General features: G+C 47.1%; 1 protein-coding gene across 4 annotated transcripts; it reads right to left on the reverse strand.

The window, feature by feature from the left end:
* Positions 1 to 18,033: 18,033 nt before the first annotated feature.
* Positions 18,034 to 229,388, reverse strand: TIMM44 (translocase of inner mitochondrial membrane 44). Of its 4 annotated transcripts, none has more exons than XM_063915168.1 (15): positions 229,255 to 229,386; positions 228,669 to 228,757; positions 226,969 to 227,054; positions 204,689 to 204,796; positions 202,610 to 202,780; positions 199,783 to 199,863; positions 135,919 to 136,068; positions 93,233 to 93,372; positions 84,644 to 84,729; positions 81,329 to 81,421; positions 57,964 to 58,088; positions 34,933 to 34,983; positions 32,648 to 32,737; positions 21,148 to 21,258; positions 18,034 to 18,721 (listed from the first exon to the last, which is right to left on the reverse strand). In XM_063915168.1, exons 4-15 carry the CDS (start codon positions 204,740 to 204,742, stop codon positions 18,602 to 18,604), a joined length of 1,272 nt encoding a protein of 423 aa, XP_063771238.1. In that variant the 5' UTR covers positions 204,743 to 204,796; positions 226,969 to 227,054; positions 228,669 to 228,757; positions 229,255 to 229,386; the 3' UTR covers positions 18,034 to 18,601. The 4 variants fall into 4 exon arrangements, with proteins under 4 accessions (XP_063771238.1, XP_063771248.1, XP_063771229.1 ...); XM_063915178.1 differs by having other exon boundaries at positions 226,969 to 227,085; XM_063915159.1 differs by lacking the exon at positions 226,969 to 227,054.
* Positions 229,389 to 288,358: the final 58,970 nt, after the last annotated feature.

Consider the following 288,358-nt stretch of genomic DNA (forward strand, 5'->3'; position numbering starts at 1 on the left):
TCCTAGTGGAATGGGCCTTAACCGAATTTGGTACCGGCAATCCAGCCGTAGAGTAAGCCTGCTGAATTGTATTACAGATCCAGCGAGCAATAGTCTGCTTTGAAGCAGGTGCGCCAATCTTATTGGCTGCATACAGGACAAACAGAGCCTGTGTTTTCCTAATTCTAGCCGTCCTGGCTACATAAATCTTTAAGGCCCTGACTACGTCCAGGGATCTGGAATCCTCCAGGTCACTTGTAGCCACAGGCACCACAAAAGGTTGATACACATGGAATGAAGAAACCACCTTAGGCAAAAATTGCGGACGTGTCCTCAATTCAGCTCGATCCACATGAAAAATCAAGTAGGGGCTCTTGTGTGAAAGAGCCACCAATTCTGACACTCGCCTTGCTGATGCTAAGGCCAACAACATGACCACCTTCCAGGTAAGAAATTTCAACTCAACCTTGTTAAGCGGTTCAAACCAGTGTGATTTTAGGAACTGCAACACCACGTTGAGGTCCCACGGTGCCACTGGAGGCACAAAAGGAGGCTGGATGTGTAGCACTCCCTTTACAAACGTCTGGACTTCAGGAAGAGAAGCCAATTCCTTCTGAAAGAAAATCGAGAGGGCCGAAATCTGATCCTTAACAGAGCCTAATTTCAGGCCCATATCCACTCCTGTCTGTAAGAAGTGGAGAAAACGACCCAGATGAACATCTTCCGTAGGTGCATTCTTGGTCTCACACCAAGCCACATACTTTCGCCAGATACGGTGATAATGCTTAACCGTCACCTCCTTCCTAGCCTTTATTAAAGTAGGGATGACCTCTTCCGGAATCCCCTTTTTCGCTAGGATTCGGCGTTCAACCGCCATGCCGTCAAACGTAACCGTGGTAAGTCCTGAAATACACAGGGCCCCTGTTGCAACAGGTCTTCCCTCAGAGGAAGAGGCCAGGGATCTCCTGTGAGCATCTCTTGTAGATCTGAGTACCAGGCCCTTCGAGGCCAGTCTGGGACAATGAGTATCGTCTGTACTCTTCTTTGCCTTATGATCCTCAACACTTTTGTGATGAGAGGAAGAGGAGGAAACACGTAGACCGTTTTGAACACCCACGGTGTTATCAGAGCGTCTACTGCCACTGCCTGAGGGTCCAGAGACCTGGCACAACACCTCCGAAGCTTTTTGTTGAGGCGTGACGCCATCATGTCTATTTGAGGAGTTCCCCAAAGACGTGTTATGTCTGTAAAGACTTCTTGATAAAGTCCCCACTCTCCTGGATGGAGATCGTGTCTGCTGAGGAAGTCGGCTTCCCAGTTGTCCACTCCCGGAATGAAGACAGCCGACAGAGCGCTTACATGATTTTCCGCCCAGCGAAGAATCCTGGTGGCTTCCGCCATCGCGACTCTGCTTCTTGTCCCGCCTTGGCGGTTCACATGAGCCACTGCTGTGACATTGTCTGATTGTATCAGAACCGGTAGGTTTCGAAGAAGACTCTCCACTTGTCGAAGGCCGTTGTAAATGGCCCCGAGTTCCAACACATTGATGTGTAGACAGGACTCCTGGTCTGACCAAAGTCCTTGAAAAAATTTTCCCTGTGTGACCGCTCCCCATCCTCGGAGGCTCGCGTCCGTGGTAACCAGGATCCAGTCCTGAATTCCGAACCAGCGACCCTCCAGCAGGTGAGCACTTTGCAACCACCACAGGAGAGACACTCTGGCCCCTGGGGACAGAGTTATTTTCCGATGTAAGTGCAGAGGGGACCCGGACCACTTGTCCAGAAGGTCCCATTGAAAAGTCCTTGCATGGAACCTTCCGAAGGGAATGGCCTCGTAGGCCGCCACCATTTTTCACAGATCTCGAGTGCATTGGTGAACTGACACCCTTTTCGGTTTTAGCAGGTCTCTGACCATGTTCTGGATGTCCCGGGCTTTCTCTATTGGGAGGAAGACCTTCATTTGTTCTGTATCCAGTATCATACCTAGGAACGGTAGTCGAGTTGTCGGAATCAACTGTGACTTCGGTAGATTTAGAATCCAACCATGTTGCTGGAGCACTCTCAGAGAGAGTGCCACACTGCCCAGCAATTTCTCCCTTGATCTCGCTTTTATCAGATCGTCCAAGTATGGGATAATTGTGACTCCATGCTTGCGCAGGACCACCATCATTTCCGCCATTATCTTGGTGAAAATCCTCGGGGCCGTGGAAAGTCCAAACGGCAACGTCTGAAATTGGTAATGACAATCCTGTACAGCGAATCTCAGGTATTCCTGATGGGGGGCATATATGGGGACATGAAGGTACGCATCCTTTATGTCCAGAGACACCATAAACTCCACCTCCTCCATGTTGGCTTTTATTGCTCTGAAAGATTCCATTTTGAATTTGAATCTTTTTATGTACAGGTTTAGGGATTTCAGATTCAAAATAGGTCTGACCGAACCGTCCGGTTTCGGGACCACAAATAGGGTTGAGTAGTAATCTCTTCCCTGCTGGTGCAGGGGAACCTTGATTATCACTTGCTGTATACACAGCTTTTGAATTGCAGCTAACACTACATCCCTTTCCGATGTGGAAGCTGGTAGGGACGATTTGAAAAATCGGCGTGGGGGCACCTCGTCGAATTCCAGTTTGTACCCCTGGGAAACTATTTCCAACACCCAGGGATTCTTGACTGATCTGACGCAGGCCGGACTGAAAAGTCGAAGACGTGCCCCCACCGGTGCGGACTCCCTCAGGGGAGCCCCAGCGTCATGCTGTGGGTTTTGGAGCAGCCGGGGAGGACTTTTGTTCCTGGACACCTGCCGAAGCAGGTGCTCTTTTGACTCTGCCCTTACCTCTGACGAGGAAAGAGGATCCCCGACCTCTTTTGGACTTGTGCGACCGAAAGGACTGCATCTGATAGGGTGTTACTTTCTTTTGCTGTTGGGGAATATATGGTAAAAAATTTGATTTACCTGCTGTAGCTGTGGAAACCAGGTCCGTCAGCCCATCCCCAAACAATACATCACCCTTATAGGGTAGTACTTCCATATGTTTTTTGGAATCCGCATCACCCGTCCATTGGCGAGTCCATAAGGATCTTCTCGCTGAGATAGACATGGCATTGGCCCTAGAAGTCAGCAATCCAATGTCCCTTTGAGCATCCCTCATAATTAATACTGCGTCTTTTATATGGGCTAGAGTTAAGAATATAGTATCCTTATCCATATTATCAAAGTGATCTGTCAGCTCATCTGTCCAAGCTGCAATTGCGCTACACACCCAAGCCGACGCAATTGTCGGTCTTAGCACAGCACCTGTAAGAGAATAAATACACTTTAAGGTAGTTTCTTGCCTGCGATCTGCAGGGTCCTTAAGGGCCGCTGTGTCAAGAGACGGTAGCGCCACTTTCTTGGACAAGCGCGTCAGGGCCTTGTCGACAGTGGGGGATGATTCCCAAATCTCCCTGTCCTGCTTAGGGAAGGGGTATGCCATATAAATTCTTTTGGGGATCTGCGGTCTCTTTTCCGGAGTCTCCCAAGCTTTTCCAAAGAAATCATTTAATTCATGATGTGGGAAAATTAATAATCTGTTTCTTTTCCTTAAACATGTGTACCCTTGTGTCGGGGACCAAGGGTTCATCCTCAATATGTAACACATCCCTTATTGCCACAATCATACACTGAATGGTTTTATTCACCCTCGGGTGCAATTTTACTTCGTCGTAGTCGACACTGGAGTCAGAATCCGTGTCTGTAGTAGTGTCTTGTGTTAAGGGACGCTTTTGAGACCCCGTCGGGCCCTGTGAGTCGGTCCAATCCGAGGATTGACCCCCTGATGTCCCCCCTAATTCAGCCTTATCAAGCCTTTTATGTAAAGATCCCACACTTGCATTCAACATATGCCACATGTCCATCCAATCCGGAGTCGGCACAACCGACGGGGACACACCACTCATTTGCTCCACCTCCTCCTTGGAGAAGCCTTCCGCCTCAGACATGTCGACACACACGTACTGACACCCCACACACACAGGGATTAAACCTATAAGGGGACAAAACCCCAACCAGGCCCTTAGGAGAGACAGAGAGAGAGTATGCCAGCACACACCAGCGCTTAAAAACACTGGAATATATATACCAGATAGCGCTTTTTATATATATATATATATATATATATATATATATATAGCCTTAATTCCCACTCACTGCGTCCAAAGTGCCCCCCTCCTCTTTTTTCCAGCCTGTGAAGGTTCAGCAGGGGAGAGATCAGGGAGCCAGCTTTTCCTCATGCAGTTTCTGTGGAGAAAATGGCGCTGGTTAGTGCTGAGAATCAAGCCCCGCCCACCCGACGGCGGGCTTCGGTCCCAGTAAACTTATATAAAAAAATGGCGGGGGATTTGTGGATTTACTGTGTCACAGCCTAATCCTGCTTATATTGCCACAAAAAGAGGAATATTGCTGCCCAGGGCGCCCCCCCTGCGCCCTGCACCCTTCAGTGCCTGCTTGTGTGTGTGTGTACTGGGAGCAATGGCGCGCAGCTTACCGCTGCGCGCTTACCTCATGAAGATCTGATGTCTTCTGCCGCATGATGTCTTCTTGCCTTCTCATACTCACCTGGCTTCTATCTTCGGCATCTGTGAGGAGGACGGCGGCGGCGCGGCTCCGGGACGAACCCCAGGTGAGACCTATGTTCCGACTCCCTCTGAAGCTAATGGTGTCCAGTAGCCTTAGAAACAGTGCCCAACTTGACAAGCCAGCTCTGTTTCTCTCTCCTCAGTCCCACGATGCAGGGAGCCTGTTGCCAACAGGACTCCCTGAAAATAAAAAACCTAACAAAATTCTTTAAAACAGAAAACTCTGGAGAGCTCTCTGCATTGTACCTTTTCTCCTCTGGGCACAAGATCTAACTGAGGTCTGGAGGAGGGGCATAGAGGGAGGAGCCAGTGCACACCCATAGTCAAAGTTCTTTTTAGGTGCCCTATCTCCTGCGGAGCCCGTCTATACTCCATGGTCCTTACGGAGTCCCCAGCATCCTCTAGGACGTAAGAGAAATGGTCCGTAAGGGAGGACGGCATCGGCTTAGACTCCCAAGAATAAGCCTGCTGAATAGTACATTTAATTCAACGAGTGATAGACTCTTGAGGCAGGCCAGCCCAACTTATTGGCATCATAGAGGATGAACAAGGAGTCCGTCTTTCGCAGAGCGGCGACCTCTTCACAGATACGGACAGCCTGTACAACGTCCAGAGCCCTGGAGCCTGAAGAGGCAGGTGAAAATACCGTAACCACAATGGGCTGGTTAATGTGGATGGCGGAGACCACCTCAGGCAGGAAAGCCTGTCTAGTGTGCAATTCAGCCCTGTCAGCATGGAAGACGAGGTAAGGTTTGCAGGATAGAGTTCCCAGTTCAGACACTCTTCGAGCCGATGCCAAGGCAAGGAGAGTAACCGTCTTCCATGTGAGATACTTGAAGTCCGCCATTTCCAACGGTTCGAAAACAGACACTGGAGGAAATCCAGGACAAGAGCCATGTCCCAAGGAGCAGTCGGTGCAGTAAATGGAGGTTGGATGTGCAACACCACCTGCAAAATCGTTTGACTGTCCGGCAGTAAATCCAACCGTTGTTGGAAGAAGATTGACAAGGCCAAGATCTGAACTTTCAGGAGACCCTCTAACTGTAAGCCAGCATCCAGACCCGTCTGCAGGAACCGTATGACACGACCCAACTGGAAAAACTGTGCACGGATAACCTTTCCATTCACACCAGACCACATAAGCCTTCCAAATGCGGTGATAATGTTTGGAAGTAACCTCCTTCCTGGCGTTGAGCATGGTAGGAATCACAGAGTGTGGAATACCTTTCCGTGCTAGTAATGCCTTTACAACAGCCACCAGGACCTTGCTGAAGATGATCTTCCTGAAGGGGCAAGGGTCAACAACAAGAAGGTCGTACAGGTCAGCATACCATGCCATGCGAGGCCAATCCGGAGCGATGAGAATTGCTAACACACCCACTCGTTTTATTCGCTTCAGCATTCGAGGAAGCAGAGGAAAAGGAGGAAAGATGTAGATCACCCAGAAACACTAAAGGGTTGTCCACTGCCGCCGGATCCTGCACCCGTGAGCAGTAATGGTTGAGTTTGGTGTTGTTGCGAGACGCCATCAAATTGATCTCCGGAGTCCCCCATCGAGCAATGATCCAGTGGAAAAACTCAGGGTGCAGGACCCATTCTCCGGGGTATAGATCCTATTGGCTCAAATAATCCGCCTCCCAATTGTCGACTCCAGGGATGAAGATCGCAGAGATTGCTGAGGCGTACTTCTCCACTCATTGCAGGATCATTGTGGCTTTCCTCATAGCCGTCCTGCTGTTCGTACCGCCGTGGCGGTTGATGTACACCACAGCCGTGGTATTGTCTGATCAGACTTGAACAGGGTGGCCCTTTAGAAAAGGGAAGACCTGGCAAAGGGCGTTGAAGATTGCCCTCAATGCCAGAATATTGATGGGAAGAGCAGTTTCCGTGTTGGACGAATGACCCTGAAAGTGAGATCCTTGGGTCACTGCTCCCCACCCCGAGGCTTGCATCGGTGGTGAATAGGATCCAGCTGTGCGTGCTGAAGGACCGACCCGCCAGCAAGTGCATGCTCTGTAACCACCATAGTAGCGACAGGCGAGATTGAGGCGAAAGACGGATCATATTATGCATATGCGACCCTGTCTATTTGGAGAGTAGATCCAGTTGAAAAGGGTGTGAATTAAAATGTCTGTACTGAATAGCCTCGAAGGAAGCAACCATATTGCCCAAGAGATGGATGTACAGAAGTATAGAAACCTGACGAGGCTGTTGGACCAACCGGACCGTCGTCTGAATTGCCTGGGCTTTGTCCCGGGGCAGGAAGACCCGTTGCGACACAGTGTCGAGGATCATCCCCAAGATCTGTAGCCTTTGAGTGAGTTTCAGCTGTGACTTTTGAAAGTTGAGAATACACTCATGGTGGAGGAGCAGATTCTGGGTGAGCGATATGCTGTGGAGTAGCCGTTCCTGGGACGGCGCTTTTATTAGTAGGTCGTCCAAGCAAGGGTCAACATTCACTCCCTGCAACCAGAACTGGGACATCATTTCAACCATGACCTTCGTGAAAACCCTGGGCGCCGATGAGAGACCAAATGGAAGGGCCTGGAATTGATACTGGGCATCTCTGAGGGAAAAATGGAGGTAAGCCTAATGTGGAGGCCAGATGGGGATGTGGAAGTAGGCAACCTTGATATCCAAAGATACCAAAAACTCCTGTTCCTCCAAACCTGCAATTACTGCTTGCAGTGATTACATCTTGAATCTGAAAACCCAGAGATATGGATTCAGGGATTTCAGATTCAGAATAGGCCTGACTGAGCCGTCCGGCTTGGGTACCACAAGCAAATTGGAAAAGAAGCCGTTGTTCTGGTGGTGAGGTGGACAGGAACCACCGCAGCCTGATTCAGGAGCCTCTGAATGGCCTGCTGCAGAACGACCTGTTTTCTTTTAAAACTGGCAAACCGGAGGTGAAGAATCTGTTCGGAGGAAGTTTCAAAGTCGATCTTGTATCCCTGCCAAGTGAGATCCTTGACCCAGGCATCTTGGCAGGTGCCCACCCAGACATGGCTATAGTCCCTGAGGCAAGCTCCTACCTTGCAATCCTCCCGGTGGTTTTCTTCCGTCCTCTACCTCTGGTACCGCGAGAGGCGTTAAAGCCACCTCTGGCTGTGCCACGAAAACGGGAGGACCGAAAGGACTGGAAGGAGGGTCCTGGGTAAGTACAGTGAGGAGGTGGAGCTACCGAGGGAAGATAAGTGGACTTATCTCCAGTAGCTTTAGAGATCCATTTATCCAATTCATCTCCAACGAGAGCATTGCCCATGTAAGGAAGACTTTCAACCCCTCTCTATGATTCTGCATCCGCAGACCACTGTCGGAGCCACAAGCATGGCGTGCTGATACTGCCATGGCTGAGATCCTGGAAGGCCTCACATAGGTACACCGCAGATTCCTGAATGTGTTGTGATAAAGTGACTAACTCCTCTTGGGGCATATCACCCGGAATGCCCAAAGCAAGCTTTTGTGCCCAAGCTTCTATGGCCCGATTAACCCAGCAGCCTATCATCACAGGGCATAAGGAAACTCCCGCTGCTGTGTACATATATTTAAGGGTGTTCTCTAAGTTACGGTCTGAAGGATCCTTCAGTGAGGTAGCCCCAGGGACCGGAAGTACAATCTTCTTCGTTAACCTGGATACTGACGGGTCCACTGGAGGAGGATTTTCCCAACGCTTTCTATTATCCAGAGGAAAAGGAAGTAAGAATACATTTAGGGATCTGAAACTTCTTGTCAGGATGTACCCAGGCCTCCTAATTCCTCTAATACAGGAAAAGTTGCCAATGATTTCTGCTTTTTTCCAAAAAAAGAAGGCTGAGCAGGTTCTGCCTCTCTATCTGTAAGGTTTAAGACATCCCTAACCGCCTGAATAAAGCATCCACCCCTTGAGAGGTAGTATCAGAATCTTCAAGTAGTGATTCTGGCTCAGTCTCCTCAAATTCTCCCTCCTCTAGGGCCGTCATCTCGTCATAGTAACATAGTAACATAGTATCTAAGGTTGAAAAAAGACAATTGTCCATCGAGTTTAACCTATTTGTGGTCTCCTATGCACGATTATTTTGTATAAAATTTTGACTGAAGTTGCTGACTGCCGTTCCGATTAACCCCTCTTTTTTATAATAACCATAGTGCGTGACTATGCCCCGTAACCCTGGATATCCTTATCCATTGGGAATTTATCTAACCCATTCTTAAAGGTGTTGACTGAGTTGGCCATTACAACTCCCTCAGGCAGGGAATTCCAAACACGTATCGTCCTTACCGTAAAAAAGCCTTTACGCCGTATTGTGTGGAATCTCCTCTCCTCTAACCTGAGCGAGTGTCCACGAGTTCTCTGTGTTGATCTAACCAAAAACAGGTCCTGCACAAGATCTGTATATTGTCCCCTTATATATTGGTAAATGTTGATCATGTCCCCTCTTAATCTCCTCTTTTCCAGTGTAAACATGCCTAGTCTTGCAAGCCTTTCCTCGTATTCCAGCGTCTCCATACCCTTAATTAGTTTGGTCGCCCACCTTTGAACCTTTTCTAGCTCCAGGATATCCTTTTTGTAGTAAGGTGCCCAGAATTGTACACAGTATTCAAGGTGTGGCCTCACAAGTGTTTTACATAACGGGAGTATAATACTCTCGTCCCTAGCATCAATTCCCCGTTTTATGCATGCTAATATCTTATTAGCCTTCTTTGCTGCAGTCCTACTTTGGGTACTACTGCTTAGTTTGCTATCTATGAGGACACCTAAGTCCTTTTCCAGTACAGAATCCCCTAATTTTACCCCATTTAGTAGGTAGGTGTTATTTTTGTTCTTGTTACCACAGTGCATTACCTTACACTTGTCTGTATTGAAGCGCATTCTCCATTTCGCTGCCCAAGCTTCTAATTTAACTAAGTCATTCTGAAGCGACTCAGCATCCCCCTCCGCATTTATAATTTTAAACAATTTGGTATCATCTGCAAAAACTGACACCATGCTCTCTAGAGCTTCTGTTAGGTCGTTAATGAAAATATTGAACAATAGCGGTTCTAATACTGAGCCTTGCGGTACATCACTTAGCACTTCAGTCCAAGTTGAAAAAGATCCATTAACCACAACGCGCTGCTCCCTATTATCTAACCAGTTTTTGACCCAAGTGCATATTGTGCTTCCTAGCCCTGATTCTTGTAGCTTGTAGATAAGTCTCATGTGTGATACAGTATCGAACGCTTTGGCAAAATCTAAAAAGATTACATCCACCTCTTTACCCTGATCTAGGTTTGCGCTTACTGTTTTATAAAAGCCAAGTAAGTTGGTTTGACAGGATCTGTCCTTCATAAACCCATGTTGATTCCTTTTAATGACCTTATTGACTTCAAGGAACTTCTGAATACTATCTCTTAGAATACCTTCCAATACTTTCCCCACTATAGATGTAAGACTAACTGGTCTATAATTACCTGGTTCAGCTTTACGTCCCTTTTTGAATATAGGCACTACTTCCGCTATACGCCAATCTTTGGGAACCATACCGGATATTACTGAATCCTTAAAGATCAAAAATAGCGGTTTTGCAAGTTCAGAATGAAGCTCCATTAGAACCCTTGGGTGAATACCATCGGGAACTGGTGACTTATTAATCTTTAAATGTTTTAATCGGTCACAGACTACTTCCTCGCTTAAATAAGTACCTATCAGTGGGATATTCTCATTATTGAGATTATATGTTAGTCCCTGAATTGGGTCCTCTCTAGTAAATACTGTTGAAAAAAACTCATTTAGTGTGTCCGCTATGTCATTATCATTTTTGCTTAAGACTCCCAACTTGTCTTTTAAAGGGCCTATACTCTCCCTTCTTTAATCTCTTGCTATTAATGTATCAGATTACATGACCGTAGGGAGCAACCGCTTTTTTAACACAGGTTGAGCCGGGTGAGGTGAGCTGTGTTGGGAACCCATAGTGGAGGTTAAAGTCTCTACTGACTTCTTTAGTGCCAGGGCCCATCCGGGCTCCGAGGCATGTATGGGCTGTGCCTGAATGGCCTCTCTGTCATGTCTGTTCGCAGCTAATTCAGAGGATAGATCAGACATAACACCTGTAAGTGCCGACAGCCAGGCTGGAGCAGGGTCCTGAACTCCACTGGCTGTCTGAGAGTCTGATTTGTCAGTACACTTATCACAGAATAAAGAGTAAATTTCACTTAACTTCCCTTTCAAGTGAACACTTTCTGAGACCCTTTAGTAGCATTCTTCCCAGCCATTCTCACAGTACAGGCACACAGAAGAAAAAAACAGGTTTCAAACACAGTTAAAGAAGCAGGGTCTGATAGAAGGCGTCCAAGGAAAGGAGCCACCACCTGCTGCAATGGAGCTATAATAGTAATAGCTAAGGCAGCCTGAAATAAAACACCCCTAGCACCTCAGAGTCTAGGTGTGCAATGTATTTTGTAAGACAGCACCACTCTGTGTCCCCACACTTGCCCCCCTGCATACCGCACCTGGAGTGGGATTTACAGCACAGGCACACTGCAGATCACATCTTCAGCGTGGGTACTGTAATGGCAGATGCTAGATTCAAGTGGCCTAATGGACCTTTTACGTCAGGGGGAGGAGCCACGACAGAAGGGGGAGGAGCTAGGCCAGCGGGATAGTTCCTCTACTATCCACGCCACCAACTATTACCTTTAGTAACCTGGTGGCGAGCGAAGCGAGTCACCGTGCCCGAAGCGTGGCGAGAGAAGCGAGCCCGCGAGGGTACATTTCGGGTACCCTGTTTGGCCATGGCCCCTCCCCCTCATGATGTTGCTCCGCCCCCTGGTGACGTCAGAGGTCCCTTACCCCACTTTGATTTAGAACCAACCGTACTGTAACCTCGAAGACGGCAGCAGTGAAAGCTTCTCCCCACAGCACGCGCCCTTGCAATGGCGCGCTGGGACTGCCGCGGCGCGCCCTTTAACCGAGCTCTGAGCAGCCCTGTTGCCCTTACAACGCGCAGCTCACACTGAATGAGCGTGCCTTGTAACCGCTCTCTGAGCAGCCCTGACAACACTCCCTGCCGGTTGCAGCTTGAATAAGTGGTATTAACGCTGACACTAATCGGGGTGCCCCGCTGCTCACCAGGGGCTCCGAACAGTGAGGTTAGATGCTACACCTCTGCGCTCATGCTGGGAAGGGGGAGGAACTGATGCGCTGCCGATGACCCCGGAGATCCGTCTACTTGGATCCCTGGGATTTACTTACCAGACTTCAGCCACTCCTGGGATGCGGCGGGTTGCGGGGGCTCATGCGCCAGCCCTCTCATGGCTGCGGAGTGAGTGACCCCGGGACACAGTCCCAGCAACCGGGGAAACAGGGACCGAACCAATCCCCCCCCCACCCCCACCCCAAAAGTATCCATGCTGCAGGTAGACAGTGGCCAGCTGAAGTAAGAACAAAAAAATAAGATTTTACTTACCGGTAAATCTATTTCTCGTAGTCCGTAGTGGATGCTGGGGACTCCGTAAGGACCATGGGGAATAGACGGGCTCCGCAGCAGACAGGGCACTTTAAGAAAGAATTTGGATTCTGGTGTGTTCTGGCTCCTCCCTCTATATCCCTCCTCCAGACCTCAGTTAGAGAAACTGTGCCCGGAAGAGCTGACAGTACAAGGAAAGGATTTTGGAATCCAGGGCAAGACTCATACCAGTCACACCAATCATACCGTATCACTCGTGATAAATTTACCCAGATAACAGTATGAACAACAACAGAACATCAGATCAACCCTGATGCAACCAAACATAACCCTTATTTAAGCAATAACTATATACAAGCATTGCAGAAGAAGTCCGCACTTGGGACGGGCGCCCAGCATCCACTACGGACTACGAGAAATAGATTTACCGGTAAGTAAAATCTTATTTTCGCTAACGTCCTAGTGGATGCTGGGAACTCCGTAAGGACCATGGGGATTATACCAAAGCTCCCAAACGGGCGGGAGAGTGCGTATGACTCTGCAGCACCGAATGAGCAAACACAAGGTCCTCCTCAGCCAAGGTATCAAACTTGTAAAACTTTGCAAAAGTGTTCGAACCTGACCAAGTAGCTGCTCGGCAAAGCTGTAATGCCGAGACCCCTCGGGCAGCCGCCCAAGAAGAGCCCACCTTCCTTGTGGAGTGGGCTTTTACTGATTTTGGAAGCGGCAATCCAGCCGCAGAATGAGTCTGCTGAATCATGTTACAGATCCAGCGAGCAATAGTTTGCTTTGAAGCGGGAGCACCCAGCTTGTTGGGTGCATACAGGATAAACAGCGACTCAGTTTTCCTGACTCTAGCCGTTCTGACTACATAAACCTTCAAAGCCCTGACCACATCTAGTAACTCGGAATCCTCCAAGTCACGAGTAGCCACAGGCACCACAATAAATTGGTTCATATGAAAAGATGACACCACTTTTGGCAGAAATTGTGGACGGGTCCGAAATTCTGCCCTGTCCATATGGAAAAACCAGATAGGGGCTTTTATGTGACAAAGCCGCTAATCCTGACACATGCCTAGCTGAAGCCAAGGCTAATAGCATGACCACCTTCCACGTGAGAAATTTTAACTCCACGATTTTGAGTGGCTCAAACCAGTGTGACTTCAGGAAACTCAACACCACGTTAAGATCCCAAGGTGCCACTGGAGGCACAAAAGGGGGCTGAATATGCAGCACTCCCTTTACAACGTCTGAACTTCAGGAAGGGAAGCCAGTTCTTTTTGAAAGAAAATGGATAGGGACGAAATCTGGACCTTAATGGAACCCAATTTCAGGCCCAACGTCACTCCCGACTGTAGGAAGTGAAGGAAACGGCCCAGCTGGAATTCCTCCGTACGGGCATTCCTGGCCTCACACCAAGCAACATATTTTCGCCATATACGGTGATAATGTTGAGCCGTCACATCCTTCCTAGCCTCTATCAGCGTAGGAATGACCTCATCCGGAATGCCTTTTTCTGCTAGGATCCGGCGTTCAACCGCCATGCCGTCAAACGCAGACGCAGTAAGTCTAGGAACAGACAGGGCCCCTGTTGTACAAGTCTTGTCTTAGAGGCAGAGGCCACGGGTCCTCTGTGAGCATTTCTTGCAGATCTGGATACCAAGTCCTTTTTGGCCAATCCGGAACAAAGAGTATTGTTCTCACTCCTCTTTTCCTTATGATTCTCAGCACCTTGGGTATGAGAGGAAGAGGAGGAAATACATAGACCGACGGGAACACCCACGGTGTCACCAGTGCGCCCACAGCTATCGCCTGAGGGTCTCTTGACCTGGCGCAATATCTCTGCAGCTTTTTGTTGAGGCAGAATGTCATCATGTCCACCTGTGGCAGTTCCCACCGACATGCAATCTGCATGAAGACTTCTTGATGAAGTCCCCACTCTCCCGGGTGGAGGTCGTGCCTACTGAGGAAGTCTGCTTCCCAGTTGTCCACTCCCGGAATGAACACTGCTGACAGTGCGCTTACGTGATTCTCCGCCCAGCGAAGAATTCTGGTGGCTTTTACCATCGCCACCCTGCTCCTTGTGCCGCCTTGGCGGTTTACATGAGCCACTGCGGTAATATTGTCTGACTGAATCAGAACCGGTTGGTCGCGAAGCAGGGTCTCCGCTTGACTTAGGGCGTTGTATATGGCCCTTAGTTCCAGGATATTGATGTGAAGGCAAGTCTCCTGCCTTGACCACAGCCCTTGGGAATTTCTTCCCTGTGTGACTGCCCCCCACCCTCGGAGGCTTGCATCCGTGGTCACCAGGACCCAGTCCTGCATGCCGAATCTGCGACCTTCGAGAAGGTGAGCACTCTGCAACCACCACAGTAGAGACACCCTGGCCCTGGGGGATAGGGTGATTAAACGATGCATCTAAAGATGTGATCCGGACCACTTGTCCAGTAAGTCCCATTGGAAGGTCCTCGCATGGAACCTGCCGAAGGGAATGGCCTCGTATGAAGCCACCATCCTTCCCAGGACTCGAGTGCAGTGATGCACTGACACCTGTTTTGGTTTTAATAGATTCCTGACCAGTGTAATGACTTCCTGAGCTCTCTCTATCGGTAGATAAACCCTTTTCTGGTCTGTGTCTAGGATCATGCCTAGGAGAGGCAGATGAGCTGTAGGAACCAACTGCGACTTTGGAATATATAGAATCCAGCCGTGTTGCCGTTACACTTCCAGAGAAAGTGATACGCTGTTCAGCAACTGCTCTCTTGATCTCGCTTTTATGAGGCGATCGTCCAAGTACGTGATAATAGTGACACCTTGCTTCCGCAGGAGCACCATCATTTCCGCCATTACCTTGGTGAATATTCTCGGGGCCGTGGAGAGACCAAACGCCAACGTCTGAAATTGGTAATGACAATCCCGTACCGCAATTCTGAGGTACGCCTGATGAGGTGGATAAATGGGGACATGAAGGCATGCATCCTTTATGTCCAGAGTCACCATAAAATCTCCCCCTTTCAGGCTTGCAATGACCGCTCTTAGCGATTCCATCTTGAACTTGAACCTTTTCAGGTATATGTTCAGGGATCTTAAATTCAATAAGGGTCTGACCGAACCGTCTGGTTTCGGGACTACAACATGGTCGAATAATAACCCCCTCCTTGTTGAAGGAGGGGAACCTTGACCACCACCTGTTGAAGATACAATTTGTGAATTGCAGTTAACACTGTTTCCCTCTTGTGGGGGGAAGCCGGCAGGGCCGTCGGTGAGAGGGCATCTTCTCAAAATCCAGCTCGTATCCCTGAGATACAATATCAATTGCCCAGGGATCTAACAGGGAGTGAACCCACTTATGGCTGAACTTACGAAGGCGTGCCCCCACCGGGCCTAGCTCCGCCTGTGGAGCCCCAGCGACATGCAGTGGATTTTTGTAGAGGCCGGGGAGGACCTCTGTTCCTGGGAACTAGCTGTGTTGTGCAGCTTCTTTCCTCTGTCCCCGCCTCTGGCAAGAAAGGACGCACCTCGGACTTTCTTGTTTCTTTATTTGAAAGGCTGCATTTGATAATATCGTGCTTTCCTAGGCTGTGCAGGAATATAAGGCAAAATATCAGCATTACCAGCTATAGCTGTGGAGACCAGGTCCGAGAACCCGTCTCCACACAATCCTCAGCCTTCCATATGCCTCTTAAGTCGGCATCATCTGTCCATTGTATATTCTACAGGACACGTCAAGCAGAAATCGACATAGCTTTGACTCTAGGACCCAGTATACTCATGTCTCCTTGGGCATGTTTTATATATACATATCTCTTAAGACAGCATCTTTAATATATATATATATCTCTATATATACATATGTATATCTATATACAAACTAGGGTCTCAATCTCTGCTGATAAGGTACCTGTCCACGCTGCCACAGCGCTATAAACCCATGCCGACACAATCGCCGGTCTGAGTAGTGTACCAGAATGTGCACGCTATCTGCAGGATCCCTGAGAATAGCTGTTACGTCAGGGCTACCTTTTGGGCAAACGTGACACCCTAGGGGAAGATTCCCATCATATCCTGGCCCTAGTGGGGAAAGGATACTGCCTGAGAATTCTTTGTGGGAAACTGCAGTCTCTTGTCTGGAGATTCCCGCTCTTTTTCCTCATGAGAGGAGGGAAATTTACCTCAGCTTTCTTCCCCTTAAACATGTGTACCCTTGTGTCAGGGACAGATGAGTCATCGGTGATATGCAAATCATCTTTTATTACAACAATCATATATTGAATACTTTTCTGCCATTGTGGCTGTAACTTTGCATTATCGTAGTCGACACTGGAGTCAAACTCCGTGTCGATATCAGTGTCTATTATTTTGGATAGTGAGCATTGAGAGACTCTGAAGGTCTCTGCGACATAGGGACAGACATGGGTAGATTTCCTGTCTGTTCTCTAATCTTTTGTGCAATAAATTCACCTTAGCACTTAATTACACATATCCAAACAGGTGTCGGCGTTGTCGACGGAGACACCCTCTCTCACACATATTTGCTCCATCTCCTCCTTAGGGGAGCCTTTTACCTCAGACATGTCGACACACACGTACCGACACACCACACACTCAGGGAATGCTCATCTGAAGACAATTCCCCCATAAGGCCCTTTGGAGAGACAGAGAGAGAGTATGCCAGCACACACCCCAGTGCTATTAACCCAGGAATAACACAGTAACTTACTGTTAACCCAGTAGCTGCTGTTTATATTGATTTTTGCGCCTAATTATGTGCCCCCCCTCTTTTTACCCTCTTCTACCGTGTAACTGCAGGGGAGAGACTGGGGAGCTTCCTCTCAGCGGTGCTGTGGAGAAAAAACATGGCGCTGGTGAGTGCTGAGGAAGAAGCCCCGCCCCCTCGACAGCGGGCTTCTGTCCCGCTTTCATGTACAATTTTGGCGGGGGCTCATACATATATACAATGCCCAACTGTATATTATGCAAACTTTTGCCAAAGAGGTCTCTAATTGCTGCCCAAGGCGCCCCCCCCGCGCCCTGCACCCTACAGTGACCGGAGTATGTGGGTTTAGTGTGGGAGCAATGGCGCACAGCTGCAGTGCTGTGCGCTACCTCATATGAAGACTGGAGTCTTCTGCCGCCGATTTCGAAGTCTTCTTGCTTCTGTCACCGGCTTCTGTCTTCTGGCTCTGCGAGGGGGACGGCGGCGCGGCTCCGGGATCGGACGACCAAGAGTGCGATCCTGTGTACGATCCCTCTGGAGCTAATGGTGTCCAGTAGCCTAAGAAGCAGGACCTATCTTCAGTGAGTAGGGCTGCTTCTCTCCCCTCAGTCCCACGTAGCAGAGAGCCTGTTGCCAGCAGATCTCTCTGAAAATAAAAAACCTAACAAAATACTTTCTTTTTAGCAAGCTCAGGAGAGCTCACTAAGTAGCACCCAGCTCGTCCGGGCACAGATTCTAACTGAGGTCTGGAGGAGGGACATAGAGGGAGGAGCCAGAACACACCAGAATCCAAATTCTGTCTTAAAAGTGCCCTGTCTCCTGCGGAGCCCGTCTATTCCCCATGGTCCTTACGGAGTCCCCAGCATCCACTAGGACGTTAGAGAAAAATAAAAGAAATTTAAAGAATCTCTGGAGCCCTCCAGAGTGTGACCGGCTCTGAAGGCACTTTTTCTAAAACTGGGTATGTTGGGAAGGGCATAGAGGGGAGGAGCCGACACACAAACACATATCTCCTATGGATGACTGAGAAATTATTATTAATGTGATGAATAAAAGCAGTGTCTATATGTTGATGTAATCTCTTAATTTATAATTACCAGAACAGCACTGCACAACATTTTAAATATCTTGTTGATGAACAATAAAGGGAAGCCACAACTAACCATTCAAAAAGCAAGTGCTTCTGGAAATGTAAGCAACATAAAAGTACTTGTTTGAAATTTCCTTGGACAACTAGAAGATTATCTAGAATTAAGATTTAACAAGTCTGTTCATAGCATTAATAATAGTAATTGAAACATGGACAACATTTATTATGTGTTTAAAAAAAGAACATTGTATTTACTGACCAAATCTATCATGAACAGGAATTTCATGCAATTTTTTCCCCAGTCTTCTTTTAAACAGGAAGATTGAGAAGAATTATGTCCAGATTAGATAAATGGAGAAAGGAGAGGGATTCCATCCATTCAAAAATACTGGAGGACAGATTGTGATGTCAGATGAAAATAAGGACTGTTCTTAAATCAATATTTAAAATTGGCTTTAAGAAACAAATATAGAGTGTCAACTCTTGGACATGATACTTAACATATCATTGGCATATTTACCTTTCACAGGAAAAACAAAAGAGTAGATTACTCTTCACGAGTAAATCTTAAATAGGGCACTCAAAGTCAGGCATTTCCTGGCATTTGTGTTTAACCAATATGGCAGCATAGGTTATTCTCGCTGAAGGAGATAATGTTCTGTTGTTTCAGTGTTTCTCGCAGAATACAGCTGAACTGAGTTCAACTTCTTCACTGAGATGCTTCAAAGTGGATAGAACAGATGAATTTAGCTATAGTCTCTGCACTATCAGAGGATCTGTTCAGAAGCCGATGAGGATAGGTCTAAAAGTCTCCAGGCTGCAAAAGGGTTAAGTTCATCCTGGTCTCTACACAGTGCCCACACATACAGCATCCGCAAAACTTTATCCTGTGGGGGTGAAAACAGTATTTATAGGTTAGTAAAAATACTCTTTATTAGTAAGCTCAGGATCAGAATCAAAAGTTAAGGCAATGTATACATAATAGACATCTTAAGACGGGATGTAGTTATGTGATCGGCGGTCACAACACCTCCCCCTACATCTTGCCCCCTGAGAATCCCGAGCGGGGACTATTCACACTCGTGGGTGCAAGACCCATAGAGTGGGTTGCGCTTGCCCCCCTACCCCCCATCCCCTGGCATTCCGCTGCCGGGATACTGGCGATGGTATGCTGACCATACCCAACCCCTTAAGACACTCTGGTTAAGTATTTCAGTACTTTATTCATAGATGGTTTTACTGGGTCTCCTTGTCCATTGCCAATTCTTAAATTTAAAAAATTATAAACTCGTTACTGATTTTTACCAAACCAGACTTCAGTTCCCTTGGCTGTAAACCCTACTATTTAATACGGTAGGAACTCCACTGATTTGGGCTGAGAGTAAAAATTAGCAATAATAGATGTAATGGAGAACATATGCCCGACCCTTATGGCTACATGTCCATTAACAGGAAATGGCAAGTTCAGCCTGGGGAAGCTTTCTTAGGGAATTCCAGCCTAAGAGCTATTGATATGGAAGATGGGAATATAGAGGTTAGGTCATTACCATCTTTGACTGCTCAGAGACATAGAAGACACATAGGCCCTCATTCCGAGTTGTTCGCTCGCTAGCTGCTTTTAGCAGCATTGCACACGCTAAGCCGCCGCCCTCTGGGAGTGTATCTTAGCTTAGCAGAATTGCGAACGAAAGATTCTCAAAATTGCGAATAGAAATTTCTTAGCAGTTTCTGAGTAGCTCGACACTTACTCTGCCACTGCGATCAGTTCAGTCAGTTTCGTTCCTGGTTTGACGTCACAAACACACCCAGCGTTCGCCCAGACACTCCCCCGTTTCTCCAGCCACTCCCGCGTTTTTCCCAGAAACGGCAGCGTTTTTTCACACACACCCATAAAACGGCCAGTTTCCGCCCAGAAATACCCACTTCCTGTCAATCACACTCTGATCACCAGAACGAAGAAAAAACCTCGTAATGCCTTGAGTAAAATACCAAACTTCTTAGCAAATTTACTTGACGCAGCCGCAGTGCGAACATTACGCATGCGCAGTTAGCGGAAAATCACACCGATGCGAAGAAAAATAACGAGCGAACAACTCGGAATGAGGGCCACTGTAAAGATTGTTCAATCAGTGAATAAACATATGTACATGTTTGTACTAAGCAATTATTTTCCAGTCATATTGGAACAGTGTAAAGAACTTGAACCGCCCTTCACAGAAGTCTGTAAGGTGAAATTGTCATTTTATTTACTTTTTTGGTCAATACTGTATTATAGCCCCATTTACTAGGGACATAGTTTTGGAAACTAGGGAGCACAAAGTAGTGTGTAAGCCAGGGGTCAGGGAACTTTTTATCTTTACCCCAAAATATATTCAGATACGCCGACGTTACCCTCATGATTTGAAAGGTAGGAAATCATATATTATTGAGCATACATACTGGTCATCTCTGTTTATATGGCATTTCTGAGAGTGAGTGAGTGAGTGAGTGAGTGAGTGTGTGTGTGTGTGTGTGTGTGTGTGTGTGTGTGTGTGTGTGTGTGTGTGTGTGTGTGTGTGTGTGTGTGTGTGTGTTATTTTTAGATATTTTTTATGTTCGCCAAATATTTTTTGGCAATGAATGGGTTGATTAACACTTTCTCCACAAAACACCAGAATGAATGTAAGAAAGATGGATGAGGTAGGAAGGGGGAGTGACAGGACTTTTAGGAGACAGATGGTCACATCCTCACCTCAGTAATGTCAGTGGGGATTTCCCACTGTTACGTGGGCCCCTGTCTGATCCTGCGGAACTCTGTCAGCACTCAGCCACAGAACACTTCAAGTTCTGTGTGTGGGTCGGCGGGCCGCGGGAGGACAGGACAGCGGAGGACGGGTGGGCATGAGGGAGCGTGGTGTGACGTCAGCACGTCACACCGTGGCAAGGAACACAGCACAGGGCGGCCAGGATCACAGCGCAGGGCGGGCAGGTAGGAGCGCAGTGTGACATCAACATGTCACATCGCGAGCCGCCCGGTGCTGGACGGGTCTGTTTTACCCCATTTGGGATAATTTACCCCTGTTCCCTGACCACTGATGTAAGCTAACATATATATTCCATAATTATGTGTTTAATGCATGGTACTAAGCATATAACTACTACAACAGTTAAAGGATTTTCACGAAAACCCAGCACTTGATCTGTGATAATACCCTCTCTACTGTGTCTTTAACATTTGGAATACTTAAACCCCTTCTAAAAAAAATCTACTCTTACCTCTCCATCTATTATTCTAATACCCTTAGATGCAAATGAAGATATGTATTACACTTGCCTGGTCTCCTTCCACAACCTCTCCCTTTTGATTTTTGAGAACCATAACTAGCTGAGCCTGGAATGTTATGATGAGGACTGGCCCTTGCTCCATCATCTTTCCCATCGGCAGCTAGAGAGGGGAAAATAAAGACATTAGAATTGTAGCAGGGGAAAAAAAATAGGAATTTAATACCTACCAGTAATTCCTTTTCTCGTAGTCCATAGGGGATACTGGGATTGATTAATACCACGGGGTATAGATCGGGGCCATTGGAGCCTGGCACTTAAAGAAATGTTCAGTGTGTGCTGGCTCCTCCCCTCTATGCCCCTCCACCAGACTCCATCTAGGAAAACTGTGCCCGAGGAGATGGACATACTTTGAGAGAAGGAAAATATATAACAGCAGTGAAGTAACGTACCAAACCACAACAACAGGAAAGGATAGCCATGCTAACCAAACCAAAAGGATAGCAATGCTAACTCAAACAGTAAAAGGGACAGCAACAGCATACCGAACCAAGAATCTACAACACGGTAAGCAGGAAACACGAAGCACTAAGGCAGGCGGACTACGGAATTAAATTCCTATTTTCTCTAATGTCCTAGGGGATACTGGGATGGATTAGTACAATGGGGAAATCCCAAAGCTCCCAGAATGGGTGGGAAAGTGCTGAGACATGAGACCCCTGCAAAACCGCCTGACCAAACTGAAGGTCTTCACCAGTCAAGGTATCGAACTTATAGAATTTTACAAACGTGTTCAAATCCAACCAAGTAGCCGCTCGGCAAAACTGTAAGGCCGAGACGCCATGGGCAGCCGCCCAGGAAGAACCCACCGACCTAGTGGAGTGGGCCTGAATAGAACCCGGCAGTGGCAATGCCGCAGAAGAGTAGGCCTGTTGAACGGTCAATCTGAGGCATCGAGCAATGGACTGCTTAGAAGCAGGACATCCAATTTTGGTAGCGTCATAAAAGGACAAAACGTGAGTCAGACTTCCTGTGACGAGCTGTCCCCTTGAAGTAAATCCTCAAAGCCCGAACCACGTCCAAGGACTTTGGAGAAACTGATGTGTCAGACAGTACCGGAACCACTATCGGTTGATTAATGTGAAAAGCCGATACCACTTTTGGCAAAAACTGTGCGCGAGTCCTGAGCTCCGTCCTATCCTCGTGAAAAATCAAATAAGGGCTCTTACAGGATAAGGCCCCCAATTCTGACACGCGCCTCGCAGAGGCCAAAGCCAGTAACATGACAGTCTTCCAAGTAAGATATTTCAATTCCACCCTGTGTAAAGGTTCAAATCAGTCCAATTGGAGAAAAGTCAAGAGCACATTGAGATCCCACGGAGCCGTGGGAGGGACAAAGGGTGGTTGAATGCGAAGGACACCCTTCAGGAATGTCTGCACTTCCGGAATTAAGCCAATTGTTTCTGGAAGAATATGGAGAGGGACGAAATCTGAACCTTAAGGGAGCCCAACCTTAGGCCCATATCCACACCTGCTTGCAGGAAGAGCAGAAAAGGGTTGAAAGTTGAAAATCCACAGTAGAATATTTCTCCCCTTACACCACGAAACAGATTTCTTCCAGATTCGGTGGTAATGCTTAGACGTGACCACCTTCCGGGTTTGGACCATAGTTGTGATAACCCAAGCTGTCAAACAAAGCCGCAGTAAGTCTGGATAGACGAATGGGCCTTGTTCATGAAGATCCTTGAGAAGCGGTAGAGGCCAGGACTCCTCTAGAGACATGGTGAGGAGTTCCGCATACCACGCTAGTCAAGGCCAATCCGGGGCAATTAGAACTGTCTGAACGTTTTCCCTTTTGAGTCTTTTTAGAACTCTGGGAATGAGCGGGATTGGAGGAAATCGGTATATGAACTGGTAAGTCCACGGTGATGTCAGAGTGGCAGCCTGTGGATCCCGCATCCTGGGACAGTAACAACGCAGCTTCACGTTGAGACGAGAAGCCTTTAGGTCTATCTGTGGACAAACCCACCAGTGAACCAGTTGCTGAAACACCTGAGGGTGAAGGCCCCATTCCACCGGATGGAGGTCGTGCCTGCTGAGGAAGTCCGCTTCTCAGTTGTCCACGCCTGGGATGAATATGGCTGAGATGGCCCTTCCGTTGGTTTCCGGCCAGAGGAGTATCCGTGACACCTCTTACATTGCGGCCCTCCTTCTAGTTCCTCCCTGTTGGTTTATGTACGCCACCACCGTGGCGTTGTCCAACTGTACTTGTATGGCCTGATTTTGTAGAAGATAGGAGGCCTGCAGAAGAGCATTGTAAATTGCCATGAGTTCCAGAACATTTATTGGGACCAAAGATTCCTGACTCGACCACTTTCCCTGGAACTGAGCCCCTTGGGTCACTGCCCCCCAGCACCGGAGGCTGGCATCCGTTTCCAGCAGAGTCCAAGACTGGGTACTGAAACTCCGGCTCTCCACAAGGTGAGAGACTTGTAGCCACCATAACAGGGAGATCCGTGCTCTTGGCAACAGAGCTATACTCTGGTGTATGTGCAGGGGAGACCCTGACCACTTGTCTAGCAGATCGAGCTGGAACGGACGGGCATTGAACCTGCCATAGTGGATTGCCTCGTAGGAAGCCACCATCTTTCCCAGTAGGCGGATGGAAAGGTGAACAGAGACACTGCGGGGTCTGAGCACCGAGCAGACCATAGCCTGGATTGTCAATGCCTTGTCCATGGGGAGGAACACCACCTGAGACGCCGTGTCCAGTATCATTCCCAGGAGCTGAACCCTTTGTGATGGTTCCAGGTGAGATTTCTAGAAATTTAGGATCCAAACATGATCCGTAAGAAGGCAAGTAGCCAAGTTGATGCTGTTCAGCATACTCTCCCTTGACACCGTCTTTATCAGAAGATCATCCAAGTAGGGAACTATGTCGACTCCCATCATGCGGAGTTGCATCATCATCTCCGCCATGACTTCTGTGAATACCGTTGGGGCTGTGGAGAGACCAGGGGTAAGGCCTGAAACTGGAAATGGTGGTCCAGAACAGCGAATCTAAGATAAGCCTGATGAGGGGGCCATATTGGGATGTGTAGATAGGCATCCTTGATATCCAGGGATACCAGGAATTCCCCTTCTTCCAGACCAGAGACCAGTCACCCTTAGAGATTCCATCTTGAACTTGAACACCCGAAGATACAGGTTCAGAGATTTGAGGTTCAAGATCAAATGCACCGAACCGTCCTGTTTCGGTACCACCAACACACTTGAATAAAATCCCCTGTTGTGTAACACAGGAGGTACTGGAACAATAACATTTGCCTGTAGTAGTTTTTGAATGGCGTCCTGCAAGGTAACTCTTGCTACAGGTGACGCTGGTAAGCCTGACTTGAAGAATCTGAGAGGAGGGGTGGTGCTTGAAGTTCCAACCGGTAACCCTGGGATATGAGGTCCCTCACCCATGGGTCCCGCCAGGATTTCGCCCACACATTGGCGAAGTGTTGAAGTCGAGCACCCACCTGAAATTACCCCTGCAGCTAAGGCCAACCGTCACACGGAGGGCTTAGCAGAGGAGGATCCGGAGGCCTGGTCCAGAGAACCAACACCCGCTGGTTTACGGGACTTACCTCTATTTCCTCTAGCTGCATTGGGGGCACCACTGGCTCTGCCTCTAAATCTAGCCACATGAAAGGACTACAGAGAGGGCCCAATATAGGGACATCTAGCCGGAGGCGCAGCAGACAGCAAATAGGTAGACTTATCCGCCGTTGCTTGAGAGATCCACTTGTTCAGTTCTTCCCCAAACAAGGCATCCCCTGTGAAAGGAAGATTTTCCACTCCTTTCTTGGAATCAGCATCCACTGTCCATTGTCACAGCCACAGAGCCCTGCGAGCTGAGACCACCATTGCTGTGGCACGGGCATTAATGAGGCCTATTTCTTTGATCACCTCACTCGTGAAATTTGCAGCATCCTGGATATGATGCAGTAGAGTCAGGATCTCGTCCTGAGGTAGCATGTCAAACCCTTTTAATATATTATCAGACCTTTTTACCATGGCTCTTGTAATCCAATCGCAAGCAATGGTGGGCCTCTGTGCTACGCCCACTGTGCTACGCCCACTGTGGTATAAATTGATTTGAGTGTAGTCTCAATTTTACAGTCAGCAGGGTCTTTGAGAGAGATAGCACCAGGTACAGGCGGCACAATCTTACGTGACTGCCTGGACACTGAGGTATCCACACACGGGGGGGTTCTCCCACACCTTCCTATCCTATTTTTTTTGTCAGGATTGAGTTTAATTCCTTGGAGACAGGGAAGGTGGCAGAACAAAAAACAGTTATTCCTCAGGTTCTGTCTCCTTATCCAGTATGTTGAGGACTTCTCTAATAGAATAAATTAGGGCCTCCACAACTTGAGACAGAGTATTGTCCCCCTCCATGTCTACCTCACCTTCATCCAAATATGGCATGTCATTATCAGAGTCAGATTGGAGTACATGTGGGAGTGTGCGTTTATAAAAGACCATCAGGGGGGGCTGAGGTGCTTGCCTGAGGTCAGCAGCCCTGATTAAAAAATCATCCACGGATTTCTTAAGGGTCTGCCTTTCTTGTCTGGCAATAGCCAACTCTGTATTAATATTAGTAATCGTTCCTTTGAATGATTGTAACCATTCTGGCTGGAGAACACTGTGTACAAAGGAGAAATCCCCCCGGTGAAGGGGAAAACTTTGTGTTGCATGAGGGACACACAGCCTTTTTGCCAGACATTCTGATTCAGCAGAAATACACACAGTTCAGTGAAATAACACAATACAGTGAAAAACACAGGACGGTGAAATAACATAGTAAACCCCAGACACCTGAATGGAGTGACACAGAGAAGAATGAGACCAGTACACAATACCTCAGTCAAAGCAGTGCTCTGCTGGGTATAATTCAGAGACTCAGTAAGGCAGAATGTGGTAGAGCCACCAATATGCTTCCCCCCTTTCTATAAAAACCCCAGTTACTAGTACAATTGGTGATTCAGCAGGGTCTGTGGAGGAGCAGCGCTTGCATGCAGCTTGGAAGTCAGCAGCAGCTGGAAACAGCGCCTTTGAGCTGCTAGACCCGCTCTCCGGAAGCCCTGCCCCCTCAACGGCGCGCGGTCCCTTTATGCTTATACTGGCTTTATTGTAAAAATATACAGTGTAAATGAAGTTTAAAAACCCCTAAAAAGCCTGCCGTGACCTTATGCCGCCATTGTCACCGGGGATCTGCGCTAACCGGGACCCCGGTGTTAGTACTCACTGCACCGCGTCTTTTCCGGCACCTATTATGGGTGGGTGCATTCTGCTGGTGTGTTTGCACACCCTGGGGGCATGTGAAACAGCGCCTCAGGAGCTAATATCCTGTCAGCGGGGATACGAGCCATTAACCCTATCGGAGGTTGATTCGGTCGTTCCCCCATAGGTCCCACGACACAGGTGGACTGGGGCCAGCCAGAGCTGCCTGAAAATAAGAATTTACTTACCGATAATTCTATTTCTCGGAGTCCGTAGTGGATGCTGGGGTTCCTGAAAGGACCATGGGGGATAGCGGCTCCGCAGGAGACAGGGCACAAAAAGTAAAGCTTTAGGATCAGGTGGTGTGCACTGGCTCCTCCCCCTATGACCCTCCTCCAAGCCTCAGTTAGGTACTGTGCCCGGACGAGCGTACACAATAAGGAAGGATTTATGAATCCCGGGTAAGACTCATACCAGCCACACCAATCACACTGTACAACCTGTGATCTGAACCCAGTTAACAGTATGATAACAGCGGAGCCTCTGAAAAGATGGCTCACAACAATAATAACCCGATTTTTGTAACTATGTACAAGTAATGCAGATAATCCGCACTTGGGATGGGCGCCCAGCATCCACTACGGACTCCGAGAAATAGAATTATCGGTAAGTAAATTCTTATTTTCTCTATCGTCCTAGTGGATGCTGGGGTTCCTGAAAGGACCATGGGGATTATACCAAAGCTCCCAAACGGGCGGGAGAGTGCGGATGACTCTGCAGCACCGAATGAGAGAACTCCAGGTCCTCCTTAGCCAGGGTATCAAATTTGTAGGATTTTACAAACGTGTTTGCCCCTGACTAAATAGCCGCTCGCCAAAGTTGTAAAGCCGAGACCCCTCGGGCAGCCGCCCAAGATGAGCCCACCTTCCTTGTGGAATGGGCATTTACATATTTTGGCTGTGGCAGGCCTGCCACAGAATGTGCAAGCTGAATTGTATTACACATCCAACTAGCAAAAGTCTGCTTAAAAGCAAGAGCACCCAGTTTGTTGGGTGCATACAGGATAACAGCAAGTCAGTTTTCCTGACTCCAGCCGTCCTGGAACCTATATTTTCAGGGCCCTGACCACATCTAGCAACTTGGAGTCCTCCAAGTCCCTAGTAGGCGCAAGACACCACAATAAGCTGGTTCAGGTGAAACACTGACACCACCTTAGGGAGAGAACTGGGGACGAGTCCGCAGCTCTGCCCTGTCCGAATGGACAAACAGATATGGGCTTTTTTGAGAAAAAAACCACCAATTTGACACTCGCCTGGTCCAGGCCAGGTCCAAGAGCATGTTCACTTTTCATGTGAGATGCTTCAAATCCACAGATTTGACTGGTTTTAAACCAATGTGTTTTGAGGAATCCCAAAACTACGTTGAGATCCCACAGTGCCACTGGAGGCACAAAAGGGGGTTGTATATGCAATACTCCCTTGACAAACTTCTGGACTTCAGGAACTGAAGCCAATTCTTTCTGGAAGAAAAATCGACAGGGCCGAAATTTGAACCTTAATGGACCCCAATTTGAGGCCCATAGACACTCCTGTTTGCAAGAAATGCAGGAATCGACCGAGTTGAAATTTCTTCGTGGGGCCTTCCTGGCCTCACACCACGCAACATATTTTTGCCACATGTGGTGATAATGTTGTGCGGTCACCTCCTTTCTGGCTTTGACCAGGGTAGGAATGACCTCTTCCTGAATGCCTTTTCCCTTAGGATCCGGCGTTCCACCGCCATGCCGTCAAACGCAGCTGCGGTAAGTCTTGGAACAGACATGGTACTTGCTGAAACAAGTCCCTTCTTAGCGGCAGAGGCCATAAGTCCTCTGTGAGCATCTCTTGAAGTTCCGGGTACCAAGTCCTTCTTGGCCAATCCGGAGCCATGAGTATAGTTCTTACTCCTCTACGTCTTATAATTCTCAGTACCTTAGGTATGAAAAGCAGAGGATGGAACACATACACCGACTGGTACACCCACGGTGTTACCAGAACGTCCACAGCTATTGCCTGAGGGTCTCTTAACCTGGCGCAATACCTGTCCCGTTTTTTGTTCAGACGGGACGCCATCATGTCCACCTTTGGTAATTCCCAACGGTTTACAATTATGTGGAAAACTTCCCCATGAAGTTCCCACTCTGCCGGGTGGAGGTCGTGCCTACTGAGGAAGTCTGCTTCCCAGTTTCCATTCCCGGAATGAAACACTGCTGACAGTGCTATCACATGATTTTCCGCCCAGCGAAAAGTCCTTGCAGTTTTTGCCACTGCCCTCCTGCTTCTTGTGCCGCCCTGTCTATTTACGTGGGCGACTGCCGTGATGTTTTATCCCACTGGATCAATACTGGCTGACCTTGAAGCAGAGGTCTTGCTAAGCTTAGAGCATTATAAATTTACCCTTAGCTATATTTATGTGGAGAAAAATCTCCAGACTTGATCACACTCCCTGGAAATTTTTTCCTTGTGTGACTGCTCCCCAGCCTCTCGGGCTGGCCTCCGTGGTCACCAACATCCAAAACTGAATGCCGAATCTGCGGCCCTCTAGAAGATGAGCACTCTGTAACCACCACAGGAGAGACACCCTTGTCCTTGGATATAGGGTTATCCGCTGATGCATCTGAAGATGCGATCCGGACCATTTGTCCAGCAGATCCCACTGAAAAGTTCTTGCATGAAATCTGCCGACTGGAATTGCTTCGAAGGAAGTCACCATTTTTTTACCATGGCCCTTGTGCAATGATGCACTGATTTTAGGAGGTTCCTGACTAGCTCGGATAACTCCCTGGCTTTCTCTTCCGGGAGAAACACCTTTTTCTGGACTGTGTCCAGAATAATCCCTAAGCACAGGAGACTTGTTGTCGGGATCAGCTGCGATTTTGGAATATTTAGAATCCACCCCTGCTGTTGTAACAGTATCCGAGATAGTGCTACTCCGACCTCCAACTGTTCCCTGGACTTTGCCCTTATCAGGAGATCGTCCAAGTAAGGGATAATTAAGACGCCTTTTCTTCGAAGAAGAACCATCATTTCGGCCATTACCTTGGTAAAGACCCGGGGTGCCGTAGACAATCCAAACGGCAGCGTCTGAAACTGATAGTGACAGTTCTGTACCACGAACCTGAGGTACCCTTAGTGATAAGGGCAAATTTGGGACATGGAGGTAAGCATCCCTGATGTCTCGGGACACCAGATAGTCCCCTTCTTCCCGGTTCGTTATCACTGCTCTGAGTGACTCCATCTTGATTTGAACCTTTGTAAGTGTTCAAATTTTTTTAGATTTAGAATAGGTCTCACCTAGCCTTCTGGCTTCAGTACCACAATATAGTGTGGAATAATACCCCCTTTTCTTGTTGTAGGAGGGGTAATTTAATTATCACCTGCTGGGAATACAGCTCGTGAATTTTTTCCCATACTGCCTCCTTGTCGGAGGGAGACCTTGGTAAAGCAGACTTCAGGAGCCTGCGCAGGGGAAACGTCTCGACATTCCAAACTGTACCCCTGGGATACTACTTGTAGGATCCAGGGGTCCTGTACGGTCTCAGCGTCATGCTGAGAGCTTGTCAGAAGCGGTGGAACGCTTCTGTTCCTGGGAATGGGCTGCCTGCTGCAGTCTTCTTCCCTTTCCTCTATCCCTGGGCAGATATGACTCTTATAGGGACGAAAGGACTGAAGCTGAAAAGACGGTGTCTTTTTCTGCAGAGATGTGACTTAGGGTAAAAACGGTGGATTTTCCAGCAGTTGCCGTGGCCACCAGGTCCGATGGACCGACCCCAAATAACTCCTCTTCCTTTATACGGCAATACACCTTTGTGCCGTTTGGAATCTGCATCACCTGACCACTGTCGTGTCCATAAACATCTTCTGGCAGATATGGACATCGCACTTACTCTTGATGCCAGAGTGCAAATATCCCTCTGTGCATCTCGCATATATAGAAATACATCCTTTAAATGCTCTATAGTCAATAAAATACTGTCCCTGTCAAGGGTATCAATATTTTTAGTCAGGGAATCCGACCAAGCCACCCCAGCTCTGCACATCCAGGCTGAGGCGATCGCTGGTCGCAGTATAACACCAGTATGTGTGTATATACTTTTTATGATATTTTTCCAGCCTCCTGTCAGCTGGCTCCTTGAGGACGGCCCTATCTATAGACGGTACCGCCACTTGTTCTGATAAGCGTGTGAGCGCCTTATCCACCCTAAGGGGTGTTTCCCAACGCGCCCTAACTTCTGGCGGGAAAGGGTATACCGCCCATATTTTCTATCGGGGGGAACCCACGCATCATCACACACTTCATTTAATTTATCTGATTCAGGAAAAACTACGGTAGTTTTTTCACATCCCACATAATACCCTCTTTTGTGGTACTTGTAGTATCAGAAATATGTAACACCTCCTTCATTGCCCTTAACGTGTGGCCCTAATAAGGAATACGTTTGTTTATTCACCGTCGACACTGGATTCAGTGTCCCTGTCTGTGTCTGTGTCGACCGACTAAAGTAAACGGGCGTTTTAAAACCCCTGACGGTGTTTTTGAGACGTCTGGACCGGTACTGATTGTTTGTCGGCCGTCTCATGTCGTCAACCGACCTTGGCGCGTGTTGACATTATCACGTAATTCCCTAAATAAGCCATCCATTCCGGTGTCGACTCCCTAGAGAGTGACATCACCATTACAGGCAATTGCTCCGCCTCCTCACCAACATCGTCCTCATACATGTCGACACACACGTACCGACACACAGCACACACACAGGGAATGCTCTGATAGAGGACAGGACCTACTAGCCCTTTGGAGAGACAGAGGGAGAGTTTGCCAGCACACACCAAAAACGCTATAATTATATAGGGACAACCTTATATAAGTGTTTTCCCTTATAGCATCTTTTTTATATATTTCTAACGCCAAATTAGTGCCCCCTCTCTCTGTTTTAACCCTGTTTCTGTAGTGCAGTGCAGGGGAGAGCCTGGGAGCCTTCCCTCCAGCCTTTCTGTGAGGGAAAATGGCGCTGTGTGCTGAGGAGATAGGCCCCGCCCCTTTTTCGGCGGCCTCGTCTCCCGCTCTTAACGGATTCTGGCAGGGGTTAAATATCTCCATATAGCCCCCGGAGGCTATATGTGAGGTATTTTTAGCCAAAAAAGGTTTTCATTTGCCTCCCAGGGCGCCCCCCTCCCAGCGCCCTGCACCCTCAGTGACTGCCGTGTGAAGTGTGCTGAGAGGAAAATGGCGCACAGCTGCAGTGCTGTGCGCTACCTTAAGAAGACTGAGGAGTCTTCTGCCGCCGATTCTGGACCTCTTCTCGTTTCAGCATCTGCAAGGGGGCCGGCGGCGAGGCTTCGGTGACCATCCAGGCTGTACCTGTGATCGTCCCTCTGGAGCTAATGTCCAGTAGCCAAGAAGCCAATCCATCCTGCACGCAGGTGAGTTCACTTCTTCTCCCCTAAGTCCCTCGTTGCAGTGATCCTGTTGCCAGCAGGACTCACTGTAAAATAAAAAACCTAAGCTAAACTTTTCTAAGCAGCTCTTTAGGAGAGCCACCTAGATTGCACCCTTCTCGGCCGGGCACAAAAATCTAACTGAGGCTTGGAGGAGGGTCATAGGGGGAGGAGCCAGTGCACACCACCTGATCCTAAAGCTTTACTTTTTGTGCCCTGTCTCCTGCGGAGCCGCTATCCCCCATGGTCCTTTCAGGAACCCCAGCATCCACTAGGACGATAGAGAAAATAATAAATTAAATACATTTCTGAAGAAAACTCTCTGGAGCTCCAGAGAATGCACCCGGCTCCTTGGGCACATTTTTCTAAACTAAGTCTATAGGAGGGGCATAGAGGGGTGGAGCCAGCACACACTGAACACTTCTTAAAGTGCCAGGCGCCTATGGACCCGATCTATACCCTATGGTACTAATCCATCTTAGTATCCCCTAGGACGTTAGAAAAAATAAAAATCAATATAAATACCATATGTATCACTCAGGTATAAAATCCCTATACCCTGTGTCTTCTGTGATCCTCAATGGTGTAGGCTGTGCTCCTGGTGTAAGGGATCCTGCCATGCTGCTAATAACATGGGGGGTTTTGTTAAAACCTTCCCCCAGAAGAGGACATCCTTTTTAATATTTAGAGTTATGTATTTTATACAAACCACAGCTACGTATTAACAGGAACAAGAGATCAGCACATAGCAGACGTATATATGTTTAGGAACATTTTCTGATACTAGTATAAAAAATAACTTACATCAATATTGTCAATATCCAGGATCTTGGAGTGGAACTGAAGACCCATAGCTTTGGCCTGCTGAATAGGGTGAGCCAACTGACTGTAGGTCTAAGTGGGAAAAACATTTATCAATGTAATGATCAGATACAGTAGTACAGCTGTGATCATAGTTTCACAGATGAAAGTATGTTCCACCAGCCAGCACAGATAAGAGATGGAACCCGAGCTGCGTATTTACCGAGTGACAGAAATCCTAGCTCCACCCCATATGCAACATACACAGAGTACAAATTCCAGCACCACATCTAGAGATGTACAAGTGGGACCTAAGATTACAACTTTGAGAGTTAGCCTGGGCAACTGTTTGCTGTCAATCATCATATCACAGTTTACTAGGCGCTACCATTGCATTTTTCATCACTCCTTCCATTTTTCACAGAATATTGCAGGGTTTAAATAAATGATAACATTTTTGTTTCTGCTCATCTTGGGGGCCACATAGCTGTGTAGTAACTGTTCAGGTGATGTGTGATTAGAGGTGGTGTCAGGACTAAACCAGTGGCTACACTCCTTACTAAACAAAAGTCAACTAGAGTAAACAATCTTATCTATAGACACTCCTACAGAATTAAAACACATCTCCAAATATGAAAAACAGAAAGAACTGTGATTTAGAAAGCATAATGAAATTTTGTATACTTCTACATTAGTATTGTATTGGCAAAAAAAAGAGGTGTGTGTGCAAATCAAGGGAGGAAACTATTTCTGATATTTTTTTTCAATCAGCTGTTTTTGGGGAAATACAACCAAACGGTGCTCTGCACACAACCTATGCATAAGACATTGCCACCATGGCCCTATGTGGAGTTTGTATATTCTCCCTGTGCTTGCGTAGGTTTCCTCCCACAATCCAAAAATATACTAGTAGGTTGACTGGCTCCCATCAAAAATTAACCCTAGTGTGTCAGCATGTGTATGTACAGTACATTGTCAGAATAGATGGGCCAAGTGGTTCTTATCTGCCGAGATATGCAAAACAGTGGTAGAATGCATTCTTGCTCAAGGACAACTGAGCACCCATCTCTCATACATAGAAGTAACCCAATTATTATCCTGACGAGTACTATAGAACAGATTTTAACTTCATTTTTTATTTCACTGTTCTACTAAAATGATTTGATCGCTTCAGCAACAAAGAGCTAGTACTACCATCAGATAATCCTAGAAGGTTTATCCAAGATTTAACATACATCGTTTCTTAATTACCATACACATTTTGGGTGCTATTCTTCTATTCCCTTAACATCTTTGTAGCCTATGATTGCCATCTACACCATACAAAATAATTTTCCTCATTCTCAACACACCATTTTACAATACAGTGTCTGCACTCAACTCATCCTACAATCTGCCCGATAGACAGTATTCTCCAGACTTCCCCACTCCATCTCTCCCTCACTGTATAATATGGGATCCGGTCTGAAGGTCGACAATGTTTAGGTCGACAGCCACTAGGTCGACATGGATGGAAGGTTGACAGGGTTTCTAGGTCAACAGGTCTAAAGGTCGACATGAGTTTTTAAAAAAAAAAAATATTTTTTTTCCATTTTTTCATACTTAACGATCCACATGGACTACGATTGGAACGGTAATCTGTGCCGAGCGAAGCGGTAGCGGAGCGAGGCACCTTGCCCGAAGCTCGCTCGCCATGCGAGGGGACACGGTGCACTAATTGGGGTTCCCTGTCACTTTACGAAGAAAACGACACCAAAAAAACCAAACCCTCATGTCGATCTTTAAACCTATCGACCTACCACATGTCGACCTAGAAACCCTGTCGACCTTCCATCCATGTCGACCTATAGTGGTCGACCTAAACATTGTCAACCTAGATACTGTCGATTTGATGAACCACACCCTAATAATATACCTACAACATAAAATTTCCCCATATTCCTCTTCCTTGACCACACTACTGCTTTTGACACAGTTAATCACCACCTTCTTCACTCTATTGGCTGTTTGTCACAATTCTTTCCTGGTTCACTTCCTACCTATCATACAGCTCCTACATCTTACACACATTCACTCCCACTTCTCTTGGTAATCAAATTTGAGCAAGTCAGCCTCCAGTACCTTCTGTATTGTGACTATATCTTTCGTATTATCTTGTGAAACTGTCTCACTGCTATCTCCACATGGATTTCCCAATGCTAGCTAAAGCTCATAGTTATGCAATTCCAAAATAGAGAACTGCTCCTTTTTTGTGTTTTATGCTTAAATGCATTGAAAACGAGACTTACCGCTTCATAACACCAGTCTTTAAGAACATCAAGATCACCTCTAATTATAGCCTAGAAAACAAGGGAAGGGTAATTTTAAGGGTCAGTTTATAAAAACACAACATTTATATTTTTAACCATTACAATACAGAAATACAATAGTAAAACCAATATTGCTCGTATTAACTCAGATTACATAAAAAGAGGATTTTGGTACTTACCGATAAATCCATTTCTCTGAATCCTCTAGGGGATACTGGAGCATCAATTTACATTAGGGGCGTGAAGCTTGCAACCGGAGGTGTGGCACAATCTAAAATTAGCATTGTGTGCACAGCCAGCTCCTCCCCCTTCACATCCCTCCTCCCTCAGTTTGGAAAATTTGACTGAGAGAATAGGACATGATACTATAGCACCTGGCGAGGAACCGAACCGTACAACATGTCAAACAGTATTCAAGAAACGGTTAACCGAAAAACGAACGCTGTTTGTACGAACTGTTTAAACAAGAACTTCGAACACAGCAGGCTGACAGCACCGAGGCGGGCGTCCAGTGTCCCCTAGAGGATTCAGAGAAATGGATTTATCGGTAAGTACCAAAATCCTCTTTTCTCTTTCATCCACTAGGGGACACTGGAGCATCCATTTACATTAGGGGACGTCCCAAACTTATCCCCAAGGGAGGGAGTGCTGTCGGTGGCCTGCAAAACTAAACGTCCGAACTTAAGAGTCTCCGGACGCAAAGTTATCAAACCTGTAATATTTCGTGAACGTGTGGGCTAAAGACCACGTTGCCACTCTGCAAAGCTGAGTATTGGAAACACCTCTGGCATTCGCCCATGAGGCCCCCACTGATCGGGTGGTAGAAGCACCCGCCTGAACCGAAACCTGTGTTACAGGAAATATAAGCTTGCCGAATGGCAAGTCAAATCCGTCTAGACAAAAGACTGCATAGGCGCAGGCCAAAACTTCTTTGGCCCATCTAAAAACAAAACAATTGGTCCGACCTTCGGAAAAGTCGATGTAACCTACACGTATACCCCTAAAAGCTCGGACAACATGCAAAGACACGTCCCCATTTGCAAGACCCATCTGCAAGACCCTAGGAAGAGGGGACCATGCATGGCTGGTTTACGTGAACCCCCGAAACAAACTCTGGAAGGAAATCTGTTCCTGTACGGAATTCCATCCTATCCGCCTGAAAAATGAAAAAAAGGACGTCTACCCTATAGGGCTCCCAACTCATGAACCTGCCTGGCCGAAATCAAGATAAGCAATAATGTGATCTCCTAAGAGATATTTCAGGTCTTTCTTGCAAACGGCTTAAAAGTTGGAGTCTTCAAAAAACTCCAACTCCAAAATTAAGTAGGACGACGAAAAGGGGAACGTATGCTCAGAACCCCCAGTAAAAAGGTTTGACCTCTGGCAAGGATGCCGGATGGAGAGAGCCGAAAGTTGAACCTTCAGAACGCCCAGTATCAGTTCTACCTCTAGACTGGCCTGAAGGAAAATTAGAAGTCTGGATAAGTGGAAGTTCGTCGAATTCCACCCACGTACTTGATACCAGGCCATATATCTCTTCCAATCTATGTAGTAGTACCTAGCGACAAACATCGTAGAAATGGCCGTTCTTGGTATCCCTCTGTCTCTTAATATCCGGGTTTCAAGAGCCACGCCGTTAAACGCGACCTGTGCAGGACTGGTGATGAAACGGTCCCTGAGATAACAGGTCCTCCCTCCGAGGTTACCGCCAAGGATCTTACCCTAGTAATCCTTGCAGTTCTGAGTACAACTCCTGCGGGATCAGTCTGGTGCGATCAGGATCGCCCACATTCGTTCTCTTTTCAACCCTTTCAGAAACCTGGGTATGCGTGGGAAAGGAGGAAAAATTTAAACCCTCCTGCAACACCAAGGAAGCGTTAATGCGTCCACTGCGTCTGCTGCTGGATCCCTTGTCCTGGACACCTATCTGGGCAGCTGATGTTTTTGTCCAGACGTCATTAGGTCCACTTGAGGTAGACCCCATCTCCATACCACAATGTCGAACATCCGTGTAGGCACCACTCTCCCGGATGCATGTCCTGGCGACATGAGAGAATCTGCTTTCCCAGTACTCATCCTCTGGAATGAACACTGCCGATGATGAGGCGTCGCATTTCTGCCGACAACAAGAACCTTGTGTCAGCCCTTGGCGCCTTCCTGCTCATTGTTCCTCCTTTACGGTTTAAGCAAGCCGTCGTCATGACATTGTCCGACCGTATCCTGACGTGTTGACCCATGACTAGGTCTTCGGCTAAGTACACCGCTCTCAGTTCGATAATGTTTATGGGCAGGTTGCACTCCAGTAACGTCCATCTGCCCTGAAACTGATGTTTTTCTAAGACGACACCCAAACCTCTGAAACTGTCGTCTGTTGTCAGGATCCTTTAATCCCAAATGCCGAATCTCTTGCCAGCTGCGAGATTCCTATGTAACCACCACCAATTTAAGGAGGTTCGTATGCGCGGTGGAAACCGGATTCTTTGATATAGAAACCAGTGCGAACTTGCTCCCTAAGCAATGAGGTTTATCTGGAATTGTCGAAAAGGAAGTCTGCCGTATTGGATAGCGTAGAACAACGGCCTCTTCCCGAGAAGTTGCACACAGAGGTGTAGAGAAAACGTCTGTGTCTCAGTACCTGAGCAACTAATCTTTGTAGGACCTGGACCTTATGCTCTGGTAAGAATACTCTCAATGGTACCGTGGCCAAGATGAAATCGAAGAATTGAATCCACGGAGTTGGCATGAGGTCGGATTACTGTAACATCACACTCCACTCATGTTGAATGAGAAAATGATGCAACGTCTGAACCTCTTTGATGAGCAGTTCCTGAGATATTGCTCTATTCCTTAGATCGTCTATATAAGGTATAATCATGACTGCCCTGATTTTCGTAAAGATTCTTGGAGCTGATAGACCGAACAGTAACACCCTGATGGTGTCCAGACTGGGATATGCAGATATGCCTCCTTTATGTCCATGGATACCATGCAATGGCCTTGTTCCAAGCCTGCCATGACCGACTGGAATGATTCCATCCGGAATTCATAGACCCTTAGAAATTGGTTTAAAACCATTACATTGAGTATCGGTCTGACCGTTCTGTCTGGCTTTCGGCACGACAAAAAGATCGGAATAGAAAACCCGTTCCTCTCTGCGAGACGGGAACTGGAGTATGACCCCTGACTGTAGCAAATCTGGAATTACTGTCAGTAAAGGGGGGTACTCACGGAGCGATCGCTGCTTAAAATCTAAGCAATCTGACTAGATTGCTTAGATTTTAAGCACGATCGCTCTGTGTGTAGCCCCCTCAGCGATAGCGATGCGCAGCCCCGTGCATCGCTATCGCTGCTGCTAGATTGGCCTGCATGCAGGCCAATCTAGCGGGTCGCTCACTTCACCCGCTGGGTGAAGTGAGCGGCCCCCCCGTCTCCCCCCGCACGCTCAGCACAGATCGCGCTGTGCTGAGCGCCGGGAGAGATGTGTGCTGAGCGGTCAGCACACATCTCTCTGACATCGGCCAGTGAGTACTGGCCTTAAAGCTTTTGCTTTCTGAAAGCCTGAGGCAGACCCATTGTGAAAAACAAAACAAAACTGGTAGTCAGGCCCCTGTTGAAAATCCAGTTTGTACCCCTGGGAGATAAGGTTGGTTATTCAAAGTTCAGGTGTGGTTTTGGCCTAGATGTCCCGAAAACCTTTCAGACGTGCGCTTACCCAGGGGGGACCCCAGGTGAGTTGGTAGGTCGTCATGGCAAATAAATGGGTGCCGAACTCTGTATCGAACCCGGGTCTTCAAGCATTGCAGGCGGCCGCTGTTCTAGTTATGCCACAGCTAACCATTGTTTGCTGCCTATGAGCGGTCTCTACCTCTGCCCCCGCTGGAAAGGACAGCGATCTCAATTTATTAAACGCTGGTCCCGAATAACCACTCTCAACCTGTGGAATGGTTCTTGTATAAGGAGTAGGCAGAAATGTGGACTTTGTAGCATGTGAAATGCACTTGTCCAACTGTGGACCGAAAGGTATCTCACCCCCAAAAGGGGATGGATTCTACCGCCTTATTGGCATCAGAGGCTCCTTGTGCTAAATATCCTTAGAGGCTTGACCAAGTATGAATCCAATTCCCGAATGTCATCCGCCATTTGGGAATCTCTTTCAAGCTATGTTCCAGACCATGCTCCCATAGCCTTGTTTACCCAAACACAGACGATCGTAGTTCTCTGTGTTGTACTCCTTGTTATAAAGATTTACTTCAAAGCTGTGTCAACCTTATGATCTGAAGCATCCTTTAAAGTCATTACCTTAGGAATTGGTAAGATTGTATTCTTTGACACCTTCCTAGGTAAACATCCACTACTGATGGAGTCTCCCACTTATTCATTACACCCTTAGGTAAGGGGTAAGTACTTAAACCGCTTCGGAAATTGAAAATATTTATCAGGGTTCGTCCTTAAACCTTACTCATTTGAGATAGAAAAGGTTTAGGAATGGGAAATCCTGCTGAAAGCGGTGTTCGAGAGTCGAATCACTCGAAATCCTCTGGATCCGTAACGTCTTCTACCTGAAAGTTTAGGATCTCTTTCACTGCGTCAATTAAGGGATCCAAACCAGAGATTTCAGTGTCCTCTTTCGGAAAATCAGCGTCCAGGTGAGATTTAATTAACTCACCCTCTGTATTAATGAGAAGACCCTCCTCCTCTTTCCGCATAATAGCAAGAGGTGTTTTAACTGCCTTGCGCACATTTTATTTTTTTTTGCGAGCGGTGTCAATTTGATGAGACATTCTTCCATCTTTTTTGAGAATCCCGCAGCCCATCCGATTGCTGCTTGCGTGATTCTGTCATCACCTTAGAGAGTCTATCTGCAAGGTTGTCTTCTCATGACCCAGACGGAGCATTGCTCCCAGGTGGAGCGTCCATATTTAAGCAGGAATCGCACACCCCGCTGCTGCCAACCCGTCTTTTGCGTGTTGACTAAACCCCGTACCAGACAGCGCTTTCACCCTTTAAACTAGGAAGAGAAAGACTGTGATAGAAGACGGAAGCAAGGGTATCGGATTGTCCGGCTGGTAACTTTTGCTTCTCTAAAATGGAAGAGAACAAAAAAAGAAACAAACAATAAATAAATACATTTTAAAACCAGCCGACTTGCAACCCTCACACACCCAACTGTAGGTCAGTTACGATGGTAGTGTTGGAATCCACTTGCTTCCTCGGCTTTTCGTCAGGATCTTTGCAATAGAAATCCATTGAAAATATTGATAAGACTCATGTTTCAGGTTAGATCCTCATAGGATTCATATAAATTTCCCCAGCAGAGGGAGTTAATATCTAGTTTCGCCAGCAGAGGGAGTTGTAACTACACAAAAATCCCTCGTTTATCCCTTTCTTTTAAAGAGTGGGAGGGCTCATCCATGCCCCATATATTTGGCGCCTGACTGGAAATAAAAAGATGGCCGCCTTTAAAAAAATTCTATACACCTTATTTCCCTTTCTAAACATTAACTCTGGGCCGCTGACAAAAGGGAAGTTGACAGAGCGCACTGTGCACTCTCGATCCCCGCTGTCCGCCCCCGCACACGACCGAAGGAATCACCCTCGTGCTGCACTCACTCTGGCCGCCGCGCTCCGGGACCGCTCTCCTCCTGGTCCCGTAGCGGCTGCTGACAGGGGATACAGTGCGATGCCACTGGCCGGCGGCACCTGACTAACTGAAACTGGCCCGCTCCCCAGAGCGTGACCGCAGGTCAGCGCGCTCTGGGACTGATGACAGGGGACGCCCCACACTGTGTTACCGCTGGCCCGCTCGCGCCAGGACTGCTCTCCTTCAGTCCCGTAGCGGCGCGTGCTGACTCAAGGATACCGGCCCGCTCGGATTGATCTACTCTAAGCCCCGTAGTGGCGCCTGCTGACAGGGGACGCCCCACACTATGTGACCGCTGGCCCCTGTGCTGGGAAAGTGAAATAATATTTTTAGCCCTCATGACTGCCCTGCTTATGTTAAACGCAGCCTCTAACAACCTGTACTCACAGTTGGCGTCTTCAGAGAGATGCAGATCCCTTTAGCAGGAATCCTTGTCCCTCCATGTTTAACTTAGTCCCCCTTTTATTAGGGGGACGCAGACTCTTTTCTTTTGTAAAGCCTGCACCCCCTTTCATTAGGTGGGATCGGGCACTTTGTCTTTGAAAGCCTGCACCCTCCCTTTAGTTAGGAGGGATTGAACCAGTATAAATGAAAAAATAAATAAATTAAATAAATCTTCAAGGAGCAAGAGCTCCCTTCTTGTGCTTGTACCTCCTTGGCACAATTTTCCAAACTGAGGGAGGAGGGATGTGAAGGGGGAGGAGCCGGCTGTGCACACAATGCTAATTTTAGATTGTGCCACACCTCCGGTTGCAAGCTTCTCACCCCTAATGTAAATGGATGCTCCAGTGTCCCCTAGTGGATGAAAGAGAAACTACATTTAAATCACTGTATTCAATTAGATAATACCATTAGCAACATAATTCCAGACACAGGGCTCAATCCAATTAGCTGCAATGGCAACAGCAGCACATTAGGACAGCCTGAACTCGGCTCACAGCCCCGTAGGGCTGAGTACAAAAGTGAGCAAATTTAGGCTGGTAGTGAGGGGTGCGACTTCAATCACTACTATGACACTGGCTAATTTCCCTTCAGATTTCATGGGGCAATGCCCATGCCATGTGCAAGCTTCAGTTTCCACAGCAATTTGAAATAATAAAGCAGGTAAATAAGTACTTGTGGGGCAAAAGCAAGTATTAAAAAGCATAGGATGAGGCAGTGGGGAATGAGCTGAAAATGGGATTAAGTTAGAAATAGACTGACGACCAAGGGGTTAATACCAGACACAGACTGGTGAGGATGGCATATGGGATACAGACGAAGATGTGCATGCGAACTGGGAGGAGGTTGCCATGTTTGGTAAAATAAAGCATGAGTGTGTGGATATAAGTGAGTTGAGGGGCAGATGGAACACACACTATTGAGAGAAGCACAATTAGTTTATGGGAATGTCAAGTACAATGAATGGAGTGGGGAGGGGGGGGGGGGGTTGCACATGTGAGACATAACCTGATGAGAACATTGAACATAGAACATTGTGTGTGGCCAGAACTCTGTTCATTACTCTACTTAGCATGAACAACATACGGCAGCTGTGATCTCCATACAGAGTACTGCCCTACTTGCAACAGGGTAATTACAACATGAAGACTAACAGAGGAAGGATGACGTTGAACACCCGTCAGGAGAACGGTCCAGCTACTATATAGGCTAACTATATAACTATCAGACCATAAGAATAAAGTAATACTATTACTTGTACTTAGGGCCTTATTCATGTTTGCAGGAATGGCTGATTATCAAGCATCAGAGCAATTATTGGAAGTCTGCGCATGTGCTGCAATCACAAAGCACATGCGCCAAGGTGCCACTGTATTCTCGCTCGCAATGAGGAGGTCATAAAAAAGTGATTGACAGAAAGTGACTGTTTGGTGGTGTTAACAGGCAGTTTGTGGTGAGGGTATGTGTCATGTCAGTTTACAGAGGGTGTATCCTGTCAGCTGCAAGCTTGTAAATGCACAAACATGGCATCTGCACCCAATCTGCATAGCCACAGACCAACCCTTAGTTCTGATGTTCTTCGCTTTGCGTACAGGCTGTGCATGTGTACGTAATAGCGAATGAGTTTATGATGGCTTTGGTGGGTGTCTTTTCATTTCTGGATGGCACCTTCACTTGCTAACATTAGCAGCTCCATAGCCTAGAAAATCGCAATTGCATTTGCATAGACCCTTGGCGCAGACTTTCTAAACTTGAGTGTCCTGAATATATACACACTGACACAAATGGCTGTTTGTTTTCATACTCTAACATTCATAATATTCTGTAGAAGGATAATACACACCATAATTTTGGACTACTCACAGCCTCAATTGTACATTGTAGATTCCGCTCTACAGAATACCCATATAGCTGCAATTCAATCTTGCTGGTTGGAATGAAAATCTGGTAATGTATGGGAGCTACTGACAATCGACCATTTGCTCCCAAACTCTGGAAAACAGACAAAAACGGTTATTCAGACAAATTGTCTTAATCCATGATTTAAACAATTTGCCTGCATGACAGTTTTTGTCTGTTTTACAGTGTTTGGGATCAAATGGTCAATTGCCATTTGCTCCCATCCATTACCAGATTGTCATTCCAACCAGCCAGATTGGACAGATGATCTGGCAGATAATTGTATAGTGTATGCCCAACTTAACCAAATAAATGCATATGTATATTTCGGTTTCATATCACTGTATGTTATTTGGTTACATCATGATACACTATATGGACAAAAGTATTCAGACCCCTGACCATTACACCAGCAGGTATTGTAATGACATTGTATTCAAATACATATACTTTAATATGGAGTTGGTCCTCCTTTTGCAGCTATAACAGCTTTTCCACAAGATTTTGGAGTGTTTCTGTGGGAATTTGAGCCCATTCCAACCATGTCTTTATAGTCATTGATTTGTGCACTGGGGCAGAGAGTCCTATTGGAACAGAAAAGGGCCTTCCCCAAACAGCTGCCACCAACTTGGAAGCATAGCATTGTCCAAAATGTCTTGGTATGCTGAAACATAAAGATTGCCCTTCTCTGGAGAGAAGGGGTCTAGCCCAAACCCTGAAAAACAGCCCCATGCCATTATCCCACCTCCATCACACTTCACAGTTGGCATGATGCAGTCAGGCAGGTAATGTTCTCCCGGCATCCGCAAACCCAGACTCGCCAATATGACTGCCAAACAGTGGTTTGTTACTCCACAGAACACGTTTCCACTGCTCCACAGTCCAGTGACGCCATGCTTTACACCACTCCATCTGATGCTTGGCATTGATCTTGGTGATGTGAGGCCTGCATGCAGCTGCTCGGCCATGGAACCCATTCCATTAAGCTCCCGCTACAGTTTTTGTGATTACATTAATGCCAGTGGAAGTGTGGAACTCTTCAGCTATGGAACCAGCAGAGCATTGGTGACTTTTACGCATCATGCGCCAGTGACGTGCGGTGAGGTCACTGGTTGGGGAGGCACTGGCAGCTAACAAGCCCCCCCCCCCCCCCGAAAAAAAAAAAAAAAAAGTGTGGTCCCCCAACACATCAGTAAAACCAGCACTGGGCAGAACCAGCCAGGGGGAGTAATGCCATAGCAGGGGAGATGCCCCGCACCCCTGGTGGCGGTGGGTGCGGGGTTCATTGTGTGTTAATATTCTTTACAGGTGGCCTACAGGTCCCAGCAAACCTGCCCCAGCATGCTGGCACTTGGAGAACCACAAGTACCAGCATGCCCGGACATAAAGGGCCTGCTGGCACCTGTAGTCCACCTGCAAAGAATAGTAATATTGTTCTTTACAGGTAGCCTACAGGTCCCAGCAAGCCTGCCCCAGCATGCTGGCACTTGGAGAACCACAAGTGCCAGCATGCCCGGACATAAAGGGCCCGCTGGCACCTGTAAAGAAAATATTAAAATAAAACACCACACGTCTTGAAAAATAAGAATTTACTTACCGATAATTCTATTTCTCGTAGTCCGTAGTGGATGCTGGGAACTCCGTAAGGACCATGGGGAATAGCGGCTCCGCAGGAGACTGGGCACATCTAAAGAAAGCTTTAGGATCACCTGGTGTGCACTGGCTCCTCCCCCTATGACCCTCCTCCAAGCCTCAGTTAGGATACTGTGCCCGGACGAGCGTACACAATAAGGAAGGATTTTGAATCCCGGGTAAGACTCATACCAGCCACACCAATCACACTGTACAACTTGTGATCTGAACCCAGTTAACAGCATGATAATAGAGGAGCTTCTAGAAAAGATGGCTCACTACAACAATAACCCGAATTTTTTGGTAACAATAATTATGTACCAGTATTGCAGACAATCCGCACTTGGGATGGGCGCCCAGCATCCACTACGGACTACGAGAAATAGAATTATCGGTAAGTAAATTCTTATTTTCTCTGACGTCCTAGTGGATGCTGGGAACTCCGTAAGGACCATGGGGATTATACCAAAGCTCCCAAACGGGCGGGAGAGTGCGGATGACTCTGCAGCACCGAATGAGAGAACTCCAGGTCCTCCTCAGTCAAGATATCAAATTTGTAGAATTTTACAAACGTATTTGCTCCTGACCAAGTAACTGCTCGGCAAAGTTGTAAAGCCGAGACCCCTCGGGCAGCTGCACAAGATGAGCCCACCTTCCTTGTGGAGTGGGCATTTTAAGATTTTTGGCTGTGGCAGGCCTGCCACAGAATGTGCAAGCTGAATTGTACTACAAATCCAACGAGCAATCGTCTGCTTAGAAGCAGAAGCACCCAGTTTGTTGGGTGCATACAGGATAAACAGCGAGTCAGATTTTCTGACTCCAGCCGTCCTGGAAACATGTATTTTCAGGGTCCTGACCACGTCAAGCAACTTGGAATCCTCCAAGTCCTTAGTAGCCGCAGGTACCACAATAGGTTGGTTCATGTGAAATGCAGAAACCACCTTAGGTAGAAAATTTGAGGACGAGTCCTCAATTCTGTCCTTTCAGAATGAACTATTAAGTAAGGGCTTTTATATGATAAAGCCGCCAATTCTGACACCCGCCTGGCTGAAACCAGGGCTAACTCGTCACTTCCATGTGAGATATTTTAAGTCCACAGTGGTGAGTGGTTCAAACCAATGTGACTTTAGGAAAACTCAACACAACATTGAGATCCCCAAGGTGCCACTGGAGGCACAAAAGGAGACTGTATATGCAGTACCCCTTTTACAAATGTCTGAACTTCAGGCACTGAAGCCAGTTCTTTTTGGAAGAAAATCGACAGGGCCGAAATTTGAACCTTAATGGACCCTAATTTTAGGCCCATAGACAGTCCTGTTTGCAGGAAATGGAGGAAACGACCCAGTTGAAATTCCTCTGTAGGGGCCTTCTTGGCCTCACCCCACGCAACATATTTTCGCCAAATGCGGTGATAATGTTTTGCGGTTACGTCTTTCCTGGCCTTGACCAGGGTAGGGATCTTCAGGATCCGGCGTTCAACCGCCATGCCGTCAAACGCAGCCGCGGTAAGTCTTGGAACAGACAAGGCCCTTGCTGGAGCAGGTCCTTTCTTAGAGGTAGAGGCCACGGTTCGTCCGTGAGCATCTCTTGAAGTTCCGGATACCAAGTCCTTCTTGGCCAATCCGGAACCACGAGTATAGTTCTTACTCCTCTCCTTCTTATGATTCTCAGTACTTTTGGTATGAGGGGCAGAGGAGGGAACCCATACACTGACTGGTACACCCACGGTGTTACCAGAGCGTCCACCGCTATTGCCTGAGGGTCCCTTGACCTGGCGCAATATCTGTCTAGTTTTTTGTTTAGACGGGACGCCATTATGTCCACCTTTTGTTTTTCCCAACGGTTTACAATCAGGTGGAAGACTTCTGGGTGAAGTCCCCACTCTCCCGGGTGAAGGTCGTGTCTGCTGAGGAAGTCTGCTTCCCAGTTGTCCACTCCCGGAATGAACACTGCTGACAGTGCTATCACATGATTTTCCGCCCAGCGAAAATCCTTGCAGCTTCTGCCATTGCCCTCCTGCTTCTCGTGCCGCCCTGTCTGTTTACGTGGGCGACTGACGTGATGTTGTCCGATTGGATCAATACCGCCTGACCCTGAAGCAGGGGTTTCGCTTGACTTAGGGCATTGTAAATGGCCCTTAGTTCCAGAATGTTTTTATGAAGAGATGTCTCCAGGCTTGACCATAAGCCCTGGAAATTCCTTCCCTGTGTGACTGCTCCCCAGCCTCGCAGGCTGGCATCCGTGGCCACCAGGACCCAGTCCCGAATGCCGAATCTGCGGCCCTCTAGAAGATGAGCACTCTGCAACCACCACAGGAGGGATACCCTTGTCCCTGGTGACAGGGTTATCCGCTGAAGCATCTGAAGATGCGACCCGGACCATTTGTCCAGAAGGTTCCACTGTGCGTGGAATCTGCCGAATGGGATTGCTTCGTAGGAAGCCACCATTTTTACCCAGAACCCTTGTGCATTGATGCACTGAGACTTGGTTCGGTTTTAGGAGGTTCCTGACTAGCTCGGATAACTCCCTGGCTTTCTCCTCCGGGAGAAGCACCTTCTTTCTGGACTATGTCCAGAATCATCCCTAGGAACAGAAGACAAGTCGTCGGAACCAGCTGCGATTTTTGGAATATTGAAAATCCAATCGTGCTGCCGCAACACTACCTGATATAGTGCTACACCGATCTCCAACTGTTCCCTGGATCTTACCCTTATCAGGGAATCGTCCAAGTAAAGGATAACTAAAATTCCCTTCCTTCGAAGGAATATCATCATTTCGGTCATTACTTCAGTAAAGACCCGGGGTGCCGTGGACCATCCCTACGGCAGCGTCCGAACTGATACAGTTCTGTACCATAACCTGAAATACCCTTGGTGAGAAGGGTAAATTTTGACATGAAGGTAAGCCTCCTTGATGTCCCGAGACATCATGTAGTCCCCTTCTTCCAGGTTTGCAATCACTGCTCTGAGTGACTCAATTTTGAATTTGAACCTCTGTATGCAAGTGTTCAAAGATTTTAGATTTTAGATTTTAAAATCGGTCTCACCGAGCCGTCTGGCTTCGGTACCACAATAGTGTGGAATAATACCCCGTTCCCTGTTGCAGGAGGGGTACCTTGATTATCACCTGCTGGGAATACAGCTTGTGAATGGCTTCCAAAACTGCCTCCCTGTCAGCGGGAGACGTCGGTAAAACAGACTTTTGGAAACGGCGAGGGGAATACGTCTCGAATTCCAATTTGTACCCCTGAAATATTATCTGAAGGATCCAGGGGTCTACTTGCGAGTGAGCCCACTGCGCACTGAAATTCATTGAGAACGGGACCCCACCGTGCCTGAATTTGTAAAGCCCTAGCGTCATACTGAGGGCTTGGCAGCGGCGGAAAAGGGTTTCTGTTCCTTGGAACTGGCTGATCTCTGCAGCCATTTTCCTCTCCCTCTGTCACGAGCAGAAAAGAGGAACCCTTTTGTCCGCTTGCCAACCAGGACTGCGCCTGATAATACGGCGTCTTATTTTGAGAGGCGACCTGGGGTACATCCCCTCTTTTAAGGCAATACTTCCAAATGCCGTTTGGAATCCGCATCACCTGACCACTTTACTGGAATAATTGGACAACGCACTTATACTTGATGCCAGTCGGCAAATATTCCGCTGTGCATCCTGCATATATAGAAATGCATCTTTTAATTGCTCTATAGGCAATAATATACTGTCCTTATCTAGGATATCATATTTCCAGTCAGGGAATCCGACCACGCCAACCCAGCACTGCACATCCAGGCTGAGGCGATTGCTGGTCGCAGTATAACACCAGTATGTGTGTAAATACATTTTAGGATACGCTCCTGCTTTCTATCAGCAGGATCCTTAAGGGCGGCCATCTCAGGAGAGGGTAGAGCCCTTGTTTTTACAAGCGTGTGAGCGCTTTATCCACCCTAGGGGGTGTTTCCCAACGCACCCTAACCTCTGGCGGGAAAAGGTATACTGCCAATAACTTTTTAGAAAATATCAATTGTTATCGGGGGGAAACCCACGCATCATCACACACCTCATTTTATTTCTCAGATTCAGGAAAACTACAGGAAGTTTTTCCTCACCAAACATAATACCCCTTTTTTTGGTGGTATTCATATTATCAGAAAAGTGTAAACTTTTTCCATTGCCTCAATCATGCAATGTGTGGCCCTATTGGAAATCACGGTTGTCTCTTCACCGTCGACACAGGAGTCAGTACCCCTGTCGGCGTCTGTATCTGAGGTAACGGGCGCTTTAGGGCCCCTGTATGAGACGTCTGGACATGCACAAGCTGAGTAGCCGGCTGTCTCATGTCAACCACTGTCTTTTATACAAAGCTGACACTGTCACGCAATTTCAACAGTACATCCACTCAGGTGTCGACCCCCTAGGGGGTGACAACACAATTTCAGACACTCTACTCCGTCTCCTTATCATTTTTCTCCTCATACATGTCGACACCAACGTACCGACACACAGCACACACACAGGGAATGCTCTGATAGAGGACAGGACCCCACTAGCCCTTTGGGGAGACAGAGGGAGAGTTTGCCAGCACACACCAGAGCGCTATATATATACAGGGATAACCTTATATAAGTGTTTTTCCCTTTATAGCTGCTGTATTGTTATATACTGCGCCTAATTTGTGCCCCCCTCTCTTTTTTAACCCCTTTCTGTAGTGTAGTGACTGCAGGGGAGAGCCAGGGAGCTTCCCTCCAACTGAGCTGTGAGGGAAAATGGCGCCAGTGTGCTGAGGAGATAGGCTCCGCCCCTTTCTCTGCGTCCTTATCATCCTTTTTCTGTATGTTTTGGCAGGGGTTAAATGCATCCATATAGCCCAGGAGTTATATGTGATGCATTTATTTTAGCCATATAAGGTTTTTTTATCGATTTATTGCGTCTCAGGGCGCTGCCCCCCCCAGCGCCCTGCACCCTCAGTGACCGGAGTGTGAAGTGTGCTGAGAGCAATGGCGCACAGCTGCGGTGCTGTGCGCTACCTTATCTGAAGACAGGATCGTCTTCTGCCGCCGATTTTTCCGGACCTCTTCGCTCTTCTGGCTCTGTAAGGGGGACGGCAGCGCGGCTCCGGTGACCCATCCAGGCTGAACCTGTGATCGTCCCTCTGGAGCTAATGTCCAGTAGCCTAAGAAGCCCAATCCACTCTGCACGCAGGTGAGTTCGCTTCTTCTCCCCTTAGTCCCTCGATGCAGTGAGCCTGTTGCCAGCAGGTCTCACTGAAAATAATAAACCTAAACTAAAACTTTCACAAAGAGCTCAGGAGAGCCCCTAGTGTGCACCCTTCTCGTCGGGCACAGAAATCTAACTGAGGCTTGGAGGAGGGTCATAGGGGGAGGAGCCAGTGCACACCAGGTGATCCTAAAGCTTTCTTTAGATGTGCCCAGTCTCCTGCGGAGCCGCTATTTCCCATGGTCCTTACGGAGTTCCCAGCATCCACTAGGACGTCAGAGAAATAAGCTTTATTAAACTGGGTCTTCACCTGGGGGCGGCGGCCTTTAAGCTCTTTTGCGTGGCCGCCGCCTTCCCAGGGCTTCCGGCGTCTTCACCTGGGGGGCGCCACCCCCCCCCAGGGCTTCCAGCGTCTTCACCTGGTGGGCGGCGGCTGCTAAGCTCTTTTGCATAGCCGCCGCCCAGCCAGGACTTCCGGCGTCTTCTTTCTTCAGGAGCTCTTCACTGCTCCTCCTCCGCCGTCGGACTGACTCTCCTCCGCCTCGCGCTGACTTATATAAGTCAGCCGGAGGGGGCGGGGCGATGACGTGGCGAGCCGTGATTGGCTCGCGGCGGCCATCTTGAATTTCAAAAATGACGCTGAGGCGCCATCTTTTAAACTGGAACCGCTCCGCTGCCAAACTCTGCAGGATAAAGGTTAATTTCCGCCGCCGCAACCCGCATCGCCGCCGCCCGCACCACCGCCGCATCCCGCCGCCCACACCATCGCCGCATCCAGCCGCCCGCACCTCCTCCGCCAGCGTCGCCGACACAGTGATTGACAGCGGATCCAGTGACGGATCCGCTGGCCAATCACTGTGGCCTCACTGACAGGGACGTACTTTCATAGGTTGAAAGCACGTCCCTGTAGGAAAGCGGCACCTCTAATGGTGCCGCTTTCCCATATATTTTCAATGGGCTTTTACAGCCCATGGCTAGTCCCCGCCCGTGCCCGCCCCCCGCTCCCCATACTTTCCCCAGTGACAACGGGAGGCACCACGATCGGTGCCTCCCAAACACATACAGAGGGGAGCAATGCAAAGAATAATATTAAGAAGATACATATGACACAGAATATGTGTCATATGCATCTTCCTTGTATTATCTTAATCATTCATGACAGGGGAGGCACTGCCTCCCCTGACTGCACGTCCCTGTTATGCGCCTTAGCAGTCATTGACCCTGTTGTGTGATTTGACGTGATTTTCCACTTCGTGGCGGAGTTTCTGTTTTTCCTAAACGCTTCTACTGTCTAATAATATCACTTACCATTGACCATGGAATTTGCAGCAGGGGTGAAATTTCACGAACAGTCTTATTGCAAAGGTGGCATCCTATCACAGTACCACGCTTGACCCATTTTGTATCACAAATGTTTGCAAATGGAGACTGCATGGCTAGTTGCTTGATTTTATACACCTGTGGCAATGGGTCTGATTGAAACACCTGAAATCAATAATTAACAGGTGTGGACAAATACTTTTGTCCATATAGTGTATGTACATGCTTTAGTATTACTAGTTATGCCTCCTCTATATCCCCGCCTCTAGGAACTGTTGGTGCCTGCAGTGAAGGCAGCTATTGGAGAGCTTTTTTTTGAAGAAAGAAGACTTCAAAGGCCGCAGCACAGGCACTTAAAAGTGCTATATGTCAGTCTGACATATCGTGCTGCAGCTCCCTCACCTTCCCTAGCCGCGCCCTGGTTACCGGGTACTTACAGCGGAGGCGCTCCGGTTCCATCAGGCAGACTCATCACCGCTGCTCTCCTCCGTTGCGTGGCCGCATCATAGGGAGGAGGTAAGAGGGTCCCACAGGCGGACCCGTCGAAATCAGTGCCCGCTGGCGTGGACACTGTGGCCGTGCAGGGACCCCACTAGACCACCAGGGCAAGGGGCACAGGTCGGATTTCATAAAATCCATTTAGTATAGGCCACGTAGTACCCAGTGGTGAAGTCCAGCAGAGGGGATAAGGCTCTGACCTGTAGCCCCTCACCCAGCCCCAGGCGCCATCTACAGCAGGTGTTCCCACCCTGGAGCTGCATCTCTCTCTCTCCCTGTCAGCATTTGGAAGCCATTACACAGAGCTGCGCTGATCCTGGGACTGCTGGGCAATGTCTCCTCTGTAAAGCCGCCTGCATCATCAGCGCTGTGCATTTACAGGACACTTAAGTATTCTACATGTCGTTTAAACAGCGTTAGTTAAGAACAAGTGCATAACTACAGGGATATAAAGTACAAGTATCCTGTAATATACACTGCTCAAAAAAATAAAGGGAACACTTAAACAACACATTGTAACTCCAAGTCAATCACACTTCTGTGAAATCAAACTGTCCACTTAGGAAGCAACATTGATTGACAATCAATTTCACATGCTGTTGTGCAAATGGAATAGACAACAGGTGGAAATTATAGGCAATTAGCAAGACACCCCCAATAAAGGAGTTGTTCTGCAGGTGGTGACCACAGACCACTTCTCAGCTTCTATGCTTTCTGGCTGATGTTTTGGTCACTTTTGAAAGCTGGCGGTGCTTTCACTCTAGTGGTAGCATGAGACGGAGTCTACAACCCACACAAGTGGCTCAGGTAGTGCAGCTCATCCAGGATGGCACATCAATGCGATCTGTGGCAAGAAGGTTTGCTGTGTCTGTTGTCAGCGTAGTGTCCAGAGCATGGAGGCGCTACCAGGAGACAGGCCAGTACATCAGGAGATGTGGAGGAGGCCGTAGGAGTGCAACAACCCAGCAGCAGGACCGCTACCTCTGCCTTTGTGCAAGGAGGAACAGGAGGAGCACTGCCAGAGCCCTGCAAAATGACCTCCAGCAAGCCACAAATGTGCATGTGTCTACTCAAACGATCAGAAACAGACTCCATGAGGGTGGTATGAGGGCCCGACGTCCACAGGTGGGGGTTGTGCTTAAAGCCCAACACCGTGCAGGACGTTTGCCATTTGCCAGAGAACACCAAGATTGGCAAATTCGCCACTGGCGCCCTGTGCTCTTCACAGATGAAAGCAGGTTCTCACTGAGCACATGTGACAGACGTGACAGAGTCTGGAGACGCCAAGGAGAACGTTCTGCTGCCTGCAACATCCTCCAGCATGACCGGTTTGGCAGTGGGTCAGTAATGGTGTGGGGTGGCATTTCTTTGCTGGGCCGCACAGCCCTCCATGTGCTCGCCAGAGGTAGCCTGACTGCCATTAGGTACTGAGATGAGATCCTCAGACCCCTTGTGAGACCATATGCTGGTGCGGTTGGCCCTGGGTTCCTCCTAATGCAAGACAATGCTAGACCTCATGTGGCTGTAGTGTGTCAGCAGTTCCTGCAAGACGAAGGCATTGATGCTATGGACTGGTCCGCCCGTTCCCCAGACCTGAATCCAATTGAGCACATCTGGGACATCATGTCTTGCTCCATCCACCAACGCCACGTTGCACCACAGACTGTCCAGGAGTTGGCGGATGCTTTAGTCCAGGTCTGGGAGGAGATCCCTCAGGAGACCATCCGCCACCTCATCAGGAGCATGCCCAGGCGTTGTAGGGAGGTCATACAGGCACGTGGAGGCCACACACACTACTGAGCCTCATTTTGACTTGTTTTAAGGACATTGCATCAAAGTTGGATCAGCCTGTAGTGTGTTTTTCCACTTTAATTTTGAGTGTGACCCCAAATCCAGACCTCCATGGGTTAATAAATTTGATTTCTATTGATAATTTTTGTGTGATTTTGTTGTCAGCACATTCAATTATGTAAAGAACAAAGTATTTAATAAGAATATTTCATTCATTCAGATCTAGGATGTGTTATTTTAGTGTTCCCTTTATTTTTTTGAGCCGTGTACATCAAGTATTTACTGTGCATTGTTATATCTGTATACATACATAGCTTTACTTAGTATTGCTAGTCCAGTGCAGTTTTATTCTTGTTTGTAATAATTTCTGCATTGTACATGTGACTGTGTGTGCCAATAGGTGCTGTGTGGTTCCTATTCCGTGTATCTCACACATATTGTTATCCCTATATTCTGTACCCTGAAGGGGGCTAAGTGCATCAGGGCTATCTATATATATATATATATATATATATATATCTCTATCTATCTATCTATATATATATATATATATATATATATATATATATATATTTAGTGTTACTACTTTAGTATGTTTCTCTGTGTATTTCAGTCACCATATACCACGTAAATCCTCTGTTTGTGCTCTGCATTTGCAGTCACACTCCACAGGGGGTTTTCGTCAGGTACTTTGTCTGGCTAAATTGTACTGTTACGCCCTAAGGCTACGTTTCCAAATAATGTCTGCTACACAGGGCAGGAGATCTGTGGCTGATACTGCATCATGCAGTGCGTACGCCATGGATTTATCTGAGGAAAATATTCCAGCTGAGGGCCCAGGTACCGGGGGTTCTATACCCCTCAGTCAGTCTACAGCACCGGTGGCACACCAAGACCCACCTTGGGCTGCTTTTTCTAATCTACTGACTACGCTAATAATGAGACTTGCGCCCCCCTGTGCCATTGCAGCCACATATTGTCCCTGCAGTTAATCTGCCATGGGTAGATACTCTGTCCACTCAGTTGCAGCAATTAAATCAGTCTTCGGTTAAACAAAAACCTAACCCTCGCCCTCCTAGGATCACGGGGTCATCTAAGCAGGCCATTACTTCCTCACAATTAACGCATGTTTAGGATACTTCATCCGATGACGATGGCGTATACACTGACCCCCTCAGACACTGATGCAGATGCTTCTGATGGAGAATCTATTACACAGGTGGATGTTCCTGACCTCTTGGAGGCTATCAAACTGATTCTTCAGATTGATGATGATTCTGAACCTCCAGATAAGTCTAAGAAGCCCATTCTCAACCTCAAGTCTTTGAACAAATTTGTGAAGGTATCCAAATTCCATATGGAAATTCTTCGTTCTATTGTTCTTGCTTTGGAGCCCATGGACTATATGGTATCTCTGGATATACAGGATGCTTACCTGCATATTCCTATTGCCATATCGCATCAGCAATACCACGATTTGCTATTGGCAACCTACATTATCAATTCCAGGCCTTACCTTTTGGTCTGACCACGGCTCCGAGAATCTTCACCAAGGTCATGACGGCTTTGCTCCGCCGTCAGTGTATCAGGATCCTGCCGTATCTGGATGACTTGTTGATCCTGGCGAACTCCCCAGAGGTTCTCCTCCGTCATCTGGAATTGACGGTCCAATTCTTGCAAGCCCACGGAGCATGGTGCACCTGGGCGGCATTATTGGACACACACAACCATTGGTTGTTCTGGTCTCTGGAGATGGTCCTGAAACTTCAGGACAAGATAAGATGCTTCCTATCTCGCCCACATGTGTCGATACACTCGGCGATGCAAGTACTAGGCCTCATGGTGTCGGCCTTCGACATGGTAGAGTACGCTCAATTTCATTCCCGCCCTCTGCAAAGGTTAATCCTTTCCAAGTGGGACGGCATGCCTCACCGGATCAGGACTCACATGATCTCCTTGACGCCGGAGGTTCGCCTGTCACTGGGCTGGTGGCTACAGGACCAACGACTGAGCAGGGGTCATCCCTTCTGGATCTCCGACTGGGCCCTCTTAACGACGGATGCCAGTCTGCGGGGTTGGGGCGTGGTGTTGGAGCAACACTCTCTTCAGGGTCGGTGGACCAGGGAGGACTCTCACCTTCCGATAAACATTCTGGAGTTGAGGGCAAGGTTCAATGCTCTGCAACTGGCCCTACCTTTCGTACAGAACAGGGCCGTTCAAGTACAGTCGGACAACGCCACCACGGTGGCATACATAAATCATCAAGGCGGCACTCGAAGTTGCATGGCAATGATGGAAGTGTCAAAGATTCTTCTATGGGCGGAACGCCATCTGCCAGCCATATCGGCAGTGTTCATTCCGAGAGTCCTCAACTGGGAAGCAGACTTCATCAGTCGTCAGGACGTACACGCCGGATAGTGGAGCCTTCATCCAGAAGGCTTTCAACTTCTAGTGGACAAGTGGGGCCTACCAGATGTGGATCTGATGGCGTCTCGACACAAACACGAGGTTCCGGTCTTCGGAGCAAGGACAAGGGATCCTCAAACGGCATTCGTGGACGCGCTGGCAATTCCGTGGAACTTTCGGCTGACATATGTGTTCCCTCCGGTGTCACTCCTGCCCAGGGTAATAAGGAAGTGCAAGCAAGAAGGAGGAACACTACTTCGAAACGCTCCGGCATGGCCCACACGGCATTGGTCCTCAGACCTGCAGGGTCTCTCGATAGAGCGTCCTCTTCTACTTCCGCAACGCCCAGACCTCCTCGCTCAGGGCCCTTGTGTCTACCAGGATCTGGCCTGACTGGCTTTGAAGGCGTGGCTCTTGAAGCTTCAGTTCTGAGGGCCAAAGGATTTTCTGAGGCGGTTATTCAAACTATGTTGAGGGCCCGTAAACCGGCTTCGGCTCGGATTTATTATAGGGTCTGGAATTCTTACTTCACCTGGTATGCGGCTAAGAATTACGATGCATACAAGTTCAGTACTGCCAAACTTTTGGCTTTTGTGCAACAGGGCCTGGACTATGGCCTCCATCAAGGTTCATATCTCAGCCTTGTCGGTATGGTTTCAGAGAAAAATTGCCACTCTGCCTGACGTTCATACATTCACTCAGGGTGTTTACGGATTCAACCTCCCTATGTTCCTCCTGTGGCTCCTTGGGATTTGTCGGTTGTTCTAGATGCCCTACAAGAGTCTCCGTTTGAACCTCTTGAGTCTCTGGACCTTAAGTGGCTTACACTTAAGGTCTTATTTTTACTGGCTATTGCCTCTGCTAGAACGGTTTCCGACATGGGTGCCTTGTCCTGTCGGTCACCCTTTCTGATTTTTCACTGTGACCGGGCGGTTCTTAGAACTCTCCCTGGTTATCTGCCTAAGGTGGTATCGTCTTTCCACCTTAACCAAGAGATTGTGGTTCCGGCCTTTACCTCTCCTGGTTTGTCCTCCAAAGAACGGTCTCTGGATGTGGTACATGCTCTCCGTATTTATGTGAAAAGAACAGCCTCTCTTAGGAGATCTGATTTTCTATTTGTTCTTTTTGGTTTTCACAAACGTGGCTGGCCTGCTAATAAGCAGACCTTGGCTAGATGGATTAGAATGGTGACTGCACAAGCTTATGTACAGGCTGGACTTCCAGCTCCTGCTACTATCAAGGCCCATTCTACTCGGTCTGTTGGACCTTCTTGGGCGGCCTGCCGTGGCGCGTCCCTAGAACAATTGTGCAAGGCGGCTACGTGGTACTCAGTGAATACGTTCATCAGATTCTATGCCTTTGATACTTCCGCCTCCCAGGATGCTTCCTTTGGACGCCGGGTTCTTGTGCCCGCTACAGTGCATCCCCTCCCATGAGGAACTGCTTTAGGACATCCCCGATGTAATTCCTTGTGGAATCACAATGTACCCCGCTGCAGAAAAGTAGATTTATGGTAAGAACTAACCGTTGTTAAATCTCTTTCTCCGAGGTACACTGGATTTCACAGGGCGCCCACCCTGACGCACTTAGCTTTTTTGGGTTTGTATGGCATTAGCCGCTGGTACCTTCTCCTGTCGTGAGAATGTGGTTGTCTGTGGCTACTAACTATTGTCGTCTCTTTTACCTGCTACTGCATTGGACTGGTTAACAAAACTGAGCTCCAGTGCCTTGAGGCGTGGATATAGAGGAGGCGGGGCTATGCATCTTGTGAACAGTCAAAGCTTTTAGCCTGTTGGTGCCTCGGAACAAGATCCAACTCTACACCCCAATGTAATTCCCTGTGGAATCCAGTGTACCTCACAGAAAGAGACTTAACAAAGGTAAGTTCTTACCATAAATGTCCTTATTCTCACCCACATGTACACACACACTCTCACACTATGTTTTTCAGTAGCCAATTAATCTACCAGTAAATTTTTGGAAGTGGGAGAAAACCAGAGCAGCTGTAGGAAACAGACACAATAGAGTGGTCTGTAAGAATGTAACTTCTGCAATCCAGTGCCCACACATGTAATATGCAACTGTGTGCTCTTTTCTGATAGCTTAATAAAAATGTATTATTTATATATTTTACCAGGTTTTAAATGTAAAAATAAAAAGGACTTTTCTTGTTTTACCTCTAATATGTTTGGAATGATATCCTTTTCACAAATTTTTAAGAACGAATCCTTGTCAAAGCTTGGATCAACCTTCACAATTTCTGTCAGGACCTCTGACATTTCAGTCTTGGAAAACATTCCCCCTGAAAAACAAGGATTACTATATAAAATACTGTTTTGTGTAGAGTAATATGTACTCCGAGAGCATAAACCAGTACACAGAGCAATATCTGCAATAAATGAAGGTCAACTGCCTCTATTCAATTTGCATCAATTTGTTTGATACAAAGTTTGTTATTTTATTCTATGAACACTTTGGATACTGCTATACATTTTTATTATTCTTATTATTGGGTTTCAATAAGAATATAAGAAATAACAAAACACAATACTATAATAAAATTTTAAGCAATTGTATTACAGAGTTGCAGTTTATCAAAAATCAAGTACTATTGGTGGTGCTATTATATGAAGATGGTGCCGTATAATAGTCATTCGATAAAGCAAGAAGAAGAAAAAATAAAGTACACAGCATAAAACCTATAGAACCAGAAAGGGGTGTGTGAATTTAAGTAGATGGACTATGATGAGCATATGCGGAGGGATGTATATACAATAGTAATTAGCCAACGTATGAAATCCTGATATAATATAATTTAACAAATACACAAAAGGTATAGTTAATTTGTTCAGTACTGACATTGTAGTCACAGCATACGATGTATATGACCTTGGAGTGTGAATTGTCTAATATACTGGAATCTTCAATAAAAATCCATCCATCCAGCATTGAAGCTTTTAGCAATTCCATGTGCCGCAACTGGGTCTCTTATGTACAGTATTACATTATTTTAAATTATTTTTAGTGCCAAAATGTTCTTTGTTTGCCTCAAGGTGTCAGTAATAAGGGTATTTTTGTTCCTCCCTGTAATATTATTTCTCGGAGGCCATGAGGGGGGGGGGGGGGGGGGGGGCACTGGGAACGCTGGATATAGCGAAGTAGTGGAGACTGGGCACCAAATGGTAAACTTTCTTTTCCCAAAAGCACAGGCTACCTATCCCTTAAACCCCGCCTAAAGCCTACATGAACAGTTACGTTAACAAGCCCAAAGACAGAGAGAAGCAATATAACTATAAAGGGCAGAAAGGTCCGTCGTACCACAAAGGCATCCACCAGAAGGGCTCCTGGGTCACTGATGTACAAGCTGGGATTCAGTATATCCCAATGGACGGGATACCGGTGGTCAGAATACCAACGGCAGCATCCTGACCATCAGAATCCCGACAGCCCCCCAGAAATACCGTAACCCTCAAATATTCCCTACCCTAACCCTCCCTTGTGGGTGCCTAACCCTAACCCTCCCTTTCCGGCTGCCTAAACCTAACCTCCCCTTCTTAGTGCCTAACCCTAACCCCCACTCCCTGGTACCTAAACATACCCTTCCGGTCAGTGCACCCTTACCCCCTTCTAATGTCTAAACCTAACCTCCCACCCACCACGGCACAACGCGAGCGCGACCCGCAGAAAGAACGATCTGGATTCCGGGTGTCGGTATTCGGACACCAGCATCCTGACCTCCATCGGGATTTAGACGCCGGTCTTATGGAATCCTTCAGGATTCCGCCGTTGGTATTTTGACCGTTGGGATCCCGTCCTTTGGAAGTTCTACCAAGGCAGCTTGTGGTTGTGCCAGGAAGCCATCATGACTATGTACGGACATCCCCAGCAACTGAAATACGTTTGTGTGAAGAGATCAGTCGCCTGAGTGGATGTCTTGGCGGCTTAGAAAGTCTGCCTCACAATTCTGGACCCTAGAATGGTCACGGCCAACAGAGCTGGAAGAAAACGCTTGTCCCACAGGCAGGGTTGGCTGGTTTAAAACAAATGCTTTTTTTTAATAAAAACATTATCACCGTATATGGCGAAAATATGTTGCTTGGTGTGAGGCCAGGAATGCCCCTACAGAGGAATTCCAGCTGGGCCGTTTCCTTCACTTCCTATAGTCGGGAGTGACTTTGGGCTTAAAATTGGGGTCCATTAAGGTCCAGATTTCAGCCCTATCCATTTTCTCTCAAAAGGAACTGGCTTCTCTTCCTGAAGTTCAGACGTTTGTAAAGGGAGTGCTGCATATTCAGCCCCCTTTTTGTGCCACCAGTGGCACCTTGGGATCTTAACGTGGTGTTGAGTTTCCTGAAATCACACTGGTTTGAGCCACTTAAAACCGTGGAGTTAAAATATCTCACGTGGAAGGTGGTCATGCTATTGGCCTTAGCTTCGGCTAGGCGTGTCAGAATTGGCGGCTTTGTCACATAAAAGCCCCTATCTGGTTTTCCATATGGACAGGGCAGAATTACGGACTCGTCCGCAATTTCTGCCAAAAGTGGTGTCCTCTTTTCATTTGAACCAACCTATTGTGGTGCCTGCGGCTACTCGTGACTTGGAGGATTCCAAGTTACTAGATGTAGTCAGGGCTTTGAAGGTTTATGTAGCCAGAACGGCTGGAGTCAGGAAAACTGAGTCGCTGTTTATCCTGTATGCATCCAACAAGCAGGGTGCTCCTGCTTCAAAGCAAACTATTGCTCGCTGAATCTGTAACACGATTCAGCAGGCTCATTCTGCGGCTGGATTGCCGCCTCCAAAATCAGTAAAAGCCCATTCCACAAGGAAAGTGGACTCTTCTTGGGCGGCTGCCCGAGGGGTCTCGGCATTACAGCTTTGCCGAGCAGCTACTTGGTCGGGTTCAAACACTTTTGCAAAATTCTACAAGTTTGATACCCTGGCTGAGGAGGACCTTGTGTTTGCCCATTCGGTGCTGCAGAGTCATCCGCACTCTCCCGCCTGTTTGGGAGCTTTGGTATAATCCCCATGGTCCTTACGGAGTCCCCAGCATCCACTAGGACGTTAGAGAAAATAAGATTTTACTCACCGGTAAATCTATTTCTCGTAGTCCGTAGTGGATGCTGGGCGCCCGTCCCAAGTGCGGACTTCTTCTGCAATACTTGTATATAGTTATTGCTTAATTAAGGGTTATGTTATGTTGGCATCCGTTTGTTGATGCTCTGTTGTTGTTCATACTGTTGACTGGGTATGTTATCACAAGTTATACGGTGTGATTGGTGTGGCTGGTATGAATCTTACCCTGGATTCCAAAATCCTTTCCTTGTAATGTCAGCTCTTCCGGGCACAGTTTCCTTAACTGAGGTATGGAGGAGGGGCATAGAGGGAGGAGCCAGTGCACACCAGTAGTCCTAATTCTTTCTTAGAGTGCCCTGTCTCCTGCGGAGCCCGTCTATTCCTCCGAATAGATGGGCTCCGCAGGAGACTGGGCACTCTAAGAAAGAATTAGGACTACTGGTGTGCACTGGCTCCTCCCTCTATGCCCCTCCTCCAGACCTCAGTTAAGGAAACTGTGCCCAGAAGAGCTGACATTACAAGGAAAGGATTTTGGATTCCAGGGTAAGACTCAAACCAGCCACACCAATCACACCGTATAACTTGTGATAACATACCCAGTTAACAGTATGACCAACAACAGAGCATCAACCAAACGGATGCCAACATAACATAACCCTTTATTAAGCAATAACCATATACAAGTATTGCAGAAGAAGTCCGCACTTGGGACAGGCGCCCAGCATCCACTACGGACTACGAGAAATAGATTTACCGGTGAGTAAAATCGTATTTTCTCTAACGCCCTAGTGGATGCTGGGGACTCCGTAAGGACCATGGGGATTATACCAAAGCTCCCAAACGGGCGGGAGAGTGCGGATGATTCTGCAGCACCGAATGAGCAAACACAAGGTCCTCCTCAGCCAGGGTATCAAACTTGTAGAACTTTGCAAAAGTGTTTGAACCCGACCAAGTAGCTGCTCGGCAAAGCTGTAATGCCGAGACCCCTCGGGCAGCCGCCCAAGAAGAGCCCACCTTCCTTGTGGAATGGGCTTTTACTGATTTTGGAGGCGGCAATCCAGCCGCAGAATGAGCCTGCTGAATCGTGTTACAGATCCAGCGAGCAATAGTTTGCTTTGAAGCAGGAGCACCCAGCTTGTTGGATGCATACAGGATAAACAGTGACTCAGTTTTCCTGACTCCAGCCGTTCTGGCTACATAAACCTTCAAAGCCCTAACTACATCTAGTAACTTGGAACCTCCAAGTCACGAGTAGCCGCAGGCACCACAATAGGTTGGTTCATATGAAAAGATGACACCACCTTCGGCAGAAATTGCGGACGAGTCCGTAATTCTGCCCTGTCCATATGAAAAACCAGATAGGGGCTTTTACATGACAAAGCCGCCAATTCTGACACACGCCTAGCTGAAGCTAAGGCCAATAGCATGACCACCTTCCACGTGAGATATTTTAACTCCACGGTTTTAAGTGGCTCAAACCAGTGAGATTTCAGGAAACTCAACACCACGTTAAGATCCCAAGGTGCCACTGGTGGCACAAAAGGGGGCTGAATATGCAGCACTCCCTTTACAAACGTCTGAACTTCAGGAAGAGAAGCCAGTTCCTTTTGAAAGAAAATGGATAGGGCCGAAATCTGGACCTTGATGGACCCTAATTTTAAGCCCATAGTTACTCCCGACTGTAGGAAGTGAAGAAAACGGCCCAGCTGGAATTCCTCTGTAGGGGCATTCCTGGCCTCACACCAAGCAACATATTTTCGCCATATACGGTGATAATGTTTAGCTGTCACATCCTTCCTAGCCTTTATTAGCGTAGGAATAACCTCATCTGGAATGCCTTTCTCCGCTAGGATCCGGCGTTCAACCGCCATGCCGTCAAACGCAGCCGCGGTAAGTCTTGGAACAGACAGGGCCCCTGTTACAACAGATCCTGTCTGAGAGGCAGAGGCCATGGGTCCTCTGTGAGCTTTTCTTGCAGTTCCGGATACCAAGTCCTTCTTGGCCAATCCGGAACAATGAGTATTGTTCTCACTCCTCTTTTTCTTACGATTCTCAGCACCTTGGGTATGAGAGGAAGAGGAAACACATAAACCGACTGGAACACCCACGGTGTCACTAGTGCGTCCACAGGTATCGCCTGAGGGTCTCTTGACCTGGCGCAATACATTTGTAGCTATTTGTTCACCTGTGGCAGTTCCCAACGACTTGTAATCTGTGTGAAGACTTCTTGATGAAGTCCCCACTCCCCCGGGTGGAGGTCGTGCCTGCTGAGGAAGTCTGCTTCCCAGTTGTCCACTCCCGGAATGAACACTGCTGACAGTGCTTTTACGTGATTCTCCGCCCAGCGAAGAATTCTGGTGGCTTCCGCCATCGCCACCCTGCTCCTTGTGCCGCCTTGGCGGTTTACATGAGCCACTGCGGTGATGTTGTCTGACTGAATCAGCACCGGTTGGTTGTGAAGCAAGTAGAGGCTCCGCTTGACTTAGGGCGTTGTATATAACCCTTAGTTCCAGGATATTGATGTGCAGACAAGCCTCCTGACTTGACCACAGACCCTGGAAATTTCTTCCCTGAGTGACTGCCCCCCACCCTCGGAGGCTTGCATCCGTGGTCACCAGGACCCAGTCCTGTATGCCGAACCTGCGGCCCTCGAGAAGGTGAGCCCTCTGCAGCCACCACAAAAGAGACACCCTGGCCCTGGGGGATAGGGTGATCAGCCGCTGCATCTGAAGATGCGATCCGGACCACTTGTCCAACAGATCCCACTGAAAGGTCCTCGCATGGAACCTACCGAAGGGAATGGCTGCGTATGACGCCACCATCTGTCCCAGGACTCGCGTGCATTGATGCACCGACACCTGTTTTGGTTTTAAGAGGTCTTTGACCAGAGTCACGAGCTCCTGAGCCTTCTCCGCCGGGAGAAACACCTTCTTCTGGTCTGTGTCCAGAATCATGCCCAGGAAGGGCAGACGCGTCGTAGGAATCAGCTGCGACTTTGGAATATTCAGAATCCAGCCGTGCTGTTGCAACACTTCCCGAGAGTGTGCTACGCTGATCAGCAACTGCTCTCTGGACCTCGCCTTTATGAGGAGATCGTCCAAGTATAAGATAATAGTGACTCCTTGCTTTCGCAGAAGCACCATCATTTATGCCATTACCTTGATAAATATTCTGGGCGCCGTGGACAGACCAAACAGCAACGTCTGGAAGTGGTAATGACAGTCCTGTACCACAAATCTGAGGTACTCCTGATGAGGTGGATAAATGGGGACATGCAGGTAAGCATCCTTTATGTCCAGAGACACCATAAAATCCCCCTCTTCCAGGCTTGCAATGACCGCCCTGAGCGATTCCATCTTGAACTTGAACCTTTTCAGGTAAATGTTCAGGGATTTTAAATTCAATATGGGTCTGACCGAACCGTCCAATTTCGGTACCACAAACATTGTGGAATAGTAACCCCTTCCCTGTTGAAGGAGGGGACCCTTTACCACCACCTGCTGGAGATATAATTTGTGAATTGCCGCTAACACTATTTCCCTTTCTATGGGGGAAGCTGGCAGGGCCTATTTGAGGTAACGGTGAGGGGGCATCACTTCGAATTCCAGCTTCTATCCCTGAGATACAATCTGTATAGCCCAGGGATCCACCCGTGAGCGAACCCACTGGTGGCTGAAATTTCGGAGACGCCCCCCCACGGCTCCTGGCTCCACCTGTGGAGCCCCAGCGTCATGCGATGGATTTAGTGGAAGCCGGGGAGGACTTCTGTTCCTGGGAACTAGCTGTATTGTGCAGCTTCTTTCCTCTACCCCTGCCTCTGGCAAGAAAGGACGCACCTCGGACTTTCTTGCCTCTTTGTGATCGAAAGGACTGCATTTGGTAATACGGTGCTTTCTTAGGTTGCGAGGGAATATATGGCAAAAAATTTGACTTCCCAGCCGTAGCTGTGGAAACTAGGTCCGAGAGACCGTCCCCAAATAATTCCTCAACCTTATAAGGTAAAACCTCCACGTGCTTTTTTGAGTCGGCGTCACCTGTCCATTGCCGAGTCCACAGGAACCTTCTGGCAGAAATCGACATTGCATTTATTCTAGAGCCCAGTAGGCAAATGTCTCTCTGGGCATCTCTCATATATAGGACAGCGTCTTTTATATCCCCCAGGGTCAGTAATATAGTATCCTTGTCCAAGGAATCAAGTTCCTCAGATAAAGTATCTGTCCATGCTGCTACAGCACTACACATCCAGGCCTGCTTTCTATCCGCAGGATCTTTTAGGGTGGCCGTATCCTGTGACGGCAGGGCTACCTTCTTAGATAAGCATGTCAAAGCTTTGTCTACCCTAGGGGAGGATTCCCAGCGTAACCTGTCCGTTGGCGGGAAAGGATACGCCATAAGCAACCGTTTGGAAAGCTGCATTTTTCTATCTGGAGATTCCCAAGCTTTTTCACATAACTCATTTAACTCATGTGAAGGGGGAAAGGTCACCTCTTGCCTTTTTTCCCCAAACATATAAACCCTCTTGTCAGGGACTGGGTTTTCCTCTGAGATGTGCAATACATCCTTCATTGCTATAATCATGTAGCGGATGGCTTTAGCCATTTTAGGCTGCAACTTTGCATCATCGCCATCGACACTGGAGTCAGAATCCGTGTCGATATCTGTGTCAACAATTTGGGATAGTGGGCGCTTCTGAGACCCTGACGGCCTCTGCGCTGTAGGATCAGGCATGGGTTGAGACCCTGACTGTCCCAAGGCTTCAGCTTTATCCAACCTTTTATGCAAGGAATTTACATCATCATTTAAAACCTTCCACATATCCATCCAATCGGGCGTCGGCGGCGATCCCACATTCATTTGTACCTGCTCTGCTTCCACATAGCCTTCTTCGTCAAACATGCCGACACAATCGTACCGAGACACCACACACACAGGGGATGCTATATTTGAGGACAGAACCCCCACAAGGCCTTTTGGAGAGACAGAGAGAGAGTATGCCAGCACACACCCCAGGCGCTATATGACCCAGGAATTACACAGTAACTTAGTGTTTACCCAGTAGCTGCTGTATATACTGATTTTGCGCTAAATTTATGTGCCCCCCCTCTCTTTTTACCCTCTTTCTACCATGAATCTGCAGGGGAGAGCCTGGGGAGCTTCCTCTCAGTGGAGCTGTGGAGAGAAAATGGCGCTGGTGAGTGCTGAGGAAGAAGCCCCGCCCCCTCAGCGGCGGGCTTCTGTCCCGCGATTTTGTGTAAAATAATGGCGGGGGCTCATGCATATATACAGTGCCCAACTGTATATATGCCCACTTTGCCAAGAGGTCTCTAATTGCTGCCCAGGGCGCCCCCCCGCTGCGCCCTGCACCCTACAGTGACCGGAGTGTCTGGGTTTAATGTGGGAGCAATGGCGCACAGCTGCAGTGCTGTGCGCTACCTCATATGAAGACTGGAGTCTTCTGCAGCCGCTTTTGAAGCCTTCTTGCTTCTCACGCCAGCGTCTGGCTTCTGGCTCTGCGAGGGGGACGGCGGCGCGGCTCTGGGATCGGACGACCAAGGGTGCATTCCTGTGTTCGATCCCTCTGGAGCTAATGGTGTCCAGTAGTCTAAGAAGCATGACCTATCCACAGTGAGTAGGTCTGCTTCTCTCCCCTCAGTCCCACATAGCAGAGAGTCTGTTGCCAGCAGATCTCTCTGAAAATAAAAAATCCTAACAAAATACTTTCTATTTAGCAAGCTCAGGAGAGCTCACTAAGGTGCACCCAGCTCGTCCGGGCACAGATTCAAACTGAGGTCTGGAGGAGGGACATAGAGGGAGGAGCCAGTGCACACCAGTATTCCTAATTCTTTCTTAAAGTGCCCTGTCTCCTGCGGAGCCCGTCTATTCCCCATGGTCCTTACGGAGTCCCCAGCATCCACTAGGACGTTAGAGAAAGTAAGAAGTGTTACAGTAAAGTTCAGAGAACTTTTAACAGTGTCTAAAGACTATTGCAATAATGTGAACACTAACAGAGAATACAGCAAACAAACTATAGCAGTATAACCAGAGGCTTCTGCCCCAATAGCATGAACTGAATTACAATAGTAAATGCAGTAACAATATTAATGCAGTAAAACAAAAGTAAAACTAAATGCAGTGCATTAGGAAACTACAGGGAGTATTGTAGGTGCACAGTAGAAGTGAGCAGTAAGAAAGACCATACAGAAATGACACCCTTACTAAACAGAACAGGTACAAGGAAAACATTCATTGCTCAGAATAAATGGGCAATACATGCTCAACAACCAGCCGCAACTGGGAAGAACGGAGCCAAAGCTATAACCGAACACTCGATGTGAGGTATAGGGGAGGCGGGAGCCCCTTTCCTTCTCTCAGGCAAGGCAGGCAGTGTGTAAAATGGCTGCTCTGTGTCTGTGGAGGGTAGCCTGGAGCAGGGGAGGCACCAAGTGTTAGGGAGGAGTTAATAGGGAAAGCTGTGCTTCCCTGTCTGGCAGATCCCAGGAATATGGGCATTACTTAAAACAGTGCCTAATTACCATGAATGTACCTTGGGGGTCCAAGGGAGTTTGCGGATAAAACCTAGCCCCAACTGGCAGAAGTGGCCGGGAACACCGACCCTGTTGCCAGAGCTCCGGCTGTCGGAACAGCAAAAAAATGTCTAAAATATATAAATAAAACCAGTATATAGGCTGCTTTAGCAAAAGCCTCTCCCATGGCTATAAGAGAAAACAAGATTATTATTTTTTTATCTACTACTAAATTATATCTTGTTCTCCTAACACCTGAAACTGGTAAAATATTTATTATGCAAGATAAGACCTTAGTGACTTTGAAAGGCTGCTGTTCTGTTTGACAGGAGCAGCAATGACTAACTAGATAGACACAGTTCCTCATGAAAGTTTAAGAGGTGAGATCAACATGGAGCTCCAAGGTGAAAAACACTATCAGCAAAAAGTAACAGTGCGAGCAGATGTGGAATCGAAGATCGTAATATCCATGCAGTAATTCAAAAAGGCAAGACAAATCAAGCGGCCAAGTGCAGATGACGGGACTGCACATGCCATCCTGTGGAGCAAGTAGCCAGTCTCATCAAATGTGGTCAAGATGTTCAGAGAGCTTGATATCATAGTCATGCTGCAATGCTTTAACTCATTATCAAACCACGGGTGTTTCAGAGTTCAGTGCTGCAATTAGTACAGGCAGCAGAGGAAGGCATTATCAGATGAAACATCCTCCAGCATGTTCTGGTCAAGTGTAAGCAAGGTAACAACTTAAATATCTGTACAGGGGAGTGGCCTGGCAGCCACCCTCGCGGACAAGTAGCTCATGAGCTCTGGGCTGATGGCCTCCTTTTAGTACTTTTAAAGACACTATGGGCCTAATTCAGATCTGATCGCAGCAGCAAATTTGTTAGCAAATGGGCAAAACCATGTGCACTGCAGGGGGAGCAGATGTAACATGTGCAAAGAGAGTTAGATTTGGGTGGATTATATTGTTTCTGTGCAGGGTAAATACTGGCTGCTTTATTTTTACACTGCAATTAAGATTTCAATTTGAACACACCCCACCCACATCTAACTCTCCCTGCACATGTTATATCTGCATTCCCTGCAGTGCACATGGTTTTACCCATTTACTAACAAACTTGCTGCTGCGATCAGATCTGAATTAGGCCAAAACAGTTCTAAAGAGACCCTGCTGGACCCGGCTTCTACACAGCACAAGGAGGCAGTGGGTCGTGGAGCCGGGAGAGGCTCTAGGCTTCTCGATTCTCAGTAACGAACGGACGCCCAGCGAAGGGAGAGCCCGCTTACAGCAGCACTCTGTTCTTCCGCCGTCCAGTGGCATCTGAGGATGCGACTCCTTAACTTCCCGCCGGGGTGTCCTACTTGCCACGGCGAAACCAGCATCCAGCGGGAAGACGCTTGTCCTCCGGAGCTGTGTGGCATCTGCCATTTTGTATCTCCAGTCTCTGAGGCAGTGGACGGGAGCTGTGCGGTTGATTGGGTACTGCTGGCCGAGTCTTGGTGGCTGTGCCTGGTGATGTGGGCGAGTGCCCCAGTTGTTGCTCTGTCTGAGTGCTTAGAACCCCCACCTCTTTTACATGCACCCCTGAAGAACATCTAGCAGAGTGGGAGGGAGTATATACCAAGAGCTGCGGTCAGTGTCCTGTGACGGAGTCTGGAGCCTGAACTTAGACTCTTGGAGCAAACAACGGCCGAATAGCTCACTCCCTAGTTTTGGCTGCAAAACTATAAAAGGGGAAATTTACAGCTAACGACACTGAATAATATTATCCACCTCTCACCCCTCTTCACTAACACAGGTGGGATTGGAATGCATTGTGCCAGCTCCTGGTATATTAATTTGCAGACCCAAAAAGTATAAGCATTGAGCTGGAAATACCCAATGCCTGGGTTCAGTAATTCTCCTGAGATATACACTGAGTGAACTGATAACACAAGCTGCGTTAAGCTATAGAAGTTGGGAATGTAGCCTGTTTACTGCACTGTGCAGACGTGAGACAGTGAAGCTTTGGAATAACTACCAGTTCTGGACTAAATTCAGAGGTCCCTATTACCTTCATCTGCCCAAGTTTAGCTCGTGAAGCCGGGCACGCACGGAATTCGGTGCGGTAATTTCCACGCCTATGATATACACGGTTTGATTATCACTCTTTCTGCAAGGCCATGACCCCCTGATCACCCGAATACTATGGGGGATGATGGAAGTTGACCACTGTCTGAGGTTCCAACATTCAGGAACCATTGTACTGTAGAAATAACTATAACCACACCTGCTGTTATAATCGTGCTTTCACTGTTCTCGCCTCTCAATGGGGAAGACCAAGAAAAGGTCTCAGACGTGTGTTGCTAAGAACTCGGGTGAAACTCACACTCAATCCAACTTGTTTCGTTACCTTACGCCTGAAACGGATACCCTTACAGAAGAAACTCATTCCTCCTCTGACCTGTCCCAGTCTCCCAAAAAATAAGATTTTACTCACCGGTAAATCTATTTCTCGTAGTCCGTAGTGGATGCTGGGAACTCCGTAAGGACCATGGGGAATAGCGGCTCCGCAGGAGACTGGGCACAACTAAAGAAAGCTTTAGGACTACCTGGTGTGCACTGGCTCCTCCCTCTATAACCCTCCTCCAGACCTCAGTTAGGATACTGTGCCCGGAAGAGCTGACACAATAAGGAAAGGATTTGGAATCCCGGGTAAGACTCATACCAGCCACACCAATCACACCGTATAACTCGTGATATTATACCCAGTTACCAAGTATGAAATATAACTGAGCCTCACTAACAGATGGCTCATAACAATAACCCTTTAGTTAGGCAATAACTATATACAAGTATTGCAGACAATCCGCACTTGGGATGGGCGCCCAGCATCCACTACGGACTACGAGAAATAGATTTACCGGTGAGTAAAATCTTATTTTCTCTGACGTCCTAGTGGATGCTGGGAACTCCGTAAGGACCATGGGGATTATACCAAAGCTCCCAAACGGGCGGGAGAGTGCGGATGACTCTGCAGCACCGAATGAGCAAACTCAAGGTCCTCCTCAGCCAGGGTATCAAACTTGTAGACTCTTACAAAAGTGTTTGAACCCGACCAAGTAACAGCTCGGCAAAGTTGTAAAGCCGAGACCCCTCGGGCAGCCGCCCAAGAAGAGCCCACTTTCCTCGTGGAATGGGCTTTTACAGATTTAGGATGCGGCAGTCCAGCCGCAAAATGTGCAAGTTGAATCGTGCTACAGATCCAGCGAGCAATACTCTGCTTAGAAGCAGGAGCACCCAGCTTGTTGGGTGCATACAGGATAAATAGCGAGTCAGTTTTCCAGACTCCAGCCGTCCTGGAAACATATATTTTCAGGGCCCTGACTACGTCCAGTAACTTGGAGTCCTCCAAGTCCCAAGTAACCGCAGGCACCAGAATAGGTTGGTTCACATGAAAAGCTGATACCACCTTAGGAAGGAATTGGGAACGAGTCCTCAATTCCGCCCTATCCATATGAAAATCAGATAAGGGCTTTTTCCTGACAAAGCCGCCAATTCTGATACACGCCTGGCCGACGCCAAGGCCAACAGCATGACCACTTTCCACGTGAGGTATTTTAGCTCTACGGATTTTAGTGGCTCAACCCAATGCGACTTCAGGAAATCCAACACCACGTTGAGATCCCACGGTGCCCCTGGAGGCACAAACGGGGGCTGAATATGCAGCACTCCCTTAACAAAAGTCTGAACTTCAGGCAGTGAAGCCAGTTCTTTTCGGAAGAAAATGTACAGAGCCGAAATCTGGACCTTAATGGAACCCAATTTTAGGCCCATAGTCACTCCTGACTGTAGGAAGTGCAGAAATCGACCCAGTTGAAATTCCTCCGTTGGGGCCTTCCTGGCCTCACACCAAGCAACATATTTTCGCCATATGCGGTGATAATGTTTTGCGATCACATCTTTCCTAGCTTTAATCAGCATAGGAATGACTTCCTCCGGAATGCCTTTTTCCTGTAGGATCCGGTGTTCTACCGCCATGCCGTCAAACGCAGCCGCGGTAAGTCTTGGAATAGACAGGGCCGCTGCTGCAGCAGGTCCTGTCTGAGCGGCAGAGGCCATGGGTCCTCTGAGATCATTTCTTGAAGTTCTGGGTACCAAGCTTTTCTTGGCCAATCCGGAACCACGAGTATAGTTCTTACTCCTCTCCTTCTTATTATTCTCAGTACCTTGGGTATGAGAGGCAGAGGAGGGAATACATACACCGACTGGTACACTCACGGTGTTACCAGAGCGTTCACAGCTATCACCTGAGGGTCCCTTGACCTGGCGCAATATCTTTCTAGCTTTTTGTTGAGGCGGGATGCCATCATGTCCACCTGTGGCCTTTCCCAATGGTGTACAATCATTTGGAAGACTTCTGGATGAAGTCCCCACTCTCCCGGGTGGAGGTCGCACCTGCTGAGAAAGTCTGCTTCCCAGTTGACCCCTCCGGGAATGAACACTGCTGACAGTGCTAACACATGATTTTCCGCCCATCGGAAAATCCTTGTGGCTTCTGCCATCGCCATCCTGCTTCTTGTGCCGCCCTGTTGGTTTACATGGGCGACTGCCGTGATGTTGTCTGACTGGATCAGCACCGGCTGGTGTTGAAGCAGGGGTCTAGCCTGGCTTAGGGCATTGTAAATTGCCCTTAGTTCCAGAATATTTATGTGTAGGGAAGTCTCCTGACTCGACCATAGTCCTTGGAAGTTTCTTCCCTGTGTGACTGCCCCCCAGCCTCGAAGGCTGGCATCCGTGGTCACCAGGACCCAGTCCTGCATGCCGAATCTGCGGCCCTCTAGCAGATGAGCACTCTGCAGTCACCACAACAGCGACACCCTGGCCCTTGGAGACAGGGTTATCAGCCGATGCATCTGAAGATGCGACCCGGACCACTTGTCCAATAGATTCCACTGGAAGATCCTTGCATGGAACCTGCCGAATGGAATTTCTTCGTAAGAAGCTACCATCTTTCCCAGGACTCGCGTGCATTGATGCACCGACACCTGTATTTGTTTTAGGAGGTCTCTGACTAGAGATGACAACTCCTTGGCCTTCTCCTACGGGAGAAACACTTTTTCCTGTTCTGTGTCCAGAACCATACCCAGGAACAGTAGACGCGTCGTAGGAACCAGCTGCGACTTTGGAATATGCAGAATCCAGCCGTGCTGTTGTAGCACTTCCCGAGATAGTGCTACTCCGACCAACAACTGGCTCCCTGGACCTCGCCTTTATAAGGAGATCGTCCAAGTACGGGATAATTATAACTCCCTTTTTTCGAAGAAGTATCATCATTTCGGCCATTACCTTGGTAAAAACCCTCGGTGCCGGGGACAGACCAACGGCAACGTCTGGAATTGGTAATGACAGTCCTGTACCACAATTTTGAGGTACTCCTGGTGAGGAGGGTAAATGGGGACATGCAGGTAAGCATCCTTGATGTCCAGTGATACCATGTAATCCCCTTCGTCCAGGCTTGCAATAACCGCCCTGAGCGATTTCATTTTGAACTTGAACCTACGTATATAAGTGTTCAAATATTTCAATTCTGGTTTCGGTACCACAAACATTTTGGAATAGTAACCCCGGCCTTGTTGAAGGAGGGGTACCTTGATTATCACCTGCTGGAAGTACAGCTTGTGAATTGCCGCCAGTACTACCTCCCCTTTCTCCGAGGGCAGCAGGCAAGGCTGATTTGAGGTAACGGCGAGGGGGAGTCGCCTCGAACTCCAGCTTGTATCCCTGTGATACTACTTGCAGAACCCAGGGATCCACCTGTGAGCGAGCCCACTGGTCGCTGAAGTTCCAGAGACGCGCCCCCACCGCACCTGGCTCCACCTGTGGAGCCTCAGCGTCATGCGGTGGACATAGAGGAAGCGGGGGAAGATTTTTGATCCTGGGAACTGGCTGTCTGGTGCAGCTTTTTCCCTCTTCCCTTGTCTTTGTGCAGAAAGGAAGCGCCTTTGACCCGCTTGCTTTTCTGAAGCCGAAAGGACTGTACCTGATAATACGGTGCTTTCTTAGGCTGTGAGGAAACCTGAGGTAAAAAAATTTCTTCCCAGCTGTTGCTGTGGATACAAGGTCCCAGAGACCATCCCCAAACAATTCCTCACCCTTATAAAGGCAGAATCTCAATGTGCCTTTTAAAGTTAGCATCACCTGTCCACTGCCGGGTCCCTAATACCCTCCTGGCAGAATGGACATTGCATTAATTCTGGATGCCAGCCGGCAAATATCCCTCTGTGCATCCCTCATATATAAGACGACGTCTTTAATATGCTCTATGGTTATAGTATCCCTGTCCTGACAGGGTAACAGACCATGCTGCAGCAGCACTATCCATGCTGAGGCAATTGCAGGTCTCAGTATAGTACCTGAGTGTGTATATACAGACTTCAGGATATCCTCCTGCTTTTTATCAGCAGGCTCCTTCAAGTGGCCTTATCCTAAGACGGCAGTGCCACCTTTTTTGACAAGCGTGTGAGCGCCTTATCCACCCTAGGGGATATCTCCCAACGTGACCTATCCTCTGGCGGGAAAGGGTACGCCATCAGTAACTTTTTAGAAATTACCAGTTTCTTATCGGAGGAACCCACGCTTCTTCACACACTTCATTCACTCATCTGATGGGGGAACAAAACACTGGCTGCTTTTTCTCCCCAAACATAAAACCCTTTTTTTGTGGTACTTGGGTTAATGTCAGAAATGTGTAACACATTTTTCATTGCCGAGATCATGCAACGGATGTTCCTAGTGGATTATGTATATGTCTCAACCTCGTCGACACTGGAGTCAGACTCCGTATCGACATCTGTGTCTGCCATCTGAGGTAGCGGGCGTTTTTTGAGCCCCTGATGGCCTTTGAGACGCCTGGGCAGGCGCGGGCTGAGAAGCCGGCTGTCCCACAGCTGCTACGTCATCCAGCCTTTTATGTAAGGAGTTGACACTGTCGGTTATACCTTCCACCTATCCATCCACTCTGGTGTCGGCCCCACAGGGGGCGACATCACATTTAATCGGCATCTGCTCCGCCTCCACATAACCTTCCTCATCAAACATGTCGACACAGCCGTACCGACACACCGCACACACACAGGGAATGCTCTGACTGAGGACAGGACCCCACAAAGTCCTTTGGGGAGACAGAGAGAGAGTATGCCAGCACACACCAGAGCGCTATATAATGCAGGGATTAACACTATAACTGAGTAATTTTTCCCCCAATAGCTGCTTGTATAAACAATATTGCGCCTAAATTTAGTGCCCCCCCCTCTCTTTTTAACCCTTTGAGCCTGAAAACTACAGGGGAGAGCCTGGGGAGCTGTCTTCCAGCTGCACTGTGAAGAGAAAATGGCGCCAGTGTGCTGAGGGAGATAGCTCCGCCCCTTTTTCGGCGGACTTCTCCCGCTTTTATATGGATCTCTGGCAGGGGTATTTTACACATATATAGCCTCTATGACTATATATTGTGTAGATTTGCCAGCCAAGGTGTATAATATTGCTGCTCAGGGCGCCCCCCCCAGCGTCCTGCACCCATCAGTGACCGGAGTGTGAGGTGTGCATGAGGAGCAATGGCGCACAGCTGCAGTGCTGTGCGCTACCTTGGTGAAGACCGAAGTCTTCTGCCGCCGATTTCCAGGACCATCTTCTTGCTTCTGGCTCTGTAAGGGGGACGGCGGCGCGGCTCCGGGACCGGACGATCGAGGTCGGGCCCTGTGTTCGATCCCTCTGGAGCTAATGGTGTCCAGTAGCCTAAGAAGCCCAAGCTAGCTGCAAGCACGTAGGTTCGCTTCTTCTCCCCTTAGTCCCTCGTAGCAGTGAGTCTGTTGCCAGCAGATCTCACTGAAAATAAAAAACCTAAATATATACTTTCTTTTCTAGGAGCTCAGGAGAGCCCCTAGTGTGCATCCAGCTCAGCCGGGCACAAGATTCTAACTGAGGTCTGGAGGAGGGTCATAGAGGGAGGAGCCAGTGCACACCAGGTAGTCCTAAAGCTTTCTTTAGTTGTGCCCAGTCTCCTGCGGAGCCGCTATTCCCCATGGTCCTTACGGAGTTCCCAGCATCCACTAGGACGTCAGAGAAATATCCAACGTATGGAGTCTCCACTCGATACAAACCCTGATGTTATATTGGCAGAAGTATTAGCCCACCTCCATACCATCCCTACCAAAGCTGATCTGGTCATGATGGAAATCTCTGCTATACAAACAGATCTATACCAAATAACCCATTGGTTGTCGGAATTGGAGGACCACACTGGAGACGTTGTTACTTACAAAACTAAACTGTATGATACACACATACCCAAGAACTGAGGCTTAAGCAACACTACCTCGACGACTTAGAAAATAGGGTGAAGTGAAATAACCTGAAGATATCCAGGTAAAAGTTCTTCCTCTTTTGTTGAATTCTGTCTACTAGTGAGACCCAAACCTTGTGTGCCTTAGTGCACACAAATATAGTTACAGCAGAGTTATGGTTAACTTTGAGTGGACAACTCTTTAGTAAGATGGCTACTGACCCTTAGGTTATTTAACTTGAAATGTATATTTCTTTCATGTTTTCTTTTATAAGTAATTCCTTGTGGTTTTCTATATTGCTAATAATAGTTTCTTGTTATATTTTTTTATGTATACATTAACCTGGATGATTGTCACATCCATTTACCCCAGTTGGGTAAAACCGCATGTTTCTTGGACCATGAGATTCAGTACTGTTCTCATCTGGTCCAACAGTGGTTTCAGATTCTCATTGCTGTTTAATCAATGTTTAACTTTTTTGTTATTTTTGTTTCTTTTTCTTTCTTGCTTCCTTTCTTTTTTGGTTCTCTCCTTATCTTCTCCTACCCGCTCACTCTAAATCCTTCCCATTGTACCCTATTTTTCCTCCACAAGGATTATCTGACCTTTCACTCTTCTGGCAAGGGTATACTATGGGGAGAGCTCCTATTTCCCGAATCACGTCAATATGGCTCTGGTTGGTCACACTGCTATTAAGCTGTACTCCTTAAACATCAAGAGGCTTCATATACCTGAAAAAACGATCCACATTACTGACAGAACTCAGATCGAAGAAGATCGATGCGGCATTTGTGCAGGAAACGCACTTTATACTTCACGCCTCCCCTAAGCTGAATAATTATTATTTCCCCCAAGCTTTTCGTAGCAATAATGCTTCAGACAAATTATTAGGTGCTGCTATTTTACTTTCCCGAAGATTGCCGCTTCTAGATATCTTGCACCATGTATAGAAAGAAGGAAGATGCCAGGTCCTTAAATGCTAATTTTTTACCCAAATATACACCTTTGTTAATGTGTATTTCCCTAATCGCAAATAGCGCCAATTCTTTTATAGAATCTTACGTCTCCTTGAGCCACTGAGAGAGGGATGTCTTATACTAGGAGGTAATTTCAACTGGTCCCTAGAACCTATGCTTGACTGCTCTCCTACTCCACATAATCCTCACATTCAAGACCATCGTAGAATCAAACTCCTCCTCCATGAGTATCAACTAGTTGATCATTGGAGAACCTCAGTAAATGATTATACTTACTATTTAGTCCCCCATTCAGTTTATTATCAAATAGATTATTTCCTTATAGAGCATCGGTTTTTGCAACATTTTTCTCATAGTGAGATTGGTCAGATAACATGGACTAATCATGCTCCAGTCTATGCTAATGTTTGTATCCACCTGTCATCATCTTGCCCATGGATTTGGAGCCTTAATGAGCTCGTTCTCTCTGATCTTTGATTTATAGAAGAATTATCCTCAGCTATCTCGTATTATATTTCTCTTAATGATAATAATACAACGTCTTCAGTCACTGTGTGTGAAGCACAGATGTGTGTGCCAAGGGGAAAATGTATACAACTAGGTTTCCAAATGAAGGAGAGAGGCCCGAAGAATGTAGCTACTTGATCAAATCAAAGCTCTTGAATTGTCCCACAAATCAACGCTTTTAGCTGATGTCTTACGAGAACTCACTGAAGCCAGATCGGCACTCAATAAGCTCAAAAGGACCAAACTCAAAATGCGTAAGTGCAAACACAAATATTATTTATGGGGCAATAAGCCTAACTCAATGTTGGCTAGGGCTTTTAGGGCTCAGAGAGTACAGTCCTACGTTCAATGTGTGATAAGACTCACAAATTGCTAAAGCCTTTGAAAATTATTATACTAATCTTTATAACTTAAGGAAGGATCAACCTTCTTTTGATCAACCCACGTTTAGGCAAGCAATTAAAGATGACCTTCATTTGGTTAAGTTTCCGCGAATTTCTGAGGACGACTTGTGTTTTCTAGAACAATCTTTCACTATGGAGGAGTTGGAGTCCGCTCTTTCAGCTACACCCACAGGGAAAAGCCCGGCCCCGATGGATTCACAAAAAGTTATTATAAAACCTTCCGTATCTCTTATGTCTCTTTTTTTTAAAGCATGTAATGCAATTTCTGATGATGTGGTTTTTTCACCCCAGAGCCTTGAAGCACATATCTCGATTATCCCTAAGGACGGTAAGGACCCAGCCCAGTGCTCAAGCTACAGGCCAATCTCTCTCCTGAACAATTACTTAAAGTTTTTCGCCAAGCTACTTGCCAGTCAGTTAGGACCTCTTCTTCCCGGTTTTGTGCATGGAGATCAGGTGGATTTTGTCACTGGCAGAGAAGCCAAAGATTATACAACCAAAATAAACTTGATTTTATCCATCTCGCCAGACTTTTCAGATCCCATGTGGTCCTCCTATACACCGACGCACAGAAAGCCTTTAACAGAATAGATATGCGCTTCATGGACACCTGGGCTTGGGTCTTAACGGTCTTCAACGTATTCTCGCTTTATACTGTGCTCCACCTGCTTGAGTCTGTATTAATATGGCTATTTCAGACGCTTCAACCATTCGGAATGGCACCTGCCAGGGCTGTCCAGTATCTCCATTAATTTTCGTATTGTGCATGGAGGCCTTGGCGCATGCGATTCGAGCAAATCATAACATTAAAGGCATACAAATGGGAAATTCCAAACATGAATTAGCATTGTTTGCTGGCAACCTCTTGGCTTCTGTTTCTAACCCAATTATCTCTCTACCTGCCCTTATGACGGAATTTCAGAAATGTGCGTTCTTATCCAACTTTCTAATTCATTTTGCAAAATCAGTCGCCTTAAATGTATCAACGCCGGATCAAGAAATAGAAGGGCTCAAACAAGCTTTTCCATTCCATTGGCTCCCATCTCATATTAATTATCTAGGGGTTATTTTGTCCAATGATAACTCCAATCTTTTCCTGCTTAACTTCCCCCTAATATCTAAATTCAAAACTGATTTTCAGAAGTGGTCAACACTGAAATTGTCCTGGATAGGCAGGAAAAATATAGTAAAGATGAATATCCTACACAAAGTGCTTTATTTATTCCAAGAACTCCCAATTATTATTCCTCCCTCCTTCTTTGGGGAACTCCAAGGTCAGGTGGGTCAATTTGTTTGGGGCAATGGGAGGACAAGGCTGGCACAGAAAATACTTATCCAGAGTTAGACCAAGGGAGGCCTCCCTCATTTTCTCAGCTACTACTACTCTGTTCATCTTGCCAGAATAGTGGAAATGTCTAGGTGTCCAGCAACTAAACAATGGCCGGTAATTTAAGGGCATTCAGCAAACCTCTCCCATCCCATGGCTCCAGAAGATCCCTACATTTCACCATCCGCAAGTAGATCCTACTATTAAATACTGGAAAAATTTGAGGCGTCTCTACTACTTTGATACTGGTGTTTCGCTACTCACACCTTTAATGCATAACCCAGAATTCATACCAGGTCTAAATATACAGTCCCATCCGGGGTGGACCTTTGCATATATATTGTATCTAGGCCAATTGGTTGATGGATCTGGGCTACGATCATTTACAGATCTCTGCGATGCCATTGGTCTTCAGTCAAGTTCATTCTAGTTCTACCTTCAGATTAGGCACTACATCTCTTCATTGCCTGCCTGAAGAGAGGGATGGGATCAGACCCCTTTTGAATACTTACTTCTCTCGCAGTGGTTCCGGAGAATTGACTTTCACATGTCTATGGAGGATCTTATGTCCTCTTTAAACCTGACCTCTTCCTCCATTACTTCCATGTGATATGACTGGTTGAGATTTAAAAACTCGTCGGACTATTCAACTTGCCTCGTATCTCATATTAGTACTCAGCCTTCATGATTTTGAAGACAATCCCATTCCCTTGCAACTTTCTTACCTAATGATTCTCCTTTTTCTACCTGGGATATATCTGTTTGATTTTGTTTGTCTTTTTTGTTCTGCACCCTGGTCCTCTTTTCCTTTTTATTTCTTATTAATGTCTATGCATACATAAATGAATGCTATTCGGTTTTGATACAACATATACAATGCTTGAATTAAAATGTATTATTATTAAATATTCGTGTTAAATGAAAATATTCTTTGTATGACCTGGAAAAACCTTTTTACACTGCTATTGTTGTTATCTTTAATTTAAAAAAACCGAATTGCACAAAAAGAAAACATATCTGTACAGCCTGTCATTCCATTAGTAGGCAATTTTAATCAGAGCATAGAAGAATGTGGTATAGCACTGCAGGTATTACTAGGGGATTGTGTTACAGCTGCTTGACCTTAGGGTTACCAAACTCCCTAACAGAACAATACAATATGGATGAACTAATAAGTTGACAGAGGTCAGCGCTTGGTTAATTCAAGTACTCGTGCTTTTAAAATCGCCTCCTCTGGTGAGCCCCCGCCCACCAACGAACTATTAACCAATGAAATCAGCACAAGGCACCCATAAATACCTGACCACAACCAAGATGGCTCATATCACACTCCCTGAGGAAGGCCGATAGGGCCGATACACGTTGGAGGAATTAATCACCTACAGACATTTGTGTAACACCAACTACCATCTGGACGATACCCCTGTGTAACACCAACTACCATCTGGACGATTCTCCTCTCCAGCGACCAGAGTAGAGCGGTCAGTATGCTGAGGGACAATTGTGATCAGCGTGTTCTCGTAAGAGCACATAGTACCAGGAAGTCTCACAGCTACTGGCGGTCCAGGGCTTGCACACACTGCCACCAACTCCCAGCAGCAACAGGGACAGAGCACCAAGACGCCACAAAGGAACAGTATCAGCGGCAGTCACCGCTCACCAGCCGCAGAGAGGAAGGGTACGTTTCTTGCAAATGGCAGATGAGAGACGCCGCCCCACCAGGACATAGAACCCCAACATATAGCACTATGAATCAACCATTCTTTCTTTATTGAACTGTACTGATGGAATACCATCATTAACTTTTTGACTTTGTTTGAGTGCAACCCTTAATCAGTGATCGATCCGTAATTGCACCTACACTTATTATATGAAGCATTGTGACTTCAATATTGAATAAATCCTTTAAATTGTGCACATCATCATTACAGCATTCATCAGTTTTTTCACTCAGCGGATTAGTTTTTATAGCATAAGTACTTGAATTAACCAAGCACTGACCTCTGTGAACTTATTCGTTGATCCATATCGTAATGTTAATCAGAGCCTCCACACATTGTTGATTTGTTCTTTCCCGACGGCAGCATTGTCTCTTCCAGGATGACAATTCCCAATTCATGCACAACATGTCCAGGACCTGTACTGTACTATTTCAATAGCCATTCTTACCAAAGTAATATAAATGGTGTACAGTGATTTACAATATTAATGATACCCACAGAGCTATTCTGGTTGTTTTGTGGACTATATTTATGCAAATTTGCCTTAGAAAGTAGAAATGTAATGAAAAATAATAATGTCATTTGTACCATTAAGTTTGTAAAACTTAAAGCGATAGTAAAATTAAAATTTACACGTTTACAGACCATTATACAACATACAGACTACATTAGCAATACTTAACTTACCAATAAGGTCGCTTATTTTGTCTGTGATGGTACGTGATGCTCTGATAATTGCATTATCACTCTCATCATATTTCATCTTCATTTCAAAAAATCCTGATTAACACAACAAAGAAGGACAACAAATTTTTTAATAGAAAATAGTTGAATAATAACAGTACCAATACTAGAATACATACTAAAAATCTTAATGTTTTTTAGTGGCTGCATAGTAAAATATGATGCATTTGTCTATTCTCCTTCTGTGATTATGTTCTATTTTTGTTTACAGTTTCAAGGTTAGTTTGGTAGTATACTACACACATCATTTCCACAGCACTCAACAAGACAATTTTTTTATCTGGATCTTTTATTCAGTTCTGCCCACTTATAATTCATGGCCAAATACCACGAGGTCCATACAATTCATTAATGGTAGAGCCACAATATAACACAATTCATAAACAAATGTTACCTGTAAGAATATATTTATAAGCTTTGATGGATATGCTAGTTTTACAGTGTGCACATCATCCTTTATTGGCAGGTGGCAATAATTGTCATTGTTCAAGTTAATATAAAATGATTAAATCTGCAAGTGCTATGGTCTATTCAATACCAGAACTGTAGTCACGTTTTCTTTGTTGATTGTAAAAGTTTGCCACAACACCATGTATGAAACTGTTGTACAATAAAAGTCAATTTAAAAAATAACTGGACCCAAGCAGGTTCTATGACCAGGCATACAAGTAAAGTAAGCACTACAAGGTGGTGTGAGGATAGGGAAGCCTTACATAATCTATTTAATACACTGTCAGATACTAAGGCCAGCATTCAATTACCTGCAATATTTTTTCGCCGGCTTATCGGGACTAACTAAATAGCCTCCACAGATGTAATTACCCGCGATCAATGAATTATATTATTGTATTATGCCTTTCTCATTATTGAAGTTCATGAACTTGACAGACTCCACCACTCAACTAGCTGACAGACTACCTCTGAGTGTATAGACAACTCCCTGGGATGGATGTATACTAGCTGAGATAATCGCTTCCCAGTTTTCTACATTAGTAAGACCGCCGATAATCACCAGGAATGTATCTCTCTGCCAAACAAAAGATCCACCATCATCAATGAGCTCTGGGTGGCAGCAAAATTGTCTGCACAACTGAATGACTGTGCTTCAAGCAAAGCTGTGCTTCAAACACTGACCTTACCACAAGGACATTTATGGGAAGAACTTTATTCCAAGACTAAAACAGATGCAGTTAAAGACCTAGGGCTAGATGCATCATTGCTTGGAGAGTGATAAAATGGAGAGAGAAAATTTACCAGCCAATCAGCTCCTAACTGCCATGTCACAGGCCCTGTTTGAAAAATTACAGGAGCTGGATGGCTGGTCATTTTTCACTCTTCATTTCATCACTCTCCACGCAATGATGCATCTTGCCATTAGTGTTTTGTTGTACTATAGTACAGTTTCCCACGCACAATACCTGGCCCTGGCTGAGGTGAAGTTTGTTTAACCACCACAGAATGGCAAAACTTTTCAACGGAGACAGCTAGAAGAACTGGCTTGCCAGGCAAGTATAACCTCATGACAATGCATTAGAAGTTGAATCATAAAGGTCCGCAAATGGAAGCACACGAATTGAATTGCTTCAAAGCAAGACAGCATCCATACCACAATTCCATGTACTGGAGAACTGTCAAACAATTGCCAGGATTGCGAGACGCTGTGATGGGACTTGCTATGTGTCCTAGGGTCCTCATAGGCAAAATGTAGATGGGATGGGAGTAGTGTATTAGATATCGCTTTTCATCAGCAGGTAGTCCAGGTATGGAATAACTAATGCCCCAAAACAGCAGACACTGGTACACCACCTTGCCAGGAACCCAGTGATTGATGGGGCACAGAGAGCACACCTACCTACCCCACCCCTCTAATAGAGTTATAATGGAGTACTCTGCAAGTAAATGCTAAAAAGAAAACCTTACTCCTAAAGCTGCTCCAGCAGCTAAACAACAATGGTGTCAACTCACTGAGCCTATGCAATAAAACAGAATCCAAATGGATCCTTTGGGACACACGAGATGTAGGGGACGATCTAAAAGCAAACAAGTTTAGACTGATGTGCCTGCTCCTCACAGCACCCTCTACAACCAATGGTCTGCCAGTGTCTCCCAGCATGCATTGATGGATGGCTAAGAAATGCTTTCCATTTAGGTTTTTCTTGCACCTTTATGAAGTTTATATCTTGTGTTAAAATGTTCAGAAAATGTACATATAATGATGGAATAAATAAATCTGTGAAAAAAACAAAAACAACTACAATAAATCTTATATGTCTGAAAAAACTTGGAAAATGTAAAAGACCTTCCTAGAATTGCTTGACTTCTTTACATTTTTTGGCATCATGTAACAAAAGAAGAAAGCTTCAGTTTTAACATAACAGGCAGCTGAAACGTGTTGGAGCCCACCTGGGAAACCTCAAACTGTGAAAGTGAATGTGTTTAGATAAATGGTTCCCAAACTGGGTGCCTCTGGGTCCTTGCTGGGGTGCCCTGGGTTGGTGTTCCAGGACTAAGTATAACTATTTATTGTCAATGTAATAGGCAAAACCAGTGCAAAATATGTGGACAAACAGTATGACATATAAACACAATTTACTTAACAATGTTTTTTCTGAATTTGTCAATAAGAAACTATTGGCCTATGGATGCCATGAAAAAAATTCTGATACGTTAGGGTGCCAGTTTAGATACATTTTAGATTTAGTCCCACTGGTCAATTAACTATGTCCTTGATGTGATTGCTATAAACTTTATATAAGAGATCAGCTTTATATTTTATGAACATTTTTTATTAAATGTTTCAAATTACTTCTGTGTTTACAGTACTACACTGTATTTTGACAATTTTTATATTGAGATTTGAGGTCTCAGAGGTTTTGTTTCTGGAAAAAAATTTTAGATTTCCGTGACATACTGATGAGTATATACTTAACACGTCTAAAGCATGCATTTTAAGATTCGAACATCATATGGTGATCACATAAACAGCTCTAACTTTTTGTAGGATTTTCATTTGTGATAAAGAGTGTCAACTGGAAAGCTAGAAATATTTCTAAGTATTAAGTGCTGGAAATAAACTTTGTAACATGATCAATTTGTAGGAAGTAGTCCAGATTTATAAACTTGCTTCTGAATGATCATGTGAGAATGTGATAGGAAACATCACCTAATTTATTTTTATGTATTCATAATGCATTGTCAACTTTCAGAGACATGAAAACAGCAACTTATTTTGTGAAATATAGGAGCCTGAGCACTTACTGTTAAACACTACATTGTTATCTTTGAAATCCTTCCATTGCTGGTGCCACTTAGAATCCTTGTGCAGCACAACTCCCATAGCTTCCCTGAAATCCAGAAATCATTAACAGGATCAGCATCACATATATCATTTATGAAGCTACCATAAAGCTATAACAATGTATGCATGTCAATGTTAACCAAAACAAAAGTAGTTTCATTTCACTAAAGAGTCATGTGAAAAAAGTAGGGAATCCATAGAAAAAGTGGGCAATGGGACAGTCACTAAAATCATATAGCCTGTCACAGTTTAACAGCTTCAAATAGATTGCAAAGCAAAGGTGGATACACACTAGGCGATGTGCTCTATGAGAGACGTCGGGAAGTGTTTACCCTCCTCCTGGGCCTACACATCACTAATGATATCGCACAGTGATGTCATGCCGCGGCTAGCCACTCAGAAGTGTTAGTGGACATTTTTTTTGTAGTGGCTGCGTGACACCCCGAAAACGGTCGCGGACCACCTCTGTTCGCCTCCCCCCTGCCACTGTCAATCACACTGCGGTTGCATCCATTGGGGATACTACCGCAATGTGTGCATCCATGCAGGTACTCTGCAGCCGATGCGCAAACGCAATGTCAGGAAGAGTGTGAGGTAGATAGAGACCATGTCACAGACAGACAGAGAGAGAGGAGCAAGAGAAAGAGCATCGTGGGGGGGGGGGAGCAAGCAGTAGAGATACTGCCCAAGTTGAGCAGTGACCACAGGTCTCGGATGGGGGCAGGAGCTTCAGTGTTAGGCCCCACCCCCTAAACACCCGCAAATTTCGGCACCGCACTGTTCTGCTGCGAGGGGCTGGCCAGTGAAGTCTATACCAGTGTTTGCTGCAGTGAGTAATGGGAGAAGCTACATCCTGCAGTCACGGGGGGGGGGGGGGGGGGCACGATATCAGGGATACCATCTCTATCTGACAGATGGCGGTGAAGGGGGGAGCGGCGGGCTTCAGAGGCAGCCTGTGACTGGGTGCAGGGGGAGCTGCGGGGCCTGGAAACAGCTCGAGCCTCATAGCAGCTGTACCCCCTGCACCCACAGTAGTTACGCCTCTGATTCGGAAGCTTCTAGACACATGCTACAGTAATGGAAAAAATAATTTCCAATCACATGGAAATATTTCAGCAGAGAGATCGTGGTGTGCACTGGGGTCGAGGTAATTTACCTGCTAACAGCAACTCTGCACAATATGTAGCTATATTATGTTGAGGTAATTAAACAGCATCGTACCAGGCACTTAAGTCAGAGAATGCTGGTTCTCGTGACTAAACACCATGTTTAAGGCGCGAAAACCGGCATCCAACATAACAGCACGCTGAAGTGAATAGCCCTGGGAGCTCCTTCCTGGTGCTATTCAATTCGCTTTGAATTGAATCGAGCCCAGTGCGATTAAACATAGGTTTAGTTACTGCAGTGGCCAGGGGCCTTTGCCTATGCCAGAACAGCGTGGACAGTGCAGGATTAAGATGAAGCCCTAAGATGAAGACCCTATATTAAATACAAACTCTGCTCCTCCTCATCACATAAAGCTCTCCCCTTAATACAAAGAACATGTTAGATCACCCCATCACAAATATCCCTCCCAGCACAGATCCCACACACACAAACAGATCACCACCTTCTATAGAAGATCCCCCTGCCATGCAAATCTCCCTTAGCACAAAAGATCCCACTTTACACAGATCTCCCACTAGCATAGAACTATCCCATCCCATCTCTAACCTCCCCCCCAGATCTCCCCAGGATACATTCAAATATCGCTGCTGTCGGGATCCAGACACCTATTCTCCCTCTTGGGGTGTCCACAACACCCCTGAAGGGCAGTGCTGCAATCTACCTCTTACAGTCCACGGCGCCAGCATACTAAAGTGTCACTGACACATTATAAAGCCGCTAGCCCCTTTATAGCAGCAGGCACCGGTTTAATGCAACAGTTGCACCACTGCTAGTTCTGCCCCTAACAGCAAGGGCCATGGAGGAAGCTGCTTGTGCAGGGACATGGTATGGACACGGAGTTTGCTGCCCTCTCTGTAAATGGCCACATGCTACAGCTTTGTCTAAAGAAAGGTGCGGCCTGCTTGATAGCTTGCTGTCCGGCTGACTGGGACCGGATTACAGCCATGACCAAAACTTTTCAGAGGGACACAAATTTTCAAAATATCTATTGCCTCAGTTTTTATGATGGCAATTTGAATATACTCCAGAATGTCATGAAGATTGATCAGATGAATTCCAATTAATTGCTAAGTTCTTCTTTGCCATGACAATGAACTTATTCCCAAAAACAGTTCCACTGCATTTCAGCCCTGCCACAAAAAACAGCTCACATAATGTCAGTGATTCTCTCTTTAACAAAGGTGACAGTGTTGACGAGAACAAGGCTGGAGACCAATGGCGCCCATACACTTGTGCGACATTGCGGGGCATCGCACCGGCAGTTCAGGTGTGATGAAATCGCACCTGAACTGCCAAAAATATTACCATGCGATCATGTGATAGATCGCATGGTAATCACGTGATGGGCACGTCACCGCCGAGTGGGAGCGGCCTCTGGCCACTCCCGGCAGGTGCCCATCGCATATCGCAGTGCGATATATAGCATGTGTTTCTAGAAACACATGCGATCGCACTGCGATTCGATAAATATAATGTGCAGCACATAATATCTTGAGACGCGATATTCGACCGACGTGCCCGCGCATCGCGTCGAAAGGTACTAAAATGTGCATACAATCATTCGATTTCTCTCACAGATGTGGTCGAAACCGAAGAATAGTACCGATAATCTCACAAGTGTATGGGCACCATTAGAATAACAGACTGGAAGCTTTAAAAGAAGCGTGGTGCTTGAAATCATTGTTCTTCCTCGGTTAACCATAGGTACCTGCAAGGAAACACATGCAGTCATCATTGCTTTTCACAAAAAGGCAAGGATATTGCTGCTAATAAGATTGCACCTAAATCAACCATTTATCAGATCATCAAGAACTTCAAGGAGAGAGGTTCAATAGTTGTGAAGAAGTCTTCAGGGCACCCAAGAATGTCCAGCAATTGCTAGGACCATCTTCTAAAGTTGATTCAGCTGCGGGATCGGGGCTCCACCAGTGCAGAGCTTGCTCAGGAATGGCAGCAGGCAGGTGTGAGTGTGAGCAGGTGTAAGTGCATCTGCATGCACAGTGAGGTGAAGACTTTTGGAGGATGGCCTGGTGTCAAGACGGGCAGCAAAGAAGCCACTTCTCTCTAGGAAAAACATCAGGGACAGACTGATATTCTGCAAAAGGTACAGGGAATGGACTGCTGAGGACTGGGGTAAAGCCATTTTCTCTGATGAATCTCCTTTCAGATTGTATGGGGCATCTGGAAAAACGCTCGTCTGGAGAAGGAAAGGTGAGAGCTACAATCGGTCCTGTGGCATGTCAACAGTAAAGCATCTTGAGACCATTCATGTGTGGGGTTGCTTCTCAGCCAATGGAGTGGGCTCATTCACAATTCTGCCTTAGAACACAGCCATGAATAAAGAATGGTACCAAAACATCCTCCAAGAGCAACTTCTCCCAATCATCCAAGAACAGTTTGGTGACAAACAATGCCTTTTCCAGCATGATGGAGCACCTTGCCATAAGGCAAAAATGATGGAGCACCTTGCCAAAAGGCAAAAATGATAACAAAGTGGCTTGGGGAACAAAACATCAAAATTTTGGGTCCATGGCTAGGAAACTGTCCAGACCTTAATCCCTTTGAGAACTTGTGGCAATCCTCAAGAGGCGGGTGGACAAACAAAAACCCACAAATTCTGACAAACTCCAAGAATTGATTAGGAAAGAATGGACGGTATCAGTCAGTATGTGGCACAGAAGTTGAATGACCTCACGCAAGGGCAAATTGCAGAGGTCTTGAAAAAGAAGGGTCAACACTGCAAATAATAACTCTTTGCAAAAACTTAATGTAATTGTCAATAAAAGCCTTTGACACTTATTAAATACTTGTAAGTTTACTTTAGTATACGATAGTAACATCTGACAAAAAAGTCTAAAAGCAAGTGAAGCAGCAAACTTTGTGAAAACCAATACTTGTGTTATTCTCAAAACTTTTGGCCATGGCTGTAGACAACCAGGCCACAGCGTTTGAGAAATGCTGACTTAAACCGTTTATTTTACTGGGCAACAACATTTATTAGTCTGAAGAAACAAATTACTAATGCTGAGCATACACGCTATGATTATCTGGCCAACCTGCCTGTTATCAGCAGATCGGACAGATATTTATTTATAGAAACAGAATTTGTCGGCAGATAAGAACCACTTGGCCCATCTAGTCTGCCCCTTTTTTTTTTTTTTATATTATTTTTTATCACTAACCTTATTTGATCCTTATTTCTTTGTAAGGATATCCTTATGTCTATCCCATGCATGTTTAAATTGCTCTACTGTCTAAGCCTCTACCACCTCTGATGGGAGGCTATTCCACTTGTCCACTACCCTTTCTGTGAAATAATTTTTCCGCAAATTTCCCCTGAACCTCCCCCCCTCCAGTCTCAGTGCATGTCCTCGTGTCCTATTGCTTCTCTTCATTTGGAGAATGTTTCCCTCCTGGACTTTGTTAAAACCCTTCATATATTTGAAAGTTTCTATCATGACCCCCCTTTCCCTTCTCTGCTCCAAACTATACATATTGAGATTTCTTAGTCTTTCTGGGTATGTTTTGTGATGTAGGCCATGCACCATTTTAGTTGCCTTCCTTTGTACAGTTTCTAATGTATTAATATCCTTTTGAAGATATGGCCTCCAGAACTGAATACAGTATTCTAGATGAGGCCGTACCAATGACCTATACAGTGGCATTATTACTTCTTTCTTTCTGCTGCTGATTCCTCTCCCAATGCAGCCAAGCATCTGACTAGCCTTCCTCATTGCCTTGTTACATTGCTTACCTGCTTTTAAGTCATCTGAAATAGTGACTCCTAGATCCCTTTCCTCCTCAGTAGTTTCCAGTATAGTGCCATTAATACTGTATTTAGCTTTAGGATTTTTGAGACCCAAGTGCATGATTTTGCATTTTTTGGCATTAAACTGTAATTGCCAGAGTCTTGACCATTCCTCTAATCTACCTAGATCCTCAATCATTTGTTTTACCCCACCTGGTGTGTCTACCCTGTTGCATACCTTTGTGTCATCTGCAAAAAGGCATACTTTCCCTTTAATGCCATTTGCAATGTCACCAATAAAGATATTAAAAAGCACTGGTCCAAGTACAGATCCCTGGGGTACTCCACTGGTAACATTTCCCTCCTGTGAATGCACTCCATTTACCACAACTCTCTGTTTTCTATCCTTCAACCAAGATCTTATCCATTCAATAATCCTAATATCCAATCCCAAACTTTCAAGTTTATTTAGCAGTCTGCGATGTGGAACTGTGTCAAAAGCCTTACTAAAGTCTACATAAGCTATATCCATGGCTCCACCTTTATCCATCACTTTAGTCACACAATCAAAAAAGTCAATAAGATTTGTTTGACATGATCTCCCCCCAGTGAATCCATGCTGTTTGGGATCCAGTAAATTGCCGGATTTGAGATAATCTACAACTCTTTCTTTTAAGAGTGTTTCCATCAATTTCCCTACTACTGATGTAAGACTCACTTGTCTGTAGTTGTTTGCCTCTTCCTTGCTTCCACTTTTGTGCAGTGGGACTACGTTTGCTCTTTTCCAGTCCCCTGGAATTTCTCCTGTAGCTAATGACTGGTTGAATAATTCTGTCAATGGTGCTACCAGCACCTCTTTAAGTTCTTTTAGTATCCTTGGATGTATCCCATCTGGCCCCATAGATTTGTCCACTTTCAGCTTTGAGAGTTCTGTTAGGACCTTCTCCTCTGTAAATGTACTTGTTTCATTTTCCTGAATATCCCTGCAACTTAACTGTGGCCCCTTCCCCTCTCTTTCAGTAGTAAATACTGAGCAAAAATAATCATTAAGATGATCTGCTATTAAATTGTCTCCTTCAATAAGACTCCCAGTGTCCGTCTTTAGTTTTATAATTCCGCCTTTTGTTTTTCTCTTTTCGCTTATATACCTAAAAAAAGTTTTGCCTCCTTTACCCACTGACTGGGCCATTTTCTCCTCAGCTTGTGCCTTTGCACATCTGATTACCTTCTTTGTCTCCTTCTGTCTAACAAGATATATCTTTTTGTCTTCATTATTTTGTGTCTGCTTATATTTCCTAAAAGCCATCTTTTTTGCTCTCACAATATTTGCTACTTCTTTTGCAAACCACACTGGCTTACTTTTCCTTGTGTTTTTCCTAACAGTTTTGATACAAAGGTCTGTTGCCTTCAATATTGCACATTTGAATGTTTCCCACCTCTCCTGCACTGTTTCCAAGTTCCTCCACTCTGCCAAAGAATCACTTACACATTTTCCCATCCCTACAAAATCAGCCTTCCTAAAATCCAACACCTTTGTTTTTGTATGGGACAAGTCAGTCTCTGTCTTAATGCTGAACCATACTGCTTGATGATCACTGGATCCCAGGTTTTCACCCACTTTTAAGTCCGATAATCTGTCTCCATTTGTAAGTATTAAGTCTAATATTGCGTCTTTCCGAGTGGGCTCCCTCACCAATTGGTGGAGGGATGCTCCCTGAAGGGAATTTAAAATGTTCCTACTTCTAGTGGAACTAGCAACAGACACCTCCCAGTTTACATCAGGAAGATTAAAGTCTCCCATGATTATTACCTCTCCTTTTAATGTCATTTTAGTTAAGTCCTGCAATAGGTTCTTGTCAAGTTCCTCTTCCTGACCTGGTGGCCTGTATATCACGCCAATACGAATAATCAACTTTTCCCCTGTTTCTATGGTCACCCAAAGGGCCTCAGTTTTTTCTTCAATACTTTGTATTAATGTAGTATTTATGGCATTTTTTACATACATTGCTACCCCTCCTCCGATTTTTCCAATTCTGTCCTTCCTAAATAAAGTATATCCCGGTATAGCTATGTCCCAGTCATGATTTTCATTGTACCATGACTCTGTAATTGCCACAATAGCGTGTATGCCGGTGACCGATCCGAAAATATTGATCAGTCAGACATCCCGGATCGTACAGATGTCCCTCTGATTCAATATTTTCAGAGTGTACGGTCGGCCGCATGGGGCAGTATATGCCCTGAGCATTTTGTAACCACTGAAAGACTTAAAATAGGCTATTTTTAAAGGTCTGTTTATAAAGTTAGAAATTATTCTCTCTAAACTAATTTACATGAGGCTATATTTACTCTCCGTATACTTGATTTTACTGTGTAGAGTCAGCTGCCTATCTCAGGGACGTGATAAGAGGAACTACTGTAGGTTCCACACTTAGCACTTGGGTTTTACTGCAAATTGTCAATAATAGCATAACAGTTCTACTAAATATAACTAGTTTGACAAACAAAGTAATAGTTGAATATCCACACTGGTTTTGCTGAACCACTGGGCCATAATTTAATCATCAAATGTGAGGATATCACAGCTTTAAGTGTGGTTCCAGCAATCACATTAAAGTATTCCTCTCACTGACTATACATTGGTCACCTAGGTAGTCACCGGCCAGCTTGTCCAGCGTCGTCTGCCCAACCCCAAACACAAAACAGTCTACTTATACCTCCTCCCAAGCACTACCATCTAATTTGTCACACCCATGTGATGCAGCTCTGTAGAGTGTACACATTACACACGCTGATATTTCATGAAACGTGTCCACGATGCCTGCGCAATTCAAATAGAAATGGACATATTTTCCTAAGTAAAAACCTCTAAATACATTAATATTCATTGGGAGTGGTGAATCAGGGGTACTGCACTGTGTCCTGTCAGTTTTACATTAAAGGATTCTTTTCCTACCATTCACCTAGTCTGGATCTGGAAACTAAAATCTGTGTTAACTCCCAATGAGACCCTCGTTAACATGACCATGTGTTTTTAATTCCTGTTAATCAATTTTTGGCCAAGACAAACTGAATCTCAACCTAAGCTATGTTACTTACTGCCCATGTTCTGAAGCTTACAGTGTAATGATGTGTACTTGCTGTTGCTCTTCTCTACTTATTTTCTTAACAATTTGGTAGACTTCTAGAAATCTCAGAAGCAAAAAATGTCTACTCAAAATATATATGGAAGCTTTATAGTTAATAGCGGAAACTTGTCCTGTGTATGTTCCTTTTGGAACAAAAAGTCCATTAGGCAAATCATTATATGAACCTCAGCTCAGAACACACTCATTCTTTCATGTACTTATTACAAAACTGTATCCCATAATCAAGGTGTGGTCTTACATAGTGTGTTTGCATCACGTGTGCATCACTTTCATGCATCCTAGGGTTTTACCTTTGCAGCTGATGCCTGACACTGCTGCTACTCAGACTTCTGCAGCTATTATAAGCCATTTTCTATTCATAAATGATCTCTGGATACACAACTGGTCACACAACACAACACACTGGTGTGCTGCTTAAACTAGACTTTGTGTTCTCCCATTAAATTGGTATGTATATTGTATGCAGGGAAGTAAGTAGTACACACTCATTAGCTTCAAATACTTTTTCTTCTTTGGTTTTATCTCCTGAATATTCACTCCTCTTCCTTAATCTTGGAGGGGGGCGATATGGTCCAGTCTGTGCCAAGACACTTTCATCAATTTCCTTCTTGACAGTCTCTACGCCCTGCAAAAATAAGAAAATTAATTTCTATTTATTAAATGTTTCAAATGAAGAAGTATTATGATAAAAGTGCATCACTGAGTGGACAAAAGTCAGCCCAAGCAACAATGACAATTAAGACTTACCTTAATAAAAATGTGTCTTCAATGAGTAGAATGTCAGGTCTAATGATTTTCGTATCAAGAATTTTGGTTACACAGCTAGTTAGTTGCTGACAACACAAAGGCCCTTATTTAGTAATCTGCGAGTTTGCAGAAATAGCGCCTTTCCAGCCGTTTAGCCAGTAGATTTAAAGCAACAATTTAGAAAGGCAAAACTAACTTGGTTTAGACTTTCACATTTTCTATTTTTTTCTATTTTAATTAGTGTTTGAAAATTTATTAGAGAGCAGCAGCAAGAAAGGCATAACAGAGACAAAAAAACCATAAAAGTAATTTCAGATGCTTTAAAATATTATTACACATTTTGTAGAAAAGACTATATAAAACTGTAACAGCAATAAAGAATGATATAGGCAAACCATAGCCAGAAAACATGGTTGATCACATGTAAAGAGGGGGGGGGGGGGGGGAGTGGGTGAGTTGCCGAATTTATGGCACACAAAAATATAAATCAAGAATGTAAAAAGAAATACTGAAATAAGAAGCTAAAAAGAATAAAGAGGAACACAGCCAAAGAGACAAAACAGAAAATAAGATTTTACACTTACCGGTAAATCTATTTCTCGTACTCCGTAGAGGATGCTGGGACTCCGTAAGGACCATGGGGAATAGACGGACTCCGCAGGAGGCATGGGCACTTTAAGAAAGACTTTGTACTCTGGGTGTGCACTGGCTCCTCCCTCTATGCACCTCCTCCAGACCCCAGTTAGAGAAACTGTGCCCAAAGGAGATGGACAGTACGAGGAAAGGATTTTTGGGAATCCCAGGGCAAGATTCATACCAGCCACACCAATCACACCGTATAACTTGTGATAACTACCCAGTTAATAGTATGAACAAACAACATAGTCTCGGTCTAAACCGATGAAACTATAACATAACCCTTATGTAAGCAATAACTATATACAAGTCTTGCAGAAGAAGTCCGCACTTGGGACGGGCGCCCAGCATCCTCTACGGACTACGAGAAATAGATTTACCGGTAAGTGTAAAATCTTATTTTCTCTAACGTCCTAGAGGATGCTGGGACTCCGTAAGGACCATGGGGATTATACCAAAGCTCCCAAACGGGCGGGAGAGTGCGGATGACTCTGCAGCACCGATTGAGCAAACAGGAGGTCCTCCTCAGCCAGGGTATCAAATTTATAGAACTTTGCAAAGGTGTTTGACCCCGACCAAGTAGCTGCTCGGCACAACTGCAATGCCGAGACCCCTCGGGCAGCCGCCCAAGACGAGCCCACCTTCCTAGTGGAATGGGCCTTAACCGATTTAGGCAATGGCAATCCTGCAGTAGAATGCGTCTGCTGAATCGTGTTACAGATCCAGAGAGCAATAGTCTGCTTTGAAGCAGGCGCGCCAACTTTGTTGGCTGCATACAGAACAAACAGCGCTTCAGTTTTCCTAACCCTCGCTGTTCTGGCCACATAAATCTTCAAAGCACTGACCACATCAAGGGACTCGGAATCCTCCAAGTCCCGTGTAGCCACAGACACAACAATAGGTTGATTCATATGAAAAGAAGAGACCACTTTAGGCAGAAATTGAGGACGAGTCCTCAATTCTGCCCTATCCACGTGGAAAAGCAGATAGGGGCTTTTATGTGACAAAGCCGCTAATTCCGAAACACGCCTCGCAGAAGCCAAGGCCAAAAACATGACCACTTTCCAAGTGAGATATTTCAACTCCACTGTTGTGAGTGGTTCAAACCAAGGTGACTTGAGGAAACTTAATACCACATTAAGATCCCACGGCACCACCTGAGGTACAAAAGGAGGATGAATATGCAGCACCCCCTTCACGAATGTCTGTACTTCAGGAAGAGAAGCCAATTCCTTTTGAAAGAAAATGGATAAGGCCGAAATTTGGACCTTTATGGACCCTAATTTTAGGCCCAAAGTCACTCCTGTTTGCAGGAAGTGAAGCAGACGACCCAAATGGAACTCCTCCGTAGGAGCAGTCCTGGCCTCACACCAAGAAACATATTTTCGCCATATACAGTGATAATGTTTCAATGTCACGTCCTTCCTAGCCTTGATCAGGGTAGGAATGACCTCCTCCGGAATACCTTTTTTCGCTAGGATCCGGCGTTCAACCGCCATGCCGTCAAACGCAGCCACGGTAAGTCTTGGAACAGACAGGGCCCCTGCTGCAGCAGGTCCTGTCTTAGAGGAAGAGGCCACGGATCTTCTGTGAGCAACTCTTGCAGTTCCGGATACCAAGTCCTTCGTGGCCAATCTGGAACAATGAGGATTGTTCTTACTCTTCTTAGTCTTATTATTCTCAACACCTTGGGTATGAGAGGTAGAGGAGGGAATACATAGACCGATCTGAACACCCAAGGTGTCACTAGAGCGTCCACCGCTACCGCCTGAGGGTCTCTTGAGCTGGCGCAATACCGCTTTAGCTTTATGTTGAGACGGGACGCCATCATGTCTATCTGAGGCAGTCCCCACCGACCCACGATCTGTGTGAAGACTTCTTGATGAAGTCCCCACTCTCCCGGATGCAGGTCGTGCCTGCTGAGGAAGTCCGCTTCCCAGTTGTCCACCCCCGAGATGAATACAGCTTATAGGGTGCTTACATGGCCTTCCGCCCAGCGAAGAATCCTGGTCGCTTCTGCCATGGCCGCTCTGCTCCTTGTGCCGCCTTGGCGGTTTACATGAGCCACTGCTGTGACATTGTCTGACTGAATCAGAACCGGTTTGTCCCGAAGCAATGCCTCCGCCTGGCGTAGGGTGTTGTATATGGCCCTCAACTCCAGGACGTTGATGTGGAGACAAGTCTCTAGATTCGACCAGAGACCTTGGAAATTTCTTCCCAGTGTGACTGCTCCCCAACCTCGGAGGCTTGCGTCCGTGGTCACCAGGATCCAGTCCTGAATTCCGAACCTGCGGCCGTCTAGGAGGTGAGCACTGTGCAGCCACCACAGGAGAGATACCCTGGCTCTGGGAGACAGGGTGATCCTCTGATGCATTTGTAAATGGGACCCGGACCATTTGTCCAGTAGATCCCATTGAAAGGTCCTCGCATGGAACCTTCCGAAGGGGATGGCCTCGTACGATGCCACCATCTTCCCCAGGACATGCGTGCAGTGATGCACTGAAACCTGTTTTAGCTTTAATAGGTTCCTGACAAGGGCTATGAGCTCCTGAGCCTTTTCCATCGGAAGAAAAACCTTTTTCTGGTCTGTGTCTAGAATCAGACCCAGAAAGGTCAGGCGCGTTGTAGGGACTAGCCGGTACTTCGGTATATTGAGAATCCAGCCGTGCCCCTGCAACATCCTCACCGACAGCGACACGCTGTCCAGCAACTTCTCCCGAGATCTCACCTTTATGAGGAGATCGTCCAAGTATTGGATAATTGTGACACCCTGCTTGCGCAGGAGAACCATCATTTCCGCAATTACCTTGGTAAAAATTCTCGGGGCTGTGGAAAGCCCAAACGGCAACGTCTGAAATTGGTAATGACAGTCCTGTACTGCAAATCTCAGGAACGCCTGGTGAGGAGGGAAAATCGGAACATGAAGGTATGCATCCTTTATGTCCAGGGACACCATCCAATCCCCCCCCTCCAGGCTGGCGATGACCGCTCTGAGCGATTCCATCTTGAACTTGAACTTTTTCAAGTACAAGTTCAGGGATTTAAAATTCAAAATGGGCCTGACCGAACCGTCCGGTTTCGGGACCACAAACAGGGTTGAGTAATACCCCTTTCCTTGCTGGAGAAGAGGAACTTTGACTATCACCTGTTGGAGATACAATTTTTGAATTGCAGTCAACACTAACTCCCTCTCTGACGGGGAAGCTGGCAGAGCCGATTTGAAAAACCGGCGAGGAGGCACGTCTTCGAATTCCAGCCTGTATCCCTGAGAAACAATCTCTATAGCCCAGGGATCCACCTGTGAGTGAACCCAGACCTGGCTGAAAAATCGAAGACGTGCCTCCACTTGAGCTGACTCCCCCCGGGAAGCCCCAGCGTCATGCGGTGGACTTTGCAGATGTAGGGGAGGACTTCTGCTCCTGGGAACTAGCTGCATGCAGCTTTTTTCCCTTGCCTTTTCCTCTAGCAAGGAAGGACGATCCCCGTACCTTCTTGCTTTTATTGGAACGAAAGGACTGCATTTGATAATGAGGTGCCTTTTTAGTATGCTGCGGGGGGACATAAGGTAAGAAATTCGATTTACCGGCCGTAGCAGTAGAGACAAGGTCCAAGAGGCCTTCTCCAAACAACTCCTCCCCCTTGTAAGGCAACGACTCCATATGCCGCTTTGAGTCGGCATCCCCCGTCCACTGTCGGGTCCACAGGAGTCACCTAGCAGAAATAGACATAGCATTTATTCTGGAGCTTAGTAAACAAATGTCTCTTTGAGCATCCCTCATATATAAAGCAGCATCTTTGATATGCTCTAGGGCAGGCATTCCCAACCACGGTCCTCAAGGCACACCAACAGTGCAGGTTTTAGTGATATCCAGGCTGCAGCACAGATGGTTAAAGCAAAATAACTGAGCTACTAATTAAGTCACCTGTGCTGAAGCCTGGATATCACAAAAACCTGTACTGTTAGTGTGCCTTGAGGACCGTGGTTGGGAATGCCTGCTCTAGGGTCAGTAGAATGGTATCCTTATCTAGGGTGTCAAGTTCCGTAGATAAGGAATCTGTCCATGCTGCGACAGCACTACACACCCAGGCCAATGCCATAGCCGGTCTAACGATAGTACCGGAATGTGTGTAAATGCGCTTCATGGTAACCTCCTGCTTACGATCAGCAGGATCCTTGAGGGAAGCTGTATCCTGAGAAGGCAGTGCCACCTTCTTGGATAAGCGTGTCAGCGCCTTGTCTACCTTCGGCGAAGATTCCCATCGTATCCTGTCCTTTTGTGGAAAGGGATACGCCATAAGAATCCTTTTGGGAACTTGTAGTCTCCTATCTGGAGATTCCCAAGCCTTTTCGCACAAGTCACTTAGTTCAAATGAGGACGGAAAATTGACCTCAGGCTTTTTCCCTTTATACATGTGTACCCTCGTGTCAAGGACAGGGGGTTCCTCAGTGATATGCAAAACCTCTTTAATGGCAATAATCATGTAACGAATACCTTTCGCCACCTTTGGCTGTAATTTTGCATCCTCATAGTCGACACTAGAGTCAGTATCTGTGTCGGTATCTGTGTCAGTGATCTGGGATATGGTGCGTTTTTGAGACCCCGAAGGTCCTGGTGCCACAGGGACAGGGATGGTCTGACTACCTGACTGATCCCTAGCATCAGCCTTGTCTAATCGTTTATGCAGTAAATTTACATTTGCATTCAAGACATTCCACATATCCACCCAGTCCGGTGTCGGCATTGCCGACGGCGACCTGACCATCATGCACTCCCCCCTCCTCCTTAGGTGAGCCTTCCTCGTCAAACATGTCGACACACACGTACCAACACACTTCACACACACAGGGAATCTCTTTTCTGAAGACAGGTTCCCCCTGAGGCCCCTTGGAGAGACAGAGAGAGAGTATGCCAGCACACACCCCAGCGCTATATAACCCTGGAGAAAAACACAGATTGTTTACCCAGTAGCGCTGTTTAATGTATAAAACGCCAATAATGTGCCCCCCTCTACTTTAAAACCCCCTTTCACCGTGTGTCAAGCAGGGGAGAGTCCGGGGAGCTTCCTCTCAGCTGTGCTGTGGAGAGAAAATGGCGCTGGTGAGTGCTGAGGGAGAAGCCCCGCCCCCTCGGCGGCAGGCTTCTGTCCCGCATAAACTTACTAAAAAATGGCGGGGGCTCTTTTATATACATGTACAGTGCCCAGCTGTACATGTATATAGACTTTTGCCATAGGAGAGGTGTTTTATTGCTGCCCATGGCGCCCCCCCCCCCCCCCTGCGCCCTGCACCCTTACAGTGACCGGAGTGTGTGAGGTGTATGGGAGCAATGACGCACAGCTGCGGTACTGTGCGTTACCTCAGTGAAGCACCGAAGACTTCTGCCGCCTGAGACATCTTCTGTCTTCGTTTCTTCTGGCTCTGTGAGGAGAACGGCGGCGCGGCTCTGGGGTGAACGCCCAGGACGAACCTGTGTTCACTCCCTCTGGAGCTAATGGTGTCCAGTAGCCGAGGAAGCAGAGCCTATCATTTAAGTAGGTCTGCTCCTCTCTCCTCAGTCCCTCGATGCAGGGAGCCTGTTGCCAACAGTGCTCCCTGAAAAAGAGAAAACATCCTAACAAAAATGCTTTCTAAGCAGGAAACTCAGGAGAGCTCCCTGCAGTGCACCCATTCTCCTCTGGGCACAGTCTAAAACTGGGGTCTGGAGGAGGGGCATAGAGGGAGGAGCCAGTGCACACCCAGAGTCCAAAGTCTTTCTTAAAGTGCCCATGCCTCCTGCGGAGCCCGTCTATTCCCCATGGTCCTTACAGAGTCCCAGCATCCTCTAGGACGTTAGAGAAATAATCACTACAAATCAAAAGGCCTGAGTCTCCTTGGGAAGAGTAGAGCATATTGAAGGACACGTTGAACGGAGCTATTCGTATCACGGCACCCTTACCTTGTCTTACCTTTCGCATCACCCTGGCTCACAGGGCGATTGGTGGAAACACATAAGCCAGACAAAAGTGGACAGGTCATCCACAAAGGTCACTCTGGGATCTTTGTTCTTGACCCGTATGCGGAAACTTTGTTGTTCAGACAGGACACCATGAGATCTATCTCCGGTAACCCCCATTGTTTACCAGAGTTTGTAAGATCTTGGGGTGTAAATCTATTTGTGCAAAAATGTCGTGTCTACTGAGAAAATCCGCTTCCCAGTTTAGGACTCCCGGAATGAATACTGCAGACAAGGCTGGATAATAAAGTTCTACCCACCTTAACGCGACTTACCTTCTTCATTGTGTTTTGGCTATGAGTTCCTCCCTGATGGTTAAGGTACGCTACTGCCATTGCAATGTCCGAGCGGATTGGACTGGTTTCCCCTGAAGCATGTCCTTTGCCTGAATATATGGCCTATAGTTCCAATATATTTATTGGCAGGCAACTTTCTTCCTTGGTCCACTGCCCCTGGAAACAACTCCTTCCTGACACTGCTCCCCAGCCCTGCAGGCTGACATCCATTGTCAGAGTTTCCCAATCTGATATCTAAAGGAGTTTCCCTTTGTCCATATAGGATGTCTGTAACCACCAGGCTATTGACCTCCTAACTTCCAGAGGAAGACCATAATCTGCGCTTTTATTGTCTGATGAAAACCATTCCACTTGGAAAGGATCAGGCGTTGCAGATTTATCGAGTGGAACGGAGTATACTCCATCATGTCGAATGTCTACACCATCAAACGCATTACAGCGTAAATGGATACCATTTGATTATGTAGCAGCTCCTGAATTCTTAAGTTAATTTTGGTATTTTGTGCAGAGATAAACTTACTCTCTGAATATCCAATTCCAACACAGTCCCCAAGTGAGCCATCAGTTGTGACGGAACCAGAAACAACTTTGCCCAATTTATGAGCCAACCGTATCTCTGTAACAAGCTATTGTCTGTTGCAGGTGGCACTGAACAATTCCTGACACTGTGCCAGTATTAAATTAATAAGTCGTCCAGGTATGGAAAAATCCTTATCCCCTGCTAGCGGATATAAGATGCCATCACCACCATAATTTTGGTTAATACTCTGGGAGCTGTGGTCAGTCCAAATGGTAAGGCCTGAAACTGAAAATAATGCTGGAGGATAGCAAACCTGAGATAGCGCTGATGGGGCAGTGCTATATGAACATGTAGGTAAACATCCTGGATATCCAGGGATACCATAAAATCCACCGGCTCCATGGCCAAAACAATGGAACATGAAGTCTCCATATGAAACCCGAGGCACCCAAATGTACTTGTTCAATGCTTTGAGATGGAGTATGGGCCGGAATGACCCATTTGGCTTCTGGACTAAAAACCTTGTCCTCAGGGCCACTGAGAAAAGTCAAAGGCAGAAACACTCCTGTAAATCAATAGTCAAGGCCTGCGCAGAGATACCCCCTCCTGTCAGCGGTCAACTACAGGGTGTAAAGTAGAATCAGCGAAAACATATGAAAGATTCCGACCCTTCAGAAAATGAACAGCACAAACTTCAGGGCTTTTGAACCCAGGTGGTTATTACAACCAGTCCCATTGTAAAAAATACACTCGGACAGACCCAGATAGACCAGAATACAAGGAAAAGCCATACAATGCCAGTACAAATAATAGTGGTTTTGAAACCTCAGCCAAAAAGGAAAAACCACACAATGTTGGTATTCCCAACTGTGAGTTTGAAACCTCAGCCGTCCAGCTAAAATGTCATCAATAGGCAAGAGAGACTGTCCGAACAGTGGGACATACTTACTGCGATGCTTGGAAAACACCACTAGGGACAAGTTCCCCATTAGTACTGGCTATTGAGGTCGCATACAGAAAAGGCACCCCTAATGAGTTTGTAAAGACATTAGTCACGTCTCACCTGTGCCCAACAGGTGGTCAACGTCGAATGAAAAAATGTAAATCTAACAGTTCGTGATATCATGAGATACTGCTATACCTGTGAAAAAAAACAACCACCCAGTAATATGCAGAACTCCGACAAAAGCGAAGGCTACTTCATCAATTTGGAGGAATAGCAGACTCAAGCTAGACTGTCTATACCAAGTACACCCTAGGAAATCCAGTGTGGAAGAAAGGAAAAGTGATCACACTGGTGTACATGGGTATAACACAAGCCAAGTTCAGACACTGTTAAGAGTGCAGAAAAATCACGCCAGAACAGCGTGACTAAAATTACTCTCTGTCAGGATTGAAAAACAGATTTTAACGTAGTAAACAGTGGTGCTGATGCTACAGCAGGTGAACCAATTGAATACTTGTGCAGTTTAGAGGAAACCAAGCGCTCACGCTAGGCTGTTTTAGCAGAATGCCACATGCTGCCCAATTTTTAAAGTTGCAAAATATGCCCTGCCCTAATCGCGGTGCCCTGCTAAAACAGTCTGCCCGATGCCGACCCCACCCACCTGCCACAGTGTCCCGTGGGTTGGAAAAGATGCTCTTCCCAATCGCAGTCAGGTGATTAGATGGCATGCGCACGACATCTATTCACATTGAGGGGAGTTTGGGGGAAGTCTAGCACCTCCATAATTGCTGGGTGCACCCCCAAGAGTGACGCTGATGGGGCCACGCCCCCTTTTTGGGAGCCCACAAACCTTCGGCAAGGAAGTCCTCCCAGGATGTACACACCCTGGCCCTGTTCTGCCGGGAACACTACAGAAGAGTAGGGTTTACCCTGATGAAACTCACATAGGGAGATCAGGCAGAAGGGATACAGACTGTCTATACTGGCTAACACCTAAAAATTAAACAGGAGAAGAATCCATTGCAACTTCCTTACTGTAGAATTATCATCCTTGGGCTAGATCTCAGCATCTAGAAAGGTGACAATTCCTGCACCTTGTTTGTCTCCCAAGCAAGCACTGGGAGAACCCTCAAACTTCACACAGCTAGGTCTGAGGGAGAGCTCAGTTAACTTGCACACAGGCAGCTACAGACAAAACAGCTGGTTACCATCAGTATATACTGTACAAAAAAAACAGCAACCAAGTACACTTAGCCTTCCTGTAGAGGCTGAGAAATGGGTATTTTCCCTCCTTCCTTGTAACCACTCCACAGGCAGAGCCAGTTGCTGTCACCACAGGGAACAGTCGGGTCAGGCAGCCAGCTACTCTCCGGAACTCTCTTACTCCCCCTTGGCACAAACACGAGTGAACTTCTTTTAACAGGGAAATCATTGAGTGTAGCCCCAGCTCCCAGGGTGCCTGACCTTACCCCCGATCCTCATTTTATGAAGAAGGGAGCCATGGATTATCCCGCAAGATGGCGGCGCCATACTGAGCCGCGGCGGCAAACTGCTACCCTCTAGAAGAGCAAGAGCACCGTCCGGCTGTGGGTCCAGATGTGCTACGGAATGCAGACAATATCAGGAGGAGACACGAGGGGAGAATTCAATTGTTTGAAAAGTCGGTTGGGTGTCTGTTTTTTCCTGTCTATTAGACAGACAAAAAAAAAAGACACCCAACTGACTTTTCAAACAATTGAATACCCCCCCAAGGAGTGAATACAGTTCATTTCCCCAGCAGTCCGGTGGCAGCTTTAATATTCATAACGGCTGGACCTCCTCATCTATGCTGCAGGTGCTGCACACATCACAGACTATGTAAAAAATATAAAAAAATCTTACAAATAAATAAAAAGTTAAAAGTACAGGGCTACAGAGCAGAACTAATGAAAACAGTCTAGCTTCCATGGGCACTTAAATACTCGAGACCACAGGCTGCGGAGGGGAGGAGCTACTGTCTCAAAGTTACACTAGTCTAATTAAGTACCAGCTCCTACAGTCCCCTCAAGTAATCCCATATTCCAGTGTCCCCCAGATTGAATGAGAGAGAAATTATGATTGTTCGTTTCATTGTTGCTTCTCTGGGTATAGGCGAATACATGAAAAATTTAGCATGTACTGTAATACATACATAAAAATGTAGCATGTAATAAATAAATGCAAAGTTTTCTGGTTTTCTTTTACGGGACTGTCTGGTAATACAATTAATTAACAGTGATCATTATTATTTTAGTCTGGCAAATGTGGCATATACAATCCTCCTTACAAATAATACTGCCAAAGGACACTTTAATTGAGATTTCCCATAGATGGTATTAATTAAGGTGACTGTTTTGATGTAGAGATGTTTTACTGGTCACTATGCTGGTAAATAAAATAATATTGTTTCAGTGTTACAGCCGGTTTCCTGTGCTCAAGAACATTTGTCTTTATTGGTTTTTAACTTTCCTGTGCCTAATACAGTAGCTTCAGCACACATTGGCTGCTCCATTTTGCAGACACTAGTGCCGAAAGTTGAGATAAACATGACTACTTTTGAGGAATTTCAAATCAAACCGCAGCATGTTAATACTTGCAGTTCCATCAAACCTGGAAATCCACAGGTCACCTTTGTCAAATATGCTGCATTATATTTGCAACCTGTGACTGTCCAGTAATGCAATTTAAAACAGAAGTTGCTGATCCAGAAGTCAAGTAAGCCGAACTGTATAGAATAAACAGGTGAACTGTGACTCTCCAATTGTTGAAAAACTATAGGCCCCAGCATGCTGAGACCTACAGGGGTATATGCAATTGCGGTCGAATTCCCGAAATTGTCGAATTTCGGGACTTTTTCGCCCAAAAAAAAAAATTGTCAATGCAATTCAGTATTTTCCGTCAAAAAAACGGACTTTCAAAATTCAACTTTTGTCAAATTCGACTTTTCTGCAATGATACAAGTGCTGCAATTCGACCAAAGTATATTCAATTGAAGTTTGGAAATTCGACAACAGTGCTTTTAGACAGTAAATTCGTCATTTTCAATCCGCCACACTTTGGTGGGTGAAACTAATAAAAAAAATTTAAAACATGTTTTTTTTTGTGTTTTTTTATTGATAATAGCATATCTATTTATATTAGAAGGGATTAGGTACTTGGTTTGTCTTTTTTGGAGGCACAAGTATTATTTATATATTTTTTAAAATATTATTTATTTTTTATTTATTTTTAGATGGAATGGTAAAATTCAGAAAAAAAATGGCGTGGGGTCCCCCCTCCAAAGCATAACCAGCCTCGGGCTCTTCGAGCTGGTCCTGGTTCTAAAAATGCGGGGGGGAAATTGACAGGGGATCCCCCGTATTTTTAAAACCAGCACCGGGCTCTGCGCCTGGTGCTGGTGCAAAAAATACGGGGAACAAAAAGAGTAGGGGCCCCCGTATTTTTTACACCAGCATCGGGCTCCACTAGCTGGACAGATAATGCCACAGCCGGGGGTCACTTTTATACAGTGCCTTGCGACCGTGGCATTAAATATCCAACTAGTCACCCCAGGCCGGGGTACCCTGGGGGAGTGGGGACCCCTTCAATCAAGGGGTCCCCCCCCCAGCCACCCAAGGGCCAGGGGTGAAGCCCGAGGCTGTCCCCCCCATCCAAGGGCTGCGGATGGGAGGCTGATAGCCTTGAGGAAAATGTCAGAATATTGTTTTTCCCAGTAGTACTACAAGTCCCAGCAAGCCTCCCCCGCAAGCTGGTACTTGGAGAACCACAAGTACCAGCATGCGGGAGAAAAACGGGCCCGCTGGTACCTGTAGTACTACTGGGGAAAAAATACCCAAATAAAAACAGGAGACACACACCGTGACAAGTACAACTTTATTACACACTGCCGACACACACATACTTACCTATGTTGACACGAAGCAGTTGGTCCTCTTCTCCAAGTAGAATCCACGGGTACCTGAAAATAAAAGATAATTATACTCACCTGATCCAGGGTCCAGAGATAAATCCACGTACTTGTCAAAACAACAAAACGAACACCCGACCTCCGGACTGAAAGGGGTCCCATGTTGACACGAGACCCCTTTCCACGAATGCAGACACCTCCGTGACAGCTGTCACAGAAGTGTCTCTTCAGCCAATCAGCAAGTGCAACGTCCTTGCACTCTGCTGATTGGCTCTGTGCGCGTCTGAGATGTCAGACCGCGCATTGCAAAGCCTCTCCATTATATTCAATGGTGGGAACTTTGCGGTTAGTGGTGGGGTCACCCGCGGTCAGCGGCTGACCGCGGGTAACCCCGCCGCTGACGGCAAAGTTCCCACCATTGAAAGTAATGGAGGGAGCTGTGCGATGCGCTGTCTGAGCTAAGACGCGCACAGCCAATCAGGTGAGCGCTACGACGTGGCACTTCCTGATTGGCTGAAGGGACCTCAGTGACAGCAGTCACGTGGGGTCCCGGCATTCGGGGAAAGGGGTCTCATGTGTCAACATGGGACCCCTTTCAGTCCGGTGGTCGGGTATTCGTGTTTTTTTTTTTTTGCCAAGTACGTGGATTATCTCTGGACGTGGATTATCTCTGGACACTGGATCAGGTTAGTGGGTTTTCTTTCACAGGTACCCCGGATCGTCGGAGTCGAGACGTGGTAGTCGGCGTGTCAACATAGGTAAGTATGTGTGTGTCGGCAGTGTGTAATAAAGTTGTACTTGTCACGGTGTGTGTCTCCTGTTTTTATTTGGGTATTTTTTTCCCAGTAGTACTACAGGTACCAGCGGGCCCGTTTTTCTCCCGCATGCTGGTACTTGTGGTTCTCCAAGTACCAGCTTGCGGGGGAGGCTTGCTGGGACTTGTAGTACTACTGGAAAAAACAATATTTTTTCAATTTTGACAAGGCTATCAGCCCCCCATCCGCAGCCCTTGGATGGGGGGGACAGCCTCGGGCTTCACCCCTGGCCCTTGGGTGGCTGGGGGGCGGGACCCCTTGATTGAAGGGGTCCCCACTCCCCCAGGGTTTCCCGGCCAGGGGTGACTAGTTGGATATTTAATGCCACGGCCGCAGGGCACTGTATAAAAGTGACCCCTGGCTGTGGCATTATCTGTCCAGCTAGTGGAGCCCGATGCTGGTGTATAAAATACGGGGGACCCCTACTCTTTTTGTCCCCCGTATTTTTTGCACCAGGCGCAGAGCCCAGTGCTGGTTTTAAAAATACAGGGGATCCCCTGTCCAATTTTTCCCCGGATTTTTAGAACCAGGACCAGCTCGAAGAGCCCGAGGCTGGTTATGCTTTGGAGGGGGGACCCCACGCCATTTTTTTCGGGTTTTTCCCGTTTTCCCCCGTTTTTTTAAATCGCAGCAAAATCCGGCAAATCGGCCGTTTTTCGCCCGCGGGACTGTCGAATACGTTTTCCATTGAATATGGTGAATTTCGGCAACCACTTGCCGAAATTGGACGGTCGAATTAAAAAACGGCGATAATTTGCCGCGATTCGCCGCTAATTGCATATACCCCATAGTCTAGTTTCATATCTATGGGCAGTCTGCTTCTTTTGTGTAATACAATGCTGCTGCCTGGTCTCAATAATCACTTTTGTTTTTTTCAACAATATATATTCATGTAAAAAAATGTCAGTATCTCTTTTTTTTTTTCAATAAATGTTTACTGAATTTTAACATAATAAAGAAGACAGCGTAAACATTGTGACTGGTAGTACAGGAAAATACAATCCAATGAACGTGGGCGTTGACAATTGATCATTATCGTTACAATCTTAGATATGAACTCAATGCCTAGATTAATATACCATTACCTTCAGTCACACCAATTATCTCATATCAATAATGGTCTAAACAAAACATTTCATAACATATAAACATAAAAAGAAAAAAGGACAGAGAAGAAAACAGGATAGAAGAAATAGAGAATCAGAGAGAGGGAAAGGGCGGTAAGGACAGTGTCCAATGTCCATTTGGACCATAGAGTAAAAATGCCATCTCATGGTACCGGTAAACAATAAGGCAGTTAAATTCTGGATATAGGTCCCAGTATGTGGGGCTCGTGGTCAAGTCACACTTGTTAGATATGTCTATGAGGACTTGAAATCTAACCAGGGGGACCAAGTAGCAATGAATCCCCGATGGTTATCCGGTGTCACTCGCAATTCCTCCATGGACATATACAAGTCAATTCTAGCAACCGATTCCTTCACAGTGGGTGGTGTAGTGCAACGCCAGCGAACTGGAATAACAGCTTTAGCAGCGCTATTCAGAAACTTTAATAAAGATTTTTTGTAAGTTGACAGGGAGCCCGTAACTAAGTTGAGAAGCCAGAAGGCAGGCTCAGAGGAGACCTCCGAACCCACAATCAGCCTCGAAATTGCGATAACTTTGTTCAAAAAGGGGCGAAGTATGCAAAAATTCCACGAGATATGCATCGGGGAACCCGTTTCATTATTACATCTCCAGCACGTGTCCGGTACATCAGGAAACATTTTAGCCAGTGTCAGGGGGCATCTGTACCATCGTGATAAGACCTTGAATTGCGTTTCAATCACAGAATAACTATTTGAGCTTACAAAGGTGGCTTGGAAACTTTTTACCCAGTCTTCTTCTGATAATTCAATCTGTAGGTCACAACCTCAGTCTCTTGTATACTTAGGGAGATCTGGGAATCTGTACTCAATCAGAAATCTATAGCATTTTGAGAGAAAATGCGTCGGACGTGACGAGTCCGAACACATGCTCTAAAAAATCGTCAAGGGTCTAGTAATGCTTGGGCGGATATTACTCCCCAAAACAAAGGGCTTCAGCTGGAGGTATTTCCAGATCTCCGATCGTGGGAAGTTCCATTTCAATTGCAACGTAGGGAAGGGGATTATCTCTCTACGTTCCACCAGCTGGCCCACACGTGTCACCCCCATCAATTTCCAAGAATAAAACCCCCGACCTGAGACTGCCGGAGGAAAGTCTGGGTTGTGAAATAGTGGAGTCAGAAGAGAATGTTTGGAGGAGACATACGGGAGAACTCTAAGTCTATTCCAGCGTGAGAGTGTGGGGCCAATGGTAGGGTGTGTAATGATTGGTATCTTTGAGCGCCAGGGATAATAAGCTATGGGAGCGGATAAAGCAGCAACCTCTGTAAGTACCCATTGTTTAGTGTCATGTGATCGTGTCCACTCCATTATCCTATTGAGAACAATGGCATCATAATACAGAGAGAAATGTGGTAGCTGAAGACCACCCATGTGTTTACGGTGGAAAAGTATGGCATGTTGGAAACTAGGTCTTTTGTTACCCCAAACAAAATCTCTGACTAAATTGTGTAAGTCCCGGAACCAAGTTTTAGGGATGAAGACTGGGAGCGTCTGGAGGAGATATAGTACCCTGGGTAAAACGGTCATTTTAATTACACTAAGTCTCCCCAGCCAAGAAAGTCTCCTGATGCCCCAGTCTCGAAACTCAGAGCGCAGTGTGGTAAGTAATTTTTTAAAGTTTTCATCAAAAAGGCATGTTAAGTCCTTGTTCAATATAACCCCCAAGTATTTAAAGCTAGAGGGATGCCAAAGGAAAAGAAAAGATTGTTTAAGATCTTCAAGGGCTTGGGAGGGAGCTGATACATTCACTGCCACTAGAAAGGTTAATTTTAAAATTTTACAGGGAGCCAAATCTATTGAATTCGGACATCAAGTTGGGGATAGATATCACAGATCGTCTGCAAGCAAGGCAAGTTTATATTCTCTGCCCCCCCCCACTGTGAATCCTGAAATGTTTGGATCTAGCCTAATGGATCCTGCCAAGGCCTCCATGCAGAGGATAAAAAATAAGAATTTACTCACCGGTAATTCTATTTCGCGTAGTCCGTAGTGGATGCTGGGAACTCCGTAAGGACCATGGGAACAGACGGGCTCCGAAGAAGACTGGGCACTCTAAAAGAAAGATTAGGTACTAACTGGTGTGCACTGGCTCCTCCCTCTATGCCCCTCCTCCAGACCTCAGTTAAGGAAACTGTGCCCGGAAGAGCTGACATTACAAGGAAAGGATTTGGAATCCAGGGTAAGACTCATACCAGCCACACCAATCACACCGTACAACTCGTGATAACTATACCCAGTTAACAGTATGAACAAAAACATGAGCCTCATTCAAAAGATGGCTCATAACAATAACCCTTAAGTTCAGCAATAACTACATACATGTATTGCAGAGAGTCCGCACTTGGGACGGGCGCCCAGCATCCACTACGGACCACGAGAAATAGAATTACCGGTGAGTAAATTCTTATTTTCTCTGACGTCCTAGTGCATGCTGGGAACTCCGTAAGGACCATGGGGATTATACCAAAGCTCCCAAATGGGCGGGAGAGTGCGGATGACTCTGCAGCACCGAATGAGCAAACTCAAGGTCCTCCTCAGCCAGGGTATCAAACTTGTAGAATTTAGCAAATGTGTTTGAACCCGACCAAGTAGCAGCTCGGCAAAGCTGTAAAGCCGAGACCCCTCGGGCAGCCGCCCAAGAAGAGCCCACCTTCTTCCTGGAATGGGCTTTGACTGATTTAGGATGCGGCAGTCCAGCCGCAGAATGTGCCAGCTGAATCGTGCTACAGATCCAGTGAGCAATAGTCTGCTTTGAAGCAGGAGCACCCAGCTTGTTGGGTGCATGCAGGATAAATAGCGAGTCAGTTTTCCTGACTCTAGCCGTCCTGGAAATATAAATTTTCAGGGCCCGGACTGCGTCCAGCAACTTGGAGTCCTCCAAGTCCCGAGTAGCCGCAGTCACCACAATAGGTTGGTTCAGATGAAACGCTGATACCACCTTTGGGAGAAATTGGGGACGAGTCCTCAATTCCGCCCTGTCCATATGGAAAATCAGATATGGGCTTTTACAGGACAAAGCCGCCAACTCTGACACACGCCTAGCTGAGGCCAAGGCCAACAGCATGACCACCTTCCACGTGAGATACTTTAACTCCACGGTTTTAAGTGGCTCAAACCAATGTGATTTTAGGAAATCCAACACAACGTTGAGATCCCAAGGTGCCACTGGAGGCACAAAAGGGGGCTGAATATGCAGCACTCCCTTAACAAACGTCTGAACTTCAGGCAGTGAAGCCAGTTCTTTTTGAAAGAAAATAGAGAGGGCCGAAATCTGGACCTTAATGGACCCCAATTTGAGGCCCATAGTCGCCCCTGACTGTAGGAAGTGCAGAAATCGACCCAGCTGGAATTCCTCCGTTGGGGCCTTCCTGGCCTCACACCAAGCAACATATTTTCGCCATATGCGGTGATAATGTTTTGCGGTCACATCCTTCCTAGCTTTTATCAGCGTAGGAATTACTTCATCTGGAATGCCCTTTTCCGTTAGGATCCGGCGTTCAACCGCCATGCCGTCAAACGCAGCCGCGGTAAGTCTTGGAACAGACAGGGCCCCTGCTGAAGCAGGTCCTGTCGGAGAGGCAGAGGCCATGGGTCCTCTGAGATCATTTCTTGTAGTTCTGGGTACCAAGTTCTTCTTGGCCAATCCGGAACGATGAGTATAGTTGTTACTCCTCTCTTTCTTATTATCCTCAGTACCTTGGGTATGAGAGGAAGAGGAGGGAACACATAAACCGACTGGTACACCCACGGTGTCACTAGGGCGTCCACAGCTATCGCCTGAGGGTCCCTTGACCTGGCGCAATATCTTTTTAGCTTTTTGTTGAGGCGGGATGCCATCATGTCCACCTGTGGCCGTTCCCAACGATTTACAATCAGCGTGAAGACTTCTGGATGAAGTCCCCACTCTCCCGGGTGGAGGTCGTGCCTGCTGAGGAAGTCTGCTTCCCAGTTGTCCACTCCCGGAATGAACACTGCTGACAGTGCTATCACGTGATTCTCCGCCCATCGAAGAATCCTTGTGGCTTCTGCCATCGCCATCCTGCTTCTTGTGCCGCCCTGGCGGTTTACATGGGCGACCGCCGTGATGTTGTCTGACTGAATCAGCACCGGTTGGCTTTGAAGCAGGGGCTCTGCTTGACTCAGGGCGTTGTAAATGGCCCTTAGTTCCAGAATATTTATGTGTAGGGAAGTCTCCTGACTTGACCACTGTCCTTGGAAGTTCCTTCCCTGAGTGACTGCCCCCCATCCTCGGAGGCTTGCATCCGTGGTCACCAGGACCCAGTCCTGTATGCCGAAACTGCGGCCTCGAGAAGATGAGCACTCTGCAGCCACCACAGCAGAGACACCCTGGCCCTCGGGGACAGGGTGATCAACCGATGCATCTGAAGATGCGATCCGGACCATTTGTCTAGCAGATCCCACTGAAAGATCCTTGCATGGAATCTGCTGAAGGGAATTGCTTCGTAAGAAGCCACCATCTTTCCCAGGACCCGCGTGCACTGATGCACCGACACCGGTTTTGGTTTCAGGAGGTCCCTGACTAGAGATGACAATTCCTGGGCCTTCTCCCCGGGGAGAAACACCTTCTTCTGTTCTGTGTCCAGAATCATGCCCAAGAACAGCAGACGCGTCGCAGGAATCAGCTGCGACTTCAGGATATTCAGAATCCAGCCGTTCTGTTGCAACACTTCCCGAGATAGTGCTACGCTGACTAACAACTGCTCCTTGGACCTCGCCTTTATAAGGAGATCGTCCAAGTACGGGATAATTATAACTCCCTTCTTTCGAAGGAGTATCATCATCTCGGCCATTACCTTGGTAAATACTCTTGGTGCCGTGGACAGACCAAACGGCAAAGTCTGGAATTGGTAATGACAGTCCTGTACCACAAACCTGAGGTACTCCTGGTGAGGTGGGTAAATGTGGACATGCAGGTAAGCATCCTTGATGTCCAGCGACACCATAAAATCCCCCTCTTCCAGGCTTGCAATAACCGCCCTGAGCGATTCCATTTTGAACTTGAACTTCCTTATATAAGTGTTCAAGGATTTCAAATTTAGAATGGGTCTCACCGAACCATCTGGTTTCGGTACCACAAACATTGTGGAATAGTAACCCCGTCCCTGTTGAAGGAGGGGAACCTTGATTATCACCTGCTGGAGGTACAGCTTGTGAATAGCCGCCAGTACTACCTCCCTTTCCCTGGGAGCAGCTGGCAAAGCTGATTTGAGGTAACGGCGAGGGGGAGTCGCCTCGAACTCCAGCTTGCATCCCTGAGATACAACTTGTGCAACCCAGAGATCCACCTGTGAGCGGACCCACTGGTTGCTGATGTTCCGGAGACGCGCCCCCACCGCACCCGGCTCCACCTGTGGAGCCCCAGCGTCATGCGGTGGACTTAGTGGAAGCAGGGGAGGATTTTTGTTCCTGGGAACTGGCTGCCTGATGCAGCTTCTTTCCTCTACCCCTGCCTCTGGGCAGAAAGGATGCGCCTCTGACCCGCTTGCCTTTCTGAGGCCGAAAGGACTGTACTTGATAATACGGTGCTTTCTTAGGCTGTGAGGGAACCTGAGGTAAAAAAGTCGACTTCCCAGCTGTTGCTGTGGAAACGAGGTCCGAGAGACGTCCCCAAACAATTCCTCACCCTTATAAGGCAAAACCTCCATGTGCCTTTTAGAATCAGCATCACCTGTCCACTGCCGAGTCCATAATACTCTCCTGGCAGAAATGGACATTGCATTAATTCTAGATGCCAGCCGGCAAATGTCCCTCTGTGCATCCCTCATATATAAGACAACGTCCTTTATATGCTCTATGGTTAGCAAAATAGTATCCCTGTCGAGGGAATCAATGTTGTCTGACAGGGTATCCGACCATGCTGCTGCAGCACTACACATCCATGCTGAAGCAATTGCAGGTCTCGGTATAGTACCTGAGTGTATATACAGACTTCAGGATAGCCTCCTGCTTTCTATCTGCAGGCTCCTTTAGGGCGGCCGTATCCTGAGACGGTAGTGCCACCTTTTTTGATAAGCGTGTGAGCGCCTTGTCCACCCTAGGGGATGTTTCCCAACGAAGCCTATCCGTTGCCGGGAAAGGGTACGCCATCAGTAACCTCTTAGACATCACTAGTTTCTTATCAGGGGAACTCCACGCTTCTTCACACAATTCATTTAACTCATCAGATGGGGGAAAAGTGACTGGCAGCTTTTTCTCCCCAAACATAATACCCTTTTTGGTGGTAACCGGGTTAATGTCAGAAATGTGTAATACATTTTTCATTGCAGTAATCATGCATCGGATGGCCCTTGTGGACTGTACATTTGTTTCATCCTCGTCTACACTGGAGTCAGACTCCGTGTCGACATCTGTGTCTGCCATCTGAGGTAGCGGGCGTTTTTGAGCCCCTGATGGTCTCTGAGACGCCTGGTCAGGCGCGGGCTGAGATGCCGGCTGTCCCAAGGCTGCTGCATCATCGAACCTTTTATGTAAGGAGTTGACACTGTCGGTTAATACCTTCCACATATCCATCCACTCCGGTGTCGGCTCCGTCGGGGGCGACACCACACTTATCTGCTCCTGCTCCACCTCCACGTAACTCTCGTCATCAAACATGTCGACACAGCCGTACCGACACACCGCACACACACAGGGAATGCTCTGACTGAGGACAGGACCCCACAGAAGTCCTTTGGGGAGACAGAGAGAGAGTATGCCAGCACACACCAGAGCGCTATATAACACAGGGATTTACACTAAAAAGAGTGATTTTTCCCAATACCTGCTTGATATCACAATTGCGCCTAAATTTATGTGCCCCCCCTCTCTTTTTTACCCTTGTTGTATTGGATACTGCAGGGGAGAGCCTGGGTAGCGTCCTTCCAGCGGAGCGGTGAAGAGAAAATGGCGCTGGTGTGCTGAGGAAGAAGGCCCCGCCCCCTCAGCGGCGGGCTTCTCCCGCGTTTTGTATTATATTTATGGCGGGGGTTTTTGCACATATACAGTTTTATAAACTGTATAATGTGCTTTTTTGCCAAAAAGGTAATCTAATTGCTGCCCAGGGCGCCCCCCCCCCCCAGCGCCCTGCACCAACCAGTGACCGGAGTGTGTGGTGTGCTGTGGGAGCAATGGCGCACAGCTGCAGTGCTGTGCGCTACCTTAATGAAGACCGGAGTCTTCAGCCGCCGATTTCGTCGCTTCTTCTGTCTTCTGGCTCTGTAAGGGGGACGGCGGCGCGGCTTCGGGAACGGACGATCGAGGACGGGCCCTGTGTTCGAACCATCTGGAGCTAATGGTGTCCAGTAGCCTTAGAAGCACAAGCTAGCTGCAAGCAGGTAGGTTTGCTTCTCTCCCCTCAGTCCCTCGTAGCAGTGAGTCTGTTGCCAGCAGATCTCACTGAAAATAAAAAACCTAACAAATACTTTCTTTCTAGCAAGCTCAGGAGAGCCCACTAGGAGCACCCAGCTCTGGCCAGGCACAGATTCTAACTGAGGTCTGGAGGAGGGGCATAGAGGGAGGAGCCAGTGCACACCAGTTAGTACCTAATCTTTCTTTTAGAGTGCCCAGTCTCCTTCGGAGCCCGTCTATTCCCATGGTCCTTACGGAGTTCCCAGCATCCACTAGGACGTCAGAGAAATAAGGGGTGAAAGAGGGCATCCCTGTCTAGTTCCGTTCCTAATCAGGACTGGTCGGGACAGCGCTCCATTAATTTTGATCCTCGCAGTAGGGGAATTATATAGTGCCAAAATGCGGCTCAGGCTGACAGGTCCAAGCCCCAGGTGTATTAAGACCCACTCCATGAATACCCAGTTAACTCTATCGAAAGCCTTCTCGGCGTCAGTAGAGAGCGCCACTACCGGGTTATGGCTTTGCGAGGCTAGATACATCAAATCAATTATTTTAGTAGTATTATCTCGGGCTTCCCTCCCAGATACAAATCCCACTTGGTCCGAATAGACAATATTGGGGAGCAATAACTTCAATCTGTTTGCTATAAGTTTAGCAAACAGCTTGATGTCTGTGTTAAGGAGTGATATTGGACGGTAGCTAGCACATTGAGCCGGGTCTTTCCCTTCTTTTGGTATAACTGTGATGAAAGCCTCTAACGCTTGAGGGGAGAAACCACAATTGTCTGAAACCTCATTAAAAGCCATTAACATCTTAGGTAAAAGAGAATCTTTAAAGAGTTTATATAAGAGATGGTATACCATCAGGGCAAGGGCTCTTCCCAGAAGGAGTCTCTTTAAGGGCTTGTTCCAATTCTGAGAGAGAGAACGGGGAGTCTAACCAGGCGCTGTCATCTGCTGACAGCCTGGGGGTCTCGCATCACAGAGGTACTTATCCACCAAATCCCGGGTAACCAATGGAGACCCCGGGGGTCTAGAATCTTGGAGATTGTATAGTTTAGTATAATAAGAGTGGAATGAGTCAGCTATATACCTCGTGATGGTACGGCGGGTCCCCGCCGCATCCTGTACCGATTGGATGAATAGAGTAGCCCTATGTGTGCGGAGTGCTCTAGCTAAAAGCTTCCCTGGTTTGTTACCCCATTGAAAAAAGAGATTTCTACATAACCTATAGTCCTTCTTAATATCCTCAAATAACAAGGCATTGAGGGCTGTCCTCGTTTTGTTCAGTTCAGTCAGCACCGGAGGAGACGATCCTGCCTTGTGTATTGTCTCCAGGTCCCTTAACCGCTGGCGCAAAGTAGTTTTTTCCCCCAGCTTTTCTTTTTTCAACATTGAGCCTAACTGAATAAGCTTTCCCCGCAGGACGCATTTATGAGCTTTCCACACCGTGACTCGGGAGACATCCGGTGTCTCGTTTGTTATAAAGTAATTCTCTATAGTCTCAAGTAATTGAGGTTGAAACCGTGTATCCATTAAAATTTGTTCGTTTAACCTCCATGTACACCGTTTGGAGTGTGGACAGGACGGCTCCAGAGTCAGGGAGACGGGAGGATGGTCTGACCAGGTGATTAAACCAATATCAGTATCCCTAATTTCTCATACGACCTAGAGGATGCTGGGGACACCATAAGAACCATGGGGTATAGACGGGATCCACAGGAGACATGGGCACTTTAATACTTTGAAAGGGGTGTGAACTGGCTCCTCCCTCTATGCCCCTCCTCCACACTCCAGTTTTAGAATTGTGCCCAGGCAGACTGGATGCATTTAGAGGAGCTCTACTGAGTTTCTCTGAAAAGACTTATGTTAGGTTTTTTATTTTCAGGGAGCACTGCTGGCAACAGTCTCCCTGCATCGTGAGACTTAGGGGAGAGAAGTCAGACCTACTTCTAGTGAGTTTAAAGGCTCTGCTTCTTGGCTACAGGACACCATTAGCTCATGAGGGTTTGGAACACTAGGTACGCCTAGGGGTTCATTCCCAGAGCCCGCCGTCACCCCCCCTTGCAGAGCCAGAAGTCAGAAGACAGGTGAGTAGAAGAAGATAGAAGACTTCAGTGACGGCTTCTGAGGTACCGCGCCATGCTCCCAAACACAGTGGCACTTCAGGGTGCAGGGCGGGGGGGGGGGAATGGTGTTGGCCCTGGGCACCATAAACCTCATTGTTTAAGATTGTGGATTATAAGTGCCTAGGCACTGGATTCTAACCCCCGCCAGCATATGTATTTTACAAAATAGGGAGGCTGAAGCACGCCATTAAGGGGATGGGGCAGCCCTCACCGCTCTAATCAGCGCCATTTTCTGTTCACAGAGCTTCAGAGACGCTGGTCCTTACTAAACACTGCTGTACAAGTAACAGGGTGCATGGGGGGGGCACAGTTAATTTGGTGCAAATATAAGTGATTATACAATTGCTACAGGTCTGAGGCTTTATATTAACATTTCAGAACCGGGATTGAGCGCTGGGTTGTGAACTGGCAAACTCCCTCTGTGTTTCTCTGACAGGCTTTACTGTGGGTCTGTCCCGTTTGCCCAGTTTGTCTGTGGGTGTCGGCATGTCTGAGGCTGAGTGCTCTTCCCAGGAGGAGACTGTGTTAGGGACAGAAACGGCTGTGGGAGTGACCCTGTCGGCACCGCCGACTCCTGATTGGGTAAATGTGTTGAATGCCTTGAATGATAATGTGGCTCTTATTAATAAGAGATTAGATAAATCTGAATCGCAGAACCAGGCATGGAAGAAATCTGTGGAGGATGTGTTACCACAGGTCCACACCCCCTCAGGGGCACATAAACGTTTCTTTGCTCAGTTGGCAGACACAGATACCGACACGGACACTGACTCCAGTGTCGACTATAGTGATACCAGATTAGACCCAAAATTGGCGAAGAACATTCAGTAAATGACTGAGGACCCGGCTGTTCCTAATACTAGGGTCTTCATGTATAAGGGAAAGAAACCTGAGGTAACGTTTGCTCCCTCTCATGAACTGGAATCTCCACAGTGCCATCAAAGGAGTGCCAAACTACAAAGCCTGCCAATATAAGCTACCTGCCTTCATGGACCAGCTTTGACCCAGCGGATGTAAAGGACACTGCTGAAATTGCTCGGTTTTTGTGTCCCACCAACTGTGATCTGGACCCAGCCTCAACCAAGCTTCTAATAGGTTGTATGGATATAATTGGTCCTGTCTTTGCAAAAATTGTTCAATGCTCTTTGCAGACAGGCATTTTTCCTGGACCCCTAAAGGAAGCAATTGTTAGACCGCTTCTTAAAAAACCTAATTTAGATCCCGACTGCATGACCAACTACAGACCGGTATCAAACCTTCCTTTCCTAGGAAAGGTTATTGAGAAAGTCGTTGCAAATCAACTGGAAACCCGCCTGACAACCCATGATATTTATGATCCATTTCAATCAGGATTTAGGAGAAGACATAGCACTGAAAAAGCCCTGGTATGTGTGTTAAATGATCTTCTGATGGCAAGAGACAGTGGTGACTGTTCAATAATAATCCTTGTAGATCTCTCGGCAGCATTTGATAACGTGGACCATGGGCTTCTGATTGAGCGACTGATAAATTTCTGTGGTCTGGAAGGCACCGTGCTAAGCTGGTTCAAATCATTTCTCACAGGCAGGTCACAGAGTATCGTCTGGATTATACTCATCACCACCAGTGCCATTGCCATGTGGTGTCCCACAAGGTTCTATACTATCCCCCATGCTTTTTGCAGTATACATGCTCCCATTGGGCGAAATAATCAGGCGCCATGGCCTGGTCTACCACTGCTATGCAGATGATACACAACTGTACTTGTCCTGTGCTCCGGGCACTGATAACCCAATAGCAACCCTAAATGGCTGTCTAGCTGAGCTACAGGAGTGGATGAGTGCCAGTTGGCTGCGACTGAACCCGGATAAAATAGAGGTCCTTATGATACGACCGCAACATCAAAGGACAAGACTGCAGCATAGCCAACCAACTGGAATTACACTCAGGGATTCAGAATTACAGACCAGTGATCGTGTGCGGAATCTTGGCGTTGTCCTGGATGGTGGCTTGACACTTAAACATCAGATATCAGCCACAATCAAATCCTCATTCTTTCACCTGAGGAACATAGCCAGAATCAAGCACTTAATTCCCTCAGATGATATGCCAAAAGTCATACATGCATTTGTATCATCTTGATTAGACTACTGTAATGCCCTCTACCTTGGTCTCCCAGCAAAAGAATTGCAATGCTTACAGCTGGTGCAAAACACAGCTGCCAGGCTGTTAACCAACCAGCCCCGTTCTAGCCATGTAACACCCATCCTCTACTCCCTTCACTGGCTGCCTGTAAGATGGCGAATCATTTTCAAGATTGGCTTACTGAGTTTCAAAGCATTACATGACCAGGGCCCAAGGTACCTGAAACAGCTTCTGACCCCATACTGCCCCACTCGATTACTGCGGTCTATAGATGAAGGACTTTTAGCAGTACCTAGAATCTACCGTAATTCATCTGTGGGTCGAGCTTTTAGTCATGCGGCTCCGACTCTATGGAACTCACTTCCCCGCACAGTGCGAGAGGCCTCAACTATAGAATCCTTCAAAAGTAAACTCAAGACTTTCCTGTTTACTCAAGCATTTCCATAATGTCCCTTTAGTATCTTCATGCTTCTGTATTTAATGAAAATGTACTTCATTATTTTCTGTACTATATTATGCTGTGTATCTGTTAAGCGCCTTGAGTCCTATTGGAGAAAGAGCGCTATATAAATAAAATTATTATTATTATTAACTGAATACTCTTTTTGAAAAAATGTGGGAAAATCCTGACAAAAACTTTTTGATTCCCAAAAGGATTTAGGTGGCATATCCGTTCCCCTCTGGAGATAGAGAAAAGTGGGAGTCACTCCACATTGTGGACAAGGCTCTATCACGATTGTCTAAAAAGGTGGCTTTACCGTCTCCTGACACGGCTGCCCTTAAGGATCCTGCGGATCGTAGACAGGAAAATACGTTAAAATCCATTTACGTCACCACAGGTACACTGCTCAGACCAACCATTGCATCTGCGTGGGTGAGTAGTGCTATCGAAAAGTGGGCAGGTAACTTGTCATCTGATATAGATACCCTAGATAGGGATAGCATCCTTTTAACGCTGGGTTGTATCAAGGACGCTGCGGCCTACCTAAAGGAAGTGGCGAGAGATATTGGCATTTTGGGTTCAAAAGCCAATGCCATGGCAGTCTCAGCTAGAAGGGCATTGTGGATGCATCAATGGAATGCTGATGCTGACTCTAAGAAAGCTATGGAGTCTCTTCTATATAAAGGTAGTGTCTTGTTTGGTGACGGGTAAGTCATCATTTTTGCCTTATGTTCCTCCACAACAAAAGAAAGCTCACCACTTGCAGATACAGTCCTTTCGGCCAAATAAATACAAAAAAGGCCAAGGTTATTCCTTCCTTGCCAATAGAGGAAGAGGAAAAGGTAAAAGATCTCCGGCCGTGGCAGGTTCCCAGGAGCAGAAGTCCTCCCCGGCTTCTGCCAAATCCATCGCATGACGCTGGGGCTCCTCTGAAGGAGTCCGCACCAGTGGGGGCAAGTCTCAAGCTCTTCAGTCAATTCTTGGCTCGTTCGGCCCTAGACCCATGGATTTTAGAAATAGTGTCCCAGGGGTACAAACTGGAGTTTCAAGACGTTCCCCCTCGACGTTTTTTCAAATCAGCCTTACCAGCTTCTGTTCCGAACAGGGAGGTAGTATGCGATGCAATACAAAAGTTGTGTCTGAATCAAGTCATTGTCAGGGTTCCCCCGTCACAACAGTGAGAAGGCTTTTATTGAAGCCTGTTTGTGGTCCCAAAACCGGACGGCTCGCTCAGACCAATTCTGAACCTAAAATCCCTCAATCATTACCTAAGAAAATTCAAATTCACGATGGAATCTCTCCGAGTGGTGATCTCCAGTCTGGAGGAAGGGGATTTCATGGTGTCGGTCGACATAAAGGATGCCTACTTACACGTCCCCATATATCCTCCGCATCAGGCTTACCTGAGGTTTGATATTCAGGATTGTCATTACCAATTTCGTACGTTGCCGTTTGGTCTGTCCACGGCTCCGAGGATTTTCATCAAGGTAATGGCGGAAATGAGTCAAGGAGTCACAATTATCCCTTACCTGGACGATCTCCTGATAAAGACGAGATCCAAAGACAAGCTGGAGAAGGACATTCTGCTCTCCCTGACAGTTCTGCAACAACATGGTTGGCTCCGAAACTTGCCGAAGTCACAGTTGAATCCGACGAAGCGGCTGTTGTTTTTGGGAATGATTCTGGACACGGAATTAGAGAGTTTTTCTTCCAGAAGAGAAGGCTCTGGAAATTCAGAGTTTGGTCAAACAAATTCTGAAACCAGCGAGAGTATCAATTCATCAATGCACTCGATTGCTGGGGAAGATGGTGGCGGCCTACGAGGCCATTCAGTTTGGCAGATTCCATGCCAGAGTGTTTCAGTGGGACCTATTGGACAAGTGGTCCGGATCCCATCTGCACATTCTCCCGGAAAATAATCCTGTCCTCCAAGACCAGAATCTCACTCCTGTGGTGGCTGCACAGCTCTCACCTCCTAGAGGGACACAGGTTCGGGATCCAGGACTGGATCCTAGTAACCACAGATGCGAGTCTCCGAGGCTGGGGAGCAGTCACACAGGGGGAAACCTTCCAGGGAAAATGGTCAAGCCAGGAAGTTTGTCTACACATAAACGTCCTGGAGTTAAGGGCCATTTACAACACCCTCCTTCAAGCGGAACCTCGTCTTCGCAACCTGCCCGTCCTAATACAGTCGGACAATATAACAGCAGTAGCGCACATAAACCGCCAGGGCGGAACAAAGAGCAGGGTGGCAATGGCAGAGACCACAAAAGTTCCCCGCTGGGCGGAAAGACATACAAGCACTCTGTCAGCGATCTTCATTCCAGGAGTGGACAACTGGGAAGCAGACTTCCTCAGCAGACACGATCTCCATCCAGGAGAGTGGGGTATTCATCAAGAGGTCTTCACAGAAGTGACAAGTCTTTGGGGAATTCCTCAAATAGACATGATTGGGTCTAGCCTCAACAAGAAACTTCAGAGATATTGTTCCAGGTCGAGGGACCCTCAAGCAATAGCGGTGGACGCACTGGTGACACCATGGGTGTTTCAGTCGGTGTATGTGTTCCCTCTGCTTCCACTCATCCCGAAGGTGCTAAAGATCATAAGAAGAACAAAGGTTCAGGCGATCCTCATTGTTCTGGACTGGCCAAGGAGGGCTTGGTATCCAGATCTTCAGGAATTACTCATAAGAGATCCCTGGCCTCTTCCTCTACGAGAGGATCTGTTACAGCAGGGGCCGTGCGTGTATCACGACTTACCACGGCTAAGTTTGACGGCTTGGTGGTTGAACGCTGGTTCCTAGCCCGAAAGGGTATTCCCAGTGAAGTCATTCCCACACTTCTTCAGGCTAGAAAAGGAGTAATGTCTAAACATTATCACCGTATTTGGAGAAAATATGTGTCTTGGCGTGAATCCAAGAAAGCTCCTACGGAAGAATTTCAGCTAGGGCGTTTTCTCCATTTCCTGCAAGCAGGTGTGGATGCGGGCCTAAAGTTAGGCTCGATTAAAGTACAAATTTCGGCTTTATCGGTTTTCTTTCAAAAACAATTGGCCTCCCTTCAAGAAGTTCAGACTTTCGTGAAAGGAGTTTTGCACATCCAACCTCCATTTGTGCCCCCAGTGGCACCATGGGATCTTAACGTGGTGTTGCATTTCCTTCAATCACATTGGTTTGAACCTTTACAGAAGGTAGAGTTGAAATTACTCACTTGGAAAGTGGTCATGTTATTGGCCTTAGCATCCGCAAGGCGGGTGTCTGAGTTAGCGGCTTTGTCTCACAAGAGTCCTTATTTTATCTTTCATGAAGATAGAGCGGAGTTGAGGACTCGTCGACAATTTCTGCCGAAGGTGGTTTCATCGTTCCACATGAACCAGCCTATTGTGGTACCAGTGGCTACTGACGCCTTCGCAAAGTCAAAATCTCTTGATGTTGTCAGGGCCTTAAAGATTTATGTCACCAGAACGGCTCAACTTAGGAAAACGGAAGCTCTGTTTGTCCTGTATGCTGCCAACAAGATTGGGACGCCTGCTTCCAAGCAAGACTATTGCGCACTGGATCTGTAATACGATTCAGCATGCTCATTCTACGGCTGGATTGCCGTTACCGAAATCAGTGAAGGCCCACTCTACCAGGAAGGTGGGCTCATCCTGGGCGGCTGCCCATGGGGGTCTCGGCATTACAACTCTGCCGCGCAGCTACTTGGTCGGGATCAAACACTTTTGCGAAATTTTACAAGTTTGATACCCTGGCTGATGAGGACCTCGTGTTTGGTCAATCGGTGCTGCAGAGTCATCTGCATTCTCCCGCCCGTTCTAGAGCTTTGGTATAAACCCCATGGTTCTTATGGTGTCCCCAGCATCCTCTAGGACGTATGAGAAAATAGGATTTTAATACCTACCGGTAAATCCTTTTCTCTTAGTCCGTAGAGGATGCTGGGCGCCCGTCCCAGTGCGGACTCTATCTGCAGTTATTAGTTATGTTTACACACGGGTTGTATTATGTTATAGTCAGCCAGTTGTTGACGTTGTTCATGCCGTTGACTGGAGTTCTGTTAAATGCCATGTCGTACGGCGTGTTTGAGGTGTGAGCTGGTATGTGTCTCACCTTAGTTAACAATAAATTATTTTCCTCAAAATGTCCGTCTCCCTGGGCACAGTTCCTATAACTGGAGTCTGGAGGAGGGGCATAGAGGGAGGAGCCAGTTCACACCCCTTTCAAAGTCTTAAAGTGCCCATGTCTCCTACGGATCCCGTCTATACCCCATGGTTCTTATGGTGTCCCTAGCATCCTCTACGGACTAAAAATAAGAATTTACTCACCGGTAATTCTATTTCTCGTAGTCCGTAGTGGATGCTGGGAACTCCGTAAGGACCATGGGGAATAGCGGGCTCCGAAGGAGGCTGGGCACTCTAGAAAGATTTCAGACTACCTGGTGTGCACTGGCTCCTCCCACTATGACCCTCCTCCAAGCCTCAGTTAGGATACTGTGCCCGGACGAGCGTACACAATAAGGAAGGATTTTGAATCCCGGGTAAGACTCATACCAGCCACACCAATCACACCGTACAACTCGTGATATGAAACCCAGTTAACAGTATGAAACAACTGAGCCTCTCAACAGATGGCTCAACAATAACCCGATTTAGTTAACAATAACTATGTACAAGTATTGCAGATAAACCGCACTTGGGATGGGCGCCCAGCATCCACTACGGACTACGAGAAATAGAATTACCGGTGAGTAAATTCTTATTTTCTCTGACGTCCTAGTGGATGCTGGGAACTCCGTAAGGACCATGGGGATTATACCAAAGCTCCCAAACGGGCGGGAGAGTGCGGATGACTCTGCAACACCGAATGAGAGAACTCCAGGTCCTCCTCAGCCAGGGTATCAAATTTATAGAATTTTGCAAACGTGTTTGCCCCTGACCAAGTAGCAGCTCGGCAAAGTTGTAAAGCCGAGACCCCTCGGGCAGCCGCCCAAGATGAGCCCACCTTCCTTGTGGAATGGGCATTGACAGATTTTGGCTGTGGCAGGCCTGCCACAGAATGTGCAAGTTGAATTGTACTACAAATCCAACGAGCAATAGTCTGCTTAGAAGCAGGAGCACCCAGCTTGTTGGGTGCATATAGGATAAACAGCGAGTCAGATTTTCTGACTCCAGCCGTCCTGGAAACATATATTTTCAGGGCCCTGACCACGTCTAACAACTTGGAGTCCTCCAAGTCCCTAGTGGCCGCAGGCACCACAATAGGCTGGTTCAAATGAAACGCTGACACCACCTTAGGGAGAAACTGGGGACGAGTCCTCAATTCTGCCCTATCCATATGGAAAATCAGATAAGGGCTTTTATAAGACAAAGCCACCAAGGCCAATAACATGACCACCTTCCACATGAGATATTTCAGATCCACGGTTTTTAGTGGTTCAAACCAATGTGATTTTAAGAAACTCAACACCACGTCGAGATCCCAAGGTGCCACAGGAGGCACATATGGGGGCTGAATATGCAGCACTCCCTTTACAAATGTCTGAACTTCAGGTACTGAAGCTAGTTCTTTCTGAAAGAAAATCGGTAGAGCCGAGATCTGTACCTTAATGGAACCCAGTTTTAGGCCCATATTCACTCCTGCTTGCAGGAAATGCAGAAATCGACCTAGTTGAAATTCCTCAGTTGGGGCCTTTTCGGCCTCACACCATGCAACATATTTCCGCCATATGCGGTGATAATGATTTGCTGTAACCTCTTTCCTGGCTTTAATAAGCGTAGGAATGACTTCCTCCGGAATGCCCTTTTCTTTCAGGATCCGGCGTTCAACCGCCATGCCGTCAAACGCAGCCGCGGTAAGTCTTGGAACAGACAGGGCCCCTGCTGTAGCAGGTCTTGTCTTAGCGGCAGAGGCCACGGGTCCTCTGAGATCATCTCTTGAAGTTCCGGGTACCATGTTCTTCTTGGCCAATCCGGAACCACGAGAATTGTGTTTACTCCTCGCTTTCTTATTATTCTCAATACCTTTGGTATGAGAGGCAGCGGAGGGAACACAAACTGACTGGTACACCCACGGTGTCACCAGAGCGTCCACAGCTATCGCTTGAGGGTCTCTTGACCTGGCGCAATACCTCTCTAGTTTTTTGTTTAGGCGGGACGCCATCATGTCCACCTGTGGACGACCCCACTGATGTACAATCATTTGGAAGACTTCTGGATGAAGTCCCCACTCTCCCGGGTGGAGGTCGTGTCTGCTGAGGAAGTCTGCTTCCCAGTTGTCCACTCCCGGAATGAACACTGCTGACAGTGCTAGTACATGATTTTCCGCCCATCGGAGAATTCTTGTGGCTTCTGTCATTGCCATCCTGCTTCTTGTGCCGCCCTGTCGATTCACATGGGCAACTGCCGTGATGTTTTCTGACTGGATCAGCACCGGCTTGTGTAGGAGCAGGGATTTTGCTTGACTTAGGACATTGTAGATGGCCCTTAGTTCCAGAATATTTATGTGAAGGGAAGTCTCCTGACTTGTCCATAGTCCTTGGAAGTTTCTTCCCTTTGTGACTGCCCCCCAGCCTCGCAGGCTGGCATCCGTGGTCACCAGGACCCAGTCCTGAATGCCGAATCTGCGACCCTCCAGAAGATGAGCACTCTGCAGCCACCACAGAAGAGACACCCTGGTTCTTGCAGACAGGGTTATCAAGCGATGCATCTGAAGATGCGATCCGGACCACTTGTCCAACAGGTCCCACTGAAAGATTCTGGCATGGAACCTGCCGAATGGAATTGCTTCGTAAGGAGCTACCATCTTTCCCAGGACCCGCGTGCAGTGATGCACCGATACCTGTTTTGGTTTCAGGAGGTCTCTGACTAGAGAAGACAACTCCCTGGCTTTCTCCTCCGGGAGAAACACTTTTTTCTGGACTGTGTCCAGAATCATCCCCAGGAACAGTAGACGTGTCGTCGGGACCAGCTGTGACTTTGGGATATTCAGAATCCAGCCGTGCTGGTTCAGCACTTCCTGAGATAGTGCTACTCCCACCAACAACTGTTCTTTGGACCGTGCCTTTATTAGGAGATCGTCCAAGTACGGGATAATTAAAACTCCCTTTCTTCGAAGGAGTATCATCATTTCCGCCATAACCTTGGTAAATACCCTTGGTGCCGTGGAGAGTCCAAACGGCAGCGTCTGGAATTGGTAATGGCAATCCTGTACCACAAATCTGAGGTACTCCTGGTGAGGATGGTAAATGGGGACATGCAGGTAAGCATCCTTGATGTCCAGGGAAACCATGTAATCCCCCTCGTCCAGGCTTGCAATAACCGCCCTGAGCGATTCCATCTTGAACTTGAATTTTTTTATGTACATGTTCAAGGACTTCAAATTTAAAATGGGTCTCACCGAACCGTCCGGCTTCGGTACCACAAATAGTGTGGAATAGTAACCCTGGCCTTGTTGAAGTAGGGGTACCTTGATTATCACCTGCTGGGAATACAGCTTGTGAATTGCCGCTAGCACCGCCTCCCTGTCTGAGGGAGCAATCGGCAAGGCAGATTTTAGGAACCGGTGGGGTGGAGCCGCCTCGAATTCCAGCATGTATCCCTGAGATACTACTTGAAGGATCCAGGGATCCACCTGTGAGCGAGCCCACTGATCGCTGAAATTTCTGAGGCGGGCCCCCACCGTACCTGGCTCCACCTGTGGAGCCCCACCGTCATGCGGCGGACTTGGAAGAGGAAGCGGGGGAGGACTTTTGTTCCTGGGAACCTGCTGTCTGTTGCAGCCTTTTTCCCCTACCTCTGCCTCTTGCTTTTCTGGGTCCGAAAGGACTGAACCTGATAAAATGGCGCCTTCTTAGACTGTGAGGGAACATGGGGTAAAAATGCTGACTTCCCAGACGTTGCTGTGGAAACTAGGTCGGAGAGACCATCCCCAAATAATTCCTCCCCTTTATAAGGCAAAACTTCCATGTGCCTCTTGGAATCTGCATCTCCCGTCCACTGACGAGTCCATAAGCATCTCCTAGCAGAGATAGACAATGCACTTACTTTAGATGCCAGCCGGCAAATTTCCCTCTGTGCATCTCTCATATATAAGACTGAATCTTTTATATGGTCAATCGTTAGCAGAATAGTGTCTCTGTCTAGTGTGTCAATATTTTCTGACAGTTTTTCTGACCATGCAGCGGCAGCACTGCACATCCAAGCTGACGCAATAGCTGGTCTAAGTATAATGCCTGAGTGTGTGTATACAGACTTCAGGATTGCCTCCTGCTTTCTATCAGCAGGCTCCTTAAGGGCGGCCGTATCCTGAGAGGGTAGTGCCACCTTTTTTGACAAACGTGTGAGCGCTTTATCCACCCTAGGTGGTGTTTCCCAACGTGACCTATCCTCTGGCGGGAAAGGGAACGCCATTAGTACCTTCTTAGGAATTACAAATTTTTTATCAGGGAAAAGCCACGCTTCTTCACACACTTCATTTAGTTCATCTGATGGGGGAAAAACTACGGGTAGTTTTTTTCTCCCCAAACATAATACCCTTTTTTGTGGTACCTGGATGTAAATCAGAAATGTTTAACACCTCTTTCATTGCCTCAATCATGCAGTGAATGGCCCTGACAGGCATTAGGTTTGACTCATCGTCGTCGACACTGTTATCAGTATCCGTGTCGACATCCGGGTCTGCAAACTGAGGTAGCGGGCGTTTTAGAGCCCCTGACGACCCCTGAGGCACCTGGACAGGCACGAGCTGAGATCCCGGCTGTCCCACATTTGGCATGTCGTCAAATTTCTTATGTAAAGAATCTATACGTGCACTCATTTCTTTCCATAAGTTCATCCACTCGGGTGTCTGCCCCGCAGGGGGTGACGTCCCTTCAAAATGCATCTGCTCCGCCTCCACCTCATTATCCTCATCAAACATGTCGACACAGCCGTACCGACAGACCCCACACACACAGGGAATGCTTAACAGAGGACAGGACCCACAAAAAGCCCTTTGGGGGGACAGAGTGAGAGTATGCCAGCACACATCAGAGCGCTATATATATATATACAGGGACTAACTGAGTTATGTCCCTAATAGCTGCTTTTCATATAATATATGTATATATACTGCCAAATTTAATGCCCCCCCTCTCTTTTCCCTCTTACTGTTACTGTATATTGCAGGGAAGAGCCAGGGAGCTTCCTTCCAGCCGAGCTGTGAGGGAAAAATGGCGCCAGTGTGCTGAGGAGATAGGCTCCGCCCCTTTTTCGCGGCCTATTCTCCCGCTTTTTATGGAATTCTGGCAGGGGTATTTACCTCATATATAGCCTCTGGGGCTATATATTGAGGTATTTTAGCCAGCCAAGGTGTTATTATTGCTGCCTCAGGGCGCCCCCCCCAGCGCCCTGCACCCTCAGTGACCGGAGTGTGAAGTGTGAGAGGAGCAATGGCGCACAGCTGCAGTGCTGTGCGCTACCTTGGTGAAGACAGAGTCTTCATGCCGCCGATTTTCCGGACCATCTTCTTGCTTCTGGCTCTGTAAGGGGGACGGCGGCGCAGCTCCGGGACCGAACACCAAGGACTGGGCCTGCGGTCGATCCCTCTGGAGCTAATGGTGTCCAGTAGCCTAAGAAGCCCAATCCGGCTGCAAGCAGGCGAGTTCGCTTCTTCTCCCCTTAGTCCCTCGCTGCAGTGAGCCTGTTGCCAGCAGGTCTAACTGAAAATAAAAAACCTAAGTCTATTCTTTTTAAGAGCTCAGGAGAGCCCCTAGTGTGCATCCAACCTCGGCCGGGCACGAATTCTAACTGAGGCTTGGAGGAGGGTCATAGTGGGAGGAGCCAGTGCACACCAGGTAGTCTGAAATCTTTCTAGAGTGCCCAGCCTCCTTCGGAGCCCGCTATTCCCCATGGTCCTTACGGAGTTCCCAGCATCCACTAGGACGTCAGAGAAAGAAAAGGATTTACCGGTAGGTATTAAAATCCTATTTAAATGCAGAAATCTGTGGGGCAAAAAGAAATAATCAAGTCTGGAGTAGGTGTCGTGTGGCCTAGAATAGAATGTGTAATCTCTGTCCCCTGTGTGTTGGAGCCTCCACGTGTCAACCAGCTGGTGGTCATGCAGAGAACGACGTACTCTACGATGCGAAGCTAGTGAGGGCCTAGCTGGTGTCCCAGAGATGTCCACCTCCGGCTGAAGAGACCAACTGAGGTCCCCTCCTATAACTGGGATACCCTCGACTAATGAGGCAATACGATTGAGAAGTGTCACTAGGAAACCAGGTTGTGATTGGTTGGGGGCGTATATATTTCTAAAGGTGTACATCTGATCAAACAATTTACATTTTACCAGGAGTGTTCTGCCCTCCTCAAGAGTCATGGACGTCACCTCTTGAAATGGTAATCTTTTGGACAACAAAATAGCAACTCCCAAAGACTTACTCTTGCTATTATTATTATTATTATTATTATTATTATTATTATTATAAAAGGAGTGTGGGTAATTACGGTCTTTAAGAACTGGGGCTACCCCAATTTTGAAGTGAGTTTCCTGGAGAAATGCAACATCAGCCCTGAAGACAAAAAGGTCTTTAAGCACCCTCGAGCGTTTCTCCGGGATGTTTAAGCCCATCACATTGAGGGAAACAAATGTTATGGTTGTCGCTTTAGAGTCAACCGCCATTGTCTATTAAGTAGGGGGCAATATGGAGTCTGACAAGAAGGGCAGTGATTCTCTCGAAGCGGATAACCACACTAAAAGGGGGGGAGGAAAAGAGGGAAAAAGAGAGTAACAGAAACAGAACCAAATAGTACATTTGGAAAATAGTTAAAAAATTCTAACATAGTCAGAAATAGGCAATTCAACCAACTAATTTAGAAGTAGAACACACTACCACCTCTTGGGAGCTTGGGCGTGGGAATCACGCCGGAGGCCAAGAATACTCGGGTGGTATAGGGGTAAACTGGGGGTCAGCGCCGACCCCAGCCCTAGTATCAATGTCAATATAACAATCAGAAACTAGAATAACAGTTCAATCACACAACCGTAAAGCAACTTAAAAAACATCATGTGGCTAATAACAACAGCCACCCAATCCGGGAGGGTGACCAGGGGCACCCCAAGCTCTTGACAAAAAGGAGGTAAATCAGTGGGGTCTTTAAGGGAGTACAACTTCCCATTTTGCGAGACCTGCAGGCCAAAAGGAAATCTCCATCTATATTAATTCCCAAATTTCGGAGCTCCACAGTGAGTGGTTGTAGGGCTCTACACTTTTGGAGAGTTGTCCATGATAAATCTTGGAAAATCTCAATTCTGCGAGTTGCAATCTCTATCACATCCATGCGACGAGTTTTGCGAAGGATCTCCTCTTTTTCTGTATAATAATGTAAGCGGCAATGATGTCCCGAAGGCGGTCAGATGGTGCTCCTCCTAGGGCTCGATGAGCTCTATCAAACTCGATTATTGAAGCAGGATCTCGTTAAAAATTGTTGTGAGAAAGTCAACAAGACCGTGAGGTGAAACGTCCTCTGAGACCCCCCGAACCCTCAAATTATTTCTTCTTCCACGGTTATCCAAATCTATGCGGTCTTGAAGCTGTTGGAAACTAGACGCTTGTGGCTCTGAGGGCGTTGCGTGCCGCGGCTGTGTCCGAAGAGAAGCCTTCCAATTAAGTTAGTCGGGATCCATGTGAGATATCTCGGATTGAACAGCGGCAATCTCCGAGCGGACTGTTTCTCTGAATCTACTCTCCAATTGCTCAAAGTCTTGTTTTCTTGACAGGGCCTGAAAAAGGTTTAAAATCTGTGAGAGACTTCCTGGATCTGTTGTTGTGTGCAGGTCTGCCGCTTGGGCCCCCCACTTTTGAGGCAGAATCGGAGACAGGCGAAAGACGCAGGGTTGAAGGCATGGAAGTGTCTTCCATGGAAGCGGAGCCCTGGGGAAGGAGATATTGTCTCATATCGGCTAAAGTCGGAGTATCCATTGCACGTGTCAGGGTGACCTTTTGCGATTTTCTCCCTCTCCCTTGCGATCCTCTCTTACCTCTCACCATGAGGCACCTTGGTAACGCCAATGGAGCATCGGTAATTGTTGTTGTGTGATTAGAACAGCATCCCGTCAGGGCCAACGCCAGCATATTCCCCCCAGGATCGAAGTGGCTAGCCGGGCATCAGTATGGAAGTAAACTTGCAAAGAAGGGGTAGTAATTATGTATGGCCACAGGAGGGCATCACAGCATCATACATGGCGAACAGCAGGTGTGTAGGAAATAATCTCAGACTTTGCTGCTGTATGTGTAAATCTTACTGAGATAAGATATAGTGGAAGCTGAGCATGGGTCAAGTAGTGAAAGGGACAGGAATAGCATCGGTGCTCAGCTCCAGGATAATACTCAGCCAGGCCTGCAGTGTGAGCTATGTTTAGGTGGGAGAGCAGTGCCTATGAGAGCTGCACTGACTTCCTCACTATACGGTCGGCAGCTGTTGTTCTGGGCCGGTGCAGCAGGGCGAGTGCTGTGCCAGTCGCAAGATGGCAGCCGGCCGCCAGTATCGTGTGCTCTGTCAGACCCTCCCGCAAGCCCTCCAGCCTCCGGCCGCCGGCAGTGTAGTGGAGCCCGCCAGGCTGGAGATCCGTGATGCAGACGGCGCAAGTCTCGGCAGCCCAACGGTGCCAGTCGCAAGATGGCATCCGTCCGCCGGTATCGTGGGCTCTGTCCATCTCCTCCCGCAAGCCTCCGGCCGCCAGGAGTGTAGTGGAGCCCGCTAGGTGAGGGACCAGGAGATGGGAACCGGAATCCGGGTGGATGGGAGATCCGCGGTGCAGGCAGAGCAAGTCCCAGCAGCCAAGCATCATCAACGGCCTCCGCCCGAAATCGAGGCCCCGGTGTCAAGGGTGAAGGTAAGCCGCAATCTGCGGGGGGCAGCTCAGGTCCCCCCCGGTTCCGCAGCACTGACCTCCAGATACAGGGTGACTCTGCAGGTCTGGGGGACTGTGTCTCAGCTTGAGGGCCACTGAAACCAGGGTTAGGGCCTTATTTAATGGATGTTACAGGCTGGAGCTCTATTGTAGCATGTCTTCCCCTGATGCCAGCCAAGCCACGCCCCCCAGTATTTCTTTTTATTCAGCAGGTACCAATACTTCTAGATAAACTGAAGATCTACTCCTACCATACCTGCATCTGCAATACTTCTAGGTAAACTGGACTATAATTTATATTAGTAGCTTTCAGCTTATAGTAAGGCAGGAAATCATTTTGTAGTACAGGTTGAGTATCCCATATCCAAATATTTCCGAAATACGGAATATTCCAAAATACGGACTTTTTTGAGTGAGAGTGAAATAGTGAAACCTTTGTTTTTTGATGGCTCAATGTACACAAACTTTGTTTAAGACACAAAGTTATTAAAAATATTGTATTAAATGACCTACAGGCTGTGTATATAAGGTGTATATGAAACATAAATGAATTGTGTGAATGTAGACACACTTTGTTTAATGCACAAAGTTATAAAAAATATTGGCTAAAATTGACTTCAGGCTGTGTGTATAAGGTGTATATGAAACATAAATGTATTCTGTGCTTAGATTTAGGTCCCATCACCATGATATCTCATTATGGTATGCAATTATTCCAAAATACGGAAAAATCCGATATCCAAAATACCTCTGGTCCCAAGCATTTTGGATAAGGGATACTCAACCTGTAGTGGGGCTGTACTGGACTCTCAATGCATACCTCCCAACATAGCCTTATCCAGGAGGGAAAGAATGCTCAGCTCCTGGACTTCCCTCTTAATAAATGATTGCCATCTCCTGTGGTCAAACACCTCTCTTATCCATTAACCTGTTCAAAACAGATGCCGGCAATCATAAATTAAGAGGAAAGTCCAGGCGCAGAGCATTTTGTCCCTCCTGGAGAGGGTAATTTTGGGAGGTATGTCAATGTTCACACTTTGTTGTGAACCTTTTGCTTTGGGTGGAGTTTCCTGAGGGTGGGGGTCTCAATTAGGCCTCTACACAGGTCTGCATAGTCTACCTATCAGTATGTGTCCGGCTGTGAAGAGTGTTAGTGTAATGTGTGATGAACCCTTAATATGAATATAGGAAACCAACTGGAGATTAACAGGAGAAAAACAGAGTGACAACAATCTAAGTTCTATGCTTCCTCCAAAAGGACTGCTATCAACATACAACAGTAAAAACCATCTTCACGTTCCTATATCTGAGTTTTCCATCTCTCTCTGTGGCTACAGTTTTCACACCCCAATAAAGTTGGTCTGCAACTGTGATCCTGTGTGCAAAGCAACACCCCCTCTGCTAATTAGATTGCTGGACATACTGATGAACACTCCTACCCTTTAGCCAGCAGACAGAGTGCATAGTATTTAAGAACAGTATTGACAATGCCTGCAGTTAGGGTCTTGACCTGCATTTATTAAACATTTTAAGAATGTAATTTCAAGGATGCAGTTAGAACCGGAGTTTAAACTGGATTTGTACTTTGGAATACTCTAGATTCCATACCTCCCAACATGACCATCTCCAGGAGGGACAAAATACTCTGCTCCTGGAGTTTCCTCTTAATTTATGATTGCTTTCCTCTTAATTTATGATTGCTGGTCCAGAAGCAGAGCACTTTGTCCCTCCTGGAGGGGGTCATGCTGGGAGGTATGAGATTCTAAAATGAAACACCACAGCTCAGGATCACTATGGCCTCTCGTCACCTCTGCCATGAGAAAACCAGGACCAGGCCGACCACCTCTCTGGCTGAAAACATTAGGACTGCCCTGGGCCTACCCCTCAAGGTGTGTGGGGAGAGCATCATAACCAGGCTCAGCAGGGACATTTCCATCGAACATTAGTGTGTTCCCCACATTCTCATTCCCATCCATACTGCTCCCATTAGACCAGGACATTTATAATCTTATCAAACTTTTTACCAATATTCCCCCTTCCGTTTGTTACGTGCAAAGGTGTACTTACCATATGCTTTTTTTTTTCCTCCCACTAACAGCGTACTTCCACCCCATTGTGTGCTACTCCTGTAAGGTGTACCTATACTGACTGCACATCCTGCCAGTGGCAACCTACGTAGTGCACCCCAGATGGGTGCCTCAGATGGTTCCTCCGCAGGTAGGATGTATTTCACATGGATCTTTCAGTACAGTGTATATCATACTACTACTACACAAGTGTCAGTTTTCCAATATATGTATTGGGCCCTTCTATGTCTCAACTCCCACAGTGTAGCCTTTATAGTGCGCCCAACATGGCTGCCTCATCTGGTACGCTTGCGGATGGGATGAAAAATACATGGACCATAGCAGTGGCAAATTTGGCAGTTCATTGATCCATTTGTCATACCATTCCCCCAGAACGTTGTGATAAGTGTTAATACAGTAGTGGGACCTGCCCTTTGCACTCATTGTACATTGGTTAATAGTAATTAGCATTATATAATGTTTTAAACATTATAATGATAATCATTCCAGGCTAACTTTTGAACAGGCTTAATTTATAGGGTTTAGGTATGCTGTCAATTTTATTTATATATAGATTCTTAGTAGCAGCACTGGCTATACAGTTTCAATGCTGCAAGTCGGTGATAAAGAGGCCAATTTGGTCACACACATTGAATGAGTTCTGGCATTCTCCTGCGCTTCACTGCTAGAATAATAGTGCTTTGTGCTGGCCACACACAGATGACACAGAAACCATCTTCTGATCAAATTTATCCACATATCTGATAATTATTGGGTCTCTGTTTGAGACCACTGAATACACTTTCCTCTGCTTAAATGCTACCAAAGTGGTCAAAAGAATTAAAAGAATGACTAACACATCTAAGCTTCCATTTATCTCCCAAAATGTGTACTCTTTCAGTATTTATAACTTTGATGCATCATAACAGAAGTGTGCTAGAGCAGAGATTCCATAATACACTTTCCTAAATTCTACACTGGTTTTCCATCCTCCAAACATACTGCATGTTTTTGTTTTTTGGACTTCCAGACAAAAAAAGTTTCCCAACACATTCATAAAATCCCACAGAATATAAATATATGTCCAGGAATGATATGCTATGGAGAATATATGCCTACATGAATGAGTTAACATACTGTGTGTAAGATTACCTGAGAGATGACTTTGAAAGCAGCTGTTTTGCCAAGCTTCTCCCCTCCTTTGCTTACAGACTCAGCTGAGTGTTTAGCTGTTTTTGTAGCTTCTTCTACACCTTCTCGGATCTTACGGCCAAGGTCACTCTTGCTAACTTCATCCAAGCTCTTCAAATAGAAAACAATTGAAAATGCATTAAAAAATACATCTTTAAATGGGTTGTTACACAAAGAAAACAGCTATTATAATGTAGTGATGAGCGAGGTTCGGTTTTACTCGGTTTTACCCGGTTCTCAAAACGGCATCTTATTGGCTATCCAAAACACGTGACATCCGTGAGCCAATAAGATGCCGTTTTGAGAACCGAGTAAAACCGAGTAAAACCGAATCCGCTCATCACTATTATAATGTTTATCTAACGACTTTCATTTTAATGTCTCCCCAGCATATCTCTCTCTCTCTATATCTATATACACACATACATACATATATACATACATACACACACACACATGACTTTGAAGAAATACAGCGGCACTCAAAGTCGTGGCTACTCCTGCAACAGAGGGCACCGGAGCAACTATACCAGTGCAGAGGGAGTGCCGGTACGATAGGAAAGTGTGTGTGTGTGTGTGTGTATTTACCTATCTATGTATATCTTTCTATTTATTTATATCTATATCTATCTATTTATATGGAATGTAGTTATGATCAAGGCGGTCAGCATACAGACGCCGGGCTCTCGGCCACCAGAATGTCGGCAGGGGACCCAGGACTATTCCCACTTGTGGGTGTCCACAACACCCATAGAGCGGGAATAGAACCTGTGGCGGGTGCAGTGAGTCACCGAGCACGCAAAGGGCTACGTTGCACTCACCCCTCTGTCAGCATTCTGGCGGCCAGGATTCCGCCGTCGGTATGCTAACCCGCCAGGATCCCAACCGACAATCACCCGATCCAAACCCATTTACAGTATATCTATTTATATCTATCTATATACAGTGGTGCAAAAAAGTATTTGGACAGCCACCAATAGTGCAAGTTGACCCACTTAAAAATATGAGAGAGGTCTGAAATTTCCATCATAGGTACACTTCAACTGTGAGAGACAGAATCTGAAGGAAAAAAAAACCCAGGAAATCACATTGTATGATTTTTAAACAATTTACTGGTATATTCTTGTGGAAAATAAATATTTGGATACCTACCAAGCAGCAAGATTTCTGTCTCTCACAGACCTGTTACTTCTTTAAGAAGCTCTACTATTCTCCACTCGTTACCTGTATTAATGGCACCTGTTTGAACAGGTTATCTGTATAAAAGACACCTGTCCATACCCTTAAACAGTCAGACTGCTACCTCTCCACCATGGCCAAGACCAGAGAACTATCTAAGGACACCAGGGACAAAATTGTAGAGCTGCACAAGGCTGGAATAAGCTACTCGACAATAGGCAAGCAGCTTGGTGAGATCAACTTTTGGCGCAATTATTACAAAATGGAAGAAATACAAGATCACTGACAATCTCCCTCGACCTGGGGCTCCATGCAAGATCTCACCTCGTGGGGTATCAATGATCTTCAGAACGGTGAGGAATCAGCCCAGAACTACACAGGGGGACCTGGTCAATGACCTCAAGAGAGCTGGGACCACAATCACAAAAGTTACCATTAGTAACACACTACGTCGTCATGGATTGAAATCCTGCAGTGCCGGAAAGGTCCCCCTGCTTAAGCCAGCACATGTCCAGGCCCGTCTAAAGTTTGCCAGTGACCATCTGGATGATCCAGAGGAGGATTGGGAGAATGTAATGTGGTCAGTTGAGAGCAAAATCTAACTTTTTGGTATAAACTCCACTCGCCGTGTTTGGAGGGAGAAGAATGATGAATGGCATCCCAAGAACACCATACCCAGTGTGAAGCATGGGGGTGAAAACATCATGCTTTGGGGCTGCTTTTCTGCAAAGGGAACAGGATGACCGATCTGTATTGAGGATAAATGGGGCCTTGTATCGTGAGATTTTGGGCAAAAACCTCCTTCCCTCAGTAAGAGCATTGAAGATGGAACGTGGCTGGGTCTTCCAGCATGACAATGACCCCAAACACCGCCCAGGCAACTAAGGAGTGGCTCCGTAAGAAGCATTTCAAGGTCCTGGAGTGGCCTGGCCAGTCTCCAGACCTCAACCCAATAGAAAATCTGTGGAGGGAGTTGAAAGTCCGTGTTGCCCGGCGACAGCCCCAAAACATGACATATCTAGAGAAGATCTGCATGGAAGAGTGAGCCAAAATACCTGATACAGTGTGTGCAAACCTGGTCAAGAACTACAGGAAACGTTTGACCTCTGTAATTGCCAACCGAGGTTATATTACAATGTATTGAGTTAAACTTTTTGATTGTGCAAATATTTATTTTCCGCAAGAATATATAAATAAATTGTTTAAAAATCATACAATGTGATTTCCTGTGGGGGTTTTTCAGATTCTGTCTTTCACAGTTGAAGTGTACCTATGATGGAAATTACAGACCTCTCTCATCTTTTTAAGTGGGTCAACTCGCACAATCGGTGGTTGTCCAAATACTTTTTTGCCCCACTGTATATCTATATAGCAATGCTTCGGCCCTCCTGAAAAGTGATGAATATAAAAAGCTATTGTTTCATGTATGTATGTATGTATGTATGCATGCCTGCCTTTGCCATTTTATAGAAAAAAGCAAAGACAATATGAAAAAAGATAAAAGTATTACTTATTCTAAAAGGGTATTCTAAAATTGACTAGACAGATTGGTTTATACCCCTTTAAAAACAGAATAAACATCTGAATTAAATGTGACATTTTAAATTAATTGCTTTCTTGAATTAACATCACACATCTTCTATCTTCTAATCAGTCATTCAGCCTATAGCTTGCAAGCAGGGCATTCCTACCTCTATGACTGTTTGTTATTACCCAGTTGTTGTTTTTTCATTGTTGTTTCCAATTGTAAAGAGCAATGGAATATGCTGTACAATATAAGAAACAGTTATAATAAATAAATAAATAAATAAATAAATAAATAAATGTAGCCACTCTGGCGTTTGGTATCATCATATGCAGAACACTGAACATGGACCAGAGTAAGAAAAAGGAAAGAGTTGTCATCTGAGATCAAAAAGAAAATTATAGACAAGCAAGTTAAAAGTTGAAGGCTATAAGAACATGTCCAAGTAGCTTGATGTTCATGTGACTACACTTGCAAATATTATTGAGAAGTTTAAAGCCCATGGGACTGTAGCAAAGCCCTCTGGGTGTGGCCACAAGAGGGAAATCGATTCCAGATTAAACAGAAGAATAGCAAGAATGGTTAAGGAAAACTTCAAAATAGATACAAGCTGAACTTCAAAGTCAAGATATGTCAGTATCTGATTGCACCAGCCGATCAGGGGCGGAACTCTGGGAGGCAGTGGAGTCGGCTGCCGCCGGGCTCCTGGCCTCAAGGGGGCGCATCTCCTCCACTGTCCCTAGTGCCGCTCACCGCGCTGCTGCTGCTGTCTGTGAGGGGAGGGGATCGAAGCGTGCGCCTCCCCTGCCCCTCACTCTCCGGCGGCGGCGCGCTTCAATTCAGCGCCGGTCCGTGAGCCAATCAGAGCTCGCGGACCGGCAGCTAAGGCTGCCGGTCCACGAGCTTTGATTGGCTCATGGACCGGTGCATAATTGAAGAGGGACACAGCCGCCGGAGAGTAAGGGGCAGGAGAGGCGCACGCTGCACTCTCCTCCCCTCACAGACAGCAGCAGCAGCGCGGTGAGCAGCACAAGGGATGGGGGGGAGGGTCATCTATATGTGGCACTGGGGGCATTGCTGGCACTGTGGGGACCTGTATACCTGGCACTGGGGTCATATCTGGCACTGTGGGGACACTGGCATTGGGGGCATAGCTGGCACTGTGGGGACCTGTATACCTGGCACTGGGGGTCATATCTGGCACTGTGGGGACACTGGCATTGGGGGCATAGCTGGCACTGTGGGGACCTGTATACCTGGCACTGGGGGTCATATCTGGCACTGTGGGGACACTGGCATTGGGGGCATAGCTGGCACTGTGGGGACCTGTATACCTGGCACTGGGGGTCATATCTGGCACTGTGGGGACACTGGCATTGGGGGCATAGCTGGCACTGTGGGGACCTGTATACCTGGCACTGGGGATCATATCTGGCACTGTGGGGACACTGGCATTGGGGGCATAGCTGGCACTGTGGGGACATATATATCTGGCACTGGGGTCATATCTGGCACGGTGGGGACACTGGCAATAGGGGCATAGCTTGCACTGTGGGGACATATATATCTGGCACAGGGGGGCATATCTGACACTGGGAACACTGACATTGGGGGCATAGCTGGCACTCTGGGTACATATATATCTGGCACTGGGGGCATATCTGGCACTGGGGGCATGGCTGGCACTTTGGGGACATATATATCTGGCACAGGGGCATAGCTGGCACTGGGGGGACACGTATATCTGGCACTGGGGGCAAAGCTGGCACTGTGTGGGGACATGTATATCTGGCACTGGGGCATATCTGGCACTGTGGGGACACTGGCATTAGGGGCATAGCTTGCACTGTGGGGACATATATATCTGGCACTGGGGCAGAGCTGGCACTGTGTGGGGACATGTATATCTGGCACTGGGGGGCATATATGGCACTGTGGGGACACTGCATTGGGGGCATAACTGGCACTTTGGGGACATATATATCTGGTACTAGGGGCATAGCTGGCACCGGAGGCATATCTGGCACAGGAGCATAGCTGGCACTGGGGGGACACGTATATCTGACACTGGGTGCAGAGCTGGCACTATGTGGGGACATGTATATCTGGCACTGTGGGGACACTGCATTGGGGGCATAGCTGGCACTTTGGGGACATATATATCTGGCACTAGGGGCATAGCTGGCACTGTGGGGACACTGGCATTGGGGGCATATCTGGCACTGGGGGGACAAGTATAAATGGCACTGGGGGTCATGTGTATCTGGCACTGTGAGGCATATATGTATCTGGCACTGTGGGGACATATGTTTCTGGCAGTGTGGAGGCACCCATTTTTAGACATTTTTATATGTATGTGGCACTGTACAGGGGCATTATAGGTGGTCTTCAGGTTGCCAACTGTCGGGATCCCGGCGCACAGTATACCGTCGCCGGATTCCCGACAGCCGGCATACCGACAGTTTTTCTCCCTCGTGGGGGTCCACGACCCCCCCTGGAGGGAGAATAAATAGCGTGGCGCGCGTAGCGAGCCCGCAAGGGGCTCATTTGCGCTCACCACGCTGTCGTTATGCCGGCGATATGTAGGGGGGGCACCAACATTTATCATGCCTCCGGGCGACTGGGGCGAACTTACGCCACTGCAGCCGATGCTTTTAAAGAGACTGTGGGAGCCATGGAAGACGAACCAGGAAGACTACATTTAAAAAAATAAAACGACTTGGAACTTGCTAAAATGCACATTGATACAATGCTTCTGGGACAATATCCTATGGATAGAGGAGTCAAAACTCTAGCTCTATGAGTCACATTAGTTCTATGTCCACAGGCACCATACCCACTGGGAAACATGGAGGAGACTTGGTTATGTTTTGGGGCTGCTTTGAATACGGGGATGCCTTGAATATGTGCAAAGCATAATGATATATCAAGACCATCAAGGCATTCTGGAGTAAAACATACTGCCCAGCGTAAGAAAGCTCTGTCTCAGTCGCAGGTCAATGGTCCTCCAACAGGACAATGACCCAAAACACACTGCTAAAAGCACCCAATGATAGATAAGAACAGAACATTAGACTCCTATCGAACATTTATGGAAAAAGCTGAAATATGTAGTCTGGAGAAGACACCCATCAATCCTGAGACAGCGGGAGCAGTTTGGCAAGGAAGAGTGAGCCAAACTACCTGTTGACAAGTACAGAAGTCTCATTGAGAGCTTCAGAAATTGCTTTATTGCAGTAATTGTCTGTAAAAATTGTTCAACAAAATATGAAGTTAAGGGTCCCATTATTTTTGTCCATGCCATTTTCATTTGTTTATTTATTTAAAATATTCAATTGAATCAAAAATATAATGCAAAGTCTGATTTCTATTAAATATAAAACAGGACTTCTGGTTCCGGCTTCCTCATGAGCGGTAGCTGAAGCAGTGAGCTCCGCTGCTAACCGCACTCCCATCAGCTATTTCTCCGCTGTTTCAGCCTCCACTTTGTGCTGCAACACCCCTGATCTTGCTGCAGACACTGTCTGCTGTATGGACAGATTCCTCCTCACAGCGGTAAACAGCGAGCACAAAAGGAGAAGGAGCAGCACCACACGAAGGCCAAAATGGCTCCGGACACCGGTTTCCGGTGCCCTCACCACCAACTTGGCTCCCCAGCCGCTGCGAGAGTACCACTCAGGGACTGAGGTAGGAACCCAGTCAGAAGGGGATTCTCTGCCAAACTCCCCAGCACCTCCAGACGCAGCTTTACCACCCTCAGATGCCCCTGTTACATATGGGGATATGGTATGTGCCATAAGAACGGCTATTGGTCCTCTGCTTAAAGCGCAGACGGCCGACATTAATAAGCAATTATCCTTTCTCATCCAGCGGGTATTACATACAGAACAAAGAATGGGGGAAGCTTTTGATGACATGGCTAAGATGAAAAAAATCTGTTCAAAGTCACACTACGGATCTTTATCAATTGCATTATAAGGTCCAAGATCTCGAAAATAGATCCATGCATAATAATCTTATAGGCCCTACACACTGGCCGATTTTCTTAAAGATATGAACGATCTCGTTCATAAATGAACGAGAACTCGTTCATATCTCTCAGTGTGGAGACTCCAGCGATGAACGATGCGCGGCCCCGCGCTCGTTCATCGCTGGTCTCCCGTCGGCTGTGCATGCAGGCCAATATGGACGATCTCGTCCATATTTGCCTGCACTTCAATGCAGCTGCGTGACGGGGGGAGTGAAGAAACTTCACTCCCCCCGTCACTGCCCCCCGCCGCCGAGTCGCTCGTCGGCCGTTTCGGCCGTCGGGCACCTCGGCGGCGCATCGTCAAATGAGTAGGGCCCCTTAGGATTATAGGGCTGCCTGAATCTGTGAAAGGGCAAGAACTGTTTGATTTTATTAAGTTTAAACTCCCTGAGCTTCTCCATATCCAAGATAGATGTGAAAACATTGTTATTTAACGTGCCCACAGGATTGGCCCGATAAGGCCACAAGAGGGAGCTAGACCCCGGGCAGTGATTTTTCAAAACCCTGAATTATTTGCATAAGGAATTGATCTGGTCGGCTTCCCGCAGAAATAGAAATGTTACCTGGGACGGCCATAAACTGCTATTATTTCAAGATTACTTGGCCGAGCTCACTAAAATGAGAAAGGACTTTACGCCCTTGTGTTCCCGTTTAATACAGGACAATCGCAAGTTTGCTTTGTTATATACTGCAAGGCTACGCCTTTACAACGGATCGGCATTCAAATATTTCCTTACAGTATCTGATGCCGAAGCATTTCTCTTGGAGGAATCCACTGCTCAGGACTGCGCTCCTGGCAAATCAGATTGTGATTGATATTCCTCATGCCATATGCTCTGATATTTTGTTACTCTGTGCCTTATAGCAAGGGGTAATTTACACTGTTTCCCCTATTGAGGGGTTACGGTTCTATTTCGATACACAAACCCGTAGCTGTTTTTTTACCTCCTGAATTATTTCCATGTTCTGATAATATCTGTGAATTTTGTTGTGATTCACTACTGTTTCGCAGCCTCTCTCCCCTCACGCAGGGGAGAGAGGCTGTTTGCTACTCCGCGAGTGCGTTTGTTTAGAAGCAACACTCTGCTTATATTGTTTGTTGGAAAGTCTTTTACCTTTGCCTATATTCGATGGAAGTCATTACTGGCTAGTGATGTACGTTCCTATTTACCTTTGTTTGGTTTGATTCTGAGTGTTTGTTTGTCTCTTTGTTGGTACTGGTATTTTATACTGTCTCCTTATACATGTTCTTCCCCCTCCCGCCTCCCTCCAATGTCTCTTGTCGTAGAGTAGTGATGGCTAACCTTGACACTCCAGCTGTTGTTGAACTACACATCCCAGCATGCCCTGCATCAGTTTTAGCATGGCCAAATAACAAAACTGTAGCAGGGCATGCTGGGATATGTAGTTCAACAACAGCTGGAGTGTCAAGGTTCGCCATCACTGTCGTAGAGCCTCAAATCTTGACTATGTTCCCGGTAATTGGGCCTTACTTGTCACTTGCTAGGTTTCAGGTCGTTCATATATGGTTGATCTATGTCTCTCAAACTTGGTAGCTGGAATGTGGGGGGTATAAACTCCCCCCATAAACGTAAACGCATACTAATGTATCTACATAAACATCAACTTGATATCGTCTTTCTTGAAGAGTGTCACCTTATGCCTGCTGAAGTCCTTAAGCTTTATATTCTTAAGTGGAAGGTGATAGCCTCGGCCTCTCATACTTCAAAGGCCAGAGGGGTCATTATATTGGCGTCATCCCACTTAGCGGTAGAGGTCACTGATATTAAGGTTGACCCTCAGGGTCGTTATGTATTCTGCCATGTAATCATTTTGTATGCTTAAATGTATATGCCCCCACTGTTTATTCGAAGCCCTTTTTTCAAACCATTGTGTCATTACTCACCCCCTTTTTAGATATGCCTATACTCTTGTGTGGTGACTTTAACGTTATTTATATCCCAATTCTAGGTAAACAATTCCTAGGACATCAGGTGGTAAACTTCCTAAATTTGCCAAACAACTGCTATTGCTCGATATGTGGAGGGTGAAACACCCTTTGGAAAAGGATTTCTCCTGACTGTCTGCCGAAACAGGCACACTATCCAGAATAGATTATATGTTACTCTCCAGCTCCTTGCTCCCTAAAGTTAGTAAAACTGAAATGGAATCTATATCACTATCAGATCATGCAGTTATTTGGGCTGATATATCTATTGGCCGGGAACAACGGGATTTCATTTCTTGGAGATGTCCACAGTTACTAGCTACCTCTAAAACGTTGAGACAGGCTGTGAGCTCAGCTTGGGATAATTTTGCACGGGACAAATCAGACACACTTAGGTCTGACCCAGCGCTTTTCTGTCAAGCTGAAAAAGGCCACTTTGTGGGGAGAAATTATATCCCACTCTGTGTCTTATAAAAAGAAACTCACACAGGACCACCTGCGAGCCCAAAACACACTTACTGTAGCTTTTCAGATGTATAAGAGTAACCCCTCCCCTCCTAATAGGAAAGCTTACAATACAGCAAAACTCTCTTTTGAAGACTTGTTTCGTACATTAGAATCCTCTTACACATTCAAAGGTCAATTTAAATTCCACAAACTTGGGAACAAATCTAGCAGAATGTTATCCAATTTATTGGAGGGACAACGTGCCCCATCTACTATTCACCCTCTGAAGAGGCCTGATGGTTCCCTGGCTTCAACAAACCTGCATATTGCATCAGTGTTGCATGACTTTTATAAATCATTGTACTTCTCCCCTCCTCCTCCCGATCACACACAAACTGCACCTGACTTCTGGGAGGGTTTGCCCCTGACTTCTGGGAGGGTTTGCCCCTTCCACAGCTGTCAGATGCATACTGTCATTCCCTAGTCGCAGATATTACTCCCCAAGAAGTTGGGAATACGATATCCGCATTGAAATGTGGGAAGGCACCGGGTCCAGACGGATACACCTCTGAATTCTATAAATTATTAGCTCCATAACTGGTACCTGTCCTGGTATCTATTTACAATAATATATTGTTATCTGGTAAACTTCCACTATATTTTAATACCACACTACGTGTTCTCCCGAAGCCGGGTAGAGACCTGTCTGATCCCAGTTCTTATCACCCGATATCAATATTGAATATAGGCTACAAAATACTGACGAAGATACTGGTCAGTATTACCATCGGTGATACACCGGGATCAGACGGGCTTTATTATGGGTAAGAACTCGGTGACCAATATTAGGCAAGTCTTAGTGGCTGTGAGTGTGTCCCAGTGCACCATGTCTAATATACCGACTGCGATATTGTCTCTCGATGCTGACAAAGCTTTTGACATGGTGCACTGGGACCACTTGTATGATTCCTTACGCAGATTCTCCTTCCTAGACAAGTTTATATTTTTTCTGAAAACTTTATATACCCTCCTTACTTCTAGGATTATTTACAATGGGCTGATGTCTACCTGCTTCCCGATCTTACGTGGGACGAGACAAGGCTGCCCCCTATCGCCCCTTTTATTTGCACTTGCACTTGAACCCCTAGCCATTGCTCTTAGACAGTCACCATTATACCAAGGAATACTTATATGTAGCATCGATCTCCGTGTATCATTATTTGCCGATAATATGCTCCTTTTTCTTTTGAATCGGAATACTCTATCCCAATTGCCCTCTCCATTATTACGCAATTCGTAGGTTTTTCGGGTTACACAATTAATATCTCCAAGTCAGAACTCCTCATTCTGAGAGGGACTCCCCCCGTCTTACCTACCACGGGTAATATGTGCTCAATTAAAATTATGGACTCTAAGATTAAATACTTGGGGATTCAAATTCCTAATAAACTTGAGAATCTCTATAGATTTAATTACATTCCGGCTATTTCCTTACTGGAGAAGCCATTACATCACTGGTAAGATCTACCTTTATCACTACTAGGCAGATTGGAGGTCATTACAACTGTGTTAATACCCAAATTGACATATGTCATGCAACTGTAACCTATCTAGTTGACTGTGAAAGATACCAAGCGTATCATGATGCTCTGTAGGCGCTTCATTTGGAGGTAAAAAAAAAAGCAAAATTTCTCAAGCTAAAATGCAATTACCGAACAAAGATAGTGGGGTGGGTCTCCCTAATCTTACCTTTTATTCTCGGGCACTGCTGCTCAGATATGCCCTTGATTGGTTAAAGGAATGTAATACATACTCAGTCTTTCTGGTAGAATGTGCTGTTATCTCCCCTTAATTGCCGGGCGCCCTACTACACTCGCCAAAATCAAATAACCACAAACACATTTACAACAATATTCTCTTTAGAGAATTATGAGGCATGGTGGCATATTAATGGGAAATTAAACAGAAACCCCCGTAGGTCAAAATGGCTCCCGATCTAGGGAAACCCAACGTTCACGCGAAGGGATAGAGAACTCTGTTTTTCAAAGACTTAGATTGAAAGGCATTAAAGTCATTGCACAAGTATTTAACCTGGGAGGTAAATTATTTTCCTTTAAGGAATTACAAGACCAGTATGGTTTACAGGATTCATGCTATTTTTCCTTGATGCAACTGTTCCACTATATGAACTCTCTACCTCCCATAGACTCTTCACCCACTTCTCCAGATCCTCTTCTGCCCATAATATTGAAATTTACTCGAGGTCATTATAAACAAAAAGATGTATATTTATTGCTCTTGAAACCCTTTACTGTTCAGTTATGGAAATCAGAAGCTTGGAATAAAGACATATCTTTATTGACTCATGATGATACACTGTTCAAATATTATGAGTACACACTTAAAATAAGAATTTACTTACCGATAATTCTATTTCTCGTAGTCCGTAGTGGATGCTGGGAACTCCGTAAGGACCATGGGGAATAGCGGCTCCGCAGGAGACAGGGCACATCTAAAGAAAGCTTTAGGATCACCTGGTGTGCACTGGCTCCTCCCCCTATGACCCTCCTCCAAGCCTCAGTTAGGATACTGTGCCCGGACGAGCGTACACAATAAGGAAGGATCTTGAATCCCGGGTAAGACTCATACCAGCCACACCAATCACACTGTACAACTTGTGATCTGAACCCAGTTAACAGCATGATAATAGAGAAGCCTCTATAAAAGATGGCTCACTACAACAATAACCCGAATTTTTTGGTAACAATAATTATGTACCAGTATTGCAGACAATCCGCACTTGGGATGGGCGCCCAGCATCCACTACGGACTACGAGAAATAGAATTATCGGTAAGTAAATTCTTATTTTCTCTGACGTCCTAGTGGATGCTGGGAACTCCGTAAGGACCATGGGGATTATACCAAAGCTCCCAAACGGGCGGGAGAGTGCGGATGACTCTGCAGCACCGAATGAGAGAACTCCAGGTCCTCCTCAGCCAGGGTATCAAATTTGTAGAATTTTACAAACGTATTTGCTCCTGACCAAGTAACTGCTCGGCAAAGTTGTAAAGCCGAGACCCCTCGGGCAGCTGCCCAAGATGAGCCCACCTTCCTTGTGGAGTGGGCATTTTAAGATTTTTGGCTGTGGCAGGCCTGCCACAGAATGTGCAAGCTGAATTGTACTACAAATCCAACGAGCAATCGTCTGCTTAGAAGCAGGAGCACCCAGTTTGTTGGGTGCATACAGGATAAACAGCGAGTCAGATTTTCTGACTCCAGCCGTCCTGGAAACATATATTTACAGGGCCCTGACCACGTCAAGCAACTTGGAATCCTCCAAGACCTTAGTAGCCGCAGGTACCACAATAGGTTGCTTCATGTGAAATGCAGAAACCACCTTAGGTAGAAATTGAGGACAAGTCCTCAATTCTGCCCTGTCAGAATTAAATATTAAATAAGGACTTTTATATGATAAAGCCGCCAATTCTGACACACGCCTGGCTGAAGCCAGGGCTAACAGCATCGTCACCTTCCATGTGAGATATTTTAAGTCCACAGTGGTGAGTGGTTCAAACCAATGTGACTTTAGGAAACTCAACACAACATTGAGATCCCAAGGTGCCACTGGAGGCACAAAAGGAGGCTGTATATGCAGTACCCCTTTTACAAATGTCTGAACTTCAGGCACTGAAGCCAGTTCCTTTTGGAAGAAAATCGACAGGGCCGAAAATTGAACCTTAATGGACCCTAATTTTAGGCCCATAGACAGTCCTGTTTGCAGGAAATGGAGGAAACGACCCAGTTGAAATTCCTCTGTAGGGGCCTTCTTGGCCTCCCACCACGCAACATATTTTCGCCAAATGCGGTGATAATGTTTTGCGGTTACGTCCTTCCTGGCCTTGACCAGGGTAGGGATGACTTCATCTGGAATGCCTTTTTCCTTCAGGATCCGGCGTTCAACCACCAAGCCGTCAAACGCAGCCGCGGTAAGTCTTGGAACAAACGAGGCCCCTGCTGGAGCAGGTCCTTTCTTAGAGGTAGAGGCCACGGTTCGTCTGTGAGCATCTCTTGAAGTTCCGGATACCAAGTTCTTCTTGGCCAATCCGGAGCCACGAGTATCGTTCTTACTCCCCTTTGCCGTATAATTCTCAGTACTTTTGGTATGAGAGGCAGAGGAGGGAACACATACACTGACTGGAACACCCACGGTGTTACCAGAGCGTCCACAGCTATTGCCTGAGGGTCTCTTGACCTGGCGCAATACCTGTCGTTTTTTGTTGAGGCGGGACGCCATCATATCCACCTTTGGTTTTTCCCAACGGTTCACAATCATGTGGAAGACTTCTGGATGAAGTCCCCACTCTCCCGGGTGTAGATCGTGTCTGCTGAGGAAGTCTGCTTCCCAGTTGTCCTCTCCCGGAATGAACACTGCTGACAGTGCTATCACATGATCTTCCGCCCAGCGAAGAATCCTTGCAGCTTCTGCCATTGCCCCCCTGCTTCCCGTGCCGCCCTGTCTGTTTACGTGGGCGACTGACGTGATGTTGTCCGATTGGATCAATACCGCCTGACCCTGAAGCAGGGGTTTCGCTTGACTTAGGGCATTGTAAATGGCCCTTAGTTCCAGAATGTTTATATGAAGAGATGTCTCCAGGCTTGACCATAAGCCCTGGAAATTCCTTCCCTGTGTGACTGCTCCCCAGCCTCGCAGGCTGACATCCGTGGCCACCAGGACCCAGTCCCGAATGCCGAATCTGCGGCCCTCTAGAACACAGGTTCTCAAACTCGGTCCTCAGGACCCCACACAGTGCATGTTTTGCAGGTCTCTTCACAGAATCACAAATGAAGTAATTTGCTCCACCTGTGGACCTTTTAAAATGTGTCAGTGAATAATGAATACACCTGTGCACCGGCTGGGTTACCTGCAAAACATGCACTGTGTGGGGTCCTGAGGACCGAGTTTGAGAACCACTGCTCTAGAAGATGAGCACTCTGCAACCACCACAGGAGGGATACCCTTGTCCCCGGTGACAGGGTTATCCGCTGAAGCATCTGAAGATGCGACCCGGACCATTTGTCCAGTAGGTTCCACTGGAAAGTCTTGCGTGGAATCTGCCGAATGGGATTGCTTCGTAGGAAGCCACCATTTTTACCCAGAAGCCTTGTGCATTGATGCACTGAGACTTGGTTCGGTTTTAGGAGGTTCCTGACTAGCTCGGATAACTCCCTTTGGAAACGGCGAGGGGGATACGTCTCGAATTCCAATTTGTACCCCTGAAATATTACCTGAAGGATCCAGGGGTCTACTTGCGAGTGAGCCCACTGCGCACTGAAATTCATTGAGAACGGGACCCCACCGTGCCTGAACTTGTAAAGCCCTAGCGTCATACTGAGGGCTTGGCAGAGGCGGAAAAGAGTTTCTGTTCCTTGGAACTGGCTGATCTCTGCAGCCATTTTCCTCTCCCTCTGTCACGAGCAGAAAAGAGGAACCCTTTTGTCCGCTTGCCAACCAGGACTGCGCCTGATAATACGGCGTCTTATTTTGAGAGGCGACCTGGGGTACATCCCCTTTTTTGTTAAGGCAATACTTCCAAATGCCGTTTGGAATCCGCATCACCTGACCACTTTACTGGTATAATTGGACAACGCACTTATACTTGATGCCAGTCGGCAAATATTCCGCTGTGCATCATGCATATATAGAAATGCATCTTTTAATTGCTCTATAGGCAATAATATACTGTCCTTATCTAGGATATCAAATTTCCAGTCAGGGAATCCGACCACGCCAACCCAGCACTGCACATCCAGGCTGAGGCGATTGCTGGTCGCAGTATAACACCAGTATGTGTGTAAATACATTTTAGGATACCCTCCTGTTTTTTATCAGCAGGATCCCTAAGGGCGGCCATCTCCAGAGAGGGTAGAGCCCTTGTTCTTACAAGCGTGTGAGCGCCTTATCCCCCCTAGGGGGTGTTTCCCAACGCACCCTAACCTCTGGCGGGAAAAGGTATACTGCCAATAACTTTTTAGAAATTATCAATTGTTATCGGGGGGAAACCCACGCATCATCACACACCTCATTTTATTTCTCAGATTCAGGAAAACTACAGGAAGTTTTTCCTCACCAAACATAATACCCCTTTTTTTGGTGGTATTTATATTATCAGAAGAGTGTAAACTTTTTCCATTGCCTCAATCATGCAATGTGTGGCCCTATTGGAAATCACGGTTGTCTCTTCACCGTCGACACAGGAGTCAGTATCCGTGTCGGCGTCTGTATCTGAGGTAACGGGCGCTTTAGAGACCCTGTATGAGACGTCTGGACATGCACAAGCTGAGTAGCCGGCTGTCTCATGTCAACCACTGTCTTTTATACAAAGCTGACACTGTCATGCAATTTCAACAGTACATCCACTCAGGTGTCGACCCCCCAGGGGGTGACAACACTATTACAGACACTCTACTCCGTCTCCTCATCATTTTTCTCCTCATACATGTCGACACAAACGTACCGACACACAGCACACACACAGGGAATGCTCTGATAGAGGACAGGACCCCACTAGCCCTTTGGGGAGACAGAGGGAGAGTTTGCCAGCACACACCAGAGCGCTATATATATACAGGGATAACCTTATATAAGTGTTTTTCCCTTTATAGCTGCTGTATTGTTTATACTGCGCCTAATTTGTGCCCCCCTCTCTTTTTTAACCCCTTTCTGTAGTGTAGTGACTGCAGGGGAGAGCCAGGGAGCTTCCCTCCAACTGAGCTGTGAGGGAAAATGGCGCCAGTGTGCTGAGGAGATAGGCTCCGCCCCTTTCTCGGCGTCCTTATCATCCGTTTTCTTGTATGTTTTGGCAGGGGTTAAATGCATCCATATAGCCCAGGAGTTATATGTGATGCATTTATTTTAGCCATAAAAGGTTTTCTATCGATTTATTGCGTCTCAGGGCGCTGCCCCCCCAGCGCCCTGCACCCTCAGTGACCGGAGTGTGAAGTGTGCCGAGAGCAATGGCGCACAGCTGCGGTGCTGTGCGCCTACCTTTATCTGAAGACAGGAAAGTCTTCTGCCGCCGATTTTTCCGGACCTCTTCGCTCTTCTGGCTCTGTAAGGGGGCCGGCGGCGCGGCTCCGGTGACCCATCCAGGCTGAACCTGTGATCGTCCCTCTGGAGCTAATGTCCAGTAGCCTAAGAAGCCCAATCCACTCTGCACGCAGGTGAGTTCGCTTCTTCTCCCCTTAGTCCCTCGATGCAGTGAGCCTGTTGCCAGCAGGTCTCACTGAAAATAATAAACCTAAACTAAAACTTTCACAAAGAGCTCAGGAGAGCCCCTAGTGTGCACCCTTCTCGTCGGGCACAGAAAATCTAACTGAGGCTTGGAGGAGGGTCATAGGGGGAGGAGCCAGTGCACACCAGGTGATCCTAAAGCTTTCTTTAGATGTGCCCTGTCTCCTGCGGAGCCGCTATTCCCCATGGTCCTTACGGAGTTCCCAGCATCCACTAGGACTTTAGAGAAAATTGTGCAGTCTTCCACCCTCCAAGAGGTACACATTAAAACCGTTTATAGGGCATATATATCCCAAAGTCAACAAAGTCACTTTGTCCATGAGGAATCGGGGCAATGTCCAAAATGTGGATACTATATATCACAATCTTTGGTCATGTGGTTATGTCAAGCGATTTTGGTATAAAATAGTGAATTATATAAATGCAACTTTTTCACTACACGTTGTTTTGCACCCTGTTGCATTATTATTTGCGAATTTTGATGTTTGGAATATTGCTCTGCAACATAAACCGTTGATTCCTTTTCTGACGATCCTCGTGACAGTAGTGAAGAAGGTGATTCTCAACTTCTGGATAGTCAGACATAAACCAACCTTAGAGGAAGTAGATGTATTGTTAATAAGAACTCTGTCCTATGATAAATATGATGTTTTAATGAATTCATATGGTGCAGCTGCCCAGTTCCTCAGAAAATGGAGCCCTTATATCAACACTAAACATTTAATCGTACAATCTAAAATTTACGATTCTTTTCCTAGATTAATCGTTCCTGCCAATGGGATCTAATTGATAGTACGTAAACTTCTACGAAGAAATTTACATGGATATACTCTGTAAGACTCTGCTGGAATCTATAGTATGCTGTGTTCTAGATAACAAAACAAAAAAAAGTATGTTATTGTGACAAGAGACAAAAGGGCTCATGGACATCCTTACTCCCCCCTCCTCCTCCTCCTCTCTATTCTTTGCTTTTTACTGTATGTTATTATATAACCAAAATGTATTTCTAAGTATTATATAGTCAATTATGCATTAGGAGAGCTACACAGATGGTCGATACAGGACTAATAACATCACACAATCATGTTCTGTTGCTGAAGTCATCATATTTTTCATATATCTGTACGAGAATTTTGCCTCTGGACTTTTGGCAACTTTACTGATACTCCATATACCTGAAATTCCTCCTACACTTTACTCTTAACTGTAGACCTATATAGTAACATAGTATCTGAGGTTGAAAAAAGACAATTGTCCATCGAGTTCAACCTATTTGTGGTCTCCTATGCATGATGATTTGACTAAAATTTCTGACTGATGCTGCTGTCAGCCGTTGCATTTTATCCCTATTTATAGTAACTATAATGCATGACTATGCACCATACCCCTGGATATCCTTATCCATTAGGAATTTATCTAACCCATTCTTAAAGGTGTTGACAGATTCCGCCATTACAACTCCCTCGGGCAGGGAATTCCAAACACGTATTGTCCTTATCGTGAAAAAGCCTTTACGACGTATTGTGCGGAATCTCCTCTCCTCTAACCTGAGCGAGTGTCCACGAGTCCTCTGTGTTGATCTAACCAAAAACAGGTCCCGCGCAAGCTCTGTGTATTGTCCCCTTACATATTTGTAGATGTTGATCATATCCCCTCTTAGTCTCCGCTTTTCCAATGTAAACATGCCTAGTCTTTCAAGCCTTTCCTTGTATTCCATCGTCTCCATGCCCTTAATTAGTTTGGTCGCCCTCCTCTGTACCTTTTCTAGCTCCAGGATATCCTTTTTGTAGTACGGTGCCCAGAATTGTACACAGTATTCAAGGTGTGGCCTCACTAGTGATTTATATAACGGGAGTATAATACTCTCGTCCCTAGCAACAATACCCCGTTTTATGCATGCTAATATCTTATTAGCCTTCTTTGCTGCAGTCCTACTTTGGGTACTACTGCTTAGCTTGCTATCTATGAGGACACCTAAGTCCTTTTCCAGTACAGAATCCCCTAATTTTACCCCATTTAGTAGGTAGGTGTAATTTTTGTTCTTGTTACCATGTGTGGCTTCTTTATATATTTTCATATTTTTCCCTTTTATATATATATGGACTATGTGTGTACTTTGATTGTGTTACTTTGTTTTGTATCTTTCTCTGAAAACTTAAACTTTAAAAAAAAAATATATATATACAGATGTGTCCACATACATCTTTGCTATATCCCGCCATGTATGGCACAGTTTGCATGCCATAGAGATTTATCCTTTATATAACAGATTTCATTAACCCAGTAGTCGGGATTCCGATGCCAGGATGTCTACCCATTCGGGATGCCGGTGTCGGTATTCCGGCGTCGGTAATCTGACTGCCCCCCTGGAGCATATTGTTACAAATTTGCTGTAGAGTGGTGGTCGTTATACTATCTCCGGAGTCCAGGCAAGTTATGGCATGAAAAATAAGAATTTACTCACCGGTAATTCTATTTCTCGTAGTCCGTAGTGGATGCTGGGAACTCCGTAAGGACCATGGGGAATAGACGGGCTCCGCAGGAGACTGGGCACTCTAAAAGAAAGATTAGGTACTATCTGGTGTGCACTGGCTCCTCCCTCTATGCCCCTCCTCCAGACCTCAGTTAGGGAAACTGTGCCCGGAAGAGCTGACACAACAAGGAAAGGATTTGGAATCCAGGGTAAGACTCATACCAGCCACACCAATCACACTGTACAACTTGTGATAACCATACCCAATTAACAATATGAACAATAACTGAGCCTCATTTAACGGATGGCTCATAACAATAACCCTTTAGTTAAGCAATAACTATATACATGTATTGCAGAGAGTCCGCACTTGGGACGGGCGCCCAGCATCCACTACGGACTACGAGAAATAGAATTACCGGTGAGTAAATTCTTATTTTCTCTGACGTCCTAGTGGATGCTGGGAACTCCGTAAGGACCATGGGGATTATACCAAAGCTCCCAAACGGGCGGGAGAGTGCGGAAGACTCTGCAGCACCGAATGAGCAAACTCAAGGTCCTCCTCAGCCAGGGTATCAAACTTGTAGAACTTAGCAAACGTGTTTGACCCCAACCAAGTAGCAGCTCGGCAAAGCTGTAAAGCCGAGATCCCTCGGGCAGCCGCCCAAGAAGATCCCACCTTCCTTGTGGAATGGGCTTTTACCGATTTTGGATGCGGCAATCCAGCCGCAGAGTGAACCAGCTGAATCGTGCTATAGATCCAGCGAGCAATAGTCTGCTTCGAAGCAGGAGCGCCAACCTTGTTGGCTGCATACAGAATAAACAGCGAGTCAGACTTTCTGACTCCAGCCGTTCTGGAAACATAAATTTTCAAAAACCTGGACTACGTCCAGCAACTTGGAATCCTCCAAGTCCCTAGTAGCCGCAGGCACCACAATAGGCTGGTTCAAATGAAACGATGATACCACCCTAGGGAGAAATTGGGGACGAGTCCTCAATTCTGCCCTGTCCATATGAAAGATCAGATAAGGGCTTTTACATGACAAAACCGCCAATTCTGACACACGCCTAGCCGAAGCTAAGGCCAATAGCATGACCACTTTCCACGTGAGATATTTTAGCTCCATGGTCTTAAGTGGCTCAAACCAGTGGGATTTCAGGAAATCCAACACAACGTTAAGATCCCAAGGTGCCACCGGTGGCACAAAAGGAGGATGAATATGCAGCACCCCCGGAACAACGTCTGAACTTCAGGCAGTGAAGCCAGTTCTTTTTGAGGGAAAATGGATAGGGCCGAAATCTTGACCTTTATGGATCCTAATTTTAGGCCCATAGTCACTCCTGACTGTAGGAAGTGCAGGAATCGACCCCGCTGGAATTCCTCTGTAGGGCCTTCCCGGCCTCACACCAAGCAACCTATTTTCGCCATATACAGTGAAAAAGTCTCGCTGTCACGTCTTTCCTAGCCTTTATCAGCGTAGGAATAACTGCATCAGGAATGCCCTTTTCCGCTAGGATCCGGCGTTCAACCGCCATGCCGTCAAATGCAGCCGCGGTAAGTCTTGGAACAGACAGGGCCCCTGTTGCAACATGTCCTGTCTGAGAGGCAGAAGCCATGGGTCCTCTGAGAGCATTTCTTGCAGCTCCGGGTACCGAGTCCTTCTTGGCCAATGCGGAGCAAAGAATATTGTTCTCACTCCTCCTTTTATTACAATTCTCAGCCCTTGGGTATGAGAGGAAGAGGAGGGAATACATAGACCGACTGGAACACCCACGGTGTTACTAGTGCGACCACAGCTATCACCTGAGGGTCCCTTGACCCGGCGTAAAACCTTTTTTAGCTTTTTATTAAGGTGGGACGCCATCTAGTCCACCTGAGGCAGTTCCCATCAATTTGCAAACTGCGTGAAGACTTCCTAATGAAGTCCCCACTTTCCCGGGTGGAGGTCGTGCCTGCTGAGGAAGTCTGCTTCCCAGTTGTCCACTCCCGGAATGAACACTGCTGACAGTGCGCTTACTTGATTCTCCGCCCAGCGAAGAATTCTGGTGGCTTCTACCCTCGCCACCCTGCTCCTTGTGCCGCCTTGGCGGTTAACATGAACCCCTGCGGTCTGACTGGATCAGAACCGGTTGGTCGCGAAGCAGGATCTCCGCTTGACTTAGGGCGTTGTATATGGCCCTTAGTTCTAGGATATTGATGTGAAGGCAAGTCAGTTGACTTGACCACAGACCTTGGAAATTTCTTCCCTGTGTAACTGCCCCCCACCCTCGGAGGCTTGCATCCGTGGTCACCAGGATCCAGTCCTGAATGCCGAATCTGCGGCCCTCGAGAAGGTGAGCACTCTGCAGCCACCACAGGAGAGACACCCTGGCCCTGGGGGATAGGGTGATTAACCGCTGCATCTGAAGAGGTGATCCGGACCACTTGTCCAGTAAGTCCCATTGGAAGGTCCTCGCATGGAACCTGCCTAAGGGGATGGCCTCGTATGATGCCACCATCCTTCCCAGGACTCGAGTGCAGTGATGCACTGACACCTGTTTTGGTTTTAATAGATTCCTGACCAGTGTCATGAGCTCCTGAGCTCTCTCTATCAGGAGATAAACCCTTTTCTGGTCTGTGTCTAGGCTCGTGCCTAGGAGAGGCAGATGAGCTGTAGGAACCAACTGCGACTTTGGAATATATAGAATCCAGCCGTGTCGTCACACTTCCAGAGAAAGTGATACGCTGTTCATCAACTGCTCTCTTGATCTCGCTTTTATCAGGAGATCGTCCAAGTACGTGATAATAGTGACACCTTGCTTCCGCAGGAGCACAATCATATCCGCCATTACCTTGGTGAATATTCTCTGGGCCGTGGAAAGACCAAACGGCAACATCTGAAATTGGTAATGACAATCCCGTACCGCAATTCTGAGGTACGCCTAATGAGGTGGATAAATGGGGACATGAAGGATTGCATCCCTTATGTCCCGATTCACGATAAAGTCTCCCCCTTTTTAGGCTTGCACTGACCGCTCTTAGCGATTCCATCTTGAACTTGAACCTTCTCAGGTATATGTTCAGGGATTTTGAATTTAATATGGGTCTGACCGAACCGTCTGGTTTCGGGATTACAACATGGTCGAATAATAACACCCTCTTGTTGAAGGAGGGGCCCCTTGACCACCACCTGTTAAAGATACAATTTGTGAATTGCAGTTAACACTGGCTCCCTCTCTTGGGGGGGAAGCCCGCAGGGCCGTCGGTGAGGGGGCATCTTCTCACAGTCCAGCTTGTATCCCTGAGACACAATATCTATTGCCCAGGGATCTAACAGGGAGTGAACCCACTTGTGGCTGAACTTACGAAGGCGTGTCCCCACCGGGCCTAGCTCCGCCTGTGGAGCCCCAGCGACATTGGTGGATTTTTGTAGGGGCCGGGGAGGACTTCTGTTCCTAGGAACTAGCTGTGTTGTTCCCGGCTCTGACAAGAAAGGACGCACCTCAGACTTTCTTGTTTCTTTATTCGAAAGGCTGCATTTAATAATGTCGTGCTTTCTTAGGCTGTGCAGGAATATAAGGCAAACTAGCAGAATTACCAGCTATAGCTGTGGAGACCAGGCCCGAGAACCCTTCTCCACACAATCCTCAGCCTTCCATATGCCTCTTAAGTCGGCATCATCTGTCCAATGCATATTCTACAGGACACATCAAGCAGAGATCGACATAGCTTTAACTCTAGGACCCAGTATACTCATGTCTCTTTGGGCATGCTTTATAACTATGTAGCTATCACTTAAGACAGCATCTTTAATATATTTATATCTATATTAGGGTCTCAATCTCTGCTGATAAGGTACCTGTCCACGCTGCCACAGCGCTATAAACCCATGCCGACACAATCGCCGGTCTGGGTAGTATACTAGAATGTGCACGCTATCTGCAGGATCCCTGAGAATAGCAAGTGCTACCGTCTGTGCAAACAGGACACCCTAGGGGAAGATTCTCAACATATCCTGGCCCTAGTGGGGAAAGGATACAGCCTGAGAATTCTCTTGTGGGAAGCTGCCGTCTCTTGTCTGGAGATTCCCGCTCTTTTTCCTCATGAGAGGAGGGAAATTTACCTCAGCATTCTTCCCCTTAAACATGTGTACTCTCGTGTCAGGGACAGATGAGTCATCAGTGATATGCAAATCATCTTTTATTTCAATAATCATATATTGAATACCTTCTAGCCATCTTGGCTGTAACTTTGCATTATCGCAGTCGACAGTGGAGTTAAACTCCGTGTCGATACCAGTGTTTGTTATTTTGGATAGTGAGCATTGAGAGACTCTGAAAGTCTCTGTGACATAGGGACAGACATGGGTAGATTTCCGGTCTGTTCCCTAACCTTTTGTGCAATAAATTCACCTTAGCACTTACACATATCCAAACAGGTGTCAGCGTGGTCGACGGAGACACCCTCTCACACACATATCCGCTCTATCACCTCCTTAGAGGAGCCTTTTACCTCAGACATGTCGACACACGCGTACCGACACACCACACACACAGGGGATGCTCTATTTGAGGACAGTTCCCCCACAAGGCCCTTTGGAGAGACAGAGAGAGAGTATGCCAGCACACACCCCAGCGCTATATAACCCAGGGATTACACTACAACTCAGTGTTTCCCAGTAGCTGCTGTATATACAAATTTATGTGCCCCCCTCTCTTTTCACCCTTTGTGTACCAGGATACTGCAGGGGAGAGCCTGGGGAGCTTCCTTCCAGCGGAGCTGTGAAGAGAAAATGGCGCTGGTGTGCTGAGGAAGAAGGCCCCGCCCCCTCAGCGGCGGGCTTCTGTCCTGTTTCTGACTAAAAATGGCGGGGGTTTTACACATATACAGTCACAGACTCAGTATATAATAAGAATTTACTCACCGGTAATTCTATTTCTCGTAGTCCGTAGTGGATGCTGGGAACTCCGTAAGGACCATGGGGAATAGCGGCTCCGCAGGAGTCTGGGCACAACTAAAAGAAAGCTTTTAGACTACCTGGTGTGCACTGGCTCCTCCCACTATGACCCTCCTCCAAGCCTCAGTTAGGATACTGTGCCCGGAAGAGCTGACACAATAAGGAAGGATTTTGAATCCCGGGTAAGACTCATACCAGCCACACCAATCACACCGTATAACTCGTGATACCATATCCAGTTAACAGTATGAAATTTAACTGAGCCTCTCAACAGATGGCTCATAACAATAACCCTTTTGTGAACAACAACTATGTACAAGTATTGCAGACAATCCGCACTTGGGACGGGCGCCCAGCATCCACTACGGACTACGAGAAATAGAATTACTACCGGTGAGTAAATTCTTATTTTCTCTGACGTCCTAGTGGATGCTGGGAACTCCGTAAGGACCATGGGGATTATACCAAAGCTCCCAAACGGGCGGGAGAGTGCGGATGACTCTGCAGCACCGAATGAGAGAACTCAAGGTCCTCCTCAGCCAGGGTATCAAATTTGTAGAATTTTGCAAACGTGTTTGCCCCTGACCAAGTAGCAGCTCGGCAAAGTTGTAAAGCCGAGACCCCTCGGGCAGCCGCCCAAGATGAGCCCACCTTCCTTGTAGAATGGGCTTTTACTGATTTAGGATGCGGCAGTCCAGCCGCAGAATGCGCCAGCTGAATTGTGCCACAAATCCAGCGAGCAATAGTCTGCTTAGAAGCAGGAGCACCCAGTTTGTTGGGTGCATACAGGATAAATAGCGAGTCAGTTTTCCTGACTCCAGCCATCCTGGAAACATAAATTTTCAAGGCCCTGACTACGTCCAGTAACTTGGAATCCTCCAAGTCCCTAGTAGCCGCAGGCACTACAATAGGTTGGTTCAAGTGAAAAGCAGATACCACCTTAGGGAGAAACTGGGGACGAGTCCTCAATTCTGCCCTATCCATATGGAAAATCAGATAAGGACTTTTAAATGACAAAGCCGCCAATTCTGATACACGCCTGGCCGAAGCCAAGGCCAATAACATGACCACTTTCCACGTGAGATATTTTAGATCCACGGTCTTTAGTGGCTCAAACCAATGTGATTTTAGGGAATTCAACACCACGTTGAGATCCCAGGGTGCCACTGGAGGCACAAAGGGGGGCTGAATATGCAGCACTCCTTTTACAAATGTCTGAACTTCAGGTAGTGAAGGTAGTTCTTTTTGGAAAAAAATCGACAGAGCCGATATCTGTACCTTAATGGAGCCTAATTTTAGGCCCATAGTCACTCCTGCCTGTAGGAAGTGCAGAAATCGACCCAGCTGAAATTCCTCTGTTGGGGCCTTATTGGCCTCACACCAAGCAACAGATTTCCGCCATATGCGGTGATAATGTTTTACCGTTACATCTTTCCTGGCTTTAATCAGCGTAGGAATGACATCCTCCGGAATGCCCTTTTCCTTTAGGATCCGGCGTTCAACCGCCATGCCGTCAAACGCAGCCGCGGTAAGTCTTGGAACAGACAGGGCCCCTGCTGCAACAGGTCCTGTCTGAGCGGCAGAGGCCATGGGTCCTCTGAGATCATCTCTTGAAGTTCCGGGTACCAAGCTCTTCTTGGCCAATCCGGAACCACGAGTATTGTCCTTACTCCTCGTTTTCTTATTATTCTCAGTACCTTTGGTATGAGAGGCAGAGGAGGGAACACAAACTGACTGGTACACCCACGCTGTCACTAGAGTGTCCACCGCTATCGCCTGAGGGTCCCTTGACCTGGCGCAATATCTCTCTAGTTTTTTGTTTAGGCGGGACGCCATCATGTCCACCTGTGGCCGTTCCCAACGATTTACAATCAGTGTGAAGACTTCTGGATGAAGTCCCCACTCTCCCGGGTGGAGGTCGTGCCTGCTGAGGAAGTCTGCTTCCCAGTTGTCCACTCCCGGAATGAACACTGCTGACAGTGCTAGCACGTGATTTTCCGCCCATCGGAGAATCCTTGTGGCTTCTGCCATTGCCGTCCTGCTTCTTGTGCCGCCCTGTCGGTTTACATGGGCGACCGCCGTGATGTTGCCTGACTGGATCAGTACCGGCTGGTTTTGAAGCAGGGGTTTTGCCTGACTTAGGGCATTGTAAATGGCCCTTAGTTCTAGAATATTTATGTGCAAGGAAGTCTCCTGACTCGACCATAGTCCTTGGAAGTTTCTTCCCTGTGTGACTGCGCCCCAGCCTCGAAGGCTGGCATCCGTGGTCACCAGGACCCAGTCCTGTATGCCGAATCTGCGGCCCTCTAGGAGATGAGCACTCTGCAGCAACCACAGCAGAGACACCCTGGTTCTTGGAGACAGGGTTATTAGCCGATGCATCTGAAGATGCGATCCGGACCATTGGTCCAACAGGTCCCACTGAAAGATTCTGGCATGGAACCTGCCGAAAGGAATTGCTTCGTAAGAAGCCACCATCTTTCCCAGGACTCGCGTGCAGTGATGCACCGACACCTGTTTTGGTTTCAGGAGGTCTCTGACTAGAGATGACAGCTCCTTGGCTTTCTCCTCCGGGAGAAACACTTTTTTCTGGACTGTGTCCAAAATCATTCCCAGGAACAGTAGACGTGTCGTCGGAACCAGCTGTGACTTTGGAATATTCAGAATCCAACCGTGCTGGTGTAAGCACCTCCTGAGATAGTGCTACTCCTACCAACAACTGTTCCCTGGATCTCGCCTTTATTAGGAGATCGTCCAAGTACGGGATAATTAAAACTCCCTTTTTTCGAAGGAGTATCATCATTTCCGCCATTACCTTGGTAAACACCCTCGGTGCCGTGGACAGTCCAAACGGCAGCGTCTGGAATTGGTAATGGCAATTTTGTACCGCAAATCTGAGGTACTCCTGGTGAGGATGATAAATGGGGACATGCAGGTAAGCATCCTTGATGTCCAGGGATACCATGTAATCCCCCTCGTCCAGGCTTGCAATAACCGCCCTGAGCGATTCCATCTTGAACTTGAACTTTTTTATGTATGTGTTCAAGGATTTCAAATTAAAAATGGGTCTCACCGAACCGTCCGGTTTCGGTACCACAAACAGTGTGGAATAGTAACCCGGTCCTTGTTGAAGTAGGGGCACCTTGACTATCACCTGCTGGGAATACAGCTTGTGAATTGCCTCTAGCACAGCCTCCCTGCCTGAGGGAGTCGTTGGCAAGGCAGATTTGAGGAAACGGCGGGGGGGAGACGCCTCGAATTCCAGTTTGTACCCCTGAGATACTACTTGCAAGATCCAGGGATCCACCTGTGAGCGAGCCCACTGATTGCTGAAATTTTTGAGGCGGCCCCCCACCGTACCTGGCTCCGCCTGTGGAGCCCCACCGTCATGCGGCGGACTTGGAAGAAGCGGGGGAGGACTTTTGCTCCTGGGAACCTGCTGTTTGTTGCAGCCTTTTTCCCCTCCCTCTGCCTCTGGACAGAAAGGACCCGCCTTTTCCTCGCCTGTTTCTCTGGGTCCGAAAGGACTGTACTTGATAAAACGGCGCTTTTTTAGGCTGTGAGGGAACCTGGGGTAAAAATGCTGATTTCCCAGCTGTCGCTGTGGAAACTAGGTCTGAGAGACCATCCCCGAATAACTCCTCACCCTTATAAGGCAAAACTTCCATGTGCCTTTTGGAATCTGCATCCCCTGTCCACTGCCGAGTCCATAAGCCTCTCCTAGCAGAAATGGACAATGCACTTATTTTAGATGCCAGCCGGCAGATCTGTCAATATTTTCTGACAGGGAATCTGACCATGCAGCGGCAGCACTGCACATCCATGCTGACGCAATAGCTGGTCTAAGTATAATGCCTGAGTGTGTATATACAGACTTCAGGATCGCCTCCTGCTTTCTATCCGCAGGCTCCTTTAGGGCGGCCGTATCCGGAGACGGAAGGGCCACCTTTTTAGACAAACGTGTGAGCGCTTTATCCACCCTAGGAGGTGTTTCCCAACGTGCCCTATCCTCTGGCGGGAAAGGGAACGCCATTAGTAATTTTTTAGGGATTACCAATCTTTTATCGGGGAAAGCCCACGCTTCTTCACACACTTCATTTAATTCTTCAGATGGGGGAAAAACTACAGGTAGTTTTTTCTCCCCAAACATAATACCCTTTTTAGTGGTACCTGGGTTTATATCCGAAATGTGTAATACCTCCTTCATTGCCTGAATCATGCAACGAATGGCCCTAGTGGACATTAGATTTGACTCATCGTCGTCGACACTGGTATCAGTATCCGTGTCGACATCTGCGTCTGCCATCTGAGGTAGCGGGCGTTTTAGAGCCCCTGATGGCCTTTGAGACACCTGGGCAGGCACGAGCTGAGAAGCCGGCTGTCCCGCATTTGGCATGTCGTCAAATTTTTTGTGTAAGGAGTCGACACTTGCACGTATTCCATAAAACCATCCACTCAGGTGTCTGCCCCGCAGGGGGTGACATCACTTCTATGGGCATCTGCTCCGCCTCCACATAATTTTCCTCATCAAACATGTCGACACAGCCGTACCGACACACCGCACACACACCGGGAATTCTCTAATAGAGGACAGGACCCCACAGAAGCCCTTTGGGGAGACAGAGAGAGAGTATGTCAGCACACACCAGAGCGCTATATAATGCAGGGACTAACTGAATTATGTCCCCTATAGCTGCTATAATATTTACTGCGCCTAAATTTAGTGCCCCCCCTCTCTTTTTTACCCTTTTCTGTAGTGTAGACTGCAGGGGAGAGCCAGGGAGCTTCCTTCCAGCGGAACTGTGAGGGAGAAATGGCGCCAGTGTGCTGAGAAAGATAGCTCCGCCCCTTTTTCGCAGACTTTTCTCCCGCTTTTTTAAGGATTCTGGCAGGGGTAATTATCACATATATAGCCTCTGGGGCTATATATTGTGATTGTTTTGCCAGCCAAGGTGTTTTTATTGCTGCTCAGGGCGCCCCCCCCCCCCCCAGCGCCCTGCACCCTCAGTGACCGGAGTGTGAAGTGTGTATGAGGAGCAATACCTTGGTGAAGACAGAAGTCTTCATGCCGCCGATTTTCCGGACTTCTTCTTGCTTCTGGCTCTGTAAGGGGGACGGCGGCGCGGCTCCGGGACCGAACACCAAGGCCAGTTCCATGCGGTCGATCCCTCTGGAGCTAATGGTGTCCAGTAGCCTAAGAAGCCCAAGCTAGCTGCAAGCAAGTAGGTTCGCTTCTTCTCCCCTTAGTCCCTCGTTGCAGTGAGCCTGTTGCCAGCAGGTCTCACTGTAAAATAAAAAACCTAAATTATACTTTCTTTCTAAGAGCTCAGGAGAGCCCCTAGTGTGCATCCAGCTCGGCCGGGCACAAAAATCTAACTGAGGCTTGGAGGAGGGTCATAGTGGGAGGAGCCAGTGCACACCAGGTAGTCTAAAAGCTTTCTTTTAGTTGTGCCCAGACTCCTGCGGAGCCGCTATTCCCCATGGTCCTTACGGAGTTCCCAGCATCCACTAGGACGTCAGAGAAAAAGGTATGATGGGGTAAGGTGCTGATTTATGCTTCTCTCTATGCACTGTTCACGTCCTGACGAAAAAGCCTGCAGGCTTTGAAACGTTGACATTGTGATGCTGTTTTGATTGAATATATCACGTTTTCTGGAAATATTTGGGAGCGCCGCCTCGTTCTTTCAAGCAAAGACATTGGTAACTATGCAATTTATTAGGATGGCACACCTAATTTGAACTTTGTGAGTGCCAAGCTATATTGCTATATATATATATATATATATATATATATAATGGTGAGGGAGGCGTCCTCTGGTGTAGTGTCCCCTTCACCATAACTTCACATCCCACTGCACAGTGGTGATCAAAGGATCCCCCAAATTTCCCCCACACGGGGAACAGTGCCTGAATAGCGTGCCCGTCCCACTGGAATAAAAAAGAGTGGTACTGATTTATAAGAGAATCTATCAGCGGAGAAATGAGTGATGTGGCCTGATCCAGGGGACTGCTAGTGTGTTTAAGCAGTGGAAGCAATCTAACAAGTGGTTTTGAACCACTGAATACGGTACACGTCTACTATTTGGGGTGTGAATTTATGGTGAAGGACACCGTTTGTTTACTATTCATAACATACTACACCAGAGGGCGCCTCTCTCACCTTTCTTACGATCATCTAAATTCGGTGAAAACATCCATCTCTTTGGAGAGAAGCTGTCGCCCGGGATATCTAGGGAATAGATTGGTGACTACAAATATAACCGGAAAAAGATCTAGGAAACATTGCGCTATAAAGTAAATAAGAATATATGTAAAGATAAGTTTTTTCAATACAACAATGAAAGTTAGGTTTAAAATATGGCTGTGAAGTTGTCAGAAATGAGGTCGGGAGACTGTTTATAAACAATAAAATACCTTTTATTTTAAACCAAATAATCCACCATGTGGAATGTAAGAATAAAACATATATAAAATTTCTATGAAAGCATCAGATAGTTAATATATGTAAAGCATTCCAAAGTGTATAGATGGCTGCCACAACAACTCTAATGAATGTGCTATATTGTAGTTAAATAGATACTAGAGTGTCCTTTTTAGAGACAATGTGTATCAATAGTTGCAATCCTTTGCACAATCCACACAGGTATAGCTATTGGCTTTAAATGCCGGCGTCCCGGCCACAACGATTTGTTCAAAGTAAACTGGAGGTTTAATAATTACCGCCTGTAACTTTCACAATTGTAAATGAAGTCGTCCCTCCTTTCCCGGTGGTGAGGCTATCACCGCCCCGGGCGCGATGTGCCGTGTGTTCGTAAATGGATAGGAGTCGAGGGACTCACCGATTGTTCCCGCTGAGGTGATGAGCAGTCTTCCCTCTCCCGGTGGTGAGGCCGTCACCGCCCCGGGTGATGTACTTCGAGGGTTCGTAGGTGCAGCTCGCAAGAATCCTGCTGTCAATGTGCTGTGGCGTGATGATATTCAGCAGACAGGCTGACGAGCGGGTAAATGGCCAGCGGCAATACAGGAAGGTGTTTACTGATGGTGATACGGCAGCGGGATCTCTGTATATGATTTCAAAAGCCAAGTCAATCTAGTCCCGGTGGATCAGTGCACTACTAGATGTCCAGTGTAGCGTCAACGCGTTTCGTCCCACAATGCCTTGGGACTTCCTCAAGACTGCCATTTAGTTAAGATGTTCCTTTTTTATAGCTAGCAGTGATCACTAGTTAATTAATTAATTACAGTTGTTTGCAACAGATTGGTTTTAAAACCACACACAGGTCTCTGAGTTTCCATATAAATCGGTATCTATCCTTTATTTAATTCCAGATGCTTATAAGAATATAATACTAATTGGTAGAATGAGTGTTTAAAATGTAAATAATGAGATATAATACATATAGCAAAAAGGTCTCCCAACCTTGAACTCTATTTATTAAGATTTACAAGAAGCACTTGTATTTTTAGTATATCTCGGCTGAACGAAATTTCAGACAATCAGGTATTGAAGCCTAATATAGGCTGCCAAAAGTCTCTTTTTGTATAGGAGATAAATATCAGAAAGAAAAGAACAAAGGAGAAAGATAAAAATAAAATAAAATAAGAACATAGTTTTCTTTATCATGATCATATGTAGTATATATAAAGTTGCACATTTATCAGGAGGACTTATTTAGTGATTTTTCTATTATCTAGAAGTGCACAAATATGCACAATTTGCTAAATAGAAAAAAAGTGTTTTACTAGAGAGGAAGAATTTACTATTAATGGTGTTGTTATTATTATTGCACCAAAGGGAGAGAGGGGATACGAGAAAAAGGAGATGAAGGAGCCACATAATGAGAGGGACATTACAAAGCTCTTTTTATAACTCTATATATTTTACTCTATCTCATTAACAACTGTTCGGGATTATCAATTTACCCCAAGTGGGTTAGTGGATATACATACATACACATATATATATATATATATATATATATATATATATATATATATATATAGAGAGAGAGAGAGAGAGAGAGAGAGAGAGAGAGAGAGAGAGAGAGAGAGAGAGAGAGTCATAATCAAATACCTATGATTTTCTTTCAAATAGATTATCTATTCAGTATCTAAACCAGACTCTACATAGCACATATATTTAATCATCAAGACACGTATAGTCAAGTGCCTCATTTACACCTTTGGGTATAAGAGTCTCTAATTTGAATATCCAGGAGGACTCACCAATACACAGTTGTCTGAATCTATTTCCGCCTCTTTTTGTATTTATAAATCTATCTACTGCTGTAATAGACAGGCCCATAGGGTTTCCTCCATGATGCTTTGCAAAATGAAGAGAGACACTATGTGTCATTTTTCTATTTGTAATGTTACATCTGTGTTCCCTAAATCTGCTCTTTAAATTTCTAGTTGTCCTTCCTACATACTGTAGGGAACATGGACATTGAAGGACATAAACACAGTAGGTAGATTCACAATTGATATATTGTTTTATATCGAAGGTGTCCCCATTGGAGCTTGAGGTTATGCTGGTGGTTTTATTGAGCATGAATTTACAAGTTAAACAAATGGTTTTATTACATCTATAGGAACCCACCATTTTGGTTTTTAGCCAGTTTTTTGATTTTTCAGTTTCCTCTAAAGTTTTTAGCATACTTGGGGCTAATAAATTCCCCAAGTTGGTGTTCTTTTTAAATATTACTGGCAGTATTTTTCCAATTACATTTCTCAGAATGGGGTCCTGTTCTAATAACACAAAATTATTACAAATGATCTTCTTAATTTCCCTTGACTTATTATTGAATTTCGATAGGAAGATAATGTTTTCACGTTCATCTCCCTTTTGACTGACAGTTTCAATTTCTCCTGTGTTGGTTGTGGATGTTTCCCTTCCTAAGCTAAATGATGTTCCTATTATAGTTTTAGTGGGAATTTGCATGCTCAGTAGATCTTTTCTACACAATTTCTTCGCATATTTTATAGCATTATCTAAAAGTTTATATATATATTTATATATATATATATATATATATATATATATGTATATTTCTCTGACGTCCTAGTGGATGCTTGGGACTCCGTAAGGACCATGGGGAATAGACGGGCTCCGCAGGAGACTGGGCACTCTTAAAAGAAAGATTAGGTACTACATCTGGTGTGCACTGGCTCCTCCCTCTATGCCCCTCCTCCAGACCTCAGTTAGGGAAACTGTGCCCGGAAGAGCTGACATTACTAGGAAAGGATTTGGAATCCAGGGTAAGACTCAACCAGCCACACCAATCACACCGTACAACTTGTGATAACTATACCCAGTTAACAGTATGAACAATAACTGAGCCTCATTCAACAGATGGCTCATAACAATAACCCTTTAGTTAAGCAATAACTATATACATGTATTGCAGAGAGTCCGCACTTGGGACGGGCTCCCATCATCCACTACGGAGTACGAGAAATAGAATTACCGGTGAGTAAATTCTTATTTTCTCTGACGTCCTAGTGGATGCTGGGTACTCCGTAAGGACCATGGGGATTATACCAAAGCTCCCAAACTGGCGGGAGAGTGCGGATGACTCTGCAGCACCGAATGAGCAAACTCAAGGTCCTCCTCAGCCAGGGTATCAAACCTGTAGAATTTTGCAAAAGTGTTTGAACCCGACCAAGTAGCAGCTCGGCAAAGTTGTAAAGCAGAGACCCCTCGGGCAACCGCCCAAGAAGAGCCCACCTTCCTCGTGGAATGGGCTTTTACTGATTTAGGATGCGGCAGTCCAACCGCAGAATGTGCAAGCTGAATCGTGCTACAGATCCAGCGAGCAATAGTCTGCTTTGAAGCAGGAGCACCCAGCTTGTTGGGTGCATGCAGGATAAATAGCGAGTCAGTTTTTCTGACTCTAGCCGTCCTGGAAACATAGATTTTCAGGGCCCGGACTACGTCCAGCAACTTGGAATCCTCCAAGTCCCTAGTAGCCGCAGGCACCACAATAGGTTGGTTCAAATGAAACGCTGATACCACCTTAGGAAGAAATTGGGGACGAGTCCTCAATTCTGCCCTGTCCATATGGAAAATCAGATAAGGGCTTTTACATGACAAAGCTGCCAATTCTGACACACGCCTGGCCGAAGCCAAGGCCAACAGCATGACCACCTTCCACGTGAGATATTTTAGCTCCACGGTCTTAAGTGGCTCAAACCAATGTGATTTTAGGAAATCCAACACGACGTTGAGATCCCAAGGTGCCACTGGAGGCACAAAAGGGGGCTGAATATGCAGCACTCCCTTAATAAACGTCTGAACTTCAGGCAGTGAAGCCAGTTCTTTTTGAAAGAAAATAGACAGGGCCGAAATCTGGACTTTAATGGGTCCTAATTTTAGGCCCATAGTCACTCCTGACTGTAGGAAGTGCAGAAATCGACCCAGCTGAAATTCCTCTGTTGGGGCCTTCCTGGCCTCACACCAAGTAACATATTTCGCCATATGCGGTGATAATGTTTTGCTGTCACATCCTTCCTAGCCTTTATAAGCGTAGGAATGACTTCATCTGGAATGCCCTTCTCCATTAGGATCCGGCGTTCAACCGCCATGCCCTCAAACGCAGCCGCGGTAAGTCTTGGAACAGACAGGGCCCCTGCTGGAGCAGGTCCTGTCGGAGCGGCAGAGGCCATGGGTCCTCTGAGATCATGTCTTGTAGCTCTGGGTACCAAGTTCTTCTTGGCCAGTCCGGAACTATGATTATAGTTCTTACTCCTCTCTTTCTTATTATCCTCAGTACCTTGGGTATGAGAGGAAGAGGAGGGAACACATAAACCGACTGGTACACCCACGGTGTCACTAGAGCGTCCACAGCTATCGCCTGAGGGTCCCTTGACCTGGCGCAATATTTTTTTAGCTTTTTGTTGAGGAGGGACGCCATCATGTCCACCTGTGGCCGTTCCCAACGATTTACAATCAGTGTGAAGACTTCTGGATGAAGTCCCCACTCTCCCGGGTGGAGGTCGTGCCTGCTGAGGAAGTCTGCTTCCCAGTTGTCCACTCCTGGAATGAACACTGCTGACAGTGTTAGCACGTGATTCTCCGCCCATCGGAGAATCCTTGTGGCTTCTGCCATCGCCATCCTGCTTCTTGTGCCGCCCTGGCGGTTTACATGGGCGACCGCCGTGATGTTGTCTGACTGAATCAGCACCGGCTGGTTTTGAAGCAGGGGTTCTGCTCGACTTAGGGCATTGTAAATGGCCCTTAGTTCCAGAATATTTATGTGTAGGGAAGTCTCCTGACTCGACTACTGTCCTTGGAAGTTTCTTCCCTGAGTGACTGCCCCCCAACCTCGGAGGCTTGCATCCGTGGTCACCAGGACCCAGTCCTGAATGCCGAATCTGCGGCCCTCGAGAAGATGAGCACTCTGCAGCCACCACAGCAGAGACACCCTGGCCCTCGGAGACAGGGTGATCAACCGATGCATCTGAAGATGCGATCCGGACCACTTGTCTAACAGATCCCACTAAAAGATCCTTGCATGGAACCTGCCGAAGGGAATTGCTTCGTAAGAAGCTACCATCTTTCCCAGGACTCGCGTGCAGTGATGCACCGACACCTGTTTTGGTTTCAGGAGGTCCCTTACCAAGGATGATAACTCCTGGGCCTTCTCCTCCGGGAGAAAAACCTTCTTCTGTTCTGTGTCCAGAATCATGCCCAAGAACACCAGACGCGTCGCAGGAATCAGCTGCGACTTTGGGATATTCAGAATCCAGCCGTGCAGTTGTAGCACTTCCCGAGATAGTGCTACTCCGACTAACAACTGCTCCTTGGACCTCGCCTTTATAAGGAGATCGTCCAAGTACGGGATAATTATAACTCCCTTCTTTCGAAGGAGTATCATCATTTCGGCCATTACCTTGGTAAATACACTCGGTGCCGTGGACATACCAAACGGCAACGTCTGGAATTGGTAATGACAGTCCTGTACCACAAACCTGAGGTACTCCTGGTGAGGTGGGTAAATGGGGACATGCAGGTAAGCATCCTTGAAGTCCAGTGACACCATAAAATCCCCCTCTTCCAGGCTTGCAATAACCGCCCTGAGCAATTCCATTTTGAACTTGAACTTCCTTATATAAGTGTTCAAGGATTTCAAATTTAGAATGGGTCTCACCGAACCGTCTGGTTTTGGTACCACAAACATTGAGGAATAGTAACCCCGTCCCTGTTGAAGGAGGGGAACTTTGATTATCACCTGCTGAAGGTACAGCTTGTGAATTGCCGCCAGTACTACCTCCCTTTCCTTGGGAGCAGCTGGCAAGGCTGATTTGAGGTAACGGCGAGGGGGAGACGCCTCGAAATCCAGCTTGTATCCCTGAGATACTACTTGTAGAACCCAGGGATCCACCTGCGAGCGAACCCACTGGTCGCTGAAGTTCCGGAGACGCGCCCCCACCGCACCTGGCTCCACCTGTGGAGCCCCAGCGTCATGCGGTGGACTTAGTGGAAGCAGGGGAGGATTTTTGTTCCTGGGAGCTGGCTGTCTGGTGCAGCTTTTTCCCTCTACCCCTGCCTCTGGGCAGAAAGGATGCGCCTCTGACCCGCTTGCCTTTCTGAGGCCGAAAGGACTGTACTTGATAATACGGTGCTTTCTTAGGCTGTGAGGGAACCTGAGGTAAAAAAGTCGACTTCCCAGCTGTTGCTGTGGATACGAGGCCCGAGAGACCGTCCCCAAACAATTCCTCACCCTTATAAGGCAAAACCTCCATGTGCCTTTTAGAATCAGCATCACCTGTCCACTGCCGAGTCCATAATACTCTCCTGGCAGAAATGGACATTGCATTAATTCTAGATGCCAGCCGGCAAATGTCCCTCTGTGCATCCCTCATATATAAGACGACGTCTTTAATATGCTCTATGGTTAGCAAAATAGTATCCCTGTCAAGGGAATCAATGTTATCTGACAGGGTATCAGACCAAGCAGCTGCAGCACTACACATCCATGCTGAAGCAATTGCAGGTCTCAGTATAGTACCTGAGTGTGTATACACAGACTTCAGGATAGCCTCCTGCTTTCTATCTGCAGGCTCCTTTAAGGCGGCCGTATCCTGGGACGGCAGTGCCACCTTTTTTGATAAGCGTGTGAGCGCCTTGTCCACCCTAGGGAATGTTTCCCAACGTAACCTGTCCGTTGGCGGGAAAGGGTACGCCATTAGTAACCTCTTAGAAATCACTAATTTCTTATCTGGGGTACACCACGCTTCTTCACACAATTAATTTAACTCATCAGATGGGGGAAAAGTCACTGGCTGCTTTTTCTCCCCAAACATAATACCTTTTTTTGTGGTAACCGGGTTAATGTCAGAAATGTGCAACACATTTTTCATTGCCGTAATCATGCATCGGATGGCCCTTGTGGACTGTACATTTGTCTCATCCTCGTCTACACTGGAGTCAGACTCCGTGTCGACATCTGTGTCTGCCATCTGAGGTAGCGGGCGTTTTTGAGCCCCTGATGGCCTCTGAGACGCCTGGGCAGGCGCGGGCTGAGATGCCGGCTGTCCCAAAGCTGTTACGTCATCGAACCTTTTATGCAAGGAGTTGACACTGTCGGTTAATACCTTCCACATATCCATCCACTCTGGTGTCGGCCCCGCAGGGGGCGACATCACACTTATCGGCTCCTGCTCCGCCTCCACGTAAGCGTCCTCATCAAACATGTCGACACAGCCGTACCGACACACCGCACACACACACAGGGAATGCTCTGACTGAGGACAGGACCCCACAAAGTCCTTTGGGGAGACAGAGAGAGAGTATGCCAGCACACACCAGAGCGCTATATAACAGAGGGATTTACACTAATACAAAGTGAATTTTCCCACAATAGCTGCTTATATCACCTTTTGCACCTAAATTTATGTGGCCCCCCCCTCTCTTTTTTACGCTTCTTGTAGTGTATACTGCAGGGGAGAGCCTGGGGAGCGTCCTTCCAGCGGAGCTGTGAAGAGAAAATGGCGCTGGCTGTGCTGAGGAAGATAGCCCCGCCCCTTCAGCGGCGGGCTTCTCCCGTTTTTTTTATAATATTTATGGCGGGGGATTAGGCACATATACAGTTTATAACTGTATTATGTGCATTTTGCCAAAAAGGTATACATATTGCAGCCCAGGGCGCCCCCCCCCCCCCCCCCCCCCCTGCGCCCTGCACCCACCAGTGACCGGAGCGTGTGGTGTGCTGTGGGAGCAATGGCGCACAGCTGCAGTGCTGTGCGCTACCTTATTGAAGACCGGAGTCTTCAGCCGCCGATTTTCTCCTGGTTCTTCCGTCTTCTGGCTCTGCAAGGGGGACGGCGGCGCGGCTCCGGGAACGGACGATCGAGGTCGGGCCCTGTGTTCGATCCCTCTGGAGCTAATGGTGTCCAGTAGCCTTAGAAGCACAAGCTAGCTGCAAGCAGGTAGGTTTGCTTCTCTCCCCTAAGTCCCTCGTAGCAGTGAGTCTGTTGCCAGCAGATCTCACTGAAAATAAAAAACCTAACAAATACTTTCTTTTTTAGTGAGCTCAGGAGAGCCCACTAAGTGCATCCAGCTCTGGCCGGGCACAGATTCTAACTGAGGTCTGGAGGAGGGGCATAGAGGGAGGAGCCAGTGCACACCAGATGTAGTACCTAATCGTTCTTTTAAGAGTGCCCAGTCTCCTGCGGAGCCCGTCTATTCCCCATGGTCCTCACGGAGTACCCAGCATCCACTAGGACGTCAGAGAAAGATTAGGTACTATCTGGTGTGCACTGGCTCCACCCTCTATGCCCCTCCTCCAGACCTCAGTTAGAATCTGTGCCCGGCCAGAGCTGGGTGCTCCTAGTGGGCTCTCCTGAGCCTGCTAGTAAAAGAAAGTATTTGTTAGGTTTTTTATTTTTAGTGAGCTTCTGCTGGCAACAGACTCACTGCTACGTGGGACTGAGGGGAGAGAAGCAAACCTACCTATCTGCAGCTAGGTTGCGCTTCTTAGGATACTGGACACAATTAGCTCCAGAGGGTTCGAACACAGGCACCTGTCCTCGATCGTCCGTTCCCGGAGCCGCGCCGCCGTCCCCCTCGCAGAGCCAGAAGAACAGAAGCTTGAAGACGGCAAAATCGGCGGCAGAAGACTCCTGTCTTCATTTAAGGTAGCGCATAGCACCGCAGCTGTGCGCCATTGCTCCCAGCACACTTTCACACTCCGGTCACTGTAGGGTGCAGGGCGCTGGGGGGGGGGGGCGCCCTGGGCAGCAATTGAAGTACTTTTTCGGCATAAAATACATATATACAGTCAGGCACTGTATATATGTAAAAAAAAAAACGCCATTTTTTCACACAGAAAGCGGGACAGAAGCCCGCCGCTGAGGGGGCGGGGCCTTCTTCCTCAGCACACCAGCGCCATTTTCTCTTCACAGCTCCGCTGGAAGGAAGCTCCCCAGACTCTCCCCTGCAGTATCCAGGTGCACAAAGGGTGAAAAGAGGGGGGGGCACATAAATTTAGGCGCAAATTTGTATATACAGCAGCTACTGGGTAAACACTGAGTTGTAGTGTAATCCCTGGGTTATATAGCGCTGGGGTGTGTGCTGGCATACTCTCTCTCTGTCTCTCCAAAGCGCCTTGTGGGGGAACTGTCTTCAAATAGAGCATCCCCTGTGTGTGTGGTGTGTCGGTACGCGTGTGTCGACATGTCTGAGATAAAAGGCTCCCCTAAGGAGGAGATAGAGCGAATATGTGTGTGAGAGGGTGTCTCCGTCGACACCTGTTTGGATATGTGTAAGTGCTAAGGTGAATTTATTGCACAACAAATTAGGGAACAGACAGGAAATCTACCCATGTCTGTCCCTATGTTACAGAGACCTTCAGAGTCTCACAATGCTCACTATCCAAAATAATAAACACTGATATCGACACGGAGTTTGACTCCAGTGTCGACTACGATAATGCAAAGTTACAGCCAAAATGGCTGAAAGGTATTCAATACATGATTATTGTAATAAAAGAGGATTTGCATATCACTGATGACTCATCTGTCCCTGACACAAGGGTACAAGCTGAGGTAAATTCCCTCCTCTCATGAGGAAAAAGAGCGGGAATCTCCAGACAAGAGACTGCAGCTTCCCACAAAAAATTCTCAGGCAGTATCCTTTCCCCACTAGGGCCAGGATGTGATGGGAATCTTCCCCTAGGGTGTCCAGTTTGCACAGAAGGTAGCACTAGCTATTCTCAGGGATCCTGCAGATAGCGTGCACATTCTAGTATACTACTCAGACCGGCGATTGTGTCGGCATGGGTTTATAGCGCTGTGGCAGCGTGGACAGGTACCTTGTCAACAGAGATTGAGACCCTAGTATGCAGAGATATATATATATATATATATATATATATATATATATATATATATATATATATATATATATATATATATATATATAGAGATAGATATATATATATATATATATATATATTTATATATAGAGATATATATATAGAGATATATATATATATATTAAAGATGCTGTCTTAAGTGATAGATAGATAGTTATATATATATATATATATATATATATATAACATGCCCAAAGAGACATGAGTATACTGGGTCCTAGAGTCAAAGCTATGTCGATTTCTGCTTGACGTGTCCTGTAGAATATGCATTGGACAGATGATGCCGACTTAAGAGGCATGTGGAAGGCTGAGGATTGTGTGGAGAAGGGTTCTCGGACCTGGTCTCCACAGCTATAGTTGGTAATTCTAATATTTTGCCTTATATTCCTGCACAGCCTAGGAAAGCACGACATTATCAAATGCAGCCTTTCGAATAAAGAAACAGCTAGTTCCCAGGAACAGAAGTCCTCCCCGGCCTCTACAAAAATCCACCGCTTGTCGCTGGGGCTCCACAGGCGGAGCTAGGCCCGGTGGGGGCACGCCTTCGTAAGTTCAGCCACAAGTGGGTTCACACCCTGTTAGATCCCTGGGCAATAGATATTGTGTCTCAGGGATACAAGCTGGACTTTGAGAATATGCCCCCTCACCGACGGCCCTGCCGGCTTCCCCCCACGAGAGGGAAACAGTGTTAACTGCAATTCATAAATTGTATCTTCAACAGGTGGTGGTCAAGGTTCCCCTCCTTCAACAAGGAGGGGCTTATTTTTCGACCATGTTGTAGTCCCGAAACCAGACGGTTCGGTCGGACCCATATTGAATTTAAAATCCCTGAACATATACCTGAAAGGGTTCAAGTTCGAGATGGAATCGCTAAGAGCGGTTCTTGCAAGCCTGAAAGGGGGAGATTTTATGGTGACTCGGGACATAAAGGTTGCATACCTTCATGTCCCCATTTATCCACCTCATCAGGCGTACCTCAGAATTGCGGTACGGGATGGTCATTACCAATTTCAGACGTTGCCGTTGGGTCTCTCCATGGCCTTTAGAATATTCACCAAGGTAATGGCAGAAATGATGGTGCTCCTGCGGAAGCAAGGTGTCACTATTATCACGTACTTGGAGGATCTCCTCATAAAAGCGAGATCAAGAGAGCAGTTGCTGAACAGCGTATCACTTTCTCTGGAAGTGAAACGGCAACATGGCTGGATTCTATATATTCCAAAGTCGCAGTTGGTTCTTACAGCTCATCTGCCTCTCCTAGGCATGATCCTAGATACAGACCAGCAAAGGGTTTATCTCCCGATAGAGAGAGCTCAGGAGCTCGTGACACTGGTCAGGAATCTATTAAAACCAAAACAGGTGTCAGTGCATCACTGCACTCGAGTCCTGGGAAGGAGGGTGGCATCATTCGAGGCCATTCCCTTCGGCAGGTTCCATACGAGGACCTTCCAATGGGACTTACTGGACAAGTGGTCCGGATCACATCTTCGGATGCATCGGTTAATCACCCTATCCCCCAGAGCCAGGGTGTCTCTCCTGTGGTGACTGCAGAGTGCTCACCTTCTCGAAGGTCGCAGATTCGGCATTCAGGACTGGGTCCTGGTGACTACGGATGCAAGCCTCCGAGGGTGGGGGGCAGTCACACAGGGAAGAAATTTCCAGGGGCTGTGGTCAAGGCAGGAGACTTGCCTTCACATCAATATCCTGGAACTAAGGGCCATATACAACGCCCTAACTCAAGCGGAGACCCTGTTTGGCGACTAACCGGTTCTGATCCAGTCAGACCGCAGTGGCTCATGTAAACCGCCAAGGCGGCACAAGGAGCAGGGTGGCGATGGTAGAAGCCACCAGAATTCTTAGCTGGGCGGAGAATCACGTAAGCGCACTGTCAGCAGTGTTCATTCCGGGAGTGGACAACTGGAAAGCAGACTTCCTCAGCAGGCACGACCTCCACCCGGGAGAGTGGGGACTTCATCAAGAAGTCTTCATGCAGATTGCAAATCGATGGGAACTGCCACAGGTGGACATGATGGCGTCCCGCCTCAACAAAAAGCTAAAAAGGTATTGCGCCAGGTCAAGGGACCCTCAGGCGATAGCTGTGGACGCACTAGTAACACCGTGGGTGTTCCAGTCGGTCTATGTGTTTCCTCCTCTTCCTCTCATACCCAAGGTGCTGAGCATTGTAAGAAAAAGAGGAGTGAGAACAATACTCATTGTTCCGAATTGGCCAGGAAGGACTTGGTACCCGGAACTGCAAGAAATGCTCACAGAGGACCCATGGCCTCTTGCCTCTCAGACGGGGCCTGTTGCAACAAGGGCCCTGTCTGTTCCAAGACTTACCGCGGCTGCGTTTGACGGCATGGCGGGTGAACGCCGGATCCTAGCGGAAAAAGGCATTCCGGATGCAGTTATTCCTACGCTGATAAAGGCTAGGAAGGATGTGACAGCAAAGCATTATCACCGTATATGGCGAAAATATGTTGCTTGATTGCCGCATCCAAAATCAGTGAAAGCCCATTCCACAAGGAAAGTGGGCTCTTCTTGGGCGGCTGCCCAAGGGGTCTCGGCATTACAGCTTTGCCGAGCAGCTACTTGGTCGGGTTCAAACACATTTGTTAACTTCTTCAAGTTTGATACCCTGGCTGAGGAGGACCTTGTGTTTGCCCATGCGGTGCTGCAGAGTCATCCGCACTCTCCCACCTGTTTTGGAGCTTTGGTATAATCCCCATGGTCCTTACGGAGTCCCCAGCATCCACTAGGACGTCAGAGAAAATAAGAATTCACTCACCGGTAATTCTATTTCTCGTAGTCCGTAGTGGATGCTGGGCGCCCGTCCCAAGTGCGGACTTTCTGCAATACATGTATGTAGTTATTGCTTAATAATAAGATTTTACTCACCGATAAATCTATTTCTCGCAGTCCGTAGTGGATGCTGGGACTCCGTAAGGACCATGGGGAATAGCGGCTCCGCAGGAGACTGGGCACAACTAAAGAAAGCTTTAGGACTACCTGGTGTGCACTGGCTCCTCCCTCTATGACCCTCCTCCAGACCTCAGTTAGGATACTGTGCCCGGAAGAGCTGACACAATAAGGAAGGATTTTGAATCCCGGGTAAGACTCATACCAGCCACACCAATCACACCGTACAACTCGTGATACTATACCCAGTTAACAGTATGAATAACAACTGAGCCTCTTCAACAGATGGCTCAACAATAACCCTTTTGTTAAACAATAACTATATACAAGTATTGCAGACAATCCAGACTTGGGATGGACGCCCAGCATCCACTACGGACTACGAGAAATAGATTTACCGGTGAGTAAAATCTTATTTTCTCTGACGTCCTAAGTGGATGCTGGGACTCCGTAAGGACCATGGGGATTATACCAAAGCTCCCAAACGGGCGGGAGAGTGCGGATGACTCTGCAGCACCGAATGAGCAAACTCAAGGTCCTCCTCAGCCAGGGTATCAAATTTGTAGAATTTTGCAAAAGTGTTAGACCCTGACCAAGTAGCAGCTCGGCAAAGTTGTAAAGCCGAGACCTCTCGGGCAGCCGCCCAAGAAGAGCCCACCTTCCTCGTGGAATGGGCTTTTACAGATTTAGGATGCGGCAGTCCAGCCGCAGAATGCGCAAGCTGAATTGTGCTACAGATCCAGCGAGCAATAGTCTGCTTCGAAGCAGGAGCACCCATCTTGTTGGGTGCATACAGGATAAATAGCGAGTCAGTTTTCCTGACTCCAGCCGTCCTGGAAACATATATTTTCAAGGCCCCGACTACGTCCAGTAACTTGGAATCCTCCAAGTCCCTTGTAGCCGCAGGCACCACAATAGGTTGGTTCAAATGAAAAGCTGATACCACCTTAGGGAGAAACTGGGGACGAGTCCTCAATTCTGCCCTATCCATATGGAAAATCAGATAAGGGCTTTTACATGACAAAGCCGCCAATTCTGACACACGCCTGGCCGAAGCCAAGGCCAACAGCATGACCACCTTCCACGTGAGATATTTCAAATCAACGGTTTTAAGTGGCTCAAACCAATGTGACTTTAGGAAACCCAACACCACGTTGAGATCCCAAGGTGCCACTGGAGGCACAAAAGGGGGCTGAATATGCAGCACTCCATAAAAAAATGTCTGAACTTCAGGCAGTGAAGCCAGTTCTTTCTGGAAGAAAATCGACAGAGCCGAAATCTGGACCTTAATGGAACCCAATTTTAGGCCCATAGTCACTCCTGACTGTAGGAAGTGCAGAAATCGACCCAGCTGAAATTCCTCCGTTGAGGCCTACCTGGCCTCACACCATGCAACATATTTTCGCCATATGCGGTGATAATGATTTGCGGTTACATCTTTTCTGGCTTTAATCAGCGTAGGAATGACTTCCTCCGGAATGCCCTTTTCTTTTAGGTTCCGGTGTTCAACCGCCATGCCGTCAAACGCAGCCGCGGTAAGTCTTGGAACAGACAGGGCCCCTGCTGCAGCAGGTCCTGTCTGAGCGGCAGAGGCCATGTGTCCTCTGAGACCATTTCTTGAAGTTCTGGGTACCAAGCTCTTCTTGGCCAATCCGGAACCATGAGTATAGTTCTTACTCCTCTCCTTCGTATTATTCTCAGTACCTTGGGTATGAGAGGCAGAGGAGGGAACACATAAACCGTCTGGTACACCCACGGTGTCACTAGAGCGTCCACAGCTATCGCCTGAGGGTCCCTTGACCTGGCGCAATATCTTTTTAGCTTTTTGTTGAGGCGAGACGCCATCATGTCCACCTGTGGCCTTTCCCAACGGTTTACAATCATTTGGAAGACTTCTGGATGAAGTCCCCACTCTCCCGGGTGGAGGTCGTGCCTGCTGAGGAAGTCTGCTTCCCAGTTGTCCACTCCCGGAATGAACACTGCTGACAGTGCTAACACGTGATTTTCCGCCCATCGGAGAATCCTTGTGGCTTCTGCCATCGCCATCCTGCTTCTTGTGCCGCCCTGTCGGTTTACATGGGCGACCGCCGTGATGTTGTCTGACTGAATCAGTACCAGCTGGTTTTGAAGCAGGGGTCTTGCTTGACTTAGGGCATTGTAAATGGCCCTCAGTTCTAGAATATTTATGTGTAGGGAAATCTCCTGGTTTGACCATAGTCCCTGGAAGTTTCTTCCCTGTGTGACTGCCCCCCAGCCTCGAAGGCTGGCATCCGTGGTTACCAGGACCCAGTCCTGTATGCCGAATCTGCAGCCCTCTTGAAGATGAGCACTCTGCAGCCACCACAGCAGAGACACCCTGGTCCTTGGAGACAGGGTTATCAGCCGATGCATCTGAAGATGCGATCCGGACCACTTGTCCAACAGGTCCCACTGAAAGGTTCTTGCATGGAACCTGCCGAATGGAATTGCTTCATAGGAAGCTACCATCTTTCCCAGGACTCGCGTGCAGTGATGCACCGACACCTGTTTTGGTTTCAGGAGGCCTCTGACTAGAGATGACAGCTCCTTGGCTTTCTCCTCCGGGAGAAACACTTTTTTCTGGACTGTGTCCAGAACCATCCCCAGGAACAGTAGACGTGTCGTAGGGACCAGCTGTGACTTTGGAATATTTAGAATCCAACCGTGCTGTTGTAGCACCTCCTGAGATAGTGCTACCCCGACCAACAACTGCTCCCTGGACCTCGCCTTTATCAGGAGATCGTCCAAGTACGGGATAATTAAAACTCCCTTTTTTCGAAGGAGTATCATAATTTCAGCCATTACCTTGGTAAATACCCTTGGTGCCGTGGACAAGCCGAACGGCAACGTCTGGAATTGGTAATGACAATCCTGTACCACAAATCTGAGGTACTCCTGGTGAGGATGGTAAATGGGGACATGCAGGTAAGCATCCTTGATGTCCAGTGATACCATGTAATCCCCCTCGTCCAGGCTTGCAATAACCGCCCTGAGCGATTCCATCTTGAACTTGAATTTTTTTATATATGTGTTCAAGGATTTCAAATTTAAAATGGGTCTCACCGAACCGTCCGGTTTCGGTACAACAAACATTGTGGAATAGTAACCCCGTCCTTGTTGAAGGAGGGGCACCTTGACTATCACCTGCTGGGAATACAGCTTGTGAATTGCCTCTAACACTGCCTCCCTGCCTGAGGGAGTTCTAGGCAAGGCAGATTTGAGGAAACGGCGGGGGGGGGAGACGTCTCGAATTCCAGCTTGTACCCCTGAGATACTACTTGAAGGATCCAGGGATCCACCCGTGAGCGAGCCCACTGATTGCTGAAGTTTTTGAGACGGGCCCCCACTGTACCTGGCTCCGCCTGTGGAGCCCCAGCGTCATGCGGCGGACTTGGGAGGAAGCGGGGGAGGACTTTTGCTCCTGGGAACTGGCTGTATGCTGCAGCTTTTTCCCTCTACCTCTGCCTCTGGGAAGAAAGGACGCGCCTTTAACCCGCTTGCCCTTATGGGGCCGAAAGGACTGTAGCTGATAATACGGTGCTTTCTTTGGCTGTGAGGGAACATGGGGTAAAAATGCTGACTTCCCAGCTGTTGCTGTGGAAACGAGGTCCGAGAGACCATCCCGAACAACTCCTCACCCTTATAAGGCAAAACTTCCATGTGCCTTTTAGAATCTGCATCACCTGTCCACTGCCGAGTCCATAACCCTGTCCTGGCAGAAATGGACATTGCACTTATTTTAGATGCCAACCGGCAAATATCCCTCTGTGCATCTCTCATGTATAAGACTGCGTCTTTAATATGCTCTACGGTTAGCAATATAGTGTCCCTGTCTAGGGTATCAATATTTTCCGATAGGGAATCTGACCACGCAGCTGCAGCACTGCACATCCATGCTGAAGCAATAGCTGGTCTCCGTATAATACCTGTGTGTGTATATACAGACTTCAGGATAGCCTCCTGCTTCCTATCAGCAGGCTCCTTTAGGGCGGCCGTATCCGGAGACGGTAGTGCCACCTTCTTTGACAAGCATGTGAGCGCTTTATCCACCCTAGGGGATGTTTCCCAACGTAACCTATCCTCTGGCGGGAAAGGGTACGTCATTAGTAACCTTTTAGAAATTAACAGTTTCTTATCGGGGGAAGCCCACGCTTCTTCACACACTTCATTTAATTCCTCAGATGGGGGAAAAACTACCGGTAGTTTTTTCTCTCCAAACATAATACCCTTTTTTGTGGTTCCTGGGGTAACATCAGAAATGTGCAACACATTTTTCATTGCCTCAATTATGTAACGTGTGGCCCTATTGGAAGTTACATTAGTCTCATCGTCGTCGACACTGGAGTCAGTATCCGTGTCGACATCTGTGTCTGCCATCTGAGGTAGCGGGCGTTTTAGAGCCCCTGATGGCTTTTGAGACGCCTGGGCAGGCACAGGCTGAGAAGCCGGCTGTCCCATATTTGGTATGTCGTCAAACCTTTTATGTAAGGAGTTGACACTTTCACGTAATTCCTTCCACAAGTCCATCCACTCAGGTGTCGGCCCCGCAGGGGGTGACATCACATTTATCGTCATCTGCTCCGCCTCCACATAAGCCTCCTCATCAAACATGTCGACACAGCCGTACCGACACACCGCACACACACAGGGAATGCTCTGACAGAGGACAGGACCCCACAAAGCCCTTTGGGGAGACAGAGAGAGAGTATGCCAGCACACACCAGAGCGCTATATAACACAGGGATGAACACTATAACTGAGTGATTTTCCCTTATAGCTGCTTATATATATACTGCTGCGCCTAAATTTAGTGCCCCCCCCCTCTCTTTTTTACCCTTTGTAGTCTTGAAACTGCAGGGGAGAGCCTGGGAGCGATCCTTCCAGTGGAGCTGTGAGGGAAAAATGGCGCCAGTGTGCTGAGGGAGATAGCCCCGCCCCTTTTTCGGCAGACTTATCCCGCTTTTTTATGGATCGATCGAGGTCGGGCCCTGTGTTCGATCCCTCTGGAGCTAATGGTGTCCAGTAGCCTAAGAAGCCCAAGCTAGCTGCAAGCAGGTAGGTTCGCTTCTTCTCCCCTTAGTCCCTCGTAGCAGTGAGTCTGTTGCCAGCAGATCTCACTGAAAATAAAAAACCGAAAATTATACTTTCTTTTCTAGGAGCTCAGGAGAGCCCCTAGTGTGCATCCAGCTCAGCCGGGCACAAGATTCTAACTGAGGTCTGGAGGAGGGTCATAGAGGGAGGAGCCAGTGCACACCAGGTAGTATAAAGCTTTCTTTAGTTGTGCCCAGTCTCCTGCGGAGCCGCTATTCCCCATGGTCCTTACGGAGTCCCAGCATCCACTTAGGACGTCAGAGAAAAAGGGTTATTGTTTTGTGGCATCATTTTGAGTGATGCTCAGTTGTTGTTCATACTGTCAACTGGGTAAGTGTTAGGGTCTCCTGCCCTGTGCTGCCACGTCGTCATGGCAACCGGGAGACAAGTGCTAGCGGAGTAACCTGAGCGCAGCTGATACTCCGGTTCGGGTCTTTTGCTGTGCAGTGGTTATAGGCTCTGTGCACGGCAGGGGATCCGATGCTGGTTTTTGCGCTCACAGTCTGTGAGGTCTGAGTGGGGCGTGGACAGCACCTGCTTTATAAGGCCTCTTCTCAGGGTAAGCAGATGCTGCTGAATCTTTGTTGGTTAGTCAGTTCCTGAAAGTTAACCAGTACTGTGTAGCTTTGTATTTGTTAGTTGCTTACTGCAAATAGGCCTGGGGATTTGGTATTACACTCTGCCAATCCAGACCTAGCAGTAAGACTGGAGTCAGTCGTTTAGCTTGCTGGGGTTCTGTTACTACTCTGTGAACTTAGCAAGTTTGCGGCTGTATTCTAAGACTTGCCTGTCTAATCCTGTCTCACTGTGCTAGGTGTCAGGGGTCAGTTTAGTGGCAGTAAGCTGAACCTGTGCACTGCAAGTGAGAATTAGGATTGTGGAGACTCTCCTTGTGTCTATCATTCCATCTCTGACCAAGGAGTTTACTGCCACACCCGTTGGTAACCCTTTAGGGTTTTGCTGTTGCCCTTAGCAACAGCATTTCGGGTTCTCTACGTATTAAAACACAACATCTTGCTTTTCCCATCTGAGCAGTTCTAATACAAGGGAGATACCCAGTTCCTTAGCCTCTGGGCTTCTCTGTTCACCTTGTGTGTATTTTGTTACCCTATCACCTTCTGTGTACGTTATGTCATATTCCCCAGTCTGTCTGTGAGTCCATTTGTTTTGCATAACAGTTCTGACACCAGTACTTTCCTGCAGGCACTGGTGTGCATAACATATTCAGCAGCCTAATACTCCTGTTGAAATTTTGTGGGAATATGGAGCATACCCCTCAAAATACGTTGCAACAGGTGGTCGATCAGGTGCAGGTCCTGACTCGACAATTTAATGATTTGTCCATTAAAATGCACACCTCCGAGGCTGCTGGCGGAGCTCCCGCAGCAGCAGCAGCACCTGCAGGGGTTAAGGAGCCGAAAGTAAATCTCCCGGATCGTTTTTCTGGAGATCGCTCGCAGTTCTTTTGTTTCAAGGAGAGCTGCAAGCTATACTTCCGGCTTAGGCCTCAGTCTTCTGGGTCGGAGATTCAGCGGGTGGGCATAGTGATTTCCTTGCTACAAGGAGACCCACAGGTCTGGGCATATGGGTTGCAGCCTGACTGTCCGTCGCTTAAAAGTGTTGAAGCTTTTTTTACGGCACTGGGCATGTTGTATGATGACCCTGACAAGACGGCCTCAGCCGAGGCTCAGATTTCGATCCTTAAGCAAGGGCGAAGGCCAGTTGAGGTTTACTGTACGGAGTTTCGGAGGTTGGCCCATGATACCCAGTGGAATGACCCAGCCCTGAGACACCAGTACCGAAGAGATCTTTCTAACCAGATAAAGGACCAACTGGTACAATATCCCTTGCCTGATAGCTTGGATCAGCTCATGCAGTTATCCATCCGGGTGGATAGACGGCTGAGAGAGCGTAGGCTTGAAAGGGAGACTGAGATTTCCTTCCTTCCCAAGGGAACCTCAGACTCTGAGGAATTTTCCGAGGAGCCTATGCAGATTGGGGCTACCCGCCTCTCCTCGCGTGAGAAGACGCGGAGGAGACAGCAGGGGTTGTGTTTGTACTGTGGGAATAAAGGTCATGTGGTAGTATCATGCCCAGAAAAGCCGGAAAACTTCAGGGCCTGAGGGTGATGGGAAATATCCTGTCAGGCCAGAAGTCAGAATTTCCCAAGAAGACTTATCATTCCGGTGACCTTGAAGATCCTCGGTCAAACTGTCAAGACTGAGGCCTTTGTGGACAGTGGGGCCGACGGGGTTTTTATGGACCGCCAATTCGCCCTGAAACACTCTGTTCCCTTAGTACCCTTGGCATCGGAAATTGAGATTTGTGGGTTAAACGGAGAACCATTATCCCAAGGTAAAATTACCTCTTGCACTAGCCAGATTTCTTTGTTTATTGGAGCCACACACTCTGAAAAATTGTCCTTTTATGTGACTGTCTGTACTTTTGCCCCATTGGTGTTGGGGTTACCCTGGTTAAGGGCCCACAATCCTCAATTTGACTGGGTCTCTGGGGAGATTCTTAGTTGGGGTACTGATTGTTTCAGGAGTTGCTTGAGCCTTCCAGTCAGGCTCTCGCAGCTAAGTTTGCCAGGATTGCCAGGGTGTTATGCAGATTTTGCGGACGTGTTCTCCAAAAAAGTTGCAGAGGTACTACCTCCCCATCGCCCCTATGACTGTGCCATTGATTTGTTGCCAAATGCTAAGCTTCCCAAGAGCAGGTTGTACTCCCTGTCACGTCCTGAGACTCAGGCTATGGCAGAGTACATTCAGGAGAACTTGGCTAAGGGATTTATCAGACCTTCACAGTCTCCAGTTGGGTCGGGGTTCTTCTTCGTGGGTAAAAAGGACGGTTCGTTGCGACCCTGCATCGACTTCAGGGAATTGAACCGTATCACGATTAAAAACTCATACCCACTGCCTCTCATTTCGGTCTTGTTTGACCAGCTTCGTACTGCCACCATTTTTTCTAAGATTGACCTACGCGGTGCGTACAATCTAATCCGAATAAGAGAGGGGGATGAATGGAAGACTGCCTTTAATACCCACTCAGGGCATTATGAATATTTGGTGATGCCTTCTGGGCTCTGTAATGCCCCGGCAGTCTTCCAGGATTTCATGAATGATGTGCTCAGGGAATATTTGGATAGATTCTTAGTTGTATACTTAGATGACATCCTAATCTTCTCCCATTCCCTGGAGGAACATCGGAAGCATGTACGCTTAGTCCTCCAGAAACTCAGAGACCACCGGCTTGGGGCGAAGCTGGAGAAGTGCGAATTTGAAGTTCAGCAAATCGCATTTCTAGGATATATTATCTCCCCAGAAGGTTTCCAAATGGAGGGTTCCAAGGTACAGGCAGTCCTGGATTGGGTGCAGCCCACTAGTTTGAAGGCGCTTCAGCGTTTCCTGGGCTTTGCGAATTTTTATAGACGATTTATCGCTGGATTTTCGTCTATAGTGGCGCCCTTGGTGGCACTCACTAAGAAAGGGGCGGATGTTGCTCACTGGTCTTGTGAGGCTAAAGCGGCTTTTGCCCGTCTCAAAAGGGCATTTGTTTCGGCCAAGGTGCTGCGACACCCAGATCCAGAGCGTCCTTTTGTGGTGGAGGTGGATGCCTCTGAGATGGGTATTGGGGCAGTGCTTTCTCAGATGGGAGTGTCTGATAATCGCCTTCATCCCTGTGCTTACTTTTCCCGTAAATTTTCGCCTGCCGAGATGAATTATGACGTGGGTAACCGGGAATTGTTGGCTATTAAGGATGCACTCGAGGAGTGGAGACACTGGCTTGAGGGGGCTAAGTTTGTGGTCTCAATTCTCACTGACCATAAGAATATGGCATATTTAGAGTCAGCAAAGCGTCTCAATGCCAGGCAGGCACGATGAACTTTGTTTTTTGCTCGCTTTAATTTTTTGATAACATATCGCCCTGGGTCAAAAAACATCAAGGCTGATGCGCTCTCGCGGAGTTTTGCTCCAATCCAGGAGACCACCGAGGAGCCGTTGCCCATTGTTTCCCCATCATGTATTAAAGTGGGCATTACCCAGGACCTCTTATCATTAGTCCTTCGAGCACAGGAGCAGGCTCCTCCAGACCTTCCGGTAGGTCTTTTGTTTGTGCCTCCTAGGTTAAGACAGCGAGTGTTCCTGGAATTCCATGCCAAGAAGTCGGCAGGTCACCCGGGTATTGCCAGAACTCGGGAGTTGCTATCTAGGGCGGTGTGGTGGCCCTCGGTGGCTAAGGATGTGGATCAGTGGGTTCGGGCATGTGACATCTGTGCCCGAAATAAGACTCCTAGAGGGGTTCCTGTTGGCCCATTACATCCACTCTCTATCCCATCTAAGCCATGGACCCACATTTCAATGGATTTTGTGGTGGACTTGCCCAAATCCTCGGGGATGACAGCCATCTGGGTTGTCGTTGACAGGTTTTCGAAGATGGCGCACTTCGTTCCACTGGTTGGGCTGCCATCGGCCAGACGCCTGTCTGAATTATTTATGCTGCATGTTGTGCGTCTCCACGGGTTGCCACTTGATGTGGTCTCTGACCGCCGATCCCAGTTTGTGGCCAAATTCTGGAGGGCATTTTGTTCCGATCTCCAGATTTCTGTCAGCTTGTCGTCAGGCTACCATCCGCAGTCTAATGGGCAGACTGAAAGGGTGAACCAGTCCTTGGAGCAGTTCCTCAGGTGTTATGTCTCCAAGTGTCAGACTGACTGGGTTGCTCATCTGTCCATGGCGGAGTTTGCCTATAACAACGCGGCTCACTCTGCTACAGGGATCTCTCCCTTCCTTTGTGTGTATGGGCATCATCCTAAGGCCAATTCTTTTGACCCCCTGGACTCCACGCCTGGTGGTTCCTCTGTGGTTTCGGTCCTTAGAGGTATTTGGCGGAAAGTGAAGAAAGCCCTTGTGTCTGTGTCATTAGTGACCAAAAGGGTTTTTGATAAGCGGAAAAGACCCTGCAGCTTCAAATTAGGAGACTTCGTCTGGTTGTCTACCAAGAATTTGAAGTTGAGACAGCCATCTCATAAGTTAGGCCCCCGGTTCATCGGCCCTTATAAGATCACCAGGGTTATCAATCCGGTGGCATTTCAGTTAGATCTGCCCCGTTCTTTGGGTATCAATAAAACATTTCATTGTTCCCTTTTAAAACGGGCGATTAGTAATCCTTCTTCCTGTGGAAGACCTTCCCCTCTTCTGATACGTGGCCAGAGGGAGTTTGTTGTTGAAAGGATTCTTGACTCCAAGGTGGTTCGGGGTCGGCTGTCATTTTTGGTGCACTGGAAGGGGTATGGCCCGGAGGAGCGGTCGTGGGTGCGCAGTTGTGATCTTCATGCCCCCAGACTGATACGCTCTTTCTTCTCGCAGTTCCCCGATAAACCCGGTGGTAGGGGTTCTTTGACCCCTCGTCAGAGGGGGGGTACTGTTAGGGTCTCCTGCCCTGTGCTGCCACGTCGTCATGGCAACCGGGAGACAAGTGCTAGCGGAGTAACCTGAGCGCAGCTGATACTCCGGTTCGGGTCTTTTGCTGTGCAGTGGTTATAGGCTCTGTGCACGGCAGGGGATCCGGTGCTGGTTTTTGCGCTCACAGTCTGTGAGGTCTGAGTGGGGCGTGGACAGCACCTGCTTTATAAGGCCTCTTCTCAGGGTAAGCAGATGCTGCTGAATCTTTGTTGGTTAGTCAGTTCCTGAAAGTTAACCAGTACTGTGTAGCTTTGTATTTGTTTGTTGCTTACTGCAAATAGGCCTGGGGATTTGGTATTACACTCTGCCAATCCAGACCTAGCAGTAAGACTGGAGTCAGTCGTTTAGCTTGCTGGGGTTCTGTTACTACTCTGTGAACTTAGCAAGTTTGCGGCTGTATTCTAAGACTTGCCTGTCTAATCCTGTCTCACTGTGCTAGGTGTCAGGGGTCAGTTTAGTGGCAGTAAGCTGAACCTGTGCACTGCAAGTGAGAATTAGGATTGTGGAGACTCTCCTTGTGTCTATCATTCCATCTCTGACCAAGGAGTTTACTGCCACACCCGTTGGTAACCCTTTAGGGTTTTGCTGTTGCCCTTAGCAACAGCATTTCGGGTTCTCTACGTATTAAAACACAACATCTTGTTTTTCCCATCTGAGCAGTTCTAATACAAGGGAGATACCCAGTTCCTTAGCCTCTGGGCTTCTCTGTTCACCTTGTGTGTATTTTGTTACCCTATCACCTTCTGTGTACGTTATGTCATATTCCCCAGTCTGTCTGTGAGTCCATTTGTTTTGCATAACAGTTCTGACACCAGTACTTTCCTGCAGGCACTGGTGTGCATAACAGTAAGGTTATCACAAGTTGTACGGTGTGATTGGTGTGGCTGGTATGAGTCTTACCCTGGATTCCAAATCCTTTTCTTGTAATGTCAGCTCTTCCGGGCACAGTTTCCTTAACTGAGGTCTGGAGGAGGGGCATAGAGGGAGGAGCCAGTGCACACCAGATAGTACCTAATCTTTCTTTAGAGTGCCCAGTCTCCTGCGGAGCCCGTCTATTCCCCATGGTCCTTATGGAGTCCCCAGCATCCACTACGGACTACGAGAAATAGAATTACCGGTGAGTAAATTCTTATTATATATATATATATATATATATATATATATATATTATATATATATATATATATATATGTGTGTGTGTGAAGCGAAATAGTACCCTTATCTTGCGCCCAAACAGAAGCAGCACTATGGGAGAGATCCCTCTTGGCGGGTCTCAAATTCATACACAATAAAACACAATTCCCAAGTGCGCTATACGAGACGTAATTTACGGTGATTCTTCCAAGAAAACCCACATGGATATGTATTGTATCGGAGAATAATGGTAGCTGGGGACCTGTAACAGATAACCCCCCTCACTAAGATAGTCACCCAAACAAGGGGCCAAAGGCCAATTAGTAAAACATATTTGGTTTAATATCACAAATTTAAACAAATGTAGAAGATAGTTCTTTACACAGTATTTGCATATAAAATTATATAAAATTGTATACAATACAACAAAACAGAAAATGCCAGTAGGACAAAACCAGTGTGTTCAATGATTTTAATTTCAGATACTCCCTCACCTTTTTCAAGGTCTGAGCTCAAGGAAGGAGTATCTTCACGAACTGGATTGATAGCTTTTGACCGACAGACCCAACGCGTTTCGTCTAAACAACTTCATCAGGGGTAACAATGGGGGGGGGGGGAAGCCTATTAGAGGCCAGTAGATTTTATCTATGAGGGATCACACGTTTAGGAATAGAACTCGCTGTGAAAGTTTTGATTAAACACTTTACTGTGGAGTATTTACAACCGTGAACCGATGATGTATTACGGCCACCTGGGTATAATGCTCGACTCCTATAATCATAGGTGTTCCGCTTCAAGCTTTAGTACGGAAATGAATAAATCAAGATAATATAGCTGGTTTAACAAACATAGGCACTGAAACTTCCTCTAAACAGTACACAAAAAAGATCCAAGATAATATGGCTGGTTTAGCAGACATAGACACAAACTTCCTCTATATAGTTCACAAAAAAGATCCCTGGTAAATTCAGCAGCAACCATGTGTGTGGAAGTAGCAGAGTTTATATATATATATATATATATATATATATATATATATATATATCTATATATATCTATATATCTGTCTCATTCTGGGTTGGGTATGATATGCAAGTGGTCAGAAGACCGTCCGTGGCATTCCGATACCTCCCTACCCCTCCCTTTCCATGCAGCCTAAACCTAGCCTCCAACCCCCAGCAGCCTAAACCTAACCCTCCCTTCATAACCAGAAGCAGCAACTGGAGATTACATCATAACGGCAATATAAGACTCGCCAGGGCTGAGAATGATTTTAATAAAATACCGATGGTTGGTCATTTCGTCACAGAAAGAACGGGTAGGGTAGTCATAACAACATAGTATTATCCACACAGGAATATCAAAATCTACAAGTCAGTCTGTGCTTAATAGTGATCCTGGTATAACTATGTGGGTGAGTAACGGAGCTGCCACTTACCCGCATAGTGATGCCAAGATCGCTTGCGCTGCGCCTCACCTCTGTTATGTGCGCTGATGGCCACTAGAGGGCACCTGACGGCCCAAATGACACCTTTGTGTGCTGCAAGCAGTCACGGGTGAAAGTGAAAGTTATACTGCATGGCGATGTTGCAGAATCCGAACCTGCTGCTGCTAATATTAATACGAGGAGAGGGGGCTGGGTAGAGAGAGAGAGAGAGAATGGGGGTAGGAGCATACAAGGACAAGGGAGGGTGGTAAGTGGGGTAGAGGTAGATAGGGACTGGGCAGAAAGAGAAGGCAGGAGGGTAGGGACTGGGGAGAGAAAGGGGACGTTGGGGAAGAGTGGGACTGGAGGGGGGAGGGGAGTGGGGAGGGTTTGGGGTAGATAGGGACTGGGGAGAGAGTGGAGTGCTACTTTGGGGATATTTCTGGACATCACGTTAATCCAGAAAAGTCTGTTGCTTTATATTTGCAGGTGTGTTTTGTCCGCCCAAATTAGCATTCTAGCATACCCTTTTCATGGTCTAGAGGGAGTTTTACATATTTAGATGTGCAGATAAGTAAAAAAAAAACCTTCTCTTTATCATATTAACATTAAAGGGGGGTACACGCGGTAGAAATGTGTGCTGAGCGATCTAGCACAGACCGCTCAGCATACATCTCTCCCCCTGTCCAGCAGTCAGCGCACTGTGTGCTGAGCGGTGGGAGGGAGGCTCTCACTGCACACAGCGGTGAAGTGAGCGACCTGACTAGATTGTTTGAGTAAAAAGAAAAGTGACTGATTGCGCTATTTCTCCAGGTGCGTATATGAATAAAAACACGTGTTTTTCACTTCTCTGGTGTTTATTTTAGTACAAACGTTATATCTCATACAACAATATAATAAAAAATTTTTAAGTATGCATACTCATTAGGGGCACATTCTAAAAAATTATTTTATAATAATAAAAATGATGATATTTCTCTGTTTTAGACATCCAGTGCTCAAATCTATCAGAGACAATTAATAGTTACACTCCTGGATTAAAATGCAACATAATTTATGTATCCACAACGTTTAAACGGTGATTTTCCAAGGTGAAAACTCAGTTCTCTGTTTAAAGACACAGTTTCCACAACATTGAATATTGCTTATCTTCGTTGTATTAGAACTCAGTCTTTAGCATAGGACCACAGTTTTCATTCATATAATTGCAAAGTCCATAGACTGACAGTTTCTAAATTGAGCCGCTTACCACCGTGTCCGTGGATGCAGACGTGATGGGGAGATCCTCGCCGTGCACAGCGATGCTGGTTTGCTTTCCTTCTCCCCGTCCGTCCTCCGTGGTGGTAGCGGTGCTGGATGGTTTCTAACCCTCAACGTGAGTGGGGCCGCTTGTATGTGGACAATTTTCAGAATAGACTCTCCACCTTGCTAGCCGCGTCTCCTTTGATTGCAGTTCAGCTGGAGCGGCAGGTGTGTAGGAGGTCTCGTTGGTTGTCCTTAGCTCCCAATCCGGCAGGGTTGATCCCAAACAATGTCGCTGATCACTTGGCAGGGTGAAAGGCAATTCTCTAACGCGTTTCGCACTCTTTGAGGAAGCACCTGTGTGCGAAACGCGTTAGAGAATTGCCTTTCACCCTGCCAAGTGATCAGCGACATTGTTTGGGATCAACCCTGCCGGATTGGGAGCTAAGGACAACCAACGAGACCTCCTACACACCTGCCGCTCCAGCTGAACTGCAATCAAAGGAGACGCGGCTAGCAAGGTGGAGAGTCTATTCTGAAAATTGTCCACATACAAGCGGCCCTACTCACGTTGAGGGTTAGAAACCATCCAGCACCGCTACCACCACGGAGGACGGACGGGGAGAAGGAAAGCAAACCAGCATCGCTGTGCACGGCGAGGATCTCCCCATCACGTCTGCATCCACGGACACGGTGGTAAGCGGCTCAATTTAGAAACGGTCAGTCTATGGACTTTGCAATTATATGAATGAAAACTGTGGTCCTATGCTAAAGACTGAGTTCTAATACAACGAAGATAAGCAATATTCAATGTTGTGGAAACTGTGTCTTTAAACAGAGAACTGAGTTTTCACCTTGGAAAATCACCGTTTAAACGTTGTGGGTACATAAATTATGTTGCATTTTAATCCAGGAGTGTAACTATTAATTGTCTCTGATAGATTTGAGCACTGGATGTCTAAAACAGAGAAATATCATCATTTTTATTATTATAAAATAATTTTTTAGAATGTGCCCCTAATGAGTATGCATACTTAAAAAAATTTTATTATATTGTTGTATGAGATATAACGTTTGTACTAAAATAAACACCAGAGAAGTGAAAAACACGTGTTTTTATTCATATACGCACCTGGAGAAATAGCGCAATCAGTCACTTTTCTTTTTTCTTGTGTAGCTTCTTGATCAGTGTTTTGATCAAGTTTTAGCTGTACGTACACAGGTACAGCTGGACAAAGATTGCAGCTCTAAATTTATAAATCTCAAATTAAGAGTAAATAATACAATTAACAAATTAGCGCCTGGATCAGGGTTGTTTTTTCTAGATTGTTTGAGTGACCTGATTATAACAGGCGATAGCAACGCCCAGCCCCGCGCATCGCTGTCGAATATTGGCAGGTTGCTTAGAAATTAAGCACAGATCTCTCCATGTGTACCCCGTTAAGGCTGTAATGGCTTTGGTTGGCAGGGCATTATCTCCATCACTTTTATTTGGGTAGGGCCAGTCTACTCAAAATTATTACATTCCCAAGATTGATTTATTTGCTCCAATCACTACCATTATTGCTGAAGGTAGAAGACACTAAAAAGCTTAATTCATAGCTTAATTCGGTCTTTACTAAATTACTGTGGAACCACAAGATGCACAAAAATATGCTTAAATTCCATTTCAACAGACTTAGGGGGATATTTAGATCTGATCGCTGGGCTGCGTTTTTGCTGTCCTGCGTTCAGATAGTTGCCGCCTACAGTGGGAGTGTACTTTCGCCGTGCAAGTGTGCGATGCTATGTGTACGCCTAGCTGCTAAAATTCTGTGTGTGCAGTCTCTGCGCAGTCCAGGACTTACTCTTCCCGTACGATTGAATCAGGTTGATCGGGGCTGGAGCTGAAGTCATACACATTCCAGAACACTCCCAGTAAACGGTCAGTTACCATCCACAAACGGCTTCCTCCTGTCAAACACCTTGCGAACTGAGTTTTCGCACCATGCCATCGCTGACTGGCAATCACCGTTGTTGTCCGACATGCTTGCACATTGCAATGCATGCGGTGTTATGACCTGATCGGCCGCTGTGCGAAAACGCACAGCAGCGATCAGATCTGAATTAACCCCTTAAATCAGTGGAAGAATAATTTTTATAACATCACACATTATAACATCTTCATGATTGGTACATTTATACTGATTCTTTATTAGAGGAGAATTCTTTAAGATATTATAGTTTCCTACAGTCTCCTTTCTATATGTCCCTGATTAGGCGATACCTCCAGGACTGCAGGAGATCACCCTCCTCTGGAACGCTCGCAGACTACGGCATATATTGCATCATAAGAAAGGCTTGAATGCACATAAAACTCTTTCTTCAGTTATTACGTAACCAAGAGTTCCAACATGGTTTAGCTGCAAGTCCATTCTTATTGTGGTCAGATAAGGGTATACACAGTCTATTGGTTGTTTGGTTAATAGAACTTATAGGAGCCCCTCACATTCCATCAGGCTGCCGAGAAGTATGATTTTTTTTTCTTTTCCTTTTGCCTATTATCAGACTCAACATTACATGGGCCAAACTATTTGACATTTTTTCGACCAAGATTGGGACAGTACTCTAGATACACTTATCTTATCCTCAGCTGGTTTATAAGGCAATCTCTTACCACTATACCTTTTACGAAGCATTTTAGATTACACTCCAAGTAGCTTGCTGCACCACTTTTCTGTTCTCACCATCGATATATATTACTTAAAAACTTGTTTTACTCTTATCGCATTATTCTGGCTAGTCCTTACAGAGAATTTTTCATGAATATATATCACAGAACATGAATCAGTCCACACCATAGTTTTTTAATAGGTTCCTCCTGCTCACATACAGTATGTGCCCTAAATGTCAGGAGAACAATGCTGACCTCCGTCACTGTTTATTATCTTGTCCTCTAATCAGACTCTTTTGGCTCTGGGTTCCTAGATATGCCCTGGACCATCTGATTAATTTCTGCCCTTGGCTAAGGAATCCAGACTAGCCACATTTTTTGAGGCTTAGGAGAGTTACATGCTGTAACTGTTCTCCCTACACAGACTCAACACAAACAATGCTGTATGTCAATCCCTTTTGTCACATTCAAGTAATTTCAGTGAAAAACATGGATTCTTCTTTTGGAAGGGAAAAGGGCGCCGCCATCTTACCGTGAGCTACAAAGGCACTGGAAACTTGGTCAAAATTGATGGCAAGATGAATGCAGCATATTATCAGAAAATACTGGAGGAAAATTTGCACTCATCAGCCCGGAAGCTGCGCATGGGACGTACTTGGACGTTCCAACATGACAATGATCCAAAACACAAGGCCAAGTCGACCTGTCATTGGCTACAGCAGAATAAAGTGAAGGTTCTGGAGTGGTCATCTCAGTCTCCCGACCTCAATATCATTGAGCCACTCTGGGGAGATCTCAAACGTGCAGTTCATGCAAGACAGCCCAAGAATTTACAGGAACTGGAGGCTTTTTGCCAAGAAGAATGGTCAGCTTTACCATCTGAGAAAATAAAGAGCTTCATCCACAACTACCACAAAAGACTTCAAGCTGTCATTGATGTTAAAGGGGGCAATACACGGTATTAAGAACTGGGGTATGTAAACTTTTGATCAGGGTCATTTGGGTAGTTTCTGTTGTCATTATGATTTAAAAAGAGGAAACACAGTTGTTTGACAATAAATGGCTTCACCCAACCACTAACCATGAGTGAAAGAAAAGTTTGTGTGTTATCATTCATATTCTCTGACAAATGGCCAGAAAAATCACAAATTCTGCTAGGGTATGTAAACTTATGAGCACAACTGTATGTGCCTTCAACGTCAGGAGAACAATGCTGACCTCCGTCACTGTTTATTATCTTGTCCTCTAATCAGACTCTTCTGGCTCTGGGTTCCTAGATATGCCCTGGACCATGTGGTTAATTTTCTGCTCTAGGCTAAGGAATCCAGAGTAGCCACATTTTTTGAGGCTTAGGAGAGTTACATGCTGTAATTGTTCTCCCTACACAGTCTCAACACAAACAATGCTGTATGTCAATGCCTTTTGTCACATTCAAGTAATTTCAGTGAAAAACATGGATTCTTCTTTTAGAAGGGAAAAGGGCGCCGCCATCTTGCCGTGAGTCAACTGACCTCGATTCCTCCAGTCTAGGTCCTGCATTACAATACATGACTGCTGCTGTCAGTCAACAACCAGGGTGCCCTATTTATGTCCCTCAGGTCCATCATCCATTGCCAGTGCACCTTCTAATGATCCTGTCTGTTAATTCTGACTGCTGTCTTTAGAATTTTCGCTCTACTGCTACTGTGTTAAGCTCTACTCAGCACATCTTGCTGTGTCCTGCTTCAAGCTATGTATAGCAGTGTGCAACAAGTATCAGTTTGTTCCTGTTAAACAGTGCAAGTCTCTTACAGTGCACTACAAGACTCTGATACAAATTATACGGTTGATAACTCTACACTGTAATGCAGTATAATGTATAGACTCTCTGGCAGAGGTCAGCACCAGGAAACAGGCTGTTCCCGTACTACAGTGCACTACAAGTCTCAGTCTGTTCCCACTGTAGCGGCTAGCTACATTCCAGCCTGTTACAGTGCACTACAGATCCCAGCCTGTTTCCTGGTGCTGACCTCTGCCAGAGAGTCTATACATTATACTGCATTACAGTGTAGAGTTATCAACCTACGTTGTGAGCTCAAAGACTGTTCCAGTATCTTCCCTATGTATGGTAATCATCCTGCTCAGCACATTCCTCTCCTTTGCCTGAAGTATCCAGTGTTCATTAAATGGACTACTTCTGCAGACCCATCTACTCCTGGTCATCTGTTACTGTACCATTTGTTTTATTGTGCATCTACTATCTACAGTTTTACATATTTATACTACTGGTCACTTCAACACCTCTACTTGATCATATTTGCCAGCCCTGCTGGTAAAAAGAACCTGTTGCTGTGACTATCACCTGTATCAATAAAGATTGTTTCCTATAATGAGGAATGTGCTCAGGGTATGTGGTCCGGATCTCGGCATTCTAAATCCAAGCAGTTGGAATACCAACGCCGGAATCCTAACACTGCTCGGAATACCGATTATGGGATCCCAACATGGATTACAATGCCGGCGCCAGTATCTCCAAGGAGGAACTGCCACCACTTAGGAGAGGAAAGCCCTGGGGAGGTAAGGTTTAGACTGCGTGGGAGGGAGGGTCAGGTTTAGTCTGCGGGAGGGGGAGGTTAGGGTTAGGCACCACTGGGGAGGGTTAGGGTTTTGGCTGCAGGGTGTTAGGGTCAGGCTGTAAGAAAGGTGGGTTAGGGGGCTTAGGGATCAGGATTAGATTACTTAATTAATTGGCGTCGGTATTTTAATAGCCGGGATACCGCTGTCTGTATTTTGACAGCCGGCATCCCAGGCGTCAGGATCACGTATATGTGACCTGTGCTCAGACCCCTAGTCTTCTCCATACACCCTCCAGCTGTCACAAACCCAAACCAATCACAGATCCTTACATACTTTAAGTGTTTTATATTTTGACATCACAGACAAGCCATCAGCATAGAGAAGCCCCATGATGCCAGCACATACTGTAGCTGCCAGCAGAAGAGGGAGACATTAAATCAGAAGAAATAAAATAAGTGAAAATGGGAAACTGAGAAGGACTTTAATTAAGAGACACTGGGAGAGGTCTCTAGGTACTATGGGCACTACTGAAAGTGCAATAGAAGACTCAAAGTGCCATGTGCCCACACTTATAGCAGAGAGACAAGGGGAATATAAGGCACACTACCAACCACTGTGTGGCACATGGAAAGGGGTAGTCGAGGATAGCACACCATGCTCCAGAACATTACAGCACAAAGCGAGGAAACAAGAGAGCCAGACACAGTACAGCCAGCTGCCCAACAGTGTGTAGACCAGACACTGAATTCATCAGGAACATGACGGCTTCTGGCATTTTAACACATTACCACATGTACAATGTTCTAGGATACTGATCTCAATCAAAGCCTAGCTGTAAAAGAATACCTGTATGTCTGAATTAGGATGTGGTATCATGACATGTACCTTTTGTACCATTACCTCCTTGTTAACAAAACCATGTCAGTATGTACTAGCTAGAGAGGGGAATATACACCAATTGTAGTACATAGCGAGAAAATCTGCCAAAAATGTATTTCTAAATTACCACACATGCTGTACATTTTTTTTTTTTTTAATGGTTAGCACTTTATTAATAGTATTTAGGGCATCCATCAGCAAAAACAAACAGGTTGTGAAATCATCTTAATGTTACCTCTTTCACGGTTTCCGATATCTCCCCAAATTTCTTTTTGAATACTTCAGATGTCTTCATAGTTTCAGATTCTATTGTTTTCTATCATTCAAAAGAGAAAAAATATATAATAAAAAGCAATACTTACACAGGATTTAATGCACATTAAGAAAGTTGTAAGAAATAAAGTATAATATTTAAACATAATATAAATGAGCAAAGTTATCTGTAGTATGGGCCTGATTCAGAGTTGTATTCAAACCCGATTGTTTGTGTACTACTACAATGGCAGTTGTACTGCCCATGTGCAGAATCCTTTCTGCATGTGTTAAATATGGATCCCGCATTGCTGCTTGCAGTACCAGCATGCCACAGCATGACTGACATGCTGCGGCCATTTGGATGGTGGAACAAGGGAGGTGATGGGGACAGTTTTGTAGGCATGCCAAGGCCAGGGTCTGAGTGTTCCAATGCAGATTTCCTGGTTATGGCTGGCATTCATCTAATTGGGTTAAATGCCTTGTGATCCCATACAGGCTGAACTAGAAATAGCCCAGTTTTTACTTTATTCTACAAAATCAGGAGGCCTGCACATAAAATATTAAACAGCACATAAGATGCGATCTCCCAATCAGACCATTGCAGTAAGCCATTTATCGGTCAACTCTTCTGCATACACACCTACACGATCATTGGCCTAGTTCAGCGACTGTGTAAGTGTGTACCCAAACATTCCGCTTACTCAGATTACCAATGGTCGCGATGGTAATCCGAAGATGCGTCTTCACATACAGCACTTGGACCTGCGATGCTGACAGGAAGTGTTTGATCTTCAGATGCCTCCTGTGGCATTAGAATATTTTTGCATTAATGCAATGTGTTCGGCATTCATCCCTGAATCACACATGTGCAGGATTCTGATTCAAATGCATTTTGCTCTTGACTGTGTTTGCAATAAAGAATAAAATAAATACTAAAACTAAAACTAAGAAACATCCACACACAAAAATTGCATACATTCAAATAGATAACCATAAGACTTAGTTCCACTTTGTAACGATGTATCATTTTTATGTATCATCTATTCAAACAAATTTAATTTTTAAACAAATATGTGCTTTTGTCTTTTTTTTTTTTTTTTTTTTTTTTTTTTATATATACACCTGTCTGCTATAATAATCAAAATTTAAAATAAAAAAAATGTTGGTGTGTTAAAACTACACTTATATCCCTTTCACACATAAGAGCTGGGAATTTCACAGCTCTGACCAAGGTCTATCAACCCGGCTCTCAAATGCAGACCCCCTATTACACATGGCAGTTGGACCCAGGTTATCGCCGTTCACACCAGACCCAGGTCTTCCAGTTTCTAACATATAAATGAAGAGCTACTGAAAGCTACGTATACAATGTAGAAATGTAGAACTTAGATTTGTGTCAATATGCAGTACAAAGTATCAGTATGTCACAGAAGCTGTAGGTACCATAGACCACACATACAACATACACACATGAATGATTACGGCTCTTTTAGCAAAAAACTGAAAAATAGGAAAAATTTAATTATACAAAATACTATAACATAACATTTCGTATGCAGACACAGCCGCAGATGCACAGAAAATATAGGCATGCCACATATCATATTAATCAGCATAAGCTGACCTGTATTTGCATCAGCTATTGGATAAGATGAGCGAGGACTCAGCTGTATTTACAGTTGCACGTTGACAAAAAATAAACATGCCTCCAAACCCAAGTACTAACCATGCCCAACAGTGCATAGCTTCTAAGATCAGTTAAAATTGGGCCTATCCAGTGTGGTGTGGCTGTAGGCATCACATAACTATTAGAATACAGCAAAAAGCAACTTAACAATACACATAACTTCCACAGTTGTGCGATGCTTACATTGAATTGCATTAACAACATGACACGCAACAAATTACACACTCGAAGTAATGTGGAGTAATGCATGAGGCACATGACATAGATAGATATATAGATTAAAAATACATACATGCACACACAATATATATATGAAATGCGTGTGAAATGCTGTTGCTCACATTGTGAGTAATTGTGGGACAAATACATATGCTTGTTCATTTTTGATCGCGCCTCGATGGGGTGTGAACAAAAACCAAGCAAGATTTTCCGGCTAGATAACCCATATTGGTTTTTTTGCGGTGGACAATGCCATCTTAAGATGGCGTTGCCCTATAGAAGCATATGGCCTTCTATCACGCCTCTCAACGCATGCACAGAAAGGACTCCAGCTCCTAAACACGGAAGTTCTATCATTGCAAAGGACAGCTCTTACCGCAAGAGCTGTCCTTTGCGATTTTCTTTATGCATATGCCGTTATTAAACTCAGATATGCATGCGGAGAGTAGCGGGATGCATCGCAAGCAATAGATAATCATTATCAGGGATCTATTACAAGAGGACTAAATGTTTAGTGATTCATTCTTCAATGAAGTCTGAAATGAAATTTATATAGGTTAGACAAAATTAAAAATCAAACTAAATAACACAAGAAAAGCCACGTCTTTTTCAATGAAGTCTTCCATTTAATTTGAAATCAGCTTTTAATATTCAACCACTCTACAAAAAATGGACAGTACAGAGGGTATGTGGTAAACATACCACCCGTCAAGATCCCAGCTGTCTCAATACAAACGCCGGGATCCCGATGGGGGTACTATACTGCTGCCGGAATACCAGCGACCTAGGTATTACATACAGATCACTGCTCAGAAAACAAAGACAAATAGACTGGAAAGAATTTTTGACTGTAGACCTCTTTTCTTTATTTTTTGACAGAGCATACAGTATATAAACTTACAAATTTCTTGCGAGCTTGTTGGAGCGCATCAGATTCCTCAAATTTCTTTGCTTCTTCTCTAAATTTTTTTATATTTTCTTCCATCTCTTTGTTTTTTGACAACTCTTGCTTGATATTATCCAGCAGCCCAGCGAGAAATCCTCTTCTACCCTGAGATGAATAGTACCGAAACTAGAGTGAGAAAGACGAGGAAAATGAGTCATAACATTATATCTATAGCAATAGCAGACACTGCAATATGAGGTCACCTGAACGTTGGTTGGTGGGCCCAATTTTTTTTTACCAAAAATGATGCCAAGCACCTTGGTTTGTTGTATGCTAGATTGCAGAGTTGATTAGAATTATTCTTCTTAGCAGTGCTTGGTACTATAGTGTGCATGTGCATTTATTTCCCTTCCCACATGTTCAGTCTAGCACACACTGACTCTATATACTGTACATCTGCACTGTGAGATACCATCTTCTGTATGTGTGGCTGAACTGCGGATTTGGGTCAAGCTTAGACCGAGACCAGCTGGTGTACAGTATATATTATTCAACTGCCTGCACACTCTCCACTCTGTGAGAAGTGAGGAACAAGCTGCTTTTTACACATTTATAATTAGCTTTACTCACACGAAAGAAATATATGCTTTATAGGGATGCATTTAGCATACCAGCGGTCGGGAAGCCAGCTGTAAAAAATCTGGCGTCAAAATACTGACTGGGTTACTATCTCGCACATTTTTCCCTATCCATCGCCACCCTGTGATGCATGCCCTGGCCGCATCTTGACTTGTGCCCCTATGCCATTAGTCAGACATGACATACTGTGTGCCAAGAGTGGCACCTAAACCAGCTGTTAGGATTCCAGCGAAGATATTCCAACTGCCGGGATACAGACAGCCGGCATTTTAACGGACATTTAATGCATGTTTGAGCAATATTGATAGTTTTTCTAGATAAATATTGTACAAAATAATAGAAAAGTTGTCAACTGTACATAATTTAGCTGGACAGTAATAAGTTTCAAAGATGTGATCCTGGTTTTTTTTGGCCTTATTCAGGTTTGTTAGCAAACCAAAAAAAGTTAGCATTTGGGCAAAACCATGTGCACTGCAGGGGGGGGCAGATGTAACGTGCAGAGAGTTAGATTTGGGTGGGGTGCGTTCAAACTGAAATCGAAATTGCAGTGTAAAAACCCAAATCTAACTCTCTCTGCACATATTGTATCTGCCCCACCCGCAGTGCAATATGGTTTTATTTAATTTGTATTGCATGTATTGCACTATCCAGTACATCACATATAGTTACATACATTTGTAAGAAAAGTTAAATTTGTAATCTGTGTCCACATTTTTGCGTAGTAGGGGGCACAAAGCATATTTTTTGCACATGGGCCCTCTACTCGCTAGTTCCGCCACTGGATCAGAGATCGGAATTGTTAATGTTTAAGTTTACATTTTCATATAAAGACACGAAAGCAAAGTACAAAGCACCAAAACAAAGTTATTCAGCTCTTTACATCACAAACAGCATAAATTCAATGACAAATAATGCACATGGTTGGTTCAAAATTGAATTTAAATCCATTCAAATTTGATGCTTACTACAGGGAATAGGGGCATTCACTACCAATATTTTATTAATATATCCTAGAATGGAAGCATTTGATCTAAGTAATGAAAACATACTACAATTTAGGATAATTAAATCAAGGATATAAAGTGTGAATGCAATATAATATTTATAAACTATTTAATATGGATTTCAAAACTTCTTCAATTTTTATTCACTACAAATGTTTTTATGAAGAATTTATTTCCTGGGTAATTTTCAACACTTTAGTCATATTTGCTGTGACAAGCCAAGCCCCTGCATCTGAATCCACAAATCAGTAGAGAGCATTTCTTATAGGATACTGCAAGCCAGTCTTTCTGGTTTCTACAATACACGAAGGTGGGACATTATCCCAGACTACTCTTAAATTATGTAATTTGTAAGGGGTTATTAGAAATAGTATAATGAGTAAAATTAGTACTGTACAGACACTAGTTTTCTCACAAAATTAAAAACTTCTGTATTAAAATCTTCTTTTACCTGTTGCAACTTGAGAGCAGGGAGACATATTCGATAAAGACTGCTACTACTCATTATAGGTATACAGTGCCAGACTGTTGCAAGCCTATGTCCACCGGTAATCCACACCTAGAATGATGTAAAGACGTGTCAACACTATAATAAGCATTGCCTTTTAAAAACAATCCCATGCAGTATTTATTATTCAGGGGGTTTAGATTGAAGGTGCACACACTTCAAAATTACTACAAAACATGTCTATTAAAAAATTTAAAAAACAGGATTTTAATACCTACCGGTAAATCCTTTACTCCTAGTCCGTAGAGGATGCTGGGGTCCACTTCAGTACCATGGGGTATAGACGGTTCCGCAGGAGCCATGGGCACTTTAAGACTTTTTCAGAGTGTGAACTGGCTCCTCCCTCTATGCCCCTCCTCCAGACCTCAGTATAGGAACTGTGCCCAGGGAGACGGACATTTCGAGGAAATTATTTATTTTTAAGTTAATGGTGAGATTCCTACCAGCTCACACTTCAACCATGCCGCACAACATGGCATTCAACAAAAACACATGCCAACGGCATGAACATTACAGCAAACGTGCTGAAAACATTTTCAACAAATTAACAACTGCAGGTAAAGTACGCACTGGGCTGGGTGCCCAGCATCCTCTACGGACTAGGAGAAAAGGATTTACCGGTAGGTATTAAAATCCTGTTTTCTCATATGTCCTAGAGGATGCTGGCGTCCACTTCAGTACCATGGGGTTATACCAAAGCTACAGTACGGGCGGGAGAGTGCGGATGTTCCTGCAGAACTGATTGACCAAATTTTAGGTCATCAGCGGCCAAGGTGTCAAACTTATAAAACTTTGCAAATGTGTTTGCCCCTGACCAAGTAGCAGCTCGACAGAGCTGCAAAGCCGAGACGCCCCGGGCAGCCGCCCAGGAGGCGCCCACCCTTCTAGTAGAATGGGCATTCACCGAATTTGCTACCGGCAATCCTGCCGTGGAATGAGCATGCTGAATCGTACATCTGATCCAGCGCGCAATCGTCTGCTTAGAAGCAGGGCATCCAACCTTTTTGAGAACATACAGGACAAACAGAGCCTCTGTTTTCCTTATCCTAGCTGTTCTCTTGACAAATTCTCAAAGCTCTGACCACATCCAGAGATTTCGAAACAGCGGAAGTGTCAGTAGCTACTGGCACCACAATAGGTTGGTTCACATGGAAAAAAGATACCACCTTTGGAAGAAATTGCTGACGAGTTCTTAGTTCAGCCCTATCTTCATAGAAGATCAAATAAGGGCTCTTGTGAGACAAGGCCCCTAACTCAGACACCCGCCTTGCGGATACCAAGGCCAACAGCATGATCACTTTCCAAGTAAAAAAAACTTAACTCAACCTCTTGGAGAGGTTCAAATCAGTCCGATTTAAGGAACTGCAACATCACATTAAGATCCCACGGTGCCGTAGGAGGCACAAAAGGAGGTTGGATGTGCAAAACCCCTTTCATGATGTCTGAACTTCTGGAAGGAAGTCAATTGTTTCTGAAAGAAAACGGACAAGGACGAAATCTGGACCTTGATTGAACCCAATCGTAGGCCCGCATCCACACCCGCCTGGAGAAAATGGAGAAAACATCCTAACTTAAACTCTTCCGTTGGAGCCTTCTTGGATTCACACCAAGACACATATTTTCTCTAAATACAGTGGTAATGTTTAGACGTTACTCCTTTCCTGGCCTGAATAAGAGTGGGAATGACTTCTTTGAGAATACCCTTTCGGGCTAGGATCCGGCGCTCAACAGCCATGCCGCCAAACGTAAATCTTGATACACGCACGGCCCCTGCTGCAGCAGGTCCTCGCGAAGAGGAAGAGGCCGAGGATCTTCTATGAGCAACTCCTAAAGATCTGGATACCAAGCCCTCCTTGGCCAGTCTGGGACAATGAGGATCGCTCGAACGCCTGTTCTTCTTATGAGCTCGAGAACTTTCGGAATGAGTGGAAGTGAGGGAAGACCTATACCGACCGAAACACCCACTGGGTCACTAGTGCATCCACTGCTATTGCTTGAGGGTCTCTCAACCTGGAACAATATCTCTGAAGCTTCTTGTTGAGACGAGATGCCATCATGTCTACTTGAGGAACTCCCCAAAGACCTGTCAACTATGCGAAGACTTCTTAGTGGAGGCCCCATTCTCCTGGATGGAGATCGTGTCTGCTGAGGAAGTCTGCTTCCCAGATGTCCACTCCCGGAATGAAAATTGCCAACAGAGCTCTTGCATGTCTTTCTGCCCAGAGGAAGATCTTTGACACCTGTCATTGCCGCTCTGCTTTTCGTTCCGCCCTGACGGTTTATGTACGTGACTGCTGTTACATTGTCCGACTGGATCTGTACGGGTTGATCTTGAAGAAGAAGATGCACCGCTTGTAGAAGGCCGTTGTGAATGGCTCTCAACTCCAGAACGTTTATGTGAAGACAAGTTTCTTGACTTGACCATCTTCCTTGGAAGTTCTCCCCCTGTGTACTGCTCCCCAGCCTCGGAGACTTGCATCCGTGGTCACCAGGTTCCAGTCTTGATTCCCGAACCTGTGTCCCTCTAGGAGGTGAGAACTGTGTAGCCACCACAGGAGCGAAATTCTGGCTTTGGATGACAGGATTATCCTCTGATGCATGTGTAGATGGGATCAATAGGTCCCACTGGAATACTCTGGCATGGAATCGGCCAAACTGTATGGCCTCGTAGGCCGCTACCATCTTCCCCAACACCCGAATGCATTGATGAATCGACACTCTTGTTGGTTTCAGAATTTATTTGACCATTCTCTGGATTTCAAGAGCATTTTCTACTGGAAGAAATACCCTCTGTACTTCTGTGTCCAATATCATCCCCAGAAAGGACCATCTTGTCGTCGGTTCCAATTGTAACTTTGGAAAAGTTATGATCCAACCGTGATGTTGAAGTACTGTCAGGGAGAGTGCCATGTTCTGCACCAACTTTTTCCTGGATCTCGCTTTTATCAGGAGATCTTCCAGGTCAGGAATTATATTGACTTCTTGTTGTCGGAGGACCATCATCTCCTGCCATCACCTTGGTGAAAACCCTCAATGCCATGGAAGGTCCTAACGGCAACATCTTAAATTGGTAGTGACAATTCTGTATTGCGAATCTCAGATAAGCTTGATGTGGAGGATAAATGGGAACGTGTAAGTAGGCAATTTTTATGTCTACCGACACCATGACGTCCCCCTCCTCCAGACTGGAAACCACTGCCCTCAGAGATTCCATCTTGAATTAGAACCTTTGCAGGTAGAGATTCAGAGTATACAGGTTTAGAATCGGTATGACCGAGCCGTCCGGCTTCGGAACCACGAATAGGGTTGCAATAAAACCCTTCTCCTTGTTGTAACAAGGGAACCAGGACAAAAACTTGATCCTGACACAATTTTTGTATTGCTGCTGCCACCACTTCCCTGTCTGGGAAAGAAGCTGGTAAGGTCGATTTGAAAATACGGCCTGGGGAAATGTCTTGAAACTCCAGTTTGTACCCGTGGGAATCTATTTGTATGACCCACGGGTCTAGGCCAGATTGAACCCAGAAATGACTGAAGAGTTTCAGACGTGCCCCCACCTGAGCGGACTCCCACAAGGGAGCCCCAGCGTCATGCTGAAGATTTGGCAGAAGCAGAGGTTGATATCTGCTCCTGTGATTCTGGAGACGATGTGGACTTTATTTCCTTTTTCCCTTCCTTTACCCACAAAGAAAGGGGAACCTTTACCCTTTTTTGTAATTTTTGGGCCGAAATGACTGCATCTGAGAATGATGTGTCTTTTTTGCCGGCGCAGGAGCAATAGGCAAGAATGTCGACTTACCTGCGGTAGCCGCAGAAATTAAAGCATCCAGCCCATCTCCAAATAAGGACTCACCTTAATACGGGAGAGCCTCCCTATTCCTTTTGGAATCTGCGTCAGCATTCCATTGGCGAATCCACAACGCCCCCTGCGCTGAGATTGCCATGGTAGCGGCTCTTGATCCCAAGAGACCAATATCTTTCATGGTTTCTAGCATGTACGCAGCAGCGTCTTTGATATGACCTAACGTTAGGAGTATGTCGTCTCTATCTATTGTGTCAATGTCTGATGACAAGTTTTCTGACCAGTTTTCAATAGCACCCACGCACCGGCAATGGTAGGCCTGAGTAGTGTCCCATTGGCCACATCAATAGATTACACCGTAGTCTCCAATTTTCAGTCTGCCGGCTCCTTAAGTAAAGCCGTCCCAGGCGCAGGGAGAAACACCTTTTTCTTTTACATGCGACAGGGCACTGTCTAAAATGGGGGGTGACTCCCACCTTTTCCTGTCCTCTGCATGGAAAAAGCTAAGCTGCCTGACTTCTTTTGGGAATCTGAAATTTCTTTTCGGGTTAAACCAGACTCCCTCCAAGAGACTGTTCAGCTCATGAGGTGGAGGGAAAGTTACATTACTTCTTTACTGAAGTAAGCCTGCTCCTGTGGTAAAGGAGGGGGCCCCGTAACTTCTAATACCTCCTTTATAGCTAAAAACATGTTTTGAATGTTTTTCGCTAACTTAGGACCTATTCCCCTGGAATCACTAGTGTCGACACAGGAAACAGCGTCCGTGTCGGTATCAGTTCATACTACTTGTGCAAATGTTTATGTGACCCAGAGGGGTCCCCTGTGGATGAAAGGCAGAACTATTAAAAATCACATCTTCAACAGATTATTTTCAGTTTTCTGCATGAGACTCAGACTTATCCAATCTCTTACTGATATTATTCACACTATCACATAAGTCTTTCACCCAGTCAGGCTCTTGGTGTCACATTACAACTCTGTGTCCCTAACATGGCTCCCACAGAGGAAGAGCTCCCTGCCTCAGACACGTCACACATGTGCACAATCACACCACAGACACTCCGGGGCTTATAGGGTACAGACCCAGAGTAAAATCTGTCAGAGGGACAAAGAAAAGGCATTGACAGTCCACAACTCAGCGCTTAAATAAAAAATCCCTGTGTCGTGTACTTTGTACACAGAGACATTCCACTCTATATATATCGTCAATAATAGGTTATAATACCACAATATATACTTTTCCCTCCTTTTTGCACTCTGATACTAAAATCATAAGTTCAGAGGAGGATCAGCATTTCTTCCCTTGCTTTTTGCTGGAAGAAAATGGCGCTTCAGTGTGCTGGCTGCCTGAGGAAGAAGCCCCGCCCTCTGCAATGGCGCGTTTTTCCTCAGCAAACATGAGGTAATATTTATACTGGCGGGGGTGTAGGATTGAGCCATGGCCCAATATGCTACCCTTTTGCCAGTTAAAGTAGGTTTTTATGCTGCCCAGGGCGCCAACCCCGCGCGCCCTGCACCGTGCAGTGCCTGTGTTGTGGGTAGCATGTTCCCGCCCGCTGCGCGGTACCTTTTTGCAGTCACGATGACCGGAGATCCTCTTCGGTAATACACTCACCTGTCTTCTGAATTCTGGCACTGTTAGGGGGGTGACGGCGTGCTGTGGGAGTGAGCGCATAGCCGCAGCTAGTGTTCAGTACCCTTCAGGAGCTAATGGTGTCCTGTCAGCAAGAAGCAGAGCTATGAAACTATTTAGGAAGTTGGTTCCTACTTCTTCCCCTAAGTCCCACGAAGCAGGGAGACTGTTGCCAGCAGTCTGCCTGAAAATAAAAAACCTAACAAAGTCTTTTTAGTGAAACTCAGTAGTGCTCCACTAGAGTGCGACCAGTCTGCTTGGGCACATTTTCTAAACTGAGGTCTGGAGGAGGGGCATAGAGGGAGAAGCCAGTTCACACTCTGAAAAAGTCTTAAAGTGCCCATGGCTCCTGCGGAACAGTCTATACCCCATAGTACTGAAGTGGACCCCAGCATCCTCTAGGACGTATGAGAAATAAAACAAATGTATCAAGCAAAAGAGAAAACACCTCCACACCGCCTCCTGCCTATGCTCAAAACATAGCTATCATCTACAGATGTGTCCCCGTATACCTATTCTCAAATTGAGTGGCACATCGTAGACTTTGTGACTTAAGGGCCCTACACACCTAGCGACCCGCTGCGGAGCTGACTGACGGCCGATACTGCAGACGGGCGACCCGGCGGCAGGGGGGGGTTGGGAGTGAAGTTACTTCACTCCCCTCGTCACCCGGCTCCACAGCACTGCATGCTAATATGGATGAGATTGTCCATATTGGCCTGCATGTTTAAACGAGACGGCACCAGCGAGGAACGAGCGCGGGACCACGTATCGTTCATTGCTGGTGCCTACACACTGAAAGATATGAATGGTATCTCGCACATTTATGAACGAGATCGTTCATATATCTTTCACTGGTATCGACCAGGGTTCCGGTATGAGTGGACAATAATGATTACATTCCACTATTGGTCAACATTGACATGGTTGACATGGACAAAAGGTCAACATATGAAAATGGTCGACACGTGAAAAGGTCGACATGGATTTTGACTGTTTTTGATGTAATTTTTTCCGAAACATGACCAGGAACCCCAATTAGTGTACCATGTCCCGGGCAAGTCCGCTACCACTGCGCTCTGCACAGGTTACCGTTCCCAATCGTAGTCCACGTGGATGGTAAAGTATGAAAACGTTAAAAAACAAGATTTATGGTAAGAACTTACCTTTGTTAAATCTCTTTCTGCGAAGTACACTGGGCTCCACGGGGAATAACATCAAGGTGTAGAGTAGGATCTTGATCCGAGGCACCAACAGGTTCAAAGCTTTGACCTTCTTCCCAAGATGCATAGCGCCGCCTCCTCTATAACCCCACCTCCGTGCACAGGAGCTCAGTTTTTGTTAACCAGTCCCATGCAGAAGCAGGTAAAAGAGACGACAACCGTTAGTAGCTACATACACCACACACTCACGACAGGAAAGGGTGTCAGCGGCTAATGCCATACCAACCCAAAGAAGCTAAGTGCGTCAGGGTGGGCGCCTTGTGGAACCCAGTGTATCTCGCAGAAAGAGATTTAGCAAAGGTTAAGTTCTTACAATAAATCTCATTTTCTGCTGCAGGGTACACTGGGCTCCACAAGGAATAACATCAGGGATGTCCTAAAGCAGTTCCTTATGGGAGGGGGTGCACTGTACCGGGCACAAGAACCCGGCGTCCAAAGGAAGCATCCTGGGAGGCGGAAGTATCAAAGGCATAGAACCTTATGAACGTGTTCACTAAGGACCACGTAGCCGCCTTGCACAATTGTTCAAGGGTCGCACCACGGCGGGCCGCCCAAGATGGTCCAACGGACCGAGTAGAATGGGCCTTAATGGTAGCAGGAGCTGGAAGACCAGCCTGTACATAAGCATGTGCAATCACCATTCTAATCCATCTGGCCAAGTTCTGCTTGTTAGCAGGCCAGCCACGTTTGTGAAAACTAAACAGTACGAAGAGAGAGTCAGACTTCCGAATGGAAGCAGTTCTCTTCACATAGATACGGAGAGCCCGTACCACATCCAAAGACCGCTCTTTGGAAGACAACTCAGGAGAATTAAAGGTAAGAACCACAATCTCCTGGTTAAGGTGGAAGGAAGACACCACCTTAGGTAGATAACCAGGGCGCATTCTAAGAAATGCCCAATCACTGTGAAAAAATCAGATATGGGGACCTACAGGATAAGGCACCCAAGTCTGAAACACATCTAGCAGAAGCGATCGCTAGCAGAAACAAGACATTAAGGGAAAGCCACTTAAGATCCGCAGATGCAAGAGGGTCAAAAGGAGACTCTTGCAAGGCCTCCAAAACCACCGTCAAATCCCAAGGGCCTACAGGTGGGACATAAGGAGGCTGAATGTGCAACAAACCCTGAGTGAAGGAATGAACATCGGGCAGAGTTGCACATTTTCTCTGAAACCATACCGACAAGGCAGAAATATGAACCTTGAGGAAGGCCAGACGAAGGCCTAGGTTCAGGCCTTGCTGTAGGAAGGACAAAAGTTTGGCCGTACTAAACTTGTAAGCGTCATGATTGGTATTTGCGCACCAAGCAAGGTAAGAATTCCAGACCCCATGGTAAATCCAAGCAGAAGCCCGCTTACGGGAATTCAACATAGTTTGAATGACCGCCTCAGAAAAACCTTTGGCCCTCAGTACGGAAGCTTCAAGAGCCACGCCGTCAAAGCCAGCCGGACCAAACCCTGGTAGAAACAAGGGCCCTGAACGAGGAGGTCTGGTCGTAGTGGAAGTAGAAGGGGACGCTCTATCTAGAGGCCATGTAGGTCTGAGAACCAATGCTGTCTGGGCCACGCGGGAGCAATTAGAAGTAGTATTCCTCCTTCTTGTTTGCACTTCCTTATCACTCTGGGCAGTAAAGACACTGGAGGGAACACATATGGCAGCCAAAAGTTCCATGGGATTGCCAGTGCGTCCACGAACGCTGCTTGAGGATCTCTTGTTCTTGCTCCGAAGGCCGGAATCTTGTGATTGTGTCGAGACACCATCAGATCCACATCTGGAAGGTCCCACTTGTCCACGAGGAGTTGAAATACTTCTGGATGGAGGCTCCACTCTCTGGCGTGTACGTCCTGACGACTGAGAGAGTCTGCTTCCCATTTGAGGACCCCCAGAATGAACACTGCCAATACCGCTGGTAGATGGCGTTGTGTCTATTGAAGAATCCTTGATACTTCCCTCATTGCCATGCAGCTTCGAGTGCCGCCTTGATGATTTATGTACGCCACCCTGGTGGCGTTGTTTGACTGTACCTAAACAGGTCTGTTCTGAATTAAATGCTGGGCCAAATTCAGAGCATTGAACACCGCCCGCAGTTCCAGAATGTTGACCGGAAGGAGAGACTCCTCCTTGGTCCACCGACCCTGAAGGGAGTGTTGCTCCAACACTGCGCTCCAGACTCTCAGACTGGCATCTGTCGTCAGAAGGACCCAGTTGGAGATCCAGAAGGGACGATCCCTGCTGTAACGTCCATCCTGCAGCCACCAGCTAAGTGACAGATGGGCCTCCGGAGACAAGGAGATCATGCGAGACCTGATCCGGTGAGGCAGGCCGTCCCATTTGGCAAGAATCAGTTTCTGCAGAGGGCGTGAATGGAATTGAGCGTACTCCACCATGTCGAAAGTCGACACCATGAGACCTAGCACTTGCATCGCTGAATGTATCGACACTTGCGGACGAGATAAGAAGCATCGAATCCTGTCCTGAAGCTTTAGGACCTTCTCCTGAGACAAGAACAATAGCTGTTTGTGGCTGTCCAACAACGCTCCCAGGTGCACCATGCTCTGCGCAGGGACCAGGGAAGATTTCTTCCAGTTGATTAGACACCCGTGGACTTGCAGAAACTGGACAGTCAGATCTAGATGGCGTAGGAGAATTTCTGGGGAATTTGCCAGGATAAATAAGTCATCCAGATACGGCAGGATCCTGACCCCTTGACGACGGAGTACAGCCGTCATTACCGCCATAACCTTGGTGAAGACTCTCGGAGCCGTGGTCAAACCAAAAGGTAACGCCTGAAATTGGTAATGGAGGATGCCAACCGCAAAACTCAGGTACTGCTGATGTGACATTGCAATGGGAACATGCAGGTAAGTATCCAGGGAGACCATATAATCCCCAGGTTCCAAGGCCAGAACAATAGAGCGAAGAGTTTCCATACGAAACTTGGAGACCCTCAAAAATTTGTTCAAGGACTTGAGGTTGAGAATGGGTCGAGAGAACCCATTCGGTTTCGTGACTAGGAACAGCGGTGAATAGTACCCCTTGCCTCTCTGATCCAGAGGCACCTGTACTACCACTCCTGTTTCCAGGAGGGACTGTACCACGGAATTAAGAGTTTTTGCCTTCACCTGATCCGAAGGGCCGTCTGTCAGGCAATATCAATGAGGGGGACGATTTTTGAAGGATACGGCGTAACCTCGAGTGACGACATCCCGTACCCAGGCATCGGAAGTGGTCTTCAACCATTCCTGGGTATAAAGAAAAACAACTAAGAAAGCGCTGATACACTATACAATATTAAAATACACTCACTTTATATTAAAATATGTAAAATACTTAAGAACTGTTCCTAGACTACCTTTAGACACTATATTATTATAGTATTCTGATCAATACCTAACAGTAAATAGACAAATGAGTTCCCTATAATCACAACACTATAAGTTTTGGCCAAAAATAAATGTAATAAATTTATACAGCAGAATTAGTGCACTTAATACAGCCAGATGTTTGAATGGCAGCAAAATATAATAAGTAACTTTGTAGTAGTAACTGTTGCAGTATTTGTTTCATATAGCACAAATGGTTACAAGTCCACACAGTTATTTCCAAGTATTGTAACAAGAGTTCCAGTTGTTAAGTATTGGTTTGCCAAGCAAATTTGGAACTTTTATGCATGCAGAGTTGAAATGAATTACAGAGTTATAATTGTTAAACTCTATTAGACATGGCCATGCTTTAAATATCTGATTGTTTTTACCGCGACCGTCCTCTAGTAAACGGGTTCCTGTCCACTCCCGGCATGGTGCTCCACGACCTTTTATCAAGCCCTATCCGGAGTAAAGACGGTCCCAAAAGCAATAGAGGGTAGCGATCCAGCGGTACACAGAGGGAACCTCGGTGCAGGTCTCAGGTCACAGTCCGTATGAGACGTGTTTCCCCACCTTAAAGCAATTCAGCATCGGCGGCTTCATCAGTCAGACTGACTGATGAAGCCGCCGATGCTGAATTGCTTTAAGGTGGGGAAACACGTCTCATACGGACTGTGACCTGAGACCCGCACCGAGGTTCCCTCTGTGTACCGCTGGATCGCTACCCGCTATTGCTTTTGGGACCGTCTTTACTCCGGATAGGGCTTGATAAAAGGTCGTGGAGCACCATGCCGGGAGTGGACAGGAACCCGTTTACTAGAGGACGGTCGCGGTAAAAACAATCAGATATTTAAAGCATGGCCATGTCTAATAGAGTTTAACAATTTTAACTCTGTAATTCATTTCAACTCTGCATGCATAAAAGTTCCAAATTTGCTTGGCAAACCAATACTTAACAACTGGAACTCTTGTTACAATACTTGGAAATAACTGTGTGGACTTGTAACCATTTGTGCTATATGAAACAAATACTGCAACAGTTACTACTACAAAGTTACTTATTATATTTTGCTGCCATTCAAACATCTGGCTGTATTAAGTGCACTAATTCTGCTGTATAAATTTATTACATTTATTTTTGGCCAAAACTTATAGTGTTGTGATTATAGGGAACTCATTTGTCTATTTACTGTTAGGGATTGATCAGAATACTATAGTAATATAGTGTCTAAAGGTAGTCCAGGAACAGTCCTTATGTATTTTACATATTTTAATAAAAAGTGAGTGTATTTTAATATTGTATAGTGTGTCAGCGCTTTCTTAGTTGTTTTTCTTTGTATCTTTATACCTGTGGAAGGCGTGGTGGTCCCTCTAATTTAAGAGAGCTGCAGACAGACTGTTTTTAAATTACTGAGCATTCAAAATTGGCGCCAGGAGGTACTAAGTACCAAACCTTTTTTTTCTTTTGTATTCTCTATTCCTGGGTATACCCTAGAAGTCGGACCCCTACCCTGGGATCCCCCAGAGGGAGGCCCGCCCAGTCATGTGGCAGGCTTGTCAGTCTTGGAAGCAGGCTGACGGGCAGCCCAGGCCCATTTGGGTTTGGGCTTATTGGGTTTGGAAGTGCAAGCCTGTTTTGGGTACGCATGACCCTTTGCTTTCCCTGAAGGACGAAAGGAGCGAAAATAACTACTCTGCTGAAGGAGCAGTACTAGGTAGACAAGCTGTTTTAGCAGAAGCTAAGTCAGCCAGTATCTTGTTGAGGTCTTCTCCGAAAAGGGTGTCTCCCTTAAAAGGGAGTACCTCCAGGGTTTTCTTAGAGTCCAGATCCACGGACCAGGACCGCAACCATAGAATCCAGCGAGCCAGTATGCACGTAGTAGAAGCCTTGGCCGCCAGAATACCGGCATCAGAAACCGCCTCTTTAATGTAATGACAAGCTGTGACAATATACGATAGACATTGTCTAGCATGATCAGAAGCGTTGGAAGACATCTCAGCTTCTAATTCCTGAGCCCACGCTTCAACAGCCTCTGCAGCCCAATTCGCTGCAATGGTGGGCTGATGCGCAGCACCTGCTAGAGTGTAAATCGCCTTTAAACAACCCTCCACTCGCTTATCCGTCGGTTCTTTCAGAGACGGGACGATAGTTACTGGCAGAGCTAAGGATACCACCAGCCGCGCCACCTGCGAATCCACTGGCGGGGGTGTTTCCCAATTTTTAATGAACTTCGCAGCGAGGGGATAGCGAGCCAGCATCTTCTTGTGAGGCGTGAATTTATTTCCTGGATTTTCCCGGGACTCCTGACGTATGTCAACTAAATGGTCTGAGTGAGGTAAAACTTGTTTAACCACTTTCTGACTTTTAAACCTGTCCGGTTTCTTAGGGGCAGTATCAGGATCTGGGTCATCAGTAATTTGAAGAATGAGCCTGATAGCCTCCAGCACGTCAGGAACATCCACAGTTGGATGTTCCTGATGTGCTGGAGGCCATCAGGCTCATTCTTCAGACAGACTCCCCATCAGAAGCATCACGGTCAGAATCTGTGGGGTCAGTATATACGCCATCCTCATCAGATGAGGTGTCTAGGACGTTGGTGGATTGTGAGGACGTAATGGCCCGCTTAGAGGACCCCTTGGTCTTAGGCGGGCAAGGGTTAGACTTCTGAGTAGTCAGTGATTGGTTCCATTGCTGTAACTGAGCAGACAGTTGATCTGCCCATGGCGGGTTAACCGCGGGGACCATAAGTGGATGTACCGGCAAAGGAGGTCCCATAGGGGGCGTTAGTCTAGTTACCAGCGTATTCAATAGCGTGGAGAAGGTAGCCCAATGCGGGTCATATTGAACCCCCGTTGCTACGATCCCACTGGGAGGGTAAGGAACCCCCAGAACCTGAACCCTCAGCTGCTATGTTTTCCTCAAATGTGTCTGCAGCGTCATCACCACGCAATGTGGGATCAGCCCTAGCTCCGTTGCCCTTTGTATCTGACATATCCGAAAGCTCAATGCAGGGCAACCCAGTAAAATATCAGCAGCACAAAACCTGACAAGAACCCCCTGTGCAGTGTATTAGCACAAACAGGGAATTTAAGAGGTATATGTGACTGAAATTCACAGAGAAAAATACACAGTAAGTATATCCTGTGAACTACTTATATTAAATGATAAACCTGACGCAACTAGCCCCCTCAGGTTATAGAGTATAGGGATAGCAATCTGAGTGAGAGACATGAAAATAGGATTTTAATACCTACCGGTAAATCCTTTTCTCTTAGTCCGTAGAGGATGCTGGGGTCACATCAAGAAACATGGGGTATAGACGGGATCCACAGTAGACATGGGCACTTTAAGACTTTCAAAGGGGTGTGAACTGGCTCCTCCCTCTATGCCCCTCCTTCAGACTCCAGTTATAGGAACTGTGCCCAGGGAGACTGACATTTCGAGGAAAAGGATTTATTGTTAAACTAAGGTGAGATACATACCAGCTCACACCTCAAGCACGCCGTACAACATGGCATTTAACACAAGGCAAGTCAACGGCATGAACATCATCAGCAACAGGCTGACTATAAACGTAACACAACATGTGTGTAACCACAACTAATAACTGCAGATACAGTACGCACTATAAACGTAACACAACATGTGTGTAACCACAACTAATAACTGCAGATACAGTACGCAGCATCCTCTATGGACTAAGAGAAAAGGATTTACCGTTAGGTATTAAAATCCTATTTTCTCATACGTCCTAGAGGATGCTGGGGTCACATAAAGAACCATGGGGTTATACCAAAGCTCTAGAACGGGCGGGAGAGTGCGGATGACTCTGCAGTACCGATTGACCAAAAATGAGGTCCTCATTAGCCAGGGTATCAAACTTGTAGAACATGGGTCTTCATCCTGTGGCCCTCCAGCTGCTGTGAAACTACACATCCCAGCATGCCCTGCCACAGTTTTGCTATTAAGGTATGCTAAAACTGAGGCAGGGCATGCTGGGATGTGTAGTTCCACAGCAGCTGGAGGGTCGCAGGTTGAAGACCCATGTTGTAGAACTTCGCAAAGGTGTTTGAACCCGACCAAGTAGCTGCTCTGCAAAGTTGTAATGCCGAGACCCCCCGGGCAGCCGCCCAGGACGAGCCCACCTTTCTGGTAGAATGGGCCTTCACCGATTTCGGTAACGGCAATCCAGCCGTAGAATGAGCCTGCTGAATTGTATGACAGATCGAGCGCGCAATAGTCTGCTTGGAAGCAGGAGCCCCAAGTTTATTGTGAGCATACAGGACAAACAGAGCCTCTGGTTTCCTAAACTGAGCCGTTCTGGCGACATAAATTTTCAAAGCTCTTACTACATCGAGAAAATTTGATTCCAGCAAGGCGTCAGTAGCCACTGGCAACACAATAGTTTGGTTCAAATGGAACGACGAAACCACTTTCGGCAGAAACTGCTGACGAGTCCTCAATTCTGCTCTATCTTCATGGAAGATCAAATAAGGGGTCTTGTGAGACAAGGCCGCCAATTCAGGCACCCGCCTTGCGGATGCCAAGGCCAACAGCATGACCACTTTCCAAATAAGAAATTTTAACTCTACCTTCTGCAAAGGTTCAAACCAATGAGATTGAACGAACTGCAACACCACGTTAAGATCCCACGGTGTCACAGGGGGCACAAAGGGAGGTTGGATGTGCAACACGCCTTTCACGAAGGTCTGAACTTCTGGAAGGGAGGCCAATTGTTTTTGGAAAACCGATAAAGCTGAAATTTGAACTTTAATTGAGCCCAACTTTAGGCCCGCATCCACACCGGCTTGTAGAAAATGGAGAAAACGTCCTAACTGAAATTCTTCCGTAGGAGCCTTCCTGGATTCACACCAAGACACGTATTTTCTCGAAATACGGTGGTAATGTTTAGACGTTACTCCCTTCCTGGCCTGAATAAGAGTGGGGATAACTTCCTCGGGAATACCCTTTCGGGCTAGGATCCGGTGTTCAACCTCCAAGCCGTCAAACGAAGTCGCGGTAAGTCTTGGAACACGCGCGGCCCCTGCTGTAACAGATCCTCCCTCAGAGGAAGAGGCCAGGGATCTCCTACGAGTAATTCCTGAAGATCAGGATACCAAGCCCTTCTTGGCCAGTCTGGAACAATGAGGATCGCTCGAACCTTTGTTCTTCTTATGATCTTTATCACTTTTGGAATGAGTGGAAGCGGAGGAAACACGTACACTGACTGAAACACCCACGGTGTCACTAGGGCATCCACTGCTATTGCTTGAGGGTCTCTTGACCTGGAACAATATCTCTGAAGTTTCTTGTTGAGGCGAGACGCCATCATGTCTATTTCAGGAATTCCCCAAAGTCTTGTCACTTCTGCAAAGACCTCTTGATGAAGACCCCACTCTCCTGGATGGAGATCGTGTCTGCTGAGGAAGTCTGCTTCCCAGTTGTCCATTCCTGGAATGAAGATCGCTGACAGAGCGCTTGTATGCCTTTCCGCCCAACGGAGCACCTTTGTGGCCTCTGCCATTGCCGCTCTGCTCTTTGTTACGCCCTGGCGGTTTATGTACGCTACTGTTGTTATGTTGTCTGACTGAATCAAGACGGGCCGATTGCAAAGAAGATGGTCCGCTTGCAGAAGGCCATTGTGAATGGCCCTTAACTCTAGAACGTTTATGTGTAGACACATTTCCTGGCTTGACCATCTTCCCTGGAAGCTTTCCCCCTGCGTGACTGCTCCCCAGCCTCGGAGACTCGCATCCGTAGTCACTAGGATCCAGTCCTGGATCCCGAACCTGCGTACCTCTAGGAGGTGAGAGCTGTGCAGCCACCACAGGAGTGAGATTCTGGTCTTGGAAGACAGGGTTATCCTTCGGTGCATGTGCAGATGGGACCCGAACCACTTGTCCAAAAGGTCCCACTGAAACACTCTGGCATGGAATCTGCCAAACTGAATGGCATTGATGGATCGATACTCTTGCTGGCTTCAGCATTTGTTTGACCAGGTTCTGAATTTCCAGAGCCTTTTCCACTGGAAGAAAGACTCTCTGTAATTATGCGTCCAGAATCATTCCCAAAAACGCCAGCCGTCTCGTCAGAACCAACTGTGAATTTGGTAAGTTTAGGAGCCAACCATGTTGCTGCAGAATTGTCAGGGAGAGCGTATTGTTCTGCATCAATTGGTCCCTGGATCTCGCCTTTATCAGGAGATCGTCCAAGTACGGGATAATCGCGACTCCTTGTTTGCGTAGGAAAACCATCATTTTGCCCATTACTTTGGTGAAAACCCTCGGAGCCGTGGACAGACCAAACGGCAACGTCTGAAATTGGTAATGACAATCCCGAACTGCAAACCTCAGGTAAGCCTGATGTGGGGGACGTGTAAGCATGCATCCTTTATGTCTACCGACACCATAAAATCCCCCTCCTCCAGACTGGAGATCACTGCCCGGAGAGATTCCATCTTGAATTTGAATTTTTTTAGGTAGAAATTGAGGGATTTGAGGTTCAGGATTGGTCTGACTGAGCCGTCTGGCTTCGGGACGACGAACAGGCTCGAATAAAAGCCTTCTCCCTGTTGATGACTTGATTGTGACACAATTTTTGTATTGCGGCGCATACCACCTCCCTGTCTGGAAGAGAATCTAATAAGGCTGATTTGAAAAATCGGTGAGGGGGGACGTCTTGAAACTCCAGTTTGTACCCTTGGGACACTATTTCTAAAACCCAATGGGTCCAGGGCCGAACGAGCCCAGTACTGACTGAAGAGCCTGAGACGTGCCCCCACCGGTGCGGACTCCCGCAGAGGAGCCCCAGCGTCATGCGGTGGACTTGGCAGAAGCTGGGGAGGACTTCTGCTCCTGGGAACCGGCCACGGCCGGTGATCATTTACCTTTTCCCTTTCCTCTCGTAGCAAGGAAGGAAGACCCTCGGCCCCTTCTGTATTTATTGGGCCGAAAGGACTGCCTCTGATAGTGGTGTGCTTTCTTTTGTGGTGCAGGAACATAAGGTAAAAATGATGACTTACCCGCGGTAGCCATAGATACCAAATCAGCGAGGCCGTCACCAAACAACACAACACCCTTATACGGTAGAGACTCCATAGCTTTCTTAGAGTCAGCATCAGCATTCCATTGATGAATCCACAATGCTCTCCTAGCTGAGACTGCCATGGCATTGGTCCGTGATATAGTGTCAAAAGAATGCTATCCCTATCTAGGGTATCCATTTCAGATGACAAGTTATCTGCCCATTTTTCAATAGCACTACTCACCCACGCAGATGCAATGGCTGGTCTTAGTAGCGTACCTGTGGTGACATAAATGGATTTCAATGTATTTCCCTGCCTACGATCCGCCGGATCCTTTAGGGCTGTTGTGTCAGGGGACGGAAGAGCTACCTTTTTGGACAGCCGTGACAGAGCTTTATCCACAATGGGGGGTGACTCCCATTTTTCCCTATCACCAGAGGGAAACGGATACGCCACTACAATCCTTTTGGGAATCTGAAACTTTTTGTCAGGACTTTCCCAAACCTTTTCACAAAGCTTATTCAGTTCATGAGAGGGAGGAAACGTTGCCACAGGTTTCTTTCCTTTAAACATACAGACCCTAGTTTCAGGAACAGTAGGGTCCTCAGTGATATGTAATACATCTTTAATAGCCACAATCATGTACTGAATGCTCTTTGCCAGTTTTGGATCTAATCTGGCATCACTGTAGTCAACACTTGAGTCAGTGTCCGTGTCGGTATCCGTGTCTGTCAGCTGGGCAAATGAACGTTTTTGTGACCCCGAGGGGGTCTGGACTTGAAACAACACATCCTCTACGGATTTCTTCCAAGCCTGGTTCTGAGACTCAGATTTATCCAATCTTTTATTTATCAGAGCCACATTTGCATTCAAAGCACTCAAAACATTCACCTAATCAGGTGTCGGCGGTGCCGACAGGGTCACTCCCTCAGCCGTTTGTGTCCCTAACATAGTCTCCTCCTGGGAAGAGCACTCCGCCTCAGATATGCCGACAAACGTGCACCCACCACACGCAGATACACTGGGCCTATAGGGGACAGACCCACAGTAAAGCCTGTCAGAGAGACACAGAGGGAGATATTGCCAGCTCACACCCCAGCGCCCAAACCCGGTCTGAACACTACAGAACATGTCCCAGACCTGCCGCGCTTTTATAAATTACATCCAAAGCACCAAAATCACTGTGCCCCCCCCCCACCCCCTGTTTTGCACAGTTACTTGTTGTACAGCAGTGTGAGGAAGGACCAGCGTCTCTGCAGCCTGTGCAGAGAAAATGGCACCGGGCTGTGTGCTGTGAGGGCTAAGCCCCGCCGCCATAATGTCGCGCTTCAGACCCGCTCTTTTTTAAAACTTTTTTATACTGGCGGGGGTCCGGACAGTGCCCTGGCACTTAGTCCGCTCTTGCCAGTCAGTTATTTTGAGGTTAAAATGCTGCCCAGGGCGCCCCCCCCGCGCCCTGCACCGCCTCTGAGTGTGAGAGCATGGCGCGCAGTGCGGCCGCTGTGCGGTACCTCAAAGCTGTCACTGAAGTCTTCTTTTCTTCTTCTACTCACCTGTCTTCTGACTTCTGGCCCTGCAAGGGGGGTGACGGCGGGCTCTGGGAATGAGCATCTAGGCGTCCCTAGCGATCAGACCCTCAGGAGCTAATGGTGTCCTGTAGCCAAAGAAGCAGAGCCTTTAAACTCACAGAAGTAGGACTGACTTCTCTCCCCTAAGTCCCTCGAAGCAGGGAGACTGTTGCCAGCAGTGCTCCCTGAAAATAAAAAACCTAACAAAGTCTTTTCAGAGAAACTCAGTAGAGCTCCTCAGTGTGCATCCAGTCTGCCTGGGCGCAGATTGTAAACTGGAGTCTGAAGGAGGGGCATAGAGGTAGGAGCCAGTTCACACCCCTTTGAAAGTCTTAAAGTGCCCATGTCTCCCGTCTATACCCTATGGTTCTTGATGTGACCCCAGCATCCTCTAGGGCGTATGAGAAATGGAGGTCACACAGCAGCTACATGCACACACATATAGTCACAATGTACAATGCAGAAATTATGATATGCAATAAAACTGCACTGGACTAGCAATACAAAGTAATACTTAGTATGGCTATATATTTAGTAGATATATCAATGCACAGTAAAGACTGGATGTATATCACAGGGTACTTGTACTATATAACCCTGACCAAATGCACTGTTTCTTAACTAACACTGTCAACAGACATGTAGAATACTTAAAGTGTCTTGTAAAATGCACAGCGCTGGATGCAGGCGGCTTTACAAAGGAGGATTTGCCCAAACAGTCCCAGCAACAGTGCTGCTCTGTGTAATGGCGCACAAACACTGATTGGGAGTGAGGGAGAGAGAGATATGCAGCTCCAGGGCGGGAACATTACTATAAATGGTGCCCTGGGGCTGGGGGAGGGGCTACAGGTCCAAGCCTTATCCCCCTGCTGGACCTCACCACTGGTACTATGGGCTGTTAATAAAAGGTTTTTTTGTGAGGTAAAAAAAAAAAGCCTGTGCCCTTGCCCTGGTGGTTTAGTGGAGTCCCTGCCCGACCAGTGTCCATGCCAGCGTGCGTGGCCCACCTCCCACCGGCCGCGCCGGATCGCAATTTTAGCGGGATCTGCCTAGGGGACCCACTTACCTCCTCCCTGAGTGCGGCCACGCGATCCAGGAGAACTTTGGCGCGTGTGTAACTAACGAGGAGCAAACCAGAGCCTCCGCTGTAAGCAACCGGCAACCAGGGAGCAGGGGTATACAGCGCCGCTGGGTGATGTGATGGAACTGCAGCAGATGTCAGACTGACATCTAATACCCACAGAGTCACTGCTGCAGCCCTTGAAGTCTTCATTTTTCACTTAGAAAGCTCTTCTCAGGGCTTCTCGAGCAGCCCCCCTGTTGTATGCCTGCTTACTGCATGGCACCAACTACAAAACTGAGCTCCTGTGCACAGAGGCGGGTTTATAGAGGAGGCAGCGCTATGCATCTTGAGAAGAAGAGCAAAGCTTTGAGCCTGTTGGTGCCTCGGATCAAGATCCTACTCTACACCCCGATGTTATTCCCTGTGGAGCCCAGTGTACCCCGCAGAAGAAATCAATATTTTTTTTTAAAAGCCATGTCGACCTTTTCATGTGTCGACCATTTGTCCATGTCAATGTCGACCATTAGTGGTCGCCCTAATGAGGGTCGACCATCTGAACGGATACCATCGACCAGTGTGTAGGGCCCATTAGCCGTATCATGCTTTTTCTTAACGTGTCTTAATTTGCAACTTAATTTTTGTCCTTTGTAACAAAAATACTAATCTTAAGTATCTAATATTCTAATACACTAAAGGCAAATTAAGACACAAAGTTCAGGAAACAGTATGCAACCTGGGTAAAAAAGAAAAATACAGAGGTCTGATACCAGTGACCTGCGCCACTCATCGCTATGCTTTATGTGCAACTTCCCCTGGAAGGATGCAGCCACAAGGTGATTGACGACAGCAGCGCAACGTTTTGTGGGCAGGGTCCGGACAATGCAGGTGTGTCCGGACCGTTTTCGGGGCAGCTGCATGACTTCACATGCAGACACTCAGAGAAAAAAAAAAGCAGACCTCCAGACAGGCTTCGCATGCACGGGTCAACCTTAAATCGATGTGTCTGCAATTAAATTGCGGACGCATTGTGGGGTTGCGCCACACACATGCTGGGCAGCCCCCAAATTGTGAGTAGATGGACGCAAATCTTGTTGCGGATGCAACAATCTGCGTCCATCTCTGAATGAGTTCCTTAGTACGCTATAAGTGACCAAGAAAAAATAAAACCTGGAAAAAAAAAAAAAGCACAGGAATTGCTACACCTGACGCAGAGACAAACTTGTGCCATATGGAGCAATAACAATAGGTGTATAGGGACATATTTGTACTACAGGGGTAGGCAGATTTTTGCATTAGTGTAACAAGGTGGTCCGTGATATATGTTTTGAGTGACACTTGTGGGGTCCGTCCCTCTTCTATTAGTCCTCTTGCCTACCCTTAATCTAATGCACACACTAACAGAAAAATAAGCTAAAAGAAATTCAAGAACTATAAGGAAGATGACGATGATGTTAATTGTAGCAAAACTAAACTGTCACACTGATTTCAAACCCAGGAAATAAAGTTTCTACATATTTACAAATAAAATAAATGTATCGAGAATGCCATTTCTTCCATTTCTATAAGGTCAATATCTTTGTGTATACAGCCACCAGTAGACTACCAGAAAACCGGAATACAGCACTCAATAAATGATCAAGAGGAAGAAGGCTGAATCATCAAGAGGCTTTAGACCAGTTAGTTACCTTATTCTACAACTGAACAAATTCTCCAACAAATTAGGCTCAAAAAGTTGAGGCACAACAATTTTCAAATAAAAATTATCAGAGCACTCCAAAAATAATGTTCTAGTTTATAAAGGCCAACTAAGATGTCAAGCTATTGTTCCCAAAGTATAACTAATGCCATTATACAGTATAAGCACCCTTTCTCCTCACAGCATACTAGCACCAGTGGCCCCACATACCAGCCTGTTACCTGCACCATTTCTTTATCTGAAATATGAGGTGGTACCCTGTAGATTTACAGCAATTAGCGAAAGTCTATTTTCAAGCCAATTGGAGATTTGCAAAGCAGAAGCATAAAAATACCATGCTGCACTGTGTTCAATTATCACGTGTAAAAGATAAGAAGAAAAATATACAAATAAATTTAAACAACACTGATCTCTTTCATTGTTTTCAACCTCTATTCTCCCAAAAAAAAATCTCCCAGTTCTTTTTCCAATTTTATGGACAAAGACCCATAACTGCTTTACAAGTGAGCTGACTCGATTCACTAAAATAGTCACTGCTCGGCTTCATACACCTAAACCTTCCTCGACAAATGATCCATAGAATTGCAAAAAAAAGCCTCAAAATCTGTTACGTGGTTCTCAAGTTTCGTCCAAACAAACCAAAAGACGCCTGCCGAGACTTTATTTTATACTATGTAGAGATACAGGCAGAGGTGTAGCTAGAACTTTGTGAGCCCCATAGTAAAGTTTAAAAAAGGCACTCAATGCTTTAAATTTGCCAGCGAATTTGCTTAAAACACACAGCTCCTTAAACTCGGTACCTACTACATAATCATTTTAATCATCATTAAAAGGAAAATGATTCTTACTTGCCATCTTTAGGTTCAATTATGTGGCTCTGAGCATTGACTTGTCTTCTTTCACCCATGCTACTTTTGATCAGCAGGCCCCAGCCCTGGGGAGGGGGCAAAGGCATAGTAGAGTGGCTGAGGCAGAGTTACAGATAGGAAGAGGGTTAGTTGAAGTATACAGGGAAAGGGGGTCAGATGAGCATATGGAGAGGAGGAGCACATGGGGAGGAAGATGCCAGAGGTACACTTGAGGGAGGTCAGAGGCACATATTGGGAGAGGAGAGCATAGGCACACATGGAAAGGTAGGAGGCTCATGTGAAGGCAGTGGTCGGGGGGGGGGGCGCCAGAGTCACATATGGGAAGGGAAGATAGTAGGTGCACATGGGGAGGTAGGAGGCAGAGGCACTCATAAGTAGGGGGGTCAGAGGCACTCATGGGAAAGACTTGCCTATATTACGCATGACTCATGAAAGCAGGAGAGATAGGGGCGTGGACATACAGTATGTGAAGGATGAGCTGTTATGATTTCCTCCACAGTACAGAGTTGCAGGCTGAAGCCTTCTATGAGCTGGAGGAGGGCAGGGAAGCTGTTGCTGATCAGCACCGATGATCCCTGCAGCAAACCGCTTCCAAGACACAGGCTGAAATCTGCCTGTGACTAATACTCCTTTTCCACTTGAGTACCGGGTCTGATCAGGGATGTTTAACCCGGCTACAGCCCATGTCGGCCCCGCCGTTTCCACTGTACTTCGACACACGCAATTCCCGGGTGGAATCTGTTTCCACTTAACCCGGGTAAGCTCTGTAAAAGCCTATTGAAGTCACTCGATTCTGAAACACGGGTAATGACCGTTTTCACTGCACAGTTACCCGGGTCATTACCGTGTTCAACCCAGGTAGCTACCAGGGTAGGATTCCAGGATCACTCAACCCGTGTTGAGCCGTTTCCACTTACTAAAAACCTGTGTTGATGCTCGCCCCCGTGCAAAAACACAGGTAAATTTAGCTAGTGGAAAAGGGGTACAAGAAGAAGTTTGCAGACAGGATGATCATTCCAGTGATCCTGATACAGCAAACCACTCAATGTCTCACACTAAATGTTGCCTCAGCAGTACCCAGTGTAGCCCCCCCCCCCCCAATCCCATTACAAAGGGAGTCACCAGGAGCAGAAGGAAGCAGCTACAGTATCTATACTACCCCTTTCAGACTGCCAGGAATGAACACAGGTTATTGGTACATGAACATGCATTAGCCGTGTTCATGTGCGGTGTGAAAGGTTCCAGGTATTCCAACTCTGGTAGCGAGCTGGGTTGAACACGTATTCAACCCGTCTTGCTGTGCGGTGTGAACGGGAGCCGGGTTAATGTGACCCGTTTCCTGTTCACTGTGTGAGGACGGACGGCGCTCACGGGTGCGAACCGTCTCAGGCGGTCTGAAAGGTTTACTATTGGCAAGTTGCTGCATGGTGCAGGTAGCGCAACAGCCACTTCGTTTTCTCAATGTCATCATTTTCACGTCTCCTATGGTGAGCTGGGTGCAGTGGGTAGGCAGGCTCCAGAAGTGATGCTGGCACCATTGCAACTGCACTCTCTGCACCCACAGTAGCTAGATACAGGTATCTGGACTGCCTATAGCGCTAATGCAAAAAAAACACAGCTACTGTAGTACCATACCATAGACTTTATTTTGCACTGTATAAGAAACTCTGATCAAATACCTTTTCTCTATGGGGAGGAATTCAACTTGGTGCACGAATATTGGGCACTTTCAGTAGTGTCGCCATTCCAAGTTTTCCTATATAAGATGCTGCCAGAAGATTGACAATAACAGACAACATGAAAAAACTAAAATCATACTGCAGACTGGCAATATTTATGAGAGCAAGTGTGGCAGTTAGTGTGTCCTATCTGCTGTCAAATTCTGTTTCCATACCTACTGCACAGATAAGGCACAAGTATTGTAATCAAAATTGCATTATAATAATATTGGTAAAAACTACGTCAATAGTTAAAAAAAAAAAAAAAGCCTAGCTGAAAGCATTTATAATTATGTAAAGCTTAGAAATAAAAATGCAGTAACGGTACAATTAGTGTTACCATACATTCAGGAAACACTAAGTGTGAATGAGGGAGCACACAAGGAAACACTGAGGGCAGAGTGCTCCGCTATACGAGTTACCCTCTCTTTAAAGACAAGAGACAGCATATGAAACAAACCAACGTTTCATTGCTCAGCCTTCAGCGAAGAACGGCCCCTAACAACCCATATAGCCACAAACTCATCATGCTCCATCTGTAACTCACCCGGTGACACTGACGCAAGGCAGCCGCCATCTTTGTAGAGGAATCCACTTTGACCTTCGCGCATGCCAAAAGCATATGACATTAGTCTCACAAAAATGACGTCATACCCACAGTCGTACGACGCCGCATGATGCAAAGGCATTTGTAGGGACGGCCATTGGCAGTGCACTGACTCATTGGTGGTTACCATGGATGGCCGTATTAGCTGGATCGTCGATAGTTCGAAACTATTCTACTATCTACCAACGATGGTTCCCGTTATCTAACAGCCGCACATGCGCAAGAGAGGCTTTGCTGGAGCTCGCCCAGGCAAATGTGCGACGCGGATGCCCCGGCAGCTGAGCTAGCAAATGTGTGCATTCAGCATTGCTGAGGATCGCGGCGGTGTAATGGTTGCAGTTGCTCCACGTTACCTACATCTGTTAGCAGCACATAGACGTGTTACCTAATTCTAATTTCTTACGCCTGCCTTGTCTCAGAGGAAGTAAATACTACGATGCTGAAGTTAGCTTCTTATTCGGTCAATACTGTATGTCCTGTTGCAGAGCACTATATGGATTGTAGTTTTTAGGTTTATTTTAACATTGGAGTTTAAAGTACCCTCCTTAGACTTTGCAGCTGCTCGGTGTTGTGGAACTATAAGTCCCAGTATGACCTCTCAGCAGAAGCGTGGGACTAGTAATTCATAGTGTAGTAAGAGCTATGATGGTTCTTAAAGTCTAATAGTCCCTACGTATTTAAGGCCCCTACGCATTTGGCGATCCACCGCCGAGCTGCGCAACGGCGGATTCGGGCAACATGGGGGGGGGGGTTTTTTTTGCAGTGACAGGGGGAGTGAAGTTTCCTCACTCCCCCTGTTACCCGCCTCCATAGCAGTGTTGGCCTGCATGCATAAGCGACTGGGCACCAACGATGAACGAGCGCGGGGCCGCACATCGTTCATCGTTGGTTCCTACACACTAAACGGTATGAACGCGTTCTTCATTTATGAACGAGAACGTTCATATTGTTTATTAAAATCTATTAGTGTGCAGGGCCCTTTAGCAATTTTACTTAAAGATATGAACGATCGTTCATATCTTTCAGTGTGTATGCACCAACGATGCACGGCCCCGCGCTCGTTCATCGTTGGTGCCGGCTCGTTTAAACATGCAAGCCAATATGGACAATCTCGTCTATATTAGCTAGGCTGACCATATGATCCCTTTAACCTGGACACTCATGAATTACATGGGTTCTGTGGCTGGCTGTCTACAAGCCTGCATTTCACTTGGTTTTAAGCAGCCACAGAACCTGTGTAATTCATGAGTGTACCAGGTTAAAGTAATATGTCACAGAAAAAAGAAATGGTCGCACAGACTAATTGAATTTGCAAATCAATTATGTGTGTTTGTTCTTTCCCCGCTTGTCATTAGAAGGATATCACAGTATTATAACCGGGGGAGGTGCTCCTGGAATCAAATTTGACTTAAATATAACTAAAGAAAGAAAGGTATTCCGTACTAGGGCACACTCAGAAGCGAATACACTGATATTTCCTAAAAGTCAACGCCCCATAGGGGAGAGGACTAATGATAAATTTAAAATATAACATTTATTGATATACGTTAAAGCTTGCGAAATATGTGCAAGTGAAAAAATAATATTGATAATTAAAAAATAATAATAAAAATGTTAAAGTACTAAATAAATGTGATATTAAAAGGCTGAACCACTGTATGAATGTGTGTGGTATTTATTCTTCCAATGAAAAGTGTGTATCACTTAATTCTGTGCTTTCATCAGATGCTGCTACAACAGTTACAATACTGTAGCAGCTTGTGACAGGGAGAGTGTCTGTATCAATTTAACTATAATGACCTCATTCTTTTATGCCTAATTCGCCTCACACACTAACATGGAGTATATCTGGCGTCTAAATATCATTGAGGCATAACACGCATCCGTCTCCTAACATAGTATTGTATACCACTGTTATATATTAAATTAATGAATATTTAGGGATACACACATGGAAAGTAATAAATAAATAAATAAGCTGCTAAATTTAATTCATTAATGAAAAATAGTAAAAGTCCACTTATTATACACAATAGTCCTTTGCATATATAATATTAAACGTCCCCATCAAAGTCAGTAATTAGAGACCAGAGATCCAAAGACCAATATATTATGTAGGGGGCGTATAAGAAAATAACCCTATGTTTTCACTATCTTATGGGCTGAACTGTCAAGTGTACGTATAGCGGGCAGCAATAATCTCACTGAGCATAGTGGATATTTACCCTGCACCCACGTTTTAAAGATTAATCTGTATTAATATGTCCTGACATGATGGTCTAGTAATAGTGCGGCATCAATCAGCATCCACTGTCTCAAATATACAGTATAGCCTGACGTCGGATGTTTGACTAGTGACAGCCGGCGTCTCCGGGCACTGACAGTTTGAATGTATCACAAAGCCCTAACACCTTGATCTTATAGATTGCAGCCAGCGTCTCCTAGCTGCAGCTATAGGTGGTATATGTGAGGTAACAATGGGTTATTGAGTAATGATCCGACTGACTGCGGCCGGCGTCTCCCGGTTCACGCGGTCAGAACAGTTTAATCCGACTGACCGCGGCCGGCGTCTCCCGGTTCACGCGGTCAGAACAGATATTGCCGGACTATGATGTGTCACTAGGCGCAACAACCAGCTTAACTGATCCTGTTCTCAGGTGTCGGTTAGCGGTGTGAGTGCGCCCACAGTGCAGCCGTTCGCAGTGTAACCGTGCTGCTAGCAAGCACGTCACACATATGACCGCTAACACTAATGGGTCTATTCATGTAGAAAACGAAAACAGAATTGCCACTTATCACTATACATCGCATCGCTTCGATGCGATGTATAGCTGTGATAAGTAGCAATTCATGTATACTTACCCTTCCGACAATGCGCTGCGGTGTCTGGGGCTCCTGCGGTGAGGTCATCTCCAGCGGTCCTTCCCAGCGATGCGCGGGGTCCAGCGGCGGGTCCCTATGCGCATGCGCAGGGTGTTGACCTCCCGGCCGGCCGCAGTGGTTGCTGGGAGGTCGGGGGGCGGAGCCAGCGCGAGGTGCAGAGCAGCGATCAGGGAAGCATTGAGCTTCCCTGATGTCTCCGCACCACAGTTCAGGTTACGCCGTCCTGAGATGGCGAACCTGAACTCCATGGAGAAGCGGAAAGCAGAGCTTTCCGCACCTTCATGAATCGCACTCACCATACAAAGGTATGGTGATGCGATTCAGCCACAGAGCGGGGGTGCCGCTGGGGAAGTCAGGGACTTCTCCACGGTAACCCGCTCTGTGAATTGCGGTAAGCAGAGAAAAGCCCTGTTTAATGCAACACAGGGCTTTTCTCTGCTGCATGAATAGACCCTTATATATGTCACTATTGGAGTTGAAGCGGCAATTTAACATGTATCATACACACACAGACATTTTACATTATTAAGGGCTTAAATACCCATGAACACAGTGGGCGAGCTAACAGAAAGATGGACACGTTTCAAGCGTGACCCGTCCTGCCTAACGATCGTTTCGCATTATAGCTTAATCATAGGGAACCCGAACTACGGGCGGAAGAGAGTTAAATAGCCTGCCTCTAATCCTCATTGGTTGTGTATCTTGATTGATATACCATTAAACCAATCACAACTTGAATAAATTATTTTGACTATTGAAAGACCTAAAATGATGTTTGGACACACAGAAATAACTGTATTCATGTAATATCTATAATACATAATTCCTATACAAAGGAGCTAACATAAATTGATATTTTTTAAATATTTTTATTTTTGACCATATTGATTGTGCATAGATGTATGAAATTTCATAAGCACATAAGCATATAGCGCTTAAGATACTCAGATGTGGTATAAATAGAAAAATAAATACATTCATCCCGTTTATTGAGAGAACCTTAGGAATTTCCCCAATACCATTATACTTGAAAATAAATCCATATTAGGAAATATACTAGAACCATATGTCTTATAATATAATCTCCCAATTATTTCCTCTAAGCGTGTATTGATTATTAAAAACCCCTATGTTTCATTCTCAAAAATTATAGTGTAAATCTTAACTGTGACTAAATTAATATACCATCCCTCAATTGTTCGTGGTATATAATTATTAATCCAATGTGTATTTATTTATATACACATGCATGTGTAAGTGATCTGTGTGATTCACTAGTAGGTGAATAAATTCTTTATGTGTAAAAAAAACTAACAAATATCACATACCATGTGACATGCCATTTGTGATGCAATAATCAAAACCAAGTGCTAACAACAAACCAAAGAATTAAAAAATTAGTGCAAAATGTGTTTATTGAAAAACAATAGTAAAAACAAATGGTTAACATACAGACAGTCATAAAAGAGAGTAGTGTTGCAATACAACTGAACTCCTGTTTAACTCCCATGGCCATTAACAGAAAAGCATGTATCAAAGTTTTATAACAGCGCAGAACATGGACAGATATAGTTCGATGGCAAACACATCATGTTAACCGTATTAGCTCAAAGCATAAAACAAGATAAAGAAGAAGAAGAAAGGAAAGATACGGGGAGAGGCAGAGAAGAAGAAGAAGGGGGAAAGGGTAAGAACAGTCATCAGAATCACCTGGTCCAAAGCGCGAGTCTCTCGCTCACCACAGGGTGGAAAGCAGTACGTTGAGGTGAAGAAGCATCTACGAGGACAGGGAAGAACTGGAAGCAAGGATGGACCTAAAGGTCAGGGAATCTTTGAAAAGTAGCCATCGAGCCCACGTATCCCTGAAGGATGAATAACTCCCCTCATCGGACGTCATTATATCATCTAGGTCCATATAAAGGTCTACTCTAGTCACCTAATCTCTAACACTTGGAGGAGAGGAGGATCGCCAATGGACAGGAATCACTGCTTTGGCGGCGTTGTTAAGATGGCATAAGAGGGAGTGTTTATAGCTCGAGACGGGTCTGGACGAGTAAGGAAACAGCCAAAACAGAGGATCTGTCGGTACCACTTCCCCCGTAATTTCAGCAGAAAGTGAGAGTATTTCCTGCCAGTAGGGCTGGAGCAGGGGGCACGACCACCATATATGGAGCGGGTTCCCTGGGCCAGAAGAGCAGCGCCAACAGGTGTCTGGGAGACCAAGACCCATTTTAGAAAGAATGTCAGGGCATCTATACCATGAGAGATCAATTTGTACTGGGTCTCCACTACCAGTGTACTAGGGGAGCAAGCATGAGCCAGTTTGAATATTTTCTTCCATACGTCTCCCCCAAGCTCCCGGCCGAGATTTCTGTCCCACGTCTCAGTAAAAGATGGGAGGGATGAGCTAGAGTCTGTCAGTAGAAGGTTGTATATCAAGGAGATAGAGTGGAGCGGGGTTGACGGGCCGTCGCAGAGGCGTTCGAACGGTGTAAGGGTTGAGGGCCTTCCTCCAGGGAACCCTTGGGATATCAAGAAGTGGCGAACTTGCAGATAGTGCCAAAAATCTCGGCGGTAAGTGCCGTTTCTCCTGTAAATCCGAAAAGGAGACAACCCCACCCCCGTCCATCAGCTTTCCGACCCTACAGAGTCCTAAATCAAACCAATGCTGGAAGGCTCGCACGTCCGTGCCAGGGAGAAATCGTTCATTAAATAGAAAAGACATGTAGGAGGAAGTCGGCGAAGAAAAAGAGGGGGATTTTCTAATCGCCTTCCAACACGCCAAGGTTGGGCCCACCGTGGGGTGGGAAATGTCAGGGAGGGTATGCAACCACAGAGCAACGGTAATAGGCGAAGGGAGCGCCTGGCTCTCGACCTGCACCCACTGTTTCGATGGGGCAGCTCTAGACCACCAAAGAATCCTCTGGAGGTGGCACGCTCGGTAGTAACCTTGTATGTCTGGCAGGCGAAGGCCACCTTTGTCTCTCTGTCTAACCATCATAGAGAATTTCAAATGGGGCCTCTTGCCTCCCCAGATGAATTCTCTAAATAGCTGTTGGACCTCTTTAAACCAAGTGGAAGGGATTTTGATCGGCAGGGTCTGCAATAGATATGGGATTTTAGGGAGGGAATTCATCTTGAGAATACCCAGCCTGCATAGCCAAGAGAAAGACTTGCAAGTCCAGGACTGGAGGTCTGCACGAAGCTTAATTAGGAGAGGAGTGAAGTTGGAGTCGAAAAGACGTGAAAGATCCCTGGTAATGGTAGTCCCTAGGTATTTCAGTTGAGAGGTGTGCCAGGTAAAGGGAAGTGCCGCTTTAAGACCAGATACCATGGTAGGCGGGGCAGTAAGATTCAGGGCCACTGATTTCGAGTAATTTATTTTAAAGTTGGAGAGCTCGCCAAAGAGCCCGAACTCGACCATTAGGTTAGGCAAGGAAACTATAGGGTTCGTGATCATAGCCAGTAAGTCGTCAGCAAAGAGGGCAAGCTTATAGTCAGTGTCCTAAAGCCTGATCCCAGAAATATTTGGATTCAGCCTGATCGCCCTAGCTAGGGCCTCCATACAGAGAATAAAAATCATGGGGGACAGAGGACAGCCCTGCCTAGTTCCATTGTTAATATCAAACGAACCGTTAATCATGATTCTAGCCGAAGGGGAGGTGTAAAGGGCCAGGACGCGATGTAAGCAGGTCGGACCCAGTCCCATGTGCCTCAACACCCCAGCCATAAAGCCCCAGTCAATTCTGTCGAACGCTTTTTCAGCGTCAGTGGATAGTAGGATTGCCAGGAAATCTTGTAGGGAGACGTAGTGTATAAGAGAAATGATCTTAGACGTGTTGTCCTTCACCTCTCGGTCAGGGACAAACCCCACTTGGTCACTGTGTATAAGGGAGGGTAGGAGGGACTTGAGCCTATTAGCTAGGAGTTTGGCGAAGAGTTTGACGTCAACATTGAGGAGGGATATAGGCCGGTAGCTGGGGCACAAGGAGGGGACCTTGCCGTCCTTAGGGATGACCGCGATGTGGGCCTCAAGAGACTGCTTAGAAAAGGGATTAGAATCGGAGACTGTATTGAACGCGTCCAAAAGTAGAGGGAACAGTTTGTCCCTAAAGGTTTTATAGTAATTGATGGTGAAACCATCAGGGCCAGAACTCTTCCCAGAAGGAGTGGATTTAATAGCTTCATCAAGTTCTTGGGAAGTAAAGGGTCTCTCCAACTCCTCCCCAGCATCCTCGGAAAGTTTAGGGAAGCCTATATTTGTAAGGTAGGTGTCTACATCGCGTGACCTGTCGCCATTCGAATCAGAAGAGGGGAGATTGTATAGGGAGGTGTAGTACGAACAGAACGTCTCCGCAATTTTATCCGTGGCATGGAGAGAGTGCCCACGAGCGTCCTTTATGGAGGGGATGAACGAGAGCGCCCTCTGATTACGTAAAGCCCGGGCAAGCATTTTACCCGGCTTGCTGCCCCATCGGTAATACCGATTACGACACTTCCGAAAGGAGAATTTCACTTTATCCAACAATAATTTATTCAGGGACGAACGCAGAGGCGGAACTACCGGCAGTGCGTTGCACTGGGGCCCGCCTCTGTTCAGGGGCCCAAGCATGTAATGAGTCAAACTGACTCATTACATGCCGCTGTGCGCTGCGGGCAACCGCTGCCCGCAGCGCACAGCCGCCCGGAGAGAGAGGAGAGGAGCGGCGCGCACTGCAGTGGTACGGGGTAAGGTGGAGGACGGAGGTGAAGGAGGGAGCTGCAGCAGCGCTTTGTTACTGGTGGAGGCGCTGCTGCTGCTGCTCCTCTGCTTCACTATAGGCTGTCTCTGAGAACAGCCTATAGTGAAGCAGAGGGGCAGCAGCAGCAGCGCCTCCACCAATAACACAGCGCTGCTGCGGCTCCCTCCTTCACCTCCCTCCTCCTTCTTCTCTACTGCCCGGGAAGCTGCACAATGAGCCTGAGCCAACAGAAAGGGTAAGTATAATTTTTCTTTCTGTCTGTCTGTCTGTCTGTCTCTTTCTTTTTTTATTTGTTGGGACTGCCTGCCGCAATGTGTAAAAAGGGGGAATCTGCCTGCCGCAATGTGTAAAAAGGGGGAATCTGCCTGCCGCAATGTAAAAATGGGGAATCTGCCTGCCGCAATGTGTAAAAAGGGGGAATCAGCCTGCCGCAATGTGTAAAAAGGGGGGACTGCCTGCCGCTATGTATAAAAATGGGGAATCTGCCTGCCGCTATGTATAAAAATGGGGAATCTGCCTGCCGCAATGTGTAAAAAGGGGGAATCTGCCTGCCGCAATGTAAAAATGGGGAATCTGCCTGCCGCAATGTGTAAAAAGGGGGAATCAGCCTGCCGCAATGTGTAAAAATGGGGAATCTGCCTGCCGCTATGTGTAAAAAGGTAGAATCTGCCTGCCGTAATGTGTAAAAAGGGCACGCTGTCTGCCGTTATGTGTAAAAAGTGTATGCTGTCTGCCGTAATGTGTAAAATAGGGATGCTGTCTGCCGTTATGTGTAAAAAGTGTATGCTGTCTGCCGTAATGTGTAAAATGGGGACGCTGTCTGCCGTAATGTGTAAAAAGTGCACGCTGTCTGCCGCTATGTGTAACGAGGGCACGCTGTCTGCCATTATGTGTAAAAAGTGTATGCTGTCTGCCGTAATGTGTAAAAAGGGGATGCTGTCTGCCGCTATGTGTAACGAGGGCACGCTGTCTGCCATTATGTGTAAAAAGTGTATGCTGTCTGACGTAATGTGTAAAATGGGGACGCTGTCTGCCGTAATGTGTAAAAAGTGCACGCTGTCTGCCGCTATGTGTAACGAGGGCACGCTGTCTGCCGTTATGTGTAAAAAGTGCACACTGTCTGCCGTTATGTGTAAAAAGGGGAATCTGTTCGCTGTAAGGTGTAAAAGGGTCTCTACCTGGTGTAGTGGTGCTACTGTGCGGCGTAATTTGAAGAATGGAGACTACTGTGCACCGTTTTATGAATTGGTATTATTTTGTGGACACACCCCTTCCCCACGAAGCCACGCCACTATGTATTTTTGCGCGCGCCTACGGCGCGCACTGCCCATGGGGTGGATTTGGATGGGATGGGGGGCCCAAAGCATTTTGTCGCACCTGGGCCCACCGCTTGCTTGTTCCGCCACTGGACGAACGGGCAGCGACCAGAGCTACATAAGTGTCAGGGGAGAGAGTGGCCTTATGGGTGGTTTCTAGGTTTTCAATTTGCCACAAAAGTCCCTCAATTTGGCCCAAACGTTGTTTCTTTAGGTAGGAGCCCAATTGAATGCACTTTCCCCGGATTACAGATTTATGAGCCTCCCAAATCGTCAAGTCAGAAATCTCAGGAGTGGCGTTGCACTCAATACATATCAATGGCGTCCTCGAGTTGGCCTTTACAGTACGGGTCGTGTAGTAGGGACTCGTTAAAGCGCCACGAGCGACGCTGGGCATGAGCAGGTCCGATGACAATGTCCAATCTGACCGGTGCGTGATCAGACCATGTTGTCTGGCCTATGGAGGCATCGCAGGCCAGGGGCAAGTGCCTGTGGTCAAGAAGAATATAATCCAGTCTAGAGTATGAGCGATGGGGAACTGAATAATATGTGTAATCCCGGTCGGACGGGTGGAATATGCGCCAGACGTCGGACAGCTGATGGAGGTGAAGGAGGCGCCGCACCTTCCCGGTCGAGCGATGGTGGACTAACGTGGGCATGGAGGAAGTGTCTAGGGTGTGGTCGAGGGCCCAGTTGAAGTCGCCTCCCACAATCAGGATCCCCTGTTTCAACGCGTCGATCCTGTCCAGAACAGCCTTGAGGAAGGCAGGTTGACCCTGGTTGGGGGCATATATGTTAACAATTGTAAACGTCGTATTGAAAATGGAGCATATAAGTAAGAGGCATATCCCCTCCTCCAACCTGTGGACCACCACGTTGGTAATAGGTAAATGTTTAGCAAAAAGGATGGCCACCCCCTTAGACTTAGAGTGGGAGTAATTACAATAATAAGAGGTGGGAAATAACCTATTCCTGATATGAGGTGCAGAGGGGGAGTGTCGGAAATGAGTCTCCTGCACAAGGACAACATCAGCCCTCTCCGCATGAAACGAACGGAGAGCACCGGACCTCTTCTCAGGGACGTTTAAGCCCCTGGCGTTTATGGAGAGTATCCTAAGTGAAGAAGCCATGTGTCGGGGAGGTAGGGGGCCTCAAAGATCTCAGGCTGTGGACCAGATGAAGAGAGGGAGAAAAGGAAGGGTAGTACAAAGGAGATGAAGGAAGGAAGAAGAATGACCAAGAACAAGAAAGAAAAGAAGCGACATACCAGAGTAGGTCGAACAGTAAGATACCGCAGCCGGACAGGAAAGGGTCCATAAGGGTGCCCCTGTCTCGGGAAAACCATAGCGGTAGGGGGTACAGTAGGGGGCCGCAGCCCCGCCATCCTAAAAACAATCATTTCAAGTAAAACACAAGCAATGAAGATAACCGGTGTTGGTTGAGCAATGCAGGAACAATAACATGAAGAATAACAAAAACAGTAATACTAATGGTAATAACGGCAATAATGGTGGTAAGGGTCCTTTCAGGGTATAGAGAGAGAGGGAGAGGGAGAAGAAGAAAAAAAAAGAGGGGGGGAGAGGGGGGGTATCAAGGGGCATAAGTGAGGACCACAGCTGCGTTAAGTGAACACGCAAGAATAAGGTACGGGGTCTTAATGCAGAGTTGTACTTGACAGCTACGCCATGGTACAAATATGAGAAACAGGGCATAGGTAATGTCAAGTCGGCTAAGGTGACTGAGGGGAGGGGGAGGAGAGGAAGAGGAGAGAGGGGAAAAAAAGGGGGGGGGGGGAAGGAGGGAAAGCATAAGATGAATCAAAAGTCACTAGGCATAATCAACAGATAAACTAAGCAAATGAGTCTCACATGGGGGTCTATCTGCAAACCCGACGTAAAGATTGTCAAAATCAGAGCTCGGAAAGGGCTAGCAAGGCCCCCCAGCTGGATTCTCTTCAGGTGGCATCCATCGATTGGGGGGATCTTTGCCTTTGGATTTCCTCTTCGGATTCTGGACCTTGTGCCACCGCTCTCTTCTGGATGGATTGGAGGAGGCCGGGGAGGGCAGAGTAAAAGTTCGCGAATCAGGGAGGGAAATATCCTCCAGACCCAAGGCAGTGCAGAATCCAGGTAAATCCACTGGGGATTGGAGAGAAAGGACCCTACCAGCATGGGAGACTTGTAAGGAGAACGGAAAACCCCATCTGTACTTCAGGTCGTGTTTGCGTAGCTTTTCTGTCAAATGCTTCAACAACCTCCGCTGTTGGAGCGTACGCCAGGAGAGATCTTGGAAGATCTGGATACGAGTACCGTTGAAGTCAACTCCTTCTAAATCTCGTACCTTGCGAAGAATCTCCTCTTTCTGTGAGAAATAATGGAGTCTGCAGATGACGTCCCTCGGGCAATCAGAAGCTGGTCCTTTCGGTCTGAGGGCTCTATGAGCCCGGTCGAATTCAATCGAGTCAGAGGAGTCCAGGCCCAGGATCTCACCGAATATTTTGGTCAGAGCGTCGACAAGGCCGGAGGGAGGAACCTCTTCTGGGAGACCCCGGACTCTAATATTGTTTCGACGACCTCTGTTGTCCAAGTCGTCCAATTTATTCTGCATCAGTTCCATGTCCGACCCCTGTTGAGCGACTGTGTCCCGAAGCTGGAGCAGTTGGTCCTCTACTGTGTCCCTTTCCTCCTCCAAAGAGATAACTCTGGTTCCCAGATGTTTTATGTCGGATTGTACCGACGAGATCTGGGTTTGGATAGAGTCCTGAAGTCGGCATTCAAGAGCTTGCATGTCTTGTTTGGAGGGAAGGGAGTGGACGTGAGACAAAATTTCCCCAATTTCACCACGCAATTGGGTCTTCTGGGCCTGGAGATCTCCAGTCGTGGGAGAGGAAGCCATCGTGGGAGGAATAATACCCGTATCAGGCACAGTAGAAGGGGGGGTCAGGGACTGGCGGTATGGATAAGTAGGAGCGGAGATTTGATTGAGACGGGGTACTACGTGTAGACCGGGCGGATTTTCCCTGTTGATTTTTCTTGCCTCTGGCCATCAGAAGAGGGTGAATGAAAGGACCATCTCAAAAGGGCAACACCATATTTTTATAAGGATGGCGGGGGATACATTCACCCATTAATCAGACAGCATGACCGGTCGAGAGCAGCCGCATTCACATCCCGTCAGCAAACACGGGAACCGGCGCCTTGGAGTTTGCAAATGGGGAACAGACCTGCAATATAATACACCTTTATCGGAGAAGAAGCGTCGGAGCAGCGCAGGAGTCGCTGCGTAGTATCTTGCGGAAGTACCCAGGTATTGAGGGGTGCGTTCAGCTGGGAAGTGCGGAACCTCTACCAATTCCCCAGAAGCAGGAGCCAAGCGGAGAGAGGCGGTCAGCCAGGCGGCAGGCATATGTAGACACTGCAGGCCAGTATTGTGTCCCCAGGCAGGAATGGGGCGTCTGTGGGCCAAACTGCAGGCCCAGCCGGACCTCCACGTCAGTGTGATGTCTGCGGCAGGGGTGGCCGGGAAATCGAGGCTGCGGCTGTAGAAGTGGTGGTGGGCCCCAAACCGCGGTACCGTCGCGGGCAGCCCCGCGGGATCGCAGGCAGCGGGAGAAGACGGTCAGGTCACAGGGGGTTATGTGGGGAGAGTTCCTCACCGCACCGCCAACGATCCACAGCAGTGACAGTGCGGCTCCCATCTCCCTCCGTTTCAAGCCCCCCGAGAGCAGCCCGCAGCAGCAGAGGCAAGATGGTCGCCGGTCCATGTGAGATGGTGGGGACGCAGGCTTCAGTTCAGTCCTCCGGGCGGCAAGGGTAAGGCAGCTTTCCACGGTTCGTGCAAGGCCCCACACAAATGGAGACACAGCCGGAGCGCCAAGGAGGAGGCAGGGTGAGCCCACCCGCTGGCAATACGAGGTGTCCGGGGGTCCGGCGCCAAAATCGAGGCCCCGGCTTCAAGCTGGGGAGTAGGCCTCAACTCGCGGGAGCGCCCGCAACTGCTCCCGGTCAGTTTGTCGGTAGACGGGGTTAGGGAAAGGGGTTAGGAGGCTGATAGGAGTGCAGGGCAGGAATAGCACACCAGGAGGGTATATTCTTCCTGATCTCCCTATAGGCCCATATAGACGGGCCGATCCTGGGAGAGATGTGTGCTGAGCGAACTGCTCAGCACACATCTCTCCCGCCGCTCAGCACAGCGCGATCTGTGCTGAGCGTGCGGGGGGAGACGGGGGGCCGCTCACTTCACCCAGCGGCAGGCCAATCTAGCAGCAGCGATAGCAATGCGCGGGCTGCGCATCGCTATCGCTGTAAGTGGTACACACGGAGCGATCAGGCTTATATTCTAAGCAATCTAGTCAGATTGCTTAGAATATCGCTCCGTGAGTACCCCCCTTATGGTCTATATTCCTCTATATTACCTGATGTTATCATTGTAGAAAGACTCCAAAGTTGATGTGTTCATTTAGTCCATGTGGCTGTAAACCATCAACAAGAAAAGTCCATCGACTTTCTCTTCTCAATAATTTTTGCGTAAGGTTTCCACCTCTTATTCCCAGACATACTTGTTCAATGCCAAACACCTTCAGGTCACTTAGTCTACCAGCATGTTCATCATAAAAAAATGCGTGTTATGCCTCAATGATATTTAGACCAGGGACGTGCAGTCAGGGGAGGCAGGGGAGGCAGTGCCTCCCCTGTCATAATGATTAAGATAATACTAAGAAGATGCATATGACACATATTCTGTCATATGTATCTTCTTTATATTATTATTTACATTTCTCCCCTCTCTATGTATTTGGGAGGCACCGATCGTGGTGCCTCCCGTTGTCACTGCGGAAAGTATGGGGAGCGGGGGGCGGGCACGGGCGGGGACTAGCCTTGGGCTGTAAAAGCCCATTGAAAATATATGGGAAAGCGGCACCATTAGTGGTGCCGCTTTCATACAGGGACGTGCTTTCAACCTATGAAAGCACGTCCCTGTCAGTGAGGCCACAGTGATTGGCCAGCGGATCCGTCCCTGGATCCGCTGTCAATCACTGTGTGGGCGACGCGGGGGAGGAGGTGCGGGCGGCTGGATGCGGCGATGGTGCGGGCGGCGGGATGCAGCGGTGGAGCGGGCGGCGGCGGTGCGGGTTGCGGCGGTGGTGCGGCGGCGGAAATTACCTTTATTCTGCAGAGTTTGGCAGCGGAGCGGTTCCAGTTTCAAAAATGGCGCCTCAGCGTCATTTTTTAAATTCAAGATGGCCACCGCGAGCCAATCACGGCTCGCCGCGTCATCGCCCCGCCCCCGCCGGCTGACATATAAGTCAGCGCGAGGCGGAGGAGAGTCAGTCCGACGGCGGAGGAGGAGCAGTGAAGAGCTCCTGAAGAATGAAGACGCCGGAAGTCCTGGCTGGGCGGCGGCTATGCAAAAGAGCTTAGCAGCCGCCGCCCACCAGGTGAAGACGCTGGAAGCCCTGGGGGGGGTGGCGCCCCCCCAGGTGAAGACGCCGGAAGCCCTGGGAAGGCGGCGGCCACGCAAAAGAGCTTAAAGGCCGCCGCCCCCAGGTGAAGACCCAGTTTAATAAAGTTTATTTTCAAGATAGTGTGGTGTTTTTATTTTAATATTTTCTTTACAGGTGGACTACAGGTGCCAGCGGGCACTTTATGTCCGGGCATGCTGGCACTTGTGGTTCTCCAAGTGCCAGCATGCTGGGGCAGGCTTGCTGGGACCTGTAGGCTACCTGTAAAGAACAATATTACTATTCTTTGCAGGTGGACTACAGGTGCCAGCAGGCCCTTTGTGTCCGGGCATGCTGGCACTTGTGGTTCTCCAAGTGCCAGCATGCTGGGGCAGGCTTGCTGGGACCTGTAGGCCACCTGTAAAGAACAATATTAACACACAATGAACCCCGCACCCACCGCCACCAGGGGTGCGGGGCATAGCACTGGGCTATCAGCCCAGTGCTGGTTACTGCTCGGGAGGGGGGACCCCATTTTTATTTTTTGGGATTCCCACTTTCCGAGTAATTCCAACCCTGGGCTGACTGGCTGGGGAGCAGATTAATATAATGGCAGGGGGACCCCACACTGAGTGTCTCCCCTGCTATGGCATTACTCCCCCTGGCTGGTTCTGCCTAGTGCTGGTTTTACTGGTGTGTTGGGGGACCACACTTTTTTTTTTTTTTTCTTCAGGTGGGGGGGAGGGCTTCTTAGCTGCCAGTGCCTCCCCAACCAGTGACCTCACCGCACGTCACTGATTTAGACGCCAGATATACTCCATGTTAGTGTGTGAGGCGAATTAGGCATAAAAGAATGAGGTCATTATAGTTAAATTGATACAGACACTCTCCCTGTCACAAGCTGCTACAGTATTGTAACTGTTGTAGCAGTGGCGTAAGTTCGCCCCAGTCGCCCGGAGGCATGATAAATGTTGGTGCCCCCCCTACATATCGCCGGCATAACGACAGCGTGGTGAGCGCAAATGAGCCCCTTGCGGGCTCGCTACGCGCGCCACGCTATTTATTCTCCCTCCAGGGGGGGTCGTGGACCCCCACGAGGGAGAAAAACTGTCGGTATGCCGGCTGTCGGGAATCCGGCGACGGTATACTGTGCGCCGGGATCCCGACAGTTGGCAACCTGAAGACCACCTATAATGCCCCTGTACAGTGCCACATACATATAAAAATGTCTAAAAATGGGTGCCTCCACACTGCCAGAAACATATGTCCCCACAGTGCCAGATACATATATGCCTCACAGTGCCAGATACACATGACCCCCAGTGCCATTTATACTTGTCCCCCCAGTGCCAGATATGCCCCCAATGCCAGTGTCCCCACAGTGCCAGCTATGCCCCTAGTGCCAGATATATATGTCCCCAAAGTGCCAGCTATGCCCCCAATGCAGTGTCCCCACAGTGCCAGATATACATGTCCCCACATAGTGCCAGCTCTGCACCCAGTGTCAGATATACGTGTCCCCCCAGTGCCAGCTGTGCTCCTGTGCCAGATATGCCTCCGGTGCCAGCTATGCCCCTAGTACCAGATATATATGTCCCCAAAGTGCCAGTTATGCCCCCAATGCAGTGTCCCCACAGTGCCATATATGCCCCCCAGTGCCAGATATACATGTCCCCACACAGTGCCAGCTCTGCCCCAGTGCCAGATATATATGTCCCCACAGTGCAAGCTATGCCCCTAATGCCAGTGTCCCCACAGTGCCAGATATGCCCCAGTGCCAGATATACATGTCCCCACACAGTGCCAGCTTTGCCCCCAGTGCCAGATATACGTGTCCCCCCAGTGCCAGCTATGCCCCTGTGCCAGATATATATGTCCCCAAAGTGCCAGCCATGCCCCCAGTGCCAGATATGCCCCCAGTGCCAGATATATATGTACCCAGAGTGCCAGCTATGCCCCCAATGTCAGTGTTCCCAGTGTCAGATATGCCCCCCTGTGCCAGATATATATGTCCCCACAGTGCAAGCTATGCCCCTATTGCCAGTGTCCCCACCGTGCCAGATATGACCCCAGTGCCAGATATATATGTCCCCACAGTGCCAGCTATGCCCCCAATGCCAGTGTCCCCACAGTGCCAGATATGATCCCCAGTGCCAGGTATACAGGTCCCCACAGTGCCAGCTATGCCCCCAATGCCAGTGTCCCCACAGTGCCAGATATGACCCCCAGTGCCAGGTATACAGGTCCCCACAGTGCCAGCTATGCCCCCAATGCCAGTGTCCCCACAGTGCCAGATATGACCCCCAGTGCCAGGTATACAGGTCCCCACAGTGCCAGCTATGCCCCCAATGCCAGTGTCCCCACAGTGCCAGATATGACCCCCAGTGCCAGGTATACAGGTCCCCACAGTGCCAGCTATGCCCCCAATGCCAGTGTCCCCACAGTGCCAGATATGACCCCAGTGCCAGGTATACAGGTCCCCACAGTGCCAGCAATGCCCCCAGTGCCACATATAGATGACCCTCCCCCCCATCCCTTGTGCTGCTCACCGCGCTGCTGCTGCTGTCTGTGAGGGGAGGAGAGTGCAGCGTGCGCCTCTCCTGCCCCTTACTCTCCGGCGGCTGTGTCCCTCTTCAATTATGCACCGGTCCATGAGCCAATCAAAGCTCGTGGACCGGCAGCCTTAGCTGCCGGTCCGCGAGCTCTGATTGGCTCACGGACCGGCGCTGAATTGAAGCGCGCCGCCGCCGGAGAGTGAGGGGCAGGGGAGGCGCACGCTTCGATCCCCTCCCCTCACAGACAGCAGCAGCAGCGCGGTGAGCGGCACTAGGGACAGTGGAGGAGATGCGCCCCCTTGAGGCCAGGAGCCCGGCGGCAGCCGACTCCACTGCCTCCCAGAGTTCCGCCCCTGTGTTGTAGCAGCATCTGATGAAAGCACAGAATTAAGTGATACACACTTTTCATTGGTAGAATAAATACCACACACAATCATACAGTGGTTCAGCCTTTTAATATCACATTTATTTAGTACTTTAAAATTTTTATTATTATTTTTTCATTATCAATATTATTTTTTCACTTGCACATATTTCGCAAGCTTTAACGTATATCAATAAAAGTTATATTTTAATTTATCATTGGTCCTCTCCCCTATGGGGCGTTGACTTTTAGGAAATATCAGTGTATTCGCTTCTGAGTGTGCCCTAGTACGGAATACCTTTCTTTCTTTAGTTATATTAAAGGGATAATATGGTCAGCCTATATTAGCATGCAGTGCTATGGAGCCGGGTGACGGAGGGAGTGAAGAAACTTAACTCCCCCCGTCGCCGGGTAGACCGCCAGCCATCGGGCACATCAGCGGCCAATTGCTAGGTGTGTAGGGCCCTTAACTGGGCATACACTATACAATTTTCTGCAGCTGGGTACACTGGGATTCCACAGGGAATAACATCTGGGGTGTAGAGTTGGATCTTGATCACTAACAGGCTAAAGCTTTGACTGTTCCCAAGATGCACTGCACCGCCTCCTCTATATCTCCACCTCCAGGCACTGGAGCTCAGTTTGTAAGTTGGTGGCTGCAGTGCAGGCAGCTAACGGAGGGTTGCTTTTGGCAGCCCTGAGAAGAGCTTTTCTGAGAAGAAGACTTCAAGGGCCGCAGCACAGGCACTAGATGCTATATGTCATACTGACGTATCGTGCTACGGCTCCATCACCTCCCCCAGCGGCGCTGTATACTCCCGCGCCCTGGTTGCCGGGTACTTACAGCGGAGGCGCTCCGGTCTCATCAGGCACACATCACCGCTGCTGCTCTCCTGGATCACGTGGCCGCACCTACAGGGAGGAGGTAAGAGGGTCCCCCAGGTGGGACCCGCAGAGAAATCACGATCCGGACACGGTCCCAGGAGACTGACCGCACTGCTGGCATGGACACTGAGGCGGTGCAGGGACCCCACTATATCCACCAGGGCAAGGACCACAGGTCGGATTTACTAAAATCCATTTATTACAGGCTCCATAGTACTTGGCGGTGAAGCCCAGCAGAGAGGATAAGGCAGGCATGTCCAAACTGCGGCCCTCCAGCTGTTGAGAAACTACACATCCCAGCATGCCCTGAGCCAGCTTTAGCATTCTCTGACAGCAAAACTGTGTCAGGGCATGCTGGGATATGTAGTTTCTCAACAGCTGGAGGGCCGCAGTTTAGACATGCCTGGGATAAGGCTCTGACCTGTAGCCCCTCCCCGACCCCAGGTGCCATTTGCTGCAGATGTTCCTGCCCTGGAGCTGCATCTCTCTCTCTCCCTCACTCCCTGTCAGCGTTTGGGCGCCATTACACAGAGCTGCGCTGATTCTGGGACTGCTGGGCACTGTCTCCTCTGTAAAGCCGCCTCCCTCATCATCATTTACAGGACACTTAAGTATTCTACATGTCGTTTAGACACCGTTAGTTAAAAACAAGTGCATAACTACAAGAATATTTAGTACAAGTATTCTATGATATACATCCAGTGTTTACTGTGCATTGTTATTGTCACAACTGAGGGCTGGTGTCGGTAGCTGGAAGCCTCAGTTGTAGGGGCTAATGGGTACGTGAATTTAGTACCAGAAGCCCGAAGGCGTGACCACGACAACAGGAAGTACCTTTGAGAGTTTTTATTAAATTATAAAAGTCAAAGAATGTGCAACCAAACAATAAATGTCAGAAGTGAGTCTCCGAATCACACTGGTTAAGACCAGTAATCCGGAGTATAAGTGGGAGTGCTTTATAATACTTGGGAACACAGGTGAAACATAAAGTGATGCTGGGGATCGTAGGTAAAGCTTTGAGTGATGCTGGGGATCGCAGGTACAGCTTTGAGTGATGCTGGGGATCGTAGGTAAAGCTTTGAGTGATGCTGGGGATCGCAGGTAAAGCTTTAAGTGATGCTGGGGATCGCAGGTAAAGCTTTGAGTGATGCTGGGGATCGCAGGTAAAGCTTTGAGTGATGCTGGGGATCGCAGGTACAGCTTTGAGTGATGCTGGGGATCGTAGGTAAAGCTTTGAGTGATGCTGGGGATCGCAGGTAAAGCTTTGAGTGATGCTGGGGATCGCAGGTACAGCTTTGAGTGATGCTGGGGATCGCAGGTAAAGCTTTGAGTGACGCTGGGAATCGCAGGTACAGCTTTGAGTGATGCTGGGGATCGCAGGAAAAGCTTTGAGTGATGCTGGGGATCGCAGGTAAAGCTTTAAGTGATGCTGGGGATCGCAGGTACAGCTTTGAGTGATGCTGGGGATCGCAGGTAGAGCTTTGAGTGATGCTGGGGATCGCAGGTAAAGCTTTGAGTGATGATGGGGATCGCAGGTAAAGCTTTGAGTGATGCTGGGGATCGCAGGTAAAGCTTTGAGTGATGCTGGGGATCGCAGGTACAGCTTTGAGTGATGCTGGGGATCGCAGGTACAGCTTTGAGTGATGCTGGGGATCGCAGGTACAGCTTTGAGTGATGCTGGGGATCGCAGGTAAAGCTTTGAGTGATGCTGGGGATCGCAGGTAAAGCTTTGAGTGATGCTGGGGATCGTAGGTAAAGCTTTGAGTGATGATGGGGATCGCAGGTACAGCTTTGAGTGATGCTGGGGATCGCAGGTACAGCTTTGAGTGATGCTGGGGATCGCAGGTACAGCTTTGAGTGATGCTGGGGATCGCAGGTAAAGCTTTGAGTGATGATGGGGATCGCAGGTGAAGCTTTGAGTGATGCTAGGGATCGCAGGTGAAGCTTTGAGTGATGCTGGGGATCGCAGGTAAAGCTTTGAGTGATGCTGGGGATCGCAGGTAAAGCTTTGAGTGATGCTGGGGATCGCAGGTAAAGCTTTGAGTGATGATGGGGATCGCAGGTGAAGCTTTGAGTGATGCTAGGGATCGCAAGTGAAGCTTTGAGTGATGCTGGGGATCACAGGTAAAGCTTTGAGTGATGCTGGGGATCGCAGGTAAAGCTTTGAGTGATGCTGGGGATCGCAGGTAAAGCTTTGAGTGATGCTGGGGATCGTAGGTAAAGCTTTGAGTGATGATGGGGATCGCAGGTGAAGCTTTGAGTGATGATGGGGATCGCAGGTACAGCTTTGAGTGATGCTGGGGATCGCAGGTACAGCTTTGAGTGATGCTGGGGATCGCAGGTAAAGCTTTGAGTGATGCTGGGGATCGTAGGTAAAGCTTTGAGTGATGATGGGGATCGCAGGTGAAGCTTTGAGTGATGCTGGGGATCGCAGGTGAAGCTTTGAGTGATGATGGGGATCGCAGGTGAAGCTTTGAGTGATGCTGGGGATCGCAGGTAAAGCTTTGAGTGATGATGGGGATCGCAGGTGAAGCTTTGAGTGATGCTAGGGATCGCAGGTGAAGCTTTGAGTGATGCTGGGGATCACAGGTAAAGCTTTGAGTGATGCTGGGGATCGCAGGTAAAGCTTTGAGTGATGCTGGGGATCGCAGGTACAGCTTTGAGTGATGCTGGGGATCGCAGGTACAGCTTTGAGTGATGCTGGGGATCGCAGGTAAAGCTTTGAGTGATGCTGGGGATCGCAGGTAGAGCTTTGAGTGATGCTGGGGATCGCAGGTGAAGCTTTGAGTGATGCTGGGGATCACAGGTAAAGCTTTGAGTGATGCTGGGGATCGCAGGTAAAGCTTTGAGTGATGCTGGGGATCGCAGGTAAAGCTTTAAGTGATGCTGGGGATCGTAGGTAAAGCTTTGAGTGATGCTGGGGATCGCAGGTAGAGCTTTGAGTGATGCTGGGGATCGCAGGTACAGCTTTGAGTGATGCTGGGGATCGCAGGTAAAGCTTTAAGTGATGCTGGGGATCGTAGGTAAAGCTTTGAGTAATGCTGGGGATCGCAGGTACAGCTTTGAGTGATGCTGGGGATCGCAGGTAAAGCTTTGAGCGATGCTGGGGATCGTAGGTAAAGCTTTGAGTGATGCTGGGGATCGCAGGTACAGCTTTGAGTGATGCTGGGGATCGCAGGTAAAGCTTTGAGTGATGCTGGGGATCGCAGGTAAAGCTTTAAGTGATGCTGAGGATCGCAGGTACAGCTTTGAGTGATGCTGGGGTTCGCAGGTAGAGCTTTGAGTGATGCTGGGGATCGCAGGTAAAGCTTTGAGTGATGATGGGGATCGCAGGTAAAGCTTTGAGTGATGCTGGGGATCGCAGGTAAAGCTTTGAGTGATGCTGGGGATCGCAGGTACAGCTTTGAGTGATGCTGGGGATCGCAGGTACAGCTTTGAGTGATGCTGGGGATCGCAGGTACAGCTTTGAGTGATGCTGGGGATCGCAGGTACAGCTTTGAGTGATGCTGGGGATCGCAGGTAAAGCTTTGAGTGATGCTGGGGATCGCAGGTAAAGCTTTGAGTGATGCTGGGGATCGTAGGTAAAGCTTTGAGTGATGATGGGGATCGCAGGTAAAGCTTTGAGTGATGATGGGGATCGCAGGTGAAGCTTTGAGTGATGCTAGGGATCGCAGGTGAAGCTTTGAGTGATGCTGGGGATCGCAGGTAAAGCTTTGAGTGATGCTGGGGATCGCAGGTAAAGCTTTGAGTGATGCTGGGGATCGCAGGTAAAGCTTTGAGTGATGATGGGGATCGCAGGTAAAGCTTTGAGTGATGCTGGGGATCGCAGGTAAAGCTTTGAGTGATGCTGGGGATCGCAGGTAAAGCTTTGAGTGATGCTGGGGATCGCAGGTACAGCTTTGAGTGATGCTGGGGATCGCAGGTACAGCTTTGAGTGATGCTGGGGATCGCAGGTAGAGCTTTGAGTGATGCTGGGGATCGTAGGTAAAGCTTTGAGTGATAATGGGGATCGCAGGTAAAGCTTTGAGTGATGATGGGGATCGCAGGTGAAGCTTTGAGTGATGCTAGGGATCGCAGGTGAAGCTTTGAGTGATGCTGGGGATCGCAGGTAAAGCTTTGAGTGATGCTGGGGATCGCAGGTAAAGCTTTGAGTGATGCTGGGGATCGCAGGTGAAGCTTTGAGTGATGCTAGGGATCGCAGGTGAAGCTTTGAGTGATGCTGGGGATCGCAGGTAAAGCTTTGAGTGATGATGGGGATCGCAGGTAAAGCTTTGAGTGATGCTGGGGATCGCAGGTAAAGCTTTGAGTGATGCTGGGGATCGCAGGTAAAGCTTTGAGTGATGCTGGGGATCGCAGGTACAGCTTTGAGTGATGCTGGGGATCGCAGGTACAGCTTTGAGTGATGCTGGGGATCGCAGGTAGAGCTTTGAGTGATGCTGGGGATCGTAGGTAAAGCTTTGAGTGATAATGGGGATCGCAGGTAAAGCTTTGAGTGATGATGGGGATCGCAGGTGAAGCTTTGAGTGATGCTAGGGATCGCAGGTGAAGCTTTGAGTGATGCTGGGGATCGCAGGTAAAGCTTTGAGTGATGCTGGGGATCGCAGGTAAAGCTTTGAGTGATGATGGGGATCGCAGGTGAAGCTTTGAGTGATGCTAGGGATCGCAGGTGAAGCTTTGAGTGATGCTGGGGATCACAGGTAAAGCTTTGAGTGATGCTGGGGATCGCAGGTAAAGCTTTGAGTGATGCTGGGGATCGCAGGTACAGCTTTGAGTGATGCTGGGGATCGCAGGTACAGCTTTGAGTGATGCTGGGGATCGCAGGTAAAGCTTTGAGTGATGCTGGGGATCGCAGGTAGAGCTTTGAGTGATGCTGGGGATCGCAGGTAAAGCTTTGAGTGATGCTGGGGATCGCAGGTAGAGCTTTGAGTGATGCTGGGGATCGCAGGTACAGCTTTGAGTGATGCTGGGGATCGCAGGTAAAGCTTTGAGTGATGCTGGGGATCGCAGGTAGAGCTTTGAGTGATGCTGGGGATCGCAGGTACAGCTTTGAGTGATGCTGGGGATCGCAGGTAAAGCTTTGAGTGATGCTGGGGATCGCAGGTAAAGCTTTGAGTGATGCTGGGGATCGCAGGTAAAGCTTTGAGTGATGCTGGGGATCGCAGGTAAAGCTTTGAGTGATGCTGGGGATCGCAGGTACAGCTTTGAGTGATGCTGGGGATCGCAGGTACAGCTTTGAGTGATGCTGGGGATCGCAGGTACAGCTTTGAGTGATGCTGGGGATCGCAGGTACAGCTTTGAGTGATGCTGGGGATCGCAGGTACAGCTTTGAGTGATGCTGGGGATCGCAGGTAAAGCTTTGAGTGATGCTGGGGATCGCAGGTAAAGCTTTGAGTGATGCTGGGGATCGCAGGTACAGCTTTGAGTGATGCTGCGGATCGTAGGTAAAGCTTTGAGTGACGCTGGGGATCGCAGGTACAGCTTTGAGTGATGCTGGGGATCGCAGGAAAAGCTTTGAGTGATGCTGGGGATCGCAGGTAAATACTCCACTGTTATGGTGAGTACTGGTAGTAGTGGAGACAGAGGACTGCTAGAGAGTGGCTGCTGGAAGCCGGAGTCATACACTCTGCTAGCGCTGGGTGCGGGAACAAGGAAGGCAGGTTGCACCACAGAGCATCCGGAGGGCGCCGCACCATGGCAAGATCCGCTGCTGCTGTCAGTGCTGTGCCCCCCGCTGTCCGCTGCCGCGTAGCGTCTAGTTTCCCTTCATGGAGAGGACCTTTACTGTGCGGTGTGCGATGACGTCATCGCGCACCGCACAGCAAAGGTCCTCTCCACGAAGGGAACTAGACGCGTAGCGTCTAGTTTCCCTTCGTGGAGAGGACCTTTGTTGTGCGGTGCGCGATGACGTCATCGCGCACCGCACATCATTTCAGCCACACCCCTATTGCCCACCCGGGGCGCTGCAAACCCTGGAGCCGGCCCTGATGTGACTGTGTGTGCCCATAGCTGCCGTGTGGGTTCCATTCCGTGTATCACATCTTGCTATCACTATATTCTGTATCCTGAGGGGGCTAAGTGCGTCAGGGCTATAAACGCTGCTCAAAAAAATAAAGGGAACACTTAAACAACACAGTGTAACTCCAAGTCAATCACACTTCTGTGAAATCAAACTGTCCACTTAGGAAGCAACACTGATTGACAATCAATTTCACATGCTGTTGTGCAAATGGAATAGACAACAGGTGGAAATTATAGGCAATTAGCAAGACACCCCCAATAAAGGAGTTGTTCTGCAGGTAGTGACCACAGACCACTTCTCAGCTCCTATGCTTTCTGGCTGATGTTTTGGTCACTTTTGAAAGCTGGCGGTGCTTTCACTCTAGTGGTAGCATGAGACGGAGTCTACAACCCACACAAGTGGCTCAGGTAGTGCAGCTCATCCAGGATGGCACATCAATGCGAGCTGTGGCAAGAAGGTTTGCTGTGTCTGTCAGCGTAGTGTCCAGAGCATGGAGGCGCTGCCAGGAGACTGGCCAGTACATCAGGAGACATGGAGGAGGCCGTAGGAGGGCAACAACCCAGCAGCAGGACCGCTACCTCCGCCTTTGTGCAAGGAGGAACAGGAGGAGCACTGCCAGAGCCCTGCAAAATGACCTCCAGCAAGCCAGAAATGTGCATGTGTCTACTCAAACGATCAGAAACAGACTCCATGAGGGTGGTATGAGGGCCCGATGTCCACAGGTAGGGGTTGTGCTTACAGCCCAATACCGTGCAGGACGTTTGGCATTTGCCAGAGAACACCAAGATTGGCAAATTCGCCACTGGCACCCTGTGCTCTTCACAGATGAAAGCAGGTTCTCACTGAGCACATGTGACAGACGTGACAGAGTCTGGAGACGCCAAGGAGAACGTTCTGCTGCCAGCAACATCATCCAGCATGACCGGTTTGGCAGTGGGTCAGTAATGGTGTGGGTTGGCATTTCTTTGGGGGGCCGCACAGCCCTCCACGTGCTCGCCAGAGGTAGCCTGACTGCCATTAGGTACCGAGATGAGATCCTCAGACCCCTTGTGAGACCATATGCTGGTGTGGTTGGCCCAGGGTTCCTCCTAATGCAAGACAATGCTAGACCTAATGTGGCTGGAGTGTGTCAGCAGTTCCTGCAAGACGAAGGCATTGATGCTATGGACTGGCCTGCCCGTTCCCCAGACCTGAATCCAATTGAGCACATCTGGGACATCATGTCTCGCTCCATCTACCAATGCCACATTGCACCACAGACTGTCCAGGAGTTGACGGATGCTTTAGTCCAGGTCTTGGAGGAGGTCCCTCAGGAGACCATCCGCCACCTCATCAGGAGCATGCCCAGGCATTGTAGGGAGGTCATACAGGCACGTGGAGGCCACACACACTACTGAGCCTCATTTTGACTTGTTTTAAGGACATTACATCAAAGTTGGATCAGCCTGTAGTGTGTTTTTCCACTTTAATTTTGAGTGTGACTCCAAATCCAGACCTCCATGGGTTAATAAATTTGATTTCCATTGATAATTTTTGTGTGATTTTGTTGTCAGCACATTCAGCTATGTAAAGAACAAAGTATTTAATAAGAATATTTCATTCATTCAGATCTAGGATGTGTTATTTTAGTGTTCCCTTTATGTTTTTGAGCATGGGGTATAGTGTTTCACCGGATATACTGTTGTATTTTTCTCTGTGTATTTCAATCACCATATACCACTTAAATCCTCTGTTTGTGTTCTGTATTGGCAGTCACACTCCACAGGGGTTTTTTGTCAGGTACTGTGTCTGGCTATATTGTACTGTTACGCCCTAAAGCTACATTTCCATATAATGTCTGCTACACAAGGCGGGAGATCCGTGGCTGATTCTGCATCATGCAGTGCTGACGCTGCAGATTTATCTGAGGAAAATATTCCAGCTGAGGGTCCAGGTAACAAGGGTTCTGTACCCCTCAAGTCAGTCTGCAGCACAGGTGGCACACCAAGACCCACCTTGGGCTGCTTTTTCCAATATACTGACTACGCTAGTAACAAGACTTACAACTCCTCTGGGACCTCCTGTGCCATTACAGCCACATAGTGTCCCTGTAGTTAATCCGCCATGGGCAGATACTCTGTCTACTTAGTTACAGCAAATAAATCAGTCTTTGGTTAAACAAAAGCCTAATCCTCGTCCTCCTAGGACTAAGGTGTCATCTAAGCGGGCCATTTCTTCCTCACAATCCACACGTTTCGGATACTTCATCCGATGAATATGGGGTATACAATGACCCATCAGACACTGATGCAGAAGCTTCTGATGAGGAATCTACAATGCAGGTTGATGTTCCTGACCTATTGGAGTCTATCAAACTGATTCTTCAGTTAGAGGATGAAACTGATCCTCCAGATATGTCTAAGAAACCTGATAAGTTTAAACGTCAGTAGGTTACTAACTTAGTTTCTCATACGTCCTAGAGGATGCTGGGGTCTACTTCATGACCATGGGGTATAGACGGTTCCGCAGGAGCCATGGGCACTCAAGACTTTTCAATGGGTGTGAACTGGCTCCTCCCTCTATGCCCCTCCTCCAGACCTCAGTTTTAGAAATGTGCCCAGGCAGACTGCATGCACTCCAGTGGAGCTCTACTGAGTTTCTCTGAAAAGACTTATGTTAGGTTTTTTATTTTCAGGGAGAACTGCTGGCAACAGTCTTCCTGCTTCGTGGGACTGAGGGGGCAGAAGTAGGAACCAACTTCCTAAAGAGTTTTATGGCTCTGCTTCTGGCTGACAGGACACTATTAGCTCCTGAAGGGTACTGAACGCTAGCCGTGCCTAGATGCTCACTCTCACAGCACGCCGTCACCCCCCTCACAGAGCCAGAAGTCAGAAGACAGGTGAGTGTAAGAAGATAGATCTTAATCAAGTAAAGTGACGGCTGAGGCACCGCGCGGCTGGCGGGAGCACAGCGCGCCATTGCTGCCCACACGCACAGGCACTGCAGGACGGGGGAGGGGTGCCCTGGGCAGCAAAATACCTATATAAACTGGCTAAAAGGGGGCATAAGTTGTCCAGGCACGGCCCTACCCCCACCAGTATAAATATTATGTAAACTCTGAGGTAAAAACGCACCATTGCGGGGGCGGAGCTTCTTCCTTAGGCAGCCAGCACACTGCTCAGCGCCATTTTCTCTCTCTCCTCAGGCTGCAGAGACATCGCTGGTCCTCCTCCACTTCTGACTACAAGTATCAGGGTGCAAAACACATGTGAATTTGGTGCTTTACAAGTGTGTTTACTGTGTAAAATAGCGCTGCATGTCAGTGGGCATTCTGTGTTCACAGGCATTAGATACTGGCGCTGGGGTTGTGAACTGGCTGCTCCTAAACTGTGTCCCTCTTGACAGATTTTACCTATAAGTCCCAGTGTGTCTGTGTGTGTGTTGTGCACGTGTGTAAGACATGTCTGAGGCAGGGAGTTCTTCCCCGGAGGAAGCCATTTTAGGGACACAGTCTTGTAATGTGGTGGCGCTACCGACACTCCAAGAGCCTGCATGGGTGAAAGAAATACGTGATAGTATGTATCATATCAATAGGAGATTAGATAAGTCTGAATCTCATGCAGAATGCTGGAGAAAATCTGTGGAAGATGTGATTTTTCAGGGTTCTGTTCTTCCATCCGCAGGCGATCCCTCTGGGTCAAATAAGAGACCGTTTGCAAATATTGTGAATACTGATACCGACACGGACACTGATTCCTGTGTCGACGATAGTGACTCCAGGGAAATAGATCATAAATTGGCAAAAAGTATACAATATATGATTGTGGCTATAAGAGAAGTTCTGGAAGTCACGGAAGCCACTCCTGTACCTCAGGAGAAGGCCTATTTCTATAAAGAAAAGAAATCTAAGGTCACTTTCCCTCCTTCCCACGAGCTGAATGCTCTATTCGAAGGGGTGTGGGTAAATCCCGAAAATAAATTTCATATTCCCAAGAGAATTCAGATAGCTTATCCTTTCCCTGTAGAGTACAGGAAAAAATGGGAGTCACCCCCTGTGTTAGACAGCGCACTGTCCAGGTTAACAAAGAAGGTAATTCTTCCTGCACCTGGCACGGCTTCACTAAAGGAGCCGGCAGACCGCAAAATGGAGACTACATTGAAATCCATTTATGTTGCCAATGGTACGCTGCTCAGGCCCACAATTGCTTGCGCGTGGGTGAGTCGCGCTATTGAAAAATGGTCAGAAAGCCTGTCTTCGGAAATTGACACAATTGATAAAGATGAGATACTCCTTAAATCAGGGAATATCAAAGATGCTGCCACATACATGCTAGAGGCGATGAAAGATATTGGACTCTTGAGTTCACAAGCCGCTACCATGGCAGTATCGGCACGGAGGGCGTTGTGGATTCGCCAGTGAAACGCCGATGCAGATTCCAAACGGAATATGGAGGCTCTCCCATATAATGGTAAGGCCTTATTTGGTGATGGACTGGATGCGTTAGTCTCGGCTACTGCAGGTAAGTCGACTTTTTTGCCTTATGCTCTTGCACCGGCAAAAAAGACATATCACTCTCACATGCAGTCCTTTTGGCCCAATAAATACAAAAAGGCAAAAGGTTCCCCCTTCTTTGCAGGTAGGGAAAGGGGAAAGAAGCCCACAGCGGCTTCAGGATCCCAGGAGCAGAAGTCAACCCCTACTTCTGCCAAATCTACAGCATGACGCTGGGTCTCCCTTGCGGGAGGCCGCTCGGGTGGGGGCATGTCTAAAACTGTTCAGCCAAGGTTGGATTCAGTCTGGCCTGGACCCCTGGGTTTTGCAGATAGTATTGCAGGGGTACAAGCTGGAGTTTCAAGACGTTCCCCCATGCCGATTTTTCATATCGACCTTGCCAACTTCTCTTCCAGAACGAGAGGCAGTAACAGCGGCAATTCAAAAATGATGTCAGGATCAGGTCATAGTCCTGGTACCTTTGTCACAACAAGGGGAGGTGTTTTATTTAAGCCTCTTTGTAGTTTCGAGCCGGACGGCTCGGTCAGACCGATCCCAAACCTAAAAAATCTGAATCTCTACTTGAAACGGTTCAAGTTCAAGATGGAATCACTCAGGGCAGTGATTTCCAATCTGGAGGAGGGGGATTACATGGTGTCAGTAGACATAAAGGATGCTTACCTGCATGTTCCCATTTATCCTCTTCACCAGGCTTATCTGAGATTCGCGGTTCAGGATTGCCATTACCAGTTCCAGACGTTGCCTTTCGGTCTCTCCACGGCACCGAGGATATTCACCAAGGTGATGGCGGAGATGATGGTCCTCCTTCGTCAAAAAGGAGTCAATATAATTCTTTATCTGGATGATCTCCTGATAAAGGTGAGATCCAGGGAGCAGTTGCTACAGAACATCACACTCTCCCTGTCTATACTCCAACAACACGGTTGGATAGTAAATTTTCCAAAGTCACAGTTGGAACCGACGACAAGGTTGTCTTTTCTCGGGATGATTCTGGACACAGAAGTTCAGAGAGTATTTCTTCCGGTGGAAAAGGCTCTGGAAATCCAGGAAATGGTAAAACAGATATTGAAACCATCAAGTGTGTCGATCCATCAGTGCATTCGGTTGTTGGGGAAAATGGTGGCGGCCTATGAGGCCATACAGTTTGGCAGGTTCCATGCCAGAGTATTCCAGTGGGACCTGTTGGACAAGTGGTCGGGATCCCACCTACACATGCACTGGAAGATCCTATGGTGGCTACACAGTTCACACCTACTAGAGGGACGCAGGTTCGGGATTCAGGACTGGGTCCTGGTAACCACGGATGCAAGGCTCCGAGGCTGGGGAGCTGTCACTCAGGGGGAAAGCTTCCAAGGAAAATGGTCAAGTCAGGAAGCCTGCCTTCACATAAATGTGCTAGAATTGAGAGCCATTTACAACGGCCTTCAACAAGCGGTACATCTTCTTCAAGATCATCCCGTGCAGATCCAGTCGGACAATGTAACAGCAGTCGCGTACGTAAACAGGCAGGGTGGAACGAAAAGCAGAGCGGCAATGGCAGAAGTGACGAAGATCCTCCTCTGGGCAGAAAGACATGTAAAGGCTCTGTCTGCAATTTTCATTCCGGGAGTAGACAACTGGGAAGCAGACTTCCTCAGCAGACATGATCTCCATCCAGGAGAGTGGGGCCTCCACCAAGAAGTCTTCGCAGAGGTGACAAGTCTTTGGGGAGTTCCTCAAGTAGACATGATGGCATCTCGTCTCAACAAGAAGCTTCAGAAATATTGTTCAAGGTCGAGAGACCCTCAAGCAATAGCAGTGGATGCTCTGGTGACCCAGTGGGTATTCCGGTCAGTGTATGTCTTCCCTCCACTTCCGCTGATCCCAAAAGTTCTCAGGATCCTAAGAAGAACAAGGGTTCGAGCAGTCTTCATTGCCCCAGACTGGCCAAGGAGGGCTTGGTATCCAGATCTTCAGGAGTTGCTCATAAAAGATCCTCGGCATCTTCCTCTTCGTGAGGACCTGCTGCAGCAGGGGCCGTGCGTGTATCAAGACTTACCACGGCTACGTTTGACGGCATGGCTGTTGAGCGCCAGATCCTAGCCTGAAAGGGTATTCCAAAGGAAGTCATTCCCACACTTATTCAGGCCAGGAAAGGAGTAACGTCGAAACATTACCACCGTATTTGGAGAAAATGTGTGTCTTGGTGTGAATCCAAGAAGGCTCCTACGTAAGAGTTTCAGTTGGGACGTTTTCTCCATTTTCTGCAGGCTGGTGTGGAGGTGGGCCTCCGACTGGGGTCAATCAAGGTCCAGATTTCGGCCTTGTCAATTTTCTTCCAAAAACAATTGGCCGCTCTTCCAGAGGTTCAGACCTTCGTAAAAGGGGTTTTGCACATCCAGCCTCCATTTGTGCCTCCAGTGGCACCATGGGACCTTAATGTGGTGTTGCATTTCCTTCAATCGGATTGGTTTGAGCCTCTACAAGAGATAGAATTGAAGTTTCTCACTTGGAAAGTGGTGATGCTTTTGGCATTGGTATCCGCAAGGCGCGTATCTGAATTGGGGGCCTTGTCTCACAAGAGCCCTTACCTGGTCTTCCATGAAGATAGGGCAGAGTTGAGAACTCGCCAATATTTTCTTCCAAAGGTGGCTTCATCTTTCCACATAAACCAAACTATTGTGGTGCCAGTAGTTACTGACACGTTCACTGAGTCAAAGTCTCTAGATGTGGTTAGAGCTTTGAAGAGTTATGTCACAAGAACAGCTAGGATTCGGAAAACAGAGGCTCTGTTTGTCCTGTATGCTCCCAACAGGATTGCGTGTCCTGCTTCCAAGCAGACTATTGCGCGCTGGATCAGAGGTACGATTCAGCATGCACATTCTACGGCTGGATTGCCGTTACCTACTTCGGTGAAGGCCCATTCTACTAGGAAGGTGGTCTCATCCTGGGCGGCTGCCCGGGGGGTCTCGGCATTGCAACTTTGCCGAGCAGCTACTTGGTCAGGGTCAAACACATTTGCTAAGTTCTACAAGTTTGACACCTTGGCTGATGAAGACCTCAAGTTCGGTCAATCGGTGCTGCAGGGTCATCCGCACTCTCCCGCCCGTACTGGAGCTTTGGTATAAACCCCATGGTCATGAAGTGGACCCCAGCATCCTCTAGAATGTATGAGAAAATAGGATTTTGATACCTACCGGTAAATCCTTTTCTCCTAGTCCGTAGAGGATGCTGGGCACCCATCCCAGTGCGTACTTTACCTGCAGTTTTTTTTTTGTTCATTAGAATTACACATTTTGTGTTATATTAGTTTCAGCATGTTGCTGTAAATGGTTCATGCCTGTTGGCGTATGTTATGTTGAATGCCATGTTGTGCTGCATGGTTGAGGTGTGAGCTGGTATGTATCTCACCAGTAGTATTAAAGTAAATCCTTTCCTCGAAATGTCCGTCTCCCTGGGCACAGTTCCTATAACTGAGGTCTGGAGGAGGGGCATAGAGGGAGGAGCAACTTCACACTCATTGAAAAGTCTTAAGAGTGCCCATAGCTCCTGTTGAACCGTCTATACCCCATGGTCATGAAGTGGACCCCAGCATCCTCTACGGACTAGGAGAAAAGGATTTACCGGTAGGTATCAAAATCCTATTTTTGCCACATGCTGACCATTTGGTTGACATACGAAAGGAATCCTGGGAGTCTCCAGGGATGAAATTCTCCCTGTCTAAAAAGATGCTAGCTCGTTATCCCCTCTCTGCAGAGTTAAGTAAGAATTGGGAAACACCACCACCGGTGGACTCACATGTACCTCGTCTTGTGGTGTCTTCTACTCTGTCAATATCGTCACCTCTCTGAAAAAAACCGGCGGATAAGCGCGTGGAGGGTTGTTTGAAGTCTATTTACACTCTTGTGGGTGCTGTACATAGACCCACTATAGCTGCTTCTTGGGCTGCAAAAGCTATTGAAGCATGGGTTCAAGCTGTTGAGGCAGAGCTACATCTGAATTTTTCTGATAATGCCAGACAGTGTCTTTCATATATTACCACAGCCTCTCATTACATTCAGGAGGTGGCCTCTGATGCCGGTGTTCTGGTGGCCAAAGCGTCTACTACGTCCAATCTGGCTCGCTGGATTCTGTGGTTACGGTCCTGGTCGGTAGACCTGGACTCTAAAACGACCTTAGAGGTGATCCCTTTTAAGAAAGACATCCTATTCGGGGAAGATTTGAACAATATTGTTGCTGATTTAGCGTCTGCTAAAACTGCATGTCTACCAAGTACTAATCCTTTGGCTCCGAAGGCTAAAAGTACCTCCTTTCGTCCTCCAAGTAAAGCAAAGGGTCAGGCATACCCGAAACAGGCTCGCACTTCCAAAATCTCTAAGCCCAAGCCTAAATGTTCTTGGGCTGCCTGTCAGCCTGCTTCCAAACCAGACAAGCCTGCTACATGGGGGATTTCAGGGTGGGAGGCCGACTTCTGCGGTTTACCCAGGTATGGTTACAGACCACGTCGGACGCCTGGGTGAGGGAAGTTGTCACTCGCGGATACGCCTTCTCCTTCAAGTCACGTCCTCCTCAGAGGTTTTGCTTGACGGTTAACCCTTTGGATCCGTTAAAGGCAAAAACTCTACGTTTGGTGGTGCAATCACTCTTGGACACAGGAGTGATAGTGCCGGTGCCTCATTCTCAGAGGGGCAGGGGATACTATTCAATGCTGTTCCTAGTCCCGAAGCCGAATGGATCCTCCCGGCCCATTCTCAACCTCAAATCTTTGAACAAATTTGTGAAGGTATCCAAATTCCATATGGAAACTCTTTGCTCTATTGTTCTGGCTTTGGAGCCCAAGGATTATATGGTAGCACTGGACATACAGGATGTTTACCTACACATACCTATTGCCGTATCGCATCAGCAGTATCTGTGGTTTGCTATTGGCAACCTACATTATCAATTCCAAGCCTTGCCCTTTGGACTGACTACAGCTCCTCGGATCTTCACCAAGGTCATGGCAGTCATGACGGGCATTCTCCGTCGGCAAGGTATCAGGATCATGCCGTATCTGGACGACTTGCTGATCCTGGCGAACTCCACAGAGGTTCTCACGCTTCATCTGGAACTGACGGTCCAATTCCTACAAGCACACGGGTGGCTCATCAATTGGAAGAAATCCTCACTGGTCCCTTCTCAGAGCATGGTGCACCTGGAGGCATTACTGGACACACAAAACCAACATGTCCTGAAGCTTTATGACAGGATAAGATGCTTCCTCTCTCGCCCACAAGTGTCGATACACTCAGCGATGCAAGTACTAGGCCTCATGGTGTCGGCTTTCAACATGGTAGAGTACGCACAATTTCACTCTCGCCCTCTGCAGAAGCTAATCCTTGCCAGGTGGGATGACCTGCCTCACCAGATCAGATCTCACATGATCTCCTTGACTCCTGAGGTTCATCTGTCACCGAGCTGGTGGCTACAGTACCGACAATTGAGCAGGGGTCGTCCCTTCTGGATCTCCAACTGGGTCCTCCTAACGACGGATGCCAGTTTGCAGGGTTGCGGTGCGGTGTTGGAGCAACACTCTCATAAGGGTCGGTGGACCAGGGAGGAATCTCTTCTCCCGATAAATGTTCTGGAGTTGCGGGCAGTGTTCAATGCTCTGAATATTGCCCTGCCTCTGGTACAGAACAAGCCTGTTCAAGTAAAATCAGATAACGCCACCATAGTTGCATACATAAATCATCAAGGCAGCACTCGAAGCCGCATGGCAATGTTGGAAGTTTCAAAAATCCTCCAATGGGTGGAACGCCATCTGCCAGCCATATCGGCAGTGTTCATTCCGGGAGTCCTCAACTGGGAAGTGGACTTCCTCAGTCGTCAGGACGTACACGCCGGAGAGTGGAGCCTTCATACAGAAGTATTTCAACTCCTAGTGGACGAGTGGTGCCTACCAGATGTAGACCTGATGGCGTCTCGACACAATCACAAGGTTCCAGTCTTCGGAGCAAGAACAAGGTATCCTCAAGCAGCGTTCATGGACGCACTGGCAATTCCATGGAACTTTCGGCTGCCGGTGTCACTCCTGCCCAGGGTAATAAGGAAGTTCAAGCAAGAAGGAGGAATACTTCTTCTAATCACTGCAGCGTGGAACCAGACGGCATTGGTCCTCAGACCTGCAGGGTCTATCGATAGAGCGTCCTCATCTGCTTCCGCAATGCCCAGACCTCCTCGTTCAGGGCCCTTGTGTCTACCAGGATCTGGCCCGACAGGCTTTGATGGCGTGGCTCTTGAAGCTTCACTCCTGAGAGCCAAAGGATTTTCTGAGGCGGTTATTCAAACTATGTTGAAAGCCCAGCTTCGGCTCGGATTTATTATAGGGTCTGGAATTCTTACTTCACCTGGTGTGCGGCTAAAATTTATGATGCATACAAGTTCAGTACTGCCAAACTTTTGGCTTTTCTGCAACAGGGCCTGGACTTAGGCCTTCATCTGTCCTCCCTCAAGGTTCATATATCTGCCTTGTCGGTGTAGTTTCAGAGAAAGAGTGCGTCTCTTCCTGATGTTCACACTTTTACGGATTCAGTCTCCCTATGTCCCTCCTGTGGCTCCATGGGATTTGTCTCTTGTTCTGAATCCCCTGAAAGAGTCTCCATTTGAGCCTCTTGAGTCTGAGGACCTTAAATGCAGTGGCGTAAGTTCGTCACAGTTGCCCGGAGGCAAGATAAATATTGGTGCCCCCCTGTTTCCTATATTAAGATAAGTGTGTGTGTGTGTGTGTGTGTGTGTGTGTGTGTGTGTGTGTGTGTGTGTGTGTGTGTGTGTGTATGTGTGTGTGTGTGTGTGTGTGTGGAGTGTTCTGAAAAAAAATTATATACTGTATTTATACATTTAATTGTCTTTTATTTTAAATGACACATTTCTTAGCAGTCATACCCATGATTAGAACCCATGACCTGTTACACTAACAGCAGACACTTTACTGATGGAGTTATTTGCTGCTGTAGAGGAAGCATGAGAATTCTAACTATATGAAGTTACGTGTAATTTTCAGAGACGTATCTTCATATAGTTAAAATTCTCATACTTCCTATACAGGAGCAAACAGCTTCATCAGTAAGGTGTCTGCTTCCAGTGTAATAGGTCGTGGTTTCTAATCCTGGGTGTTATACTTGTAAAATGTGTATATTCAGTATAATAAAGTGGGTGTGATTTGAAAGGTGCAGGGACCAGTGAGGAAGTCGGCCACTGAAAAGACAGCGACAGCTATCAATTAACTTAATTCAATGGTGTCACAGAATGGGAGGAGAGGTGCCCCCCTTCAGAGCAGGAGCCTGACGGCAGATGACTCCGTTGCCTCCCAGAGTTCTGCCTCTGCTTAAATGGCTTACACTTAAGGTCTTATTTTTGCTGGCTATTGCCTCTGTTCGACGGGTTTCAGACTTGGGTGCCTTATGTCGGTCACCCCTTTTGATTTTTCACCGTGACCATGCGGTTTTTAGAACTCGCCCTGGTTATCTACCTAAGGTGGTGTCCTCTTTCCACCTTAACCAAGAGATTGTGGTTCTGGCCTTTATCTCTCCTGGTTTGTCCTCCAAAGAGCGGTCTTTGGATGTGGTATGGGCTCTCTGTATCTGTGTGAAGAGAACCGCCTCCCTTAGGAGATCTGATTCTCTCTTTGTCCTTTTTGGTTTTCACAAACGTGGCTGGCCTGCGAATAAGCAAACTTTGGCCAGATGGATTAGAATGGTGATTGCACAAGCTTATGCGCAGGCTGGGCTCCCAGCTAATGCTGCTATCAAAGCCCATTCTACTCGGTCTGTTGGACCTTTTTGAGCGGCCCGCCGTGGCGCATCCCTAGAACAATTGTGCAAGGCGGCTACATGGTCCTCAGTGAACACGTTCATAAGGTTCTATGCCTTTGATACCTCTGCCTCCCAGGATGCCTACTTTGGATGCCGGGTTCTTGTGCCCGCTACAGTGCATCCCCTCCCATGAGGAACTGCTTTAGGACATCCCCAATGTTATTCCCTGTGGAATCCCAGTGTACCCCGCTGCAGAAAAGGAGATTTATGGTAAGACTTACCATTGTTAAATCTCTTTCTGCGAGGTACACTGGATTCCACAGGGCGCCCACCCTGACGCACTTAGCTTCTTTGGGTTTGTACGGCATTAACCGCTGGTACCTTCTCCTGTTGTGAGAATGTGGTTCTATGTGGCTAACATCTACCGTCTCTTTTACCTGCTACTGCATTGGACTGGTTAACAAAACTGAGCTCCAGTGCCTGGAGGCGGGGTTATAGAGGAGGCGGTGCAGTGCATCTGGGAACAGTCAAAGCTTTAGCTTGTTGGTGCCTCGGATCAAGATCCAACTCTACACCGCCGATGTTATTCCCTGTGGAATCCAGTGTACCTCGCAGAAAGAGATTTAGCCATGATAAGTCTTACCATGCTTGGATGCTAATCACGTTGCTGCCTCATCTTTGTATGCAGGCGATGTTCGAAAATGCTGCTGGGATTGAGGTGCCCACATTCGGTCCCTCAGATCCGCCACTTGCGTACAAAGTTACACCGTCGGATGCGCGTTGGTCACACCATTGGACATTTGATGGTCACTCGGAATTTCCGACAGAACTGGATGCCAAGGCCATTCTGACTTGCTCTCGTAGCGGTCACGACATGTATACATTTGCTGTCAGATCAACAGACATTATTTCTGACACTGCAGATATAACAGGCATACACTGAGATCTCTCACAATGCACTGGTCATGATATCGGCACTCCGCTCGGGGAGGAGACATTTATCAGTTCCTTCCCATGTGAAGGAATAGAGTAAATGTCCATCGGTCAGCCACAGAAGGGCATATACTGTCCAATATGGCCAACAAGACAATTTCAAAATATGGAATCGGAGGGACATGCTGGACCATCTGGCATGTCCGACCGATATTACCAGATCGATTGCTTGCATATGCGTTGCAATTATCTGGCTGATCCACTGATATTGGGGATAATTTAGAGTTGATCGCAGCAGCAAATTTGTTAGCAGTTGGGCAAAACCATGTGCACTGCAGGGGGGCACAGATATAACATTTGCAGAGAGAGTTAGATTTGGGTGGGTTATCTTGTTTCTGTGTAGGGTAAATACTGGCTGCTTTATTTTTACACTGCAATTTATATTTCAGTTTGAACACACCCCACCCAAATCTAACTCTCTCTGCACATGTTATATCTGCTCCTCCTGCAGTTCACATAGGTGGTCATTCCGAGTTGATCGCAGCCAGCAACTTTTTGCTGCTGCTGCGATCAATAGTCCATGCCTATGGGGGAGTGTATTTTAGCTTAGCAGGGGCTGCGATCACTTTTCAAGCAGAACTTGACCAGCCCTATACCTACTTACCCTATGCAATGATCCCTGCGATGCTGAAGCTGCTTCTGATGTCAGACATCCGCCCTCCGTTGTTCTGGACACGCCTGCGTTTTCCAATCCACTCACAGAAAACGGCCGCCAACGCTGTGGAGACGCCCAGGTCCTCCTCCTTCCTGTCCATCTTTACGGTCTGCTCTGCGACCGCTTTCTCCTCAAGACGCGACGTAACCCGGCGACCCCTGATGCCAGGCAATGTCGCACACACACACTACGGCTGCCGCGCATGCGTATTCCGCACCCGTTCACACCGCAGTGATAAACCGCTGCGTGCGAACAGGTCGGAATGAACCCCATGGTTGTGCCCAACTGCTAACAAATTTGCTGCTGCGATCAATTCTGAATTACACCTATTGGGTGGATTGGCCAGATAATTGTAGCGTGTATTATGAATTGGCTACTGGTTAAGATATAGTAATTATCATTTTGTTTGTCCGTTGAGATACTGACCTGGGGGTAGATTTAGTAAAGGACGATTGTCACAGATTTTTTTGTGGGTTTCAAAATAATGAGAATAGATCTAAATCGATGTTGTGTTTCAGGGGCTAAAACACACATTTACTAAAATTAAAAAATATATATCAAAACTAGTATGTTAGTAAATATGTGTGTTAGCCCCTGAAACACAACATCGATTTAGATCAGTTTTCATCTCTTAAATATCGAAGGAAACAAAATTTAATAAATATACCCACTGGTGGCAACATTTTCTTCTAGCAAATGTTAAAATAATTTCACACTTAAAATCTGATCTATGGTCATACTGCATCAGCAAGAATTTATAACGTCATATTTAATTCCTTAAGCATTGATTGTTTTGCCTTTTATGCTGATGTGAACCAGTACAATACATGACCGAGTACCAATACCATACACTCAAGTAGGAAAGGGTTTTGTTGTCATTTGTTAAAATATTTATTCTTAGGTTTTGTTTTAGGTTGTACATGGATGGTGAAAACGTGGCAGTCTGAAAGTTTCTTCCTGCAGTGCAGTCACCAGAGGATTTATTTTCTAAATGTAGATGTCGTCTATAGCAACCATCAGATTCTACTTATTTATCTGGCACCTTCTTGAAGATGTAAGCTAGAATCTGATTGGTTTCTATGGGCAACATATCTACTTCTAAAAACCTGCACATTAGTAAATATACCCATAGTGTAGGATTACACTGAAAAAAATCCAGAAGTGTAATGGGTCAATCCAATTAGCTGTGAAGGAGCGAGTTGCCAGTGCAACAGCTTAGAAATGCCAGTGTCACGTCCCGAGGGATTTACGGACCCAGATTAGATACAGGACGCTCAGGGACCCCGGAGTCTTTGAACAAAAGACGAATTGGGCGAATAAAGGTTCTTCGCATGGATTTATTATATCGGTGAAATAGACTTGCTCCAACTAGAATGTCTGTCCAGTCCTAGAAACCTAGAAGCATGTATTGCAGCCAATTTGGAGTTGGACTGGATCCAGTTTACTGTGACCCAGAGCTGGCGGGGTAATCCTGGAGGTCTGGTTACTGTGGTGACTATGGCCTGATGGCAAACTGGCACACTGGTACTGCACGGATGCTGCTGCAGAGCACAGAGAACTGGTACCACATCCTAAGCTGTGGAAGTTGTTGCACTGGTGATTTCTGCTCAATCAGCTTCCTGATTTATACCTAGAGCTAAGATTCTATTGATTGCTAGAACCAGAACCCTTTCCTGGAAGTGAGAAGGGCAAAAGCAGCCATTTTTCAGTATCCAATATGGCAGCGCCAGAACCCCCATGCCGATGACACAGCTCCCATCCTGCTTCACTCTGAAGTCCAGGATCGGACACCACGGCTCCCCGCCAACCTGCCTGCACACCTTGCCCAGTGCCAGCAGCCCGCACCTCGCAGCCTGATCTTACCCCGGACTTGCAGCTGTACTTAACCTGCACTGTGAGTGAACTCATGGCTATTTGTATTGAGCCTTCAGACTCCCTACCAAAAAATCACAAAGTATGGTAGACTTATCAATAACTCTATTTCTCCGAAGTCCACAGTATCCACAGGATATACTTTGGGATATTAGGTAGTGACAGCGGAGGGAGCACCAAACAGTTAAGCTTTTCAGACTTCCAGGATGCAATGGGCCAGCCCCCTATATCCCCGCCTCCCAGCTCAGGAAATTAAGTTGGTTCCAAAGCTCAAGGCAGGAGCAGTTTTATCGAGAGGGAGACCTATTCAGGCGAGTAGAGCATACAGGGAGAATGGGTCTAGACTACACACCCTAGTGGTTGTAATGAGAGTTGCTATCTGCTGAGATTGATGGTACTACACGAGAAGGAATAATGGGTGCAGATGCACTATGCAAACATTACTGTAAATGACTATATAATATAATTGGCCAATAATATAGGCTTGCCCACCACGTCAAGGTCACCTCTATCAAGCAAGTCCCTAACACTTTAGGGTTCACATCCGGGGTGCAGGGCACCCACAAACCAGCCTAGCCAAAAAAAAACCTTCCCAGGGCATCACACTAGTAGAAAATAGTGAGGTGTAATAAAGTATAGGATAAGCAGGAAATTCAGTTGGTTCCAAAGCTCAAGGCAGGAGCAGTTTGTCACAATCCTGACTAAAATCATATCATTTGGTAACTTACCTCTACCATCTGTCCTGTAACCTTCGTGTTTTCTGCTGGCTGGGATAAACATCTCGCCAGTACCATGAGTTCCCTGAGTGCTGAGTTCTCTATCTGGAAAGTGAGAGTTGCTAATGAGCTGCACTTTGTGTTAATTAGCCATCTGTGTGAATGCTGAATTCAGCAAGTCTCACCCTTGTGTACTATGCTTCCGTGCCAGCATCCACAAGTCCAGCGGCCATAGCACATCTCTGCAAACCACACCACGCCGGAGTTCCCTCCAAAACCAGCTATGGACGTCGCCATGACAGTTCCTGGTCATTCACTCAATGTCCAATCCGGAGCTACTTCATCGTCAGATGATTCTCTCTGGCAATCAGTAGCCAGCCAGGGGTATAAATTCTGAAGTCCCAGCACTGGCAAGCTGTCAGTGCTTTGTTGTCTCTCAGCCAGTTGTGAGCTCCAGAATCTCCTGCTGGTATAGACAAAGGGGGTCATTCTGACCCGATCGCACACTGCAGTTTATTGCAGCGGTGAGATCGGGTCAGATATGCGCATGCGCCGGCCGAAGGTGTTTGGCCGCCATTTCGTGGGCATGTTCCGCCAACACAGGTGTGGCCGGACCGAACGGGGGGCGGGCCGCAGCGGCTGCATGACATCACACGCAGCCGCTGCGGGCCGGGGAGCGATGAGTAGCTCCCAGCCAGCACGCTAAAGCTGCGCTGGTCAGGAGCTACTCTTGAAGTGCAAAGGCATCGCCGCTGCTGTGCTGGTTCAGCCCATCCAGTACTTCTGAAAACCTGCTGTGTTGGTTCAGCCCATCTAGTACTTCTGAAAACTTGTTGTGCTGGTTCAGCCCATCCAGTACTTCTGAAAACTTGTTGTGCTGGTTCAGCCAATCCAGTACTTCTGAAAACCTGCCGAGCTGGTTCAGCAGTATCCAGCACTCCTGAAAACCTGCTTTGCTGGTTCCGTCCAGCATTCTGAACATATGCTTTGCTGGTTCCATCCAACATACTGAACATAGGCCTAGCTGGCTCCGTCAAGCATCCAGCACTCCTGCCCTAGCTGGTTCCATCCAGCATCCGAAACTTCTACCTTTGCTGGATCCATCCAGCATTCTGACTGCTTGCTTTGTTGGTTCATCCCAGCATTCTGAAAACCTGCCTTGTCGTAAAGCCAATCCCGACATACTGAAAAGCCAATCCCGACATCCAGAAAACCTGCCTTGTCGGAAAGCCAATCCCAACATCCAGAAAACCTGCCTTGTCGGAAAGTCAATCCTAACATCTTGAAAACCTGCCTTGTCTGAAAGCTAATCCCGACATCCTAGAATTCTGACTTGTCAAAAGGCCAATCCCACATCCTGAAAACCTGCCTTCTGCCTTGTCGGAAAGCCAATCCCAACATCCTGAAAACATGCCTTCTGCCTTGTCGGAAAGCCAATCCCGACATCCTGGAAACATGCCTTGTCAGAATGCCAATCCCGACATCCAGAAAACCTGCTTCACTGGTCAAGCAAATCCCAGCGTTCTGAAAACCTGCTTCACTGGTTAAGTCAATTCCAGTGTTCTGATCCTGAGCATTCATCATCCACCTAGTCGCTGCTTTCCTCATCCCAGTGACATCCTGATACTTGTGACCTCCCAGCTATCCATTGCACTAGTGATTCCATTCACTTGTGTTACAGTACCCACATAGCTAGTCACAAATCACTTTTCTCTCCAGACTCGTTAGCCAACCTGCCACGTCTGCATGAGTAGGAAATATCTCAAGCCTGCCCAATTCTGCCCTCAGCATTCAAGTCCAAACCCAGTATCTAGTCCTAGTCCAGATTCACAAATAACTACAGCCGTGACACAGTTTTATTGAGAGGGAGATCTATTCAGGTGAGAAGAGCATACACACACTTTCGTACCAGAGTTAGTGAGTGTTAAGATTCTCAAATCAGGTACATGAGGGTGGGATCCCTGTGGATACTGTGGACTTTGGAGAAATAGTTAAAGTGGGTACACACTGGTAGATATATCTGTGGACGGATCCGTCAGGGACTGATGTCATGAACTGGGAGGGCATGTACACACGCACGGCCAGTTCAGCTGTCAATCACTGCCGGGCGCCGCAGCATGTGTACCGACTGCCTGTACACACACAGCGACGCGCCAATATATCGGTAGATATAATGGCCGTCGGCTGTGCTACGGGGCCGACACGATACATCTGTGAACGACGGAGTTCACAGACATACTGTATCGCCCGTACACACTGGCCGACGGACCCGCAATATATCGGCCGTTCAAGAGAACGGCTGATATGTCGCCCAGTGTGTACCCACCTTTATCGACGGTAATTCTACCATAACTTCTAATTTCTCCTTCAGGGTCCACAGCAACCAATCAGATTCTACTTCTCATTTATCTAGCACCTTATAGAAGATAATACCTGGAATCTGATTGGTTGCTATGGGCAACATCCATCTTAAATAGAACTCCCATCTTATTAAATTTACCCCATTATCCGGGATCGGGAGATCAACTTGAGAGTATGCTTCTGAGATAGGCCATCCCCTCTTTGAAATCCATACAGGAAGAACAGACTGTCTGTCTTTCTGATGACTCTGGTATGATCCACATAGATCCTTAGAGCACGAACTATGTCCAATGATGCATCTCCTGCAGAGAGGTATTGTACCTGAAAAGCCGGAACTACAATTTCTTCATTAAGGTGGAACTTAGAGACCACCTTAGGAAGAAATCAAGATATAGTTCGGAGAACTGCTCTATCTGGATGAAATACCAGAAATGGAGGACGACACGATAGCGCCCCTCAATCTGATTCTCTTTGTCATGATCCATGCCATATCTTCTTTCTGCCTCTAGGTGTCACTCTGCCACCTAGTCTGTCTAGCAGTTTCCACTCTGTGACCTTGCAGGATTAATTTACCTAGTTATGTGCAGCTGTGGTCTGCACCTGGAAAGTTGCTATTTATCCTCTGCTCACAGGCACTCCTAGGCCAGAACAGTGGGGTTCATTCCGAGTTGATCGTAGCTGTGCTAAATTTAGCACAGCTAAGATCATAAACTCAGACATGCGGGGGGATGCCCAGCACAGGGTCAGGTTCAGTGCGGGGGTGGACCCCCCTTCCTGCAGAAGTGCAAAGGCCTTTGCACTTCAAGAGTAGCTCCCGGCCAGCACAGCTTTAGCGTGCTGGCCGGGAGCTACTCTTCGCTCCCCGGCCCACAGTGGCTGCGTGTGACATCACGCAGCCGCTGCGGGCCACTCCCCACATGGTCCACCCATGACCACGAAACGGCGGCCAAACGCCGTTTTGCTCCCTCCCGCCCATCGACCACCTCTGCCTGTCAATCAGGCAGAGGCAATCGTAGCGCAGCGACAGGCGCCCATGCGCCAGTGCACTGCGGCGCCAACGCATTCACAGTTCTGACCCGATCGCTATGCTGTGAAAACCTGCAGCGTGCGATCAGCTCAGAATGACCCCCATTAAGTCTACCTCTGTGACTGCAACACTGTGGTTTCCCTGTGCCTCCTGCTTCTCCTGAGTCCACTAACCTATGATTATACAGCCCTTGCAACAAACTACCAGTTCCAGGACATTGTCTGTGTCATGCTTACCGCCACGGGTCCCAGGATCCATTCTTTGCCGTTGCGGCTGCCTGTGGCGTTCTGTGGCTGCACAGGGGGACATGGCTGGGTCGGCGGCAGGAGTGACGGCTTCCGGAGGCTGGAGGGAGGACCTAGTGGCCTGCAGCTTCCTGGCGTGTCTACAGTGCTGGGAGCAGCCATGTTGGAGACCAAGGGCAGCACCAATGAGCATGATGGGTGAGTGTCAGCCAATCCTGTTTTCCTGCTGCCTATAAATAGGCTGGGATTAATGCATTCTGTGCCAGTGCTTTGTTGTGGTTATTCTGTGCCTTAGCTCTGTGCTCCTGCAGTTTGTTCTGTGCGTCTCTTGTTAATTGGTCCTGTCAGGCTCTCCGAGTTCTCAGCCGTCTCTCGCTGCACAATGCTCGTCAGCTCTCCAACGAGCGGTCACGGTCAATCGCTCTCCCACCGGTGCCTTCAGATTCTGCAGGATTCTCGTGGTGGTTCGCCAGCTTCGTCCTGTGCTCTTCGTTCTCGTCTTCACATCATCCTGCAACCAGTCTTCACAGTTCTTCATTCACATCTTCGCATCATCCTGCAACCAGTCTTCACAGTTCTTCATTCACGTCTTTGTATCATCCAGCAACCAGTCTTCACTGTTCTACATTCATGTGTTCACATCATCCGGCTAACTGTCTTCACAGTTCTTCAGTCTCGTCTTTATATCAACCTAAGTATATTCCTCACAGTTCTTCAATCTCGGCCTCGTATCATTCAGTGACTCATTCTCTGCAGTTTCCCAATCCTGAACTAATTAGTCTGTCTTCCTACAGTCTCATTCTGATCTGTTATCCTTAATAAATATATGAAAAGGACTTATCTTCGTCCTCCATGTTTCCAGCACTCAAGGGCATCTGCTCCTTCAGTTGGTCAGAGTCCAATGGATCCACAAACACAGCCTGTTCTGACAGTCTGTTTACAGATTCTGGTCTTTGGCTCCCAGCAACACTATCAAATCACATTATCCAGTAATCTAGTCAACTGGGTATAATCTGCATTTGGCTTCTCCTGTGTTGAAGATTGTTAATGCAATATGTGAGCCTGTATTTTGCCCTTTAAGTGTCTGTTACCTGCATTTACAAGCGTTTAGAGAAAGACCCTTTGTTGGCGCACTCATTAAGAAAACTATATAGAGGTTAAAACCTAACTTTTAATTGAATCCATATCAAATCGTTATTAATGATCGTATAAATTGCATATCCATGGTAAACAGACAATCTGCAATGAAATCAATTAAGGCATCATAGCCTGATACGCAGCAGGATACCAATAAAACCCTGTATTAGAGAAATGAACAATGGCGCCCTCAAAGTTTGTTGTGAATCCTATCCCTCAATGAGTGAACATAATAGGAGTTAATAATTATTAATATCAATATCAAGTTCACAATTTTTGACCAACAGTGTCAAATGGTAGTGAATATAAGATTAGGAAGAGAAAGAAATCAGAAAAAAGTATGAATCTGCTGTCAACGTTAGGCTGGATTACAACTTCGCCTTAAACTACTACACCAGATTTTCTCTGGGGTCACCCTTCAGGTATTGATCCGGCCAGACAATTTATCGCTTCCAAGATTGGATGAGATCGTCCATATTTGCCTGCACTGCTATGGAGCCGGGGGGGGGGGGACTGTCACTGCCCCCCACCGCTGAGTTGGCCGTATCCGTCGTCGGGCAGCTCGGCGGCGGATCGACAAATGTGTAGGTCCCTTAAGTCATGAAAAAAGGCCATCTGGATCATTGCTAACTAAATTGCTTGCAGCTGAGAGTGTTATCAATTCACAAGTAAATAGGAATTTATACAGGGAATATCCCTGTACTGTGTATTGTACCTTGTCAAATGAATGCACTAAGTAAGAAACATAATCAGAGAGTAATGTGCAAAAGTGATTGAACACACACAAGTGAATACGTATCAGAAGAAATGTAAACATGGAATATCTCTGTGCTGTGTATTGCACCTTTATCAGTTTAATACACTAATTGAAGAACATAGGGGGTCATTCCGAGTTGTTCGCTCGTTATTTTTTTCTCGCAACGGAGCGATTAGTCGCTAGTGCGCATGCGCAATGTCCGCAGTGCGACTGCGCCAAGTAAATTTGCTATGCAGTTAGGAATTTTACTCACGGCATTACAAGGTTTTTTCTTCGTTCTGGTGATCGTAATGTGATTGACAGGAAGTGGGTGTTTCTGGGCGGAAACAGGCCGTTTTATGGGTGTGAGCGAAAAAACGCTACCGTTTCTGGGAAAAACGCGGGATTGGCTGAAGAAACGGAGGAGTGTCTGGCCGAACGCTGGGTGTGTTTGTGACGTCAAACCAGGAACGACAAGCACTGAACTGATCGCAGATGCCGAGTAAGTCTGGAGCTACTCAGAAACTGCTAAGAAGTGTCTATTCGCAATTCTGCTAATCTTTCGTTCGCAATTTTGATAAGCTAAGATTCACTCCCAGTAGGTGGCGGCTTAGCGTGTGCAAAGCTGCTAAAAGCAGCTTGCGAGCGAACAACTCGGAATTACCCCCATAGTCAGAGAATAATGTGCAAAAGTGAGTAAACACACATAAAGACCAAATACAGAATATGGGGATACACCTATATATAAGTAATTATATGCATGTGGTGCGTAACATTAACTATGGTAGCACATGCTAATGAATCCCATCCTAATATGTAAATAGTATAATGCCAGGAGGGTGAGTGAAATACATTACCGCTACCTGGCCGGGTGTATGGGGAAACCTAAGAGCAGATAAGAGACGCAGGGCTGGTTCTTGGCCTTGTGGTGCCCCGGGCAAAGTATAGGGGCGTGGCTTCAAATGGGGGCGTGGTCAGTTACGCCCCCATTTATGCCCCCTGTAGCGATGCTGAAAGAAAAAATAAAATAAAAAAAAGTATACTTACCATCCCCGTTCCTATCCAGACCGCTGCAGACCTCCTCCGCCGGCACCGCTCTTCTCCTCTCCTCGATCTATGGGAGAGACGTTATTACGTCTCTCCCATAGAACAGCATAGACACTAGAGGTCAATTATGACCCCTAGTGTCTGTGCCACTATGCTGTGCGGTGCGCAATGACTTCATCGCGCACCGCACAGCAAAGGTCCTCTACATGAAGGGAAACTAGACCGTTGCATCTAGTTTCCCTTCATGGAGAGGACCTTTGCTGTGCGGTGCGCGATGACGTCATCGCACACCGCACAACTAAGGTCCTCTCAATGAAGGGAAACTAGACGCTACGCGTCTGGTTCCCTTCAAAGCGGGGAGGCACAGCGGGGCACTGCGGGGGGCACAGTGGCGGATCTTGCCCTGGTGCGGCGCCCTCCGGATGGCGCCGGAGCCCTCCGGAAGGCGGCACCCTGGGCAAAAGTACCGCTTGCCCATGGCAAGATCCGCCACTGAAGAGACGCTGTCGGTCAGAATAGAGGAGGGCGTCTGTGAGGTCCTGCTGCCGGGTGCCGCTGGAAGACAAGTTTCGCCTGTCAGGCGGGCTTGATCACCTCCTGGCGGCTGTGTCTCCCGTTGATGCTTATAGCATGTCAGGGGGACCGACTTCTCCTCGCTGATAGTACTAAGTGCTTATGTCACTCCAGTAGCTGTGAATGGAAACTAGCTTAGTATAGCGGGTCCCTGTATCAGCGCTATCACAATGGGCCTATATAAATGACAGAAAAGGTCCCATATTAGTAGACACAGTATCTTAAACATAAAGTGAAAATAATCAGTACACTAATAATAAAATGACAATAAAACGTAAGCAGTACGTATTTACAAGTCGAAAAATTAGGTAAATATACAATTTCAAAAGACAAATATCTTAGAATATTGATTATTCAAAGTAGCAAGACAGGTATTAGGTTGAAAAGAAAAATATTTTTTTGGAAGCAAGTCCTAGCCGGACAATTACTTGTAGATAGGAGTGAAGGGACCAAAATTTGAAGAAAAAATGGTAAAAATAAATATAAATAAATAGGGGGTGTGGCCTGATAGCAGACCCGAATAGATGTGTTTAGCTGGAGCTCCTGCCTGGGGAAAATATTTACCCTATTTAACCTGCTCCCTGGTGATCTGGGGTACACTCTCCCGCATATTGGAGATCCCCTGCATCGACAGGGGTGATCTGAGGAGCAGAAGAAAGTGTCCTACATCTATATAAACTGCGGCCTACCAGCCCTTCAGAAGCCGGGGCCTCAATTTGTGCAGGGACCCACAGCTAAAGGTACTCAGCCCCACCCCTGTTATACCCTCTGGCTTTCCCTGCCACCCCTGGGTCTGCCCACGGCTGTGAGAGGGTACCTGCGGTGCCGTGCACCATTTCCACAACATCCCGAGATTGCGGCCTACTGCACCTCCGGAGGCCGGGGACTAAAGTTGCGGGACTGCCCGGAGACGAGCCCTAGAAGCGCGGCCCGACGGAAGCTCCTGACAACTGGGAAACGTCTCCCCCACCTACCGCGGCCCGCCCTGCTGCCTCCACACCTCCGTGTGATCCCCCCAGAGACCCGCCGACCGCAATCCCCGTGTAGCACCGTCCGCGGCATCCTCCGGCGGCCCGCGGCCTACACATCCTCCAGAGACCGGGACCTGGAGTTCGGAGGCTCCCCATCGCGGACCTCCAGGAGACACGAGTGGCGGCTGTTTGGGACCCGGACAGTGTACCCTGGTCCCCGCACCCCCTCACCACCCCTCCTGCAGCTCTGGCCAGGCTCTAACCTGCAGTAACATCCCCAGAGGGCCTCTCTGCTCCTAGACCCTGTGTTGCAGCAGCCATCATCCCCTCTCCGCTGGTCAGTTGTCAGAGGGGAATCACCCTGCTGCTGCATGAGCCCTGTCCTGCCTGGCCTGCACTGAAGGGAACCCCGGAGCCAAGTGATTTCCACCGTCGCTGGTGCCGCACATTGAGGGTCAGCTGCACTAGAGTTGCAAACTCCGAGCCACCAGCTGCTGTCTCTCCCCCCCTGATACAGTGTGATCCACGCCTGCCCCAGCCTGCAGGGAATCAAGCCTCTGGATACCAATATTTCGGTGCGGCTACTGTCCCTCGCACATCACCCGGGACAATGGCCTAATACTGCAATTTGTCCTATCTGGACCGTGACAATTCTTTTAATACCCAACACACCTTTCTACTTAACCTACATCCACTAAGCAACGTCTGTGTCTCCCTTCTTTTTAGTTTTTGTTTTTTCATTTTTATCTACTCGCCTATCCTATCAGTCCACAATGGCACAAAAAAATAAAAAAAATTCGCAGGCCCCCACAATTTTTTTTGGGACAAAAGCCAAAGGCCCATCCACTCCTGCATTGCTCACGGACTCTCCTTCCTCCCCCTGTTCATCAGAGACGGGTATAGATCCACAGATCCAAGCAGTTATGACAAGTTTACTTGAGGGGGTCCAATCTGCCTTTAAGCAAGAACTCTCTACAGCTATTGCCGATTTCAAATCTGACCTTACGGCTCTTGGCAACCGCACGGACGCACTCGAATCCAAGACAGACGACCTATGCCGCTCTCAGCAACGCCTAGACTCTGAACTCTCTAGACTCCACGATGAGATGGAGGAACTCAAAGAACGGCAAGAAGATCAGGAGAATCGTTCCCGTCGAAATAATTTACGTATCCGCAATATAGCGGAATCGGTTCTTAGCTCGACCCTACCGTCCTTTCTGAAAGATTTCTTTCAACACGTATTGCCTGACCTTTCTGATAGCGACTGTCTATGCGACAGGGCACACAGAGCACTCCGAGCGAAACCAGCTCCTTCACAACCGCCCAGAGATGTCATAGTGCGTCTACACTATTTTCGCTCAAAGGAACGGATCCTAATGTCTGTTCGAGACTCCCCAGTGATTGACTTCCGGGATATGCAATTGCAGGTCTTCCAAGATCTAGCCCCGTCTACTATTCAGAAACGCCGTGATCTCCAGCCCGTTACTAGGATTTTACGGCAACATCAAATACGATACAGATGGGGATTCCCCTTCATGCTGCAGATTACGGTGAACAACTCCACCCACTCCGTTAAAACCTTAGCTCAGGGTCAGGATTTGTTGGCTAAGCTGGACCTCCTCCCTGTATCGCCACCTGATAGCGAGACTGCCTCTCTCTCAGATCCACGACACCCTCGGATCCCACCGCCTGAATGGACAAGGGTGACCCGTCATCGCAATGGCACTACTGACCCTACTTGATCCTAGTAGACTCTCTTGATTACAACAAGATAGTTCTCATTACTCTAGAGATATGTCTCCTCCTTAAATGTTCTTTGTTGGCAGATGGGGGCCATAGCCCCCATCTTACCTTTTTCACTCAACTGTTATTGGTTATTACATGGTTAATCGGGCTTTGGTATAAGCTATATGTTGAGCCTAGCCCTATGATATTGTGCGGAGCTGGCTTTGCTTACCCCGATATTCCCTAGTCTTATTATCTCTCCCCCATTGCCTCCCCCATCTACCCCCGTACCCCTCCCCCTTTTTTATTCCCCCCCCCTTTTTTTTTTTTTTTTTTTTTTTTTTTACGACACAGTACGTTTTTCTTTATCTTTTGTGTGTGTTCCGAGTTATGTAGCTGAATTTTCGGCCGTTGCCGATATAACTGTTGCGGTCCAGAGGGACCTGGTTTTCTGCTCCCACTACCCCCGTGCTCCCTTTATCTGTGATTAAGTATATAATGTCTATTATGTGTATAGCGGTCCTCGACTGGGACCCTATGTTTCAGGGTTCTTTCCCGTATGGGTTTTCTATCACTCTCTCTTTCTCTATATCTCTACTCCTTGTTTCCTGCCGTCCCTTTTCTCTTTCCTTCTCTCTTCCTCCCCGGGATGGGTCTCTGCTGATTCTCTTCCATTCTCTGGTATCACATGGCACTTAAGTTGTTCTCTGTAAATGTTAACGGGCTTAATTCTCCCAAGAAGCGTACAGTGATGTTATCCGCCTGCAGGAGGGAAAAGGCTGACATAGTCTTCCTTCAGGAGACCCACCTCACTGGCACACACTCTCGACTTCTAGGTAAGCAGTTTTCACAAACCTTTTTTGCTTCTGCCGACTGTAAAAAACGGGGGGTGGCTATACTGATTCACCGTAGTATCCCATTTGTACATACCGCAACAATAGCTGACCCCGCAGGCAGGTATGTTATGGTAATTGGCACGCTTCGCACAGAAACTCTAACACTTGTGTCCGTATATGCCCCGAACCAAGACCAATCACGCTTTTTCCGCACACTCTTTCAGCGCCTTAACAGAGTAGCGCAGGGCCACATCATTTTAGGTGGGGATTTTAATACCGTGATCGATCCCCTCTTAGATAAATCTAACCCTCCTAAGAATAAGAAGGAAGCAACCCCGACGGAGGCCTCTCTCACATTGATTTCCTCTCTGGCACAGCTTAATCTGAGAGATACCTGGCGTCTTAAACACTCCACTGCTAGGGATTATACTCACTTCTCTGCACCTCACCAACACTACTCTCGGATCGATATGATCCAAGTGTCTCAATCACTCACGACAATGATTTCTGACACAGGTATCACCCCTTGTTCATGGACAGACCATGCTGGGGTCTACGTCCTCATAGAAATCTATAGAACCCCTAATAAAACACGTAAATGGCGTCTAGATGACACCCTTCTTACACATTCATCCACTCTTTTAGACACCAAATCAACTTTGGAATTTTTTTTCAAGGAAAACGCCTCCCCAGAAGTCTCTCCTAGTCTAGTCTGGGAAGCGCACAAAGCCACTATCCGTGGTCACTTCATGTCCAAGGCTTCTGCAATACATAAGAAAGCAGCACAAGAAATCTCCGCACTAGAATCAAAAATTTCTGCGCTCTTAACCCAACATAAAATCACCCCAAGCGACTCCCTACGCTCCCAGATTGATAGCTTCAGAGGTCAGTTAAACGCCCTTTTATCGCGACGCGCAGCTGCTATATTACAGAAGCTCCGTCAGAAATTTTATGATAAAGCGGATAAAATTGACAGTCTCTTGGCCAACAAATTGAGAAGCAAGCGTGCTACGGGAATGATAGAAAAACTTCACTCCAATACACTGAATATACCTACTTATGACCCAAGACAGATGGTAGAAGAATTTAGGGAGTTTTATAGCTCCTTATATAACCTTCCTGCCCCCCCTCTCTCCTCTGATGGTCCAGAGGGTATATGCTCATACCTATTAAACACCCCCCTGCCACGTCTGACAGAGAGACAGATCTCTCTTCTTAACGAGTCTATCTCGTTGGAAGAGACAGTTGCCGCTATCAAATCCATGCGTTCATCAGCTGCACCTGGCCCAGATGGCTTCACCGCCCAGTATTACAAAACTTTCCACGCAGAACTGGCCCCTTACCTCACCTCGCTCTTTAATAAAGTTTTAGAGGGGGCATCGTTTGCGCCGGCAACTGTGCATGCTGACATTATCGTGATCCCGAAACCGGAGAGAGATCCCACACAATGTTCCAATTATCGCCCGATATCATTACTAAATGTTGATCTTAAGATTTACGCAAAAATCTTGGCCAATCGACTAGCCCCCCTGCTTACACAATTGATACACCCAGACCAAGTGGGCTTTATTCCTGGCCGACAAGCCTCCGATAATACCAGGAGAGCTATAGATCTGATATGTTCTATCCATAAACAAAAATTACCCTCACTGTTACTAGCACTGGATGCCGAGAAGGCATTTGACAGGATATCTTGGTCCTTCACCTTCTCGGTACTCCGAAAGATGGGCTTCTCTGGCAAATTTCTGGAAGGTGTCTCTGCGCTTTATAGATCCCCTACTGCCACGGTTTCTGTCAACCGCCTCACCTCCGCCGTTTTCGGAATCGCTAATGGCACCAGACAAGGATGCCCGCTCTCCCCCCTATTATTTGCCCTGGTCATGGAACCACTGGCGGCAAGGATCCGAACTAATACAGATATTGCTGGAGTGCGGATAGGCCAGTCTGAGCATAAAATTGCATTGTACGCGGACGATGTCCTCTTATCCCTGGGATCCCCGACTCAATCGCTGCAGCCACTTCTCTCTGAAATTGACCTCTACTCTAAGCACTCAGGCTACAAAATCAATGCGAGTAAAACCGAAGTATTGCATTTTTACATTCCTGGCCCGGTTAAGCTCTCTTTAGAAAAATCCTTCCCATTTCAGTGGCACAAACAAAAGATCAAATATTTAGGCATTTTCCTAACACATAGCCACCACCAACTATACCAGGCTAATTTCCCTAGACTTTTAGACCGCATCAAATCGGATTTGTCCACTTGGTCCGGCCTTTTTATCTCTTGGATAGGTAGAGTGAACTCAGTAAAGATGAACGTGCTCCCTCGGATACTATACCTATTCCAAACTCTCCCGATATTTATCCCCCCATCTACCTTCAAATTCCTACAGTTTCACACATCACAATTTATATGGGCGAATAAACGTCCCCGAGTCAGACTGAAACTATTACAGCGCCCCTCATGCAGTGGCGGTTTGGGCATCCCAGATTTTAGAAGATACTACCTAGCAGCGCAGCTCTCACACTGTGTGCAATGGTGTAATCCAGAGTCACAGAGGGTCTGGGTATCTATAGAAGCAGCTGAATTGGGTCTTTCTACCCTCTCTTCTCTTCTTTGGCTTCCGAGATCCCGCCGCCCTAGAAACGTGGCCTCTCACCCTTTGGTATCTCGCTCACTGACGATTTGGGACTTTGCCAATAAAAAATACAACTTGGCCCCGGCCCCCTCCCCCATCATCCCTGTATTACACAATCCAGCATTTACCCCTGGTACACACAAATCACTATTTGCCCCTTGGCAAGATAGAGGTATTTTATATTTAAATGATATCACCAAAGACACTAGTTTTCCTCAGTTTTCCCAGATCCAGGAAGATATTGATATCCCGTCCAAATATTTTTACCAATATCTACAACTTCGGCACTTTCACTCCGCAATGGGCCACACCCTCTCTAGCAGACCTCTGACCACGTTCGAGGCGGTGTGTTTCAGACGTCACTCAACCAAAGGTTTAACATCCCTCTTATATGCCGCCCTTGACGGAGAATCACCCTTTCAGCGTGACCCACACGAGAGAGCATGGGAACTGGATCTGGGCTCGGCCTTAGATAATGAGGAATGGACCGAGGTCTGGGGTAACGCCGCATCTAGCTCCATTTGTGTCCGAATCAAAGAAAACGTCTACAAATTATTATATAGATGGTACTATGTACCATCTCGCCTAAGCAAAATGTACCCGGATACGTCGGATAGATGCTGGAGAGGATGTGGTGCAGAGGGCTCTTTCCTACATATATGGTGGTCGTGCCCTAAAATTGTAAATGTTTGGAGAGAGGTGATTGATCTCATCACTAATATGTTACAGATTCCCATCCCTAATGACCCTAAATACATTCTTCTCCCCCTAAACCTGCCAACGCTATCAAGCCACCAAAATAAACTACTGCGGCATATAGCTTCGGCAATGACATGTCAACTGGCCGCGGATTGGAAAAGCCCCACCCCACCTTCCATGCAGTCTATAATTACCCGCATATGGTACGTTTATCGTATGGACTATATGACTGGTATCATTAATTGCTCCTCCAAGTCATTTGATAAAATATGGGGTCCTTGGCTGACTACACAACATGCCCCTTCACCTTTCAACTAATACCCCATGTTATACCTGATGGAACCCTCCCGGGGATCCCAAACTACCATACTCTACCTGTCTATATCTTCCTCTTTCTCTTCTCCCTCTATTTCTCTTTTCATATCTTATCTTATACTATTTCTCAGTATTAGTCGGTTTGATTTCTGGCCGACTGCTATTCTATATGTCTCATTATACCCACTCTCAGGGTCAAAAATGGATCATCTTTCCCTGATTTTCTACGTTTGTACCAACTGTTAGGTTATACCTGCACTGTATTACGCTATAATTGCCATCTGTTGGTTTCTGTTTGCTGACTATGATCTCAAGAATAAAAATTTCATTTAAAAAAAAAATAAAATAAATATAAATAAGGATTTATGACAGCTGAGAATTAATGTTAACACAGGTAGAGTAAAAATCAACATATCAATCAATTTAGCAATTTAGTCAGCCTGATCCAGACGGCATTTTTCATGACTTACATTGATTAAATCTATGGCCACTGTGAAGTAACCTTGATTGCACTGCTACATGTTTTAATGTGTTACTCAGTAACACTTTTAGCTGTGTTAAACAAGTTGGATTAAACGAGTTGGATACCATATCACTCTAACGCAGACAGTATGCTCTCTGTTTATGCCTCTAATTAACATTCTCTGTTTAAATTCCTTCTGATATGCTCAAATCTATGATTTTGTTACACTTTTCAGCTGTAACAATTTAGCCAGCTGATTGTAACATTTTTTTGTCTGAACCAGACGGCATCCCTATGATTCATACTGCTAACTTCTGTTTACTATGAAGTAACCTGATTGCATTGATACATGTTTCAATGTATTGTTTTGTAACATTTTAGCTGTATTTAATAACTCAGTTAGCTGGATTTAATATTCTGATTAGCTGCATAACAATCTTGTCAGCCGACTATAAACAATACCCTGCCTTATCCAGACTATATTAAGCATTTGTTATCATTTTTTCTATAAAGGATATTGGTGTACTATACAGTACAGGGGCATTTGCGGATTAAATTTCCTTGGAGATATTTAAATTTGTGATTCTGCAACATCCTCAGCGTTGTAACAACTAAGGACCTGACTTCCGGTTACGGCGCCCATGTGAGGAGAAGCTGATTGCTGCAGCTCACCTGCACCCTCGGTAACCGGAGCACACAGCGCCTCCCGCTCGCGGCTTTTCTCCGCGCCTGGCGCACACTACCTGTGGGAAAGTGCTGGGGATTGGATGGAAAGGTTTCTGTCCTCCCCCATGCCCCCTAAAGCCCAGAGATCGAGGTCTGAAAAACGGCCGGGGGAATCCAAGATGGCCGCCGCACCTAGCTCACAAACGAGTCTGCAGGCTGCTGGCAGCATTAAACAGGTTTCTGCAAAACACATTTCTCCCTCAGGTGAGCCTGACTGTTCCCCTGCCTCTCCAGTGACTTATGCTGATGTAGTGAGAGCTGTTAGGGATGCCATGGAGCCTATCATGGATGCACATGCTGCTAAAATGCAGCAGGCAGTAAAAGATCTAAAATCCCAACTCAAGCAGCTATCTAAGACTGTTCTTACAAATGAACAAAGGCTGGGGGAGACTTTTCAGGATGTTGGGGATCTTAAGCACAGATATGATGAGCTCCAGAAATCTCACTTCCAGCTACTGAACAAGGTTGACGATCTTGAAAATAGATCGAGGAGATCGAATCTTCGGGTGCTGGGGCTCCCTGAGTCTCTGAAAGGTCCTGATTTGACTCTTTTTTTTACAAACGTCCCTCCTTGATTTGTTGCATATCAAAGATGAATGCACTGGCTTAGTTATCGAGAGAGCCCACAGACTGGGTCCCCCACGTTCTTCACCTAATAGCAGACCACGTGTAGTTATATTTAAATGTCTGAACTTTCTCCATAAGGAGGCAATATGGATGGCATCCAGGAGGCATAGGAATTTACAATGGGAGGGAGCTCATTTGGCCATTATCCAGGACTACTCCACGGAGGTTTCCCGGGCACGTTGGGAATTTACCCCCCTTTGCTCCCGTTTGGTAAAGGTGAATAAAAAATTTGCCCTGCTCTTCCCTGCAAGACTACGCCTGTTTGATGGAAATTCTTTCCGGGACTTTACAAATCTTGCAGATGCAGAGGCTTATGTTTCTGAGGCATCCAAGGCAGATGACGACTCCTCTCAGGCGGATGACACCCTGGATCGAGATGGCTGAGTATTGCTCCTGGACTTCTCTGTTTCCGGATATGTCTGCCAATTTAATTATTGCTGTAGAATCTGCTGCAGGTGTTTTTTTCCCCCAAAAGAGACTTTGGTCTTATACAGCGGGCTGCACCTTTTTGCCTTGTTCTATGTTTTGGATTTTTATTATTCATCTGTTGTCTTTTTGTGGCTATGTAATCTTTCTAGAATACTTATATATGCTTAGCGGAGATATCTCCCTCTTCTTTTGTGACAGGCTGCATTTTTCGTTTTCTGTAACATGCGCTGTGTGCTCTGATATTTTCTTGTTATTTTTCCTATGTATATTTTCATATATTATGTTGCCGAGGGTGGGTAAGGGCGCCACCTCCCTCATTTTTTCCTCAGGTTTTCATAATTCTGGCTGGCTCATTGGCGGTCTATGATGGCCCCTGTGCTTGCTTGAACCGGTTGTTCTTGTTCTCTGAAGTTATGATGGTCCTTAGCAGGACTTTCATTCACAATGTTAATGTTATATTTTGTGTGTTTTCTATGTTTCTGTCCCTCTTTTCTTCTCCCCCTCCCCTTCTTCTCCTTATGTGTCCACCCCGGTATGTTTTGTATCCTTTTTTCGGCGGCTGTAGATATTATGGTTACTGCGCAGGTTTTCAGGTTTTCCCAGTTGAATGTATGTGAATCTTCATCCTTGCCTTTCTTGGACATAGCAGTATTTAACCACATATACAGTGTAAAACAACGCATAAATGTGACAGTCCTCACTTTAAAGTGAGGTACAATCAGACCCTACCCTTTGATCCGGCATTGAGGGTATGAATCAACATAAAGAAAGCCAGACTGAGAGAAACACAGTTTATGGGGGATATCCAATTATCTTTGTTAAAACATCGGGTCCGAAAAACGGACGTTTTCGGGACTTTTTTATGGGACTTTTTTCCGATGTTTCACTGATTTTTTTTTTTACAGGCTTTCCTGTTAGCATGCAAAAAAAAAACCTTTCTCCTGAAAACACACAGATTCAGTGAAACCTGTGTGTTTTTGAGTGAAACAGCCCCGTTTTTGGCCGATTTTTGGGGTATTCTGCTTCGCCTGCCGGAGGCAGATGACACAAATTCCCCAATAAGCCGCGGCACGCGCCAGCTTATCGGGGCTAATTAGATAGCCCCTGGCAGGACAATTAGCCCCGGTAAAAAATGGGGCTAATTGGATATCCCCCTAAGTCAGCAGTCACACCAGCAAAGAAAAAAAAATGCATTATTACATTTGCAACATGAGCATATATTTCAGCTACACAATACATATGAGTAGGTAGGAAAAAACATTACTGCATTGCCTTATCCAACAGTAAATGTTCACAATCGCTCATTTGCATCAGGCACTTATTCAACTACTCAGTACCGCCATGCAGAGCCGTAACTAGGTGTGGGCAGATGGTGCATTGCACACAGCGCATTTGTTCTGTGGGTGCACCGTCCGCCTCCACACCAATAAGCCGCCTTTTTGTATTCATTGAGAGTTGCAGCGTTGCCCATTGTAGCAGGCAGAGTCTATCCACTGTGTGCTCTGCCCCCTCCTGCTGTTCTCAAGTGTGAAGAGACGACCGTGACACTAAAGAAATGTAAGTGACCTATTGCTGCAAGCACACACACAGGAGTTTACAGCCATGGGTAGTTCTACCCTCCCATGGAGCTTCAGCCGTGGGTAGTATTACCCGAACACTCCCCTCCTCTGGAACTCAGCCGCGGGTAGTATTACCCGAACCTAGTCCCTTCCCTGAAGTTTCAGCCACAGGTAGTATTACCCGAACCTCCTCCCTCCCCTGGAGCTCAGATGAGGGTAGTATTACCC

Source organism: Pseudophryne corroboree, chromosome 1 (genome assembly GCF_028390025.1).
Source record: "Pseudophryne corroboree isolate aPseCor3 chromosome 1, aPseCor3.hap2, whole genome shotgun sequence".
NCBI lineage: Eukaryota > Metazoa > Chordata > Amphibia > Anura > Myobatrachidae > Pseudophryne > Pseudophryne corroboree.

Excerpts from the sequence above, each read along its gene's own strand:
- TIMM44 (XM_063915150.1), bottom strand. The coding sequence starts at position 229,329 with ATGCTTTTGGCATGCGCGAAGGTCAAAGTGGATTCCTCTACAAAGATG. Across the intron at positions 93,373-135,918 it reads CTTTCAAAGTCATCTCTCAG|GGCGTAGAGACTGTCAAGAA; the intron begins GTAATCTTACAC and ends TTATTTTTGCAG. Across the intron at positions 34,984-57,963 it reads TCATTCCAAACATATTAGAG|GCTATAATTAGAGGTGATCT; the intron begins GTAAAACAAGAA and ends CTTGTTTTCTAG.